The sequence below is a fragment of the Mustela putorius genome, unplaced genomic scaffold, assembly GCF_011764305.1.
Source record: "Mustela putorius furo isolate JIRA1106 unplaced genomic scaffold, ASM1176430v1.1 tig00000224_pilon_pilon_pilon, whole genome shotgun sequence".
Taxonomy (NCBI): Eukaryota; Metazoa; Chordata; class Mammalia; order Carnivora; family Mustelidae; genus Mustela; species Mustela putorius.
The window spans coordinates 32898116-33140991 of NW_025421321.1; the positions used below are offsets into that span (position 1 = coordinate 32898116).

General features: G+C 43.4%; 1 protein-coding gene, 3 long non-coding RNA genes and 1 pseudogene across 15 annotated transcripts; 4 read left to right on the plus strand and 1 right to left on the minus strand.

The window, feature by feature from the left end:
• The first annotated feature begins 8618 nt into the window (after window positions 1-8618).
• Window positions 8619-43598, plus strand: LOC106004780. Its single transcript, XR_001177786.2, has 3 exons — window positions 8619-8852; window positions 42330-42531; window positions 43120-43598. It is a non-coding gene; the product is annotated as an uncharacterized LOC106004780 (long non-coding RNA).
• A 23089-nt stretch (window positions 43599-66687) lies between these two features.
• On the minus strand, window positions 66688-95797 carry LOC123391379. 4 transcript variants are annotated; one of them, XR_006606062.1, is made up of 5 exons: window positions 95546-95797; window positions 80876-81267; window positions 79901-80002; window positions 75208-75476; window positions 66688-70509 (listed from the first exon to the last, which is right to left on the minus strand). It is a non-coding gene; the product is annotated as an uncharacterized LOC123391379 (long non-coding RNA). The 4 variants fall into 4 exon arrangements; XR_006606061.1 differs by having other exon boundaries at window positions 66688-70531; XR_006606063.1 differs by lacking the exon at window positions 66688-70509 and adding an exon at window positions 73518-73585.
• Window positions 95643-180033, plus strand: LOC101679918. Of its 9 annotated transcripts, XR_006606058.1 has the most exons (7): window positions 95643-95987; window positions 100156-100272; window positions 111698-111799; window positions 140399-140554; window positions 140645-140687; window positions 141041-141132; window positions 144633-145510. It is a non-coding gene; the product is annotated as an uncharacterized LOC101679918 (long non-coding RNA). The 9 variants fall into 9 exon arrangements; XR_006606057.1 differs by lacking the exons at window positions 140399-140554; window positions 140645-140687; window positions 141041-141132; window positions 144633-145510 and adding exons at window positions 110289-110363; window positions 179745-180033; XR_001177784.2 differs by lacking the exons at window positions 111698-111799; window positions 140399-140554; window positions 140645-140687; window positions 141041-141132; window positions 144633-145510 and adding exons at window positions 156620-156689; window positions 157591-157835; window positions 179745-180033.
• Window positions 178810-179738, plus strand: LOC101679313 (annotated as a pseudogene).
• A 6692-nt stretch (window positions 180034-186725) lies between the features above and the next one.
• On the plus strand, window positions 186726-194486 carry LGALSL (galectin like). The gene is made up of 5 exons (XM_045077911.1): window positions 186726-187224; window positions 188051-188122; window positions 188246-188334; window positions 189199-189376; window positions 191359-194486. The coding sequence occupies exons 1-5, from the start codon at window positions 187189-187191 to the stop codon at window positions 191500-191502; spliced, it is 519 nt and encodes a 172-aa protein (XP_044933846.1). The 5' UTR covers window positions 186726-187188; the 3' UTR covers window positions 191503-194486.
• Window positions 194487-242876: the final 48390 nt, after the last annotated feature.

The window sequence follows — 242876 nt, forward strand, 5'->3', positions numbered from 1 at the left end:
AAGTTCTTTCATCTGTCGAGGGAGCTAAAAATTCTCTGAGTCTAGACTTTAGAGTCCTTTTATCTTAGAGTTCCTGCCCCCTCAGCAACTGGCCTTGTTAGTATCTGGCCAGTTCTGTGGTAGCTGGTGGGTGTTTTTGCATCTGGACTCTTGTTTGACTCTGCCTCTAAATCATAGGGTGACCTGAAGATGTCACTTAACCATTTCATGTCTCTCATTCTCTAAATATAAAATGGAGGTACATTAAGAATGACTTTTGTTCTGGAGGGCTTGCATGGACTAGCTAATTAGGCCTTGGACTACATTTTAGAACTACGAAGCATGTTAATTCAAGTCACCAGGCATTTTTTGAGTGTCTGTGATATACAGAGCAAGTAGAGGCATGGTGTTCCTGAACTGTGGATGTTCTATTCTAAACATCTCCTTCATTTTGCATCTCTGTGAGACTCTATTTCACCTCTAAGAATGCCTATATCTCCATCTACATGTTTTTAAAATTTCTTTGTGTGCCAAAACTCACTCCTGAGTACTTAATCATTCTTTCCCACTCTACTTTATTTACAGGGAAACATAGCATGATTCCTTCTTGCCTTTTAGGAAATTCTGTTGGAATTCAACCAGTAGGGAAAATGACCTCTTCCTCTTCTGCTAAGCTGATCACATTTTTCTGGGTCAGAACATGGCATGGTTCATACAAGTCTGCATTATGAGCTCAGAGCAGCATACTGTCCCTTTTTTATTTCAAACATGGCACCAGACCTAACCTTGGGTCTTACAATAGTGATACCATGATATCATGATATCACCATGATATCACTAGTGGCCGTGGAAATTTCAGGTCTTTGGGGGTCTCTGCCAAGTGCATCCATGAGCCTGCAATACAAAATGCCTGAGATCCCCAGGCCAAATCTTCCTTGGACTCTGTCTCAACCCAAGATATAACAGTATGCTATAAACAACTTTGGGATGGAGTTTACCCTGTCTAGAGCCAGCTACCCAAAGATTGATACTTGGCCTTATTCTACTGACCCTGTTTTCTACTTCTTTTAATTAAATGTACAGAAATACAGCTTTATTACTGTTGCAATGGATCCAGATCTCCCTAGCCTTTAATAATTTGTATCCTACCTGTTTTTTTAAATTAACATATAATATATTATTTGTTTCAGGGGTACAGGTCTGTGATTCATCAGTCTTACACAATACACAGCGCTCACCACAACACATACTCTCCCCAATGTCCATCACCCAGCCACCCCATCCCTCCCAGCCCTCTCCATTCCAGCAACCTTCAGTCCATTTCTGGAGATTAAGACCCTTATGGTTTGTCTCCCTCTCTGGTTTCATCTTATTTCATTTTTTCCTCTCTTCCCCTATAATCCTCTGCCTTGTTTCTCAAATTCCACATATCAGTGTGATCACATGATAACTGTATTTTTCTGTTTGACTTATTTCACTTAGCATAATACCCTCTAGTTCCATCCATGTTGTTGCAAATGGCAAGTTTTCGGGTTTTTGGATGACTGCATAATATTCCATCTATATATCCATCTACCTATATATATATATAATCTCACATCTTCTTTATCCATTCATTTGTCAGTGGACATCTGGGCTCTTCCCATAGTGCAGCTATTGTGGTCATCACTGCTATAAACATTGAAGTGTAGGTGCCATTTTATATTACTTCATTTGTATCTTTGGGGTAAATACCCAGTAGTGGAATTGCTGGGTCATAGGGTAGTTCTATTTTCAACTTTTTGAGGAACCTCCATACTGCTTTCCATAGTGGCTGTACCAGCTTGCATTCCCACCAAGAGGGCAGGAGGTTTCCCCTTTCTCTGCATCTTCACCAACATCTGTTATTTCCTGACATTAATTTTAGCCATTCTGACTTGTGGTTTTGATTTTTATTTCCCTTATACCAAATGATGTTGAGCACTTTTTCATATGTCTGTTGGCATTCTGGATGTCTTCTTTGCAGAAATGTCTGTTCATGCCTTCTGCCCATTTCTTGATTGGATTATCTGTTCTTTGAGTGTTGAGTTTGCTAAGTTCTTTATAGATTTTGGATACTAGCTCTTTATCTGATAACTCCCATTCTGTCAGTTATCTTTTGGTTTTGTTGACTATTTCCTTTGCTGTGCAAAGGCTTTTGATCTTAAAGTCCCAATAGTTCATTTTTGTCTTTGCTTCCCTTGCCTTTGACAATACGTCTAGAAGAAAGTGCTGTGGCCAAGGTTGAAGGGTTTGCCGCCAGAGTTCTCCTCAAGGATTTTGATGGATTCCAGTCTCACATTGAGGTCTTTCATCCATTTTGAGTTTATTATTGTGTATGGCATAAGAAAATGGTTGTTTCATTCTTCTGAATATGGATGTCCAATTTTCCCAACACCATTTGTTGAAGAGAAAGTCTTTTTCCTATTGGATATTCTTTCTTGCTTTGTCAAAGATTAGTTGACCATAGAGTCCATTTCTGGGTTCTCTATTCTGTTCCATTGATGTGTGTGTGTCTGTTTTTGGCCAGTACCATACTGTCTTGATGATGACAGCTTTGTAATGGAATAAGTCTGGAATTGTGATACCACCAGCTCTGGTTTTCTTTTTTAATATTCCTCTGGCTACTCAGGATCATTTCTGGTTCAATACAAATTTTAGGATTATTCCATTTCTGTGGGAAAAAAAGTTGATGGTATTTTGATAGAGATTACATTGTGTAGATTGCTCTAGGTAACAGAGACATTTTCACAATATTTGTTTTTTCAGTCTATGAGCATGGAATATTTTTCCATTTCTTTGTGTCTGCCTCAGTTTCTTTCATGAGTATGCTATAGTTTTCTAAGTACAGATCCTTTACCTCTTTGGTCAGATTTTTTCCTAGGTATCTTATGGTTTTTGGTGCAATTGTAAATGGGATGGACTCCTTAATTTCTCTATCTTCTGTCTCATTGTTGGTGTATAGAAATACATACTTCTATGTATTCATTTTATATCCTGACACATTTCTGAATTCCTGTATGAGTTCTAGCAGTTTTGGAGTGGAGTCTTTTGGGTATTCCACATAATGTATCATATCACCTACAAAGAATGAGAGTTTGACAACTTCATTGCTGATTCAGAAGTCTCATTTATTTTTGTTGTTCGATTGCTGAGGCTAGGACTTCTAGTCCTAAGTTGAACAGCAGTGGTGATAGTGGACATCCCTGTTGTGTTCCTGACCATAGGGGAAAAGCTCTCAGTTTCTCCCCATTGAGAATGATATTCCCTGTGGGTTTTCTTAGATGGCTTTTATGACATTGAGGTATGTACCCTCTATTCCTACACTGTGAAGAGTTTTAATCAAGAAAGGATGCTTTTTTTGTCAAGTGCTTTTTCTGCACCTACTGAGAGGATCATATGGTTCTTGTCCTTTTTTTTATTCATGTAGTGTATCACATTGATTGATTTGCAGATGTTGAACCAACCTCACAACCCAGAAATAAATCCCACTTGATCTTGGTGAATAATCCTTTTAATGGTAATGCTGGCCTCATAAAATGAGTATAGAAGTTTTCTTTCCATTTCTATTTTTTGGAATAGTTTCAGAAGAATAGGTGTTAATTCTTCTTTAAATGTTTGGTCGAATTCCTCTGGGAAGCCATCTGGCCTTGGGCTCGTGTTTGTTGGGAGATTTTTTGATTACTCCTTCAATTTCCTTGCTGCTTATGGGTCTGTCAGGTTTTCTATTTCTTCCTAGTTTAGTATTGGTAGTTTATATGTTTCTAGGAATGCATCTATTTCTTCTAGATTGCCTAATTTATTGGCATATAGTTGCTCATAATATGTTCTTCTAATTTTGGGGGGTGTTTGTTTGTTTGTTTTGGTATTGGTTGTGATCTCTCCTCTTTGATTCATGACTTTACAATTTGGGTCCTTTCTCTTTTCTTTCTGATAAGTCTGGACAGGAGTTTATCAATCTTATTAATTCTTTCAAAGAGCCAGCTCCTAGTTTCATTGATCAGTTCTACTGTTCTTTCAGTTTCTATTTCATTGATTTTTGCTCTTATCTTTATTATTTCTCTTCTCCTGCTGGGCTTAAGCTTTATTTGCTGTTCTTTCTCCAGCTCTTTTAGTATAAGGTTGGACTGTGTATTTCAGCCCTTTCTTGTATCTTGAGGAAGGCTTGTATTGCTATATACTTCCTTCTTAGGACTGCCTTTGCTGCATCTTAAAGATGTGTTAAACAGATCTTAAACAGCTGTGTTTTCATTTTCATTTGTTTCCATGAATTTTTAAAATTCTTCTTTAATTTCCTCGTTGACATATGCATTCTTTAGTAGGATGCTCTTTAGCCTCCATGTATTTGAGTTCTTCCCAACTTTCCTCTTGTGATTGAGTTCAAGTTTCAAAGCACTGTGGTCTGAAAATATGTAGGGAATGATCCCAATCTTTTGGTACTGGTTGAGACCTGATTTGTGACCCACGATGTGATCTATTTTGGAGAATGTTCCATGTGCAGTAGAGAAGAATGTGTATTCTGTAGCTTTGGGATGGAATGTTCTGAATATATCTGCAAAGTCCATCTGGTCCAGTATGTCATTTAAATCCCTTATTTCATTGTTGATCTTCTGCTTAGATGATCTATCAGTTTCATCTAGGGGGATGTTAAAGTCCCCTACTATTATTGTTGACGTGTTTCTTTGATTTTGTTATTAATTGGCTTGTGTTAGGGGCATAAATATTTACAATTGTTAGATCTTCTTGTTGGATAGATCCTTTTCAGATGATATAGTGTCCTTTCTCATATCTTATTACAGTCTTTGGTTTAAAATCTAATTTGTCTGATATAAGGATTGGCATCCCAGCTTTCTTTTGATGTCTGTTAGTATGATCAATTGTTTTCCATCCCCTCACTTTAAATCTGGAGATGTCTTTGGGTTTTAAATGAGTCGCTTGCAGAAAGTATATTGATGGGTCTTGCTTTTTTTTTTTTTTTAATCTAATCTGATACCCTGTATCTTTTGATTGAAGCATTTAGTCCATTTACATTCAAGGTAACTATTAAAAGATATGAATTTAGTACTATTGTATTGCCTGCAAGGTGACTGTTACTGTATACTGTCTCTGTTCTTTTCTGGTCTATGTTAGTTTTGGGCTCTCTCTTTGCTTAGAGGACCCCTTTCAATATTTTTTGTAAGATTGATTTGGTGATTGCAAATTCTTTTAGTTTCTGTTTGTCCTGGAAGCTTTTTGTCTCTCCTTCTATTTTCAATGACACCCAGCTGGATAGAGTACTCTTGGATTTATATTTTTTTCAATTAGTACCTTGAATATATCATGACAGTCCTTTCTGGCCTGCCAGGTCTCTGTGGATAAGTCTGCTGCCAATCTAATGTTTCTACTGTTGGAGGTTACAGACCTCTGGTCCCACACGCTTTCAGGATTTTCTCTTTGTCTCTGAGATTTGTAAGTTTTATTATTAGATGTCAGGGTGTTGACCTATTTTTATTGATTTTTGAGGGTTTTTTTGAGCCTCCTGGATTTTGAGACCGATTTCTTTCCCCAAATTAGGGAAGTTCTCTACTATAATTTGCTCCAATATTAATTTACTCCAATATGCCTTCTGCTCCTTTCTCTTTTTTCTTCTTCTTCTGGGATCCCACTTATTCTAATATTGTTTCACTTTATGATATTACTTATTTCTCAAATTCTCCCCTTGTGATCCAGTACTTATTCATCTCTTTTTCTCAGTTTCTTTATTCTCCATCATTTGGCCTTTTATGACTAATTATCTCTTCTGCCTCATTTATCCTAGCAGTTAGAGCCTCCATTTTTTATTGCATCTCATTAATAGCCTTTTTGATTTGGACTTGGTTAGATTTTATTTCTCTAAAAAAGGGATTCTCTAATATCTTCTATTTTTTTCAAACCCATCTTTTATCTTTAGAATCATTATTCTGAACTCTAGTTCCAGCATCTTAGTAATGTCTGTATTGATTAGGTCCCTGGCAGTCATTACTACCTCTTGTTCTATTTTTTGAGGTGAGTTTTTCCATTTTGTCATTTTCTCAAGAGAAGAATAGATGAACAAGGGAAAAAAATGTTAAAAGAGTAACTACGATCCCAGAGAAATGTACACTAAACAATTCAGAAAAGACCCAAAACTGATGGGAAAAGGAAAAAAAAAGAATATGATCAAGTTGATGAATAGAAAAGAGCCATTCACTAGTTTTGGGGTAAATTTTTGTTTGTTAGAAGAAACTGCATCCCAAAATTTTAAAGAAATAATTTATATACACATAAAACATAAGGCTAAATACAATGAATGGATAGATGACTGTAAAAATGAAAATTAAAAAAGATTTTAAAAAGGAATTAAAAAGCTGGCTGAAAAAGGAAAAAAACCTCAAAAAAAAAAAAAAAAGAAAAAAGAAAAAAAAGACCCCCTTCTCAGTGCACCCTCAGAGAAAATTTTAAAAATTAAAGTTGAAAGACCAAAGAATCATGGAAAAAAACCATGAGTTCTATGTGCTTTATTCTCCTAGCAATGGAGATGTGCACTTCTCATTGATCAGTAAACTTGGTCTTGGGGTTATGTTTTTGCTGATCTTCTGAGGGTGGGGCCTCTTGCCATGATTCTCAAATGTCTTTGCCGCAAGCAAAATGGCACCACCGTTGCCAGGGGCCAGGCTAAGCAATCTGCTCAGGTTCATTCTCAGAAGCTTTTGTTGCCTGAACACTTTCCGTACAGCTTTGGAGGACAGGAATGAAAATGGCGGCCTCTCAATCTCCTGCCCACCTGGTAGGACCTAAGAGTTCAGTGCACCATCAGAGAAAAGCAGTCAATCCCTCCTATCTCCCTGGTCTCCAGCTGACACTCTGTGCTCACCAGGCCTGTGACAAAGCATTTTTAATCCCTAGTGCTTGGCCCATTTGGAGTCTCCAGACCCAGCAGATTCCTACAGTGCATTCTCATGCTGTTCCACCCAGGAGAAAAAGATGAGTCTCACCAGTTCTGCCATTTGTTGGGCCCCTGCTCCAAGAGCAGTGGCCCTCCTGTGCAGTGGATCCCGGTTTATGGCAACCCTGAGCTGAAAGCCCACCCCTTGGCTCACTTTTTGTGACCGGCTCCCCTGCTCTGACACCTGGGAGCTCTGCCACACTCAGGCTCCCTCATGTTTCTGTGACACCAAGAGTCCTGAGACCACACTGTCCCAGCAAGTGTTCCACTCCCCCACCCCACCCCCCACTTAGCCACTGGAGTGACGTTCTTCAGCAGATCAAACTTCTAAAAGTTCTGATTTTGTGTTCTTCTGCTCTATCACTTGCCAGGAGCCAGCTGATGGAAACTCCCTCCCCCACCCCACCCCCAAACCCCATGATCTCTCTTCTCCTATATGGCCTCAGATTCACTTCTCCGCACCACCTACCTTACAGAAAGTGGTCACTTTTCTGTTCATAGAGTCTCTGCTATTCTTTTCTTCATTCTCCAGTTGAGTTCATAGGGTAGGTGTTCTGAATGGTTTGGTAGCTATCTAGTGGAATTCCTTGGACCAGAAAAAATTCAGGTTTCCTACTCCTCCGTTGCCTTGGCCTCCTCCCCAGGCCCTGTTTTCTTACATTTTCAATTAGGTTCTTTTGGTAGGAACATTTCTGGGGGACTCTGTTGTGAGCAGTTCTGGAATTGATGGGTATTGTTACATGAATGTACATTTGCCTTTTTTTTTTTTTTTTTTTTTGTGATCTACCAGAGGGAAGGATCTTCATTTGGCTGGAAACCTGGGATGATTTAGTCTCTACTATTTTGGCATTAATTAATGAGCAAATGTTTCAAATACTTAGTTATCTTATGGATATAAAGAGACATCTTCAACAAATCTGTACCATAGTTAAAGATGCATAAATCGTGTGTGCTAAGAATGAGCAGCCATGTTGACAGGAGCAAACTGCTGAAAAGATTTAGTGGAATTTAGCTCTCTAGCAAAAGGGCACCACGGGTCTTAATGCTTCATGTCATCAAGTTTGTGTAGTGCGCATTTCATAAAGTATTTGGCTTATGCTAGGTGTTGTTTAAAGGATGATATCCAGGGATGTGATGCAGTGGACTACAGGGAGAAAAACAACCCCTTTAGAAGAACAGCAGCAGTTAAACACCTGAACTTGCAAAAGCAAAACAAACACACAACCAACCAAACAACAACGAAAAGACTCCATGAGAGTGCTGTTGAAGCCACTTCTCTACTTCAGGCATCCTCTCTGAAAACCAAATTTCATTAGAAATATGAAAATGGGATAAAACTTTTGGGACAACTTCTTGACTGTTCAGCTTTTCCTTCCAAGATCCTTAATTATCAAATCTTTAGTATAAGGGATCCAAGCATATCTTATCCATTACATTTATTCATCTGACAAATGTGGGCTTGAAAAGTTAAAGCTGGCAAGGAAGATTTTGTGGTTGGAGGATCTCTTAGTGTTTTCTGAGATTGAGATTACTTTTTTTAAAAAGCTTTTCAAGGTAACAATTGGCATCACAGAAGGCCCCATGTCACAAATACCAATCCTACACAGAGTAATTCATTAGCTGTACTTCTTTATCCTTGAAGAGTGCTCACTGCTGAAATACAACCTATTCAATGAGATTTCTTGTAGATGGAAACATCATGGCTCCTCATCTTCTATTTCTAGCAACTTTTTGTTACTCCAGGAATGTCAGCCCAGCTGACTTTCCCATGGACCCTGAGTCCCATTATTTATGAAATCAGCGATTCTATTCATTATGATGTCACAGTAGGACTGGTTTTATACTAATTTTAGAATCTCTGTTCTCTTTGGATCAGACAAGCCATCAAATGGCCTGGTTTGCCTTTTAGAAGGTAAGAAATCAAAAGTATTCAGTTATGATTTTAAAAAAATCTTATTATTCTAGAAAACTAGATATTTTTCTTGGACACATAGTAGAGAGACCCATGATTGCTTTAAGGATGATCATACAATTACATTCATTTTAAAATACTCCAGTTAGAAGAAATATCATAACAAGTATGTTAAATATTCACTGTCAGGAATGCACCATAGGATCAAGGTCCTGCCAATCCCAGATAGCACCTTCAGGATTTTTTTCAATTTAACATTACTAAAATTTTGTTGCTTTGATTGAGGCAAGATGAAGAAATAGTAAAGTAATGCAATGTGTGTAGATAAAAATGTAAATGTTAATTACTGTGAAGCTGTCATAGTTGTCAAGCTTTGTGCTCTATGAATCAAAGGAAGGATATGATAAGGATATTTTACCCAACCTGGGTAAAATATATGTGAATTCATGTTTTTCTTAAATACAATTGGAAATATTGGTCCTTATATTTTTGTCCCTTCAAAATATTAAATTTGTCCTAAGCAAATAATTGGATATGTGCCAAGATTTAGCTACAAATTGATAAATAAACTGGAATTAACCTAACATTTAAGTTGTCCAACTTTAGGAGAATAAGTAAATAAATGATGGTACATGCCTACAATAGAATTCTTGTAGTCACTTGAAAAGATATTGCAGGGGAGCATTTAATGACATAATAAGATGATCAACATGTACTAAATGAAAGATGTAGTTTGCAAAATAGACAGTATTAGTTTTCAGTTCTTTTTGGGTCACATACCTCTTTTGGAATGTGAATAAATGTACATTTGGTCTGGGTTTCTTATCTCCTATCTCCTCTTTTCCCTGGCTACTGTTATCACTCTCTTGTTTTATCATGAGTGGTTTTCTCCAAGCTTTGATCTTGGCAGTTTACACACACACACACACACACACACACACATATATATATTTCTCCTTGATATGCAAATCAGGTAAATCATATTACAGTGGACTTTGAAATTTCTTCTAAATTTTATGTAAACAAAAACTTTCATACATAACTTGTTTAAGATGGGATCAACTGTTCAGATGATTTTAATGTTCTTAGTGCTCATTTTTTGTGTTTTTTTTTTAGATTTTATTTATTTGACAAAGAGAGGGATCACAAGTAGGCAGAGAGGCAGACAGAGAGAAAGGGAGAAGAAGGCTCCCCGCTGAGTAGAGAGCCTGATGTGGGGCTTGATCCCAGGACCCTGAGATCATGACCTGAGCTGAAGGCAGAGGCTTAACCCACTGAGCCACCGAGGTGCCCCTAGTCCTTGTTTTTGATGGTCGTTCATCCATCCGTTCATCCTCACATGTAAAACACTGAGCACAGCATCAATTTATCCATTCAAGTCCTTTCTGAACAACTACCTTGAACATGGCTTGTCAATGGTGAATAAGACAAATCTGGTTCTGTTTTCTTTATGTTTCTGAGAGAAGCAGACATCAATTAGCCACTAAAAACAAGATGATGGTGCTACAAAGTACAGAAAGACAGGAGCATATGGGCATATACTGGGGCTCTCAGCCTCTTCTGAGGTTATCAGGGAAGCCAAGACCCTAAGGGTGAATTGAAATTAGATTAGAAGTTAGAGTGCATGGGAAGGAAACAGCATTCTGAGTAGAGGGAATAGCATGTGCAAAGGACCCTGAGTCAACACTTGACCTGGATTCCTATAGGTTTTCATAATTTAGAGAAGGTATATGCTTAGTCATTGGCAATCAAGAGAGGTATAAATATAACTGTTTCAACGGACTCCATTCTGTTTTCAAAGTTTGTTTTCCTCAGTTGTATTTCGAAACCAGAAGATGAATGTCTGTTGCAGTTATGGTGAACTTCCCAATAGCTCCAAGGATATGCAGGATGTCTTGTCAGAAGTAAGCCAGCAAGGTTTCAACTATAAACCTCAGATGTGAACACCTGACTCTCAATTGCCTGGAGGGTCCCCTAGGTGGCTCAGTTGGTTAAGGGGCTGATCTTGGTTTCTGCTGAGGTCATGACCTCAGGATCCTGGGATCAAGCCCCATGACCAGCTCCATGTTCAGAGGGGAGCCTGCTCATGGATTCTCCATCCCTCTCCTGCCCCTCCCCCTGCTTGTGCACTCTTTTTCTTTAATACAAATAAATAAATTTCTTAAAAAAAAAATAAAAATTGCCCTGGAAATTTAAAAAGTGATATCTCAAATTGTTTGAAAAAATTAAATTCCAAGTTCTGAATCCTTCATATTCTTAATCTTTCATATTCCTTTGATATTATGTGAGATTAATTGATACTTCAATAATATTTGATAACTATTATTTTGGTGAGGGCAAAAAGGGTTCTGTTTGCCCGTAATGTATATAGATGATCTGATGTGCTTCCTTTGAAGCCTGTTTAAACATCTAAGTAGATGCAAGTTCACCACAAATTATAGGTAGAGTAGATCATTTTGTAGTTATCTTCTGATCACTTGACTGCACTGAACCTTCTTATCAAGTTCCAGTTATATCAAATTTTGCAGCAGGCTTGAATCCATGCAACCAGACTTTCTGGAAGAGAAAGTTCAGTGTAAGTTCAAAGGCAAAGGATGTGACAGAACCACTTTGCAAATATGAACGATTGAAAGAAACATTATTTCCCCACATTTAAGCATTACTGCCCTCCCACTTCCTGTATAACATCATGTAAGATAATATTGCCCACAAATGCCCAGACAGATGCTGAATTATTTATAAGAACAGGCTACTGATGTGAATTGGAGAGAAGAAATAACAAAACAAGAAATAATGATGTTATGTTACTGATCAAGTAAAAGGACATAAGCAAACGTGAGTGAACAATATCGCTAGAGATTTACACCCACAGGAAAGCTGTATGCTGTCACTTGGTTCATGTAGATCCTTACTTGAGAATAGAAACAACACCTGGGGAATTAGCTGTACTGTATTATTTAACGTTTTATTTATAACTTTTTAGCAATTTCCATAACCAGCATTATTTAGTCACAGATGTCTTTGCAATCAGGATCACAGGCTTTGACAGCCATATTTTTTAAGAGAGATGATTTGTGGTATCTCTCCAATATTAGACAATTTGGAATCTTCTGGTCCTTGCCTATTCACTATTGTGTTTTTATAACAGACTACGTCAGCAGTGGCAATTAGAAGATTTAGAAGCTCTATTCTAGTAATCTTTTCAAAAGAAATGTCTAAAGACTCTGTTTCTAAGGACTTCATTGTTCTGTCTTTTCAGATGTGAGGGGCCTAGATAGTATTTAGATTTTGGCCATAAGCCAAGAGGAAGTCTCAATGGTTACCCCTGGGCTTAGGGTACAGAAGAGCCAGAAGTCTTAAGAGAGCCCTTTCTCTTCTCAGAAAGTTATTTTAGTTTGAAGATGTGTTCCCCAAACCTTCCTGATGAGCCACATTTACTAAATCCTTCTAATTTTTAAGGACCAAATCAAAGTTCTTTATCATGTATCAAACCATATCTAAATGAAATCGTAGGGGCGCCTGGGTGGCTGAGTGGGTTAAGGCCTCTGCCTTCGGCTCGGGTCATGATCTCAGGGTGCTGGGATTGATCCCTGCATCGGGCTCTCTGCTCAGCTGGGAGCCTGCTTCCTCCTCTCTCTCTCTGCCTGCCTCTCTGCCTACCTGCGATCTCTACCTGTCAAATAAATAAATAAAACCTTTAAAAAAAACTAAATGAAATCGTAGCTTTTAACAATTAAAATATAAATAATTCTCTACACTCCTTAGGATTTAGAAAGCACACAATGTACCTTGCAATGTATTTTCCTCCATGAGAGTAGGGACTTTATCAGGAAGTCAGATTTGTCTTCCTTTTTTTCTTTCATTCTCAGTGTCCAGAACTATGCCTGGCACAGAGTAGGTGCTCCATAAGTCTGAATGCATGAATAAATGAGTTTAAGCAATTAAAGTAAACAAGAGCAGGGTGTCTGGGTGGCTCACTCAGTCAAGCAACTGCCTTCAGCTCAGGTCATGATCTTGGGGTCCTGGGTTCGAGCCCTACATTGGGCTCCCTGCTCAGTGGGGAGTCTGCTTCTCCCTCTGCCTCTGCCCTTGCTTGTGCTCTCCCCCACCCCCACTTCTCTCAAATAAATTAATAAAATCTTGGGGGAAAAAAAAGTGAACCAGAGCAGAAATACCAGTATAACATATACATATAGACCTTAGTAATCTGGAACCACAAAATTAATTCACACTTAATGCCCACTTTATGATGACTTTGAGTCTCTGCCTGGCACTCAGGAAGTTAACTCCCATCAAATACGTCCAGGTATTTTTTAGGGGTCCTGAGAGTGAGAGCTCATGTGTGTTTAGAAATGTAGAACCTGCAACTCTTTTTCTAGTCAGACTGCCTGTAGCATTGGGAGAGAGGTTAATGATTTCCCCTTTGCCACTCCACTCCAAGTCTAACCCCTGACTTCCCATAGCACAGCTGAGACTAAGCTACAATTTTGAAAGTTTGAAAGTTGTTTGAAAGTTTAGCACAGGGGAAGTACAAGATGGTGGATATCTCAATGATTGCTTCTCTTAGAGCCCAGCAGACCCAAATCCAGCTTCATGGGACTGGTGGAGCTCAATCTGTCTCCAAGTAGCAAGTGCCACTCCACGTAGTAATGCCTGCCTCTGGGAATCCCTTGAGCTTGTCTTCACTACTTGAAATCCAAGTCTGAAAGAGAAGGAAGACTCCTCATCCCTGAGATCGATGGCTTTCCTCCCAATTCTCTGTCCCAAGAGCAGTCTTCTCCCAGGATGAGTGACAGTGGGAACATTCTCTCATTTTAAGGAAATTTCATTCTTCTCCTTATGACCATCTCTCACAGAGGTGCAAAGCCAGCATATACATAGCTTTAACCCAACTAAATTTCATAATAGACCTCTTAGTTTATGTTTAAAACAGACAGCTAGTATCAATTTAAAATTATTTAAGTTTGTTCCTTAGGCTTCAACAGACACATAGTATGGGTACTTGCTTTATATTTGTATAACTAAGTATGTGAGTATATTTTCCTCCCAAACAAAGTAATGGTTTGCCATAGGGATAAATTAATGTACTTTTTTTTTTTTTTGAGAAGAAGTCTTTTGCAATTTTTAAATAAACAAACACTTTCTAGTTCCTAGCCATTAAATTTCTTAGGAGTGATTTTCAGCCAGGATGCCATATTTCAATTAACGCAGGCTGGGCTAAACGCACTATAGCATCCTCAAGCAGAAAAAGAACATTAGTGGAAAAACTGGTGATGTCCAAACAGAGTGTGTGGCTGAGTTAATAATACTGCACCATGTTAATTTCTTAGTTTTGACAAATATACGAAGAATAAGTAAGATGTTATTATTAGGGGACACTGGACGAAGGGTATTTAGAAACTATTTGTACTATTTTGTAACTTCTCAATAAATCTAAAATTATTCCAAAGTAAAAAAGTTTATGAAACATAAAACAATCTGGGACATTGATTTCAGGCACCAGAATGTAACCAGCTATTATAGTTGATTGTTAAATTTAATGTTAATCTTCTTAGAAACTAAAACAAACAGGGGAATAGGTAAATTGTATGGTTCTTGTAAGGAAAAAAAAAGATACATTATATTCATTTGAAGATAGAAGATTTTCCAGCTTAGGATTTTAGAAGGAATTTACTGCATGAATGCCTATGTAAGAAATCATGTGTAACTTAAAGGATAAAGTATTCAATTACTGTTTAATGAAAAAAAAAATAATTGATCCAAAATAGTATTTAAAATATTGTGCCTCAACAAGCTCAAGTGCACAACTTAAAAAACCTCACAAATTTTTTTTGTGGGGTCTGGGGGACGGCAACAAAAATTAAATGTCACAGGTATGTGACTTTTTAATTGTCTAACCTAGAGAAGTTAACGATATAGGAAGTTAGGATTATTGCTTAGAGAACCTAAATGAGTGAAACTAATACATCCTTTAGGCTGTGTCTCTTCATTAAAAGGTGCTGCAGCTTACTTTTTACCAGAGATGGGTCATAAAATCATTGATTAGTTTTAGAAATGGTCAGTAAAACTGATTAAGGTGTATTAAATTGAGAATCTTAGGGTGGTAGGTTATCCGTCTTCCATCTTATGACAGCCTACATGAGGCCTATAGGAAGTACCTGTATTTATTTTTATCCCCAAATCTTTGAATCTGCTCAAGTAATTGAGCAAACACATGAAGGGAATTCCGTAACAATTTATAGGTAAAAGATGGTTTGGGCTTGAGTATTTTTATGAGTAACTTACCTGTCTACTACCGAGGTAGTACTACACAAACAAACATTTTAGTATATTCCTGTAAGGTGTCCACCTTTGAGTGAAAGTGCAGACTGTGCATTCCTTACAAGGCTCACTAACTCCTCTGTGGTGGAGAATGTTAGCTGTCTACCAAAATCTGTGCTCCCATTTCTCAGCCTCCTGTAGAGCTGATGAGGATTTCTTGTCAGAGAAATGTGGGAGAAAGCAATATGGTCAACTTCCACCTCACTTGTCTGGCCCTGGACTGCTCTCATCTTTCTTCTGGATAGCTAGAATTGAGCAGCCTTGGAAACTACACGTTGAAGATGGGGGACCCAGAATGACTGTGTGGAGCAGAGTTGTCTGCTGAACCAGAGCCAGTCACCTTAGGTTGAAACACAAGAGAGATGATTCCATACTCTCTCCGATTTAGTGGGTCTTAAGTTATAGCCTCTTAGCCTACCTTGTTTAATACACCTTCAAAAACAGGAATTCTGGCAAAATGTGGTAGGAAGTATGAGTTGGATCTATGATCTCCTCTCTCTGACCCTGAATCTCTGCCTTGGGTTTCATGAAATCGCAGGTGCCTTCAGGGACAGGACAAGACCTACGACACAGTTTACACTAACCTGGCCATTGGGATAGGTCAAACATCCTCTCACTCACCCATCAGAGCTGAACAGAGAGGGAAGGAGAATGTTCCTCTTCCCCTTGTGAGAACCCCTTTCTAGTTTTCTTACCATAGCAGTGGGCGGGAAGAACTGAACTCATAGGCCAGATACTGTTTCTCCTATTATGAGACCCAATCATCCCACCATCCAGAAAAGTATGGCAAAATAAATTCAAGGTTTGGGGCGCCTGGGTGGCTCAGTGGGTTAATGCCTCTGCTTTCGGCTCAGGTCATGATCCTAGGGTCCTGGGATCGAGCCCAGCATTGGGCTCTCTGCTCAGCCAGGAGCCTGCTTCCTCCTCTCTCTGCCTGCCTCTCTGCCTACTTGTGATCTCTCTCTGTCAAATAAATAAATAAGATCTTTAAAAAAAAATAAATTCAAGGTTTGACCAACTGAATCAGCCATTCCTCCCTTGGATAGCAACAGCAAGTTGGTGGGGATGGAAGTTGGAGATCCTCTTCCCTTCATTCCCCAAGAAGAGAGGAGAGTGGAAGTTCTATGTAAAAATGTTCCTACTCAAACAAGCCAGTCCTTCAACGTGTTCCCTCAGTCGATCTGTTGCAGGAGCCAAACAGGCAGCATCCACGTCAATATTAGAGGATGCCTGCCAAACAGGATGATTTGGGATTTAGTATTTGGTAATAGTGACTTTTTTGGGCTACACCCTCTGGGAGAAGACCTAGGAGCCTCGGGTATAAAGGTAATGAAGGCCTGACAGCGGGGTAACTGCCTGGGGTACTCCAGTTCTGCGGCCGGTCCTGGGTCACTCGCAGACAGACCCCTGACATTTGTGGAGTCTCAGCCAAACACATCAACAGAGTTATTTAAATGTTTTAAATCAAACTACCAAATTATAAAATAGCTGCCATTCTTCAACCCACAAATTAAAACATTAAGAAAAAAAAAAGCAAGAAAATTGTCTTACAGCAGCTACTGCAAAACAACACTTTGTTAGGCAATCTGCTATCCCATTAACGCTGAGGAGAAAGACTGGGCCAGTTCATCTTCTGCTTCTCTTACCCCAGCGCTTTTGCTGCTCAGATCCCACCCACCCTTTCTGATGCAGCGTTCATTTCTGAAGTCCACCGCAGCCGAACCCATAATCTGTGACAGCATTTGGAGGCAAGGCAAGGGATGCGGGGTAATGTTTCCCCGGCGGCCTGAACAAAGTCAGTCCGGAAAGCAGATGTGGAGGGGTGGGGTCTCAGAGCACCACAGCTGAGACGCAGACCCGGAATGACAAAGCCCATGTGCTCTTTAACACTTTTTTCTTCTTTTTTTCTTCATGTTTGTGACATATGGGGCGCTCCAAAGCATGGTCCTCCCCGGCCTGCATCTAAGGGCAGGGTGTCTTGCAGCTTCTCCTGGGAAGGCATTCAAGTTGCCTTGCCATTGTCGCTGGGGCCACTCCTGCTCTGTCTGCAGATTTAATCTGCGGCTCTGAGGGTGAGAGTTCTCTCTAACGATTCCTTCATTAGCGTCCTGAGGAGATAGACTTATTCAATTTCCTGATAGACCTCTCCCTGGGGAACATGAGACAGGAGCCCTCGAGTTTGCCCAGAGGATATTTGGGTAGCATTAGCCTGTGTATTATCTGAAAGCATCCTTCCACACCAACAGTCAGCCAGGGCCCCTGGGCAGAATTCAGGCATCTAGGATTTTTACTCCATCTCCAAGATCCCTTCATTTCCAAAGTTCCCATTTTCATTCTTTTTCCCTCAGGGCTTACTGAGTCCTTCAGCAAATAAACAGGGCTTCTGCTTCCCAGCCGGGCTACCAAATGCCTGAGCTGGGGCTGCGTGTCAGCATTGCCCCTTCTCTAACCCTTATTGCTACAGTTCATGCTCAGCTATACCTTCCAACAATGATCAAAGGACAGGGCCAGCAGCTTCATACATCTGTCCCAAGTGCCTAACAATAAACTCACATGGACCCCAGGGCAGACTCTTGTCTTTCAATCCCTGCTGGCTGGAGGGCATCCGTCTAACTCATCTGAGAGCTGTGCCAAATCATTGACCCCGATGGTCAGAAGGGAGAGGGGCTAGCATACAGCCCTGTTTTATGAAGATTGAGACTTCATCTGTCAAAAGACTATTCCCACCCACTTTGGGTTTGGACATGTGCATTTAAATAGGATTTATAGCCTGAAATCTACACCACGATTATACAGATAGCTTTTAGGGGCTCACAGGCTCGCAGAAGACCTGTGGATAGTGAATCAAAGATGCAGCTGCCCTTAACCATAGTTTTGGTGAGATGAGGCAGAGGGCTGCAACAACCAAAAGAAAAGCCTTGAGCCTAAATCTCATATTTAATAACATGATATTGAGAGGCTTTGTCCTTGAGAATGCTGACAAGAAAACGGACGTTCAATTTTGAGGGAAACGTAGCCGACTTATCTCAATACTTGGGGCGATAAGTTGTCTCCTTTTCGAGCATGGGATTGCTTGCTCTTCAGTCCTGAGAAACTAGTACAGACATAATTAGGGCTCAGCAAGGATTGAGAGATCCAGTTAGAAAGCTTCATTCCCATGTCAGGCATCTCTAGGTCCATTTGTTTTACTTTTAAAGTAATAACTGAGTATTTGCTATGTCCAGGCACTAGACTCAGCCCTGCCCCAGTATTTACTCCTCACCGAAAACTTCTGTAAGTCAAGTATTTTGTATTCACTCTCCAAATGACAGAGCTGTGGGGGAGGGGGGGGGTAAGTAATCTGCCAAAAAGTTCTCAATGAGCCAATCTCAGAGCTGGAGCTGGAACTCCCATCTGTCAGACTGCAGGGCCCTCTCCATGAGATCACTCTGTCTTCTACAGTATTTGCAAATATGTGAGTGTCTGGTGTTTGGTGCAAATAATGAATGTTAAGGGCATTCAGGTCTGGTGTGGGTTAAGAGTACCTTCACTGCAAATGTGAGAGCTGTCACTGCTCAAAAAATAGAGAAATGAACTGATGGCCTTGTTATTAAGTAATGCAGTTAAAATCACATTTGAAGGTAGAGAAATTTATCTGCTTCTCAGGCGAAAAAGCCAGAAAGTTTAACCTGGGTAGAAACAACCCTGAAGTAAGTCAGAATGCCAGATCTTATAACATGTTGGCTTCATGTTTTCTGTAAAGTTAGGCTAGATTTTTTCTTTCTTTCTTTCTTCCTTTCTTTCTTTTTTTAAATTCAGGAATCTGTAACAGGTCTTTCATTTTTCCCTAGTTAGGTTGAAGTCTGCTTCTGAGGATAAATACTGGAAGGAAGGAGAGGCAGCAGAGAAGGGTCTTCACATCGACACACACCTGTCCTTTCTTCCGCACCAGGGCAGAAGTTTCAGTGGAACATTCGAGGCCTCCAAATTCCATTTGTTCTTCATGTCCACCCTTAATGCCCCCGCTGTGTGGAAAGAGCTCATCATCCCGGGTTCACGATGTTATGACACATTTCATTTGGGAGTTTTATGTCACCAAGGAAGTGATTATAGAACAATATGTATTCGACAACCTTTAGCAACATGAACCTTTATGAGCATGGCTTTGGCATTTCCTTTTCTGTCCATATTGAGCTAAATCTGTGGCATGAAATGGAGGGAGGCTGGTGTTGATTTTGAGATGAGAAGCAGGACTGTAGACCTGGCCCCTTCACAGCCTCCACATACCAGCCCAGCTCTCCATAGATAGAAACTTGTAAGGATGGGTACTTTCACTGAAGTTGTTTTGTTGTTGCTGTTGTTGCTAATGATTCCTTATGTCTACCTCCTTATGTCACCTTGAGTCTTCCATGTTTATTTATATCCCATGAATTAATCTTTTTGAAGAGAGAGGGTGTAATGTAACAGTTAAGTACAAAGACTTTGGAAACAAATGGGTAACCTCTGTCATTTTCTAGTTGTATGACCTTGGGAAATAATTTCATTTCTCTGAGGTTACTTTATATACTGGGGAGTCTGAGGGGAAAATTCCTCCTGTTGAGGGTTCTGCTGAGAATCTTATATGTAAAAGTCTATGAAAGTACCTAGCAAAATGCCTGCCACACCATCAGGGCTCAAGGAGGGTTAGGTACTATCATCCCTGATTTTGTCTTTCATGTTCTAGTGTCCTGGTGAAAGGGCTATCACTATTTTTAATTCAGCAGGTGCCCAACAAGGCTATTGATGGTGTCTGTGTCTATACCAGCATTTCTTGATCATCAGTACAGGTCATGGAAGCAATGTATTCCTGCCTTAGCTTTATTCCTCTCCCTGTTATGTGTCTGGGCAGCCTCTACCTTCTCCTTCTCCGTCATCCTACTCCAGCACTTATCACCTGCTATCAGAATCAGGGTGGAAATGGTAGGCATACCACTACAGTTCTTAGTATAGTTTTAATCAAAACACTATTCCATATAATACCATAACATTAGGTGACTCCTGCTTAAAAACAAAACCAAAAACAAACGCTCAAAACTATTGTGTGGACCAAAAAATGTATTTGGTGATTGGATTTTTCTTTTGTTGTTGTTGGTTTTTTTTCCTACCAGTCATGCAATGTATACGTAATACAACTCTGAGACTATTTCAGAACCAACTAGCAAGAAGTGAAACATTTCACAGACTAGAAATTCCATTTAAATCTTTGTTTCTACCTGAGTGGACAAAGAGTTAGGAATTGCTGAGTGGTCTATCACCAAGCAAAAGGGTAGGGTAGGTCATCACCAGTGGGGTATCCTAGCCCAGTTGACATGATCTCAGCCACACTTCCTTATGCACCTGCAGTTGCCCCTTATGCATCACTCCTGCTCTGGGCCAGCTCACCCCCACTCTCCCCTGCTGTTGTGGCCATGCCCACAGATGTCTCATCAGTGCAGTGGTCTCTCTTCCTGTCCCAGGGAATTAATGCATTCATGGAACTTATTAAAAGGGGTACCAAATCTGAAAAAGGAAATCAAAATGTGGTAGAGTGGGCAGAACACAGTTTGGGGAGTCATTGGTAAATCTGAGTTCAGTCTGAACTTTAATACGTTCTGGCTGTGAGCCTCTGAGTAAGTCATTTAGCTTCTTGAGGCAGTTACTTTATCTGTGAAACAGTGCTTCTTTCATTCACAATGATATATTTGTTAGGTACTTATTAAGTGCCAGGCATTGTTCTGGGTGTCCACTGCTGGCAGAAGGGGGTTAGGGGTTGTAGGTTAATGGTGTGGGTACCAAGAGTCCAGTTTTAAAAGAAGTTAGAAAAGGATTCCTTTAGAAGGTGACATTTGAGCGAACACTTGAAGGAAATCAGAGAGTGAGCCATGAGGCTATCTGGGGGGAGAATGTTCCAAACCAAAGAAATAGCTAGTTCAAAGGTCCTGAGGTAGGAGGGAGGCTGGCGTGTCCTAAGAGCAGCATAAGACCAGTATGACTGGAGCAGGTGAGCAAAGCAGACAGTGACAGCAGATGGGGTCAAGGGAACAAGAGGGAGCTGAGTTGTGTGCAGTCTTGTAGGCCATGGTAAGAACTTGGGTTTTTGCTTTAGAGAGGATGGGAAATCACTGGAGGGTTGTGAGACTAGGACTTGTGTTCTGGAAGAGTCATTCTGGCTGCTGTGTTTAGAATAGACTGCGGGTGGGCAAGGCCAGGAAGCAGGAACATGGGTTAGGAGGAAAAGATGATAATGGTTTGGATCCAGGGAATAGCTGTGGAGGTGGGTTGGGAGTTGGTTACATACTGGACATTTCTTGAAAGTAGAAATAATAGGGTTTGATGATGAACTGGATTGAGTGTGAGAAATAGGAAAAAGTCAAGAAGGCCTGTGAGGTTTTCAGTCTGAGCAACTGGAAGAGTTGTGTTGCCATTCAGTGAGATAGTTAAGGCTGGGAGAGGAACCAGATTTGGGATGGGGGGAGAAAATGGAGAATTTAGTGATAATAACACCGGCCCTGCCTCCCTCACAGAATTAAATGTGATGATTTATGTGCAATTTACCCTCCAAATCTGCCCGTTACTCCTAGTATTAAAGAACTCTTTCTCTTCCTACTCAGAAGTGGTCTTTTCTATGGATAGTCCCCACTCTTTCATATGCTGGTGGTTCCAATTGGTGGTGGGTGAGGGGTTCCTAGCACATGGACTCTTGGATTGGACAGGTATTATCGGAGCTATGTTTAGGTGGATATTTTAGGATAGGTCCTCCAACCGTGACTCAAGTATGACTTAACAGTTAATACTTTAATTTCTTCCTAGCAGAATATTGTTTCTAATTTTTCTTTCCTATAGCAACTGATGTTGCCATGCAGATCTCTTGGTTGCTATGAGATGGTAACATTACTCTGCCCAGTGATTGGTCCGGGCGTCCTATGCAGTGTGGTTCTCACTCAGGCGACTGACACTGAGCTGTTACTATGGTGAACTTTATAATTTCCTTTGATTGGTGGATTTCATAAATAGGTCATCAGTGGAATTCATTATACTCCATAAGTAAAAATGAAAAATAAATATCATAACTTTTCCCTGTTATCAACATGAAGGAAATTTTAGCTTACTAACATAATGAATCTCCTTTGGATGACTTCAAGCCCTTCTGAGAACTGGAGTGTGATGATGATGGTGTGCTCAATTTTGGGTGGGAAATAGCATCCCTCTTGCTTGGAGTTGATTCTTCAGAGTTCAGGACATCAGGCTGACCAGAGTTTGGAAGGAGGAGGTGTGTGTGGACCGAAATGTAAACTCCCTTCTCTCTGAGGGATTCAGGGTGACTCTGGGGGTCCGGGTGTGGAAGCTCAGAGAGATGTGCGAATTAATGCAGCATTTTAGGATCAAATACTCTTGCGGTATCAGGAAGGCGCTAAGATTTGGGTTATCAGACTCACTCCAGAAAGGAAAGCCACTGAGATCTTATGGCTTGACCCAGGGTCCCAAGAGTCCAGGCAGACTTAGACTAGCTGAGTTCTCTGCCCTCCCACCCCCTCTCCAGCCTCATATGCAGGTGGGTAGGCAGATTCTTTGCTTATCTCTACTCTACAGTTAATGGGGTGGGGGGTGGAGATCGAGGAATGCTTTTTAACCCTTCTAATTTTGTGACCGAAGTCCCTTCTCTAGAAGAAGAAGTGGGAGAACGATGGAAGAACAACTTCGGAGGAGAGATGAACTATTTAAAGTAAATCAAATCTACCTTCTCTAACACTTGACTAACAGGTCTTGTTTGGAGGGGTGGGTGGGGTAGGGGATGAGCTGTATGAGAAGCAGAGTCAGGGAGCTCCAAAAGAGAAGAGGCAACAGATTAGGGCGCTAATATTTGACTCCCAGAGCGGATCATTTCTAACACCCCCTTCCTATAGGACCAAATTATTTTTGGCAATAATCACACAGTGAAACCAATAATAATAGTGGCCAGAAAAGTAATGCCTTTTTATGAAATGTTCTATCCTATCATTAAAAAGTTAAAAATAAAATAAATATCATATTCCATAAAAGGAAAAGTCTTCTGGAATAATACTTTTAATTTGATTAACGTATTTTTTGAAGAAACAGATGGAAACTATGCCTACTTCTTGGTCTTTCACAATAATGAACAGTAATTCTACAGTTTCTGCTTTTGTCATTAACTTCTGCAAATTTGTCAGTGACTTTGTCAAACTTGTTTTTCTTCCCATTTCTATGAAACATCGGTCTCTGATCAAAGAACCCTTTTTATTAATTTTAATTTTGAAAGGCTTCTTTCACATGAAGCAACATATTTAAGAAATAGGAAAAGTCTTAAACGTAAGGACATTTTTGGCAGAGATGCGTAAAAATCCTCTTTCACAATAAATAACAGAAAATTTTACACACAGTAAAAAACAAACAAACAAAAAAACTCCAAGAAGTCACATAGCATGACAGAATTGAAATAAACCAAGTTCTGTTTGTCTTTACAATGAACTATGCCATCATTATATATTTTGAATCAGTTGTTTGTATGTAAGAATACGTAGTACCAGAGAGATACGGGAGGCTTGGGCCCAGGGCAAGCTTTACTGTGTACTTACCCTCAGAATGAATGCGTGGAATTGATTCTCTGAATTAGCTTCCATGTAGAATATGTTTATTAAAGGAGAAGCAATAAAAAATGTGCTAAATTGAAGTTTATGCTTATATTATTAAAACCCAATAGCAATTGCTACAGTTCTTTAGAACTTAGCCCAACAAAAGATCTTTTTTGGTTGGGGGAGAGCGGTATATTACTGACTTTTTTTTTTTTTTTAAGATTTTATTTATTTGACAGAGAGAGAGAAATCACAAGTAGGCAGAAAGACAGGCAGAGAGAGAGGGAGAAGCAGGCTCCCTGCTGAGCAGAGAGCCCAATGCAGGGCTTGATCCCAGGACCCTGGGATCATGACCTGAGCTGAAGGCAGAGGCTTTAACCCACTGAGCCATCCAGGTGCCCCTATTACTGACTTTTTTTAGAACTGCTTGCTGTGGTGCTAATAGAAAGCAGACTGACTTTTCAGTTGGTTTATGATTGCTTTTAAGTCTTCTCTAGGCCAGGCACCACCCCAGACTGCTTGCCCCTGGGGTGGACCGCTCCTCCTGGCCCTGGGGCCACGAAGAAGCAGAATCACTATGATCCTGCCTCACTGGAGCTGAACGGTGTAGTCAAAGGCAGTAACGCAGAAGTTTGAAGGAATGACAGAAAATCACTGAGATGCATTTGGTCAGCAAATATGTGCTAAATCCTTTGACCCTGACACAACCAAATGGGTTTTCTTTTTTTTTCTTACTCTCATAATAAAAGGGGGAAAAAAAAAACAATCATGCATCATTAGCTGAGTGTCCTTTCCCATTAAAACATTAGTGATTTTTGAAGTTTCGTGTGCTATTCGTGCCAGCTCTTGTGTGGCCCAACATTTCCACCTGAATTTTTGCCTTTTTCCCCCCCTGTTCCATGGCATTGTTTGTTTGTTTGTTTTAAAGATTTTATTTATTTATTTGACAGACAGAGATCACAAGTAGGCAGAGAGGCAGGCAGAGAGAGAGACAGGAGGAAGCTGGCTCCTGCTGAGCATAGAGCTGGACACGGGGCTCGATCCCAGGACCCTGAGATCATGACCTTAGCCGAAGGCAGAGGCTTAACCCACTGAGCCACCCAGGCGCCCCCGTGGCATTGTTTTTGACCCTTAATTTCATTTTGCACTGAACTCAGCACTGAGTTTATCTCTACCAATAGAACATGGGATATGCTTTGCTGAATCTTCAGAACTGGTTTCGTCATAGGGGCAGTGGAATTGGAGGCATGAAGTTGCAGAAACCATTATGAGGGCTAGAATGATTGGTAAAAGAAGAAGGAAGAAAATACAGCGGGATCAAGACTCACCCTTCCAGGTTTATTATGTATGATGCTCCCTTTTTCTCCTGTCGCCTCATCAGACGGATATGTTTAGATCCATACTTGTATTAATAGATGGTCTCGGGTGTAGGGTGATTTAAAAGCTCTGGAATTCTACCACTAGTTCTGTATATTCTTCTAGGTTAAACATTATTTGCTCTCCCGGGACCTCTGGGAAGCACGTACTTACGGAGTACAGATGCCATTTGGAGAAGTCGCACATTAAATCTCTAATACTTCGGTATAAATAAGTATATTCGTTATCCTCGGTTATCTGGGGAAGGATGGGACCCTTGGGTATTCAGAAAGTTATGGAGACATCTCTTAGCTCAGGTCTGCTCAGCCTTGAATGTGTGCCTTTGCTTTAAGGAATTTCAGTTCTCATTCTCAGGAAAAATAACAACAACAACAACAACAACAACAACAACAACAAACAAAACCAGAAAAGACCCACCCTGTTGATGATAGGCCTGAAGGAACTTAACGTGTAAAGGATAACGTGTTTTAATCTCTGTTCTCACTTAAGAACCCAGAACATCCTTTTGGTCCACAACACAGCCCCTCTCTTCACCACAAGAGTGCTGGGGTCTTCATGCTATCATTTGTGTCTCATTTTTATTCTACTCACATATGTCTAGGGAGAGGGTCCTTTGAGATTTCTTCTTGGCTCTGCTTCAGGCTCCATAATAGCAATGGATCCATGCTTCTTAATACAGTGAGGGCAGGTGGCAGTGATCCAAAGTGGCCTTCACGGAGTGAGTTTGCATGAGTGGTATTTTCAGCATGCATTAAAAAATCTGGAGCCAGCCAAGACAAAAGCCCAGACTGACAGCATGCCCCTAAGAAGGGTGCCTGCACTAAGGTTTAAAAAAAAGAAAGAAGGAAAGAAAAGCATTTTCTTTCCTAATGAATTGAGTTAATGTGCTGTGCCAGCTTTTGTTCCTAGGACCATTGTATGTGTGCGTGTGCATGTGCGTGTGCACGTGCGTGTGTGCGCCTAGTTGCTCACACAGCTACTACTCAAAAAATCAAAAGGCGTGGAAAGTGTAGAAGTGACACTGGAGAGGTTTAAGAAGGCAGCCAGGAGGGTATCTACAAAAGTTGGTAAGAGCAAATGAGGTGAACTTGACTTTGTCCATGGTTTGCCTCTTGTTAAGTTTTAAACATGTATTTGTGTCAATATATAATCCAAGAATGTTCATTAACTGCCTGTCTGGATGATTCTGGTCATCATATGTAACAAGTTGGAAATCGGACGTACTAGAATGGATCTGGATGTGGAATAGGATCCATTATTTTATGGGTTAGAATTACATATCTAAATGTACTACTGTACTTAAATCCACTCCCTGTTTCTTGAGCCCTTGTCCATCACTCTGTATGGGCACTTCCCCAGGAATGTGTAAGTTAAATATTTCAAAATAAAAGTCTTGCTGGTTGTTCCAAAAAATTTGAAATACCTGTGGCAAAACTTTCCTCTCTGAAAAGTATGCGTCACTGGCCTGGTCATTTTCCCTCCGTGGGCTAAGTTTTCTTCACCCATGAAAGTAGAGGATGAGGCCCACAGAAGATTTCTCAGACTTCTTTCCAGTTTTTTTTTTTTTTTCTGGGTTCGAAAGTGTTTTGTGGTATGGATAATCTCCTCACAATTTACTCAGGGCTACCTTCACTAAGAGGGGTTCACCTGAATTGGAACTAGCAGGTTGTCTGGATTCGTTCCTCATTTCCATTATTCTTTTGGGATGAAGTAGAATGAGTCCTAAGTGAGGACATTACAAGAGCACACACAAGTCAGCATGAAGACAGAGAGGTACCGAGACCTGTCAGCATTTTCCCCCAGACAGCTGGAAAGAAAGCAGACTGCCGTTGCTGCCTCACAGCTTTTGTACACTGACCTGTCAGCATGAGAAACCCAGCCATAGCTGTGCAGCCATGAGCCTTTTCTGGAACCCTGCAGGCCTTCCATGTAGCAGCTGTCCTGCAGGTGTTTATGCAGGAGAGAGAAGTCTGTGAACTGTATGAATTACAGGAAGTGAGTCTTAGGGTCAATATTAGGGCAGGTTTCCCCCAACCTTTACCCTGTTGGGCTATTTCTTGAAATTCGCTCTATACCACAGAGTGCCTTGAAAGGGTTTTTTTGTTGTTGTTTTTGTTTTGTTTTGTTTTTCTTTAGTATTTCCCGTGTAGGAAACCAAAAGCGTCTTCTACTAGCCTCTAGTAAAAATTAAGTAATTCTGTACCATTGGTGGCTTGTGGTGATAAAAACCCATTCTTCTGGAAAACGCCTATTGGCTAAGATTATTGATTAATATGTTGTGGAGGAAATTGGTTGCAAGATATGATCTGCCTCTACATCACACATGTTATTCAATTTGTAGATGTAGAACCATACTACTTACAGACAAAACTAACTTGGTTTGCCTTTATAGCCATTTTCTGAACTCCTACTCTTTGTCAAGCAATGTGCTAGGGAGGAAGAGATCACAACTACCTTGCCATAGTTAATACTCCTGCATGTCCCCGTCTTATGGACTGAATATTTGTGATGCCCCCCACCCAATAGTTCAGATGTTGAAACCCTACTCCCTACCCCGCTTGTGGTGGTACTGGGAGGTGAGGCCTTTGGAGATAATTAGGATCTGATGATGTCAGGTGAAGGGAGCCCTCCAGAATGAGAATAGTGGCTTCAAAAGAGCCACAAGAAAGCTTGCTTCCTCTCTCTGCTCTCGGCCATGTACAAGGAAGAGTTGACAGTTTGCCACCCAGAAGAGGACACTCACCAGGATTGGGAGCTCTTGCTACCTATGACCCCTGAGCAAGAGAGGCACTGAGCTCAGCTGGACTTTGCCCTTTCAACTAGGGGATTATACGGGCTCCCAGAACATTTAGAGGAGGAACAGAAAGAGATCTAGCATGCTCTGATGAGAAAATCTGATGGTGGTTGGATTCTTGATAATGTGTAGGCTTGAAGGAAGTGTCCTATCTCAGCAGGATTGCCTGTCATGGGGTGACAGAGACATGCTGAAGGGGATGGCCACCCACCCACTTGCCAAGAAAAATTCTACCCTCCTGCTAGTGGTATGTTCCCTCCAGTTCATAGATGCTTCCATTAGATGGGACAGCACCTGAATTAATGGGGGAGATAGACTTGATTGGGACAGAATAAGTCTTGGCTAAGAGAGAGAACCAGGTGGGAGGGGGTTGACCTGGATGGTGATCAGCTCTAATTAGCTAGCTCAGAAAGACTGTCATCACCACCCAAACCATACCAAGTTTAGACCATGACTGTTCCCTTCTTGATAAACTGTGTGGTACTTACTGTTCTGTATGAATTCAGTTCTTCTCAATAAGGTTTTCTTTCTTTCTTTTTTTCTTTCTTAAAGGTCCCCTCCTAGCACAGGGAGGTCTCTGAACAGGGGTGGCAGAGGTCAGTTGTGCCAGCTGTGCCTGGACAGTGATGCCTTGTGAGGGGAAGGACAGAAGCAGCAGCTGGATCTGGCCTGCTCAGCTTCCTGAGCTGAACTCTGGCCCAGGACTGGGTCAGCTGGGGGAAAGGAATACCTTTGTGTAATTGGTCTGCATTTTTCTAGTTTGTGCAAATCCTCTTAAATGCTAGTGGTATGTGACCACCTTCCCGGGCGGGGCCAGGAGCCCTGTGCAGTGGCATCCTGGTACTCAAGATGAATAGCTCATGGGCACATCTGAGTGGAGTCTACGCCTCTTCAGTTGGCCATATAGTACTCTTGTACCTAAAGGGAGCCAAAACCTTGGCATTCAAGCGTTCCATGAAGGATGGTGCTGGTCTATCTGGATTTGATGAGGGCCTAGGCTCCCTCCTGTATGGGCCCAAAGAATCAACCCTCTACTTTGAGAGAACTCGAACAGCTGTTTGATCTAGGGTGAGTCACTTATACCTTCAGATCCTTCGTTTCCTTACCTATTTAAAAGGGGATGACATTTTTTACTTTAAAGGACTGTACTGAGGATTAAACAGGAGGAGTTTCCAGAGAGCATTTTGGGACCTGTATATCCTGAACAAATGCAAATGTTAGGCATGATCATTACTCCCCATGCACACTTAGCCTCTGATTCACCTCGGGATGGGAAACCAGATGTTCTTGTTTCCATGTTGTGCAGTGGCCACTTCAAAGTCTTGGAAGTTTACTCAGTGATGCTGGTATGAATGGAGCCCCCATGTCCTGAAAGGAATGCTCTCGTTTGCTTTTGTAGGAGACTTCCTTACAGATAAATAACGCTGCTCATGGAAACCTCAGAGAGAAAAATCTTCTATGTGCCATGAAAGTTCTGTTTTTGTTTTCATTTTGTTTCTGGGTTGGTTTTTGTGTGTGTGTAAAGTTGGATATCCATGAAAAGTAAAAAAGCAAAAGATTAGGGGACAAGCAAAGTTACGAATCTGACTCCCTTAAAATGAACTACAAAATGTTTTTGTTTGTTAATTTGTAAATGGTAAGGATTAAATGTTTCAGTCAGACTGAGACAAATACCAGTCTCCCGGGCTGTGTGTTCCCCACACCAGAGAACACTATCTACAGCATCCTTCCAAACCTCCCTCTCTTTTGGGTCTTTCTCCACGCCATCATAACCCTCTCAACTTCAACAAAGTCCTCAACAGGGGACCCATGGCTGGGTTCATGGGTGGGAGGAGTATGAATAATGAATGAGCTTGAGAAATTCTCCTGCTCCCAAATGTTTCCTTAATATCTCATTGCTGATGACTGAAACCCTGTTATGAGCCAATTCCTTTAGATCAAAAAATCACCTCCTATTAAAATCTAAGTGGCCCCTGGAAGAGTAGCATATAAAACTGTTACACCTTAGTGTGAAGGACTTGATCCAGGAGCCAGCAAACTTTTTCTACAAAGGATCAGATGGTGAATGTTTTAAGCTCTAAGCAGTATAAGGTGTCTGTTGCTGCTACTAGCTCTGTCACTGTGGGATGGGGACAGCCATAGACGGTACATGACAAATGAGCACAGCTGGGTTCCTATAAAATTTCACTTACAAATATAGGAATTGAGCTGCATTCGGCCTGTGGGCTGTAGTTTCTGACCCCTGACCTAATTGAATCCTCTCAAAGGGAGCGACCAGCTGTGAGCAGGGAAGGGGGCACCTGCGCCTGATGTGGGGTAGGGGGAGGTGGTCAGTAGGATGTGTAGAGGTGGGACAAAAAGCTGTCGGAGAGGTGGAACTTATAAGCCAAACTTCATAAGAGTTAATCCCGTTTCATGTAGACATTTTCTTCTGAGTTGAAATTATCTGACTCAGTTTGTTTACTACATATATATTTCCAAAATTTTTATGGGGGTACACATTTTCCACTCATTTTAATTTTATTTAGTCTATCATTCTTATTTAGTATATCAGTTGATATTGTTATATACAGTATACACACACACACATTATATTGAATACTTTCTGACGCTGGAAATACATTGTGGACAGTCTAAGAAATGAATGGTGTTCTGATTTCCTTGAAGCTGTGCATGAAAGAAGCTTTTACTCTTTTTGTCCAGACAGCAGTTTATTTCTGGATCAATAGTGATGGATGCATGGTGCTTGGTCTTAGCTGGGACATGTTCTTGAGGTAAAAAAGAGATTTGTAAGTCTTTTTGAGCCTCATTCAGGTGTCACACAGGGGAGGGCCCGCAGAGCTGGTGTCGCTGACCCACACCACAGAGGGTGTGAGCTTGTGCAGTGTTCCAGGAGCAGGGTGGGATTTGACCTCAGACATTACTCCTCTTTGCCAGTCCCTCCTGTGACAGGCAGCGCAACACGGAAGATGACAAATTTAGAATGAGGAATGGAGCCTGGAGCCATAGGCTGGCAAGATGGATCATAAACACGGCCTCTGAGACGACTAAAATTGACCACGGAAGTGGGGAGAGGAAGGGCAGTGGGGTCACAGAGTGGGTGCCTTCATTTTACCCTGAGACATACTGGCTTCTCTCCGCCTTTGGGAATAGGCCCAACACGGTGGAGACATGTGGAGACAGTCTAATTATCTTTTTATACATTCATAAAGAAGTTTATTTTTGGTGAAGACACTCCAACTGGAATATACTTGATTGGTTTACATTGGAAAAGTAATTCGGGGCTCATCATCCAAATTACATTAAAAATGCTGAACTGTATTCCAGTTATTACCTAGTCGTGCTTGCTTCATACTGTATCAGGGAGATGGAGTAATAGGGAATCACAGGGCCTGCATATACTCGGTGTTCCTAAATATGAACTGATAAGAGACAAACTGTGCTCTTAATAAGGGATTATTAATGGGGCAACTGGGGTGGCTCAGAGGGTTAAGCCTCTGCCTTCAGCTCAGGTCACGATCTTGGGGTCCTGGCATGGAGCCCAGCATCGGGCTCTCTGCTCAGCAGGGAGCCTGCTTCCCCCTCTCTCCCTGCTTGCCTCTCTACCTACTTGTGATCTCTCTTTCTCTCTCTGTCAAATAAATAAAATAAAATAAAATAAAATAAAATAAAATAAACAAGGGATTATTAACATCCACTAGATGTTTCATACATGGGCCCTTTTCCTCAGTCTACAGAATCTTGTCAGGGGTCAGAAGACCCACACTGTCCGGGCCGCACCGTCAGCCCTGAGGGAGAGAGGGGTGCCGCATCTATACCAGTGAGGTGTGTCCAGAGAAACAGGATTTCTTGTTCCACATACACAGTCTGTTATTCTTCACAGTAATGCTCCAGCAAGTCACCACAAACACTGAATGAGCAAATACTCAGCCATTGCTCCCGGGAGAAACACAAGAGTTAGGTTCCTTTGAGCCCCTGGTCACGACATTGCATCAGCAAAAGATGACCTCATTTTATCTGCGTTTCTTTTTAAAGACACCTAATTCAATAAATATTGTACATTAATGACCACTGAACTCACAGCTGACAACACCACAGCTTACACCTAAATGAAGCTCATCTAATATGTGTACATTCTCGAAAAGCACCTCACAACCTCCTGGTGTTAAGAATACAAGACAGCACTTTAGTAGGACTATGCTTAGGGGCTCTTTTAAACAGCGTAATCAACACAAAGAAGCACAAAAGATGAAAGTCATGACTGAATAGAGAAGGAAACACTTCTTTGCAGTATGGGAGCTAAACAGGAAGGCAGAGTCACTGGAAACATGCCTCAGCTGGAAACGTGCATTAGGTGCCTTAAATTTTTTGTCACTCTGCTCATGTCTGTGAATGACTGCAGAAGCTCTGTCAGTACGGATTTGGGGGTTACAAAGCAGGCAAATTCACAAAGATAGGATCTGTGAGTAATGAGGATTGACTGTATCTCTAACAAGACTTGTTGCAAGGAACCGGTGTACACGATTGTGGGGCCTGGCAAGTCTGCAATCTGTAGGGCAGGCCAGCAGGCTGGGAATTCTGCAGCAGAAGCCAAAACTGTACTTAACAGGTGGAATCTCGACTTCTTCAGGGAAACTTCAGTTCTGCTTTTAAGGCCTTTCAAGTGATTAGATGAGGCCCACCCAGAGGATCAGGAATCATTTCCTTTATTTACAGCCAGCTGACTGTAATGTTAACCACATTACAAAATACAGCAACACCTAGACTAGTGTTTAATGGAACAGCTGGGCACTACCCTCGAGCCAAGCTGACACACTAAACTCACCATCACAGCACCCAAGTTAGAGCCCGGAAACGTGGCCTGGGAGGAGATCTTCCTTTTCCATTTTCCTAGAAGGCTCGCGTGAGAGCAGTAACCCATAAACCCCACGCTCTGGCCTGGCTCAGTGTTTGTTCAATGAACTCCAACTTCCACTCTGCAGGGGGACCTCACTCAGAGCCCTGACCTCGGGGGAGTGATGAGAGTCCCTTTCCTGAGGTGTTAAAAAAGGACACAGATTGGAAACCTCCCTTTTTAATTTGCCAGATATGATATGCCATCTTTGTTTCCAATTAATTTTCTTATACCCATTGATTCAGGCGTTTTCTGCTCTGGGCCCCATCTAGCAGCCAGTTGCTTAGTCCCTGCCCTGGAATGAATGGAGGGCTTAGACTGCTCCCAATCCGTGGGCTAATGTCAGCACTGTTACTGGGCAGTAGTGGTATTATTGCCTAATCTAGAGTACCAGAACCTATTTCTCTTGGTCCTGTGATGGTTAGTAAGAAAAGGGGGAAGGACCTTGCCCAGCATGTTAGCCTCTTGCTATTTAAAGTATAGTGCATGGGGCCCGTGGGTGGCTCAGTCGTTAAGTGTCTGCCTTCGGCTCAGGTCATGATCCTGGGGTCCTGGGGTCAAGCCTCGCATCGGGCTCTCTGGTTGGCAGGAAGCCTGTTTCTCCCTCACCCACTCCCCTTGCTTCTTTTCCCTCTCTTGCTGTGTGTCTCTGTCAAATAAATAAAACCTCTGAAATTTTTAAAAAAATGAATAAAGTATGGTGCATGAACCAGCAGCATCAGTATCACTTGAGAGCTCAGTGGAAATGCAGATCCCCAGACCTACTGATTCAGAATCTGCATTTTTAGCCAGATTTCAGGTGATTCATATGCACAGTGACTTTGCAAAGCATGCTTTGTGTAGCTATCTGTAACCCATGGTTTGTCCCTCAACCTCATTGTTTAGGTTTTGCATCTTGACCCATCTTTCCACCTATTTTAAATTGGATATCCCAGAATAACCTTGCTCTACCTGGTACTGGTGGATGGATACCTCCATCCTGCTCCCAACAATTGAAAGTCCCTGTGTAATGGCACCTGCCAAACCTGGCGGGCATTTTCCCTTCCCCTGTTTAGGCATGACTTTCTATTTTTAGCACCTTCCCAGGTACACTACTTTTGCCCCATCCTGCCCTGTGTTTCTGCCAACTCCCCTCCCCCTTGGACTCCTGTTGGGTTCTACGTGCCAGACTTGGAGGGTGGTGGGGGACGGGAAGCGACTGGAACTTCCTTTTCAGAACTGACTTGGACAGATTCAAACACTGATTAGCACAGTTTGGAGAGGAAGTAGAATCAGCTGAGGTATTCAGGGAATAGGGGGTCAGTTCCTGGATGTCTCGCTTTTGGAATGAACTGAGGTCAACATGTGACCTCTATTTAAGCCTCCGTTCCTAAATTGATGAGAAAGCTACCTTTGAACAACTTCTGTGAAACCTATTAAACCAGTTTGGGATCTTAAAGGGTTTTTATACATCTGCTTTTCAGGACATTTTAACAGGGGATCTGTGGCCAGCAAAGAGTTACAGAGTTGTCTTTACTAGAAGTTTAATGGTCTCTTTTTATTAAGCATGGAATCCATTAACCTGTCATTATAGAGTATCATCACGCCATGCAGCAAATGGTTAATTGAGTGGCATGCCTTTAATAGTATAGTCTGTAATTATAAAAGCTATTTTCAAAACCCCACATTTGATCATTCCTGAAGCAGGAGGATTTCTCACCATGAAAACCAGCTTTAAGCTTGGACAGCAATTACTCATATTTCCTTTTGCTGGCATTATGACTAGAGGAGTAGACAGTGGATTGGTTCCAAAAATAATCTTAAGCTTCTCTCACTTAAAGTCTGTCTGTTTCTAGGCTCATCTCCCATGTCTCCAGAAGTGGAGAACATATAGTCATAAGCTGAACAATCGACTATAGCCTGCAATTTGCTGAGGGTCATTTTCCTGACTTGTCTGAATACCACATGGTTGATATGATTGCCACTGTAGCCAGATGGACTAAGTGCATGTTGATGAATATGCAAATCTACTTTAGCTAAGTAAATTAATTATACAAGTGAATTGACTTACACATGCCTGGAACATTCTGAACTACTGCACCACACAACCCTAGGGGTATGACTCTTATCCATGTAAATGTGGTTCATGTGCAGTGCACAACCTGTGGGACTGCATGTAATTGGTGCCTATTGGTTTCAGTCCAAATATAACCTCCTCAGAGGTTCCTTGACCATTTAGCACAAAGGAGATACAGCTTTACTCCCCACTCTAATACCTTCATGATATTTATCATAGTCTGAAATGATCTGTTTTAGTCTCTGCGTCTCTACATCAAACTGGATGTTTCTGGAGGGCAGGGACATTGTCTGTCTTGTTAGAAGTCTGTTTAATACATAGTAAGTCCTTAATAAGTGTCTGTGGAATGGGGGAATGAGATACTCCCTATGTACATTTAAAGCAATGCCTATAACATGGGAGATTTCTTTAGGGATCTTCTATCCCATCACCAAAATGATAAAGTAAACTTTCTTCTGTGGTTCGTTAGTCTTTCTGGAAATTTTTATTTTGTATGATTTCTTCTGTCCTGTTTTACTTTGTCTTGTCTTTACCCCCTGCTCCTTTAAGGTACAAATAATGACTTTAAACCCCCTCAGAATGAAAAAATAAATAAAATCTTTAAAATAAATAAATAAATAAAATATTTTTTTTAATTAAAAAAAATAAAATAAACCTCCTCAGAATGAAAGAACCAACTAGTATCTGAGGGGCTACTGAATATCAGCTAGGGTTATAAATACAAAGTAGTAAAAACCATGGTCCTTACATCAGTGATGAAGTAAGACATAAACATGAAACACAGATACTTTTTTTTTTTTAAAGACTTATTTATTTATTTGACAGACAGAGATCACAAGCAGGCAGAGAGGCAGACAGAGAGAGAGGAGGAAGCAGGCTCTCCGAGGAGCAGAGAGCCCGATGCGGGGCTCGATCCCAGGACCCTGGGATCATGACCTGAGCTGAAAGCAGAGGCTTTAACCCACTGAGCCAACCAGGCACCCCAAAACACAGATACTTTTTGATTATTTAAGCTATACCAAAGTTCTTAAGCACTGATAGGGAAGGGGATTGTCTTTCTTGATTTTCCTTTTTTTTTTTTTTGCACAGTATCCTCAGATTCAGAAAGATATTCCTTTAAAATACATTTTTTTTCTAGTACAATAAAATTTTTGACACCAATTTAAGGAAGGAAGAAGAGAGTTGTCACAGGAAACACATGATGAATTACCAAATTAATGGTACAACCATGATTGCTACAGAGGCCTGTAAGTTTGTTTAGCCTGAGATAGAAAAAACTTTATGAAGATTGGTGCTGAGTCCGAGGTTCTTAAAGAGAATGTGGTGAGATTCCTGGTTTGAACCTACACTCTTTCCACCAGCAAGATTAGACGCTCTCTGAGCACCTCTGACAAGCCAGCTGGGCAAAGAACTCTTGGGTATCCATCTGCATGAGCAAATTTTTAAGACTGCTTCTGTGGGACTCAGGGCAAGAGAATTGGAAGAACTCCGTCTGAGCCTTTGGAAAGAGGGCAGATGTCCAAAGAGCAGTGTTCAGGAAGGATCTGAGTCACGGAGAGTAGTGTCCTCTGCCATCCAGAGGATGGAGGCTGGCCACGCCTCTGTACCTTGAGGACTCCAGAGGCTACAGTTCTTGAGGACTGAGCCTTGGGTTCACCAGAAGGAAAGACAGTATGGTGTTTACAGAGGGCTTGGACAGGAGTGGTGGCCTCAGCTGCAAGTATAAATGTGGGGTATAAGGGTGGCTAGAGCGAGAAAGGAAGAATATTGCAGAGATCACCTGTTTGTGGCATATTGTGAGTCAAACACTGCCTGGGGTGAAATTTCTGGGTGTGACTTTGAGGGGCCTCCTAGGCTTACATTACTCAGGCGGAGCACTGTAGGGGAGCTGCTGTTGCTATGACTCATAGGCCAGTAAAGCTAGACAAATTCAGGTTGCAGAATTTGAATGCAGACATTTGAATAGAAGACTTGGGCCCACAATGTGGTGGAAAGATGTGAGCAAAACATGGGAGTAGTGTCATACATCTTGTATTCTAGAAACAGGGTCTTACAGGGGGGTGATGGGAAACCAGGGTGCAAAGGCAGACTGTAGCCAGAAGCAGAGGGCTCTGAATGGCCGAGCCAAGGAGGTGCTACGGGAGGCTAATCAGAAGGAGAGTGAAGATAAGAAAGATGGACTCCAGGAGAGCCACCTTGCCCAGGTTGTTAGCAGTAGTTTTTGAACTTGCTTTAGCAGTAGAAACATGTTGTGACATAAAATCCAAGGAAGATACTTCGCAGATGTGAAGTAGATCAAACCAGAGTAGGACAAAGGGAAGAGGAGGAATAGGATAGGGCCTAGGCTGCAGGAGTCCAACAGTTACCTTTGGGTCATGGGAGAATTAATGAGTTGAAATTTTTTTAACCTCTATTCCCTTCCTTCCTTCCTTCTTCCCTCCCTCCTTTCAAGATTTTATTTATTTATTTGTAAGAGTGAGAGAAAGAGAGCACAAGCAGGGAGAAGCAAGCAGCAGGCAGAGGGAGAAGCAGGACCCTGAGATCAAGACCCGAGCTGAAGGCAGACACTTAACTGAGCCACCCAGGCATCCCAACCTGTATTTTCCAAATTGAACAGTGATTAGTTTAATGATCAAAAAACTTTGGTTTTTGAAAACTTAAACAATTCATTGCTTTGCTTTTAGAATCTGTTCATAGCTCATGTCAGGAAAATGTTTCTTCTTATTCTGGGCCTCTCAGATTTCCTTTTAGCATATCTTGTACACTTGTTGCTAATTGTTGGTAGAGTCACAGAGGGGCTGTCTTAGTCCCTTCAGGCTACTATACCAATACCATAAACTGGGTGGCTTATGAACAATAGGAATTTATTTCTTAGAGTTCTGGAGGCTCAAAGTCCAAGATCAAGATGCTGGCAGATTCAGGGTCTGCTGAGGGCCCACTTCCTAGAGGGCCATCTTCTCACTGTGTCTTCACATGGCAGGACGGGATGAGAGAGCTCTCTGGGGTCTCTTGTGTAATGGCACTCATCCTTTTTTTTTTTTTTTTTAAATTTTATTTATTTATGTGACAGAGAGAGACACAGCGAGAGAGGGAACACAAACTGGGGGTGTGGGAGAAGGAGAAGCAGGCCCCCCACCAAGCTGGGAGCCCAGTGCCAGGCTTGATCCCAGCACCCTGGGATCATGACCTGAGCGAAGGCTTCATGACTGAGTTACCCCGGCATTCCACTCATTCTATTCTTGAGGGCTCCACCCTCTTGACCAAATCACCTTCCAAAAGTACCCACCTCTGGTTGCTGTCACACGAGGAATTTTCAGTATATGAATTTTAGGGGGACACAAACATTCAGTCTCTGTAGAGCAGCTACCTACAGCCCTAGGTGCATTAATGTTGCCTCCCTAACCAGTCTGTAAACTAAGATCTGTAAACTTACTAAGGTCAACTTGTCTTTTTTTTTTTTTTAAGATTTTATTTAAATTCAATTAATTAACATACAGTATATTATTAGTTTCAGAGGCAGAGTTCAGTGATTCATCAGTTGCATATAACACCCAGCTTGTCTTCATCTGGGTGTCCTTCCTAATCATCAATAGGTGCTCAATTAATGCCTAGCAGCTAAGGAAAGATCCTTTTGTTAAACTAAAGGGGAACAGGGCAGGAGCCTCCAGGGTAGCCATTAAAGCCTTGTTTGGAATGTTGCCTTCAGCTTTAGGAAGCTTGCATCTGCCTTGGGTGTTGTCAGGTTTGTAAATCAATTACGGGATTCCTACTGCTATCTGAAATGACAGGGACACTATTTTTGGACCTAGCCAAACTGCACCTGAAGAGATTCTGCCACTTTCCCAGGAAAACTTAATCTTTTACTAATTATGTTAGGAGAGGACACAGAAAAGAAGTGTGGGTGGCTGGATGCTAATACAGCACGGCCTTGAGGAAATGCCAGGGCGATGGTAACAGGGATCACGTGTTACTCTCAGGATTCAAACCTGCCACTTGTGTGTCTGCTCAGAGGTATTTCAAGTCACACCTCCTCCTGCCCACACAAGAACATTGTGTTCTCTCTCCTTGTCTCCCTGTGCCCTGGTGTCGCGTGTATGTGCATGCACTTGCGCGCGCACACACACACACACACACAATCTCACTGTTGGGCTGTCCTTGTTAACTCTTTCAGTAAGCCTTTGGTGTTACAGATTGTAGCTTTTGGTTAAATACCAGTCCCTTTGGGATCATTGAACTCAGAGAGGACGCCCTATCTCCAGCTCTTCGTTCTTCCGGTAAGTGCCTAAGGGGAAACGAACCCCAAAAGAGAGACAAATGGCAAAAACTGGCCCCGGGGGGCCATTTCATTTTACATCACATTAAAGCCATTTCATTAAGTAACAATAAAAAACCCTAAACAAGTGGAGACCAGGATGCTGATGGGTGACTTACTCTGTTTGATATGAATAACATCTACAGGAAGTTGTGGTGACAAATCAGGGATTAATATAGTTAACTCTTTATATGAATGTCTGCTCACCCCAGGGTTGAATGGGATGGAGTAGTCTCACTCATGGTCATCACGTTACCCAGATTGTGTAATCAGGATGGATTTCGCTGTGGCTAAGGAAAACAAAGGTATAAAACCAGGGAGTTCTAGCAGAGAGGAAGAAAGGAGGCTTCTACCCAGAGGAAGAGAGGAAGAAAGTGGAAGATATTTCTCAGAGATGAGCCCAAAGCAGTTTCTGTTTTCTTCTAGCCTCAGGCGGGGTCTAACTTTTAGGACTCTAGGCCCCAGAGTGACTAGAGGGAATTAACTGCGTCCTCCCACGAACTTCTACCAAGCTTGGGCCAGAGACACTCATCTATTCCAATGTGGAAGATCGCTCAGTCATGAGATCTGTGATTTGCCTCCTCCTCCACCTCTGGAAGCTAGCCAAGGCTTCCTGGCATGGGATTTCCATCTGGGACAACTAGGACTAGTCCTAGTGAGCTCTGGGCTTCAGCAGAAACTGGACTTATGGGTGTTTCCAGGGTGATTCTGCATTCTGGGGTCATTCCTAGAGACATCCTTGACCGTCAGGCTCTGTGAACCTGTCAGCTGAGGCTGGGTCATGTGATGTTCTTACTCCTTCTTTTGGGTCTCTTCCACATTCCCATCACTTCATCCCTGCTGTTAAAAACCTAGCTCAACCTGTTGGGAAGAGCACTGGGTGTTGCATGTGGGTGATGAATCACTGGAATTTGCTCCCGAAACCACTGCTGCACTGTATGTTAACTAACTTGAATTTATATAAAAACAAACAAACAAACAAACAAAAACCTAGTCCAGTCTTATTACTTTTCATCTGGACCCAGACTGAAAGCAGTTTCCATCTCATGGACCAATTCCAGTTAATGGGCAGGGGCTATAGGAATCCATGTTGACAAGAATTTTGAGTTTAGCAGGAAAGAGTGGTTGTCCATTAATAGTGGTTGTTCAATAATTAATGTCTATTAATAATAAATGGGCACGGGGGAAAATAGCAGCATGCGTCCCAATCGGGTCTCTTACCTTAGCCTTCTGAGGGCAATGCTTACTTCTACTTACTTTCAGAAAAAGGTTAATCTTCTAGAAGCATTAGTTGATAACATCTCATCTAAAACTTCACCCCCACCCCACTTTAGCAACTGACACCTGTTCTACCTTTGTTATCCCTATCTAATTACATATGTATGTACATGTGTATGTGTGTGTGTGTGTGTGTGTATAATCACACCATCCCTTTGTCTTTTAGCTCCATCACCCTCTTTCTCCCAGTCTATTGGCTGTTCATCTCTACTCTGGTCTCCTAGCTCATCACTGACATCATGGCTACATCCAGGGTACAATCCTTTGGTCACTCTCTTGTCAGCAACCTCTACCTCCTTGTTCCCTACCTTCTGCTATGTCAGTCCTGCAATCCTTTCCTGTGGATAGACCTATTTTCTGTCTGTCTTCCTACATGAGGGCTCCTGAAGGCAACAGAAGGAATTCACACTCTTGCGGTCTCTCCTCTGACCTCAGCTGGATCCTCAGCATGGCCACCCTTGGTCAACATCCTTTCCTCCCTTGTTCTCCCAACTGCTATCTTATACCTTCACCACAGCACCTCTGTCCTCTCCCCAGCCATGGCCACCCTCCTCTTAGCAAATGACTAAGTCTTCTGTTTTAGCTCACGCTGCTATAACAAAATACCTTCAACTAGGTGACTTAAACAACAATAGATTTCTCACAGTTGTGGAGGTTGGGAAGTCCACGATCAAGTGTTTGCAAATTCAGTGTCTGGTGAGAGCCCTCTTCCTGGTTTGCAAATGGCTGCCTTCTTGCCATGTCCTCACATGGTAGACAGAGGGAGAGCTCTGGTCTTTTCTTCTTATGAAGGCACTAATTCTATCATAGGGGCTACACATTCATAAGCTCATCAAAGCCTAATTACCCCCTCCTCCAAAGGCCCCACCTCCTAATACCATAACATTTGGGATTAGAGCTTCAACATATGACTTTTTAAAAGATATTTTATTTATTTATTTGACAGAGAGAGAAGACACAGCGAGAAAAGGAACACAAGCAGGAGGGATCAAAGGGAAGAAGCAGTCTTCCTGCTGAGCAGGAAGCCCAATGAGGGGCTCGACCCCAGGACCCTGGGATCATGACCTGAGCTGAAGGCAGATGCTTAACAACTGAGCCACTCAGGTGCCCCAATGACTTTTGTGGGGACACAAATATTCAGTCCATAGCAGCTTCTATTTTATGAACTCCTTCAACTCCCACCCTCAGAACTTCAGCTCTCTGGCCATCACATCCAGCCCTCTCCTCCACTTTCAAGGGAAGAGCTGGATTTCCTCCTGTATAGAGCCTCCTTTGGGACTCTGGCCTTTTGCTCTCTCCTTTCTCCTTCTTCTCCCCATTTCTGATCCCTTCCCAGCAGCCTAGAAACATGGTCATGTCTCTCTCTTCTTAAAATAACACACTCTTGGGGCGCCTGGGTGGCTCAGTGGGTTGAGCTGCTGCCTTCGGCTCAGGTCAGGATCTCAGGGTCCTGGGATCGAGTCCCACATCGGGCTCTCTGCTCAGCAGGGGGCCTGCTTCCCTTCCTCTCTCCCTGTGATCTCTTTCCTTTCTCTCTTAAAAAAAAAACAAAAAAAAAACAAAAAAAACACACTCTTTCCCCAGCCAGGCTGCCACTGTCCAGCTCCGTCACAACGAAGCTGCTAGAAAGAGTCAATTCCTTCATGACCCTGTCCACTTTGCTATCTTACCTGTCCACTTTGCATGGAGCTAATCACTGTTCTTGGCCTTTTGGATACCAAACTGTCCTGGTTCTTCTCTTTTCTCCTTGACTTGTCCTCCTCGAGACTTACCCTTTAAATGATGGAATAGCCTGAACATTTGAAAGTGGTTTCTAAAGCCAAAGGCTGATCCTGTAAACCCTGTGCCATGTTCTAGTTCTTTCAGAGCTGTTACCAGATGAAGAGACAACGAGCTTCCAGGGCAGGCTTTGGAAGGTAGACTATTGTCACTCCTGGGGATGAAGAAGATGGAGAGAGAACATTGTTTCCAATGCAGGGAAAAATACGAAGAACACTCATGTTGCACGGATTCCTAATTGAAACTAAGCCTTCAGCTCTGGCTAAAGAATGTGAAAAATGTAAATTTCCTGTTTGAATGCCTGTATTTAATTGTATTGTCACGAAGAGGGTACCTAAATACCTGTGTGCAGTGAGGGCAGCAGCTAGAACTAACTTGTTGGCCCAGTTCAGGGACCTGAAACATCCAAGACACCACCAGGGTTTCGCTTGTTTCAAAGAGGGTCTGCAGAAGGCCTTTTTCCAAGTTCTGGATGTCGAGATAGGGCCCTCAATAAAGGGCAGAGAAAAGAAAGACTTCCCTTAAACTCCTTTATGAAATGGAGAACTTGCCCTGAGTGGGAGGGTTTGAGCTCAGGGTCCCAAAAAACGTTTGAGAATCAGATCTTGCCACTTTCTAATCGGTCTGGTTGAGACTGGTCCTGGAGTCATGGGACAGGGCAGGAGATCTGAAGCTGGTAGGCCCGTATTTTCTGAGGCCTGCAGGGCAAACTTGCCTCTACATGGAGCCAGGAAGCTCAGAGCCCAGGGCCGGAACAACCCGAGGAACCTCTCTGAGCTCCGGTGAATGTTGATATCCTACAAAACCAGGTGGTGCCTAAAATCAAATACCTCTTTGTAACTCGTACCCTTGCTTTCTCTTCCTGTAGCCAGTGAGACTTGGAAAATAAGCTGCCTTTGGAAACGTAGCCCAGAGGTAAACAACTGAGCAGCACACCAACCTATTGGAGAAGTTCCACTTTGTCTGCCGAGTGTGGGTTTTGGAATAATAACGCTCTTCTTCATAAGCTGCATTCCAGTTTCGAGAGCCCTGTGACTGTAACCATTCATGTCCATAGACAATTAGTCTCTCAAAGTCCTTTTCAAGCTGGGGAGGATTTCGTGTCTGCTCCATACCAGCTCTGAGGGGGAGGGGGTGTGCCACAGCGAGGCGGGACTCGAGATTTGAAAATATAATCAGATTCACCATTTGAGAAACCAGAGTGCTAATTTCCTAAAGTGCTTAGTCACTTTGAACCCTTGACTGCCTCCTCTGTGACTGGGCCCAGTGTGGATCTGAGTGAGTCATTTATGGGGGTAGGGCAAATGTAGGAGAGAAGAGCAGGACTTTTTTTTAAAAAAATATTTTATTTATTTATCAGAGAGAGAGAGGGGGAGAGAGCGAGCACAGGCAGACAGAATGGCAGGCAGAGGCAGAGGGAGTAGCAGGCTCCCTGCCGAGCAAGGAGCCCGATGTGGGACTCGATCCCAGGACGCTGGGATCATGACCTGAGCCGAAGGCAGCTGCTTAACCAACTGAGCCACCCAGGCGTCCCAAGAGCAGGACTTTTTACCAATCTCAGACTTATTGTCTAAATGAATTTGGCATCTGGTTGGTGTTCCTTGCATCTCATCATTTTATTTTATTTATTTTTTTTCAAAAAAGGACATTGGGAAATAGACTTCAGTTGTTTCAGTGGAAGATAGAAGCAGTAGTTAACCTACATTTGGTGCTATAGATCCTTCCAGTATCTGTCCTGTGTGCAGAATCCCCACTTTTTCTCAGTTTCCAGTGAAGTTATGGAGTCCAAAAGGAGATGGAGAGAGAGCATTTGGAAGAGCTGCCCACCCAAAATGAACACAACCCAATTCCAGATGACTTGCCTCCATGTTGGATGGGGCTTTCATATTGTTTTCTTTTTTCCTTTGAGACTGGTTTTCATTATCCATTGTTTCTCTAAGTGGATGAAAACTGAAAACTATGGGTATTATATTTTTAAAATTATTTTTATTAATATATAATGTATTATTTGGGAGTATTACATTTTAATTTGGGCCAGTACTGTTCTAACAATTAGGAATTTAACTAATTAAAAAAAAAAAACAACTCAATTTGCTGGCGTGAAAAAAAATCATTTTCCAAAATTTTTCATATGTTGACACAGAAGGATAGGGAAAGCCATTTATGACCAAAATAAAGTATTTTCAAATAGTAGACTATTACTTAGTTCCACATTTCTTTTATTACCCACAGATAATGGGATCCTTGTAGGAGTCCCCAGCAAGCTGGTCACTACCAATCTCATCCCATAGCATTCTTTCTTTTCTTATTAACTCTTATTGAGTGGTTTGAGACAGAAAACCATTCTTTCCAATATTAGAACTTCCAAAAAGAACGATTTTAAAGAATTAATCATATTCATTCTTTAGAGCAGAGCCAGAATAAATGTGATGTGATGCATTATCACACATCCTCCATTTGTGAATAGAAAGACATCAACTAGGAATTAATGTGCTTGCTACAAACTTAGGGAAACAAATTAAAATCCCCATTCTATATAAAAGATCTAGTTAGTTTATCTGCTATTTGCCTTATCACTTGAAAATGTAAAAAATGCCATTTATACAAATTATATAGTTTGGGTCATATTTTATTTTCTAGACTATTTCAGTAATTTCTTACCTAATAGATTTGCAGCTTTCATATGCTTTTGTTATTTATTATTGTTGTTTTTATAAGTTAGAATATACTACTGGTGGTCAAATTGTTCTTTAAGTTGTATAAGCTATTTACCTTAAAAACAGGGCAATTCAATAGTTTAGTATCTACCTACATCCAGGAAATAAATATCTGACCTCAATACCAGTCTACACTATTTCACAGAACCTAGATTTAGTCTTCAGAATTCTGGAGGGGAAAGTGAAAGAGGAGAGTGACTTGCTTAGTTTTTAATGGGATAGAACACAAATGTGCTCACTGCCCCTAAAAGGTCAAAAGAGAAACCACTTTGACCCAACAATCTGCGAATATTTAAAATCTGTCTAGTTCAATTCTTTCCAATTCCTGGAACTTTCAGGAAAACACATACACACACACACACACACACACACACCAAATGCACATACACACACATACCCCCCACACACTTTAAAAAATGGTTCAGCCTGGTTCCTTAGAGAAGGAGTAATGAAGTTACTAATCATCTCATTAGACCTGTTTCCTTAAGAACTCACAGAATAGGGACACCTGGGTGGCTCAGTTGGTTAAGCAGCTGCCTTCAGCTCAGGTCATGATCCCAGCATCCTGGGATCGAGTCCCATATCGGGCTCCTTGCTTGGCAGGGAGCCTGCTTCTCCCTCTGCCTCTGCCTGCCACTCTGTCTTCCTGTGCTCGCTCTTGCTCCTCTCTCTCTGGCAAATAAATAAATAAAATATTAAAAAAAAAAAAAAGAACTCACAGAATACTTATGACCTTTTCATTCATACCATACTTGCTTGTGTTCTAGACATCAGGGTGTTTGACTGGTCTTGTCAGTACATTTCACTATCAGGTAGGCAGGGTTAGGGAGACGCTGAGTGAAATTGAAAAATCAGAATTGACTGATTCTTATTATTTGGTTATATAACCTGTAACATAAACAGAATTTGTGTAGCTCCTTAGGATTTAAGTTAAGGCACTCAAAGGAGAGTGGACCTGGAAGAGACTCATGTGATTTGTAAATGGATCCCAATAACTCTTATGAACTACTTCTTCAATTCCCATTTTTGCTTCCAGAGTTTGTTAAAATACTGGCCCTCAACTCCCACTTAATCAACCTCTTATTCTCTGGACTAGATATTGAGTGCTATATAAATAATACTCCACTTTGCATAGAAGTCATCTAAGGATGCAAGTTTCACTTATATAGCTGTAGCTCCAAAGACACAGCTGGAAGACACAACTGTATTCCTGTGCCCCTGGGCATCTGAGCTTCAGGAGCAGGGTCAGGACATGACAATTGACTGGCTGGCCTTCTGGGGATTCCACAGCTACAGTGGCTACCATAATCAGGTGGGCTGGGGGATTCCTGGGTTTTCCATTACCTCTACCCCACCATGGAGTGAAGATGCTGTAGAATAACCCACAAAGCAGAAGCAGAAAAGCAGGTGTTTAGCCACTAACAAAGCAAATGTTAATCTCTCCCCCTCCCTGACCATCCAATCAGTTGAATATCTCAAGAAAAAAGACTGAGAACCCCCAGAAGGAAGGAATTCTATCTTTGGGCTTGACTGTAACATCAACTCTTCTTCCCTGAGTCTTCAGCCTGCCATGTAGATTTCTTGTTAATTCCCACCATTGTGTGAGAGAATTCCTTAAAACCTCTTTCTCTCATCTGTCTCCTATTGGTGCTGTTTCTCTGGAGAACCCTAACTAATAAAGTGGGGAAGGTAGGCATTGAAACAATGGGTACAATAATATTCCTGAACTTTTAATGATGTTTCATTTTCCTGTTTTTTTCTCCCTTTGTCTATCCCTCAAGCCAAGCTACTTGGTACTTAGTGCCCATTTCTTTAAGGCAGATGTAACAGAAAAAAATAAATGAAACTTTCTGGCATTGGCCTCCAAAAACCTAACAGCCCTTAGGGAATTCTGAGGACTCTGTTTAGAGTCAAAATATTTGGGTGATACAGAGAGCCAGGGGAGCAGTGTTTCCCCTGGACTGGAAGTGATGCCTGAGGAAAGGTAGGAGGAGGGACATGAAGAGGCAAGAAATGTTATCAGTCCTGAAGATCCAGTGGGTGCAGAGGGTGGATCAAGTGAAGGCAAGACCCTGGCTACAAAAAGGCTGTGCAGTGAGTCTGGACAAATAGTTCTTACTCAGAGTTCTTACACTGTCTCCAGGCAGAAAGTCCTTTCTCCCAAATGAGACATAAAAGCCACAGTGAGAGTCCACTACCACTTGTGAAGGGGCAAGTAGCCCAGGATCTCCTCTTGACAGTGATCTGCCTGTCTCCATGGCCTATAATTAGGAGGATGAAGGATGTCTTAGTTGACATCCTTGTAAACAGGAGAGTCAAGATCAGTGGGCCTTCACCATTCCAACAAACTGGCACAACTTAAATGTTTGGAAGTTAGACAATACCCAAGAAGCTCCAGATTGGCTTGGATAAGTTTCCACCACTCTGTAGAATGTTTTCTGTAGAATGAAAACTCAATGGTTTTGAGAAAAATATATGTCTTCATCATCTAAACTGAAACAAGCAGCATACAAGAATGGGATAGTTTTGCAGAACTGAAAGGTGGCCTTGAGGCCACGTGGAGCACAGTGAGTGGAGGAAAGTAGCCCAAGGTGAGACTGGGAAGATGGGCAGCGGTCAGATTGCATAGGACTGCATAGAACATGTCAGAGAATTTGTATTTTAAGTGAGTTGGAAGGTGTCGAAGTATTGTAAACACTGCCCAATTTTTAAAGATCACATCCATTGCTATGTGGAGAATGGGTAGCCTGTGTACAGGTTGGGACAGCAGTTGAGAAGCCATTGCAGCCTTCTAGGTGAGAGGAGATGGTTGCTCAAACCAGATGGGGGGTAATGGAGCAAGTGGATGGATCCTTGAAGTATCTTATTGGTAGAATAAGCATATCTTGCCATTGGGGTAGATTTGGGAAGTGAGGCAAAGTGAGGAGTCAATAAGAACTCTCAAGTTTCTGTTTGAGTAATGAATGGAAGATGAAACCATTTACTGAAAGGGGGATATGTGGGGAGAAAACAAGTGTATGTAAAGAAATCCAAACTTCTGTTGTGGGCATAAGTTTGAGACACCTGAGAGATAACCAAATGGAAATCTCCAGAGGTGTGAATGGTGTGGAGTAGACAAAGAAGATGTCTGAGTTGAAGATAAGAATGTCATCACCATTAGGCTTTGCTGCTTTTTGTTTCTTTGTCTTTGCCTTTTCTCTAGACCCTGCACCTGCCCAATTCCCTATCATCCTTCGGGTCTCAACTTCAATGCCACTTTCTCAGAGACACCACCTCTACCCCCTACCCCAGTATCAATCGGTGTGAATTAGGCTCTTTACTGGACTCTGTATTTCAATTTTTTTCTTCAAAGCACTTATTATGGTTTGAAATTAAAGATTTATGTCTGCTTGTTCTTTAGGAATGAATCTCAGTCCACGATGAGATGCTCTAGAAAAAAATGACTTTACTTTTCTATGAGGAAATCATTTTGGCTCTAATTTGAGGAAGAGAAGACAGGTAGAAAAGAAAAGAAGGCCCAGAGCGGAGTGCAGATTGCCACATTTACAGATCATACAGATGAGAAGTTGACAAAACCACCCAAGAAAGAGCTAAGAGGAAGCAAAGGATCTGGGCTGCCACGGAGACAAGAGTTGGGAGGGAGCATGTCAGGACCAAGGGTGTGTCACTGTATCAGATGCTACTGAAAAGTCAAGTATGTAAAGACTGGAACGACTGTTAGATTTACAGCATAGTGGGCGCGGGGTCCTTTGTAAGAACAGTTTGGGTGGAGCATTGTGGGTAGAAGGCCAGCTGCAGTGAGAAAAAGAACAAATGGAAAGGAGGAATGGGAAAGAATATGTGAACACTCCTTGTTCCAAGGAGTGGTATTATTGGAGGAGAGAGAAGAAGACAGTAGCTAGAGAGTCTATGGGGTTAAAGGGGATGTTAGAGCTGCATGGTACAGAAGCAGGTCTGTGTACAGGCGGGAACCATGATTGAGAGGTGGAGTGGAGAGAAATAATAACAAAAGGAATTAGAGATGAATAAGGATGGCAGAGGAGGGGAAAGAGTCCTTCCCAAAGGGAATGGAACCAAGGAGACTTTGAAGCCCACCACCAGAGCAGCCCCCAGCCATGCCCAGATCCAGACGAGCCAGGAGGCTCCCTTGCAGCCTGCAGGCCAAAGAGGAGATGGCAGCTGCTCATGGAGAGGAGGCCATTGTTTCGGCTAAGTGGTTAGGCAGTCGGTCGGCAGCCAGACCCTGGCCCCTGGCCAGCTCCATGTTGGGAGCCGAGTAACGAGTCTTCTGGCAGGTGTTGTGAAAGAGGAAGGCCCGTGTGGGTGAGCACTGAGCAGCGAGCGGGAGGGCGGCCAAGATCCAAGTCAGAAAGAGCACACTCCGTGGGAGTCTGCAGGGAAAGGGCTGAGAGGTATCACCACCCCCCCTCTCCTTTGTTTCCCTTGACTACACAGCCTCTAACCAAAGGGGTGGGGGTGCAGTTTAACCCATTTCTCTTATTACCTCCCCGTTCTGCCACTTCTGGGTGCCGGCCCCTACAGACACCGGGCCCTTCTGTAGAAGCAGATGGCCACAGCTCCCAGCTGCCCTGGAAGGAAAGCAGAGGGATGCTGTTGAGGGGGCCTCTGCAGCCCCCCCGACCCCCCACCGCTAACCTCACCTTCACAGGGGAGAGCCTGGAGTGAGGAGGCCCAGGTGGGGTGGAGGTGGGGGGGCCAGCCCTGGCTGCTCTGTGGGAGGCCCCAGCTGGCTAAACCACAGAACCACACACAGAAGCAGAGCTGCAAGGCCCCAGAAGGAGGTCTGCAACAACGCACCAGAACAATCGTCCAGCGTCCCCACCCGCCTTAGGGCAGTGCTTTTCAAACTTAACATGCAAGAGAATTAACAGGGGTATGGGTTAAAATGCAAGTTCTGAGTCCACAGATCTGGGGCAGGGCCCGAGAGTCAGCATTTCTAAAAGCAGGGTGATGGGCTGCTTTTGTTGCTCCCACCACACCCTGCATAGCAAGGCCTGAGACCCCATGGAGGTAAGACCTGAAAACCGCATCGAAGCTGATACCACAAACTCTTCACCACATATGCACAAGGGCACAAAGGCAGTCACATATGCACAAGGGACAATCTTCTTTCCTTTGACACCCAAGACAGTGAGCCCAGCCCCACATGCTTATTGCCAAATTGTTGCCCTATCCCTTCACCCCTTCTCAGAGGCTGCCAGAATTCAGAGGCTCTCAGAATCACGTGGGACACTAGTTGAAAATACAGGTACCCTTCCCCCCTTCTCTTTCCTAGGGGAGCCGATTCAAGAGGTCTGGGGCAGGACGCAAGAATATGTATTTTTATTAAGTTTCCCCAGCTGATTCTGACCCAGGTATTTTCATTGTACACACCTGAGAAACACTAAGTAGAGGCCGAGGGTTCATGGTTTTCCGGGGACACATGTTTTGAGATCTGCAAATCTGAAGGCTTGACAGAAAGCTGCTTTGACTCAGAAGCTTAGGTGACAGGGTTGGCATTTTGGGCAGGGGACTCTGCTAAATCTTCTCTCACATCACCCTAGGGGGTTATTTTGATCACACATTGGATTGATCCTACCTTGGCACACCAGCTGGTGCCCCCCCCCGCCCCGGTTGGTGAGAATATTTTTCAACATTGGTGATGGATTTGAACAGACTGATCAGGTCCCCCAGGAACTAGTGAAACGTCCCTACTAACTGCTCTGTCCTCTCCTTTGTGGGAGGGTGTGTGGGTCTTTTAGTCACTTCCGTTCGGAACATAGGTAAGACAAACCCGCTAAGGTGGTAGGCAGGAATCTTATCCCACCATCTACGTTATGTGACAAATGTCACATTAATTTGCTCTATTTACATGTGATTCTAAGTCTCAAATTCCCCAAATTTGAGCTCAGTCATTATTGGAGATCTTAATATACCTCCAGGATAGTGTGAAGATTCCCCACAGACCCTCAGGTCTTTCAACTCGCTCTGGTCCCTTTTCAAGATTGTTATCTAAGCTTGCATGGCCCCTTTGATTAGTGACTTTAATCAGGGGCCACGCTCTGTACTTAGATCACCTTGGAGGCTGGGAATGCTCTGCTTGGGATCCAGCTCCCTGGGTGCCCTGGTCAGCATTCTCCTCTGGAAATCCTGCTAGTTTTCCAGGACTCTTTGAGAGAGAGTAGGCTAGAGGTCAACATAAACTTTAGAACCTGTGGGCCCATAACCTTCTCAGCCTCGGGGAGTCTGCCCCACTCTGTCTTGCTGCTTCTGCCTTCTTTCCCTCCCCACTTAGCATAAACCTGCCAAGAAGCTTAGGCTTTGGCAAAACAAAAGCCAGAGAAAGAAGTTGTCTGTAACATAAACGGTTTTGAAAGAACATCGAATTTTCAAAAGGTTAAAAGGCACGGCCTTCACATAAATATAAAATGAACACATGTTCAAGACTGTATTCAACTCCAATTTATGAGGGAACCGGCAGGACACTAAACTGCTCTAAACAGCAACTGAGAATCTTGTACATGACCTAGTAGATTGCTGGGTCAGATACAAAACTGGTTAAAATGCCAACAGGGCCACAAACCATAACCTTGAGGGTTATCTGTTCTGCTGGACAGAAATTATTTGCATCTCTACCCAACAAAGAGCTCTAGGTTAACCTTACCCCTGCATAGTTGTAAAATAGCCTTAATTAGTAAATAGAAAGTCAGGTCTAGCACTGTTCTAAAATAATACCCAGTTCTACTCTCTCTTGCCTATTTCCAAGTTTGGACACTTTTTCTACTGGAAGAAAACTCAAAAAGCCCAGCTACCTTCTTGGAACAGGGAAGGAGAAAACTAGCCAGGCTAAACCTCAGAATAATATCTCAATTATGCCATCACAGAAATATATAACCCCCTTTAATGTGACTCCATTCTTAAGCTAGCAAAGAATCTATGTCTTTGCCTAGGGTAGGGGGATGAAAAGGACATAAAACTTCTTCTCGCACCATATTAAACACCCACGTGGACCCTCAGCCCTCTGGCCTGTCCCTGAAGCGCATTTATAGACCTTCTGCACACTGCTTAAAAACCCATGAAGAAACAGGGAAAGCCCACTCGATTTCATTACTGAGATGATAGCTCCCTATTCCAGTGCCAAAACCTGCATGCTTTCTACAGTCTGCTGCCTGCTAACCTGGCTTAGTCACAAGGAGTGCTTTGGTGGCTCAGTTGACTGGGCATCTGTCTTCAGCTCTGGTTGTGGTCTCCAGGTCCTGGAATCGAGAATCGAGGCCCATGTCAGGCTCCCTAGAGCCTAATTCTTCCTCCCCTCTCTTGCTTGTGTGCACGCTCTCTCTCTCTCTCTCTCTCAAATTAAAAAAAAAAAAAAAAAATCTTAAAGAAAAAAAACCTGGCCTAGTCACAAGATGGAGGAGAATTTCTGGATACTTTGAGACAACCTATGGTTGTCCTAGGTATAGTATGCCATACCTATGGCTGTGCATTGTTACGAGGAGGGGACAACCAGAGAAATGCACCTGTGGGGAGAATTCTCTTTCCTTAGTCAGCTGCAGTGACCTCTCTCACTTTCCCAGGTCTTGCTCTGTGCATCTGAGCCGTCAAGGAGAGACCCACTTGCTGTGAGCAGATAATGTTTGCCTTCCTTCGTTCTTCTTGGGTTTTGCCTTTGAGGCTCGCAGCTGCTCCCTCTGCCACATCTTTTCTTTATTTAATATGAAGGTCATTGGGAAGTCAGCCTTCAGGCAGGCGTCAGTGTAACCTCTGGCAGAGATCCTGAGTGGGGGATCAGAGAGATCGTGAGAAAAATGTCAAGCCATCGCTCTAACCGGATGTGTCCCAAGATGGGAGGAAGGAGGGTCTCCCAGAGGAGAAACTGTTATTTATTGCAAATCTTTTGGATTGAAAGCCAAAGCTACACAGAGAGGTTAGAGAAGTGAGTTAACCCCCAAACCTCTCTGAAATACTCAACTGCCCAGATTCCCTAGTGGATTTGCAATCTGAAATTGTTGCTTTAACCCTTTAGGATTGTGGTTCTGAAACCATCAATGGACGGCCTGTTAAAACGAAATCCTGAACCTCATCTGCCAGAGTGTCCAATTCAGCGGCCCATGAATTTGCATTTCTAACAAGTTCTCAAGTGATGCTGCTGTTCCTGCTTCAAGGAACACACTTTGAGAATTCCTGCTCTAGACCAATGCTTCTCAAACTTTACAGGATAATCACTCAGGGAATCTTTTTTAAAATGCAGATTCTGAATCAGTGGGTCTGGGGTGGAGTTTGCTATTCTGCCTTTCTAACAAGTTCCTTGATGATGTCTACACTGCTGGTCCTCAGACCACACTTAGAGTGGCAAGAGTCTGACCTAGTGGTTCTCAACCCTGGTTGCACATTATAAACATCTGGAGGAGTTTTTGAAAAATCCCTACACAAAGAATTAAATCAGAATTTCTGGGAACGAGGTCCAGACATCAAAAGATTTTAAAGTCCCCCTGATGAATACAGTGTGCAGCCAAGACTAAAGACTATTGTTTTAGGACAGAGGTTCCCAATCCGACTGCATATTTTAAATGCATGAGATCCTTTTGCAAAATACCTATTCTTGAGTCATATGCCTAATACCCTGCTAACCAGTTTCTGCAATCTGTTATTCAAGTACACACACACACACACACACACATACACACACACACATACACACACACACATCCTTAAAGCCTTCTGTAGTTTCTCCTTGCCTTTAGAATGAAAACAAAAATCAATTTCTGGACATGGAGCCTGGTGTCTTTCTATTTTAAAAAATACCCACAGTGATTTAACCGCAAAACCAGGATGGAGAACCACTGCTTAATCACATTCTACCTCCTCTTTAACCTTTGACCATTAAAGGCAGTCTGCTCTGCTCACCCTGGATTGCTGACCCATCTCACTTGCCTGCTCAGCCTACTGGTCCTACTTTCGTCACGGTCTTTGCCTGACCCTCTGCATTTATTCCTTGCCTCCCCACAGCGGCCTTGGGGCTCCTACATGTTTTGACTCAGTGTTGGCCCCCCTTCTCTGGTTCGGACCCTGCTCCACATTCTCCCATACCCTGGCTTCACTCTTGGTTCTACATACTCTCTCAGCCTCAGCCTCTCCCCCATCCTCCAATACTGGCTGCCCGCTTAGCCTCCCATCTTCCAGGTCAACTATGTAGACCTTTTGCAAATATTTACCATGGGCCTCCAATGTGCCAAGCAGCCAAGCACTGTTCTGGGCAGGGACTGCCATGTGAACCAAAACAAACACAGTTATGACCCTTGGAGACCTTTACATTCTGGTGTGGGAGACAGTGATCAAAAATTTCCTAGGGAAATAGGCCATAACTACTGATTATTAGAGGAAGAGATAGGTACCATGGTTTATTTTAGCTCACCAGGCACAGGTAAAACATCCAAAAGGATGTTCAAAATGGACTTCCATTTAAAAAAAAAATTTTTTTTTAATCTTTATTTCAATTCAATTTAGTTAGCATATACTGTATTAGTTTCAGGGGTAGAATTCAGTGATTCATCAGTTGCATATAACACCCAGTGCCCATTACATCAAATGTCCTCCTTATTGTCTGTCACCCAATTACCGCATCTTCACACCCACCTCTCCTCCAGCAGCCCTCAGTTTGTTACCTGGAGTTCAATATCCCCTATGGTTTGCCTCCCTCTCTATTTTTGTCTTATTTTATTTTTTTCCCCTCCCTTCCCCTATGTTCATCTGTTTTGTTTTACTCATATGCTATTTGTTTCTTACAAATAGCATATGAGTGAAATCATATGGTATTTGTCTCTCTTTGACTGACTTATTTTGCTCAACATAATACCCTCTAGTTCCATCCATGTCATTGCAAATGGCAAGATTTCATTCTTTTGATGGCTGAGTAGTAGTCCTGTGTGTGTGTGTGTGTGTGTGTGTGTGCGCGCGTGTGTGTATTACATCTTCTTCATTCATCTGTCAATGGACATCTGGGCTCTTTCCATAGTTTGGCTCTTGTGGATATTACTGCTATAAATGTTAGGGTACATGTGCCCATTTGAATTGTTATGATTCTATCCTTTGGATAAATACCTAGTAGTGTGATTGCTGGGACATAGGGTAGCTCTATTTTTAACATTTTAACCTCCATACTGTTTTCCAGACTAGCTGTACTGGTTTGCATTCCCATCAGCAGTGTAAGAGGATCCCCTCTCTCTCTGCATCCTTGCCAACATCTGTCAATTCCTGACTTGTTAATTTTAGCCATTCTGATGAGTGTCAGGTGGTGTCTCACTGTGGTTTTGATTGTATTTCCCTGATGCCAAGTGATGTGGAGCATTTTTTTCATGTGTTTGTTAGCCATTTGTATGTCTTCTTTGAAGAAATGTCTGTTCATGTCTTCTGCCCATTTCTTGACTGGATTTTTTTTTGGGGGGGGGGGTTGAGTTTGATAAGTTCTTTAAGGATTTTGGATACTAGCCCTTTATCTGATAAGACATTTACAAATATCTTCTCCCATTCATTAGGCTGACTTTTAGTTTTGTTGACTGTTTCCTTTGCTGCGCAAAAGTTTTTTTTTTTATCATGATGAAGTCCCAATAGTTTATTTTTGTTTTTGTTTCTCTTGCCTTGGAGACATGTCTAACAAGAAGTTGCTGTGGCAGAGGTCAAAGAAGTTGCTGCCTGTGTTCTCTAGAATTTTGTTGGATTCCTATCTCACCTTTAGGTCTTTCATCCATTTTGAATTTATTTTTGTCTATGGTATTAGAAAATGTCCTAGTTTCATTCTCCTGCATATGGCTGTCCAATTTTCCCAACACTATTTGTTGAAGAGACTCTCTTTTTTCCATTGGATATTTTTCCTGGTTTGTCAAAGATTAGCTGACCATAGAACCATGAGGGTCCATTTCTGGGTTCTCTATTCTGTTCCTTTGATCAATGTGTCTGTTTTTGTGCAAGTACCATACTGTCTGATGATTATAGCTTTGTAGTAAAGCTTGAAGTCCAGATTTGTGATACCTTCAGCTTTAGTTTTCTTTTTCAACGTTACTTTGTCTATTGAGGTTGTTTCTCTTTCCATACAAATTTGGGGATTATTTGTTCTAGCTCTGTGAAAAATGTTGATGGTATTTTTATCGTGATTGCTTTGAATGTGTAGATTGCTTTGGGTAGCATAGACATTTGAACAGTATTTGTTATTCAAGTCCATGAGCACAGACTCTTTTTCTACTTTTCGTGTCTTCCTCAATTTCTTACATAAAAGTTCAGAGTACAGATCCTTTACCTCTTTCGTTAGGTTTATTCCTAGGCATCTTATGGTTTTGGTGCAATTGTAAATGGGATCGATTCCTTGATATCTCTTTCTTCAGTCTAATTTTTAGTGTGTAGAAATGCAACTGACTTCTGTGCATTGATTTTATATCCTTGGCTTTGCTGAATTCCTGAATGAGTTCTAGCACTATTTTGGTGGAGTCTTTGGGTTTTCTACATAGAGTATCATGTCATCTGTGAAGAGTGAAGGATTGACTTTTTTTTTTTTTTTTTTGCCAATTTAGATGCCTTTAATTTCTTTTTGTTGTCTGATTGCTGAGGCTAGGACTTTCAGTACTATGTTGAACAACAGTGGTGAAAGTGGACATCCCTGCCGCATTCCTGATCTTAGGGGAAAAGTTCTCAGTTCTATCCCATTGAGGATAATATTTGCTGTGAGTTTTTCATATATGCTTTTATGATATTAAGGTATATTCCCTTTATTTCTACATGGTGGAGAGTTTTTATCAAGAAAGGATGCTATATTTTGTCAAAAACATGGTTCTTGTCCTTTCTTTTATTAATGTGGTGTATCACAGTGATTGCTTTGTGGATGTGGAACCACCCTTGAATCCCAGGAATAAATCCCACTCAGTCATGGTAAATAATCCTTTTAATGTACAGTGGTTCCTATTAGTGAGTCTCTTGATGAGAATTTTTGCATCCATGTTCATCAGGGATATTGACCTGTAATTCTTCTTTTCTTTGTCTGGTTTTGGGATCAAGGTAATGCCTATCATAGAATGAGTTTGGAAGTTTTCCTTCCATTTCTATTTTTTGAAACAGCTTCAGAAGAATAGGTATTAGTTCCTCTTTAAATGTTTAGGAGAATTCTTCTGGGTGGCCGTGTGGTCCTGGAGTCTTGTTTGTTGGGAGATTTTTGATTACTAATTCCATTTTCTTTGCTGTTACGGATCTGTTCAGGTTTTCTGTTTCTTCTTCTTTTGGTTTTGGTAGTTTATATGATTCTAGGAATGCATCCATTTCTTCCAGATTGCCTAATTCATTGGCATATAGTTGCTCATTATATGTTCTTATAATTGTTTGTATTTCTTCAGTGTTTGTTGTGATCTCTCCTGTTTCATTCATGATTTTATTAATTTGGGTCTTTTCTCTTTTCTTTTTGATAAGTCTGGCTGGGGATTTATTGATCTTATTCATTCTTTCAAAGAACAGGCTCCTAGTTTCACTGATCTGTTCTACTTTTGTTTTTTATTTCTATATCATTGATCTCTGCTCTAATCTTTATTAATTTTGGCTCCTGCTGGATTTAGATTTTTTGCTGTTCATTTTCCAGCTCCTTTGGGTATAAAGTTAGGTTGTGTATTTGAGACTTGTTCTTTAGGAAGGCCTGTGTAGTTATATACTACCCTTTTAGGATCACCTTTGCTGCATCCCAAAGGTTCTGAACTATTGTGTTTTCATTTTCATTTGCTTCCATGTATTTTTAAATTCTTCTTTAATTTCCTGGTTGACATATTCATTCTTTAGTAGGATCAAAATGGCCCTTTGTTTTACATTCAAGTCGTGCATCTTCTAATTCATATGCTGTCCATAGAGACTAGAGGTCTGGGAGACACTCCTGTATCTGATTGAGTTGCCTCCAAATCCTTAGCAGTTGAAGTGTTTCCCTCCTCCTTAGCTCTTGGAGGCCATCCCCATCTCGTCCAGTCACTAGAGAACAACAGCAAGAAGAAGAAGAATCGGGGCGCCTGGGTGGCTCAGTGGGTTAAAGCCTCTGCCTTCGGCTCAGGTCATGATCCCAGGGTCCTGGGATCGAGCACCACATCGGGCTCTCTGCTTAGCAGGGAGCCTGCTTCCTCCTCTCTCTCTCTCTGCCTGCCTCTCTGCCTACTTGTGATCTCTGTCAAATAAATAAATAAAATCTTTAAAAAAAAAAAAAGAAGAAGAAGAATCTTCCCCTTGTGCCCTATTTATAATAAAGTGTTCTGGGAGGAGTTGACTGACAGCAGTGAAGGAGGGACTGTCCCAAAGGACTTCATGATTTAGCAGGGAACTCCAGAGCATCTGACCTATGGGGTGTGCTCCTAAAGAACATAAGTGGGTCTTTGAGTGCCAAGAATGGGTGAGAACTGGCCTCTGCACTTGACCCACTGAGAACAGCCTAAGGGAAGATGCTGAAAGAAATAGCTACAATTTCAGGTAGAGAAAAATGATGTGTCAAAAAAAAATCTTTATCTTCCTCAACTTGATAAAGACGATCTATAAAAAACTTACAACGAACATCCTTCTCAGTGGTAAGAAACTCAAAGATCTTCCACTAAGATCAGGTGCATAGCAAAGATGTCCCTTCTCATGTCTCCTTTTCAATATAGCACTGGAAAGCATTGCAAATGCAATAAGACTTAATTAATTAATTAAAAGATGTACAGATTGGGAAGGAAAATATCAAACTTTTTGTCCACAGATGACATGGTTGGGGGAGAGCAAAAAGGGGAGGGGAAGGGAGAGGGAAAGGGAGAAGGAGAGATAGGTTCTATTTTCTAAACTGGCTCCTATGAAACCCCCTCTCTTTCTTTATGATTCCCCCTGCTTTTTTTTAGTTTCCTTAAATGTATTTCAGTATTTTATAACCAAAGAGTCTCAAACCAGACAAGTAGAATCAGAATGTCAGAGATGACCACAATGCCATAAACCAAGGGGAAAACCTAAAGAAGGCTATGAAAACAATGAGGTAGAAATACACCATGCCTGATGCAGGTTTTGACTCTCCTTACTGAAGGACTATTTCCAGTACATGGTTCCCAGGAACATACAGGTTACTAGTCCAAGAATTTCAGAGAGTAGCAAACAAGGTCTGGTGAGGAGATGCTGCATGCCTAGGACTCTGGAGCACCTAATTTATATCTGACCCACAGAGAGATCTGATCATCTGAGATTGACATGAAACTTTAACCCAGGTGAAAAAAATCACCCAGAAATAACGGTATCTCACTAATCATGTACATTTAGATGGTTCTAGTGGTATGCAGTTATTCTTTTTTTTATGTAGCTATCCATCCATTGATTCTATATATATAGTTATTTAGCACCTACTAAGTAACAGACATTGGAGGTACCAGAACAAATGAGCCATACTCTGTGTTCTCAAAGGGCAGTGAGTACTGCTCATTCATAGAACTTGAATGGCTTCTAATGATATGCTTTTGTGGGATTCTTTGTTTAAATTCTCTCTTTCCTACTATGTCGTTTTTATAATGGCACGAATCATGTCTCATGTCTTTTTTGTGTACTAGCAGCTGGCACACAATGGGCACTTAATACATATTTGGTGAGCAGATAATGAATAAAGGGCTTTCAGTTTATTTAAGACTTAGAATTGTCTTTCTTCTGTTTTTACTAACCCTTATTATATCCCGTCCTATAGAAGGATCTCTTTATAGAAGATTCAGGCAATAATACATTTTGAAAGCTGACTTATGTCCCCCAGCATTTGAAAATTGCAGACTCTGTGATGGTTGCCCAAGCTAACAGAACCTGATAACTAAGAATCCTCCCTACAATGTATATCCGAGGTGTCTAGGGACTCTTCCTTTCTCGATAGCTCTCAGATTAAAACGGATCAGGAGAAGGTGCATAAAATGCAGCTGATTCATTGACCTTCAGGAAAACTACTCTGAAAAGCAGAAGTGAATGAGAGAAATGACATCTCTACACTGGCAGGAGGAAATGGGCAGATAGGACAAGGGACCCTACGTACAGCCGTGCAGTTTGTGCCCTGTGCAAGGGCATTCAACTAAGGGCATATCTAGCCAAGATCTTCTCCTTGGCAATGAACCCTGGCAAGAGGCTGTGTCACACTAAGGACCAAAGGTGGCCCACATTCACTCTCAGTGGGGAATCCTCAGGTTCTTAGGAAGACTGACAAAGTTAGAGGGAGATTGTAGAGGGAAACTGCACTTAGCATTCAATCAGAAATCAGTGAGATGGAGGGTTGCTCACCCCACGACTTTCCTCTGTGAACCATTGACTGCTGCCCCTCACCTACCCACACCCCTATAATCCCACTCTGGCACCTTCAGTTCTCAGAGTGATAATGGCTGTCTGCTAGTAACTGCAGGAGAGATTGGTAAGAAACATCTAAAACCGAAGCTGTCAGAAAGAGAAGAAAGGCCCTGCCTGCTTCCCTGAAGATGAAGGGAGATGGGAGAGCAGAAAACAGGACTCTGGACCGGCCAGTCCAGGACTCTGGACTGGCTGGCGGTGAAGTCTTCTTTTCCCCAAAGGTTGGATAGATGCTACTGACTTTGGAAAGGACTCATATACGCAGCCTAATAGAAAAACAATTAAGTACCAAATAGCTTGAAAAAAACAGTTACCCACACCCATCCCGATTCTGTTCTTTCTGGTACTTGGAAACTGCAGGGCTATTTCTAGCTCGAGATGCAGGGGTGCTGATGAACAGCAGGGTTTCTGCAGCTAAGCTCTGATAGGACCGAGCTGGTGCCACCCCGCAGAGGTGCTAGGGACAGGCAGCTTAACTGCACACAGCCAGCACATGGTGGGTGGGCGGGAGGACGTCTGGCTGGTTGGGGCGAGAGGGAATGGAAGCAGCTCTGAAACTGCATTTTGGAAGCAACAAGCCGAATCAATGTGGCTCTGTGTGCCTCTAACACCACCTTGCTTCCAGAGCTCTGTGCTTAAAAAGGACCAAAGAAAGAGAAAAGAAAAACCCCACAGATAACAGCGCAGCTCCTGGTGCCGTTTCTCTCTCGCTTCCAATCGGCAAGGTCATTGCGGGGGGTCAAAATGCAGTTCTTTTTTCCTGTTGGAGAATGGGTCCTGTTTAGGAAAACCATCAAAACATCATGGGAAGGGGAGGGACAGAAGGATCAATTTCATCAGTAAAATTTCATAGACTTCAAAACCAGATGACTTTGAGTTCAGTTCCTGTCTCTTTTATGGTCAGCAGGGTGACTGTAGGCAGCTGCTTCATCTTCCCATGTCTCGTTTCCCCCACCAGGCATGTAGGGATAGTCCTAGAGGTAATGGCATGAAATGGTTTTTGTTTGGTGGGGGCCACCCCTGCTCCGTCAGGCCTTTGTCTGTGGTTCTGCGGGCGGGCTTCCTGTGAGTCAGTTGGTTTTTCCCAGCCCAGGATCCCACTGATGCTCTTTCAACCTCTTCTAGGACAGTACTCATCGGTTTTCTTCATTTTTATATTTTTTATTCCTGGAAAGCTTGCAATTTTTGCACAAAGAACAAGTAGAAATGTGATTGACATATGTGACATTATTTACAGAAAATCCAAACCCTGTTTAAATGGTTTAAAATATTTTTGTCCTATAGGATATAGGATGTCGGACATTTCTCCCCATCAAAGCTGTGTCTAATTTAATGGTAATACATACACGGAAATGATTTTTGTGAGATGTTAGCATGTCAAACTTAACTCCAATCCCAGCATGTAAATGCTAAGGAAAAACAGTGGTTTTGTGGCGTGTATGTATTTGTAAACAGCACACTTAGGTGCAAAAACATCTCTCTGATTGCTTTCTAAATCAAATGACATCTTATGCTGAGCCTCCACTCTCTGCAGCTTATTCATTATTCAAACTATTCCCCTCAAGCTAGGGGAGGGTCTGAGGAAACTTACACAAAGCAGAACTTTCCAGGAGGCCTTCCGCTCACACCAGTCACTTGTTGATGTGCTTGCTCACTATGCAAGCACTTAGAGGGGGCCTCTCTGCTGCTCTCATTCCTTAAGTTCACAGAGTTGCAGTGGCTGAAACTCCAGTTCCTAGTAACCGGGTCCACCCACCTCCCAAGCCCCCCAGCTTGCTTTTTTCCTCTGAGACTGAGGCATCTCTCTGATGACTACAAAGAAGCAAAACCTCTACTACTTGAAATCCCTTATGACGCCTGGAGCCCAAACCATCGTTCTGTTCCCAGACTTGCCATTCCCTGGAAAGAAGGAGGGGCCAGACAGCCTCTCTTTCTCCGAGTGTCAAGTAAACACCTTCCAATGCAGTCATTTCTCTTTTAATTCATATTTGATTGCATTTATCGTTATTATTTTTAAACAAGATATGTCATCTGATCATAGGAATATAGGATTCTTTTATCATGTTTTTATTTTGAGAGTCATGAACACTCAGAATCTCATCTAGTCTGACACCAAATGAGGACCCAAAGACACAGAGCAGAAATTAGCTCAGGCCCATGGAGAAACAGAGCTGCATCTTCCAACTCTCTGTTTCCTGCTCACTTCAAGATAGCACTGTGTTTAACTTCCCAGCCATTCTCTGCGAAATATCCTCTGCTTACCCTTCTCTGTCAGAGACATTTCCTACATCATCTATGATTTGTTTCACTTGACTGTACTGCGTACGGGGGAGAGAGAGTGGTTCTGTAGGAGTCTGATCCTCTCAAGAGAGGAAATACGTTTGCCTAGGATTTTTTTCTGCAGAAGGCAGCCAGCAACAGTCTTGTGGCCTATATGTAAAACATCTGACTTTCTCACCAATGTGGTTAAATCTTCTGTTTTCTTACTCAGCAGGAGCTTGCTGAAAACTGACATTGTAGTTGCTGGCTGAGATCACAGCTCTGCAAATTCTTTCTAATGGTATGCAGTTTTTCTAAAGGGAGTCAAGCAAGGTCAACACAATGGACATTTGTCTGATAGCCTCCGGGGTTAACGGGCATTTTTGTTACAGCAAGGAGGAAAAGAGAGGAAGGAATAAAGACCTGAAATCTGCAGTTCAGAAAAGTTTCACTATTGGCTATTATCACAGATGTTTCTCAATTTTTCCTTCCGTGAAAGAAATAACAAATATTTGCAAACTTAGCAGTCATCTCTCAATGGGTTCACTTCTGCTATCATTGAGTGCTTTTTAAAAAAAAAAAAAAAAAAAACGATTTCAGTTAATTATTTGACAGAGATCACAAGTAGGTAGAGAAGCAGGCAGAGAGAGGGGTGGGGAAGCAGGCTCCCTGCTGAGCAGAGAGGCCCAATGTAGGGCTCAATCACAGGACCCTGGGATCATGACCTGAGCCAAAGGCAGAGGCTTTAACCCACTGGGCCACCCAAGTGCCCTCACTGAGTGCTTCTTAAAAGTCATTGGAGTATTGAAGAAGTAGATGTGCCTTTGTTGACATTCCAAATTAAGTCAGGAAGCCCCAAAGGAGCAGGATAGGAATTGGCCCAGACAGACGGGGCTGATGACAGAAGCACAGACAGACATTGTCCTCTCTATCGCAGACTTCCAACCTCAGATTCATTTGTGAAACTGAGAGATGTTCTGCAGAGTTATAGGGAAGGACTTTGGCTAAAGATAATAAACACACTAGTGGAAGCCCTTCACTTACTCTGGACAGTATAGAACTTCTAGATGAAATGTAATCAAAATGTTTTTGTGTATAACTAAGCATGAAGTCAAGAAAGGAAAATTACCAAGTTGCAAAAGTAAAAAGAAAACTCAAAGTCAGAGGTGAATAGAAGTATGTGCTTTAAAAAAAGGGGGCGGGAGGGACTTGAGCTTCTATGTCATTTCACACACAGAAATCAATTCTAAGTAGATGAAATAGTTAAGTGTTAAAAAGTCAAAACTTAAACATTTTACAAAAAATGTGGAATGTTCTTATGACAACTAAGGAAGGAAAATTTTCATAAACCAGAAAATTTATAAAAACATAAAATAAATTACTTGCAATTTAAGTATGTTAAAAAAAGTAAAACAGCAGTTCATCATAACGTGCCTCTAAAAGAGTGAAAAAGCAACATATAAAATGAGAGAAGATATTTGAAATAAACATAACTAGCAAAGGATTAATATTTTGACTATATAAAAACCTCTTTTAATAAGAAAAAGACGTAGCTAATGAGATACCTGATGTATTTGAACAGGCTAAGAGAAGGTTTAAACAACGGGTTTGGGATTACATGAGCAATAAATTCATAGGAAAATAAGCAATTGAGAAAAGGAAGTATTTGTTCCATGGGAAATAAAACTGTTACTGGAAAGGAAAAGTATTCTTCATACATTACACTGCCTGGCCATCAAATGTGTTTATATAGTCACAACAATCCAAATACTGAGTAGTGATCTAATCAGATGAGAGCATAACCATAGGAAGGATGGAGTGTGAGGAGAATGGGTGACGTGGGGAAGCATGAGTGGAAGCAAACTCAACCCTTATCTTCTATAGTGGGATTGCAGCGTAATGCCAGCTGCCCAAGCTAATAAGTAGGCAAGAAACAACAATATGAACACATTGTTTAGAAAGAAAGCAGTTAACCCCAAATAATTAACTAATAGAGCTGAAAGTGACCTCTCTGAGGAGAACAGAGGATTCCCACATAGGACTCTTTGTCTCTTTTAACAACGAGTACATGTAACGTCATAAAAATAAAAATGGATTCCATGACTGACTAATAATAACAAAGAACCAAACTTGAAGTCTTGCCATTGGAATTAAAAGCTTGAGAGATGGATTCAACCTAAGAATAGACACAGCTCGCTCAGGAGTTTTTTGGTCCAACCCATTAAGTTGGAAAATGAAGATCAGAACGCGGTGAGTGAGAGTCTCCACTAGGAAACAGGCCTACTGGGCAGAGGGGGTTGATTTCCAAACCAGTCAGCACACCCAGCCCTGTCTCTCTTCTCTACAGACTAGCTAATGGCCCAGGAAGAGAGAAGACAGCTAGTGGTGCCACCTCCTCTTCGCCCTCTGTAGAGAGCCTTGATTTCAGCATTACCTGCCTGTCCCACACCAACAGTAACTCTTCACAGTAAGTGAGCACCTGTTCTAGGTACTTCCCATGTGTGAATGTCTTAACATTTCATCTTTACAATCACACTAAGAAGTAAGTCTTATTCTCATAATTTAAGCTAAGGTACATGGAATTAAAGAACTCACTTAAAGTCACTCAGCTAGTTAGTGGTGGATTTGGGATTTGAACCCAGGCAGTCTTCCTTCAGAGTTCACATTGCTGTTGGGAGTCTAATATGTCTTATTACATATACACCCTCCTACCTGAAGTGTTCAGTGAAACAGCAAAGAGCTTATCTTTGAAAACAGGTTAAGAATCCCTCCTACAGGGGTGCCTGGGTGGCTCAGTGGCTTAAAGCCTCTGCCTTCGGCTTAGGTCATGATCTCAGGGTCCTGGGATCAAGCCCCGCATCGGGCTCTCTGCTCAGCAGGGAGCTGGCTTCCTCCTCTCTCTCTGCCTGCCTCTCTGTCTACTTGTGATCTCTGTCTGTCAAATAAATAAATAAAATCTTAAAAAAAAAAAAAAAAAGAATCCCTCCTACATCACAAATGAGAGTGAGTTAAAAGCAGAATGAATTCACAAAACAGGGGATTGCAAATGGTTTATTGATTTTATTTATTCCCTACCTCATTAAAAAAAATGAAGTAGCTTCCAAAAATGTCATGTATAGGAAGTAAATAAAATAGGAGCAAAATAAAAAAAATAAAATAAAATCAAACAGAGTGGATAAATAAATATGTCAACCAAAAAAATCCAAGAAGATTGTTGAATCTGAAAATAAAACCCAAATATGAGCCTCCTGGAAGCCAACACAAAGAAAGAAATGCAAGCAATCACAGAACTCTCACTATAAGATAGGAGAGAGTTGATTGAATGTTTATGTGATATACAAGTTAAGTGCATGATAGAAAAGTAAGAGTGGATGGAATATCGTGTAATTATATATTGAGTCACTATGATTTTGAGAAAGTTACCACTTTCCTTCAACAATTGGGAAAGCAAATTTGGAAAAACTTCACATGGCCCCTCTATCTGCCTTAAAACTATCTGGCTCCTTCTTTAGACTCCCAACATTAAAAGCACACTGCAGATTGCTTTCATAAATCATTAGAGCCATCCTTAATAGGAATCAAGCTACTGCAGGGTCAACAAAAAAAGCATCCAGCAGAGGCCCAAATGGGACCTGAAGCCAGGGCTGGGAAAGTGGAATGTGAATGTATTTCCCATGCTCATGGGGCTTGTTGGCAACCTTCTCCTTCTGCTGTGTGGAGGAATTGATAGTGCAGATTTTGGAAAGCTGTGGTGTTCTTAAGTCAAGCTGGGATGGAGGCCAGCCGTGGACTGGCAGCCAAGTGTGCCAGACACTGGAGTCAAGAATAGAGTCCTTAGGTGCTCCTGGGATCCTGGTTGCTCAGAGAAGATATCAGCCATTGCCACAGTGATATTTAAGAGAAGATAGCCAACCAGCAAGCAATTCAAGTGTTGCATCCTTCGTTACCTCCTTGACCTGCTAGCCCAGACATCCTGGGGTGCTTTCTTTTCTGGAAAATTAGTATTCATCCTAAGCACAAGAAGACTTAAAACTCAACAGAAATTCAAATAATCATTTGAAGTTACGCAGATGAGGCTGAGCCCCTCTCAGCACAGCCATCACACCCTCCTCCAGCCTATCTCTCTCTGCCATAGCCAAGCTTCTTGAAAGAGCTGTCTACACTTACTGTTTCTACTTCTTCATCTCCCATCCAATATTGCGGCGAAACTGGTCCAGGTAGAGTAGCTAATGACCTTCTTGTTGCTGGGTGGGCACACCTCAATTCTTGTCTTTCTTGGTCTCTTTGTCATAGGAGATTTTTCTTTCTTTGGAAACACTCATTTCCCTTGGCTTCTATAACTCCACCGTGTCTTGACTTTCCTTCACAGGGTCATCTCCAGTGCCCTGCATTCTTAGTGTGCCTCCTTCTCCATGTGATCCTGGTTCCCTGTAAGTTCTTTGAGGGGAGAGAAGGTTGGCTTGCTCACCATTGTTTCTCACTCTACAGTATGATGAAAGTTCCAAGAGGAGGGAAGGTAACTAGTGATACCATCTCCTCTTTACCAATGTGGAAGTGCTAGGCAAGTGATCAATGAATATTTTTGAAGGAATGTATGAATGTGAGTTTTATTCATATTTATTTAGGATTTACATCCGGATGACAAAAGTACAAAAAGGTTTAGAGGTGGTTTACAATGTTAAAATATATCCATAAATATAGCAAAACTTTTCAAGATAGAAAGAAATAATGGAAACCAGTTAAAAGCAGAATGAGGTAGACACACCAGCTTTTTGGGGATGAATCTGTTATTGCAATGGAGCATTCATTTTAGTGCTGAGCTTCCTGGTAGGCAGAGAAAAATGAGAAATACACCAAGTTGTATAGCTCTCATTGACAAATAAAAGAAAGCACACAAGTTTGAGTATGGATAGAGATATCCTCTGATACTCAATTTTGATATATGTTTTATCATGCAGTTACCTTCATAAGGTAAAACATTAGGTAATATATCAGGCATTGTCTCTGACCATTTTTCAAAATGTCTAGATGCTTCTCCAAAGTGTTCTTTCAGACACTCAGAGAATACTAATGGAAGGGGGTAGGTAAGCCAAAGCATATTACAGTTGTCTTAATTAGGGAAGGAGATTGAGATGACAGGGGATACACTCCAGGGTATCAGGCACCCACAAGATGCATTTGTAACGCGAGCTCAAATACTGTGGCTGGCTTGCTTGTTCTTGTTGGAAAACCTATGTCAATTTTGGTAGAGGCCAAGAAGATCTAGCTCTACTGATTTTCACAGGAAAGCCCACACAAAGAAATCCTAACTCCATTTTCCTTCAGAGATTCAACACTCCTGCATCATGAGAGATCCAACTTGGAAGTGGGGAAGACCTATGTTCTAATAATCAAGGCTCTTGGAAGCGTGTGATGCTCAAGTCCCCAAGGGAGGCCAGCCAGGATCTGTGCTCATGCTTCCCTCTCTTACCAGGTTTGGGTCACATCCAAAGAACCAGGAACAATAGAAACCATGTTCAAAAAGAGGTACAAAGAAATTATTTATCATGCCCTCTCAACAGACAACTTAAAAACAGAGTTAAGAGGCAAGATTTTCATTAAGGATTTCTGGAGAAAGCCAATGGCATGCTGAGCTGAGGGCTCCCACATCCTTGCACACTTGTGGAACCGAGGCAGGATGCGCCTCCTTCCCCTCCCCACAGAGGGACTAATGAAGAACTTAATGCATGTTGCCTTCAGTTTGGGGATCACTGTGGCTTGGGCCAACCTGGACTAGTCTGCATGGACTAGGGCTGCTGGCCTCACTGGCAGAGCTGGAAAGAGGACTGGCCGAGGACATGTAGGACAAAGAACACATCCACACACTGTGTATGTTTAGAGAACCAGTATGGGGGCATGGGCACTGCACCCTGGGGAGTCACCTTGAAGGCAGCGTTGCTAGGAGGTGGAGTGTGAAAGGACTTCTGCTAAGAGAAGCATAGACATCGCTGAATTTCCAGGAACCAAAGAAGTAGAAGAAACCACTTGGATCTTGTCCCATTCACTGCTGTCCCCAGGCACACAGGTGAGAGAACCCAGCAGTGCTGGGGGGTTGGTGGGGTCTCTGAAGAAAATGGAACTGTCATATTGGCCAAGTCTGGAGAAGGTCCACTCTGGCACTTTCTTGCTCCCTCCTCCAGTTCTCCTTTCTCCAGCTGTGTGGGGTTGGGGGGCAAGGTTGGGGAGGTGGGGGGGGGCAGCATGTGGGGAAACTGCAATTTGTGCTTTCAGAGAGGAGAAGTAGGGAAAGAATCAATCAGGGCTCTCCCCACCCCCACCCCAGCCCAACAATTGGCCTGAGCTGGGAGCCAGGAGAGGCCTCAACTTTCAATCTGGTTCAGATTTTTCATTATGACAGAAGACTGGACCTTTTAATTTCTGGATTGAGACTATTTTGTGACTACAGTGACCACAGGGCTCTAGTTTTTGCTAAGAGGGACCATAAAAGTCGGAGGTCCTGCCTGGGTTTCTTTCCAAGGTCAGGGGAAGAGCCCACACTACAAGTTCAAAGGCATCCTGAAAAACAAAACAGAGCTTCTGGCCCGTCACATTGACATAGAGTAGCAGGGACCTGGACATAAGCGAGCCCATTCCTGCCCTGAAGCCGGGACAATGAGGGCACGGGGTCCACCCAGGGCAGGTTTGGGAGTCTTTGCCCGGTCAGAGGAAAGGCCCTTTCCTGGCGCAGAGGCAGGAAGCTGAGCTGCCTCCCTGGCACCGGGGAGTCTGGGGAGCCAGGGCGGAGGTGGAGAGGCTCAAGAGGCAGGGATGAGACAGAGCCGGTTCAGCACTTCTAAAAACACCGGAGGCCCAGTACCAGGGCAACGGAGAGGTGAAAAGAGCCTCCATCAGATAACACGGGGTGGGAGGGCAGGCCAGACACCCGGGAAAGTGAGCCCGGGTGATGCGTTCTTGGGCCTCGGGCTCTGGGAAGGGAGATGAGTTTAGAACCAGAATCAAAAGAAGGTATAATTAGAATCTGCAGGTAGACACAAACGAACTTGTAATACCTGCCCTCACGCCGCTGAGAATGCTCCGAGCGCTTTGGAAGAAAGGCACAGGGAAATGCAAAGTAATATTATTATTCTCTTAATTATAATTAGAACCTACAAGTTGAGTCTTGAAAGACATTTATAGCACATCCTTACTTGTGTAGGTCATCTTCCCAGAAAGAGGAGAAAAAATAGATGTGGACGTTTTTAATTTAGACAAGAAACAGGCCCATGTGGCAGGACAGCTATCTGGAGCTCCCCTATTTTAAGGAGGTCCTTTGGGGCTCAGGTATATTAACGTGATGGCTGGCGCCGGAGAGCTCAGTATGGTAGAAAATAGGCTTGTTTTGAAGATTGGGAGGGCTACAGGCCAAATGGAAGCTTCCACCCACTGTGAAGTAATGCAACTGGTAAAAAAGCTGGTAAATCATCCATGACGCAGGGCATGTTGAGTGATCTGCAAAGCAGAGCATGAAGGGAGGATGCTGAAAATATCTAGGCGGTTCTCGATGATTCCAGGGTGTCTCGTGTGGGTTGAGGACAACTCAGAGGTGCTGACCTTTTCCTTTCCACCTCCAGCCCTCCCGGAGGGCAGGAGGTGGCAGCAGGGGGCCGGAGGGGAAATGCTCCCGTATTAGCTGTTCCAGGCGGTGACAAGGTCTGAGAGCAGGTTGGGGCTGCTGGTTGTAATGAGCCGTCCACCTCTGTGGATTTCAGGCACCCGCGCTCCTCCTGTAGGCAGAGTACTTTGGAAGTGAACCATCCAGAAGTGGCTGTGATTGGTAGTTCCCCTGGAAACAGAGCTGCGTAGACATTGCGGGAAGAGTCATGTCACTGTGTGGCATAGCCGGGTTTGCAGGCTTTGTGATGATTGAAGACAAGTCTTGCATAACAGTTTAGGAAAAACTGATGAAAGAAATAGGTGTACCTGTGTCATAGTTGACGAGGATTTAATGGAGAGGCAGTCAGGGATGATTTTCGTTCTATCCCACCTCCTAGTTCCAAAACTCAGGCACTCAGGTTCCCTTAGTGACCTGGGGCCACCCTTCATGCATGGCACTGTCCCATCTTTTACTCTGAACCTATTTTTTTAAAATCTTTTTTCCCTTCTCCACTGGGTTCCCAATTTCTAGCCTTACCCAACCTTAGGCTTTACTTTGGAAAGTAAAGTAAAATTTTTTGGAGATTTTTGAAAATCAGTTATGTTGGATTGACATATCCCTTCGTCCAGACAACATATTTTTCTGCTTTGTAGAGATGTACCTCTACCTAAAAGGAGACTGGTGGGAGTGTTTGAGGCATCCCATGGCTCAGTGGGGTAACTAGCTGGATGTGAGGTATCTTTCAACAGCACCAGACACATGCAAGTCTGAAAAGTCTTGGAACAACAGGATTTTTTCCCCCCAATTTTGCTCTGAATTTTTTGGCTACAGTCCTTGCTCAGATAAGTTTTCCTCTTTCTAAGTTTCTAATCCCTAGGTTTGTCATGACTCACATTTAAAACAAACAAATTTTACTTCTTTCCCCCTAAGTGTTATAGCAGTTTTTCCCTGGGTGGAAAGAAACTTCAAGTTGGCTCCAGAAACTTTGGAAAAGGAAACCTCCAATCTCTCCAATGATTGCTCTAGATTTTTCACATACAGGAATCATTTCCTGAAGTAAAGAGCATTTTGTGATGCCTTCTAGGTAATTTTGTGCAAAAATTCACAATGTCAAGAGGACATGGGTATTAGAAGCAAACTGTACAACATCTTATCTGGTTCTCTACAGGCTCAAACCATGGTGGGGGTAGGGGGTTGGGGGGTGTGTCAGAGCCATGTGCCAGCTCTTCGTGCTAAAAACGTTCACAGTTTGGTCCCTGCCAGCAATGAGGACTGCAGAGTGAATTTGTGAGAAGTCTTGCTCCAAACTGGCTCGACCCACACTCTGTAAATGTCATTTCTTGGGATCCTATTTTATCTGAGAAGACACATTTCACCAGCAGCACTGAGACTAGCTGAAGATGCTGTACAAGTTCTAAATCCCGCAGGGAGAAGTTCTTTGGAGGCCCTTTTCCATGCCAGTGACACACTTCTCATGTTTGAGCCTCTTTAGGATGAAGTTGAACTCCCAAATCACTATCAGTCTGACAGAATGAAAATCAGATTCAGTGGTTTTACAGCTGCTCAAGACTATCTTCTCACTTATACATTCGATGTAACTGTTCATGTAAGAAAATCCAAAAACCCTCTTCTTCCTCTCTACCTATGGGGTAATACAGATTCAGTATACACCAAAATACAGAACTGAAAATACATCTTCTATTTGAAATACAGATTTTTAAAAAATGTAACAGGAAGGTAATCCTGGAGCTTCCCCTTTAAAAATTAATGTCATAATACAAAAAGTATTTTTGATCAGGCAAAGTCAGTATCAGATAAACCTCCAGTTCTTCATTCTAAGATAAGAGATACTACCTTAAAATGGAAGAAATCATCTTCTTCCAGAATCATTGAATACATTATTTTACTTGAATAGTCTTGCAATGAAAGAGTGAAGCTGGCTGTGAAGCTGGTCCCTAGGTCCTAAGAATGGACATAGAGGTGGTTGCCAGAGGCAGGGGGTGGGAGGGATGGGCAAGATGGGTGGAGGGGGTCACAAGATACAAACTTCCAATTATAAGATGATGGGGATATAATGTACAGCAATGGCAACTATAGTTACATTATTTTACACATTTGGAAGTTGCTAAGAGAGTAGATCATAAAGTTCTCATCACAAGAAAAAAATGATAACTATGTATATTGATGGATATTAACTAGATTTATTGTGGTGGCCATTTCACAACATATATAAATATTCAATCACTACACTGTCTGCCTGAAACTAGTATAATGTTATATGTCAGTTATACCTCAACAGAAAAGGGTGTAAGAAGTATACTATGCATACAATCTTCAATCAGACACTTTGTGTTTTAAAATGAACTTCATTAAGGTTTAACTAAAAAATTTCAACACATGTATTTTCAAATGAAATATAATTTTCCTACAAAATACAAGGTTTAGTGAAACTGTGTGTTGTTAGTTTGGCAGGCAATAAGTAACAAAATGAGTGAGCTATGTATCTGTTCAGTCGAGTTGGGGTTGAAAATGACCATTTACTGTTCAAATTACAATAAATTCTTATTTGCCTGGAATCAAACTACTAGAAATGTCGAGTCACAGAAACATGTTGGAAACATTCTGCTTTTATGGTTTCTGTGATGTGGCTAGTAACTAAGTTGATAAAGAGATGTATGGAACAAAACCAAAAACTACCAGGCAGTACCTTAATAGCCATGTAGTTTTAAGCCAGGATATTTAACATCCGAGGGTAGAGTCTTCTGCACTAAGTTTTGTGCTCATGGTTCTGAAGGGTTGTGTGTAACCAGGGCCTGAGTGTAACACCTACAGAACAAAGAGGCAAGAAATGGTAGTGACAAGTGTGTGGACCCTGATGGCAGCTGGCCTGGGTAAAAATCCCCTGCCAGGGGTGCCTGAGTGGTTCTGTTGGTTAAGCCTCAGACTCTTGATTTTGGCTCAGGTCATGATCAGGGTCATGGGATGGAGCCCTGAGTTGGGCTCCATGCTCAGCAGGGAGTCTGCTTCTCTTGTGCTCTCTCTCTCTCTCTCTGCCTCTAGCTCTCCCCCATCTCTGCTCACTCTCTCTCTCTAATAAATAAATAAATCATTAAAAAAATGAATCCAGGGGGCCTGGGTGGCTCAGTCATTTAAGCATCTGCCTCCAGCTCAGGTCATCCCATGTTGGGAGGAGGGCTGCTCAGCAGGAAGCCTCATTTTCCCTCTCCTTGCTACTCCCCCTGCTTGTACTCTCTCTCTGTGTGAAATAAATAAATGAAATCTTAAAAAAAAAAAAAAAAAAAAAGGATCCCCCGCCAGACCACTTACTTGCTCTGTGACTATGTGCCATTTATTAATCTCCCCAGCCTCAGTTTCCATATCTGTTAATATGCAAAAAAAAGTTGCATCACAGAATTGCTGTGAATAATATACAAATGGAGCATAATACTAGCACAAAGAAGGTGCTCAATGATCATCAGTGATTCTTATTCCCAAATGTTCTTTTCCTAATGGATCCCAACCTTCAGTCTATGCCTAACCTGAATAAAGATGGGATAGCACCATATTTAAGAGGGTTTCCATAGAAATGCCTGTCCCCTTTCCGTTGCCCCAGGGGCAGCCCCTTAAACTCCATCACTTGGGGCGCCTGGGTGGCTCAGTGGGTTAAAGCCTCTGCCTTCAGCTCAGGTCATGATCCCAGGGTGCTGGGATCGAGCCCCACATCGGGCTCTCTGCTTCCCTTTCTCTCTCTCTGCCTGCCTCTCTGCCTACTTGTGATCTCTGTCTGTCAAATAAATAAATAAAGTATTTTTTGAAAAAATAAATAGAACTCCATCACTTGAGCAAGTATAAACAGAATACATTTGGATGTTGAACACAAGTGTTACTCTCAGCAGTAAGGACAGCAAACACCTTCCAGCAAATGTTACATGCTCTGCCTCAAGAGCCAGTCCAGCTATGGATTCCAGCTCATCCCAAGCTCCTGTTCCCCATGTCTCCAACCACCTGGCCCACTATTCCATCTTGGCCCTCTGACCGATGACAGATTTTCTCACTTCTTCTAATGATCGTGTACTCTAGATTTAAGAGGAACAGATCTCCTGTAATCCAGGCCAAAGCAGAGAAAGCAAGAAGGAAACAGTTGTTTCCCTTCCCATCTTGGCTGTCAGGGCTTTGGGAGTGGGCCAGGAGAAAGATGGTACCATAGGGAACTGCAAACCAATCTCAGCTGCCTGGATATCACAGGCTATAGAGACATCTTGGGGTGACACTTTTCTCTAACATTCAAGCAGAGTGTCAGAATGGTGGAAGCCAGCATGCTCCTTCCCACAATATCTCTGGGGACGCTCAAGGTGCTTATTTGAGTCCTAGGCACCTCTTGCTCAGAGTTCTCACTTCCTACTACACTCCCGAGCTAAGCCTCCATCTTGCCTCCTAGGACTGCTTTGTCTCATGCTTGACTCTGCCCTAAATCCTTCATTTTCTCCAGAGCCCCATCAACACGTTGGCTGTGGTGTACAACAGTACTTGGAACAGTGGGGAGGTCATGGCACAGAACAGGACCCTACTGGTCATATCATCTCTTAGGCCTTTCTTGATGCCACTTTCTCAGGTCTCTCCTTGTCCCTTCTCCAGGCCCTCTTTCCCTCTCTAGAAGCCAGTCTTCCTCCAAACTCGATTCTTTCTCCTTATGCATAACCTCTAGCTCTCTATTCCTTAAACCCACTAAGTTCAGGTCTACTTTTGCAGATCTGCCCCCTCACCAAAATGCTTTGCTAAGCAGAGGCCTCTTATTCTGGGGGTCTGCCCTTCACCTGTTTAAAGACCTGGCAAAAGCTTTGAAATCACATGATCAAAATCATAGCTGGGACATTTGTTTCCCACAATCTCTGTAAAAGAGACGTGGGCAATAGAGTGGTTAGAACAGGATATAGGTGTGGCTTAATCTCAGTGACCTAAAATTACAGTGGCTTAAATGAAATAGAATTTTAGTTTCTCTCACGTGCACTTGTCTGGGCTGAAAGTAGGGAACTGCCACCTGAAGTCATTCTTGGGGACAAAGCTTCCTTTTATCCTATTGCTCCGCAGCCCCTATGGTGTTGTCTTCATCGCTTAGTTCCAGACGGTGCACAGCTCTGTCCATCTCTGGCCAGCAAGAAGAGGTGGAAAGCATTGCGGGGTGAAGGGAACGCCTCTTCCCTTGAGGTCATAGCCTGGAAGTTGTCCACATCACTTCCCCTCACATCCGTTGGCCAGAATTTCATCATATGCCTGCAAAAGAGGCTGTGAAACTTAGTCTTTATTTCAGGTGACCACGTGCTAGGCCACAGCTCAGGGTGACTCTAGAACTCACTATTCAATACTGGTAACCATTAGCCACATGTGGCTTTTAAATTTTAGTGAATTAAAACTAAATAAGATGTCTAATTCAGTTCTTCAGTCAGCGTAGCTGCATTTCAAGAGCTCAATAGTCACATGTGGCTCATGGTTGTGATTGTATTGGACAGTATGGATACAGAACATTCTCATCACCACAGAACAGTCTACTGAATGGCACTGCTATAGGAGAAAGAGTGAGGGGCGCCTGAGTGGCTCAGTCAGTTAAGCATCTGCCTCCAGCTCAGGTCATGATCCCGGGGTCCTGGATTGGAGCCCCTATCAGGCTCCCTACTCAGCTGGGTGTCTTCTCCTTCTGCTCTTCTCCAAGTTCATGCTCTTTCTCTCTCTCTCTCTCTCTCAAATAAATAAATAAAATCTTTTTTTTTAAGATTTTATTTATTTATTTATTTGACAGATCAGAAGCAGGTGGAGAGGCAGGCAGAGAGAGAGAGTGGGCATAGCAGGCTCTCTGCTGAGCATAGAGCCCAATGCGGGGCTGATCCAAGGACCCTGGGATCATGACCCAAGCCAAAGGCAGAGGCTTTAATCCACTGAGCCACCCAGGTGCCCCAATAAATAAAATCTTTTAAAAAAAGAATAAAGAGTTAAGTCCCGGGACAAAATGAGAAGTCATTCTCACAGAAATAGAAAGATTTATGCTGGTCATTTCAGGAGTAAGTCCCTTGGTGTAGGGAACTTTTCCAGCCCTACAGTGTGACTCTGTACCAGATTTGCTCCCTTGTTTGAGCACGACCTGCAGGCAGTAACACAGGGAAAGTCTCTAACACACACCTGGCCCATTCTAGGTAGTGAATAAATGTTGGTTCTCTCTCCTTGTGCCCTGCCCACCATGTCTCCAAACATACTCACAGTCCTCCTTCCCTTTATGGAACTTAGTTGCAGAGACTTGTGTTTCCTTCTTTGGTGGGGAAACATTATTAATGCCCACCCCATCAAAGAAGAGGTACTGATCAGTGTTGGCTTTACCAGAGGGGGCAGGGAGAGAAATGTCTGCCGTGTGGGAACTGCAGTTCTCTCTCCCTCAGTCTGGGTGTCTTCGTGTGTCTGCCCTGATGTCATCGGAAGGCTGACAGTGACAGATGACCACTTGGTCATGACTTTTGAAGAATGCATGGAAAGAAAATCATCACATAAACTTGTAGAAGAGAGGTCAACCTCTCTCACTAATTCAGCCCTTAGCCTGCAGGTCCATGAGTCTTGGACCACATCTGCTGGGCACCTCACGGGCCACCTGAAAGCCTGTGCCAGATCTTTGTTCTGAAAAACTGCAGGCCCGGAGTGCTGGGGCACTTGGTCTCCTTGACCCTTGGCCTCTGGGAGCCCTGTGGCCTCAGCTCCCCTCTTCTGAGACCAGGAATTTATATATGGTGGCATTAAAAAGCCCCTAGATGGTGAAGGGTGGTGGCAGAAAAAGAGGTAAGAAAACAGAGTGATGGGGGAGACACAAGGTGTATAGATGTTTCAACCAAAGTCCCTCCTGTCAAACATCTGTTTTGGGGCATCAAGTTGCTAATTTTCAAACTTCATGTGGTCACATATGCATCTGAGAATTTGAGACTGTCCCTGTCCCCTCAGAAAAACGCAGGTAAACACCAAAATATACAGACATCTTAGAGTTCATGGACCTACTTAATTAAATTTAGTTACCCTTTGGCTTGGAGTTCTAAAAGCACACTGTGATTTCTTAACATTTTATGAGAGAGCATTATTAGGCTTAAAAAAGTCCTCTGGGGCCCCAACATCATTAAGGGCCAGGCTTAATAGAGGCCAGTCATAAACTGAGGTCACAGCTTCTAGGTTCTATTTTCTTTCTGCCTCTTCTTTTCTTTTTAACGTTTCTTTGTTTCCGGGAACATGAGTAACTCCTTCTCTAGAATTACACCCCAGGGATCAAGGCAGCCACATCCACCAAGGCTGAGAAAGTTTCAGCCAGGAGCAAAAATGACCCAGATTGGAAGAGAGAGAAATGAATGAAAATGCATGAGGCTCTACTGCCCAGATTTTCAAATGAGAAGATAAAATTCCTGATTTGAAATCTCCTTGGGAAGAGAGTTTTTTGTGATGCTATGGGAACAAAAGGTTATTGCATGGTAGATGTTTTCTCATGAGAGTGTGGGTTGACAAGGGGCTTCCTGGGGGCCTCTTGGCTGGAGTGCAGGGAGTGAAACAGGAGGGAAGAGGGGAGCAAGGCACGGAGCAGCCCACGTGTAGTGACTCTGTTATTATGGTGTGTGCAGCATCACCTGGGGCTGCCACAGGGACCATGTTAGCTCTTCCTGCATTGTCCAGAGCTATGGCTCTTGGGGAAGCTGGTGCTCATGGCCTCCTAGAGGCTCTATGCCCTTAAGGCAGTGGTCCTCACCCCTGGCTACACATGAAAACCAGCTTCAGAACTTTTTTTTTAGATACTTTCTTTTTTTTTCCATTTTATTTTATTCCTTTTCAGTGCTCCAAAATCCATTGTTTATACACCACACCCAGTGCTCCATGCAATACATGCCCTCCTTAATACCCACCACCAGGCTCACCCAACCCCCCACCCCCCTCCCCTCCAAAACCCTCTGTTTGTTTCTCAGAGTCCACAGTCTCTCGTGGTTTGTCTTCCCCTCCAATTTCCCCCAACTCAATTCTCTCTATCTCCCAATGTCCTCGTGTTATTCCTTATGCTCCACAAGTAAGTGAAACCATATAACTGATTATCTCTGCTTGACTTATTTCACTCAGCATAATCTCCTCCAGTCCTGTTCATGTTGATACAAAAGTTGGGTATTCATCCTTTCTGATGGAGGCATAATACTCCATTGCATATATGGACATCTTCTTTATCCATTTGTCCCTTGAAGGGCATCTTGGTTTTTTCCACAGTTTGGCGACTGTGGCCATTGCTACTATGAACACTGGGGTACAGATGGCCCTTATTTTCACTACATCTGTATCTTTGGGGTAAAAACCCAGTAGGAAAACCACCTGCAGAACTTTAAATGGGCTGCCAGGACACCTCCACTGACTGGACTAGAGTGGGACTCGGGAGCCCTTGGAAATCAATGCACCCCAGGTGAATCCGTTGCTCACTTAGGGTGGAGAAACCAGTACTTTACAGTGTCGCTAGAAACTGTTGTAGGCATTCTGAGGATCTGCAGGGCATTTAGATACTTAATAATCAGAGAAAAGCTAAAAGGACTGTTCTTTTAACAAATGCAACTGCCTTCAAGTTAGGATAACTGTGTTGTCAAAGGAGGTTGACCAGAAAAATGGGTCGGCGTGTCTGACATTCGTTCTCCTTTCAGTCATTAAATAACAGAATCCGATCAGCTTCGGTAATGAAGCTGAACTTCTGTTAAGTACTTAATAAGATGAGATTTTCCAGAGAGAATTAATCAAGAATGAGTTTAATACTATTCCAATTAGGTGTGGGTTAAATAATGCACTACATAAAACTTCAAACCAAACATCGACTGGGTGAGGAGACTGTGGGAGTCCCTCCAAATCAAGGTAGAGGTCATGGACAGAACCACGGTCAGGAACGCTGGCCGAGCATGGTACTGGCAATAAAACCTGGTGCCTTTACACTTGGACAGGGTTCAATACTACAGCTCCAAGGAGGTGTCGGTGAAGTACCACATCCTTTACAACTTTCAATACTACTATTCCAAGGAGGTGTTGGTGAAGTACCACTTCCTTTACAACGAGATTATTCTTGTTTCTAGGAAACAGAGGGTTAAGGGGGAAACCTGGGGACTGTTTGGTCACATGTACAGAGCAGTCGATGAGTTGGGTGTCTTAAGTTGGTTCTCTAGAAGCAGGCTCTCAAACACCTGACAGTCGGGGCAGGAAAGTCCTGTCCTGTCTTTGAAGGCTTTGCTCCTGCCAACACAGCCCTTCGCCTTCTCCAGACCCAACCAAAAGCACAGATTCTTGAACAGCTCTCTGATGTTTCTTTCTAATAACCAAGAAATCAAAGAGATTCTCACCAGTGAGAAGCCAGAAAGGAGCCAGAATCTAGGGAGGGGAGAGAAAGGGGCGGCATGGTCTTGGGTAAATGCAGTTATTTCATGTGCGGATTCTTTGACTTGGCCAAAGCAAAACACACACTAAGTCTTTGGGTTTTAAAAAGCAAGCAGTACTGTGAAAAAAAACAATCTCCCACCACTGCTGGCCTTCCTTCCTGTATTGGTGAGTGGGCGGGTAAGGGGGCTTGGGATGAAGCAGAAGTTGAGGAAGGAGACAGTGAGGGGAGGAAGGATGACACCACTCTGCCGTAGAACCAGCTTCCTGTTTGGCCTCCATCTACTTACCTTAGTTAGGAGGCACCATCCATCAGACCAGCAAGCGGGTGCCTTTCTCTGAGAAGTTACTTGTCTCTTCATGGTCCGCCTCTCCAATCCTCTGCTGGATCCCTTAAAGTTAACAACCCGTTGTGATGAGACAAGGAAACTGAAGGGACCCCATGAAAAAAAGACCTTTTGTTTGTTTGTTTGTTTTTATTTTTTTTTTACCTTTGCTCCTTTTTTGGCTTTTATTCCAGCTAGGACTTGCACCCCTGCCCCGCTGTACACATGCCTTGGGATGTGAACACCGTATGTCCTCTTGTAAGGGACAAAGAGATGAGGATATCTTTTGAGTCTTCCAGCACAAGAGCCGATATCTAAGGAACCACGGAGCAGAGCCACCATGCACCTCCCCAAGGCCATTGGTGCTTCAGGGGATGAGTGACTTATGAAAGACACCTGGACCCTGTCCTTGTTTAACCAGGTCCCAGATTTCTGACAGGACCCATACACCAGACCACAGTTGCCAAAAACAACAACAACAACAACAAAGCACAGACCCCAAGTAAAGGAGAGACTCCCTCCTTTGCTTTCTGAGTCTCTTAGAGTTCATCCAAATTTGCTCTCTATTTTCAACAAATTCTGCTTTCCCTTCCTGCTGGCTCATGTGAAACCGAAGACACCTCTTGGTCGGTTCTGCAGGACCTCCTCTTCTGGGTCCTTGGACCAAGCCAGCCGGCATCAGGGGTATGAAGACAATGAGGACATTTGAACCATACCATTATCTCTTTTTCTTAACTTTAGAATGCCCAGAAAAACTTCGGTTCAATTTCCAGCACTTCTTTAACTAGGTTCAATGAAGGACCTCCGTTAAATACATTACACTTTCCTCCAAATTTTGATTTTTAGAGACAGAATTAATGTCCCCTTAGAGTCTTACCCAGTTCTGACAGACTATGAACATTCTCTTTATGGTCTTTGCTGATTATAAAAATAACTTACCTTCTAAAAATTCAAACAAAACAGAGATCAAGTAGACTGGGAGCGTCCCTCACAGCCAGGGTGGGGATTGTGGGCCGCACAACATTGAGCGTGTCAGTTGTGCATGTTAGTTGGCAATAAAACCGAGTGACTTTGCACTTTGACGGGACACCGATGTGAAAATGACTTCATCAAACTGGCCTTTTAAAAAAACTTCTTGTCTTCTGGGACTCAAGAAGTGGAGGCAGCAGGCTCCTGATCTTTCCTGCCACGCACGTCCTGCAACATCATTCCACACATGTTTATCGGGCATCAAACACTGAGGAGACACTGAAGAGATGGACAGGGACCCCTGGAGGAGACATGGTTCCTGTGCTCCAGAAGCCCAGCGCTGGTGGTGAGGGAAGATAGACCTAAATAAAATAACCACACCCTTCAGTGCACAATTACAGTCAGTGAGAACACCTGAAGAAGGCAAGAGAAGTTATAACAAAGAATCTGCCCTAGACTGGGAGTTGAGAAAGACTTTCTTGAAGAAATAATGCTAAGGGCAGAAGAAGGCAGTGTGAACCAGAGGAAGGGGTGGGGCAGTGGGAAGGGGAGGTGGCAGGAGGAGGATGTGCAAGAGCCCTGGGGTAGGAGGGAATCTTCCTAGTTCTGAAAGAAGGCACACGTGGGGCCGGGGAACAGAGAAGGGCAGATGATGCTGTTAGACCAGGCAGGGCTTGTTAACCAGGCTAAGGGTCTGGGAAGCTCAGGAAAGTTTAAGTGGGGTTTGTGAGCCTGTGAATAGGGGGTGGAGACATGTTCTTGCTGGTTGCCATTGGAGGGTGTATTGGGCAGCGGGGGGTGGGGGAGAGTGGCAACATTGTTGATGGGTGGAACCCCAGTTAGTGGGCTATGGCATTTGTCCTGGCAAGAGCAGTCAGAGGCTTGCGGGAGCCCAGCATGTGTCTGAATCCTTTTACAACTACAAACAGAGCATAACTCTTTCTTCTACTGGCTTCCAGATGCCCGTTCACCATGCCAGGCTTACTGCATCAGTTCCCCTGGGGGAGCTTCCTGGGTTCCCGCACACATCGATTCTTATTTACAAAGTCTCAGGAGTGCCCAAGAATTTGAAGTCTTAAAGCTTGGCATACACATACAGATGTGTATCTGTATTTTTTCTACTTTCTCCACAAAGATTTACCTGGAAAGATGGTGTGGAACCCTGAACCTAGCACTAAGTGTTATTTCTGTTCGGCCACTCCTAACAGCATGACCTGAATCAAATGGCTTCACCTCAAGAGACTTCATCTGAGTCTCAGTTACACTATCTATAAAATAGGCATGACTGTTTTCTTCTAGTGTGCTTCATGGGGTTGTTTTGAGGATCTAATGAGATAAAGAATTTGAAGGCATAACAAAAATACCTGATATTCTTTATCCACAAACAAACAATAGTTTTCATTGTCGGAAAAAGCACGCACCTTTATTATGTGGTATTATTGTCCTTTTAAATCTTGGCTCCGCCAGACAAGTGAGGCTTTGGTTCCAAGTGCCCCCTCCCAATTCCCTGAGGTGGGTGTTCTCCTCCTTCCCTCCTTCCCTGAGTGTTTTCTTCCTTCTAGGCACTAGCGACCATTTCCCCACCCACCCCCCTGCACTTGCTCACGCACTCCTCACACAGTGGCTAGTGTTGACAGCTCCCGCAGCCTTTGGCTGCACATGAGTTAATGTTTGCTATGTGCCACCAATTGAACTACGCTCTCTACACATATTATCAAAAATTGTCCTATGAGGGGGCGCCTGGGTGGCTCAGTGGGTTAAAGCCTCTGCCTTCGGCTCAGGTCATGATCCCAGGGTCCTGGGATCGAGCCCCGCATCAGGCTCTCTGCTCCGCAGGGAGCCTGCTTCCTCCTCTCTCTGACTGCCTCTCTGCCTACTTGTGACCTCTCTCTCTGTCAAATAAATAAAATCTTAAAAAAAAAAAAAAATTGTCCTGTGAGGTACCTGGGTGGCTCAGTCAATTAGGCATGCAACTCTGGATTTCAGCTCAGGTCATGATCTCAGGGTCATAAGATGGAACCCCAAATCATTCATCACGAGTCTGCTTGAGATGCTCTCTCCTTCTGCTGCCCCCCCAACTCATGTGCATGCACACTCTCTCCCCGCTCTCTAAATAAATAAATAAATAAAATCTTTAAAAAAAAAAATTGTCCCTCTTATCCCCTTTTAAGAGGTGAGGAAACTGAGCCTTAAAGAGGTTACATAACTTACCAGAGGTCATGTGGCCAGGAAAGAAAAGGGCTTTTTGAACTCATTGACCACTCTGGTTAATCCTCCTTTACGGGAGCAGAGAGTTTCCGTCCTCCCTGGGGTGTGACTCTCAGAGCCAGCATGGCCTTATTCCCACTTCCTATCTGACTTCTTAATCTCTCATCCTAGAGGTCTGAGCATCAGGATCAAACTTCACCTTCACCTTTCCTCCCGAGAAACAAGATACCATCAGGCAACAGTCACTCTTGGGGTAAGTGTGTGGACCAACCTTGAGCCTCATGAAGTTATGGTCATGAGCCTCCCCAGGGCAAGGACCCTCTCTCATTCATTTTTTAAAAATATTTTATTTATTTATTTGACAGAGAGAGAGAAAAAACCCAAGCATGGGGAGCAGGACAGGGAGAAGCAAGCTTCCCGCTAAGCATGTCAGGCTTGATACCAGGATCCTGGGATCATGACCTGAGCTGACAGCAGATGCTTAACTAGCTGAGCCACCCAGGAGCCCCTCTTATTTATTTTGTGTAATTGGCACAAAGTAGGTGCTTGGCACAGTCTGTTGATGGACAAAGCATTGGCAAGATAACTAAGGGTGTGGGAGGGGGACCACTGATCAGTCTAGTGCTGGCTTCTCATACCCTGCTTTGAATTGGAGCAATAAAGATGCTAATTTAGAAGGTGAGTGGTGCTTTATAGTCTCTGTGCTGCATCAACACTGCGATGTTCATTTCCCCCACGAGGAGATGTTTTTTTATCACCATTTGAAGGAAGACAAAACTGAGTCTTGGGAGGCTAAGTAACTTGCAGTGCTGCAGAGTGATTTGTGAGCCCTGGCACTGAAGTTGGGCAGATGTGTTTGAGGCTTCCAATAACTAGTACGATGTGGCCATGTGGCGCAGAATGAGGTGCATACGCTCTGGAAACCATACCCTCCCCATAAGGAAAATGGAGATGGTGATAGCACTATTTACACTCGATTTTCTAGAAGATTAAATGAGATCATGCCTAAAAGGGCCAGGCACCCCCTAGTAAGTGCTCAGCAACTACCTGCTCTTAGCAGGGTTATAGAGCTGGTGAGCTCTGGGCACCTGACTTTAGCCGAAATGTCTTTGCCCCCCTTTGAAGTCTCTAGTCACAACATTTATATTGAACAAATACAGGGCAGAATATTTCAGAAGACTTTATGACACTATTTTCCTAAAGAGTTAGCTTTACACTGATCATAACCAAAAGTAGTACCTTTAGGAAGGGGCAGGAAGAAAAACTGGAGGTGTCTTTGACAAACTTGGGTCATTATTTTGTACCTAAGAAAGGATGATCCCTGCTGCTTGTAATTACAGTGTCTGGCCCAGTGGCTCTGGCTGATTTCCATAGTTCCCTGAGGCATCATGGCAGAATAGAATATTACTCATTTATTCAAAATACATTTATTGGGCACCTCCTAGGGGTTAGCCACCATGCTTGGAGGGGTGAAATGGTGAGCAGAAGAGGCCAAGTCTGTGACTGCATGAGGAGCACAGTCTAGTGGGAACTCTGGAGGGGCTGTCCTTAGGCCTGGAGAGTCTTGGTACCCAAGGAGCCCCACCCCTCGTGCGACATGAAACTATCAGGTCAGGTGACCAAGGTCTGTTATGATCCATTTTCTCTTAGTGAATGTTGTGACTGTTTCTTCTTAGAGGAAAAAGAGGCAAGAACTGGTCCTAGAAATAAAGTCCAAAAGGAGAAATCCTTCTTGGGTGGTGTTCTAGAACCCATGAAGACATCCCCGGATGGCAGACGTCCTCTAGCTGGAAGGAGAATCCCTTGACTTATCCCTACTTAACTGGGTTGTCTATCCTCTTAAATGCTATCCCAAAAGATGTGTATTCTTGGCTGAATGGGCCAGAGAAGGGAGCCCCTTTGATTTCCTTTGGTGAGAATTATTTCCTTTCAATGTTGATACACAGAAAGAGGGTCCCTTCCTAGAGAGTTTTTTTTTTTTTCAAAGATTTATTTGACAAAGAGATAGAGGATGCACTAGCAGGGGGAATGGGAGAGGGAAAAGCAGGCTCCCTATTGAGCAGGGAGCCTGATGTGGGGCTTGATCCCAGGACCCTGGGATCATGACCTGAGCCAAAGGCAGATGCTTAACCAACTGAGCCACCCAGGTGCCCCTCCTAGAGAGTTCTTAATTATCCAGATTAACAACTGGAAACATAAAATAACATTTATAAGAGAGGCTAAACAACATTTATAGTCTTAGACTCAAAGATCCTGAAACGGAGCCAACCAGAGCTAACCAACAGTTTGTAAAGGTAGCAGCCCAGCTTCTGCCTTTGAGGAGCTCCAGAGAGAGAGGGCAGGGAGTCAGTGATGAGCTGGCAGAACTCACAGAGTAGAAGAAATGGTCCCATGTCCACAGGGATGGAAAGGCAGGAGAATGGGGTTTCCACTGGTCCTGCAGGGTGAGTGAGATTCTAAAACACGGCAAGCAGAATGGAAGAGGGAGCAGCTATGCGTGAAGGGGAAGCAGGACCTTTTGACCGAAAAAGTCAGAGAGAGAGAGAGTTGAACAGATAAAGCATCTTGGCCAACACAGGGAGCTGAAGCCATTAAGGGGTGCATGAGGGCTGGGGGCTCTGGAGGTGGGGGTACAGTTTTGCTGGCATGTTGCATTTTTTGGCAAGGTAGCATTGGAGTTGGAGCTTGACTGACTGGTAGGGTGCAGGACAAGGGGTGCCCTTTGTGGAGATGGAGTGGTACAGGCAAAGCATGGTGTCCAACCAGCAGCAACCAGTATCATCTGGGAACTTGTAAGGAAAGCAAATTCTCCACCCACCCCAAATGTATTAATTCAGGAGCTCTGGCAGTGATGGACCCAGCTGGCTAGTGTTAACAAGTCCTCCAGGTGATTTTGATGACTACTCTAGGGCAGTCAATGTGCTGAAAGCCTCTTAGGGAACTGGACAGGCATGGCATCTGATTGCAGGGTCCTAAACACCGGATTCTAGAATTAGGGCATTTTTTGCTTACCATGGAAAAGCTACTGGAAGTTTTTGAACGAGAGTCATTTAGTCCTACCTTCTTTCTTGCAACCAGTATTTCGAGAGCACCCCCCTGGTGCCTGGCCCCACAAAGGGCACAGGGATCCCACAGTAGACACACCCACCTTAGCTCAGAGCAGTGTTTTAAATACAAGCTTATCTGGAGACAAGAATGCTATTGTCTCTTTTTTTAAAAATCTGATTTATGAAAGGAAGGATACACCCATTATGCTCTCCAGAAACAACTGTGCTGCTTGTCTGTGCCATCCAAAGTCACTCAGGCAGGCATTTACTCAAGTCTTGAACACTAGTGATGTTAACTGATGAAGGCAAATCAGGCACAGGCACAAAATGGAAAGGGTGGGGTCCGGAGGAGAAGGTGTTTTCTTTCAGGTCTCTGTGGCCTGCCTGAGGATGGCTGTTTTCTCTGTTCTCAGATGGACCTCGCAGACTTTGACTTTCCCCACGTGAGGGGTCAATTAGCTCCAGGTGTTTCTGTGTGTCCCTCCCAGCCCCAAGAGGCTGTGGGCTAGGAGGCTGGGTTGGAGGAGAGGGGAAGAGGATGAAAGAGGCAGGCTGTGAGAGGTTCTCTCCTGATCTCCCACACCCGTACTGCTGCAGCTCCACGAAATTGGAGCATGATTTCAAAGACGGATAGGTCTCCCATCTGAGTTCAATGAAACCAGCCAGTGTGCTCTTCTGGGAGACCAGATGTCCTCAGGATGGCTCTTGGCCCTCTTTTTGGTTTGGACAAGGGACCAAACAGGGGATGAGGATAGAGAGGCTGGACCACCTCCCCGGTCCCCATCTCTGAGCCCCTGGCTTCTCTGGGGGTTCTTTCAGGCAGGTTGAGCTTGGTGGCCTGACCAAGAGAGATGAGTTCAGGCCAGTGATGGTCCCATCTGGCAGCAGAGGACGGGATTTGGAGGCGTCTCAGGGCTGTTCCAGTCTGAGCCCAGCTCCCTGACCTTTAAGAAAACAGAGGTGGGTTTCTGATGTGCCCCAGCCGCTGTGTCTCCCACAATTCACACCTTGTCAGGACCCCCAAAAGAGGCCAGTTTCCTCTCCAACCCCAACAGAACGAGTGTTTCCTTCTTCCTCTGAACAATCCCCAGCTCACACTAGATCTGATGCAGAGGAAAGGAGCGGAAGAGGGACACCGAGAAATCTGTCCCTGTCCAGCATCGTGCTGCCAACCCTGCATCCATTTTCCCCGTCCTGTGTTAGAACCAAGCAGCCTGACCCTCGTGAGCCCCCTCTCCTCGTTCGCTCCCTGGGAACTGCGTGCAGGAGCCCCGCATCTCAGAGAGCAAGTGCCACTTTAACAAATCTGTAGGCAGCGCACCGTCATTGTACCATGGGTCTTATTTTAAACTAATTACATTATGGAGGGGTGGGTGGGAGGGAGGAGAGGGGGTAATGATAATCGGGGACTTTTTTTTTTTAAAGACCTAGTTTCAAAAACCTCAGACTTAATTTAGTAAATTTCAATTACAAGAGGAGTTACTAGGCTGGAGATCATTTGCATTCTATCCTTAATTACACTTCATTTGTACCCGAGATCATCAATAGAGATTCTTGGGAATGTATACCCAGAATAAGTGATTGATCCTAATGAGGCCTTTGTTCTCCCCAAGCCTCCCTTATGAAGCTATTTCCTCCCTGGTGGAGAGGCACAGAGTTTGCCAAACCGGGTAGAGACATCTTAAATTAGAAATGGAGCCTGTGAAGAAATCAAGAGGTTTCAAACTGGCTTTACCACCCGGGAGAAAAGGCCACGCTCAACCTCCATCTCCCTACGAGCTCTTTATCAGGGTCGAATTACTCTCCCCTGGAAGGCACTAGCTCTGCTGGGCTGTTGGGGATGGTTCCCCTTGGCATCAGCCACAGATGTCCATCTTTATTAGCTGGCAGTTCAGGAAATAGCCTTTTGAGGCCTTCCTCCTGCCAATAACGGACACTGTCATACTGGTTCTGCTTTTCCTGCCTCCCCTAAAGAACGACCCGGGGACCACAGGGTCTTTACTGGAAAACCTTCTTCCCAAGGTCATTAGTTCTGAAAAAGTGGTGAGTCCACAGGAACTATGGGAGTATGTGTACGTGTGGGAGGTAATGTCCATTTTGTAGAAGGAGACAGATGTCAGGGGGCAGTTAGGAAAAGGGGAAAGTGAATAAAAAATCTCCTTCCTAAATCCTGCTCATGTCCGCTCTTCCTACATACGGCCCCTCCCACCCTACGGGCTTTGCAAAGCCCTGTTCACCTATTACCTCACAGGTAAGAGAAAAATGGCTTCATTCTGCAAATGAGGAGACTGAGGCCCAGAGAGGTTAAGTGACTTGCCCAAAGTCTGTCAGCTGGGGGATGACAGAGTGGGGATTTAAGTTCAGGTCTCTGAATCTGGTGCTCCTTCCATTACCCCAAACCACTTCCCACGGACTGCCAGTACCTCAACATTTACTTCATCTGTGGAGGTCAGGGTCTGCATTCCCCCGCAGTGTGTTACCCCATTGAAACTCTATTTCTAAATCCGTATAATTAAGAACTACGGATTATTTCTAAATCCATATATTTGTTTCAGAGGCATCCAGAGAGTGACCTCACTTCACTTGGCTCTGGAGGTGTGTCTGTTTGGTGGAGAATGGTGGAGGGGGTCACGAGGGAGGGGAAGGAGTAACCAGCAGGGAATTTCCCCATTTTTCCACTGGATAAGGCCAAAGCCCAGGGAGCTGGAGACAAATCCATGATTCTCCTGGCATCCTGAACATTTGCCAAATCCTTGCTCTTTGCTCTCATTATTCTTCTGGGGTGGTTTCCAACTGTGGAAGTGTTTGCGTCGGGGTGGGAGTAGCAGGACAGATGCTGGGAGGGGGATGTTTATACGATTAGGCCAGCCAAGGCTTGGGGTCCCAGGGGCTGGTCCTGAGTAAGACGTGTCCTCTGAGCTAGAGCTGTGTTTATCTTTTCTAGAACCTCCTGGATGTGGTGGCTTCCTCCACAATAGCTGGCTACCCCCGACGGAATAACCCCAGGAAGTCACTTACCCTCCCCAAGAATCCAATACCAATATCCAATATCCAATACCAAAGTACCAATATCCACTCCCTGGACTATTCTGAATCTTAAATTAACTATGTAAAACAAGTAGCAAATGGTTTTAAGTAGCAGAGGTTTTTAAGGCAGTTCAGAAGTGGAACAGTAAAGAAAGGGGACGGTTTGGTCCGCGAAGCATTAACAAGGAGCAGGAGTGGGTTCAGTGATGAAACAGCTTGCAAGTACTTTTGTAAACACCCCATATGCTTGCTGGCTCTAGGCAAGCACTGAGAAACTAGTTTGAAAAGCATAGAAGTCATAAAATAGCACCAGTGTTTTTTGTGGTTTTTTTTTTTTTTTTTTTTTTTGTTAGTGTGAGCAAAAATATTCAAGCAGACAAACCCAAGCCAATCTTCTGGGACGAAGACTCTAAATATTACTTGTGAGTCACCCCAGCTTCCTTCCAAGAGAAAGACTCCCCCATGCCCTCACTCAACACCCCCATCTGTGACGCATTAGGATTGTAGCTTTTCAGCTTCTCCTACCAAAACCCTAGTCCTTCATCGTGGGCATGAGGACAGCCCTGTGCACGGGAACGTGTTTCCTCATTTCAGTCCCCCTCCTGTCTAAAGCTAGTTTCCCGCAAAAAAAAAAACAAACAAACAAACAAAAAAAAAAAAAACCAAAAAACCCCTCATCAAAAGAGCAGGGTGCGCACCAAGCCCCGAAGCTGACGCTAGATGGCGCTGGACCCCACGTTATCCGGGCAGTTCGCACTAACACTGCACCCTTTTCTGGACAAGTGTTTCTGCGGTGAGGTCGTCTCCTACCCAGAGACCCGGGGGTACTGCAGTTTATACTATGAGCATAAAGCGCCACCATGAGATAGCCCCTGGCTTTGCTGCTAACTGGGACCGCAGCCCCGGAGTGGCTGCAGAAGGCAGTTGACCTGAGGCTGGAGACCCAGCATTTGCTAAACTATAAATAACATTAGGAATAAGTAACCCTTTTCCACTTCTGCTCTGCCCAGAGGAGCCGGAAGAAGACCTTTCTCCCTTTAGATGAGGGGGTGGAGGAGTGCCAGGTCCCTGAGGCTCCTTTGTGAGAACTGCTCAGCCTCTGCCCTTCCCTCTGGGGCAGAGCAGAGGACTTTTGTCCTGACCAAAGGCCATTTCTTTCCAGGCCCTGCCCTCTCCAGAGCGAGAGCAGCTTCAGTGCTCCTGGGGAGCTGAGTTGTGGGTTTATTTTCTGTCTGGAGATTGGGGCTGAGTGAGGTTGCCTTTAAATGTTCATTTCCATTGTACTGAGAGTACACCCTCATTTATATTGAGAGCATACTGGGACCCTTACTGCTGCAATCCCAAAGCTCTTGTGAATAATAATGGGAAGTGACAGTTATAAAGCAATTTCCAGTTTTTTAAGCATTAGGAGCTCTCTTTGTACCTGAAGAGGCAGGTGACTTGCAGTTTGTGTTTGCAGATAAAGCGACTGGCACTCCAGGGTCTCCTTGGAACCATAGGCACTGATGTTGTCTCTTTGAAATTATGATGATCATTGTTGTTTATTATCATTTCCACTGTTATGTTTCCTTTGATGCCCAAACAGAACACTTGCTTAAATACAGCTTTTGGCTAATGGGTTTCTGTTTGGCTGATACCATCTAGGCAAAGAAAGGCTAAAGGTGGAGACCCACAGAAGGGAGAGGAATGCCTGAGCAGACCCTTGACTTCTGGGCCCCAGGGGAGTTTTTCCCATCCTGGGAGGCTGGGCTTTGCAGAGTCAGAGGGCAGGTGCATTGGCAATGCGGCTGAGATGACTAGAGAGTCCCCCTCAATCAGCCAATCAGCACATTGTACACACCTACCATATAGAAAGAAATGGTGTGCTTCGGTGAAGTCACAAAGACCTTCAGTCTTTGCCTCAAAGGCTTTCTGGCTCAATGACATTGGGGCAAGGATAATATACACAAATAGAAAAGTCCTAGCAAGAGTCCAGAAACCCAAAATCAGAACTTGGTTGTGCAGAGCTTCCCTTTAGAGCAATGAGGGGGCACGGGAGGAGGTGGGAAGAAGGGACCTGGGTCAATATTCAGTATTCCTGGTGGCTTTCCCTGCGGAAAGCCACCATCTGCGTAAGAAGGGGCTTGCCCCTCGTCATGTCTGGCCTGGAGATGATTTGCTGTGGTCAAAGTGGAATCAAAGGCCCAGAGTGTCTGGGTGATGGTTTGTGCCTACTGAAGGCTTGTGCTGTGGCCCAGGAAATCATCTCGAGGCAGGCAAATCTTCCACCCTCTAGTCCTCCTCACCACAAGGTTCTGTTCCCCAGGTCCTCAGAGATGGGGACCAAGTTCTAGGCCCATCACCCCTACTTCCACTGAGCCACCAAATCCTGGCGACTGAGCTCCTGACTTTCCTCCTTTCTCCTATTCCCCAACCACCACAACAGTTCAGGTCCTCCTCATACCTTCCCCAAAAGGCTTTTCTTTTCAAAATAAACAGTAGTATTTTTATAGGAAATAAATGCACATGGAAGTAAAAACACACACATAAATCCAACAAAAGGATATATAGTAAAGAGTAAGTTTCCCTTCTGCCCCCAGGTTCCAGCTTTCTAGATCCTTACCCAGGGGCAGCACTGATCCCTACCCTCCAGCCCCTTCTCTCTCTACCCACCCAAGCTGCTTCCACCCACCCTATTCTGGTTTCCAGAAGTGCATTTTTTTTTTTCAGAGCTCAAATATCCTGTGATTCCTCATTGTCCTCAGGGTTTGCAAAAATGCAAACTTGATCAGGCTTTACAGACATCTCCAGCCTTGTCACCATCCAGATGCCACTCACCAGCTCTGTTCCAGCCAGGCCTAGCCACTTGCAGTGGCGTATTATAACCCAGAGTAATTTTAAAAATAATTTTTAATTGACTTTTTCGAGTAGATAACATGTTCACACATACACACTCCCCCAAAGATAACCGTGGTTGAATCATGTCATGTGTTCCCATCTAGATAATTTTTATTGCATAGTCAATAGAATACAACTATGTCCTCCATTTTTTTTACCCAAATGATAACGAGCAATTCACACTTTCTACATCTGCTTTATAAAAATTCAATAATAATATCCCAGGAACCTTTCCATGGCAATACATGATGAGCTTCTCCATTGATTTCATATCTCTGCGGTATTCAGCTGCGCAGGGACCCCGCATAGTAACAATGTTTTGTGGGCCAGCCAGTCTCTGTGGCCACCACTCAGCTCTCTGTTGCAGAACAAAAGAAGCCACAGATAGTGTTCACACAAAGGGGCGTGGCTGTGTTCCAATAAAACTTTACTTGTGAACGCCAATATTTGAAATATATGTGATGTTTATGTGTCACACACAAAAAAATCATTCTTCTTTTGATTTTTTTTGAGCCGTTTAAAGATGTTGAAACCGTTCTTGGCCACAGGCCCTACGAAAGCAGGCTGAGGGCCACTTGGGCCCATTTGTCAACCCCTGAGGTATTTAACCAATTCTCTATTCATAAGCATTTAAGTCCTTTCTAATCTTTTGCTGCAATTTCTAATCGTCAGCATATGTTACTTCACATGCAGAGCAAATACATCTACCTGTAGGGAAAACTCTAGGACGCAGGATTGCTTTGTCGGAAGACATAGGCGCTTACTTTGATAAATACTGTTACGTTGCCTTCGAGGGGCTATCGAGCTGACGTGTCCCCAGCAATGTGTGGGATCGTCTGTGTCCTCGCAGCAAACCGTGTGTTTTCACACGCAGCTTTCTGCCAGTCTGGTGGGTTTAATAAAAACACAAACAGTGGGGCACCCGGGTGGCTTAGTGGGTTAAAGCCTCTGCCTTCGGCTAGGGTCAGGATCTCAGGTCCTGGGATGGAGCCTCACATTCGGCTCTCTGCTCGGCGGAGAGCCTGCTTCCCCCTCTCTCTCTGCCTGCTTGTGATCTCTCTCTCTCTCTCTCTCTCTCTCTCTGTGTGTGTGTTAAATAAATAAATAAAATCCTAAAAAAAAAAAAACAAAACCCACAAACAGCATCTTAGCACTTAACAATGTGCGTTGTTCTTATCATGTTGGCGGTTGGACATCTTTTCCTACTTTTAACAGCCCTTTATATCTTTTTTTTTTTTTTCCTGTGAGGGATCTTTTCATATCCTTTGCTCATGCTTTCACTGGTCTTTCTTCAGAGATTTGTCCATGTAGCTTTATGATTTCAGGAGATTCACCCTTTGCTGAACAGCATGCATTCTTTCCAGGTTTTCATTTGTTTTTTTTTACTTTATGTACATTTCCTTTGTTTGTTTGGCATGCACAAGCTGCAAACATTTTTGTTTGTTTGTTTTTACTTTTATTGGCACATTTATCAATTTGTTACTTTCTAGCTTGTAATTGGGAAGGATTTTCACACTCTAAGATTGTAAAAGAATTCTCCCACATTTTCTCTGGGTACTTTTGTGGTTGGTTGGTCGGTTGGTTGGTTGGTTGGTTTACATGTAAATGTTTAATCCATTCGGAGTTTATTCTAGTAGATCCTGTGATGTACGGCTCCAGCTCAATTTTGTTTCCAGCTGGCTGTCCGGGGAATCTCGACACCACTTACCAGCTAGTCACTGGGTTTGGTAGGCAGCCTTTCTCATACATGAAATACATTTATATTCTTCTGAAGCTGTTCCTCTGATCTATCTGTATATACACTAATACTATGAAGTGTTTAATCATCCAAGTGCTATAAGCCTTTTTTATATTTGGTGATCTAGGCCAGAAAGTCTCAACCTCGGCACTCTTAACATCTGCCAGATAAGATTTTTTCTTGGTGAGGGCTATCCAGTGCCTTCTAAGATATTTAAGAGCATCCCTGGTCTATACTCATTAGATGCCGGTCATAGGTGTGCACACATACAGAGTTAAGATAAGAAAGAAAGGAAGGAAGGAAGGAGGGCTTCCAGATGTTGCCAAACGTCTCATGGGGAACAAAATCACCTCTGTTGAGAACCACTGGTCTAGGTTGCTTTTAGCTTTTTCATGGCTTCTTGTTTATTCTTACTTATTTCATCACTGTGTGTTTGCACTGTTCCCTCTACCTAGAATGTCCTCCTCCTCCTCACTGCCACATCAGAGTTCATCTTAGACACTGCCTCCAGGAAGCCTTCTTGGATGACTCTGCTCCATCCTGTGCTCCCTAAACTCAGGTGCTGACCCCCATCATTCTCTATGAAAATGAGCCATCTGCCTGTTTCTCACCCCTGACCAGGGTGTCAGCTATGAAAATATAAGGGTTTTGTTAATCTCTTTTTTATCTCTGGCCTCTGTCACTGAGCCTGGCACAGGGCAAGTGTTCTATCAGTCTCATTGGGTCAAAAGGTAAGCAGGTATTTCTGTTACCCACTTCTTACCAAGAGTCATGAATCCAGTTGAAGACATATGTGAAAGATGGGACCTCAACTGTTACCCAGAGTGAAGCCCTGGTGTTGAGAAGCAGCAGGGTGTGGGGAGAGTCTTGCTCATGTAAAGTGTCTACTGTGTGCCAGGCCAGGAAGTAGATGAAGTGGACGCTATCTCCTGTTTAATATCCTGCAGCGTAGTCTGAGGAGCAGGAAAAGGAGAGCTGTGGAAGCCCAAAGGGCCTAAGTCATTCGTTCCTGGGAAAAGCTGGATAAATGGTGTCTTCAGCATGAGTTCAGATGTCAAACTCTCAACTCCATTCACTTAGGGGGTGCTTAACCTCTGTAAGCCTCAGTTTCCCCATTAGCATGTGGATACTAGTCGCATCTACCTCAGAAGTCTCCTGTAAGAATGTACGGTGTTTCAACTGTACTGATGCATAACAAACATTCAGTATACAGTAGGCCCTTATTGTTTTTATTTTGTCTGCTAAGCTTGGACTTAGCTGGAATTTTTTTCTAGCTGGCGGTTGGTTTAAAAAATCTCTTGAGGCTACTATAGACCCAGGGAAGGATGGTTTTCAAGGGGTGGCTCCTTGCAAAGAGGTAGGGGATCCCTGGCAGGAGCCTCCCCGAGGAATCAGCAGTGTCCCCTTGAGCTGGTAGTTCCTATTTGACTGGTTCTCCCAGATCCCCCAACCCTGAGAGCCTTGGGGAGAGAAGAGGAAAAATGAAATAGTTACTCTGGGTATGGGCCAGGCTGTGTGTGAGAGAATGACGGTGTTAGGGGGCCTCTGATTGACTTTTCTCTGAGGCAAGGAGACCCCAGGATGACTGTGAGCCTCAGGGGGTAGGTAAAAAGTGCTCCCCCCGCCCCAAAAGTTAGCATCAAAAGCATTTACCCAAGATCTTAGATGAAGCAAGATAATTCAGATATGCATAGGAGGAAAGGATAGTAGTAAGTGGCATCTGTTAAATGCCAGACACTGTACCTTGACTGGTTGACACAGAGTTACATGCGCCATCCACACGTCTCCCTCTCTTAGAGTGAGTCTTCATCTAGTGATAGGTGGGGTATAGCTGTCATACCCAGCGCCCCAGCTCCCAGTTTCAATTCTCTTATTAATTCCAGGCTTGTTTATCTCTAACTCCAAAGCCCTCTTCTATCAGCCATGCCATGCTCTGTGTAGGTTCGGCTGGGAGCCAGAAGAACACGCTCAGTCAGCCACATGTGGATGCAGGCCTTTTCCTCACTACCACTGGGGCGGGACAAGGGGCGGTCCAACATGGCCCCAGCAGCCTGGCCTGCACCCTCAGACCTCCTGCCCACAACGCCATAAAGAGCATACTTGTCCCCCGTGAAACTCTCTTCATCCAAGGAAGAACGCGTGCTCCTCTTCTGAAGGTCCTTGGATGCCTGCTGAGATGTTGTTGGTGAGTTTGCTCCGGTCTGAGTTACAACTCTCGGGAGGTAGCCCATGCCAGGCGGTAGGGTACCGAGGCCTCCTTTCAGAGGTATTTCCGAGAAGGGAAAATGGTGTCTCCCATTTATTCTCCCCTTTACTCCCATTTCCACCAGAGTCTTTGTCCAGGCTGTCTGTCACCTTATCCCCCAGAATCTACAACACTTTCAAGATGTCTCTGCTCCTGGCCTTACCTGCCTGAAATAGTGATCCATAATAAGAAATATATATCTGGTCTTTGTCCTCCCATGAACTTTACCTCATGAACACATCAGAGAGCATGTAAATGTCCTCAGAAAGGCCTACCCCCAATGAGTCTACCAACTGTCCTGGCTCCAAGTACCACTGCTCATCTCAGCTTTGATTTCATATTTATTTGTGTGATTATTGATTCATCTTTCCTTCTCTAGTCCATGAGGGCAAGCGGTGTCTTTTTTTTTCTTACAACTTATCCCCAGAGCTTAGCATAATGCCTGACATAGTAGATACTCAATATATATTTGAGTGAACAGCGAATGAAGGATAGCATAATTTAGTAGGTAATGCTAAATATTTATGTGCCAGTGATTTTCTAAGTGTGTTATAAATATTTCAATCTTCCTAATGATCGATAGGAATGAGTAGTATTACCCCCATTTTACCTATGAGGAAATTCACTTATAATCTCATAACTATTAAGATCCAGGATTTGAACCCAGGGAGTCTGGCTCCAGAGCCTGAACATTTAACCACCATATTATTCTGGCCTGTGTTGTTGTCCCACGTTTTAGTAAATCCACAAATTTCATTTGGTGCTAGATTGTTATTATGTCATGCCTTGTTCTTCTTACTTGTGATGAATTGTACTCAACATGACATTGGAAAATTTCTGTGACAAAACGTTTTATCTGCCAGATAGAACTCCAGGAATACACATTCTACATTTTAGCAAACACCAATTGTACATATTGATCAAAATTCAGTGGCAAAGCAATGAAGAATGGACATCATAGCACGTGAGCTTGAGAACTGTTGGTGTGCTCGCTAATAACAAATGCTTGGTATCTTCAGTCATTCCATTCTCTTTTACAGGGTATGCATAAAAGTTTACCCACCTCTGTCCTGAGAAATTGTCTTCCTGGAGTTGGCAGTATGCTTCATTTTTTTTTTTTTTTTTTTTTTTTTTTTTTTTTTTTTTTGACAAGCCTTTCATCCTGGGGAGAAGCAAGGTCTCCTATCCCTAATGCCCTCAGAACCCCTCTCTGTCCTCTGCAGTGGTCAAAATAATGTGGGCCCCTATCTCAAAGGGGATATCCATCCATCTCTTGTATTCATAGGTTTTGATTTCTTTTCAGCTGCCTTCCTGGTTCCTTTGTACTTTGCAAAACCATCCTTACCCCTTGCAGGAAAGTGCCGGGGACATGATTCCAGGCTTCCTTAGGTAACCTGCACTTTTTCACTTTTCTAGACAGAATTGGAAGTGGTCTACCACCACTGGAGATGATTTTAGCACCTGTGTCTTGGAGATTTGTCTGGCTCTTTTGCCAAGATCAGTCCATGCAAAACAGTGGACATCAGGGAGCTGGCCGTGTAGCCGGGGCTCTGGGGACTCACTTAGGATGGCTGAGCCAGATCCCATGTGAGCTCAGGCTACTCCTTCAAAACACCAAGCTGACCTGACATGTTGAACTTCTTTTGTCTGTTTCACCGTAGCCCCCTGCCCAGATCCATCCCCTACCCTTTGTGCCCTTCTCTGCTTCCAGGTGGGTTTGGCCAGTGGGATTCACTGCAGATTGCAAAGGATCCAGGGATGGGAAGAGAGGGAGGTCTAGATATCTATCCTTCCTTTCTCATCCTGACTGACTGCGGTCCTGGCCATGGCTGGGGTCCTCTGTGGCAGGGGAGCTCCAGTAAGAGCATTTCTTCCCCTTGCTTCCTTGAGGGCTAGGGGAGATAATGGCTCCCCACAGTGGCTAGTCCCTCTGTGGTACCTCATTACCTTTTGTGGTTCTTTTAATCTTGCCCACCTCCATCAACAATCCCTTCAATAAAGCCTCATCTGTTAAGCCCTTTCAAGAGTGCCATCTTCGTGCTTGTACTCTGGAACTTTATAGGTGCATCTTTACGGTTTTCTCAAAATGTGTACGGTCCTTGACATTTCTGGAGAACTGCAGCAGCCTGGGCTGCCTCTCCCATGTTCAGCAGCTCCTGCCATCTCCTGCATGTGGAGAATGCCTACACCACTCCAAGTACAACTCCTGTGCCTGTCAGACCCTGATCCCAGGCTCTCAGGGGAGGGAACTAGAGTGAGGGGGAACACCTACGCCTCAGATATTAGTGCCCATAATGCCCTCTTGGTCAGACCAGATCCTTATTGTACTCAAGCTTTCTCACAGCCTCGCCTCCCTCTACCTCCAGCCCCATTCATTCACCAGATCTTTCTGAGAGACCTGCAAAGTGCAGACACACTGATCACACGGCTCTACCATCTGCTGTCCTATCAGCACTGCACTCGAATGATGATCCTTTCTGGGTTTTGTAGTGGATGCTCCTGGGCAATGATTCACTTAAAATCTACATTTGCTCACATTTAAAATCTTCAAATACCAGAGAAATACAAATCGTCTATCACTTCATTCCTGGGCCAGTCTTTCAAAGAAGCAAACCCAGTTGGAGGCAACCTCCTTAAGGCATCTTGTGCTTTCCTATTTTCTGACTGTGGGACACTTAGATTTTCTGGGCTCCAGCCCTCCCATGTGGTCCCCAAGGAACTGGACCTTGGCGACAGCCACCTGCATGGCTCTAGGTGCAGTGGTGCGAGGATCTGAATGACGTTAGGTCTTATAGGGGTTCTTGCTCAGACCCAGGACAGTGCTTCCCCGACAGTAGAGGGGCTGACTACCTCCAGGCCACACTGGGGACAGCTGCCAATGTGGATGATAGCAAACATGTTACTTGGTATTCAGCCTGCAAAGGTTAAAAGTATTTACTTCTATGACAGTGAAATTTTTTAAATGACTTAAATATCTACCAATAGGAAATAAGTAAGCTGGAGTACATATGTCATTACAGAATATTATACTGCCATTAAAAAGAATTTAATGGATCTATGCGTACTGAAATGGAAAGATGTTGAAAACATGACTACGTAAGAAAGAAACAGTTTCAGGATAGCAAATATAGTTGAATTCTGCATTATAAAAATACTTGAAAGCTATATATTTTTTTAAGAAGCCTAAATGTATATGTGTATGTGTGTGTGTTACATATATGTAAATTATAGAATAGAGATAAGAAAAATCTCTAGCAAGAGTGGTCACCTCTGGAGGCAGAAGTAAGAGAGGAAAAGATGTGATGAAGGCAGTCTTCTTCAAATCTGGGGAGGTGCTATGCTTCTGAACATTTGTATCTTTACAGTAAGAACAAATTCATAGATCAGATAATTAACTCCTTCTTCCCCCAAAGAAGAGAGACAAAGAAAGAAAGAACTATTATTAACACACAGGAAGGGAGGGAGGGGGGAGGACAGTCACTGAAAGAGCTCTTTCATTTTTTCCTCTGTGTAATTCTGTATTCTCGAATTTGTGCAATAGGAACACACTTGCACATTTTTGGTGTAGCTATTTTTTATCATGCAAAGGCTCATTTATGTATTCAACAGCTAATATTTTTGTCTTCACTCAATGCTGAGCACCGTGTTCTGCAAGGCTAGAATCCTAGCAGTATTCTGTGAGTCACGTATTATCACCCCATCCCTCTTCTGAGGAACCTGGGGCCCAAAGACCAATTAGGTAATCTGCCCAATTGCCCATCTAGCTAACATATAACAGGGCTGAGATCCAAATAGAGATCTCAAACAGAGATCCTGATGGCAAAGCCCATGTTCTCACCTCCTGTACTCCACATGCCGGCCACTGTGGTAAGTACCAGCAGGAATGAGGCTTCCCGCCTTCATGTAAGTGGAACCTAGTGAAGAGGGGAAACTTGAGAGAAAGGTGAAAGAAATGAACAGACTAAGGAGAAGAAGCAGAAGCATTTACCGGAAAGAAGTGCTCACAGAAATAGCCCTCGTAAAGTTGAGTGACACCAGGAAGACAATCAGAGGTGGTTTGTTGTGCAGGAACACCCACAAACATTTTCATTTGGTTCTGCACACCCAGACGCCTCGTGTCACACCGCAGCTCCGTCCAGATGATTCTAATAATAGCCCAGTGGAATCCTGTGGTTGGAGGAGACTGAGAGAGGTCACTGAGTCTGTCTTCTGCCTGCAGAAGGGAGTAAGTATTCTTTTTGTGGGAAAATGGAGGCAAAGAGTAACGGGTTATTAGATCAAAGTCAATTCCCCACCGTACCCCTGAAGTTGGCGAAAGAGTGGAACCGTGTACTGGCTCCCGGGGCACTGACAGTCTCATGAGTCAGCATGTGGAAAATTATATTCATACTGCAGCTCTCTACAAAGGAAACAACTGTCCGCCCCTCTTTTCCAGCTGGTAGACATCTGGAAGGGGGAAGGGTGTCCGCTGGGGAAATGAGAAGGAGTGACCAGACTGCCCCTTTTCACACAGTGGCATCCAGAGGAGGAATGGGGACCGTTGGAAGGAGCTGGTGTTAGCTGTTCATGCATCATTGGGTCACTCTTCCTTCCTGTCACCCTGCTTCATCAGGACACTGGATCAGGAAGAGTGTGTTTCAAGTGATTAAGGGCCTTGCAAGAGATTAAGAGAATTACATTTGTAGACTCCATCTAGCCAAAGGCTCAAGGGCAATGACTGGTGATTCTCTGAGTAGCTTTATGCATGGAAAATAGAGAATTAATAGAGTTGGTTCCAGGGCTGAGGGCTTTGAATAATGAGAACAATGAAGAAACAAGTTCTCTGAGAGAAAATGGCTCCTCAGTCATGGCATTGAGAGGACTGTCAAGTTGGGTAGGATTTGAATGAAGATGCAAATCTGACAACAGTGATGCAGGAAGCAATCCATAAGGCAAAGGTCACCTTTGGGTTGCTTAGGTTAATTGGGCCAACTTTGGCGAGATACTCACCTTGAGTGCAAAATTTAAGGGAATATAGAAAAACTCAGTAATCAAGAAAAATAATATTTATTGTTGTATTTCTTAAAAATCAGAATTATGCTCTCAAAATGCCGCAAAACATCCATGATGAACAAAATAATCAAATTTCAAATAAAAAAAGTCAGTGCCAGTTTGAACCATATTAGAGCCTGAGACAAAAGGAAAAAATGTGTGCCCCTGGCATTAGCAGAAGAAAACTCCATATGGGGATTTTCCAAATATGCTTCTTTGCTTATCTCATTTTTAATTGAGATAATTCCCCTGTCTGACAATTGCTCTGGACTAAGGGACAATCCTAAGTAATTTTTTAAAAATTTAAGCAGAACTAAAGTGGCAGTAAATTCTACTTGGGCAGAAGTCAGATATTTAAAGTTAAAATAATGCTGTGAGTTTTAATACATCCACTTTTCGATCTTTTGATATTTTTCAACTACTTTAATGTTCTAGATGGAAATTAATCATTTAAAAAATGCATATGGAGATACACAGCTTTCCTTCAGACTCCACCATAGCCCCTCATGTCTGTGGTAGTAAATAAACCACAGCCGGCAGTCTCCCCCTGAGAGTGGGGGGTGTCTGTGTCAGACATGGTGGAGATTTTTGCTGATTACTCCTCCCCTCAGTCTCCAAAAGACCCTTCTACCTCTCTGGGGTCCCCTTTTGGGGTTGGGGTTGCAAGGAATCATCTTATCTCATTTCACACTTTTCTCAGAGGCCATGAGATTATAGAACCAGGGATGACATTATCCCATATTCATTGCTTGAGGAGTTCCTGGCCTTTGAGAGGCGGTCACCTTGCATCAAAGGCCAAGGGCATGTAGCACATGCCTGATAAAGATCTACAGGTAGGAATTCTCTTCTCTAGGCAACTTCAAGAAACACCGTTTGGAAATTCTTGGCTAGAAGAAACTTCCTGAGACAATGAAGTTTTTTTTCTTATTATTTAAAAAAAAAAAAAATCCATAATATGATCATATGGTTCCAAAATTCAAAAAGATATGAAAAGGTAAACATTAAAAGGCTGTTTCCTACCTACACTCTCCTCTTCCCCCATACAAACAGATAATAACATAGTAGTTTTCTTGGCAATTAGGGCTTTTTAAAAAATAGTCTTAAGACAAGTTTCATGAGTAAGACTGGGACCCACACAACTCTTTCTGGATCAGACTGTCTAGCTGGCACAGAGGGCTAAGCAGAGAGGTCATATCTTGCATGGAGTTGACACTGGCAACTTGGAGCTGTTGTACTTGGGTGATACCAGAGCCCACAGGCAGGAGGCCTCTCTTGCAGACAGGCAAGATGTCTAGTATTGGTGCTCCTGGCTAATGGGGAATGGTCTGAGGCCATCAGCATGGCTGGGGTTTTCCTCCTGTGATATCTTAGGTCTAATAATAATCCCCAAAGGAAAGGGTATCAGTGTTTCTTGGAAACACATGCCAGAGTTTGTAATCTGTCCCACATTCAACCACAAGCAAACTTCTGCATACGCAGGATTACATGCATCCTCACAATGGGAATGACATTCCAAACCACAAACACAACTCTTTGTTTTTGTGGTCACCACGAACCCTCAAGATATCAGTTGCTCCAAAAGCAACTGATTTCCTTTGTTTTCTCGGCTATGACTGAGTAGATCACTGGAAGCCAGGCATGGAGAAGCTCCTTTATGAGCAAGGGTCCCACAGGGCTCAGGGCTGGAGTGTAAGCAGAAGCTGGGCCAGGAGAGAGCTCAGTATGAACCAGGAGAAATGCTGACTAAACTGCCATGCCACATTAACTTTATAATGTGTCAAAGGCGTCTTTTCTTCACGCCTCTCTTGGCTACATCCCTACTCATCAGTCTTCTCTATAAAGTTGTTTCCCACTGAGTCACCCTCTAGGGCTTGCTGGCAGGTTCCCCATTCCTTCTGGTGTTCAACTGAGCATCCGCCCCCTCCCTTCCCCCACCAGACTTCTCCACTCATCCCCACCCTTCACAAAGCCCTGGAAACATCACTGAAAACGTGAGTGGTGGTGTGATCTCCCAGGTGCTGCAAGATGTCTTGAGCAAGGTGGTCAAGGAAAGCAGAGTGGACCCTATGACTTCCTCTGGGCCCTCTGTCTCACTTGAATCTGGGAGGGCATGGAAACCACAGAGTAAAGAAAACGGAGCTTGTGGTCCCACCCTAGGGCAGCATGTCAATGTTTACCTAACCCAGAGTCTGCACATTTTTTTTTTTTGTTCAGTTCAACTAGTGTTAATTAATGTGTTCTAGAAAGTGATCATTGCTGTTGGGGGCAATAAGAGTAAGAATTCACCTGTGAGGAGGAGGGGCAAAGAGTGGTAGCCAGTGTTCAGAGATAGGAAATGTCTAAAGAGCTCTGGAAAGAAAGCCTGTGAAATTATGACAAAGATCAAATGCTTAAATGCTGAAGGAAATTACAGGAAGAAAGAGGAAGCTACAGGTTGTGTTCTGAAGGGAGCACTACTCATGAAGCAAGATCCCAAGCACTTTCCCTGGTTTCCTTAAGCCCGCGGAAACTTCTCCGTTCCTTCATTTGTGCAATGCATATTTGCACTTACTTAACTAGGGACACTCAAGAATCAGCTAAAACGATGTCTTCCTCTGCATACTTTTCTGTTTCCTTGGATATCTCTTCTTCGCTTTTTGAGAAGAAATACAAGGTTTTTTAAAAATCCAAATAATTCTTCTCTGGAAGACGAATTTCACCACCAGTTGTGCATTTCCAGAGATCTATGCTCTGTCCAAGGAATACGACACCCATCAAACTCACTCCTGAGGGTAACTGGTTGTTCTTCTGTTAGTGAGTATGGGTAAAGACTAGATCATTATTTCACAAAGTTAGACAAAAACAGAGTAGAGTGGTTTCACGTTGGCTTCCTAGACTATTTGACTGCAACACGTGCTGTATTTTTTTTTTAACTCTACAATTTTTGAGGCCGTGCTGAGGAAATGTTCCTTTGTACTTTTGCTGCTGTCTGGAAATATTTGTTTTCATCTTAAGGATTAAAGAGAGCTCAGATTTCTGTATTTTAATAAGTGCGACCTAGATAGTGGTAAACAGCCCCCATTTCACCCATGCCCTTTTGATAGTATAAAGTGCATCTACATAAACCTTTTGAAATTCTGATTAGCTCAGGCAGGCTTCATTCCAATGTCAGGAATCTCGCTGTTAAAGGAGACTTCTCCCAGGCCCGCCTATAAACACAAACCACCTGGAGGGAAAGAAGCCAGAAATACTTTCTCTCACAGCTAAATTGAATAAACTTTAACTCCTTTCCTTCACACATGAAGTGTTAGATATCTCTCATCTTACCAAATGCCAGTTCCCCTCTCCTATGGGATGACCTCCCCATCTTCCCAAAGACGTTAGTCCTTGGTTGGCATTGCCCCTCTTTCTCCTTTCTGCTGCCTTGATGCCTCCCCTTCTCTTCTGAATCATTCCCATCTGCATAAAAAATAAACATGAAAAACTCCCCTTCTCTCATATCCCCCAGGTACAGCTCTACCTCTCTGTTCCCCCTCCCACCCAAATTTCTAGAATGACTTCTCTACCCACTATTGAGGTTCCTACCTTCCTGGAACTACTGAAATGGGCCTTGTCAAGACCCCCAGTGACTACCATGTTTTGTCCTAATCCTTTCAACCTGACCCCTTCCTCTTCCTGGACCCTAGGTTGGTTTGTGGGTCAGCCTCTCTCCTGGTTTCCTTCCTCCCTCCCTGCCCACATCTGCTTAGTCTGCTCCACCCACATTTAAACACTGGGGCAGCTCAAGGTTTTGGTCTCAGGTTCTGTTTTCCTCTGCCTACACCCTCTCCCAGGCTCATCTCATCAGTACCTAGGGACTGAAATGCCTCTTTCTGCTGTTGACTCCCAATTTCTCTTACCAACTCAGATCTCTTCAACCCAAGACTGTCCCACAGAACTACCTGCCTATGTAACTTCTCCTTACTTAATCTCATGGATGTCCCTAGTCTGACCAATCCGAAACAAGGGATAATACGCATGCTGAAGATTTGAGAATTAAAGGAATTTGTCCTTGTCTTCTTCCTGGATGGTGATGTCTGCTCATGAAATCTGTGTGTGTATGAAGTGTGGTTTAGGGGTGTGTGTGTGTGGTACCTAGAGTTCTACTTCCACTCACCATATGTACAGTGTCTTGATTAGCAGCCGTGTGTCATTTTTTCTGGGCTTATCTCTAGTAGACTATCTTTCCTGTTGGTTCTGTGATATTTTGAATCAGAACCTCAACACCAACGAAAGCCCATATCTCATACATTTCCTGGAATGTTGCGAAATCTTCTATAAATCGTGATGGTTGTGTTGCTGGGACCACAGGGCTAGGTCATACCCTTCCAGGTGCAGGTGGTGAGAGGGTCTACCGGGAAAGAAAGAGATCTTCTCAGAGCCATCAATCCCAGAAGTGTTAGTTCAGGGTCTCAGATATAAGTGAGGAAAACCATAGTCCTTGTCTGTGTTCAAGGCCTTGAGACATTGAGGATTACAGCAATGGGCAGGTCCCTGAGTTACAGGAAGATAAGACAACATTTAAAACTTTTATGTTTAAATCAACTTACTCACTAGTCCATCTCCTATCCTGGCTGTTCCCCTAAGATCCTACCTCATCAACCATGACGCTTCCCATCAAGGCAGGTGGGGGGGGGGATATAGTGGGGGGCAGGTATTCCCTGAAGCAAGAACACAGGAGGGGCTGGGAAGCTCTGGCCAATCATTCTCCCTGCTAGACTTTGGAATAACTTGTGAGGGGCAGGGCTTTAGAAAATGCTAATGACTGAGACTTTCCCTGGAGATTCTAATTTATTTGTTCTGGGTGTGGCCTGGTCCTTGATAGTTTTCAAAGCTTCCCAGGTGATTCTAATGCAAATCAAGATTAAGAGCTCTACTCTGGGCCATGCTCGTACCAGCTTCACAAAATTTTTCACCATAGCTAATTTCCAGCGGTAGGATTTCAGCTCCAGAGCCTGGGGCTTGTATCTATCAAATGGCCCTTCCGTAATGATCTCTTTCCCCAGTAAACTTTGAGGACTGGGCTGTGTCGTTGGATCTCATTCTGTGTCCAGTATACAGTGGAGCTCAATACTTGCTCAATGCACGGATGAGTGTCCCAGAAGTGAGGGAGATGGTTGCCACTAGTCCCCATGCCTTTAGTCATGGTGACCTTCTGAGACTCTGCACCAGCAGAGCACATTGCGTGTGCACTTGGTATCACAATACATTCCAAGCTGAGTCTCCTGGGTTCCCATGAGGGCACTCTCTGTGGAATTGTTCTCCATGCTTTCATTGTTCTGCTGCTGCCTCCTCAGGGCGGGGACACTCTCCCCAATAGGTCAGTTCTCTATTTGCTATGGCTGGGGACTGTCACCTGAGGATAATCCAGCCACTCCAAACCTGCTCTCCCACTGGCCCGGCAGTGTGGAGCCTTAAGAGCTGGAAGGTCTGGAACCTAATGGGTGGTCCTGAGAAAGCTCCTGAGGGCCTAGGAAGCCAGTGTTCCATGAGGGATGATTTCTCTTGGGGATGTGTCCCTCATTTCACATTGTCACCTGTCAATCTCTGAGTCTCAGGATGACAAATGACATCATTTAGCTTGGGATTCCAGGTGTGTTGTATGTGGTGCGAACATTGTTTGTGCTCTGCCGTTGTGACTGAATCCTTCAGGTTGGGGGATCTTAATGCCAGGCCAATAGATGGGTCTTGGAGAGGATCCAAGACTTCCTAAAATTGTATGTACAGTATTGCACCACTATGATTTAAGCATATCTCTCTAAAGGAAGAGCCCCTTAATTTTCTTCAGATTTAAAGTTGTCCAAGAGACCGCAAAAGTTCTGGCCCATCAGCTTCCTACTGTCTTCCCCACAGTTTTAACTTCCTACTGATCCTAGAAGGCCTTGAGAATATGAGTTCTGCCATTCTGCTACAAAGATCTGGAATGAGATTGTCTAGGTTAGACTTGCTTCTATGTACATAGAAAGAGACTATGGGTTATTTGGTTTTCTGAGAAGTTGGAAGGTAGAGGAATGCATTAGTGGGCATCCTTCATTATCCATCTTGCACACTGATATTGTGTGTGTGTGTGTGTGTGTGTGTGTGTGAGTGTGTGTGTGGTGTGAGTTAGAGAGAGAGAGAGAGGGAGGGAGAGACTGCCTCACACTGAGCATGAGTGTAACAATCTGACAGGCAGCTATGTCTCATTTTTCCTGTGCCAACCCCTGTTGGCAGGTCCTAGTTTTCCTGAGCTCTATAATGTTTGTTTAAAATGGCTGGAATCTCCAGAGGGAGACCAAGCTCCTGCCACCAACATTCCCACCCCCTGCCCATCTTTTTTTTTTTTTTTAAAGATTTTATTTATTTATTTGACAGAGGGAGATCACAAGTAGGCAGAGAGGCAGGCAGAGAGAGAGAGGAGGAAGCAGGCTCCCTGCTGAGCAGAGAGCCCGATGCGGGACTCGATCCCAGGACCCTGAGATCATGACCTGAGCCGAAGGCAGCGGCTTAAACCACTGAGCCACCCAGGCGCCTCCCCCTGCCCATCTTGAATGCCTCACATAATCCCCAATATCATCCCTTTCTCCAGAGTGGGTTTTGTTTCTTTCCAACAAGATGCACGCCCTACCCATCCCTCCCTGGGCAGTAGCTGTGCCTGAAAGGCAGCATTGTTTTCCCACCCAGGAGAGGCAGCAACTGGTGGACGAGCACCTCCAGCGCATGCTCAGCTCATTCCCCTTAGCAGCGGAAAAAGGGACAAGGAAGGATTAAAACTGGGAAGCCAGTGTGGGGACTGCTAAGGCTCTAAGAAGACCGTCTCAGAGAGAAGCTGGGGTGACCACACCCAGGACTGAGTAACATCAGAGTCAGCCTGGGCTGGCCTGGAAACACAGAGTCAAACCTGCTTTCTACCCTCTGACAAGCTGGGGACTCTAGTCCACCGCTGTTCTGGAGAAAACAGAGTGCGTGGGGACTTCCGTCACTGCCCTCCCTACTCTCCCCAGTGGGGTGATTTCCAGCCTTCATTTCCACGACCTTTTCCCACAGCGTCTTGTACATGTTTCTTCCCAGAGAGCAGGCCGGGGGCCTCTTTCATCGGGCTCTTGGTGCTGGTGTCATGAAAAGGTGGGATAGTGCCAGGGGGCACTTTTCCTGGCAGATGCCCTGACCCAAATTGGGGAAGTACTGTCATGTGAGGAGTGCAGAGGTCCTGGGCTTTGCTGAGAGACTGATCGGGGTGCGGGGGCTGAAACTTTTGTCTTCTTGTCCAGAATTTTCTATGTGTAAACCCCACACATTATTGAACACCTACTTCAGTACACAAGGTACTGCAGCTGGTGCCTCTCTTGGATGGCAGTGTAGTGTGGAGATGTATCTGCACATAAGAATATGACAAGCCGAGTACTGAAGTCTCCAACCATTTCTGTGGAGGAGTGTGTACATCTCCTCGATTCTATCCTTTCTTGTCATGTATTTTGGGGCCCTCTCAGTAAGAGTGAAAAGTTCATAATCATCTCCTTTAAGAATGGCTGGTTTTGTTACTATAAATTGTCCTCCTTTGTATAAAAAATGTCATAAACTTTGTCTTAGATTTAAAAAAAGAATAGTGACAATCATTTCAAAACCATAGCTGGCATTTATTGGGCATGGATCATGCCAGAGACTTTGCTAAGCACGTCATATGGATTACCCATTTTAATCCTCCCGGTACAGTTGAAATAGGTACTACTGTTACAAATTTTACAGAGGAAAGTAAAGCTCAGAGGAGTTAAATAACTTGCCCCGGGTCACAAAATAGGCAAAGGTTTAAGCTGAGTATTAAATCCAAGTCCATCTCCAAAGCCTGTGCTCATAACTTAGCATAAGCTCCCCCTACAAGGATGGCTAGGCAGTTGGAGTAGTTCAGAGAGTGGATGATGCAGGAATTCAACTACAGATGTTATAGGAATTCAGAAGAATGAAAAAAATCAGGTAATAATAAGAAGGGAGAGTGGAGTGGGAAGGAGAGATATAAATCTGGAAAAGAAAGCTTGGAGCTCTGCCATGAAAATCCATTGGTTCCACAAAAAAGAATATTGAGAGAACTTACTAGGGAGACTTACAGTGATCTCAGAAATCATACCCGATCTCTCCACTCTGATAAGCCATCCCTGGCAACTGTGTGCGAGCCCTTGGTCTTCTACTCCAAGCCCCACCCCATGTCCACTGCTTCCAGTGGGGGGGTAGTCACCCCTCACCTCCCCATACTCTGGTGATGCTCCACCCAGATCCTCTCAGATCCCTGCTTCTGGCTGTGTGTGCTTTGCTTTGAACAACCCACACCTGTGCCTTCCTCAGAGGCCTGACCTTGCACTAATGGAGCCATCTTTCCCTCCAGGAGCAGGAAGTGCCTGGGAATGTATAACCCACCAAGGTCTCCTGTAGCCAAGGACTGAGGGCTGATGAAAGCTCAGCAAATTTGCCTCAAGGTGTACAAAGGCTAAGGTGTAATTTCTACTCAGGAGCTCCTCAGGAGCCAGGCTGGTGCAGGACTTCACCAGAGGTTGCATCCTTGCTTGACACTGTCCCTGCCTTGTTTACTTCCCCACTCCCTTGTGATTGCTCCTAAGGGCACTGCCTTCATAATCCTGTGCACACACACCTAATCTCAGGCTCTGCTTGTGAGAGCCGGACTGAAGACCGTGTGGTGGTGACATCCCACCAACATCACTGGGAAGACCAAGTTGACTTGAGCTAGATACCACAGGCTTGGGGACATTTGTGGGTCAAAGAGTCCCTAAAGGAAGTGGGAGGGACTCCAGAGGGCAGGGAAATGACATGGGCCAACATCACTCCTCCCAAAGAATTGCCAGTTGCACACAGTGACTTCTGGGTTGGCAGAAGGCTTTGCTTCCAGAGATGGAACTCTGCCTTTCCGCTCTGCTCCTTTCCAAATCACAGGCATGTGAAGGGCTAGACTTAGCAGGAACAGAGGAGAAATCAGTGGGTTCTGAAGGATAAATGAAGGGTGAGGGAGAATGTTCTGGGGGGTGGAGGAAGAACAAAATGAGCAGTGAGGAGAAGGTCCTTTTGGGACTTTCATCCTTCAGTGGATCCAGAACAGCACCACAACCCTGAGGCCCTTCACTGAGGGTCAGCCCTCTTTGGTCTACCTGCAAAACCCTCACCCCATGGCTGGAACAGCCACTGACTATGAGCTTTTCCTTCCTACAGTAATCCTACAAACCACACCACACTGAAGTGAGAGTAGATTACCTTACCTGAGGAGCCATGTTCCTCAAGTTTCAGGTAAGAATGCTCTAATGAGAAGACACACAGTGCATAGGACTCCCTCTGAGGAGATTCCACATCACCTTCTAAATACACACACACACACATCTTTCCTATATTCTTTCATCCATGGGTTGCCCTCAGTCAGGGCCTGCTGGGTCAAGGAAGTGACCAGGCTTTGAGGCCTATTGTAAAGCCAGACTCTGTGGCTCATGATTTTTCCTGATTGAGGAAGCCCAAGCTGGCTGGCAGCCTGGCAAAGATAACTACCAACTCAGGTCATAGGAAAAGTAGTGGAGTTGAGAGAAAGAAAGTGAAGCACCCCAGGGCCTTAGGACCTGCCTGACAGAAATACACCACTCCCCTGCTCAAGAGTCATCTCAACTCTCTCCCTCCACACCTGCTCAGAGAGTGTGAGCTACTGCCTGGGGAATGCAGGTGCCTCCTCCACAGCCTGGCCACAGGGGAACACCTGTTCCACCTCTGGGGAAAAGGAGTCTCTCCCTTGGCCCCAAAGGGATGCCCTCTCTTGCCTTCTTCCTCATTCCTGAAGTTGTGGCAGTTCTTCCTCCCTGGGTGATGCCAGGTGTGGTCTTCATGGGAGTTCATCCTCCACTCAAGGGTGTTTATCTATCATGAACTAGGAATGTGTTTCCTCCTCTCACATGGGAAGGTCCTGAGGTGGTGCACAATTCCTCCTCCCTAGTGAGAACTTACACTGATACTTCTCCCCATTGCCTACTTGGGCTTCAGAGTAGGCTGAGAAAATCTTCAGCAAGAAAGATAGGGTTCCCAGGGGTTTATTTTCCTCCACTCAGGGAAGGCATCAAATTCAGATTCTCTCAGTAATAACTCAAATCAACCCTCTGGGACACTGTGGACAGTTGTGTAGGCTATATACCACACACATATGCCTTGTTGAGGGGATGAGTGGAGGCTGAAATTCAACCAGAGCTTTATTTGCTAAGCTGTGTACTCTGGTGTGGGATGCATTCTTCTCTCATTGCACAAAAACACCCCTAGTACACTTTCATAATTCATACAAAGACTCTCTATTATCTAGTCTCTGATGGGACTGCTTTGTTTCCCTTACCTTCTTCTGCCTGAAAGTGTTTTCATCTTGGCAGTCCCAAAAAGTAGTCTTTTCCTTTTCCTCTCTTCCTCTTCTGTCTGGGATGGTCTAATAGAATCAAAACACCGACAGTCTACCATTGCCATTGAGAAAGCGACTCCCATGTGCCTTCTCGAATTCCCCATCTGCAATGAGTAGGAGTCCTAGTCAGTCTGGACAAAACTCTCAATGCTGCTTCACTCATCCATTCTGACTGGTCTTTCTTCTTTTCCTCCCACAGCATCCAGCAAGATTATTTCTTATGAAGCTTTCTCTTGAGGAGGTGAAAGAGGCCAAACCTGAAAGATCCCTTTGGCCCTCCTGTAGCCTAAAGTGACAGCAGGTAGAGTGACCAGGTCTGGCTCTAGTCCCCCCTTGCTCTTCTAAGGGATATTTCTTTTCCTTTGTTGGATCTTCTTCTGCTGGGCTTTGGGCTAGAGCTAAGCACCCCAGCTGGAGGCAGTGCCCCACCCCAAGAGCAGCTTAAGCAAAAAATCATGGAAAGCACCTGCTGGGGTAAATGGCCCTCGCCAGCTTCAGTCTGTCTGATGTGGTAGAGGCACATGTATATCCCACACAGATGCTCCCTGTTCCTTTCCTTCCCAATAGTCTCTTTGCAAATTTTTTCCCCAGCTGTTTTCAGGAAGCACAAAGCAAGAGTTTGTTCTTGTGTTGTTGGAGCCCCTCAGGTTTAACTCTGAAGCCCCCATTGGGGCAGACCTCCCTTGGGCCCATATCAGGGATGGGACTAGGGGGCTGGACAGAGAATTTGGAACTAGTCTGATCCTACAGGGGTCACAACCTGCAGCCCAAGCCTTCACCAATGGCACAGGAGGGCCCAGGCCTATCTGTTCACAGTGTGACTGAAAGCATGTGTCTTGGGTTGGAGTTCTGTCAAGCTCACAGCCAAGCCTCAGCCTTTTCCTGTGTCATGTTTGGGGGGTCCAAGCATAGTTTAGAAGGATGGAAAGAGAGGCTCAAACAGACCCAGGACTTGGTTTGTAAACACCATTCTCTTCTAAGAGGACTCACACTCCTTGGAAAAATAGCCATTTCTAGGGCTGGAGTGGACAAAGTACATGAGCCTGGAATATCTTGAGTCAGAGAACCAGGAAGGACTCACAGAACAATGGGAACATGTCAAAAAGACACAGAAATTAGCTTTAGGAAATTCCCATTGGGCATGTCTGGAATGATTTGTGCACCATAATCATAATGATAGTGAATTACATAAGATGGGGATCTTTGAGTTCATAGTCATATAAATAAATGAATGAATAAATTGTTAAAAAACAGGGTGTTTATACAATCTGAAAGGACTTGCTTATAGAAAATACTTACTCATTACGGGGGGGGGGGCAGGAAATAATATACCATGGAGAAACTGGCAGACATCTAGTGATCTAGGTGAACATGACCTAGATCCTGTGATCTAGGTGATCATCAAGTGATCTAGGTGAACATCACCAGTTAAGGGGACAACTTGAAATTGGGTACCACCTGATGAAATGCAATGTCAGGGGCACAACATCATTGCTTTGATGTAACTACTCAAGAGGCAGAACATGAATCTATTTGAGACAAAATTAAACTCTACAAAATAAATGGTCTGGGATCTTCAAGAGTGCCAAAGACATGAAAATCAAGGAAAGTTACAAGAATTATCCCAGAATGAAGGAGACTCAAGAGACTTGACCACTAAGTGCAATGTGTGATCTTGACCCAAATCCTTTCACTGTAAACAAAACAAAACAAAACAAAAAACAAAAAACAACCATCTGAGACAAGCAGCAAAGCTCAAATATTGTGTAAGAATTAGATGGTAATATAATATCCATCTTCATTTGCTGATTTCAACAGTTGTGGTTATGTAAAAGAATATCGTTGTTTTTAGGAAATACATGATCAAGTATTCAGGGGTGCTGGAGTATCATATTGTTAATCTACTCTCAGTTGTTTCGGGGTAAAACAGTACAGTTCTTGCAACTGTCCTATAAATTTGAGATTGTTTCCAAAATTAAGAAAGAATTTAAATTGATTACATTAAACCTTGAAGCTTTGGTAACTTCAGGATAGAGAAACCAATTTTCTCAGAAGTTCGGATACAGAACATTTGGGGATTCTAGTTGGACACAAACCCCATACATACAAAAATGGCAATGATAATATATAGCTTGAAATGTTGCTAGGATTAAAAATAATTCCACTCAGCTGTGAGGGCAGGAGTTTATCTGTTTTATTTACTACTATAGTTTCAGTACAGTTTCTGACATTTATACATACTTGTTAAATAAATGAATAATATGTGGCAAATAATCATCCTTCAATAAATGGTAGTTTCCACTATTATTGTTACTAGGAAGAATGCAAGTCAATTGTCTGAAGCTGCCAAAATGTTGGTCTTCTGGGTGGTACAAGGTAGACGTTAGTGCAAACACATACCATTATGGTCACCTAATGTGGAACATCATGAGTAGTTCTGAATGCAGCATTTTAAGGAGCATCAGATATAACTGCTTTCAGTTGTAAATAACATGAAGGTTGGTTCACAATGTCCTAAACAATTGAGGATTTACTTTTCTCATGAAGCTGAAAGAATGGCATTAGGCAGTTGGTGGCACGAATTCTACACTCAAAAACTTCATTCCTAGAGCCTCTGAGATTTCTTTTTTAACTCTTCCTCATGGTCATAAAATGGCTAACCTAGCTCCAGACACCACATCCACTGTCAAGGGAGCAAGAAAGGATAAAGAGACTGTGCAAGTAGTGTCTATCATTTGAATTAGAAAAATAAAAGCTTTGGGGCACCAGGGTAGCTCAGTGGGTTAAGCATCTGACTCTTGGTTTTGGCTCAGGTCATGACCTCAGGGTCATGGGATCCATCCCTGGGACAGGCCCTGCACTCAATGCAGCATCTGCCTGAGATTCTTTTTCCCTCTCCCTCCGCTCCTCCTGCTCATGCTCCCCCCACTCTCTCAAATAAATAAGTATATCTTTAAAAAAAAATAATAAAGGAATGGTAGAAGGTACTGAAGATGTTTGGACTGAAAGAGAAGCACACTAGAACATGACAGTCACCTTGTAGAATTGTCACATGGAAGGGACATTTACTTCCTCTGTGCTGTTATTGAGAACAAGAGTAAGAAAACAGGCAGGAGACATGAAGAGGTGCCCCACCCCTTGGGCGGACCCTGCCCAGGCCTGGAGCTGGCCCTACAAGGCATGGCTGTCTTGTGAGGAAATGAGGGCCCCTGGTCTGGGAGTGGCCTGCAGTGGCTTGGCCACCGCCATCAGGGACATCATCCATTTCATGGAAGATTGGAGTGATGAACATCTAGGACCTCTGGCAATGTAAAGAACCCCCGGTTTTCCTGTGACCCAGTTAGAAGCCGCCCCAAAAAAGGGGAGCTGATTTCTCTCCGCATTTTGTCATCACCACAGTGTCACTCTATCTTCAGCAACTTGGTGAAAGAGAGCAGCTTGCTTTCAAAGAAATCAAAGCACTTGTATCTGCTCACATCCTCCTGGGCCTCTTCTCTCCTGCTTAGAGCTTCAGGCACGGTTTATCTGCTCGGCCTCTTGAACTTGGTGTACAGTTGAAGAAGGAACAATTCTTCCTAGCCGACAAATGCAGCAAGATCTCAGGCTGGGCAGAAGATAGAGCAGAAAATGTCACATTTTGATGCCAGGTCTCAAGTTCTCCTTGGGGATGAAGACAATACGAGATCTGATTGATTCACACAGTCGTAAGACCTCTTTGGTTAAAACGCTTTGGTAGCCCTTCCAAGGCTGAACTAAGGAGAGTCATCATTATGATAATCTAGTCATTCTGTCCTGTCCTGTCAAGGAGACAATATTGAACCTACAGAACCTCTCTATTACTAGAAGTCTCTCACCCCCAAACATAACTGTTTTCTCCTCATTGGTCCTTCATAGGCCATCATTCAAATGTTTCATAAGCTTTCCTTCACATGCTCCAGATTAGTGGTGATTTTTCTACTTCTGTCTCAGGAGGCTGAAGCAAAAAACGACCAGTCTGGGCTTGTTCTTCTCAGCCGTTCTAGCTACACCCCTGGTCCTGCCACCCAGCACTTGCTTCAGAACATGACCCACAGAACGGGCCCCGGAAAATATAAAATACCTTCAGACAAAAGTGTGCTTTTCGGAATCTGAAGAGGGAAGCCATCGAGGGAGCTGTTGCTAAACAGAAGAAAGACAAGAGCACTGAAGTTAACGGCACGTCTAGCATTCTCTATCAGGCACTGTGTTAGGTACTTTAGGGTCAGCACTTGTCATTCTCCAACCAATTTGTACAAAATAAAGAGGAGTGTCCTTACAGAACAAGGGAAATGAAAGCTTCAGTGAAGTAGCTTGCCTTAATTTCCACATCTTACAAGATGGCAACTGGGTCTGAAACAAGCGTTTTGACTTTGTCAGTACATGCGTGTACTGACACAGTACACAGGGTGGCTCAGCTGATCCCAGACCTTAAGGATTTTAAAGCTGGCATGACGGGAAAGGAAGCAGGGCAGGGATGCCATGGGGCTAAGTGCTTTAAAAAATGACCAGTATTTTAAAAGTGCAGAGAGTTTTTTAGCTTTTAGATAGGGACCCTTCTATTTGCCTTTGGAATGAGTACTCCTCGGTTTGGGGGACTAGCTAGCCCCAGCGGGGGCTTTCTGGTACTGAGCACCACTTGCAGAACTTGAGGCGAATGGTCTCCTGAGAGACTTGGGGAGCTGGCTGTGTGCGCAGCTCAAGCTTGGCACACATTAGAGAAGATACCAGGACCAACCTCAGGGTGTGGGAGTTCCCAGGCAAATATTTTGTGGAGTCTCTGTCTATATAGGATGTTAGAATATATGACCAAATACACATATCCATAGTAGACCTAGCCATCTACCCATAAAGATTCAGAACAATGGGCAGAAAAGAGAGACTTCCGTATGTGTGTGTTGTTCAGTCAGTACACCCAAAGATCTTTTATAAACACTAAGCACATAAAAAGGTAGCCATGTTGTTGTTCCTCACAGTTCCATGGATCTTAGAACTCTCTGTATCGAAACAGTATAGATCTTCCTACCTCTGCAGTTCCCTAGGACTGTTATTTAATACTGGTTATATCATTACTCACGGCTACATCATCCATCATGCTACCCACTGTCACCCACTCTCTCAAAGGTGGCTCTCTGCATCCTTGATAATGGCTACAAATGGTAGGCTTACTCAGAGTATGCAGGAAAATGTGAACAGTAATTTGCTTTTTAGTCACATGAAGTTTACTGATAGGAAATTTACAGTGAAAGCATTAGAACATCTTCTGATTTTGTCTTCTCTTAAACTCATGAGGCCATAATCACCACATTCCTAGAATGGGATCTCTTTCAAGAGAAGGTACCCCTGCCTTCCAAACATCTACCACCAGCAAGGAGGATAAGTGAGGGACTCAGGGGTGGGGCAAGGAGATTTTTTCCATGAATGCAAAAAAAAGTCAACCTCTTGTCCTGCAAGACCCACCTGGTAAAGCATGATGTCATTGATGGGAAAGATCTAGTAGCACTGCAGAGCAGCTGCTCACAGTTCACTCATCAGGCATCTGTCCTGGAAGCAAGGCTCGACAGGGGTCCTAGAAACTACCCTAAATTTCAAGAAAAGTGGACCAAAGCAGGGGTAGAGGGAGTGTTGAGGCAGATGCCCCACTCTCCCACTCTCAGGATGTTAGACACTGTCTTCGCGTGTCTGCCTGAAACTGAGCCACTCTGGGATGAGACAGTGTCTGCAGGAGGTGCTCTGTGCACTGGGGCACCAGGACTGGAAGGGGAGGGACCACAGCCAGAAGTAGCTAGAAGGGAGAGAGAAATTCCATAGATTCTACACAGTGATGGCTACAGACAGACTGGGTTTGTAGGCTCATGGGTGATAAGTTTGTAAGGACTTCCAGAAATTCTTAGAAGACACTTTGGAGTGGACGGAAGTGGTTGGGCCACAGTGCTGAGATCCAACAATCCCTTCTCATCTGGGAAATTGCAAGTTTGATCTCATTTTATACTCACAAGTGAGGGGACCCACAGAAGTTTAGTTCGGTGGTTTTTAAAAAAATTTTAGTTGCTATAGATACTCAAATATACTTATACAAGTAATTACATAGCACAAGATGTTTCAAACAGTACAGCATGGTTAACTTCCAAGATCAATAACTACTTGCTCATTTTATTATTTTAATTTTGGAGGTAAAATTTATATACGGTGACATGCATGGATCACAAATATATAATTTGGTAAGTTTTACCAGATATATACAGCTGTGCAACCCCCACTCCAATCAAGATATAGACTGTTTCCATTGCCGTAGAAAGTTCTATCATCCCCAGCCAGCCAAACCCAACTCCATTGGCAACCACTGTTCTGATTTCTATCACCATGGATTGGCTTCATAGGTTCTAGAATGTCATATAAATGGAATCATACATTATTTACTCTTTTATGGCTGGCTTCTTTCACCGAATATGTTTCCAAGATTCATCCATGTTACAATGTACACTCATAGCTATTTCTTTTTTTGCTGAGTTTAGTCTTTTTATTCTTTTTTTTCCCCATTGTATAGATGAACACAGCTTTATTCTCCTGTTGATGGACTTTGGGTCGTTTCCATTACCTGTGATTTCAAACTGTTCTGAGGCACTTTAGGGTCATTGTAGGGGTCCATCTAGGATTAGTTGCTAAAGCAGAATTCAAAACAACTGTGTTGTATCTTGTGGGGAAAGAGTTGTTTTGCTTTCTAGGGGTTGGGATCCCCTTGGCTCTTTTGTCCTTGGTGCAGCATCGTATCAAAGGAGAGGCGACCAAGGTAAATGAGAAACCAGTAAACCAGGTATAGGTGACGACTGGCTGCCAAGTAGACCTGTCCAGATATGTCACTTCAGCTCACTGGGTGAGTAACTCTGGTCCTGAAACAATGGCCCCTCTGTAATAAACAAAGTTTGCAAAATGAATTGGACTCTGACCATCTGCTACATTCCAAAACAGTGAGCTAACTGAAGGCCAGGATGGGAAGCTCAGCTTCGGCTCAGATTTAGGACAGGCTTGAAATACAAGGGGATAAGAAGAAACGTAACTGTCTGCCGGGTATCTGACTTGTCATTCGTCCAAAAAGTGGAATATGGGTGATACAGTTCTTATAGGAGGAGCGTAGGGGAGTGGCAAAGCTGGGGTTCTCAGTGGGTTCATCACCTGGGTTTGCTGAAACCGAGCCCAGAGAAGTGGAAAAACAGGAGATGAGGCCATTTACAGAGCTGGAGTTTCTAAGTGAATCCTCCCTCCCAGCCTTCTCTTCCTCTCCACCCCTAAATATTGAACCAAGAGAAAATGTAAAGCAGGGTCTCCAAACCCAACCCCACTAAAGAGGCCCACAGTGAGCCGCCTACATTCTCCCATCAGCCAGAGTCCCTCTTTCTTCACCTAGGTTCATAAGAAGTTCAGTGCCTTCTGCTCTTGGCCACCGGGAAACTCAGATGTATTTGCCACTCTAATATCTCCAGTGTGTAGAAGGCCTTGTCATCTGGAACATCTGTTCTGATTCCCCTCACTCTAATTTGGTTCTATATTTATACTTCACTAATGCACTGTGTATTTCTTATAAACAAGACCTAATCCTTTATGGAATGAGGTGAGGTATGAATAAATAAATCAGTCACAAAGCCTGACCTCAAAGCTCAGAAGAAACAACCTACCTCTCTTATGTACCCCTACCCCGCAGGGGCAGCCAGTACAATGGCTCCTTCTTCCCACAGAAAGAGTGAGCCAACAGGAGTTGAGCCTCCTCTGGAGGTGATGCTGTCCAAACTTCTCACCAGTATTTTCACTCACTCATTCAACAAGTATCTACTGGGCACCTACTATATGTCCAGTGCCAGGGGAAATAAGAAAGGTCCCGCTCTTAAAGAATCTACATTGCAGTAGGGGAGACAGCCAAGCAAGTAAGCAAAAAAGTAAATCATATGATTTCAGATAAGTGCTACAGAAAAGGTAAATGAGGATAGAGTGGTTCATTGTTTCAGCTAGGAGGGCTTGGGAAGGCCTCTGGGAAAGGAGATATTTGAACAAAGACATTTGAATGAGGAAGTGAGCCAGAGAATGTTCTGGAAAAAAGGGTTTTCCAGGGAGAGCGAACAGCTCTGAGAAGCATCTGTGATGAGAATGTGCTGGATCCATTCTGGGACCTGTAAGAAAGTTCCAGGGAGCGACTGGAGTGTGACAAGTAAGCGGGGGAGGCAGTGTTGGGAAGTGAGGAGCCGGGTCGTGTAGGGCTGCACATACACATAATAGGAAGCCGTCGAAAAATTTTGAGTAAGAGAGTGAGGTGAACTGATTTATAATTTTGAAAGATCTCTCTGGCCGCTGCATGCTGAACAGACTGAAGTGGAGCGGGAGTGGAAGCAGGGAGATGGGTCAGGAGGCCGCTGCAGGTGTACAGTGAGAAGATTCTGGATGGGACCAGAACGTTATGGAAGAGATGGTGAGGGTGGTCAGATTTCACTATGGAAGGAAGCTGACATTAATTAAACTATGTTATGCCATCAACTGTAAGGTGCATTCTGCGTCCATAGATGCTATCATATGGGGAGGTGTGTCTTAGAATTGATGAAATGCGGTATTCAGAAAGTACAACCCAAGATTCTTGCTACAGATTGGATATAGAGGGTTGAGGAGAAAAGAGGAACCAAGGATGATTTCTAGGTTTTTGGCCTGAGCAAATGGGTAAGTGCTGTGCTCTCAAAGATGAATGGGAAAGAGGGAAGCGCACTGAAGCAGTGGGAAACAGTGGGGAAGGTGGGGATTTGTGGGGCCGTGCTACATTTGAGCCACCTATGACAGAGCCATGTAGAGAGATGAGGAAGTTTTGGCCAATTTAATTTGGGTTTATGAGTTTGGACCTTGGGGGAGCTAAGGGCCAGATTTAGAAATCTGGGAATCCTTAGCATTGGGATGGTATTTATAGACTAAAACAGGGTACACCCTTTTCCCCTTTTCTGGAACCCCACCTAGAGACCCTCTCAGGCCTGCCACACTACAGAAAGTGGAGGACAAGAGCAAGAAAATCTTAGGTCATGTTGCACCCCCTAGTCTTTTCCCAGGGACCCTCCAGTATGTCTATCCTACCTGGATTTCCCCCAAAAGACAAAGCCCAAATCTAGGGCTTTTGTATAAATAGTTTATTTGGGGAGTGAATCCAAAGAGCCAAAGTTCAGGAACTTACATGACCAAATGAGGAAGGAGGGAAAGCCTTTCCAAGGGTCCAAGGGATGATGCTGGTCACCACTGTGGGCAGCTTGATCCCACTGAGGACCTTCTGAGGAATCGTGTTGAATGCACCTGAGAATTTTCTACCTGAGACTCAGGAGAAGGGATTATTCCTCCACTCTGTTCCATAGCCCATTGGCCAGCATTTCCCCTCAAAGTCCCAAGTGTATGCATGCCCCAGCAAGGTTAGGCAGCTCTCACTGGCTTCCCCCACCAGTAGGGTGGAAGCAACACACAAAAGAGCAGCTGAAGCGAGGCGCTGCCCCAGTACACTTGCAAGTGGCTGCTTGCGACAATGGCTAAAGCTAAGAATGGACCAAGATTCTGAGGCGGGATATGAAATCTCTGCCAGAGTCACCTTGAACCCTGTTGTAAATCCAAGTCAGCGTTTGAAGGCATGTGTCCTTGATGCCCTAAGGATACATGGGACATGGAAATGCAAAGTAAAGTGAGATAATTAGTCAAGGTCAACTGGATTTTAATATTTAGTCTTAAGAGTTCTGGAGGCAAGAGGCTTTTCAGAGCAGATTCTCTAATATTAAAATGCTTCATTCCAGTCCTGTCTCCTTCCCACTCCAGATACAGAAAACTTTTTCTCAGGATGGAAGCTCTCCTAGGGTTTGCCAGAATCCCAGGTCCTTTTTATTTGTGTTTGTGACTTGGGTAGAGATGTGTGACTATTGTTCCTGCTTTAGAGGTCTTTGGCCTCTCACCTAAAAGTGGGTAGGTAACACCTTCCTTGACCCAGAAATGATTTCATTTGACTCAAATCAAGGTCATATTGCCCAGGAATCAACACCGTCAGCACAGCTTGGCTCTGTGCCAGGGCCTACAGTAGACAAGGTAGGACTCATTATTGGTAAGCAACTCCAGTGTGCTCAACCCTGCAGTACAAGGTCATGTACCAACAATACAGGATCTCTCAGTGTCCTCTGATCTGGTCTCCATGAGCTCCTATGGTATTCGCATCACCCCCTTCACCATCACCACCATCACCACCACCACTATCACCACTACCACCACACCACCATCACCACCACCACCACCACCACCACATCACCATCATCAACACCACATCACCATCACCATTACCCCCCTCACCACCACCACCATCACCATCACCACCATCACCGCCATCCCACTTACCACCAACACCATCACCACCACCAACCCCCTTACCACCACCACCATCATCACCACTATCACCATTACCCCCCTCACCATCAACACCATCATCACCATCACCACCATCACCACCACCACTACCACCATCACTATCACCACTTCATGTTACACCAAAGCTTCCACAATAATTATATTAATTATTTTATATATATTCACTAATAAATATATAGAGAGTAACATATATATGTGCATATGGAACCTATTGTGTGCCAGACACTCTTCTCTTTTATTAAGATTTTATTTATTTGAGAGAGAGCATGAGCAGGGGAGCAGCAGAGAGCCAAGCATAATAGCTCATTTAAGCTTCACATTTAATACATAAATTTATATATAACTTATGTAAGTTTAATTTATATATAAATGCAAAGCCCACATTTTCACATAATAGCTCCTTTAAGCTTTAACAATGCTGAAGGGAGAGTACTATTATTATCATAATTCCCAATTGACAGATAAGGAAACTGAAGCATGGAGTGGATGAATTAATTGCCCAAGGTTAACTGGCTAGTGAGCATAGAGCCAAGATTCAAACCCGGTGGTCTGGCGCTGGAGTCTGTCTGTGGCCATCTTCTTGCAACTCATCTATACCTCCTATGCCAGGGTCAATGGCTGCAATGCGGGATTTGAGGGGAGGGGCATGCCCCCCTTCCCGCTTTCCCCCATGTTTCCAGCTGGGATATAGAGTGGCGGTGAGCATCTCAGAGAAAACAGATGAAAGCAATAACTGAAATTTAGCAAAGCAACAAAACAGAAGGAACCTGGGTCCCCGATAGGATGGAGCCCCTCTATCTATTCTGTACCTGCTTAGGGGAGAAAGAAGTCAACTTCTGCTCTGTTAAGCCTCTGTTATTTCAGGTCCTAATATCAACAGCTGGATCAACATCTGTAATGATGCAGCAGGCAACTCAACCTGGAAAGCAGAGGCTTGACAGCAGAAGAGCCACCTGCCCCCATCTCAGAAGTGACTGTCCGTAGCTGTGACATACCAAGGGGACAATTCTGTCTTTGTATAAGGTTGGAGCTTTCTGGAGACTGTGCACTCAGCTGTACAAACCAGACTCAAGGGCTGGAGGTGGGGAGGGGCCCATCTCCATGACAACGAAGTGGTAATGTTTTTATTTATGTAGAGCCATAAATGCCCCAGTAGTTTTTATGAGCGTAAAGCAGAAAATTATCAAACCAGAGTAAGCTTTCCTAAGCAAAGAGCTGACACTCTAAAAAGAGTCTTCCCCTCACAAAACAGGGTGTGTGCATATTTGGAGAATGTAAGATGACAGGAGAAACTAGATAGGCCATCTAATCTGATTTGAAGTCTGGGAAAGAGAAAAGGAGAGCGAGGCAAAGGAAGCCAAACAGAGTTGAAAGGTTTGAGCACAGTGGTTTGGGAGGTGCAAAGAAGGATCCAAAGTGTTTTTCAAATCACATTTTCATTAAAAAATCAATATAATAGTGAAAGAATTGTTTTTAAGTTTCTATAATCACTAATCTTTAACAGAGCTAAAACAATATTTTATATGTCCATCCCTTCTAGTCTTTGTACCCATAATTATCAAGCTTATCTACAAATTTGTTCAACTTTTTTCACGTCTAATTACACTTTCTCTATTTCTACATACTCACTGTAGTTGTTGGGAAAGTCACTTAATTCACAGTGCCTCAGTCTCCTCATCTTTAAAACGGAGCTAACAAAATTTACTATAAATGAAGTTATAAGTAAGTAAATAAAGCTGTAATAATTATTACTCCAACAGAATAAAATAAAATGGGACTAACAGTTCCTAGAGTAGTTGTTATAAGGATTAATTGAAGCAAAGAGGTTTCATATGCCCTCCACACAGCCTAACCCAGAGACGTCTTCCCCCCAAAGGGTTAGAGTTTCCCCAAAACTCCAGTTCAAGGCCCCTGAGTATTCAAAACATCCCATGCACTTCTGGGAATTCCTAACAGTGAATTTCCTCAAGCTTCCCTCTGCGTCCACGCTCATACTTCTCATCTGTTCACATCAGACCGGTAAAGGGATAACTTGAGTGACGGCTTGGGTACATGAACCGATTACAGTAAAGTTGTTTGGTGAAGTACGGCCAGGAAGAAGAAAAGCCATTGTCACACACAACAACTGAGATGCACGATGCTGGGTGGAAGGTGTTCGATCTCCTTGTATAAAGCTTCTGGACAGACAAAACTCCTCTGTGGGATGTCAGAATAGTGGTTTCCTTTGGGGAAGATGATTGGCAGGGGGGCTAGGGGTAGCTTCTGGGGTTCAAGTAATAGCCTGTATCTCAATCTGTGAGGTGGCTACGTAGGTGTGTTTGCTTTGTAAAACTACATCACATAGTTCACCCCTGATTTGTGCAGTTTATTGTATGTTCAGAATAAGATCTCATAATAATAGCTAACATTTTTGAGCATTTACTAAGTGTTTGACATAGTTCTAAAATGTTTCATAAACATAAGCCTATTGAATCCTCACAACAGTAAAGTAGGTGCTATTATTATCTCTATTGTACAGATGAGGCAGCTGAACACACAGTGGTTGAGTCACTTACTCAAAGTCACACAGCTAGTGCATCTTTGAGCCAGGATTCAGTCTGGGGAATCTAGAGCTTATACTCTTTTCTAATCACCCCTCCCAGAGAAAGGAACAAAACCTGCTTTCCACTAATGCCAGGCTCCAGCCAAGCATGACCCTGAGCTAATCCCAAAGTTGAGATGTGGACTGTTCCTCTCAGGATGAGATGGGTTAAAAATAGACAAGCATGTTGGGTCCAGAGACTGCTTTGTGAAACTAGTTGGAAATGCACAAAAGGGCTAAAGTCTTACAGGACATTCCTGGGGGAATGTGGGATCTGGCTACTGCTTAATAATCCCTTTCCTTCTCATTTTCCACAGTGGCCATACCAGAGTGCCCTTGTCTGCAGAGCCCACCTCCCTCACTCTCAGCTAATGGCCTTATTACCTGTTTTGCCAAGGAAAGAAAGTATGAGCCCCTCAAATTCCCACTCCCATAAACTTACCAGTAGCTCCAAAAAGTACTGGGTTCCTGTGTTCAGAATAAGAGGATGTATCCTTTATCTCATCCAGAGCTTCCCTTTCACTCCTGACCCCATTCCTTGCTCCCTCTGGAGATTGTTCCAGGCCTGGCCCAAGTCCCTCCCAAAAACAAAAACGGCAAAAATCCAACCACCAACTCCTTTTCATTGCCACACTTTATGAAAGAGGTCTACAGCAGCGTTTTCCACTTCCTCAAACGCAGTCCTTCCAGCCCTCCATCCTCTGATTTGTGCCCACCACACCCCTCCTTTTACACATTGTTCCTTTGTTTTGACATGACTTGACATCCCTATAATGTTTGAATTGTGAGTATGAGTCGTAGAGTGTAGCAGTAAAGAGTGCTAGCTCAAGAGACAACGACCTGAGTTCAAATCCCAGCTTCTACCTGGGTGACCTTGAGTGAGTGACTTAATCTGTCTGAGCTTCATTTTCCTCAGCTATCCCTTGGCGTTGACAATCTTCTGCCTCACAGGGCTGCTTAGGGATGAAGTGAGAGAATGAGTGTAAAGCAGGCATCTGCACATGCTGTGCGTCCTTCTCCATCCATCACTGACCACCTCCCTGCCCTTGGTGCTGACTTCAGAACCAGCAGACATCTACAGAACTGTGTGGCCCACTTAGGGGAAGCCCTCAGGGACCCACACCCTGGCCAGAGAACATGTTTCCCAGTGCCCTTGGCAGATATGTGTCACACTGAGTATCAGTTAAGTTCTCTTCTCGTTTATACTGTTGGGTCTCAAGTAAGTCAGATTCTGAGATTTCATCATTTGGGGGTATAGCCAAGGTCAGATTCCTGGGCCATCAAAGGGTGTTAGAGTGAGGTACCAGTAATCCAGGGACCCTGCCACAAGCCGCCTGATCTGCAGCCAGGTGTGAGGGAGAAGGAAGCATCTAGACCAACTCTCAGCTTCACTGTGCGTGATTGAGGACCCACAGGAGATGGGGCTGATCCAGGGAAGGGGACTCCCTCTGCTGTGAAATGTTAGAGGCACGGAGACGTCCCACAGCCAGTCTTGAGTTACAGACTCGGTGTCCCCAGCATGAGGATGGCCCCAAGGAGAAGGTTCCGCTTTCTGCTGTTCTCCCCAGATTGCTGCTGGTTACCCTATGTCCTTGATTCAAATCAAAATCCATTTTCTCATCCCAGTGACCACGGATTGTGTTTGCTTCCACCATCTCAGTTGAGATCCATTTACATTTTCCTCTTCACATTACTTAGACCACATTGGGGGTGTGACTTCAGACCTCAGGCTTGTGTGAGTGCTGTTTGGGGCACAAATTCCCAGGGCAGATTGTGTTGTGTCCTTCAACCTAGTGCCAAGGTGGAGGCATTCAGGCTAGCCCCTTCTGCAAATTTCTCATTTATCCTTCCACTGAGAGCGGAGCCCTTTGGTGTCCTATTCTGTGTCTTTCCCATCAGAGGTGTGTTTTCTTTCTTAGAGGCACATAGAACAATGCTAGGTCTTCCAATCAGATACCTAGGATTAGATAAAATGGGGTACCTTCCTAAATACAGAGGAATGTATGTCTCCCTTTAAAATCCTTCATGGCTCTCTTTTGCTTGGATTATGAAGTCCAACTCCTTAGCCACAAATACACAATCCATTCTCATCCCTGGACATTCTCCCCCAATGCCACAGAAACTTTGAGTCTATGAACACCATATCACAAATATTCCTTAACAAACTATACTCATCACATCAGGGCACCAGTGCAGAGGGAAATATGAGGGGATGCTGCTGGAACCTTTTTATGGAAAAGAGCAGCGAGACCTGCTTTCTGAGCTTTCCTCCTGAATTATAGCTCATATTTTATTTTTCAGTAAGAAATAAAATTGGTAAATTTTCGGGTTTTATCTTATAGAGAACAATTTGGGGGAAAAGAAGCACTTAAAGCTAGGATTAAATTTGGCAAATAAAGAAAGAGAACGTATTTGGAGAAAAATAAATGTTACTTCATAGATGTATAGCTCAATATACAGGTATTTTTAAACCCAATATTTATTTGTCATAGAAAGAGTTGATTTGAGCAAGAAATGTAGTACTTAACTCAAGCACAATTCTACAATAAACATTTGTTAATAGTGTTCTTGAACTTGGTTGTTGCTTTTTATTTGTTACTGTTCATTTGGAAATACTTTTAGACACAAGAAATTGTAAAAACAGTAAAGGAACTTCTGTGTACCCCCCTGAGACTTGTTCTTAACAGATGCCAGAAACTAGTATAATAAAACGTTCATAATATTTGAAAGTTCAAAGACAATTTAATAAAGTGGGGTTTCATGCATTTTTGTCTGTTATATAATAAGCCTGATATTGAAGCTTTTCCTAATTCAGTACCCACTATCTCCTACTTCCCCCAGGACTGGTGTGAGCCTAATAACTCACTAGGTTTTAAAAATTAAATATCAGGAGCACCTGGGTGGCGCAGTCGGTTAGGCATCTGCCATCTGCCTTTGGCTGGGGTCATGACCCCAGGGTTCTGGGATGGAGCCCTGAGTTGGGCTCTCTGCTCAGTGGGGAGCCTGCTTCTCCCTCTCCTCCCAGCTTGTGTTCTTATTATCTCTGTCTCTCTCCATCTCTCTCTTTCTCAAATAAATAAATAAAATATTTCTAAAAAAATTAATATCAGGATGCCCGGGTGGCTCAGTGGGTTGAAGCCTCTGCCTTTGGCTCAGGTCATGATCCCAGGGTCCTGGGATTGAGCCCCTCATCAGGCTCCCTGCTTAGCAGGGAGCCTGCTTCCTCCTCTCTCTCTCTTCCTGCCTCTCTGCCTACTTGTGATCTGTCAAATAAATAAATAAAAATCTTTAAAAATAAAATAAAAATGAAATATCAAATCTCTTATAGATTGAAAGCAAATAATTAAATCTAATGATCATCTAGTGGAATCATAGAAAGAGTGTGTTTGAAACCTATTATTTTGCAAAAAGAGCCCTACACATCTCAGGGTCTGACTGTGTGAATTTCCTCTTCCTGCTTCCTTGGTCTAACCAGACTGTTCTGAGGCTGATCAGGTGAGGTGGTCCTCCCTGTGGGAAGTCTGGGCTAGAATTTTTCTACAGAACTCCCTCATCTGGTTCCCCCAACAACCAGAGTAATTCTTCTCAGCCACAATATAGAGACTTGTGTGTCTTGCTCTCTCAGTAGATTATAGGAAAGCCATTCAGTATAGTGGGAAGTACAAGTTTTAGACTATTTCAAGTCCCAGCTACTCCATTAATCTAAGACTTAAACCTTTCACTTATAAAATGAAGACAACCTTAGTTCAAAGTTGCTAAAACATCATCTGGCACAAAGGACTATTGATATTACAGACAGTGAGAAGAAGAAAAAAAAACATTATTATTTTTAAAATTAACAGTTGTTTGAATAAATGCTTTTAGCAGATAAGAGAAGTTCTCTTAGAGACAACCATCCTTTTATCTAAGAAAATTTCATAGATCCTCCCACACTTGGTTGTAAAAACCGAGGCTCCCCAGGACATGGTATAGAAGGAAAAAGCTGAGGTTTAATTATAAAATAATAATAATAACAAGCATGAGTGAAATTCATCATTCCTTTTCCTCTTCTACTTGTTGCTTCCCTTTTCTTCCAGAACCATTTTGTCTTAAAGCCATTAGAGGGGAAGACGAGGTAGGTGTCCCCAGTGGAGACCTTGGTGGCCCAGAGCATTGCATTCAAGCTCTAGAAGGGGAAGGGTGATATCCACATAGAGGGACAGCCCTACGTGCAGTGTTAGAGCCTCTATGTGGTGAAGAGAGCAGAAGAGCTGGGAGACAGATTACATATGGGGAGATTGATCAGCTTGTGAATATATTAAGGATAATAGATGTCACTGTCAGAGAAGGGGGTTACAGATATGGAAAGAGAGAAAAGTGAAACTTTGCAATGGATCCATTGGAATTGTAGACATCAGAGTGAACTCATAGTTTTCCATATGTACAGATTTAGGAATCAAAATAAATGTTAAATGTGTGTATATATGTGTGAGGAGAGATTGCTAAGTAGTGTTTCTTTGTATGACTATTCCACAATTGTATATCCATCCTGTTGATGGGCATTAGGATTTTTTTCCAGTTTGGGGGCTATAATGAATAAAGCTTCTGTGACATCTTTATAAAATTCTCTGTTGGAGGTATATGTTATCTTTTGGGTAAATACACACAAGTGGAATTATTGGGTCATAGGGTAAGAATCATAATACATTCAGGCTGTTATAACAGAATACCATGGGGGGGGGGGTCTTACAAACAACAGAAATTTCTCACAGTTCTAGAGGCCAGGAAACCCAAGATCAAGGCACCAGCAGATTCAGTGTCTGCTAAGGGTCTGGTTACTGGTTCAAAGACGGCTGTCTTCTCACTGTGTGCTCATATGGTGAAAGCGGTGAGGGAGTCCTTTAGAGTCTCGTTCATAAGGGCACAATTTCCATTCATAAGGTTGTATTTCCAACCTCATGGTCTAACCACCTCCCAAATGCCCCATTTCCCAAGCCAACATACAAATCTGGGGAGAGGAGAGGATATAAACCATCTATAGCAGTAGACCTATCGTTAGTCTTACAAGAAATCACCAAATGGTTTTTTCCCAGGTAGCATTTTTAGGACCAGTAATGTAGGAGAGATCCAGTTGCTCCACACCTTCACATTTTAATTAGGTCATTTGAGTAAGTTTGAAATGATAATCACATTTTGATTTTAATTGTCTTTCCCTAATGATTAATGATGTTGAGCATCTTTTCATATTCTTATTTTCACTCATATATCTTCTTTCATGAGTTACCTGTTCAAATCTTTTGCCCATCATTTAAAATTGGGTTATCTTTTTTATTTTGACTTGTAAGGGTTCTTTCTATATTCTGAATATAAGTCTTTTGTCAGATACATGCATTGCAAGTAGTTTTCCTGCCTATTTATATTTTTAATTATTTCATTCAATGAGCAGGACAATTTAATGTTGTGGAAGTCTAATTTATCTTTACTTCTTCTTTTTTGACTATTGTTTTCCATGTCTTACTTAGGAATTTTTGCTTAATTTGAGAAAGATATTCTTCTTTGAATCTCTAGAATGTTAGCTTTTGCAAATACGTCTACATTCTCTCTGGTTTTAAACTTTATACTGTGTAAAATAGTAAATATTGAGATTTGTTTTATCTAGTTTAGTTAATCCCAGTTATTACAGAACAATTTGTTGAAAAGATTATAGTCCCCATTGTTGATACCTTTGTCAAAAATCAATAAACTGTATATTTATGGGTGTATTTCTGTACTCTCCACTCTGTTCAGTTGATTTGTGTATTTGTGTCTCCTTACCTAAATAACACATTCTTGTGATTACAGTAGCTTCATAAGAAGTACTAACATCAGGGAGTGTGAGTACTCCCGCTTGGGGCTTTTTTCTTCCCAAAATTGTTTTGGCTATTCTAGGCCCTTTGTATTTCCATATAAATTAAAGGGTCAACCTGTAAATTTCTACAAAAGCCTCTCAGGGTTGTAATTGAAATTGTATTGAAACTTTAGATCATTTTGAGTAAATCTGACATTGAAACTATATTGCATCTTCCAATCCATGACATGTATCTTTCAATTTTGTAGGTCTCTAATTTCTCTCAAGATTCTCTTACAGTTTTTAACATAGATTTATTATACATCTTTTTATCAATTTAATCCCTATTTTATATTTTTAATTTTTATTTTCCAATTGTCAGTTGCTATTATATAGAAATATAATTTATTTTTGTATATTGGCATTTACAATCCTGTCATCTGCTACTACTATGTATTCTTTATTTCCAAACTTTAATTCTTTTATTTACATTCTTATCTTATTGTACTGGCTAAGACCTCCAATTACAAGTTGAAAAGAAGAGCTAGAAATGGACAAACTTTCATTTTTCCTGATCTTAGGAGGGAAATATTCAGTATTTCACCATCATATAAGATATTAACGTAGGTTTTTTCACAGATGTACTCTATGAGATTCTCTTCTATTCCCTTCTATTCCTAAATTTCTGGTTGTTGTTTTGTTTTGTTTAATCATGAATGGGTGTCCTATTTTGTCATGTGTTTTTTCTGCCTCTACTGAAATGATTATATACTTTTTCTCCTTTATTCTGTTCGCATTATGAGTTAAAATGATTTTTTCAAATGTTAAACCAACTTTATATTCCCAAGATAAACTCTATATGGTCATAATGTATAATTTTTATGTATTTTTTAATTCTACTTGCTAATATTGTGTTAAGAATTTTTGTGTATATCTTCACAAAAATATGTATATATTGACCTATTTTTATTTCTGTAAATGTCTTTATCAAGTCTTGACGTCAGGATTATGCCAACCTCATAAAATAAACTGGGAAATTTTTTCTTCTTCTCCCTTTTAAAAAGTGTTTATGTAAAATTTCTATTATTTTTTTCCCCCTTCAATGAATCAAATTCACAAGTGAAATCATCAGGTATAGAGTTTTGTTTTTTTTTAATATTTTATTTATTTATTTGACAGACAGAGATCACAGGTACACAGGCAGGCAGAGAGAGAGAGAGAGAGAGAGGAGGAAGCATGCTCCCCGCTGAGCAGAGAGCCCAATGCGGGCCCCATCCCAGGACCTGGAGATCATGACCTGAGTGGAAGGCAGAGGTTTTTAACCCACTGAGCCACCCAGGCGCCCTAGGGATAGAGTTTTCTTTGTGGGAAGATTTTGATAGTGAATTCAGGTTGTTGTGGGTTTTTTTTAGATTTTATTTATTTATTTGACAGAGAGAATGAGCAAGAGAGCACAGGCAAGGGGAGCAGCAGAGGGAGAGGGAGAAGTAGACTCCCCGCTGAGCAGGGAGCCAGAGTTCCATCCCAGGCCCCTGACCTGGGATCATGACCCAAGCCGAAGGCAGTCACTTAACTGACTGAGCCATCCAGGGGCCCCTCAGTTTCTTTATAAAATATAGGCTATTTATGGGTGCCTGGGTGGGTCAGTCTGCTTACGTTAAGCAGCTGCCTTCAGGTTAGGTCATAATCCCAGCTTCCTGTGATGGAGCCCCACAGTGGGCTCCTTGCTCAGCAGGGAGTCTGCTTCTCCCTCTCCCCCACTTGTACTCTCTTTCTCTCTCTCTCTCAAATAAATAAATAGAATCTTTAAAAAATAAGTAAAATATAAGCTGTTTAGATTTTTCCATTTCTTCCTGAGTCAGTTTTGGTAAGTTGTATTTTTCAAAGAATTTTTATGTTTCATCTAAGTTATCAACTTCATTAGCATAAAATTGTTCATAGCATTCCTCTATCATAACACTTACAGGATTAGTAATGATATCCCGTCTTCCATCACATATATTGGTCATTTGTATTTTCTTTCTTTCTTTTCTTTAATTGAGCAACCCTGCTAGGGATTTATAAATTTTATGAAACTTTTTAAAGTACTGATTTCCAACTTTGTTAAAAATTCCTACAGTTTGTTTTTCAATATATTGATTTCTGCTTTTGGTTATTATTAAAACTATTATTGTAGTTATTACTTCCTTTGGGTTTAATTTCCTTACCTTGTTTTTTTCTCCTTTTTAAAATGGAAATTTGGATAATTAATTTTAAAACTTCCTTCTTGGGGTGCCTGGATGGCTCAGTCAGTAGAGCACATGACTCTTGGTCTCAGGGGTGTTTAAGTTCAAGCTGGGCATGGGCACAGAGTCTACTTAAGAAATAAATAAACAAAATAAGTAAACTTCCTTCTTTTCCAACACGATCAGGTTAGTGCTATTAACTTCACTCTAAGCACTTCTTTACCTGCACCCTACAAATTTTGAAATATAGTATTGGATTATCATTCAATTTGAATATTTTCTAATTTCTCTTAAAATTTCTTCTTTGATCCATGGTTAGAAGTGCATTATTTAATTTTCAAATATTTAGGATTATCTAGGTAGTTTATTAATTTTTAATTTAATTCCACTGTAGTCAAAGAACATATTCTGTAAGAATTCAATATTTTGAAACTTTTGAGATAAAACAAGTGTGTAATTTATCTTACAGAAGTTGGAAAGTGGACATGAGAGAGGTGTAGATAAAGTTACATGGGAGTTAGAGAAGAGAATGGTAAATTCCAACTGGGGTCTATCATGGAAGACCTATGAAAGGAGGTGACATTTGAGCTGCATCTTGAAGGATGGGTAGAATCAGGAAATAATGAGACAGAGGACAGTGCCTGAGGCAGAAAAAACAACTAGACTAAAATTCCCTTAAAAGGAGGAATTGAGATTATCTTTTATGAAACCCAAGACCCAAGAGCATTGCTCTTGGGAAAGTGACTACAGACTACAGACTATAGACTCATGGCCCCAATATTCTCCATTAAGCTACCTTGAAACATCTGCTGCCAAATAACTCCTTAGACATTTTGAACTCTGGGTCTGACCATCTCCTATTTTAGACACTGACAGCACCACATACTTTAAAGTAGCCAGATTCCATAACTTGTAAAACAATTTTCTTTTTCTTTTTAGTATACTCAACATTCATAGATTTCTTTTTCTGCCCACAGGCCTGGGAATGTAACAGGAGAGATACACTGGGAAGTCTATTCCCAGTCACAGTCTCTCCCTTCTGGGATGTTTAGAATTATTAATGGCATCATCAGAGAAAAGCTTCATTTGTCACTATAGTCATGTGGCAAGAGTCACTCTTACAAGTGTCACAGGCAGGAGGCAAGTGCCTCCTGGGGATCTATGTCATCTGAAAATAGCTCCTAGTTAGAGTCCCCTGATGGGTGAGTGATGCAAATGAGTTTAGGCTTGACACCATTATCTTTCAGGCAAGCACTAGTAGGCCACCATTCAGCTCCAGACACATCTTGGGGCCTTAAAGTTACCACCCCAGAGCTCAAGACACGGATGGTATTCTATTTTCCCCTTCACATGCTTTAGAGTAGCATTTGTGGAAGTCCATCAAGTGAATGAGTGGAACTGAGCTGAGTTTCCCTCTTATCCGAGTGCTGGCACATAGCAGTCATGGCCTTTACCCTATACTTCCCTCTGTGACATGGGACAGTTGCCCTTATTGTGATCGTTGCTTAGGGGTTGAGTTCCCAGTGTGGAAGAGTTGGTTTGGAATGTCGTCTCAGATCTACTTTGATATGCTAACACCTACATTCCCGGCTCAACTTAATACTCCTGCCAACCCTGCCAGATGTCATGGGCTTATCTGTGTCACGGTGCCCCAGAAGGGGGTGAAGGGTTGACCCGGAATAAAAATGCGCTTTTGAAAGTTGACTCTCAAAAGACTGAGAATCCACACCGTGGTCTATCAAGACCTTCAGTTCCAGATAGAATCATTTAATACAATTCCTGGCAAGAAAAGTTAGGTAATCCAAAGTCAGGCTTAGGGTTAGTCCTCTGTGGGTCTAATGAACCCTATTTGAAAAAATCAACTTGCTGTTTCCTTTGGCTTTGCTGAAGACTGTGTCATCTAGCCAGAAGCTATATACAGGGCACACTGGTATGCCTGCCCTCATGTAACACATTTCAGCCATGTGTTTGTAATGAAACTGTCCCAAGGACCCCACCTCCAGTGATTAGTTCCTCCTTGACTTCTGTAACTCCAAGTCTGTAAGGGTTTCCCAGCCAGGACACCATGGCAAAGATGAAACCCTCTCTGGAATATCTGTCCTTAGATGTGCCTGACAATTTTATGTCAGAGACAAAGACAAAGTGTGAGAGCAGAAAGTGCTTCATCTAGGAGTGTGTCATCTCCAACAATGGCATCTGGTTATGTTTCAAGGCTGAATGATCTTGACAAAGCCTGCCAAGTCATTTCATAACAAAGGACAGAGACTGGGCATCTCGTCCCTCACCCTCCAAGTGAGGAGGACAGTATTACAAGGTGCCTATGAGCTAGAGGCTCCCCTAGGTCTGTTTAGCCTACATGAACCTTAGAAAGTTTAGGGACAAACTCTTCAAACTCAAGTCTGGTACCTTCTTCCTTGATGCACTGCTTTATGTTGCTAGTTTTGTGAAACTTATCAGTGACTTTTCCACAGCTCCCTCCCTGCTTTCCTCTCCCTTTGTGGAAGTGGGGCCAGTATTTGAGAAGAGCAAGATTTGGGGGCATCGGGGCTGAAACTAGAAAGAAACCCAAGTGAAAAATCTAAATGCCTAATTAATCAGGCATATCTTTGTCAAAGGAGAGAAGGAGGGAATGCTGATAACCAGAAAGGCCAAGAGAGGCCTCCTTGCAAATGCTTCCTACAGATTCTGAAAATATATTTATAAGCCAAGCCAAATGCTACAAGGAGACATACTCCAAATGTAATGAGTTCAACATACTGGAGTGACACCAATGTCATACTTGTTTGAGATGTTTCCAGCATCTTCCCAGAATGTGCCCAGAGCAGTAACTATTACAACAACCTCATCGAAACAGGAGTGCCCAAGAATGCTCCACCTTCCACTTTAAGGATGAGGCTTTGTGCATTAGCATACATTCCCTCCACGTACTAGAACTCCCTCCTTGTGTATAAGATGCTTGGGCTCCGAAATAATTGGTTTGCATTTAAATGCCCAAATGTGATTATATAACCTTGATTCAATTAACAGGTCTGACTTGATTCAAGCCTTGCTCAGGAATGAGCCAAATAGTCATCTAAATAATAATTAAAACAAGACAAACCAGCCTTGCTGGTCTCCAATGTTGGGGATTGAAAGAACTTCTGAGTCATCAGATGGAGTTGATGGATCTGGAGGTCCAACTCCCAACACTGCTCATTTCCCTTTGAGGTCCAGGGCTATAGGTCTGGGGTTCCCTGACAGTGGCCATCAGGGCTCTGAAAATTGCTCCCTCTTTTCAACTTAGCAATGATAAAATGGAGCCCCAGAGAGGTGGTGTTCTTGGCCCAGGGCTGTTCAATCAGCTGAGAGCAGAACAAGGACTTAAGTTCAGCACAAAGGGGTACAGAGTTCATCTGATCCAATCTCCCACCCAGTTTGGGAACCCTTGACTCTCATCATACCTCTGCTTGGCCTCTATTGGCAACAGAAGTCCACTGCCTCCCCCAGTCTTGGATGACTCCAACTATGACAAATTCTTCCTTGCTTTGGTCCCAAACCCACTTTCCAATAACTTTATCCAAAGATCCTTTTATCTTTTAGGCATCCCAATGTCATTTCTTAACTTACTCATATTTACTCCTTTGAAACAAATTCTGAATCCCAGAAAAACTTGCTCTGCTAAGATATGTTGATAGCAACTTAGACTCATGGTTTCTTACGAAACCCAGTCATGAGCTTTGCCTTGACTTTAGAGTATTTCACCTGCCTCAACAGTAAACACCACCACAGCCTCAGACCTGGGTGGGGGTGGGTCAGGAAATTAAGGAATCCTTAGCATTGTTGGACAAAGTCAACTCAAAGACTAGAACAAAATTGGAGAAGAAAATGAAATGATTAATTCATGTTTTTGCCAGTATAGTGACATATGTTGATGAGAGAATCTGAATTTTTTCTGAATAGATTTCTGTATTAAACTGACAGTGTCATTTATGATTAGTTCATAATGGTATTGTGCAATTTTCATGATGTTAGACATGGATCCCCATGTATAACTGCTAGTTTGCAGAAGGGAAAACCAGATAACTCAGTATTTTGATTAGATATTCAACATGAAGACATTAGAATTAATCAGTTTACATAATGCATGGCGCCCAGAATGCCATACCATAGTGACCTGTATGCCTACCTGTCTTTGCCATTGTGGGCCTTGGAGGCAGAAAATGTCCCCTCATCACTATGCCTTCAGGGTTGGCACAGCTGGCTTCTTGGCAAATAGTTATTGGATAAACTGATCCATAAAATGTTTTCATTCCTGGCTGGTTTGCCAGTTTGAGGGAGTTAAGCCCTATATTCTGAGGTCGACCTTATACTGTGTATCTCAGTACACCTGTATACTGGAGATTTAGATCAGGAAGCAATTTACCATACAAGAGAATTATTTCCTTAAAAAATGGATTCGCCACATATCCCTTCTAAACAATAACCCCCCTCCCCCACAACTTTTTAAATGATCCAATTTACAAAACCCTGGTCAGTATTTCGTAGGAACATGTATCACAAGTGGATGATACCCCATATAGCTTCTAGAGATACAGCAGTCCATTTTGAATGATATGTTTGAGTTCAGCTATACCAAACTCAGGGATCAATCTTAATGCCATTTTGATCTTTTCCACACCTCTGCTGGCATATGCCATCAAGTCAAAGGGACTGGAGGATAAGCAGGAAAGAAGGAATTTCAATAGTCAGAGATCAGCTCCTCTCCACATCCCTGAGCTCCGGGCAGGCAAAGCTCTGGAAATGAGTGGGGTTGGAATGAAATGGATTATCAGTCCTGTCTTTCATTGTTTACCCCAGCCAGAGGAAGCTTTGTCTAAGATAGCTGTGATTGTATCAGCCCCCAGTTAATAATCTCCTTGCCTCAACACTTTACCCTTGTGCTTTGCTCAATCACAGCCCTTTACCCCTGGCCCCACCCAGCCTCCTCCAGCCTCTCTTTGCCTGTCTCTGCCCATGCTTTGCCCTCACTCTACCTGCCTTTATCCTTAAACACACTATGCTCTTTGACACATGGAGACTTTGTTGTCCCTTCTATCTGAAAGAGCCATCCCCCAATCCTTTCTTTGCCATGTACACCCAGCTCAGATGTCACCTCCTTGCTGTAGCTTGCCACAACATACCAAGTAAAATGAATTACTCCTATCTGAATTCCCCATAGTACTCTGTACGTCACATCGTTGTCACATGGTATGAAAGTATTCACCTGTCTCCCTAGTTGCATGATGCACTCTTTGGAGGAGAGGGGTCATTTCTCATTCTTACTTACACTTCTGAGAACATAGGAAGGGCTCTGTGAATGTTGTTGGAAAGTGGCCACAGCAGCAGCAGGGGAAGACACATTTTTGTGTGCTGCACATGTCCTGGGAAGCTCCTTGGGGTCAGGAGCACAGGAAAGGCTCCTGAGTGACAAGACCTCTCGTCCTTCCCTCACTAAATTCTCTAGAGGGGCTCAGCTTGGGTCCTGGAGGACAATGTCCACCAGCTATAGTGCAAGGAGGGGAGGGTGTGCAGGGGAACAGAGTTTTGTTTTGGGGGACCAAAGTACCCTTTGTAGGACATCAAGGTTGTTTTTTAAACTTATGATGATGGCTCCCCAGAAAGGAAGGTAGACAGGGAAATGGGATCATCATTTCTGACCTGGGTAATTTTGAATAAGTTACTTAATCTCCCCTGGGCTCATGATCCTCACCTATACAGATGGGGAGAGAATGCATACCTTGTGTTATTATGAAGACTGATAATCACTACTTACTGAATTTATTGTAGTGCTGAGGGTTTTTTTAAACTTCACCCAGTGAGAAAGCAATGGAGGCAGAATCAGAACTTGAACCACTACACCACATCCAAAGAACAAGGAAAACTGCAAAAGACGACACAAAGAGTAGTGATCATTAGCTACTGAAAGAGCGTTTAGACCTCAAAACCTCTGTCCTGTTAGGAGTCAAAACTGGCGGGGGTGGGGGAACCATTTTTCTCCCTGAGCCATGGCAAATAGTTGTTACAGGAAGTACAAAGGTGAAGGAGTGGCAGGGACACCAACAAATTGTGCCTCCCCTTCCAAAGACTGCCTTCCTTCTGGGAAGTGGCTGCCCAGCCAGGGATTACGTGTCCTGATCACGCTCATATGTAGGTGGAACTCTGCAATGGGTTCCCTTATGGAATGCTGTTAGAAATGACATGGGTCACTTGTAGGTCGAGATGGTTAAGAAGAGGGTGTGAAGAACAAAAGGTAAGAACAATCAAAGTGTCCCTTAATGAAAGAATTGATAAATAAAGTGTGGTATATAGTTATGATGGAATAGCATTTGTCCTTCAAAAGGAAGGAAATTCCTTTTTTTTTTTTTTTAAGATTTTATTTTTTATTTGAGAGAGAGAGAGGGAAAGCACAGATGGAGAAGGAGAGAGAGAGAAGCCGACTCCCTGCTGAGCAGAGAGCTGGACGTGGGGCTCAATCCCAGGATGCTGAGATGATGACCAGAACTGAAGGCAGACGCTTAACTGACTGAGCCATCCAGAAGCCCCCAAAGGAAGAAAATTCTAACACATGATGTCACAGTTTCCCAAAACAAGATGGCAGAAAGCTTCAGAGCGTGGTTGGGGCTCTTGGTTTTCAGAGCTCGGTTTGGGGCTGAGAAGACATTTGTGCTGAGGGCTCACTTTCACGTTCACAGTTCTCACCAACAGAGTCACAACCCCTTGGCTTCCAAGGGATTCCAAGGACTTTGTTACTAAGGAAACCTATTAAAGTTTGCCTCCTTGAAAGGCACTTCACTCATTCACTGAGAGGAGCTGGGTATGGGCTCAGGATATAGGAAAGCAGGGGGAGAAAGGAGCAGTGGCTCTGGGTCAGCCGAGGCAGACATGGGAATCTGGCCTTACGCCGGCCTGCGCAGTGAGGACTAGACCTGGGTCTAGGTTGCCTAGACGTAGGCCTGGTTTGACCTGCTCAGTAGGACATGGCTGCTTGTGGTTCCAGATAGGCAGCAGCCTTCACTGAGTATAGCATCGAAGGGGCCAGGGTACCGTCTTATACTCAAAAGTGGGACATGGGCCAGGGCTGCTGGCTGTGCCACAGACTCCAAGATCAGCAATCAGAGGAGTCCCAGCCTCAGGGGTGCAGCAACCAGGACTCTGGAGCTTGAACGAGGCCATGACCTTATAAACTGGCAGCAAGTACCAGCCATACTAGCTGGTTGTCCAGGCTCTGGCCCCACTGGTTTTGGTGGCCATCTAGGAACCCTGGCAATGACTGAGGGACCCCCAGCCTGAAGTCATGCATCCCAGGTGACTCTAGGGGCCCAAAAGATCACAAGTGACCCTGGGGTTTCAAATCATCATTCCAGGACCCTTGTTATCTTGGGCTTATCACAGGACAGTGATGCTGGGAAAGAGAGATGGTCAGACTGACAATGCAGGGGGGCCGGGGGAGGGGATGAAGCTGGAACCAGACTGGGGAGCCGATAAAAGAGATACAACTTGAGCATATTATCAATTTTGCAAAGAATTGACTGCTTTAATGAATTTGAGCAATTCAGGGTTACCGTCTAATGAAAATACTCTTACATGCATTCTCCCTGTGCTCCCAGGCTGGAGAGGCAGAGATGGAATTAGGACCAGGGAGCTAGGAATTGCACACGAATCTGACAGTTGTCTCAAAATCCTGCACTGTCCATGGGGCTGAGTCATGCAGGGAAAGGTCATGTGAATTGCATTAAAATAAAAGTTGAGAATGATTGGTTTTTAGAGTTTTTTTTTTCCCCCCCAGGGATTCAATGTCTGTTAAATGCATGAATGTCTCCCTCTCCCTTATTCCAGATTAAGATCTCCAGAATTCTCCCGCAGCAGCCATCAACATTGCCGTTGGCTCTTACATCCCTTGCCCCAGGCATCACTACGCTGATGGGCCACCAGAGCCTGAGGCATTCCGAGATGACACATAGCACAAGACACAAAGCACAGATAAGTGCAGAGGTGGCCTCTTCTTTACATCTCTTGTCTCTTGGAGTCTCTTGGAGTTATTACCCCTGTCTTCTCACAATGTAGTATTTGTGTTTTCTCCAGCTCTGGGCTACTGTTGGCATTTGCTTTCACTGAGGCCAAAGAGGTGTGTAAGTACCCTGCCTACAGCCTGAGCCCTGTCTAAAGAAAGCTGTGTTAGCTTCCCTGCATTTTCAAAATTCTTGTACAATCTCAGCCTGGGCCTTGTGCAAAATCCTGCGGATAAGCTTTGGAAACCAGCCTTTGAAGTGGTGTCAAGGCCACCTGGGTCTTTTGCTGCTTCCCGGGAACTGGTCCCAGCGTGATGCTGAGCACGGGCCCCTCCCGCCTGCCAGACCTGGGCTGGCCCTGCGGAAAGGGAGGCCTGGCCCTTGCCAATCAGAGGGTGACTCAGGACTGCCAATCTGGAATCCCAGTTCCCACAACATGACTAACACTGTCCTCCCCACCCACTTCCAGAATGGTGCACCCCCTCTGGCTGTCACTGCTCCCTGTTGTGGGAGGCAATCCCTGCCTCTTGAGAATAGTTTGCCAGTCCCTTCAGCACCATGGTAGGTTGGTGGCTTTGGTGACTTGAGGTCATTCAGAGACCTGCCTGTCATCTCTCCTGTCCCTCCTGCTCTCTTGCTGCTGCTAAGAACAGGCTGAGCCATCCCTGATACCTGGGGTTGAGCAGCGCCACAGAGAGGCCGGGCTGGAATGAGGGTCACAGGGCTGGGTTCATCACACCTGAACCCCAGCCTCAGGCCCACTTCCATGGGAAGCCTAATGCCTTCAGATATCTGCCTATTCTTGGGTGGGAGGGTGAGAGTGGACTCACGTTCTCAGGCTCACCCTGGCTACTAGGTTGCGCTTCTGCTGGATTCTTTCAGCTTGAGTCACTCTGCCATCTGTGTGCTCTGCACCTGCGACTCGGGCCCTGGCCTTGATTTCCACCAAAACCGAACAGTCATGCAAGACCTTTGTGTCGGTCAAGGGCTGCTTAGGAGGAGGAGTGTTGTAGTGATGCAAACCACTTCAAACAACATCTTTGATCATTAATGATCTTCTCTGAGGCCTCCCTCACCTCTGGAGAGGTCTCTGACCACCCCACATCACTAACTGAGCTCATTTTTCTCCAAAGAGTAGTTCATGAACTCCCCACACTAGTGTAAGGGGGGGAAGTGTCTCTTGGGTGTGTGTGTGTGTGTGTGTGTGTGTGTGTGAGAGAGAGAGAGAGAGAGGGAGAGATAGGAAGAAGTGTGTATTTTTGGCTTGTGTATTTGGATTTGGGTTTTGTTAGAACACTTGTTTCCAAGTGAACTTGTACATTTGGGGATGTATCCCCATGATATTTACAGCACCCACTCACTAGAGTGACCCCTGAGATGATATCTACAAAATCCAAATTGTTGAAAGGAACAATGAGTCCCATCTAGTTCAGGAGTCTACAAGCATTTTGTTTGCACATCCTTCAAAGGAATTTTGAAATCTTATGCACTCCCTTAAACATTTGCATGTTGGTCTCCGAAAATTTTCATCTTAAGTTGATATAGGGCAAAAGATTAAATTCCACTGTAAATGTGAAACATTTTAACATTTAACAGTTTAAACATTTTGAAATAACTATTGTCACTCATTTAAATGTATCTAAGTAGAATTTAAATGTGATAGCAATTGATACTATCCATTATCCTTTTTAAAATATTATGAATGAGCTCTTTGTTAGAAATTTTACATTATTTCATTTCCTCCTTGAATATCGATTCCCATTTCTCTTCCCCTATAGAACTTCATATGATATAATATACATTTATGATTAGAAGCTTTTATTAATCACCTTATATTTCTCTTAAAAATGTATACAAATGCAAATTTAATTTCTTTCTTTTTCTGTGGTCATGAAGTTCTACAGCTAGGCTGTCTAATACCATAGGCACTAGCCACTTTGTGGCTATTTACATTTTTTTTTTAAGATTTTATTTATTTATTTGACAGACAGAGATCACAAGTAGGCAGAAAGGCAGGCAGAGTGAGAGGGGGGAAGCAGGCTCCCTGCTGAGCAGAGAGCCCAATTTGGGGCTCGATCCCAGGACCCTGAGATCATGACTTGAGCTGAAGGCAGAGGCTTTAACCCACTGAGCCACCCAGGCGCCCCTATTTACATTTTTTAATTAAGTAAAATTTAAAATTCAGTTTTTTCTTTTTTTAAGATTTTATTTATTTATTTGAGAGAGAGCGCAGAAGCAGGAGAAGCAGCAGAGGGAGAAGCAGACTCCCCATTGAGCAGAGAGCCAGCCATGGGACTCAATCCCAGGACCCTGAGATCATGACCTGAGCAGAAGACAGACACTTAACTGACTGAGCCACCAGGGCGCCCCCAGTTCTTTTTTAAGATTGTATTTATTTATTTGTCAGAGAGAGAGAGAGAGCACAAGCAGGGGGAGTGTGAGAGGCAGAAGCAGGCTCCCCGCTGAGCAAGGAGCCCAATGTGGGACTCAATCCCAGGACCCTGGGATCATGACCTGAGATGAAGGCAGACTCTCAACAAACTGAGTCACCCAGGCATACCCAAAATTCAGATCTTCCTTCCCACTAGCCACACTTCAGGTGCTCAGTAGCCATGTCTGCCTCATGGAACCGCACTGGACAGAGCAGATAGAGGACATTTCCATCATTGCAGAAAGTTCTATGGAAAATGCTGATTTACAGTATGAAAAAATTGTCTCCCAGAATTAGTTATCATCACAATTAGTAGCAACACACAATTTGTAAAAACAACATAAATGTATCACCCGTTTATTGAACATTTGGGTAAGGTACTATTATTAAAAAGGTAAAATTTTATTAGAAACGCCTTTTTGGGGGGTGCCTGGGTGGCTGAGTTGTTAAGTGTCTGCCTTCGCGACTCTGGTCATGGTCCCAGGGTCCTGGAATCAAGCCCTGTATCGGGCTCCCTGTTCTGCGGGAAGCCTGTTTCTCCTCTCCCACTACCCCTGTTTGTGTTCCTGCTCTGGCTCTCTCTCTCTGTGTCAAATAAATAAATAAAATATTTTAAAAAGAAAGAAAGGAAGGAAGGGAGGGAGGAAGGGAGACCTTTCTTAATGTGATGGTTAGTACTTTTTTTCATCTATCCGTGGATGAATAGAACTTTCTCTGAGAATAGTTTCCACATCAATCCGCATCTGTAATTTTCACTTTTAAAAACATAGATGCCAGTCAAATGCTCAGAATGGAGGTGTATTTTTATAGTGGCATTATTTGATTGTGTGAACTCTTTCTGAGTAGTGTGCCCAGAATCACACATAATGACAAGACTACTGTTAGCGATGTATCATCGGATAGCATTAAATGTTCATTAGTTTCTCCTTCACCTTTGTTAGAGTAAGAGGATAATGTCTGATTTGCCAAAGGACTTGTAGTCCAGTCATTAGTGTGGTTCACTTACTCAGCCTTAATCAGTACTTTGAATTGTGTCTGATGGGAGTCGAAGATTTTTACAAATGCTCAGATTGAACAACTTAGACCACATCCTACTTCTGCCAAACATGGGAAAAGGACAACTTCTGCAAGAGGGAAGGGGAGAGCGACCCAAACATGGGAGCATTCACAGGGAGACCAGCTTTAGTAAAAGGGGACACTTGAATGTGAGCATCTAGAAATGAATATCTCTAATATCATCTGCACCACAAACCGTTAGAATGTCTTTGTGTTCCCTGGGCATAGCCCACCCCAGTTTAGAGACCGCTCCTCCAGGCATTGCAAATGCTTCTCCGCTCGGCTCTTGCCTTCCCCTCTCTCAGCCCCCAGGTTTTTTTTAATCCAAATACATGAATTTGTTCAGCACAATTATGGGCCTATTCTTTCTTTCTCTCCTTTCTTTCTCCCAATATTTTATACTTAAAAATGATACACATATATAAGATATATACATATACAGTATATAATAATAAACATAAATCTATCTATAAGTATATGTAGTATGTAATCATTAGCCCTCCACCCAACTTTAGAAGTGGAACAACACCAAATGACCCTAACATCTCACTTTCCTTCCTGGGTCCATGATCAGATTATACTTGAAGTTACATCCGGCCGTGTGATTTGCTCCAGGCAATAGAATGGAAGCAGAAGCAACAAGTGCCGCTTTGAGATGGCCTTGAAGAGGATTTGTCATGCTCCCCCACCCCCACCAGTTTTACTGGAGACATGGGCGGCCCATAATGAACCTTTTCTGTCCTTAAGCTATGAAGATTTCAGCACTTGTTCCTGCAGCGTAACTAGCCCATTATAACTGAAGAAAGCGTTTCTGAAACTTCAGGTCTATTCCTCAACATGGTATTACAGAGACCACCATCCTTGCCATTCCTTAAGGTTTTGCCGTAGATATATACCCCTAAATGACATATTTTATATGGTTTTGAATTCTTTTAATATAAAATCTTTTTTTTTGTTTTTTTAAAGTAGGATTTGTGAGATTCATCAATACTATGAATATATCACAATTTAGCCATTCTACTATTTATAAATGGTTAATTCGGGTTTCTTCGCTGTTATAAATAATGCCACTCTGAATATGCTCGTACACATCTGCTGGGACAGATATAGGAAATTTTCTCCGAAGCAGCAGTTCTCAAAGTGTGGTCTGGAGACTTCTGGAAGCCCCTGAGACCCTCTCAGGGACATCTACAAAGTCAAAACTAGTTTCATAATAATAAAATGTTATTTGCCTTTTTTATCCTCATTCTCACCTAATAGTGGCATTTTCCAGCAGCTATAAGCCAAGAGATATCTCAACACACTGATGTGGAAGCCCTGACAATCCTGTCCTCTAACAAATCAGATTTGCAAGACTATTGAGCAGTTCTACTCATCCCACTGGAAAATGTAGTTATTTTTCACAAATACATAATTTATGTTGTTATGTTATAGCTCTGTTATTGTTATGCTTACACGAATTGATTTTTTTTTAATTCTTAGTTTTAATTTCTAGCATGGTAAATATGAGTCAATATAACTCACCTACGCAAAATTATTTCAATTACTTGGTGTCCTCAATAACATTTCAGAGTGTAAAGGAGTCCCAAGACCAACAGTCTTGAGAACTGCTGCTCTAGGACATGTAACCAGAAATGGAATTGCTGGGCTGTAGCTTTTGTACATCTTGAACTTTCCTATATCATGTAACAAGAGTCTTCCCAAGTGGTTGTAACAACTCACCCCCCCACAATGAGCAAAGCATGGGAGTCCCTATAGCAGCCCAGATGATCTACGATCTTGGAAAGCCTTGTGGAGGCGGTGGGTTTGAAAAGCACCCATTTCAGGGGCACCTGGCTGACTAAGTCAGTTAAGCATCCACTCTTGATCTCAGCTCAGGTCTTGATCTCAGGGTCTTAAGTTCAAGCCCCCTGTTGGGCTCCACACTGTGTGTGGAGTCTAGTTAAAAAATAATAATTAATTAATTAATTTTTAAAAACCTATTAATTCCCTCTGTCTCCCCCTACCCAACCAGTTTTCCAGGTGAACCAGATTTGAAATCAAAGCGATTGTGAGATGCCCCAGATTCACTGAGGACAGCTGTGGGTTGAGGTCCTGGAAAGGAGAGTGGGTTATTGCAGACTGGTGGTTTGTTCATCCACTTTGGGTCTTTTGGCAACCATGCTGATTTTAGATCTTTTTGCAATTGAAAATGGTTACTATTCCCCCCACTCTCCTCATTAAGACCCCTTGGTCTCCCCCCCCAAACCCCACCCCACCAGCCTTCCTTCCCAGAGTTCAACTTGCTGAAATAGTGAGGGCAAATTTTCTGCACATCAAGATTCTTTAACCTCTCTGGCCTAAAAAGAAAGCCCTGAGGTGGCCATTATTGGCCCTCTGGCTAAACTGAGCTGGAAAGAAACTTCACCCCAGAGAAAAAGTGAGTTTCCCAGCCCTGCCCTGGAAGGAAGAGCCGAGAAAGCCTGTTCCTGCCTCAGAAACCTGAAGAGGTAAAGCTGATTTTGCATTCTGTTATCCCAGTGCATTCCCAGGCAGGGGCCATTAATAGCTTATAATATTCTTTCTTTAAACACAGACACACACACCTGGGAATAACTGTGCTCACAGGAAGTAGGCCAACCATGCGCACAACCGCCTGGAAGAATAAAAACTCTCCTGATTTTCAGAAACATGTTTACTTCAGAGCAGGGTTTTTACCAGGAAAAACGCTGCTGGGTTGTGCTGGCTCCTTCAATGCCCTTGTCCCCCCTCCCTTCTCACAAATCTCCTACTTCCGTCGCAAGTTGGCAGGAACTTGCTGTTCCCCGGCCCTGGGAGTCCTGCCAGAGCCCTCCCATTTTCCGGAGAGGTTCTCTTCAATTTCTAAGGAGAGTTGTTTAAAACCGGACGCCACACGGAGCCCGGGCTCCTTGCCCTTCCACCCCCGGGCCCCCCCACCCCCGGGCCCCATGGAGCAGGCGCCCTCCGTTCACCATTCTTGACTTGGGAGGCCACAGTGTAACTGAAGCCAACCTCCTTCTGTGGGGCAGGCAGGCACAGGCTCCCGGCCAGTGTGGGGAAGCTGCCAGAGGAAATTTCGCTGGGCGACGAGGCTCCCAAAAGCCTTCCAGCCACCACTTCCCTCAGCCCCTCCCGTTACATTCTCCCTGTCCCTACGACCAGGAATCCTGAGGCCAGAAGAATTAGACAAACTCATCTAGCCAGTCCTTCAATCAGGGCCAGATTTAAACCATCACAGATTACAGGGAGATATCCCGCTAAAAAAAAAAACAACCGAAGGAGTGTCTACAGCTTTCATTCATTTAGTCTGAATACACTATTCTTTGAGCAGAAGGTGTTCATTCATACTTGTATTCATTCATTCATTTGCTATTCAGCGACTTATCTAGTGTAAACCAACCACTGTTCACAGCACTGTGCCCCCTGTGGATCTTACCTACTGACGAATGTTGGGAAATTAATACAAAGGAAGGAATAGGAAGTCATTGGAAATATGACAATAAAAACAGTCATTAGGAGGCTGCTGAGTGCCAGGGAACGATGATATCCCCTGACCCTGTTGCAAACTTACAGATGCATGCAAGGCTCACCAGGCCTGAAGCCCAGATCTGGCCACTGGGAAGGCCAGAAACCCAGCCAGAGTATAACAGCTAATGGGAGTAGGAAATTGGAAACGTGGCTTTGGATTTTCCCCAACACATGTGTGGAAGGAGGTGGGCCATCTGAAGCTTCGGGGAGGGGCTGGAACCAGCAGCCATCGATGTCACCGCCCATGTCTGGGGAGCAGCTGGCAGTCAGAGGGTCTCCCCCACCACCCATCCAGGTTGGGGGAGGGGCCTTGGTCTCCTGGCCCAGTGCTGCTATTCTGGTTGTCGCAGGAGCTGGGACATCATTATACCCACAGGTCACCCATGATGACAGAGGGGGAGAACCCAAAAAGATGCCACCACTGCCTTCCTCGAGAGCTGTGGTCATGTCCACGGCTCTCCAAATCAAATTCTGTTTTCCTCAGTGAACTAGTCATCTGCGTAGGATGGCATTATCACTGTTTCTGATTATGTTTCTTGAGCAATGCCTCCACCATTTTGCTTTCAGTTTCTCTAACTGTCACAGCTTCCTGTTTAACTGTCACATGAATTGTGACCTATAAATACTCTTTCATTCATTCGGCAAACACACACTGGGTGGCAACCATGTGCTGGGCTCTGTGCAGGATACAGAAAATGTGCTTTGGCGGGTAAGGCAGGTCCTGCCCTGAGGGTTGTAACAGGAGAGGCAGGCACAGCACACACCTTAGAAATGTTCTCTCAGAGGGGTCACTGAGCCGAGAGCTCTGGGGACCGAAGTGAGGGCATGCCTTTACCATGGGGTCATCTCGAGATCTCACTTGGTGTGGAGTATTTTGTGCTTGGCACAGAGATCTCAAAAGCCTCAGCTCAGAAGGGACAGTGAGCTCATTGGAGATGAATGAATAGAAGTTTCCAAGGCAGGCACCTGATGGGGAAAGAGTAAGGGAGTATTAAGGTCAGAGTGCAAAGGCTGAGAGGCAGGAAAGAGCAAGGTTCACTGCAAGGCAAATGCATGTTCCCAGGGCCAGAGCCTGAGTATGGGGGCAGGGAGGTGGCCTATTGGAGGGGAGCTGGGGACAGAGGGTGGAGAGGCCAGAGGTTATGGAAGCCGTGCCAAGGAGTGTTTGGACCTTATCTTATAGGAAGCAAAAGGGGACTGTGGAAGGTTTTTAAAGCCAGGCATGACCCAATCAGATCTGAGAGGTACACTCACATACATACACTCACATACATACGTCCATACATATATTTATATATTACACACATACATGTTTGTAAACACAAATAGATACCTATAAAATCAATGAAAATACCTAAATATTCTAAATATGTACCCACTTTAAATACATATGTGTTTTATTTCTCCCATATAAACCTGGATACATCAGTTGCTATGCTTTTCTTCTTCTCTTCTCTCTCCCCTAGCCAGTCAAAAACTTGAACATTACCCAGGAGAATTCCAGTTTTCTTATTAGAAATATAAAGAAAAAGGGGTGCCTGGGTGGCTCAGTCGGTTAAGCACCTGCCTTCAGCTCAGGTCATGATCCCAGAGTCCAGGGATCGAGCCCCATGTCGGGCTCCCTGCTCAGTAGGGAGTCTGCTTCTGTCACCCCTCCCTGTTCCTTCTCTTTCTCTAATAAATAGGTAAAATCTTTTTAAAAAAGAAAAACATAGTTAATACTCAATTGGGGTTTTTTTCCCTTTTCTTCCAAAAGATGCTTTTGAAAATTAATAGGCAAGGCTATAGAGAGGTGGATTTAGAAGTGAACAGGAGGAAGAGGTAGGAAGGTGACAAAGAGGTCTCCTCCTTCCCCACCACTGGGGTGACGCATGGCATGGAAGGAGGCTGGAGGCACTGGCCCTGACGTGGGGAAATGGGATCCAGTGAAAGGCTGCCAGCACCTTGGATTTGATGACTAGAGGGCCGTACAGAAATGATGCCCACTCCTGCAGCCCCTTCCACCTCCTTCCTGGGAGCAGATCTCTGCATCTGGGCAGAAGCTGTTGGCATCTCTCTTGGCCAAGCTATCCATCAATAGTTGGCTCTGTGGTGCTGGTGGCAGTCCTGAGACTGCTGAGCTCAAACCAGACTGGCTAAGTTGAGAGTCTAAGGCAGCCCTCGCTCCCCTCCCTCCAAAGTACCCCAGAAGTGCAGTGCCCAACAACCATGCAAGAGGAGGAGAGAAGTGGTGGGGAACTGGAAGCCATATACATATCACATATTATTAAAGAGAATTTTGAGGTGACTTACAAAATCCACTCAGTAAGTCAGAGATCTTGGGATTACCCATAATTCCTCCCTCCTTCTCACTCTTCACGTTTAATTCACCTGTCAGTTCTTCCTCGGATGCGTATGGCAAGTCCACCTACATCTCTTCATCCCCGCCAAGTCCAAGACCCATCATCTCTCACTGTGTGGGTGAGTTTGCTAGGGCTGCTTGTAACAAAGTGCCACGGACAGAGTGCTTTATAGAAATTTATTCTGGGGGCACCTGGGTGCCTCAGTTGCTTAACCATCTGCCTTCAGCTCAGGTCATGATCCCAGGGTTCTGGGATCGAGTCTTGCATCAGGCTCCCCGCCCCATCTGTCTGATACTCCCCCTACTTGTGCTCACTCTCTCTGTCAAATAAATAAATAAAATCTTATTTAAAAAAGAAATTTATTTTCCTGCAGTTCTGGAGGCTGCAAGTCTGAGATCAACACATCAGGAGGGCTGGTTTCTTCAGAGGCTTCTCTCCTGGATGCTTTGATTCCATCATCTCCCTGTGTCTTCACATCATCTTTTTCTGTATGTGTGTCTGTGTCCCAATCTCTTCTTATAAGGAGACCAGTCCTATTGGGTCAGGGCTCACCCTCATGACTTCATTTAAGCTGAATTTATCCTGTCTCCAAATACAGCCCCATCCAGAGGTCCTGGGCACTAGGACTTCAACACAGGAGTTTTAGGGGAACAGAATTCAGCCCATGACCACTACAAGAATAAAGGCAGATGCAGACGTCTTATGACTACTCTCCCCACTTACATCTTTGGCCCTCTCTAATTCTCTCTCCGCACAGAATCCCTAGGGAATTTTTAAAAACATGCATCTTACCATTTTCCTCCTCTGTCTCCAACTCTTCAGTGCCTTTCTATTGCACTGGAACAAGACCTAAACTCCTTGCCCTGCATGATCTGGCTCCAGTCTACCATGGTCAGTCTCTTCTCGTGTCCCTCCCTACCTCAGCCACCGCACTGCTGTCCCACCCAACTTCTCTCCACTCCCCGAGCAAGCCAAGGATTTATCCAACTCAGAGACTTGGACAGCTGATGCACTTGCTTGAAAGCTCCTTCTTACTTGTGTAGCATGGCTGTCCCCTCTGTAGTCTTTCTGTCTCAGGTGAAATGTCCCTCCTCCGTGTTCTCCTCTACAACAGCACGTCCTCCACAGCGCTCACACATGACTGCTATCCCTTTGTCAGGTTATCTATTTATTGACTGTGTTTTATTTCCTCTACTAGGAGATGAGCTTCATGAGGACAGGGACTTTGTCTGCATTCCATGGCTTTCTCTCTAGCACCTGGAAGAGTGCCTGCATATTACAGGGGCTCTGTAAACACAAACTGAATGAATGATCATGCCAGAGTAAATTATGTGGAAGATGGACCCATAAGAACTGAATGACTTGAGTTGTTGTATAAAATAGTGTTGGATACACATTTATTAAATTTCAAAGACTTTTGCCAAAATGACTATTGTAGAATGGTTGTTCTCGAACCTGCCTTTCTGGCAATAGTGGAAGAGCAGGAGCAATTTCCTGTTGAATCTGCTTCCAGTTCTCCACCATTAAATCATCTCATCAGTGGAGGAGAGCACGCCCCTTTAATTGCCTAGGGCATGGCCAGCTGGCCATTAGAGTGCCCCATTAGAGTTGCACAGCCTTTGGCATTGACATTTCGAAATGGTTCAAATCTTGTCTCTGCTATTATAAGCTACATGGCCTGGCAAGGTCTAAGATACTCCCTGAGCCTCCCTCTCCTTTAGAGGTGGATTGGAGAGAAAAGTACCTACCTCTCAAGAGTGTTCTGAAATTAAATGACATAATAAATAAAATTCAATGAAACACATGACACAATGAAGTGTCTAACATAGTTCTCCACACGCAGGGAATGTTACTGAGTGGTAGCCATGATTACAGATCCGGGAAGCTATGAGGCCGGACTTTGGAGCACAGTCATGGAGGCAAAGAAAAAGAGATAAATTAACCATGTGATTATGAGATGGCGCTGATAAAAATCTGTGATTATTTGAAGTGAGTGTGAGAGATGAAGCAACATTAATGGAACGGAACTCGAAATTTCTAGCCAGTTGATTGTGCAGTCATGTGTTGTCATGCCATCAGCAGACACTTCCACACAAAAGCTGCCGTGTAGAATACCTCCACAAATCATTTTGAATTCAGATCACTCACTGCTTGATCTTTAGTACTGGATATCTTGAAAATGGGGCTTACTTGTGTTTAAGAAGTCTTGTGAGACCTAGTCACTTCCTGGCCAGTGGGGAGAAGAAATCTTAAGCCATAAGGAAAACCTGGAGTGTTTTTCTTTCTGTGTATTTCTAAGTTGTATTCATCACCTGGCCTTTCCCTTCATATGTGACTGAATCTTTCCATTTCTTTTGCATGGTAAGGGGAAAGGCTCCTTCCCTCCCTGAAGGAGGGAGGGAAGGAGCCCTCCTACAGTCCTCCCAAGGTTACAGATTTGGGCTCCTGTCCTCTGGAGAGCTCCACCTGCTGCTGTGGACGTCTTCTGCTGTCCAGGACTCTCAGGCAGGGGCATGCTGAAACCACGCAGCAGGGAAAGCATAGAAAATAGTGTTCCTGAAAACTGGAAACCTGTATCCCACTGAAACCAGGTTGACAGCTGCAAGGCAGTCTCTCAAGTTTAAGGTGGGTGAAAGAAAAGCTAGAAGGGAGAGGAATCATCAGGAAAGCATTAATAAAATCGGGATCCAATCACCACTACCTTTGACAAGGGGGGGAGGAGGTGAACGTAATTGTCACAATGAAAGTCAAACTCTTTTATCCTCCAGTTCAGTCCCAAGTCATGACTTTTTTTTTTTTTTTAAGATTTTATTTGTTTATTTGACAGAGAGAGATCACAAGTAAGCAGAGGAGTGGGGGAGGGCAGGCTCCCTGCTGAGCAGAGAGCCTGATGCGGGACTTGATCTCAGAACCCTGAGATCATGACCCGAGCCAAAGGCAGAGGCCCAACCCACTGAGCCACCCAGGGGCCCCAAGTCATGACTTTTAAAATTACAGCAAGAAGGGCTGAATGTAAATAAGTGTTGAATAAAGTAAGTTACAGGAAAAAAACCCAAGCATGCTCCAGAGAAACAAATGCATATGTTCATCTAGAAACATGTAAGAGAATGTTTAAAACAGAGTTATTCATAATAACCAAAAAGTAGAAACATCTCAAGTATCCATCATTAGTAGAATGGGTAAATAAATTGTGGTCTATTTATGTAAAGGAATGCTACACAAAATGAAAAAGAATGAACAGTGAATACACTCATCAACACAGACAAATCTCAAAGATATCAGGTTGAATCTAAGAAGTCAGACACACAAAAAATGTGGCAGATATACTCTACAGTGACCCCCAGGAAGTCACATCTTTATATAAGCTCCTTCTTTTGGCTGCAGGTGGAGACTGTGACTTATTACCAACAAATAGAGCATGACAAAGGGAATAGGGTGTTTCTTCCTTGATCAGGTTATGGTATATGTCATAGTAATGAGACATCACTCTTGTGATTTTTTACTCTTTTTTCAATAGATTTGTTACTTTATATAAGACTCTGTCTTTGTAAACTAGAGAGAGATATTCTTCCTTACCCTCATGAAGTAATTTGTCCATTGTAAGAGAGCCCATGAGAGGGCCATGTGGCAAGGAACTACAGTTGTTCTCTAAAAGCTGAGAGTAGGGTGCCTGGGTGGCTCAGTCAGTGGAGCGTCTGAATCTTGGTTTTCACTCAGGTCATGATCTCACAGTTGTGAGATGCAGCCCTGTATCAGGCTCTGATCTCAACCCAAAGTCTGCTTCAGATTCTCTCTCCCTCTCATTCTCTGCTCCTCCATCCACTTGTGCACTCTCTCTCTCTCTCTCAAATAAAGAAATAAATGAATAAAATCTTAAAAAAAAAATAAAAGCTGAGAGTGGCCCTTAGCCAATAGTCATACAACCACAAGGAAGTGAGTTCTGCCAACAAACTGAATGAACTTGCAAGCAGAGCTTTCCCAAGTGCAACTTTCCCAAGGGCAACCAGATGAGAACACAGCCCAGCCAACACCTTGACTGCAGCCTTGTAAGATCTTGAACAGATGATACACCTGAGCTGTGTCCTGACTCTTGACCCACAGATATCGTGAAATGCTAAATGTGTGTTATTTTAAACCACTAAGTTTATTGCAATTCTTTTTTTTTTTTTTAAGATTTTATTCATTTATTTGTCAGAGAAAGAGAGAGAGAACACAAGCAGGGGGAGCAGCAGTCAGAGGGAGAAGCCGGGTCCTTCCTGAGCAAGGAGCTCAATGCAGGACTTAACCCCAGGACCCTGGGATCATGACCTGAGCTGAAGGCAGACACTTAACCAACCGAGCCACCCAGGCATCCCAGTTTACTGTAATTTGTTATAACACAATAGACAACTAGCAAAAAATATACCGAATGATTCCAAGTTCATGAACAAAAAAAAACTAATCAGTGGTGAATAGAATTCAGAATAGTGGTTCCCTCTAAAGTAAAGGAGGGATTATTAACTAAGAAGAAGCAAGGGTTACTTTCTGGAATGCTGAAAATGTCCCATATATTGATCTACTTACACCTTTGTATACATATGCAAAAATTCATTGAGTTGTACACCTAAGATTAATGCACTGTAGACACTCTACATATATATTGTATTCTTTGATTTGAAAATTTTAGAAAATCATAAGAAAACCAAGGGAGAAAGGGAATTCTGAAAGAGGGTCCTTTGTCTTTCTCTTCACCAGTCTTTTTTTTTTTTTAAGATTTTTATTTATTTATTTATTTGACAGAGATTACAAGTCAACAGAGAGGCAGAGAGAGAGAGGAGGAAGCAGGCTCCCCGCTGAACAGAAAGCCCAAGCGGGGCTCAATCCCAGGACCCTGGGATCATGACCTGAGCAGAAGGCGAGGCTTAACCCACTGAGCCACCTAGGTGCCTCTCTCTTCACCAGTCTTACATCCAGTTGAATCTCCAGCAAAGAGTGTGGAGGCTCATAGAATTTGGGTTCTAAGACATTTCCTCAGCCCTCCCTTGGCCGATATGCACTCCCTGACTCACATGCTCCCTCCCTAGTTACAAAATGGACACTTGCAAAATTCTGGGCAGAACTAAGAATTTTTAAGTAGACTCATGGTATAATTTTATGATGAGGGCTTGATAAGCCCTTATGATGCAGAATACCTCTGATGCAGATGTCCTCTGGATGAGACTCACTTGTGATTATCTCCCTCTGGTACTCCAGAGTGTCCCTTAGCTAGTGTGAGCAAACTTGGCCAACTGTGCAATAACTACAATATACCTCACATATTTGGGGATTCTGGAAGTTTTTGGTTACCTCCTGCCTCTTGAAGTTAAATCACCTAGACAGGCACGCTCAGTGCCCAATCCCACCACACCCCCCCCAATTTCAAGCAGAGTTTCCTTTCCCTTCTTTGCTGGACTCTCCTGTCTGCTCTGCTCCTAACAGGACATAGTCAGCTTTTTTTCTTTCTTTTTTTTTTTTTTTAATTTATTTGACAGACAGAGATCACAAGTAGGCAGAGAGGCAGGCAGAGAGAGAGGAAGGAAAGCAGAGCAGAGAGCCCGATGCGGGGCTCGATCCCAGCACCCTGGGATCATGACTTGAGCTGAAAGCAGAGGCTTTAACCCACTGAGCCACCCAGGTGCCCCCATAGTCAGCTTTATTGCTGGATTTTCTGCTGATAATCTAGCTCTGCCTGTGTTCTCCAAGTGGGTGTCAAGGAAGTGCTACTGTTTCTCAGCCCTTCTTCTGGGTACTTATTCATCCTAGAATTTTCCTCCCCACTTCTCTTGGAAATTAACCCTTATCTTTATATAAAGCAGAGTCAGTGAGGATAACTACTGGAGAATAGCAGCCAAGATGCTTGGACAACTGTGACTCTGACCTTCCTGACCCCCAAGTAAGGGTTGAGAGGCAAGGGAAGGACAACAGATGAACCCCCCACCCTGACCACTGCCATGGTCACAGCACATCACCCTAGAGGTATGTGCCTGAGCCTTTCAAAATATTCAGAACCCTTGGGGAGGAATCTCAGCCCTGTGATTCTCACAATCAACCCTGGTCTCTGTCCTAGCATCAGAGCAGAGGTGGATCTATTATAAAGCCAATGAAACTTTAGACCCAGGTACTCTCTCTGCTTGGGCTTCTCCTTGGCTCTTGAGAGGTGCTAGCAGTTGGTTCATAGGACCATGAATTTTTATAAAATTGGCAGTGCGTGTGTGTGTGTGCACATATATATAGTATATGGGTATATTATATTGGACAGGACATAATATACAATGTAGTCACATATGCAATATATTATAATATATGATATATATATACCATTTATGTTTCATGGATATATATTGCATAATGTGTTTATATGTGTGCATATGTTTATATAAAATGTACAAGTCACAGGGTTCATCTGTAATATATATTATATGATATGCACACATAAATATAGTTCTAAGTATAGTTAGACATAACATAGTTCTAACAGAATAGTTTAAAACTACTCTCCCTCCTCCTCTATCATGCATCCCCCAAGGTTGGGCAGCTCTGGAGTGGTCACAGGCATTCTGGGGATCTGGCTAAGAAGAATTAAGTTGGGGGTACATTTGGTGTGGGTTTAAGGGAATGTTTGCATGTCATTTCCATGTGCAGTTCAATGATGGCTTGCCATCCACTCCGCCAGGTCAGCCAGAGGTCAGGGGTAAGCTGTGCCATCAATGTGACCTGTGACACCCAGCACCAGAACTCAACAGGTAATGGAAGGGGAAAAAACAAGGATTAAAATGTATAAGGTAGTATATGGAAAAATTCTTCCAGTTATTTTTTAATGATTTTTAAAAAGATTTTACTTATTTATTTATTTATTTACTTGAGAGAGAGAGAGACCCACACACAGCCACACATAGCAGACATGTACACATGAGCCCACACATAGAGGAGAGGAAAGTATCTCCACACTGAGCACAGAGCCAGACTTGGGGCTCGATTCCATGACCCTGAGATCATGACCTGAGCTGAAACCAAGAGTCAGATGTGTAACTTACTAAGCCACCCAGGTGCCCCCAGATTCTTACAATTCTTAAAGTTCTGAAATGAAAGAAACAGTTAAGGTTTTCCCAGACTTAAATGCAATCCCAAAAAAGCCCACAATATTACCAGTGAGTTGTGAAGCTGAAAGAAACTTTACAAAACTATCAGTAGCTTAGAAAAACAAATTTCAAATATATTAGAGTTAAGTCTGAATTGTCTTCCTATTCTCTCCAGAGAAAGTGATAATACAAAATTATTGTCACATGAAAAGAAAGAGCGTATGCAGAGCAAAAGAAAAAAAAATTATAAAGGTGTGTCAAACAACAAATTAATAAAAGTGTTATGTTAGTTCTCTCGATTCTATATTTATGGCATTTTTCATAAAATATATAGTTTGCAGTGATTTTATTACCCTGAATCAAGATTCACTTTTCCACATAATTTTTGAAAGATTTTATTTTTAGGTAATCTCCACACCTAATCCAGGGCTTGAACCTACAACCCTAAGATCAAGAGTCACATGTTCCACTGACTGAGCCAGCCAGGTGCCCTCTACGCTTAATTTTGTATGGTAATTTTGTATTCATTTTCTTTTTCTTTTTCTTTTGTATTCTTTTCCTTAAGGAAGACCCTTCAAATTATATGTGTCACAAAACTGGGATCAACCCTGATGAAGAGGCCACCTGCCTGAGACTCCCACCACTTGTCTCTCACCCCTCTTCCTCTCTTTCCTGTTGCGTTTTGTCCCTGCGCCCGCATAGAGATCTTCACAGAATCCCTGAGCTCCAGACATTAGTGTCATAGACAGTCTCTGAGCTCTAATGTGGATGGAATGTTGACACTTCCTTGGTCCACCACCCATTTTACAGGTGAGGAAACAGACCCAGAGAGGCAAAGCAACTTTTACAAGGTCACAGAGCAAGCTGGTGGTGGAACTTAAACACAGGACCCTGATTCTAGTCCAGTGCTCTTTACAGTGCTGCTCACACTCTATTATTTGCTATTCCAATGATTTGCAAGCCCACCAGTACATCAAAATTACCTGGTTTTCTGAAATGTAGGTTTCTGGGCCCAACCCTCAGAGACTGTGATTCATTAGAGTTGGTTTAGAAATCTGAGTTTTTAAAAATTTCTCCAAGTGAAGCTAAGGCAGAGCTGGATGGGCCTAGCTTACTTCTCCCAACCTTCTTACTTCTCACACCCTACACTGTTCCCTTCCTCTTAGCCACTCCCCCTCCCCATACAGTGGGGGAAGGGAGCAGCAGATACCAGCTCTTTTCTTAGCTTCTTACTCTCCCATCTCCTTACACACACACACACACACACACACACACACACACTACTACAGACCTCTTCCCTAATACCTTTAGCTTGTAAGGATAAATACCCAGTAAGTTCCAAAGATTGTCTAGAGTCTAAACAGCAAAAGACTCCAGATTCTGTACCAGGATTTTTGGAAAATAATTCCTGGTAGATTTCACACATGCTTCCTCATCCTCCACATGAAATGTAAAATCAGGACCTGTCATATCCAGTTTCATTATTGACCATGGGGATAACCACAGGGTGAACCAGAGAATAGTTAGTGTGATTAATTTCTGACTCAGGCCTTTAACAACACCTGATGCTAACTAGTAGTGATCTGATCTGTCGGCTCCAGATGTCTAGGGCCTCGTGAGATAAGAAGCCAGAACAAGACACACACTGCTAATTTCCAAACAGAGTAGATGCCTTTTGAGGCCTTAACAATCATGGTGCCCGAACTTCACCTGCTCCTAGGAGTCCAAAAGAGGAACGTTTTTGCCTATCCCCAGGCATAGTTGGATAATGTACATGAAACTCTGCAAATTCTCAGGAGCGATATAAATGTAGTGTTTCTACTCACTGTCTTTATAAGTCCAGATTTGGAAGTCCTAGAAAGATGTTTTGGGGCCCAGAGTTATCAGTTGGCTCTCCCCCAAAGCATGTATGCATGGACCTGACTAATAAGTTGGCCCCAAAAGAATTCCTCACACCACTACAATTCTATTTTTATAAGAGGTACCAGGAAGATTATTAATGGAAGTGCTTTTTGTTATGAATAATCAAGCTTGCCAAAAAGTTTCCTATGGTGTGCGAGTCCTCGAGCATGGCTTGCATGGGGTTCCCTGGGAGCTTCTGGCTTTTTCTGCCATCCTTAAAGCATTTTATGACTATTTTATGTTCTTTGGCCTTTCTGCTTCTTCTGTGTTTGGTGTCCCAAGACAAGGCTACTTGTTTCTCTAAATTAAAGAGACTTATATTCTGTACTCCAAGAAGACATTTCATCCCTACCTTCATGCCCATGGTGGTCCTGATTCTAGAGGTAATAGCTAACTAGCAGCTTGTCCCAGTGGCTTAGGAAATTCTTTTCTCCCTTTATGGAATTGAAATAAATATTACTCAGATGGATCTGTGATTCTGTCTTGGCAGAGAGTTTCAGAGTCTGGGAACCAAAATCTATTTGATGAACATTCATAGGCTTCATTTCAGAAGCTCAGATGACAGAAATATTCCCACTGATTGCAAATGAGGACCAAAATGCTTAGCTAGTTTTGATATTTTTTTAAGATTTTATTTATTTATTTGACAGAGAGAGATAAAGAGAGCACAAGTAGGAGGAGCAGCAGGCAGTGGGAGAGGAAGAAGCAGACTCCCTGCTGAGCAGAGAGCCCAATGTGGAGCTCAATTCCAGGACCCCAGGATCATGACTTGAGCCAAAGGCAGAGACTTAATTGACTGAACAACCCAGGAGCTCTTAGTTTTAATATTTTAAACTAACACAAAACAATAACAAAGACCATCTTTTGATTTTCCTTACATCAAATGTATTCTCAAACAGCCTCAACAAATAAAAGTTGAAGTTCTATCATTGAGAAAAGTGCCTAATAAATTATCAATAAACATTAGCTGATATGCAAAGAATTAAGCTAAGTACCCTGGTGCCACAAAAATTAAAAGGACACCATTTCCACAGAGAAGGCCTTACAATCCAGGCAGAGAGACAAAACACATACATTGGTGTTTTGTACAACTAGACTATGAGAGGTACCACAAAAGAAGTACAAACAAAGGTATAGAATTTCTGATGCAAGAGATTACTTCTGGCTGAAGGGAATCCATGAAGGTCTTAAAGGAGGTGACATTTGAGCTGGGTCTCAAACATGTGCACTGTCTCGCTACTGGATCTGCCGTGTGTTTCTCCAGTTACCCACTCAATGAAGTTTTCTTGCCAGTACAGTTCATGGTTATGACACGTGTTCTTTTTCCATTGTTGTATAACCCATTACCACAAACTGGCTGGGTTTTGTGCACATTTATCATCTTGTAGTTTTTGTTGGTCAGGAACCTGGGTGTGGCCTAGCTAGATTCTCTGCTCAGGGTCTCACAACACTGAAATCAAAATGCCAGCAGGGCCACATTCTTTTTTTTTTTTTTTTTAAGATTTTATTTATTTGTTTGACAGACAGAGGTCACAAGTAGGCAGAGAGGCAGGCAGAGAGAGGCGGGGGGAGCAGGCTCCCAGTTGAGCAGAGAGCCTGATGCAGGGCTCGATCCCAGGACCCTGGGATTGTGGCCTGAGCCGAAGGCAGAGGCTTAACCCACTGGCCACCCAGGCACCCCAAGGGCCACGTTCTTATCTGGAGTTCTTCCACGTTCCTTCAGGTTGTTGGCAGAAGTTTCTTACAATTATAGGACTGAAGTGTCTCTTCTCTTGCTGGCTGTTGTTTGGTGTTGCTTTCAGTTCCTAGAGGCCACTCTCATACTGTGGCTATATGGTCTTCTCTCAATATGGTGGCTTGCTTCTTCAAAGAGAGAATCTCTCTCTTTAGGGCAGGCCTAAACCTTCCTTTAAAAAACCCCCCTGGTTATGTCAGGCCTGTTCAGAATAATCTCCCTTAAGATTAACCCAAAGTGACTAATGCAAGACCTTAATAACCTCTGCAAAATCTCTTCACCTTTGTCATCTCATGTAACCTATTCATCCCAGTAAAATCCCAGCATGTTTATGCCCCCTCACCCCATCCCAGACACTCAAGGGGAGAGGATTATTCAGGGCATGTGTACCAGGGAGCAGAAACCTTAGGGTTTATGTTGAGGCCATTCTGCCTGCCACATAATTCAAGCAAGAGTGTAAGCTTTAGCACCCACACAATCCTTACTGCAAATTGCATCTCTGTCCACAAATTTAAACCAACAGGACTGTAAGAGGCAAAGAAAGGGATAGTAAATGTGTAAAGAAATGCAGCCGACTGTATTTCCAAGCACAGCCGCCATGATAGAGGGCGTGCTCATTACATGCACAGGACATCACTACATATAATGCTTTGTACACTGCACACACATGAACGCATACACGGCACGACACACATGCTGTGCTTTCAACTCCTCCTTCTGAGTAGTGAGGTCTGTGTCACCCCCTCTTGGACTTGGACAGGACTTTGTAACTGCCTCAGTTCATAGAGTATGGCAGAAGTGATACTGAATGACTTTTGAGATGAAATCATAAGAACAGTATGCACTTCAGCCCTGTCTCCTCAGACACTCACTCCTGGAACCCAGCTGCCATGCTCTGCGAAGGCCAGTCACATAGAAAAGCCACATGTAGGTGTTCCAGTCCACAGTCCTGGCTAAGTCCCAGTAACAGACACCAGACCTGTGAGTGAGTGAGCTTTCGATGACTCCAAGCCCCAACTGCAGAGTCACCCATCACCTTCCAGCTGCCCGAGCAGGTGCCATGTGGGAGCTGTGTCCAGGCCAAATCAGACTCGTGAGTGAAATGCATGATTGTTTAAAGCCACCGAATTTGGGGTGAGTTGTTAAGCAGCAACATGTGACTGGGCTAGATACAGAGGAGAGCTGGACCCTGGCAGCTCTGTACGTCCCCAGAATCAAGAGGAAACCCTCCCATAACCAGGAAACTGGAAGCATCAAAGACTCTGAAGCCTCGCAGCCTGACAGTCATGGAAAGTCTAATCCTCCCTGCTTTGGGGAGAGAGGGGGCCTCCAGGCAGCTGATTAAGAACGCTGAGCCCCTGTCCACAAGGCGCTTGATGCCCTGCTGTGGGGCAAAAGAGAAAAGGGTCTGGAGAGGTGAATGAGGAACAACAGAACCAGAGGAAGAAATGCAGAGGAAAGAAGCTGTTTTCAAAATTGGAGTCCAAATTGCAAACGTGCATATAAATGGCAGAATGCTGGAAAAGATAGAGGTTTTTATGAAAGATACCTCCTACACACAACACACACACACGCGCGCCCATGCTACTGCCAAGAGACAGTCCAGCCTCCACCCTCTCTCACCCTCTTAGGTTTGGGACAAGGAATCTGGCTTCCAAATACAGACTGAATTTCCCATTGCCATGCCACGTCCCTGGTTTTCTACAAAGCATGTAATTCCAGCTGTTTGGCTGCATCTCAAGAGGCACTGGAATGAGAAGGGCTTCTCACATGTGTTCTTGCTTACTTGGCTGGTGTGGGAGAGAACGTTTCTGAAGGATCTGGAAATCCAGCATAAACGGGGCAATGTGGGTTGTTCTGGGCAGCAAGAGTAAATAGTACATGACCCACCAAACCCATACATACTGTACACACAACCCACACATCATACACAGACACACAATACATGTTGTGCCCATGTACCACAACACACACACACACACACACAAAAACACATGCACACACTGCCCATATATGCTATACCTATACCACACTCTATACACACCACACATGTACACACACACATTTACAGCCATCTAACTTTCAGGAAGAGGAACCTAGTGACAGGGAGGGTTTGACGTAAATACTTAGAAGAATCTAAATAAAATAGCAAATTCTATAATACTCTGCCATCACTTAATCTAACCCCTCACTTTATAGGCAAAGAAGTTGGGGTTTAAAAAAAAAGAAGTTGGGGTTTAGCTGACAGTAGGAGTCTCTATTCTCATTCCCAGGCTGGAACTTTCCCTCAAGATTTCAGTGCTAGGAAAGCCCTCCCTACGCCTCTCCTCAAGTTTTAAAAATATCCACAGTGGTTAAGACTTCAGCCCCAGTCCCCCCCACCAACACACACACACCCTCATCTGTGCAACTGTTATTTTGACTTAAGTTTAAAGAAAAAAAAAAAAAAGGAAGGAATTTGTTGCTTCCTTTGTCACTCAGGCATAAAACCATGGATTTCCTTTTGCTCCAACCTCTATAATCTCATCCTTTATTTTTCAGTTTGAGTACCAAATCCACATCTGAAAATTCCAAGAATAAAACTGAGTAGCTGAGGCTCAGGCCAAAGTGAGAAAATGAAGGTCACAAACAGAGCCTCTTGTTACCCAGATGTCCCTCACTTCCCTTTGTGCCCAACAGTCACCACCTGAATGCCTGAACGACCCCAGGAGGCCAGCCTTTCACTGGATCCTCTATCCAAGGCTTTCTGGGATGTCTCAGGAATGCAATCCCATGAGTCTCACTGTGGTTGGCTGCTGCCATGCTGGGTCACTGGCCACTTTATAACTGGCCCTCTAGTCCACCCTGGGTCTGGTTAGACAGGACACACTTCCCACCAAGTCAACTGAGACAACTTTTGGATTCTCAGCCCCATGAGAGAAGGAAACAAATTTCCCCTCACCCTTGTCTCCCAGGGCCCTTGGGCGGCTACATAGTCAGGTTAATCACAATCTACAGGGGTTCAGCTCTACCCATCACAAGGAACTTCTGCATCTGATGCCAAGAAGGTTTTCTCCATAGTCCAGCCTGACCCAGTTTCCTCTGCTGGGTCTTCCTCCTCCACACAACCCCCACCCCTCTTGGGCCACGGTCCCTCCATCCTGAAGGGTCTTACCAGTGCCCTGGGCTGCTGTTAAGCAGCCTTGTCAAGGGTGGCATAGATGGAGTTCAGCACAGTTACTGGGTGCAGAATAGTGTCTTTTCTGTACTCTATGGGAGACTCTCCCTAGATGCCAATTATTTTAGTCTTGCCATTGGGCTGGGGCTGCCAGGATAAAATACGACAGCCTCGGTGGCTTGGACAACAGAAATTTATTTTCTTATGGTTCTAGAGGCTGGAAGCCCAAGATCAAGGTAACAGCAGGTCTCCCAGGTTTCTCCTGGGTCCTCTCTCATTGGCTCACAGATGGCTGCCTTCTCTCTCTATCCCCACATGGTCCTTCCTCTGTGGGCATATATATCTGATATCTCTGTGTGTGTCCAGATTCTATCTTCTTATAAGGACACCAGAGTAGATCAGGGTCCACCTACTTAATCACCTCTAAAGGCCCTTCCTCCAACTATAGTCATATTTTGAAGTACTGGCTTCCATCTATGAATTTAGGAGAACACAATTCAGCCTATAATAGCAGGAGAAGAACTGCCATAGGGCTCTGATCCTGATACTCAAATGATACAGAGTAGCCCCCATGGCAGGGTCCCCCAGCTTTCTCCCCTCCAGTACAGGAGATCTCTGAGTAGTCTCCCTGGAGTGTAGGCAGCTGAGGAGGGGATGGCTTTTCCTTCTCACCTTTTTCTTGTCTTTGCTATGGCATAAACTCTGTGCCCTGAAGCCCTTAGAGCCTTGTCTTTTACTTTGTCCTTTCTTGGAAACGTCCAGTAACCTCGATACTAGTATTTTCTTCTCTTCAAATTCTGACTGTAATAGGCCCCTTGAAAAAAAGGGATCCAGGATGAGGGGGGAGAAGGAACAGCACAATGATTAGTATTTCAGGACCTTCTTTCTTAGCTCATTTTAGTGTCCTGCTCTATAAAATTCATTGTCCTAATTTGGAGGTCCAATTTCAGAACACCCCTTTTATAATCTTCCTCATCATGGCCAAAGACTTGAGAAACCAGGAGGTAGGAAACTTTTACCATGACTAACAGGGATAATTAAATCAGTTAACAGCTGAATATCAAAGTACCTGGCACAAAGTAGAATCTAATCTAAACCTGTCTGTATTTCAATTGGCTCCTGTGTGCACTGTGGATAATTATCAGGTACAGATGTTATTTCAATGTGAAAGCTCATGTTTCACCCACAGTACATGCTCAATAAATATTCATTAAACTTTGAAAACATTTTCATTTTTCAGGACTCTGAATTATGTCCAGTAGTGTCCAGGTTCAGATCAATGATTCCAAGAACAGCAATGTAATTCCTTGGGATTTATATAGTGTATAATTTCTCCTTTTCCTGGAAGGCTTAGTATCAAGTCTTCAAATCAAGCACTTGGTTTCATTTTCTATATATATATTTTTCTCTTTCAGTCTACATAGGCAGAAGTAGTGACTCCAGAATTTCTATATAGGAGGTGTAAATTGGATTAAAAAGATTAGTCCAGGAGACTTAAAGATGCATTTACGTAAAATATAGCTGCCTTATACATTCACGTGCAAGTACTTCTGTGAATGCAAGGCTTGGTTTCTCTGGGATAAATGCCCAGGAGCATATTTGCTGGGTTGTATGGTAGTTGCATGTTTTATTTATTTATTTTTTTAAGACACCATCACACTGTTCTCCAGATTGGCTGTGCCACTTGACATTCCCACCGGTGATGTGTGGAAGATCCAGTTTCTTCACATCTTCATCAGCATTTGGTAGTATGGTCATTAATTTTTATTTTAGCCATTCTGTTAGGTGTGTACTGCTGCGGTTTTAATTTGCCATCCCCTGATGGTTAGTGATGCTGAACATATATTCAGGTGTTTATTTGTCATCTGTATGTCTTTTTTAGTGAATGTATCTTCATGTATCTTTCACCCATTCTCTAACTGGATCCTTTGTTTTTGAGTTTTAAGAGTCTTTTCTATATTCTAGATGCTAATTCTCGGTCAAATATGTGGCTTACAAATATTTTCTTCCTGTCTGTAATCTGTCCTTTCATCCTTTTATCAGGGTCTTTTTCAGAACAAAAATGTCTAACTTTGATGAAGTCTAATTTATTAATTTTTACTCTTATGAATTGTGCTTTTGGTGACAAGCTTAAAAACTTTCTACTTTGACTGAGATCCTGAAGATTTTCTCTTATGTTTCTTTCTAGAAGTTCTTTGGTTTTACATTTTAAACTTTAAATCCATGACCCATTTTAAGTTAATTTTTGTATAAATGTGCAACGTAGGTCAAGGTTAAATTTTTTTTTTTTAGTTTATGGAGGTCCAATTGCTATAGCACCATTTATTGATCGGTCTCTCTTTCCATGTCTGAACTGCTTTTGCACCTTTGTCTGAAATCACGTGGGCATGTTTGTGTGGGTTTATTTGTGGGTTCTCTGTTCTGTTCCATGGATCTACGCATCTATCCCTATATCAATATTACCACATAGTCTTGATTACAATAGCTACATAACAAATCTCCAAATCGGATAGACTGATTCCTCCTATTTAATTCTTCTTTATCAAAAATATTTTAGCTATTCTAGTTCCTTTGCCTTCTGACATAAAACTTAGAATACTCTTGCTATAGCTATAAAAGCCCTTTCTGGAATTTTGATAGGAATTGCACTAAACCTGTGTATCAGTTTGGGGAGAAATGGTATCTCTGTTGAGTCTTTTAATCAATGAAGATGGTATGTCTCCATTGATTTAGGTCTTCCGTGACTTCTTAAGTGTTGTGTAGTTTTCACCACAAAGTCCTGCCGTATCATCTTAGATTTACATGTAAGCATTTCTCTCACTTTTCTCTGAGCAATTATAAATGATACTGTATTTTTAATTTCAGGGCCCACATGTCCATTGCTAGTATATAGAAGTACCATCTGTTTTTGCATACTGGTTTGCACCTAGTTAACATCTTGTCTCCTCTGGCATTGCTGAACTGATTACTTCTAGGAGGGTAATGTCTATGTATGTGTGTGTAGAGTCCCTGGGATATTCTACATAGTCAGTGATGTTATCTGAAAAAAAGGATATTTTCATTCTTTACTATGCTTTTGCTTTTTATTTCCTTTCCTTGAATTATTGCATTAACTGGTTTTTCATTTTTCTTCCAGTCTATTTTCTCTCTGTTGTATAGACTAGGTAATTCCTATTGTTGTTTCTTCCAGTTCACGGATTCTTTCCTCTCTCTCCTCCATTCTGCTGTTGAGTCCACTCACTGAGTTTTTTGCTTTCCTTTTATATTTTTCACTGCATTTCATTCTTCCTCACATGCTTTTATTTCCTCTATTTCTTTTCTGAGACTTTCTCTTTCTTTGCTGAGGTTGTTTCAAGTGTGTTGCTGAAAGAGTTTTATTATGACTGCTTGAAATCTTTGTCAGATAGTTCTAGCATCACTGTCATCTCAGTGTTGGCATCTATGGATTGCCTTTTTTCATTCAGTCTGAAATCTTCCTGGTTCTTGGTATGATGATTAATTGGAATTTTAGACATGTTTGTATTATGTTATGGATCTTTACTTACACCTTTTTTAGCTGGCTTTTTCTGACATGGCTCTGACAGGTGAAAAAGAGAAAGGTTACCTCTTTCTCTCAGATGGAGGTAGAAATCCAAGTCCCCCACTCAGCCAATGAAAAGGGAGGGGGAGGTCCTTTGTTACTGCTGGACAGGGGTGGGAGTTCCAGCTCCTCACATGGTCATGGTTGACAGTGCGGTGGAGTGGCTTCATTACTACTGTGTGGTGGTGGAAGTCCTGACTCCTCACTAGGCCTCTTGTGGCACCAACCAAGCAAGGGGGAGAATGGGCTCCTCATTTCTGCTGGGTGGGGGCAGAAGTCAGGCTTCGATGTGGTCTTCATCAGAGAACCCATCATTAGTAAGCTGTGGAGCTGACACTCCAAAGCCCAGGTTCTTAACCACTCCATCATAAATAATGCTGTGAACTATTGTTATAACCTCATACCAATACTCTTATATATGACCAAAGACTGGGCAGTTATGGAGCCATGAGAGTTGTAATCGTGCTAGAGTGAAAGATGATGACCCTTTTATTTAAAAAATATTTTAAAGTACTTTTGCTTTTAAAAAGATGGAGTACACATACTTTTCTCTATTTCTCCAAAACCCTGGATATTACATATAAAACAAAAATACGAAAACCCTGAGAGGTAAAGAGAAGAGAGTAGACAAGCTAGAACATCAAGGCCTGAGGAATGATAGTGGTGAGTTCTCCGGTTTGTACATCATCTTCATAAACCTAAATTTCTCCATCTATTAAATGCAGATACTAGAGGTACCTCATGAGGTTGTTGAGAGGATTCAGTGAGAGAAGGAGCCCTTGTCATAGGGTTTGGCCTGTAGGAAGCGCTTGATGTTAGAACCATCATTGTTTTTAACTGTCATAATCAAGCATGGCTTTTAAGGCAAGGAAATCCCTGTTGCCAGTGACATATCATTATCATTTTCAAGTTTGCCATTTCCACTCAGATTGATTCCAGTAATATCTATGAGGTTATAGATTTTGAACCTTCTTTCTAAAACATGTATTGTCCAGTTGCTCCAAATGACAGTTCACTCGCTATATCAGAATGATTTGGAGCCCTTGTTATAAATAAAATTTCCAGGACCCACTCAACCTACTGAATCAGAAAAATTGCAGGTACACTCACTTATTTTCCCTTTCATTGTTAACATTTCTGGACAGTTTACTCTTTGCTTATCCCTTTGTTTTCTTACTGACTCAGATTTGGAATTCTTTCCTGCCTGCTTCTGAAATTTTGGCATAATAAAACTCCTTCAAGCAAGGAATAAATTCTCCTATCCAGATTTTTTTAAAAGATGCAGTAATGGCATTAACATTACATGTGTTTCTATTTAATTGCTAAATTATGGAAATTAAATAGCTTTCAATAACATTCAAAAGTTGAATTAAGTGAGATCTCGGATCCATAATCTTGTATCTATTTGTGAAGGTTTATATTACCAGCCATTCTAAAATATCTTAATGCCAGAATATCTGTGCTGAATATTTTCCACTTGTTCTTCTAAATGCACTCCTTTCTTTTTCATCTTACTTAGGGCTTAGGAGACTGACCTTTATAGATGGCCTTAACCACCCTCTGGAATTTGGGCCAGGTCAATGAGAGGCATCCCAGGAGATCAGAGGTTAAGTAGAAATCATCGAGGTCAGGATATTCATTACCCATTCCCTCCCCACTGGGTCACCATAGGCTGACAGTGTCTCTCCAAAGGCGATACCTCCTCTCAGGCAGCCCTTTCCGACAACTATCTCTCTGGGTTCCTTTAACTGGTGGGTCCTCCCTTTACCACTTCAGGCCTAGAAATAGTATCATTATTGCTAGTCTGGGTACTGTACCATTCTCTTGTTAACTTCAATATTCAGTCTCAATTATTATCCAAACACAGATTAAGCAACAATGAACTCTGTTTTCAGCCAGTCTGTTCCCATTATGCTGGCAAAAATATAAAAAAAATAATGATATTCCTAGTTCTGGTAAGGATATGGTAAGACTGGTTGACTCATACTTTGGTAACAGGTATAACCTTTGGAAACCACATTAATTAATACAACTTTTGGAAAGTCATTCAGCAACATACTTTGGAAACTATTCACTGTTCACCGTTCTAACCCTTTGGGACAATAACTCTGCTGCTGATAGTTCATCCAAAAGGAAATAATTTATAAAAATTAGAGGGCTATATTAATGTTTAAGTTAATTAGATCACTGCTTAAATAAACTTAAAAAATAACATTGGAAACAGCTCAAATTCCACTGATGGGAAAATTATTGAGTAAATAAAATGATAACTAAGAAAATTAAGTAACCATAAAAGAAAAGTCTTAGGGTATAATGCTAAGTTCAAAAGCAAGCTTCCCCAAAATAGCTATGTAAAATGTATATAAGCACATGGTCAAAGACTAAAATACAAACATTAAAGTAAAAAGAATTTATTATTAAGATGATAGAATTATGGCTGATTATTTACCTTTTTCACTTATTTTGTCTGTACAACTAATTTTTTAATGGGGCCAAAGGACATTTCACTAAGACAATTATATATATATATATAATAGAGTATGTATTATGTTGATACTATGTTGTACACCATTTACACCATATTACATGGTACTACAATAGGCACTTACCTATAACATGGAATCTATGTAATCCTCATTTTTACATACGAGGAAGCAGAGGCCTGAGAGGTTATGTAAACTTGCTCAAGAACAACACAAATAAGAAATAGAGCTGGGAGCCAGGCCCAAGCCCCACACCACATCATTGTCTGCTATAAGATCTGGCTGGAGGGAGAGGACCTTGAACCCTTCTAAAGGCTTTCCTTCCCTGACATTTGTAATGAAGTTCTTGACCGTTTGCCTCCTCTGGCCATCTCTACTGAATCCCAAGAGCACAAGCCTGGAATGTAGGCATTCCTGTGGTTCTATTCTTGGCTTTACACTTCATCCCTTGGAACACCAAGCTATCCCCAGAGTTGGCTCTGTCTGTGGATCTTGACCCTTTCATTCCCTTGTGTTAGAAACCTGCATTTCCAGCTGCCCAGTAGGCCTTCATATATACTGGCCATCTCAACCTAAGCATGTCCAAGACCAAGGCATCCTCTTATCTCAGAAATTATTTTGGCCTGGCCCCTAACCTTTAACTTCCATTAGTGAAACCATCACCTTTCCCAATAACCCAGGCTGAAAACATCTTTGAATTGCTCCCCATTCAATCTGATCCTCACATTGGATCTCAAGGCATGTAGATTCTTGCCTTACTTAGTTTATTGTATCCTTCCCACTTTTTTTTACTCCTGCTGCCTCCATCCAAGTACTAGTCTTATTAACTTTCCACTGAACTATCATAATCCTCACAATTAATTTGGACTCATAAATTCCAATGTTAGCTTTTGCTTCAGAATCACACACACACACACACACACACACACACACAATATCCCACGCCCAGCCCACACCTACTGAATCAGGACTCTAGAAATGCCGTGGAGTCTGGGAATTTTTTAATCCCCAAATGATTCCAATATGTAGCCAAGTTGAGGAGTCCCTGACCTAATGATTCCTTGTCTCTAGTATTTTCTTCAAGCGCCCTCTTCCCCAAATTTTGATCCAGGTTGTACATTGCTTTCAGAAATCTTTCTAAAGCAATTGTTTACATGACTCATTTCAAAGACCTGCAATGCCCCCCAACTGCCTCAGCAGCAGCTTCCAAAGCATATACATTTTAACAAGTAATATAAGGAGAGTAGGGGAGAGAGGAACCCAGAATGGATTTTAACCAGCTCCTTTAATGCAAAACTTCTCAGCATTTAATATGCAATTACAGAGTGTGAGTTTTCAAGAGAGAGTGATGTAGCATGTATAGTTCCCAAAATTATCTGACCATGGAATCCTTCTTTTATGAAATATCTCATTGCTCTGGATTTCTAAGGAAGCCTTTGGAAAAGACCAGCCTACAGGATAAATTCCAAACTCCCGAACCTGGCCCCAAAGGCACCCTGTTAGATCCCTGATCTACCTTTTCTGCTTTGTTGTGCGCTGGCCTCAAATACCCACTCACCCTGAACTATTCATGGTTCTACCAATACTTCTTGCTCTTTGGTAGAAAGGCACTTATTGTGAGAGTCAAACAGGAGTCCACCCCTCTGATTCTTATCCTGTCAATCCTTGGACCCATTTCTATTTGCCAAACTACAGTGTTTGTTTACACAACATAAACTAGATCTTTAACTGAGGGAAAGGAAAGTCTAGGTTCCTCATCTGTGCTAAGGAACAGTATCAGTGCTACATAGACATACTTGTCCATGGGCCCATAAACAAATGGGCACACACTAAGGACATTTTGATTATTTGGTAGAACAGAATATGAGACTGACTTGTTCTTGATGTTCTCATTTATTAGAGAAGCTTGCTGGGTGATTGGGAGAGGGAAACTTTTATATAAGCATTACCGGGGGTGCATGGACTGACTCTATAAAGTTACCTTCTCCCACTAAATCTCTGCAAAGCTGAGACCATCAAATAAATATCTTCTTGCCTTTTGGGTCACAGTGCCTACTGGAAGCCATTCAATCATTACGAGGGAAATCTCCAAGTTTTCTTTTCTTTTCTTTTCTTTTTTTTTCCAAATCAAATCCTCAGGATGTTTGAAAATTGGTCTTTCTTAAACCCTAAGTGCAATGATGTCATGGGAGAGCTGAGCCACTCTGGTTTAGAACCAGAGCTCCTTAGGTAAGTACCCAGCTCTAAGGAAATGAGGCAACATGTATTAGCACTTCAGATGCCTGAAACAGAAACATGACTGCAGTGGCTAACACAAGTGGTTTATATCCCTGGCATAAGAATTATAGAGGCAGCACTGCAGGGCTCACTGTCTGAATGTTTCTGATGCCATCAAGGACCAATTTCTCCTACCTTCCAGCTCTGCCATTGCTAGCGTGTAGCTCCTGCTCTCATTATATACATGCTCCTGTAAGAAAGAAATAGGAAGAAAAAAGAACAAAAGACACAGATTAGCTTTTTATGGGAGAATACAGTGGCTTTTCTGAAAACCCCTTCGATCAGGCTTTTATTTAAATCCCATTGGCCAGCTCTACATTACACGACTACCTTTAACAACAACGAAGTCTGGGGAATAGAGCTTATTAGCTGGCAAATAGCCACTACCTCAAAATAGGTTCTTTTTGCAAAGAAGGGGAGATTGGAAATTAGATAATCGGCCAGAAGTGCTTAACCTAGCGGAAACACCAAGCTCCCTGCACCATCAGGCAGAGAGCACTTGTAGCTTCTGTCTGGGCATAAGGTTAGTAAGATAGCCAAGATATCTCCTCTCCCTTCCGCCAGAGCACTTGTAGCTTCTATATAGACGTAATGTGGAAACCTTAAATTACGTGCCTTAAATTAAAAGGCCTAAATAAATGTCCATGCTCTGTTTACCTGTCTGTATTGCAAGGGGCATACACACTTACCATACCTTTGGGCATTCCTTCTATATTTAGAGCATTTGGCAAATTGCTTACCCAGGAATTACCCAACATCACTGAGATCTTCTGGTTACTAAGCATTTAAAGCCAAATTTCAGCATATGGAATAGAAAACATGGCATGTCCTGAAAACAGCAGTTGTTATAAAAGCTAAAAACTGCTTTTGCCCCATGACAAAAAGGTCGGTAGGCCTTTGAAGGACCAGTTTTTTTCGTGAATTCCGCTAATTCAGGTATTTACACAAAGCCTAGAAAAGGGAAGGATTTTCTTTCTCGACTTGCTGTTGCTGGATCCACTATCGGTTTTTTAGAAGAGATTGTTCCAGAAGAGTCTAGTGTGAGTTTTCTGTGTATTAAATGACTTGAATGTAAGAACCTGAGCAAACCTCAGAGCAAATAATTGGGGCAGTGAAAATGAGGGACTGGTTCCTTCTCTAAAGGTCCAAGAGAAATAACCAGGAAAGACGTAGACATTTTCCAAAGAGCTTTCTTGCAGTTTCTTGCAAGGCTTTCGGGAGCTTTCCACTTGTGTGACAGCAAAGCCAAGAGAATTGAGCTGGTGCCTTCTCTTTCTCTGCGACTCAGGCCAAGTAGGTCTTTTCAACAGCACTTGTTAATCTTGTTAAATCTTAAGTGCCTCTTAGTTTTATGAGCTACACTCACTTTCTCTTCCAGCCCTCACTGACCTTGCTGTCTTTTTGTGGCTTGAATGTCATCTCATGAAAGAAGTGTACAGTTGATTCTAGGACAACACCAGACTGGAAAGTATGTGTGTGGCCTGCATCATGGGGAGAGGCACAGACCAAGGGTCCATACTGGATGCCATCAAATTCATTCTCAATCTGTTAACAAACATCTTTTAGAGACTGAATATGGGTGAGCTGCATGTTGCATTTGTCTTTGTTTTTTAGAGGGAGAAAATGAATTTGTCCTCAGGGTCGTTCGGCAGAGTGGAGATGCATCACACATGGGAGCAGAAAATGTATTTAGTTGCTCCAGCCATGCTGGACAGAAACTTAGCCGTATCCACAAAACTCAGACGTGCATTCCCTGTGATCTGGCAATTTCATCTCTAAATGGGTCAATGCTTAGATGTTTCACAAGAGCATATCCTGGTTTTGCTTGTGAGGATACCATTCAATGAAGCAATTCACTTTTTTAAAAAAAGATTTATTTATCGACTTGAGAGAGAGGGTGTGAGAGTGGGGGTGGGGGGGAGAGGAAGAGAGAATCTCCAGCAGACTCCCCACTGAACACGGAGCCTGACTTAGGGCTTGATCTCACAACCCTGATACCAGGAGCTGAGCTGAAACCAAGACTTGGAGGCTTCGCCCATTATACCACCCAGGGGCACCCAAATCAGTTCACTATTTTTTTTTTAAGATTTTTTATTTTATTTATTTGACAGACGGAGATCACAAGTAGACAGAGAATCAGGCAGAGAGAAGGGGAAACAGGCTCCCTGCCGAGCAGAGAGCCCAATGCGGGGCTCAATCCCAGGACCCTGAGATCATGACCTGAGCCGAAGGCAGAGGTTTTAACCCACTGAGCCACCCAGGCACCCCATCAGGTCACTTTTGATACTAAATCCAGCTTCCTGGGAGAGACAGAAATTCTAGAAGCAGAGGTAGCTTCCAAGTGCAGCATCTAAGGATACAGGCATATCCAATCCTGAAACAGCTCACCTTTTCAGTACCACCTGGAATCAGATCCATGTTCACTGGGTTCCCTGCACTATGCCCCTCTAAGTGACTACAGAAACGCAGCTCAGAATCCCCAAAGAGAAAGGGATAGGATGAGGATTTCAAGATCTCTCCTCTCCCTTCCACCATCACTCAACCCCTCCAATGACCATCAATGACCCTCCAGACTTATTCCCACTTCTGCCTTCAGAAGGCTGTGGCATTTGGGAACACATTCTTCAATAAAATCCTCTAGAGTTCAGGAAGAAATTATTTGTCCCCCACCCCAAATACAAACCATTTGCTCCAGGAAACAGCTGTGTTTCTCTGAGATCATGCTGGCTTTCAAGAAGATGGCATTAGAAACACTGTGCTCCAGATATAGAAGCACCTCTTTACATTCCCCCAGTTTGGGTCAGTGTCATAAAGGAGCTGGAGGATCTCCTTTAAGGAAGATCTGTACTTGGCATCATGAGTTCTCCCATAGTTGTAAATTACTTTTTAACATCTCCATACTTCCTTTGCTCTGTGAATTCTTTAGAGAACCATTATGCTGTGAGTTATCGGTTTTCTAAGACAGATTTAGGTGTTATGAAAATGGGTGAATCTTGTTGAAATATGCATAAGAGAATGGAACAGAGCTTACGAGAAGGAAAAGAACCTGCTTCCATAAGGGTCAGTGACAGTGATCGAGTTAGTTCGGTAGCAAGAATGACCTTTGTTCAGATCCCAAGTAGAATCCTTTAATCCCTCTGGCTCGGAGAACACATTTGGTCTGCTGGGACGTTTACACAGCATGTTGCTGAATGTTATTCCTGATGACTATTTTTGCAAAGAGCACTTACTACCAAGTTTTGTTCCAGCCTTTCGGACAGGATCTCACATATAAATAAAGTTAGGGATTAAAACAAAATTTCTCTCTTGGGCTCAAAGAGGGGATTTTACCAAACATTGGCAAAAGGAATGAGAAGCCAGTAAATTCTACTGGAGCTAAAAGTCTTAAGGATAATGACCGGTACTTTGTGAGCTCCTCTGGGCAGAGATAGAATTGCATGTAGGGGGAGATGTGTTCTGCGTCATCCAAAATAAAACTCCTCATCTTCGGATCTCTCCCTTACCTAAGCCTGGTCTTCAGAAATAAATCTAATTCCATAGTATAGGAAATGATTAAAAAATATCTTTAGGGATGCCTGGATGGTTCAGCTGGTTAAGCGGCTGCCTTCAGCTCAGGTCATGATCCCAGTGTCCTGGGATCGAGTCCCGCATAGGGCTCTTTGCTCAGCAGGGAGCCTGCTTCTCCTTCTGCCTCTGCCTACCACTCTGTCTGCTTGTGCTCACTCTTGCTCCTCTCTCTCTCTCTCTCTCTCTGAAAAATAAATAAATAAAATCTTTTTTAAAAATTTTAAAAAATATCTTTATGGGGGCACCTAGGTGGCTCAGTGGGTTAAGCCTCTGCCTTCGGCTCAGGTCATGATCTCAGAGTCCTGGGATGAAGCCCCACATCGGGGTCTCTGCTTAGCGGGGAGCCTGCTTCCCTCTGACTCTCTGCTTGCCTCTTTGCTTACTTGTGATCTCTGTCAAATAAGTAAATAAACTCTTTAAAAAAAAAAAAGAGTACATGTGTGTATAACGCCAAAAATGGTGATGGAAAAAATGTTCTACTGGATTTCCTCTTTTTCTCTCCTCTTCTAAGTCCACACACTTCACCTCTGAGGAGCAGCCCGGACCCCTGTCTCTTTCCTCCTCTGTTGCCCTCCTGGTCCTTGACAGTGTCGTACTGTCTTACACCCTCTGAGCTGTGTTTCTCTGCTGAGCCTCACTCTCCTTCCTTTACCCTCTTCCCGTGGGGCCACCTGCTAATCTTTCAGGCTTTTTAGCTAACTCCTCACTCCTGTGCCTGGCAGGGCACAGGATTGTATTTTAGTGGCTTTTTTCTACCTACTCACTCTCTTACCCTAAACTCGAAAGGGGCCCTTCCTTCTTCCTGGCCAACATGAGAAGCTTAACCCATGCCGTCTTGTTCTAGACTTCAAGTCCAGTCACTGACCCTGAGCGTCTAGTCCTGATTCTTAGATTTTTACAGGCAGGATTTAATATTCAAGTGTAGTAGGTAACCCAAAATGATCATTCTTTTGATGTTGTTCTTAATAAATTTACTAGTACCAAGCGAGCATGCACACATAAATACACACACACACACACACAGAGGCAGGCTTGCAGGACTTTGGAAAGAACTAATAACAAACAAAATTGCTACTGTTACTATTTTTAGGCAATCTGCAACCCTCTGAAGGAACAGCTAAGACAGCATTGCTGAGTCCTTAAGAGCTCTGATCCTGGATCTGCACTACCTGGATCAAATCTCAGCTCTGTTACCTGATCTAATTTGGCAAGTTAACTGATTTCTCCATGCCTCCATTTTTCTCATCTGTAAAATGGGAATAATTAAAGGACATACCTCATAGGATTGTCTGAGGGTTAAATGAGTCAATATTTGAACAGACACGGAGATGCACTGCCCAGATTCCCCTTCATGGGCGAACTTGCTGCCCCGGTGCAGAAAGGATGGTGGGCAGATTCCAGCTCTCAGCACCTTCAGTGCATCTCAGGCAGGACTTGCCTAAGGCCATGCACTTCCTTGGGGAACACATGCTTGGTGACTAAGTGAGGCGGGGGCAAGGGGTTATTAAGGCAGGCCATTCTGGTCTGATGTAGGATGCTGGTGGGCACACTCATCTCATGCTCCCTGCCATGCTGGCCAAGGCTTTACTGAGCCTGAGTTGCAGTCTGACATTTTCTTGCTTTCTCCCCTTTTCTTCCAAGGTGTTAATTGCTAATAAGCATCTCACATCCCAATCTCTGTCTCAACTGCTACTTCCAAAGACCACAACGTGAGACGGCATTTGTCAGGTACTTAGAGAAGTCCCTGGAGCACAGTAAGCCCTCTGTCAGTGCTGTTAAATAAAATCAAATAAGGATTCTGGAGAGGCGGCACCTTCACCACTCATCCCTCTTAGAGAAGAGGTTATAATTAATGTTCAATATCAGGTTACTTTAAAGAGCCTAAGAGTCTCCCTAATCAGGGTGAGGAAATGGTACCACTAGTATTAACCATTTCATTGCTATGTTTATGCTTTAGGATTTTTTTCACTGTTATCTTTTCTGTGCTTGATCTTGCCAACCCAATTTTTTTATTGCTTGCAAGAGTATTTTCTGATGTTTTAAACTGAGGTTCAACAATGTCTCCTAATGGCTAACATGAATTTCAATATAACCCCTATGGCTTCTAGAATTAAAACTTCTCAGTGGTGGGAAGGACAGCTCAGTGCCATCTTTACAACCCAAAGCAGATTGTTCTCAGGGCCTAAACTAGGAAAGGCCCCTCGTGGGAGGGAGCACTTAAGGATGGAAGGGTGACAAATCAGAAAAGTGCCTAAGGAAGCACATTCCAGGCAGGAGGAACAGCAAATGAGAAGACCCTGCGTAACAGGTGCACTTGGCTGCTGAGAGAACACCAGGCAACCCAGTTTTGGCTGAAGAGCAGCTGAGCAAAGGAGAGTGTGGCCCCCAAGTGAAGCTGGAGACATAAGACCAGATCTCGTAGGCCTTAAAAGCCACGGAAGGGAATTAAGGTTTCATTCTAAATACCGAGAACCCACCTCATGATCTTAAGGAGGGTTGACGGGGTACAACTTATTTTTTGAAAGACCATGCAGGGGGGTGCCTGGGTGGCTCAGTGGATTAAGCCTCTGCCTTCGGCTCAGGTCATGATCTCAGGGTCCTGGGACTGATCGGGCTCTCTGCTCAGCGGGGAGCCCGCTTCCCTCCCCCCACACCGCCTGCCTCTCTGCCTACTTGTGATCCCTCTCTGTCAAATAAATAAATAAAATATTTCTAAAAATAAACAAACAAATAAATAAAAATAAAAGACCATGCTGGCTCAACACAAGTTCAACATTGAAGAAGGGAGCTGAGCTACAATTTACTAAAAGATGCCTTTACGAAGATGTCTTACGAAAAGATTCCTGGGTAACACTCTATTTTAACACTGTATTATTATTTCAAAGGGCTTTTAGGTGAGTCTGTGACTGTTTTATGCACCACTTGGAGGCCACTGAGAATGAACAATATTATATAGATTAAAACCATCACTAGACCTGAAAAAAACACTCATCCTGCCCACACTCAGAAAGGGCATCCGTCATTTGTTGTCACTAAGCCCATTCCTTCTCATTTCCATTTATAGCCTATCACCTGGCATCGACAGTGTAAATCATCTCTGTAAATCATCTAGAGCCAACCTTTGGTTGTAACTTCTCTAGAATAATTGTTAGCTCATCATTTTGCCTTGAAATGCGATGATACCTACTTTTTGGCCTGTCCTGGCTATGGCATCAGTCTGTCAACAGTGACTAGAATTAAAAAGGATGGCTTTCCTCCTGCCATGGCAGCCGCAGCCATGATATGCTCAGGTTTCAGAAGAGGCTTGCCTCCAGGGTCCTCTGCTGTGACAAAAGAAGGTCTGGTTGGCTCCAGGGAGACCAAGGAGATCACCAGTGCCTATGCCTATCGGCAGATCCGGAAACTGATCAAAGACAGACTGATCATCTGGAAGCCTGTACCCTCCATTCCTGTGCTCCGTGCAGGAAAAATACCTTGGCCTGCCAGAAGGGCTCTGGTGAGAGAAAAGGTTCTGCTCCGGCTGGAATGCCCCAGAAGGTAACCTGGATGAGGAGGATGAGAATTCTGCACTGGAGACTGACCGCCAAGTGCATCACAGCCTGTACCTAAAAGTGAAGCGTTATGTGTTCACGAAAAAGCCGATTCTTGTGGAACACATCCACAAGCTGAAGGTAGACAATCCTTGCCAGAAGCTTCTGGCAGACCAGGCTGAGGCCCACAGATTGAAGACCAAGGAGCACACAAGACTATGAAGAGCAGCTCCAGACCAAGAAGGAGGAAATCATCAAGACTCTGTCCAAGGAGGAAGAAACCAAGAAATAAAACTCCCTCTATTTTGTCTGTACAATAGTGGTCTCAGCAATAACACAGATCAGTTTTTCAAGAAAGCAAAACTTTATCTGCCCAAAAGAGAAGGGGAGAGAGAGATGAGTATTGGCCTCCTGAAAGACAGGGACTTCTGCTTTCCAAAGAAGGGCCGCATGTAAACAAGATGTGTTTGTTTTTAATTTTCTTTCAGGCTGAGAACCTACTCACTAAAGACGGGTGGAGGAAGAGCCTGCCCAGAAGAGCTCAGAGCTAACAGAAGGAGTAGGGAGGAATCTAACAAGCTAGGAAGGAAATGGGCCAACCTGTCCAGGGAAGAAGCTGCGATTACCAGGGCAATGAGCTACTTTGCATCACTCAGTGCAGCGCCTGTGCGAGGTGGGCAGGACTGCCCAGGAATCCAGTGGTGTGCGGGCAGATTCCAGATTAGTGTTAAGGTGGACCCTGGTTAATAAAGAAAGCTTCAAAGGATATGAATTTAATACTGTGTCTCTGTCTCATTCATTTCAAAAACAAACAAGACAAAGCAAAAACAGAAACAAAACAACAACAAAAAAAAACTTTTTTTTAAAGCATCAGTTTCTTCTCTTCTCTTGATGGAGTTTTTCCGGGGCACTAAATGGATGGGATCAAAGGCACGGGCAGGCCTTTTGTTTCCTCTCCTCAATGTACTTGTGTTTATTCTTGGTAATTAAAATGAGGACTGGCTTTTAAGATAAGTTGGAAATTTCCCTCCCTCCCCATTCAACTCAGCCTTCACACACACACACACACACACACACACAGGCATCCGTGCCAGCATTCTTAAAAAGTCACGTCTAGGCCAAGCCCTACTGAATTTATAGATTTCCAACTAATTCTTAGGTGTAGAAGCAACACTAGCCAATCCAGGCCAAGGCTGTGAATGAATGAACTGTGATGAGTTTCATCAGTGTAGACTGCCAACTTGAACTTCTGCGATTTAAAACATTTCTTCAACTTTTCACTTCCTCTTCCTCTGTGAGATAAATTAATCATTTAAACAATTCAGACCTAAAATAAACACGTTGCAGATAATCTAAATTTAGATAGAAAATGTGTTATCTGATTGGCAGCGGAATATAACCAGCCTCTGGGTTCAAAACATTCTGTTTCTATTTTCTGGGCTATATTGCCATGTTGGTGGGGAGCTCTTAGCCCCATTCCGAATATTTTCAGTTGGAAGAGGCAGTGTGCAGGAAAGGAATCTACAGTCAGAGAAGACCAGACATACTCTCAAGGAAGTCACGTGGAAGAGGAAGCAAGTATTCGAAGTGTGAGCATGTGTATGGTTGTTTTTCTTTTTCTTCTTCCCCCTCCCCCTCCCCCTTCTTCTTTCTTTTCCTCTTCCTTTTCCCCTTCCCCTTCTCCTCCTTCTTTGGAAAGGAAAAAATTATCATAGTAACGACCAAAATGGAGCCCAGCTCCATAAAGAATAAAAAAATAAATAATAAATGAGTGAATAAATAAATGAAGTCTCTTTTCTCTGAATCTCTTTGTTTGGTCAAATTTGGATGCCAAGTTTCCGTTTCCAGGGCTCTCCTGGCTAGCGGTCGACCCAGGAGCTGCGCTGTGTTAATGCCTACTCCGTGTAGCTCACCTTTTACGAAATCCAGAAATCTGTGTCACTCAACCCCACTTCCTCTAAACACCAAAGGAGCACCTGGCAGCCTGCCTCCTGAGTTTTCCTCCCCGCTAGCTGGGATCTCCAAATGTCATGACCGCCGAATCCGAATGGGTCGGTCTCCTTCCACCCAGCTGAGCCACCCAAGTTTCCACGAAACTACCAAACCAAGAAACCCTTTATGCCACCTGACGACAAGAAAGTAAAATCATAGAAGCAATAAAAGGGAGGACTATAAACCAGCAAATGAAAACCGAAACATGGAGCATAATGAGAAGAGTGAAATTCGGCCTGGGGCGCTGTCACACAGGCCTGTCACATTCCTGGTAGGCAAAAAGACTGGCCGAAGACCAGATCTGCCTCTTGGAATCGCTGAAAGGTGAGGCTGGGGAGAAGGCACAGAAGCGCATCCGTGGCTCTCAGGATACGCCCAGTGCCATGCTGGAAAGAATCTTAAAATATCTTTCATTCATGCTGCCAATTCCAAACGCTGGAAGCAGTGTTCTTTCTGTTTTCCCTGGGAGAAGGCTTTCACTTCCCCGTCAGCAATTGTCACCCTTCCCAGGAGTGAGCTCTCAGGACAGGGTGCACCCAGCGGCTCTCAGGCTTCCTCTCCCTGGGGAAGAAACAGCAAGTCCCTCTGAAGCCCTGAACTCCTCTAGGGGATGGGTTCGTCATGATCTCCTTCAGCGCCGAGGGTTTCTGAAATCAATCCTTCTTGTGCTAAGTAATTAAAACACAAGCAGGAGGCTAGTTCTAGTTTCCTCATAAATAAACTGAAAATAATGGAATGTTAGGAACTGCCATTGACTGCCAAGTTTTATGGTTGTCCTCTAATTACTTTGGTACAACACAAATGTGTGCGTGTCTAAAATAATTATTTGATAATGGTCACCATAGTTCCTGCAGTAATTAAGAATTTTAATCATGTATTGAAATACAGAAAAATAGCTTGATAAATGTGTGCCCTCCTACCTAAGTAGGTAAACAAAAGGATGCTGACTTTGTGTATTTTACCGCTTACTTGAATATTTATCCTGAGCAGAGACTGGCCTGGCAAAGACCATCATGGAGAGCTGAAAGCCTGATGGGCTGATAAAACTGTGCAGTGTCTTGTTCCTCAAAGGAGGCTGCAAGCACCATTTGGGGTCTGGGATGGGAAGGGCATCAGGCCATCAGATAAAAGAAGGTAAACATTTGGGATGTTTCCCTTTTACTGTTTTTAGAGGTGCAGGGAGCACATTAGATTTAAATCAAAAATAAACATGCAATATGATAAAACAGAATGCAAATTTCTCCATATTATAAAGACATTTTGAGCTGGGAATTATAGCTACGGGGACTTTCACGGGTCCTGCTTCATCTTAGGTGCTCCTTGTGGGACCACTTGGGTAGTATAAGGAGTTGATGACTCGCCAAATAGAAAAGAAGGCGTTTCTGGTGTGCAAGTTTCTACTCTAAATTAGACTGGATAAATTTTGTATCATGTATAAATATATGAATAACGGGAATCTTAAAGCACCTTCCACAGTCCCGCAAAAGCATGTCTTCCAACACCACATCGCAGTTCCACTTATGGCCCGAATTCTAAATCCACTCTTCCCTATTCTCTCTGGCCCAGCAACTAGCTAGAACCCTGCTTCCAGAGTAACCCTGTTATCTTCTAAAGAACGGGTTCTGAATCCGGGGCAATTTTGCACTCCCCACCCGCATCTCGTGGGGTCCATCTGTCAATGTCTGAGGTTCTCTCCATGGAGTAGGGGGTGGTATTACTGGCCTCTAGTGCTCAACATCCTATAATGCACAAAACAGTCCCCCACAGCAAAGGATTTCCCTCAAATGTCAATAATGCTGAGGTTAGGAAACCCCGCTCCAGCCAGAGTGTCTACAAACACACACACACACACACACACACACACACACGGAAAACAGGTGGTCGGAAAGTCAAAATCAGGCCATCAGGATCAGGACCCACAGAAAGCCTACGAAGACAGTCACAGTGTAAGGGAGGGAGGCATGTCTCTGCACCAGAGCAGGAGACAAAACACAGCCTCTGGAAGCAGGGTTCGTGCTAGTTCTTGGGCCAGAGAGAATAGGGAAGAGTGGATTTAGAATTCAGGCCATAAGTGGAACTGTGATGTGGTGTTGGAAGATGTGCTTTTGTGGGACTGTGGAAGTTGCTATACACATTTCCATCAGAAGTTTGCCACCTCCCCCAGAAAGCGGCCTTAATCCTCCAAATATGGGAGTGAATCTCCCCACTCAGTGCTCAGGCTAGAGATGTGAGGCTTTTATTACCTTACCAACCATGACATTCTGCCATTGTTTCCCAGAGTGAGCTGTAAGCTCCTCGAAGGCAAGACTTGTGCCTTTTCCAATATTTCTTTTTGGTCCATGGTATTATAGAACAAAACACCCATACAAAGAACATAGATACAATACATAGATACAAAATACATAGAACAAAATACCCATAAAACAGTTGTTGAATGGACATCAATGTTGTAGTCTCCTCCCAATATTAGAAATGCGGCATGCGCACATATGAATAGAACACATTAAATGGGAAGGAGAAAAGGAAGTGATCTACTCTTTTCATCTGGGAAGACCATTTAGCAAAATCTTCAAAGACCTGTTTATACTTCTTTTTTGATGTTAACCATCTGTTTGACAGGCCTTCCCCCTCTTCTTTAGCCTTTTTAGCAGTTTCCAGTAGTAAGGCAGTTCATCTTGGAATTTCACTGGTGTATCCCATAAAAGGGTCACAGTCGTGGTTTATGTTGTTTTTGACACAAATGCCTGAAATCCAAGTATAGAGCCTTCATCAGAGAACTAAGAATAAAAATAAAGCTCTGCAATTAATTTGCCAATAACCTTCCCCCGTATAAAGTAGTTTGACTCTGCTCAGCTTTAATTGTAATAAAAAGTCATTCAAGCTTTCTCCTTCCTCTTCATATTTAAAATGAGACATTCTGTAGACTGAGAAAGAATCAAGCATTTGGGGGATAAAAGGCAATTTTCCACGTTAAAGTATTCTGGGACAGTTCAGTACCTTCCTATTTTTTAAATTCCCAAGATGTAAGAAACACATCTCAAGCGATCCAAATATCTTCAACTCCACTTACAAAACAAATCAAAGGATTATTCTTTACCTTATAAAATCACTTATCAAGCCGAGATTCAACCCAAGATTGCTTTCATTCAGCAGCCCTTACTCTCAAACCCATTCAAATTCAGATGGTATTTACACATCTTTTCAGGAAACCCAAAGAACTTTCTAAGAGCTAAGAAGGATGAATGAATGAACCCAACACTTCATTTTGCAGGTGAGGAAGTGGGCTCAGAAGTCAGTATGAACTCTCAAAGCTGCAGAATGGTAACAGCTAGGACTTATCAAGGGCCCACAGCTTCTCACATCTTTATCAGTTCCAAGGGTGTCTGAGCCACCATTATATCTTGCTGGCCTGGTACAGGAGTCCTGCTTCTACCCTCCCTCCTGGGCACTCCCCTCCCCACAAAGGCCAGTCCACACAGCAGCCAGCGGGATGCATCTACTACAGAGGGAATACTCTGTCACTCCTTTGCTCAGACACTTCCAATTCTTCCCACTTCTCTCAAGTAAAAGCCAATCCTCACCTGGTCTGTGTGCTCTAATCTATTTGTAAATACTTATCTCTTCTGCCTGAAGCACCCAACACTTTTCACATACTTCACCTGGGACTTTTCCATTGCACTTCCCTCCACTAGAAATCTCTTCTTCCAGACTTCCAAAGGACTCCCTCCCCCTTCCCTTCCTTCAGAGGTCTTAGCAAACATCATTTACCAGAGGTGGCCTCCCTGTCCACCCCTATGTAAATAACATCACTCTACCTCCCTCTCTCCCCCCTTACTTTCTTTCCTGTTTTCTTCTAACACCTTTATTGCCTGACATATTATATATTTATTTGTTTATGGTCTGCATTTCCCCATGAGAAGATCAACAACAACAAAAAATTCCTGCTGGATCCCTAGTGCCTGGTGCATGACAGGCACTGAGTATTTTTGTAGAGTAAGTGCTGCTATGTGCCAGGTACTATTCTAAGGAAGGTACAAGAACCCATCAATCTTCCCAACAAGAAGGCACTATTGTCATCACTGTCATCTCTGGTTCACAGATGAAGAAATTAAGGCACAGAATAGCTTAGAAACTTGTCCAAGATCACTCAGCTAGTAAACTGTAGAGTCAGGATTTGAACCCAGGGCACAGGCCTTTTAACCACTAAGATGTTCTGTGTCATGCTTAACTAATGACAAAAAAATGACTTCGGTGGTTTTTCCCCATACCAGACTCTCGGAAACTGAGATACATCCAAGTGTGCTTTCAAAATGTCAATAGTTTCTTATAACTTCCTAATATATTAACAATCACTAAGGTGTGATTTTGAGTTAAGATTTGCAAACAAGATAAAAAACGTGAACCACAACTGTGTTGCATTGGAGTCTAATTCAGAGCACACAAAGGATAGGACTGTGGCATTACAGACGTGTGCAGGTAATTCTCCCTACTGGACTGAGATTACCACGATTAGCTCTGGTCCATAAAGGGAAAGCTAAGGCACAAAAGCTGCAGTGATGTTCCAGGCCACAGAGCCAGCAGCACTGGCTGGAAGTGAGCCTGTGAGGGCCCCTCTGGGACTGCAGTAGGTCACACATGCTCCCTGCTTATTAGCGTAAAACACCCTGGTGATTCATACAATGGAATGTTTAAGCCAAGATGTCACCTAATAGAGGGTATGTTGATACAGCTTTATCTAAGAAGTTACATAATCATCCTAATGTGGAAATGCCAAAAAGGAATTTGTGCCTTGGAATAAAAGACAGGTGTACCCCTGGGAATTACTCCACAAAGGATATAAGGAGTTTTCCTGTGAGAAACTTATTGGTGCACACTGAGCAGGTGACTTGTGGAAAACGGGGCCCAGTGGGGGCTGAGGATTCATTGGGAGCAGTTCTGCTTGGTAAGAGGTAGCCAGACCCCTGCCCTGGAGAGCCTCCAGGGTCTCCCAGACCTGCCCATCAGTCCACAAGGGAGAAAGAGGCTTATTCTGTACCTAGCTTCCTGGGATTAAAAAATGTCCTTGCCCTGAGTCCTCTCTGCCTTTTGCTTTCGGGTCAAATATTTATTTACGCAAATGTAGAGTCCTCTCATTATCTTTCTACCCTAGAGGGCCGAAGGAATCTTCTGCGCCACTTTGTTGGAATTTTCTGACAGAAATCTGGAGCTCTGGAATACCGTCCCCACCCTCCAGTCTTCCCTTGACCTCGGCCTCCACCGTTCAACCTGCCCCAGGACGTGACAGTAGGAAGGAGGTTGGCTGGAAGGGAGGGGCGAAGGTGCCACAAGCACCTGTCACCTGTCAGGCCCCGGTCCCCACTTCCCCAGCCCCCAGGGTCCCCGCCCTCCCGCACGCCCCGACTGCGACTGGCCCGTCCCTCCCCCTTTCAGCCTCTCGCCACCTTCCAATGGCCGAGGGGCAGGGCAAGCTGAGCAAGCCGCGGCAGCCCAGCCGGGTCCCCGCCCTGTTCCCAGTTCCCGAGCCGGGCCCCGGCGGCCTTTAAATGCCGCCCAGGGCCAGCGCGACGCGGCCCTCGTCACCTTTCTGCCTCGGGAGGCGACAGCAGCACCCCGAGGAAGAAAGCAGCCGCCACTCGGCAGCGCCGGTCCGGGTAGCTGCGGCCACCTCCGACCTCCTGGCCCGCGCCGCCTCTCGCTCCCCTCCCCCTCCACCCCGGCCCAGCCTGCCCGGTCGGCGCCTGGCCCCAGGCGTGCGCGCGCGCGCGCGCCCGCGTGTGTGTGCGCACGCCCGACCAGCCTCGGACCCGCGCCCCCGCCCGGCGCAGGACCGCCCCGGGATCCCCGCCCGCGCGCCGCGTCCCACGTTCCCCCGCCGCCGCCGCCGCCGCCGCCGCCGCCGCGGGGCCGCCAGCCGTGCACCCCGGCGCGCCGTGCAAGAAGATGGCGGGATCGGTGGCCGACAGCGATGCCGCGGTGGTGAGTGCGGAGGGGTGCACGCGAGGCGTCCCCTTCCCGCGGCCCCGCACGCCGCCGCCCGCTCAGCTTGGCTGCGGCGCAGAGGAGGCTGAGGCCCAGCCGGGCGCCCCCCGCGTGGGAAGGCGCCCGGTACCTGTTAGCCAGCGCCGGCTGTGAGCTGCCGGCCTGGAGGGGGTGCGGGGGGCAGGCTTGATGCCCCTGGTGCACCGGAGAGGGTGCATGGGGGCGGACGGCGGCGTGGGGGTGACAGACAGCCCCCGCCGTGCCATGCAGCCGGCGGCCAGGTGTGTGCACGCTGCACGTGTGAGCGTGCGCTTGTGTGAGTGTGTCTGGGGCGCGCGCCCCGCGGCCGCCTCCGACGTCCCGGGGATTCCCCTTTGGAAATGGGTCTGGCCGGGACGGCGGACGGGGGGCCGGGAGAGAAGTTGAGCTCGGCCCTGCACCCCGGCCGCGTCCCTCAGGACAGGCCTGGGCGACTGCGGGTCCAGGGGCGTTTGCGGTTGAAGACGGGCCTCCCCTCCTCCGACGCGGGGCTCTGGCTCCCCGGCGTGCCTCGACCTGGATTTTGATCTAGATCTGAAGGTCTGGGGATCTTCGGCAGCTTAGCTACGGGGTGGAAAGGACGGGTTTTGTTCCCGGGCTTTATGTGGTTGTTCAATGGGCTGTGAGGTGGCAGCATCTGCAGACGCTGCCTGTGTCCTGTGAAGGCTGCTGGATTCAGCCAGACTTGGATAGGTGCTTCCCCACTCCCTCCCCTTCTCCTCCCAGCCCCCACCCCCCAAAACTAGAGCCTCTGGAAAGCCAATCTGTGTGCTGCTATTTTTAGAAACTAGATGATGGGCATTTAAACAACTCCTTGGGCTCTCCAGTTCAAGCCGACGTGTACTTCCCACGACTGGTAAGTGGTTTAGTTCTTTTCCTTTCTAATTGCATTTTCTAATGGGTCAGGTACTCAGGATCTGAGGGCTTGGCTCTTCTCAGACAGGCAGTAAACTTCCTGTTCTCCTGTCATCCTTTGCAGATAGTTCCATTCTGTGGGCACATTAAAGGTGGCATGAGACCAGGCAAGAAGGTGTTGGTGATGGGCATTGTTGACCTCAACCCAGAGAGGTAAGACAGAGAGTCCTTTCACCCCAAGGCTTATCAGGCAGTTACAAGGCCCTGCCCACTCTTGTTGTGGTTGTTTGCTCCTCCTCCTCTCCCCATGGCCAGTGTTGCTAGTTGCAAGTGCCAAGAAAGTACCATGTTCCCATGAAAAGAATGTGTATGAATCCCAGCCATCATTTCTCCAGACAGCTATTTATATCAAAGATTATAAATATAGGCCCACATCATTTTCTCTTTGACCCTTAAGGAGGCCAAAGTATTTTTTTTTTCGTTAAAGGTTTTTTTAAACATGGTGCTTGGAGCAAGATCTATCAATATAAATGACAAGCGACATTAGAGGATACTATTTCCCCTGGTCAATTTCTGGGGCTGTTTTTGAGAATCTGAGGTGGATATAGACACAGATGTGTGGGTGGTTTGGGGTATCGGAAAGTCCTAATGTTAGTCATGTTCAACTCCACCAAAGTTTGTTGTTGTTGTTTTTAGATGTATTTATTTGACAGAGAGAGAGGGAGAGAGTGATCACAACCAGGGGGAGTGGGAGAGGAGGAAGCAGGCTCCTCACTGAGCAGGGAGCCTGATGCGGGGCTCGATCTCATGACCCTGGGATCATGACCTGAGCCAAAGGCAGATGCTTAATGACTGAGCCACCCCGACGCCCCTCCACCAAAGTTTTTACCAGAGCCTCCTTTCAATATTAAGATGTCGGGCTTCATTTTAATCCTCCTCCTGCATACACGGTGTAATCTCCTGTGCAAACAGTAGTGGCCCATTCAAAGCAGACCAACCCCAAGGAGAAGGAGGAACTAGGGGAGCCTGGGTCATTGATCGCCAAACCCAGAATAAATGAGAGGATGTTCTTTTCAGCTTTGCCATCAGCTTGACCTGTGGTGACTCTGAAGACCCTCCCGCCGATGTGGCCATTGAACTCAAAGCTGTGTTCACAGACCGGCAGCTACTTAGAAATTCTTGTATATCTGGGGAAAGAGGTGAAGAACAGTCCGCAATCCCTTACTTTCCATTCATCCCAGACCAGCCATTCAGGGTGAGTACCTCGAGCACTTCCAGTCCAGCTGCTGGCAGAGTGATGGTGCTCTGCTCCTCCAGCAGATGCCAAGAATGCTTTAAGCCGCCAAATTTTTGCATGTCTAGGAAATTTGTCACCTGATGGTGAGAGAAAGAAAAATGATGAAAAGAGCTCTGTTTGCTAATACAAACTAATACTCTCCATAGTAGTTCTTGGCTCTGTTTACCCAGTACATTTATTTAGTAAATAAACCCATGTCCAGATTGTTAAGAATAAATACTTTTCTGTGTAGTACTCAACCTGGTAGTAGGCATGTAATCTATACCTGTCCCAAAATATCCTGATTGATTAATAAATAATAAGTGCTAGAAATTTCCTCATTTTTTTTCCAACCTATAAGGAGCACTAAACCTTGTTAGTTGTGACTTTTTTTAAAAGAACAATAGCAATAATCTTTTCATTTTCTCTTGTTACTTTTGCTAATGAAGTCTGGTCCTTGTTTCTCCTTCTGGGTTGACGAGCCTCAGTCTGCTTTATTGTCACAGGCTCTGTGGCTGACAAGTTCCTTCCCTTGGACCTGGATGGGTGTAACTTGGCTCTCCACCATCTAGTGGGCAGGAAGCACAACCCAAACTTCCCATCCAACCAAGCAATGTTAGTAGAACCTTCCTCTGTGAAGGACAGTGCCGAGTAAGAGGTGCAAGTAATGTGGGTAATGCGTTAGGACAGGATTTACTGAACCACCGGGCCTGGTGATGAAGTTGTCCATATTACACCTTGTTAACACACATCACAATAATAACAGCTCAGTTAAAAGTTCCATGTTGCGTAAACGCCTAATAAAGCACAACTGCCCTTAACCTGTTGCTCTTTGTCTAGACATTCACAAGGGCCTTATGAAGAAGTAATCATTTTTCTTCTCACCTTACCATCTGGTAGAGGGAATAAGAATCTATGACTTTTATGTCTGTGATGGAATTGAGATTGTTGCCTTCTAATCATAGTCTGGGGAAGGTACCCGTACGTATCCTGTGCCCTCTCCTTCTCTAGAATGGTAATGGCCCCTTAGCTTCCTCTTGACTGGGACAGTTTCTTTATCTCATTTTTTTTTTTTTTTGACTGTGACAGTTTCTTAATGATGAATCGTAATGCATACGTAGCTCATGAATATGAGTAACCAGAGCCTCTGTCTGCCAAGAGGAATATAATGCTCCCCAGCAACCAAATTGAACTGAAATCAGCCCTTCTTAGTGATATAATTTTAGTAATAATATGAATTTAATGTGACTAATATCACATATGAAGTCTCTTCTTACATGGTAGCCACTGATGCTTTTAATAAATACACAGCACAGAACCAATGATTAAAATCTATAGCGAATTACTTAAGGAAAAGAGGAAGAAAAAGCTTTTACCATATGGAATCAGCATTTCTGTTTGGCTTAACAAAGCCTTGTTAATTATACATCCTTGGTCCAGTGGTAATTACTGTGTAACCTTCTGTCTGCTTTAATGTTTACCATGCTTGGGTGCCTGGACTGTTATTACATGCTACTAAGTGGAGGCCAGTGGATCTCTGTGAGGGTCTCTTCTGGGGGTGGGATAGGTTCAGGGGATGACCATGGAGGCATTAAGTGCCATATAAATAAATCTGTTCTGCTTTATGTCGCTTTGGAGAATGGAGAAGTATTCAAGCATGAACAATTAAAATCTTTAAAGGATATTGAAGAGTGAAGAAGAGTGGTTCTCAAAGTGTGTTCCTCATTCCAGCGGTAGTAGCATCATGCTAGAACGGGATGGAAATGCAGATTCTCAGATCTTACCCTAGACCTGCTGAATTGAACATTTGGGGGGTGGGTGGAGTCTAGTGGTCTCTGTTAAACTTCTGTGTGATTCCAGAGTTTGAGAACTGCTGAAGATGTTGCCTTTCTCTAAAATAAAGTATTGTGTGTGTGTTTTCCCCAGCAGATTCATTGAAATTCTGATTATGTTTCTTCTAGGTGGAAATTCTCTGTGAGCACCCACGTTTCAGAGTGTTTGTGGATGGACACCAACTTTTTGATTTTTACCACCGCATTCAAACGTTATCTGCAATTGACACCATAAAGATAAACGGGGACCTGCAGATCACTAAGCTTGGCTGATGCTGTTTAAACCTCCTCTGTTTCACGTAGGATCAGGTGCCGCAACTGCCTGACTGTGGGTCTGGAAGGAGTGCTAGCAAGACCTGGAGACTTAAAAAGAAAACAAAAACAAAAAGCAGGCTTTACTGTCTCTTCTTTCTGTGCAGTTTAAACCCAAAATGACAACTCCAAACTGTGGTTTGCCCTTAGGAAGCTGTCAGAACAAAGACACCGAGCCATTATTTCCAGAACAAAGTAATACATTTATGCTGGATTTTATTCAGACTATATTGACATGGATTTGTGATAATTTGTGATCTGGTAGCAAGTTTTTCATCTTTTCAAAGCAAGGTGATACTTAGAAACAAAAGTGCTAAAGACTTAAAACAACACCACCGCCAACAAAGACGGTACACCGAAATCAACTCATTTCTGCACTGAAGTGAAGTGTGTAGCACAACCGACATTTTAGTCAGGGTATTTACATAGAATGTAGGTTGTTCAAGGTTTGGTTGGTTTGGGTTTTTTTTTTTTTCTTGTTTTTTGGTTTTTGCACAGCATAATGTTAATTCAGATTTTTAAAGCTTTCTCTTAGTTATTTATTTATACTCAATGTATGTATTAGAGAATGATTAATGTCTCAAAAACAGCAAGTTATGAACTTTTGAATGTACAGATATCTTAGGTCCAAAGGGGAAAATTACATATTACAATCATGAAAGAATTGTTATCTTCCATACCCCTAAACTTAGGATCTCTTGATATAAATTGCTCTAAGTGCTTTTGGGGAAAGTTTGCAACATTTCGATAAAATTGCTTTTCAAGTAATCAACAATTACATAAATTCTATTTATATCATGTTTTCTCCTTACTGTGAATTAGCACAGTATTGGCTTCCTTAAGACTAATTAACTACATTTCCCTAGGTCTTTATAACAGCTTGTTAAGTTGTTATTAAACTAGGTGAAAATATATGAGACCATTTTTAAAATAACTATTATATAAACTTTTCAAAGTATACTATGAAAACGATTCTGGAATGCAGTGTAAAGCAGAAGCAAATGGCCCCAGATAACTTACTTGGAAATAATTTATATCAACTTAAGCTGTTAGGTCATTGTGTTAACTTTTCTTATGTGACCCTCACCAATATCCCTAAGCAATGTCTTTGGAACTTCAGAGGAGAGGCTGCTTCCTACTGTGTTAGCTGCGCTGAGACATTAGGATGGGGGTGGGGGGCAGGGGGAGGATCCAGATTAGGAAATGATCCAATTAGTTTATCTGGAAGGTTAACTCCCAGGACTCCAGATCCCTGGAGTCCAGCCAATAGTGTGAATGTTTCAAATTGAGCTGTAAGAGTTTCCCTGCCTTTGTGGAGCTGATCTGACCGCAGACCATCTCCAGGAGGAGGTGGTCGTGGTGTGAATATAACGGCCTGGCAAGGGATGGCTGGAGTCTGGGTGCATTGGCGCTAGAGAGAAGGACCCTTGGCATTGCTTTGGTCAGGTAGTGGGGGTGGGGGGAGGACAAAGGGGTGCTGGGGTGGGGATGTATTTATATATAATTTAGGTTTTGTTTGTACAGCGTACTGCATCATGTTAGGACATGTCCTTGTCCTGCTCCGCTTTTGCGTTTTTTTACACGACATGCAGAGGCACGGAAGTGCCCACGTCACTTCCATGTGTCGAGAATGTAGACAGTGTTTCAGTACCAAAGTCTAAGAAAAAGCAAACTAAAATTGTGACTTTTTTATAGGTGATATATTTGGTTTCTTCTCAACTTTGAAACTGTTTAGCACAGTTCCATCGCGTTATATAAGAAGATAACTTTATCCAACAAGACTGGCTGAGTGTTGAAAAGCTTTATGTACCAGCTGACTTAATCAGCCATATTTAGCCAAGAGGGCTCTTCTTTGGCTGCAGGTACTTGCAAGCCTGTGATTCACTTCTCGTGGCTTGTGAAGCCACTAGACTTTGAGGTGTGTTCATGCAGACACTTTGAGGACACCCTAAACTATATTTGTAGGCGTTTTGGAGGAAGACCCCCACAGGAGGTTTCCTCTGAGTGGCCGTCCGTCCCCATGCACTGCATAATTCAGCAGAAACCAGAGGAGCTGGGCTTGTGGCTGGTTGGAAGGGACACTGTTCTCTCTGCTGATCAGCTAACAGCTTAGCTGCCAAGCCCATAGGCAGTTCAGTTTAAAGATACACTGTTAACCCTTTCTCTGAGAGGCCCAGTGGGAACCTCTTGGATGAGCCTGCTGGAATTAATCTAAATGATGTGATGGATTGATTCAGGTGGAGCTCAATTAGCAGGGGGCGGGTGCTGTGTTACTCATTAGCTGTCAACTGGAAACAGTGTTCTTGCCTCTCATTGGCATGTGAGGTCTAAGGTGAGAATTCAGGGTGGAAAGTGCAATTTAAAGCTTCACAGGAAAGCATTTGGGTATGTAAGGAGTTATTTCTGACCAGAGCCCTAATTTTGCAACATGACGGAAACCAAGGAATATAAATAACAATCAGGCTCTGGGAGAATAAAAGGCAGGCTTTAGACAATCTGTCCACTTCTGCATCATAATTGGAGTGAATGTATATATCTACTTAAAAATTAATAGAAGTGACTTTATTTTCTGGGCTGTCCCAGAATTGTCTTAAAATTATTATTTTTTTAAAATCTGAAACCCCATTTCAAATCTTGCCAACCTCAGATCAAAACCCCCTAAGAAATCACTCTGGGAAATGATGGCAACTTGTTAAAATGGCAAATCCTTTCATTTCTATTAAGAAAATATCCAAAAAGAGGGAGGGAGCCCTGTTGCCTTGAGAGAAAGAGCCTTGGCATTTTCCGGCATTAATGTAGGAATAATGTTCTTATGATGACATATTTTCAAAGAAACACTTTCTTATTTACTGCGTGGTGTAAAATGTTGCTAAATGTGTTCTTACATTATTATGTCACTGTTGAAAGTTATTTGCACTATAATAAAGGAATTTTCTACAAAATGATTCCAGTTTATAAAATGCTAAATTTGGCACCAGGTATGATATACTGAGCCTAAACCATGTGTTATAGCAGTGTTCTCTCCCTTTCATACATGCTCCCAAGAACCAGCCGTTCATGTTTCCCTCCTTGATAAACTGATCAAGAGAAGGAGAGGGTCTCAGAGACCTAATGAGCTTATGTTGTGTGTGCAATGGGGTTTTTAAAATATAGTTTATATACAGTAAATTAACTTTATTTGGTGTACAGTTCCATGGGTTTTAACACATTCATTAATTCCTGTAATTACCACCTCAAGCAGGATACAGAATTGTTCCATCACCCCCAAAAAATGCCCTTGTGCTCTCCTTTTGTAGTTAAACTTATCCCCCTTCCTCACCCTAATCAGGCAACCACTGTTCCCTGCCACCTCCCTGTAGTTTTGCCTTTTCCTGAGTGTCCCATAAAGAATATCATACAGTATCTAGTCTGTTGAGGTTAGTGTTTTTCCATTTGCATAATGCATTTGAGATTCATGTGGTGTACGTATCAATAGTTTTTTTATTGCTGAGTAGTGTTCTATTGTATAGATGTACAAATTTCTTTATCCATCTACCTGCTAAGGATGCAGTGGTTTCTTAATAAATCATTAAATATAGTCTTAGCACTTTGTATATACAAAAGCAAGATTGCATTTCCCCCATCTTCTCTTTCCTGTGGTTTGAATGATTAGTAAGGAAACTTGATTCCTTGGCTCTTCTGCCTGCAAATAAAACCATGGCTTACAGAAGTTTGCCCCAGCTTCACTTATGGGAGATGAGTAGAGAGGTATTTACTCACAGGCTGGGTCTGGTGTCCTACTTATGTCTTGTTTTTATTTCCCCCTATTTTATTTTTTAAGGATGCAAAGCTATGAGGCTGGTCTCTGTCACGGTTTTTGCGGTTAAGTACAGGCAGAATGGCATCTATGTGGGCACCTGTTAAAATAGGGACAATTTGGGTGCCTGGGTGGCTCAGTGGGTTGGCCGCTGCCTTCGGCTCAGGTCATGATCTCGAGATCCTGGGATCGAGTCCCGCATCGGCCTCTCTGCTCAGCGGGGAGCCTGCTTCCCTCACTCGCTCTCTGCCTGCCTCTCCATCTACTTGTGATTTCTCTGTCAAATAAATAAATAAAATCTTTAAAAAAAAAAAAAAGATAAAATAGGGACAATTTGCTGAGCTGTTGGACAGAGATGGGAGAGTCTCCCCTGCCCCACAGCCTCTCTAGGAGGATCCCTTGTGGAATATGACATTACACTTGCTGTGTGACAGCAGTGTGGATTAGGTGGTGTGGAAGATAACCATAATTGGAGCCTCCAAGTGCCTCAAACGCTTGAGGGCCTCATTCATTCAACAGGTGTTTATGGAGCTGTGTTAATTGCTGTTCTAGGCACCAAGATACATCAGTGAATAAAACTGACAGAGGACTCTGGCGGCTTTAAACTTTAGTGTGCTTAAGAATCACCCAGAAATGGCTTAAGGTTAAGTGTCCAGCTCTTGATTTTGGCTCAGGTCATGATCTCAGGGTTGTGAGATCAAGCAGTGTTGGGCTCTGCACTGGCATGGAACCTACTGAGGATTGACCCTCCCTCTCCCTCTTCCCCCAAACCCCCATCTGGCTCATGCACTTTGTCTCTCCTGGAAGATTGTTTTGATAGGTCTGGAGTCGGTCCCAGGACTTTGTATTTTTAAGAAACATCCTGATATTACTCAGCCATCAAAAAGAGTGATTTACATCGACATGGAAGGAACTGGAGTGGATTATCCTGAGCAAAACAAGCTAATCAGAGAAAGACAATTGTCATCTGGTTTCACTCATATGGGGAACATAAGAAATAGTGTGGAGGATCATAGGGAAAGGGAGGGAAAACTGAAAGGGAAGAAATCAGAGAGGAAGACAAGCCATGAGAGACTCTTAGCTGTAGGAAATAAACTGGGGGCTGCTGGAGGAGAGGTGGGTGGGGGGACAGGGGAGCTGGATGCTGGGCATTAAGGGGGGCACGTGATGTAACAAGCACTGGGTATTATATACAGCTGATGAATAACTGAGCTCCACATCTGAAGCTAATGAGGTGCTGTATGTTGGCTAATTGAATTTAAAAAAGAAAGAAAGGAAGGAAGGAAGGAAGGAAGGGAGAGAAAGAGAGAGAAAGAAAGAAAGAAAGAAAGAAAGAAAGAAAGAAAGAAAGAAAGAAAGAAAAAAACCTCCTGGATGTCATCAGTCGTCCTGGATCCTAAATTAAGCAGCTCTGCCTTGGTGAATTCCATTCACCGAATCAAACTGTTGGATTGTATGGGGTTGTGATATTCCGATCTGTGGACCTCTTCCTCTGAAAACTGCATTTCAACACGAGGGGGTCCTGCCGCCCAAAATCATGTGACTGTCATTATAGCCCTACAGCTGTGGGTCATTATCCCCGATTTAACCTCCTCCTCTCTTCATTCTGCCCCCACCTACAATATAAGACCCTCTAGTAAAAGAAAGTGACTTTCAACCAAGTTTTACGAAAATCTCCCTCATTTGGGTTGTCTTAGGACCTCAGGAACACCCTGACACCTAGTTTAAACAGTGCATGCTCTGAGAAAGATCCAGGTTCTGGAAGAAGCCTGCCTTCCTTGCTGGTAAGCATTTCAATTAGTTATTCATTGGAGAAATGCCAGGGTGGGGCCTAATTGTTCTCTGAGGCAAATACACAAAGTGGCTTATAACTTGGAAAGAGGGCAGAGGGCAAGCGGTAGTGGCCCCAGTGAGCTGTTCATGGCATTTTGAAAATGAATTTAGAGTCTTCCTTTCACAAGAAAATGCTGGGGAGTTGGTACATGACCCTGCATGCTTGCCTTGCTTACTAATCACCATGTTTATTTCACAATGATTTTCCCCTAAAAAAAAAAAAAAAGTCTTCACAAGGCAAAGAACTGCCTTGCAAGACATATACTTAATAATTAATTAATATGGGTGTATACAAGATGCCAAAACAATACTCAACCAAGAGGGAAGGGGAGAAAAGAGGCACTGACTCTTTCTCTTGCTTTGATACACCCTTCCATCTCCCAGGGAAGATTGACTGACTAGGTGAGCAAACACTTCTAAAGTTAGGAGACATCATTGTTTCATAAGGCAACATAGACAGTCCCTAAATAATAGGCCCTGGGAAGCAACAGGCCGGCCACAGGCCTTGGGGATGATGTCAGGTTTTGGGGGCCTTCCAAGCTTTCATGAGTAAGAATGATAAACATTTTCTAATGACCCCAGCACCTCCCTTTCTGGCAGTATTCTGTCATTAATTCTAAAATGATAGATGCAAATAATCAAACTTGCTTCAACAGCTGGTCTGGGAAGAAGAGGAAGAGAAGCGGTAAGGTCATGGTGAGACGTGGGACTAGGGCACCCTGGCGTCCTCGGGGATTCCTTCTGTAAGCCCAGGTGAGCATTCTTGTTAAAGGATAAAAATGTTTTGGTTGTTGAAATACATTGGTAAATCGAATAATCAACATTGCAATACTAAGTGGTTACACATGGTCATCACCAAATTAAGAACTTTCCAGGTGTGCCTCATGCCCAACTCCTGTTTGGCTTAGGTCAGATCTTAGAGTTGTGAGATTGAGCCCTCCCTCAGCACGGAGTCTGCTTGAGACTCTCTCTCCCTCTACCCTTCCTCCCCGTGTGCACACACACTCTCTCTCTCTCTTCCTCTCTCTCTCAAGTTAATTAATTAATTTTAAAAAAGAACTTTCCAAATACCCCATAACCATCAATCACAAGTTTAGGTGGGCACTTAAAACTTCCAGCTTTACTTTGCCTCCCATGAGAAATGGAAATAAGGACACCTGTGTCACCAAGTTTATACAGCTAGAGTTAACAATAGTTTTTGTGGGAGTTAAACATTCATCACAACTGAAAAAAGCCAGAGTTAAAATAATTATAATGCCGGGGCACCTGGGTGGCTCAGTCAGTTAAGCGATAGACTTGATTTTGGCTCAGGTCATGATCTCAGGGTCGTGAGACTGAACCCTGCGTCGGGCCCCATGCCGGGTGTGGAGACTGCTTGGGATTCTTTCTTCATCTCCCTCTGGCCTGCACTCCCCCAAAAACAAATAAGAAGAAGAATCATGATAACAATTTCTATAACAATCCTCCACAACGTTGTAAAACAGAATTAAAAGTGCTAGTCTTTGAGACTATATCTAATCCCTTGGAATATGCTTTTAATATTGTTTCACTGAAGTCTATTTTATTTAAAATCTAGCCAAAATTAGCAGTGTATTAGGCAATATTTAGAATGATGTTCGTAAAATATAATTAGGGATATTTTTCTACCCTAAATTATTACAGCTGTTCCAAAATTAGAAGCATGGGTTTCTTCTAATGCAGTAAAAGTAATTTCAGTTCAACATAAAATGATTTTTCACATTACATTAAAAAATGAACAAGAAAGATATATGCACAAAATGATAAGGAACTACTGAAAACATTCTCTTTTAATGAGAATCTTCATGGGGTACATGTGGTCTGTTACTCTAAGATTCTAATTCACCATTTACCCTACATTTTTTAAATCCTCAAATTAAAAACAAAACAAACAAACAAAAACCTCATATTCTAGAACATAAGGCCAATCTCTTTATTTGAGGAGGTTAGAAAAGACCTGCTTAAAAAAGACTCTGATTAAAGTTGAATATTGGGGTTACCTCACAGTTTGTTTGTTTGTTTGTTTTTCTTTTTCTTTTTCTTTTAAGGCAACTAACATTATCTCTGCTTTTGTAAGCAGTGTAAATTCCTGACTTGGGATTCCCCTTGTAGTCCCCAATAACTTTGAAATTACGTAAATGATTTTTAGAATTTCAGCTTGCCAAGTGGAAAGGGCAAATACGTTTATACAATGTGTGCTCTTAAAGCTTGTCTGCATAGCTATTCAGGTCCACAGCTCCTCTCTCCAGTCAGATAATCACTCAAAACTGATGCTAATGAAGTGAAGCCAGATATTAATGGAGCACTTTTATACAAAGACACCCTATTATGCACTGTGGGTTACAGAAAGAGATAAAAGAAAAATGTCACCTACCCTTGAAGAACTGATGATCTAACTGGAAAGACAGGTCATGTACATATAAAATATACATAAAGATGAATGTCAGTAAATAGGGCCAGACTGAGTGGGCAGAACATTGCATGTTCCAGAGGGGAGAGCTTGCTGGGGAGACCCAGGACAGTGTCTGGGTCCAGAAGACTTCAGCTGGGCTTCCAAGTGCCTGAACGCCCTTGGCACCTCCGTGCTACCCCAAAACTCAGCAACCTCTGCACAGCTGCCCACAGTACCACTGATGCCGCCGACTCGAGTCGGGAGCACAGCTGTCCATCTGCATGGCAGTGATGATCAGAAGCCTTCATTTATTTGTAGGACAAACACGATTGTGTTTATGTGTTTGTCTAACCCATGCATGGCTGGTCTCCTGTGAACAGTCTTGGGTTCACTTGAAGCCAGACTTGGAGGAGGATGCAGTGCTTTTTCATAGCCTCAAAAAGCCAGAGTACTCCAGAAAGTGTTAGGCAGCAAGAGATTTTATTGGCCATTTTGTGGGAAGAAAAGCATTTTATCACATATACCTAATGAAGAGAGGAATAAAAATCCCTACTAGACATTTCTTTCTTCCCAAGTACCTCTTGAACTTCTAACCCTCCCCAACCCTCTTCTAGGCAGCTTCTGCCTCTCCCCAATTCCCTTTATCATGCAGAGCTATCTGGCCTGTACCAGCTCTCCGAGTGGGCTTTTAAAAGTCCATTTTCTCTATGGAGAAGATTCAGGCCCAAAGAAAACTAAGAATTCTCTATTATTTCATTTGCTAGGATCTTTAATACCTTGCCTCCTTTCCAAAACAACTCAAGGCAGCAAAGAGTGAGGACATCAAGACAGATGGGGAGGAAAATGCCAGAACCTCCTGGTTCTTTCTATCCTCAAGACTCAGGTTTAATATTTCCCCTTCAACCTTCCCAGTAAGTTAATTTTAAAGATGGTATTTCCTTCTTGGTGTTCTCTTATTTGCTTGCTTGTTTAATATCCCTCCCTCCCAAGAGATGATTATTTCCATCAGGACAGATACCATATTAGTCTTGTTCACTACTTCATTTCAATCATTTAGCAGGTTGCCGGTCACAATTAATAGTAAATAATTGTTAATTGGGTGAATCCATGGTAGCCAAGATGATGTATGTTATCTATTGCTTTGCAACAAATTATCCCAAAATTCAGAGGCTTAAAACAGACAGTAAACATTTATTATCTCACACAGTTTTTATTGTTCAGGAATTTGGAACAGCTTAACTGGGTAGTTCTGACTCAAAGTCTCTCATGATATTATCATTAAGGGGTCAACTAGGGCTACAGTCATCTGAAGGCTTGCCTAACACTCTGTAATTGGGGTGCCTTCTTTGTATTTGACAAAATCTTGGAGAGGAATCACTTTCTCTCCACTTAGAAATATTGTGTAAAGCACATAGATCAATGGAATAGTATAGAAATCCTAGAAATAAATGCATATTTACATGGTCTATTAATCTTTGACAAAGGAGGAAAGAACATACAATAGGAAAAAAACAGTCTCTTCAACAAATGGTGTTGGGAAAACTGGAGAGCTACATGAAAAACAATGAAACTGGACCACTTTCTTACACCATCCACAAAAATAAACTCAAAATGGATTAAAGACCTAAATGTGAGACCCGAAACTATAAAAGTCCTAGAAGAGATCACAGGCAGTAATATCTCTGACATTGACCATAGCAACTTTTTTCTAAATATGTCTCCCGAGGCAAGGGAAACAGAAGCAAAAATAAACTATCGGGACTACATAAAAGTAAAAAGCTTCTGCAAGGGAAGGAAACCATCAACAAAACTAAAACACAACCTACTGAATAGGGGAAGATACTTGCAAATGACATCCTCAATAAAGGATTAGTATCCAAAATATATAAAGAACTTGTATAACTCGACACTGAAAAAACAAAGACTCCAATTATAGAATGGGCAGAAGACATGAGCAGACATTTCTCCAAAGAAGAAATACAGATGGACACATGAAAAGATGCTCAGCATCCCTCATCATCAGGGAAATGCAAATAAAAACTACAATGAGATGTCACCTCACACCTGTCAGAATGGCTAAGATCAACCACACAAGAAATAAGTGTTGGTGAGGATGTGGAGTTCTAGGAATCCTCATGCACTGTTAATGGGAATGCAAACTGGTGCAGCTGCTGTGGAAAATGGCAGAGTTTCTTCAAAAGTTAAAAATGGAACTACCCTACAATCCAGTAATCACACCGCTGGGTATTTAGCCCCAAAATACAAAAACACTAATTCGAAGGGATACATGCACCTCATGTCTATTGCTGCATTATTTACAATAAGCCAAATTATGAAAACGGCCGGTGTCCGTCAATACACACACACACACACACACACACACATGCACACACAATGGGATATTAATCAGCCATTAAAAAAAAGAATGAAATCCTGCCATTTGCAACAACAGGGATGGATCTAGAGGGTACAATGCTATGTGAAGTGAGCCAATCAGAGAAAGACAAATGCCATATGATTTCGTTCATATGCAGAATTTAAGAAACAAAACAAATAGGCAAAGGATAAAACAGAGAAAAAGAGACAAACCAAGCAACACAGTCTTCACTCTAGGGAACAAACTGATCATTACCAGGGGGTATGTGGGGGTGGGGGGTGGGGTGAAATAGGTGAAGGAGATGAAATGTACCCTTGCCTTGATAAGCACTGAGTAACGTATAGAATTGTTGAATCGCCATATTTGACATCTGTGTGTTAACCAATATAACACTGTGTGTTAACTACACTGGAATTTTTTTTCAAGTTAATTTAAAAAAAGAAAGAAAGAAAGAAAGAAATACTGTGCAAAGGAAGAGCCTTAGGACAGAAAGATTGAGGTTCACATCTTGCTGCTTGCAGCTCCATGATCTCCCTGTGTAAGTTTTGACCAATCTGAGCCTCATTTTTCTCTTCTGTAATATGGAGCCGCAAAAATCTTCACACAATTCTTGTAAGGATTAAGGAAAAGAAGGTCCCTAGGGCAGTTAGCATGGTGCCTGGCATGTAAGGAGAGCTCAGCAAATGGCGGCTGTTAGAATACACAAGAAGGATGTCTCCCTCACTTGATACTTAATATTCTGGACCTCAGCTCAGTATTTCTGAAGCTACCTAAATAGCAGAGCTTGCTAGGTTCTCAAATGGCAGGTGAGAAAAACCAAGTCCAAAGAACTCAAGTGACTTGTCCATGGTCACTTGGGAGGAAGGGTCCTGGGCAGGGCTTTCTCCGGAGACACAGTGAGAACCAGCTGAGGAAGGGTGATGAGTGGCCTGAGACAGCACTGTCCTGCCTGAGCTCCTTGGGGTCATTCTGGGGTGAGTGGGACACTGGTTACTATCTTGGTTGATTCTTCAGGGGAGGCTTATGTCCCTGACCCAGCTCCCAGCAACAGTCTGAGGGGATTATTTAGTGGCTGGTAAAACAGCAGAGACAGGGCAGCCTTATTCCAATAAGCCACCTGAGTGCATCCAGCAGCTAGAACCAGATGGAAAACAACCACTTAGGCCTTAACGAGCTTGCTCAACTGTAATTCTGGGGAGTCCTAAGAGCCTTACTAATTATCCCTTCTTGTTGTTGGTGTTGTTTGGTGTTTTGGGGTCTTGTTTTGCTTTTCCTTTGTTATGGGGTTTGGGGGGGCTTTTGTTTTGTTTTGTTTTTTTTTTTAAAGTTCCCTCACTGGGAAGATTTCTGCTTTGATTAGTCATCCACACTTCCTGGCAAATTTTAAGTCATTTGCAAATGTGAGCTTATGAGACTGTGTTTGTATTTGTCTGGGTCTCCAAGTCACTTGAATGGCTTCCCTCTTCATTCCAAAGACCACACACTTCTTCTTTTAATCCATTCTAGAAAACCACCGCAACCTATCCAGGGCTCTAGAGCAGAAAAGGATCAGCTTTTCTCTTTTCCACAAAAAGTAACTCCCCCATTAAGCGAAGAAAAATGCACCCAACCTTTTTAGGTCAGGAGGATGGGAGGTCATGCCCTGCACAGGCTTTTATGAAAAACTCTGTATATATGAAGCATCACCGTGAAAGTTAAATGGGAAGTCGATCCGTGTTCTCACACGACAGTAAATTAAAAGGAACCCCCTAGCCCACCCATAGCCTAGGAGAGAGAGAAAACTCCTACTTACGTGTGAAGTTTGCTACAAGTGAATTGTCTGGGCATGGAGAAAAGAACCCCTTAGACAGGCAAGTCCTGGGTGGCTGACTGCAATGAGTAGTAGACACCACAAAATCAGGCTCCGGAATTCCACTCACACACCTGATGCAGGCTGTGGCATTCCCATCAGCAGAGTCAAGCCCTGGAGATGAGGCCTGCCTCTAGAAGTCACCTGGGGAAGAATTCAAAGAAAAGATCTGGAAAGACAGATATGGGACTTGGAACTTGGAGCACTGGGACTTGGAAGGCTGGGTCTCAATAAAGCGAGGGAACTGACAGAAGGCATAGAAATCATTTTTGAGGTGATCTAATAGTGCCATTTTACAGATGAGAAAACTGAGGTCCAGGGAGATGATGTCAATGGCTTAAAATCGCAGTGTGTCAGAGGTAGATGTGGAGATGGAATGCAGATCTTCTTCTTCCTAGACCCAGAGTCTTTGCAGGGCAAAGGCAGGGGCAGGAGGAGGGGGTGTGAAAAATAGAGGTGAAATGGAGTTCTAGACCACTAGAGAGGCCCTGGAAGGCAAGGAGTTGGATACCCCAAATACATCACATGTTTTTCCAGGATTATCCCAGCTTAGAAAGTAATGAGGGTGGCCCTCCAAGAAATTGAGCCTTGCTACAAGGTTAAGGAAAACAGATACAGAAAGAGAGAAGGGCCTCATCTGCTTACTCAGATGCCCTACAGAAGAGAAGGGCTGAGACGAAGCACTGTCAGGTGACCTTGGAAAGCTGTCTGCAAACACTATAGAGCACTGGAAGCATTGTAGATGGTTCAGATCTACAGAGATGCTTCCAGCAGAAAGTCTGTTGAAAGAGAACAGAGATAAATTTATCATCTGTGGTACCCAAGAATAGCATTGTTATCTAAAGACAGGTGCCAAGGGCCACCTTTGCCAGACATGCCCATTGCCCACACTCCGAACAGGCATTAGTTCACCAGGATGGCTCACTCATGGCTCCTGGGACTCTCCGCTTTGTGGAGACCTGTTCATCCCTATAAAATGGGGAGGGCGAGGATTCCTGAGAAGCCCTCCAAACTGTAAATAGGAGTATGAGTGCCAAGAGGACATGTCGTGGGGACAATAAGAAGGATGGCTAGACCTTAAGTTCCTTAAGTGTACTGAGGCCCCCACTTATATCCGGAAACAGAGTCCTGAGTAGTCCGCATGGGTGATGAACAGGGCATGCATTGGGCTCCCTGGTAGGCAGTTCTGTGGAAGACAGTGTAACCCAGAATGGAAGGGTGAGAATATTCATCACAGGAGAGTGGAAAGGCCAAACCATGAAGACTTGGGAAACGGATTCTCAAATTTCAAACTGCCAGTTACTAGCTGTGGGACCTAGAGCAATTCATGTATGTTATGAACAATTTCTGTGGCCTCGATGTTGGTCATTGTGATAAGGAAATAATCTTCATGTGAATATGCTTTACGATGTAGGTTTTATCATCATGCGTGATACATCTTGGTTCTCAGGGCATTGATAATGAGCCTAGCCATCTAGGGCTCTGGCCCATCTCCATTCCTGCATGGGAAAGAGCCAGGCAGCAGCCTTGTGTGGTCCTCAGACAGACTCCTCTTAGTAGACGTCACGTCCCCACAGCTTTCTTATCCTGTGGCCCTTGGTCTTGAAAGGGCTCTGTTTCTGTGGAATGCATCGTAGAAAGAAGTCTCTTTGCTTATCGTACAACGCTTAATGGACTGCAGAGTGTGTGAGCAGAGTGTGCGAGACTTTCTTTTTTCTGCTCCTCATTTGAACTGCTAAGGGCAGTTTATGGGCCAAGAGGCTGCTCCAGATCTACCCCCACCCCCGTGCAGCCAGCATGCCACCTCCTGGAGTACTGGAAGGCCCAGGCCCAATGTTTCCTGTCTCTCAGGAGTCTCACCTGGACAGGAAGAATCAACAGCCCTTCTAAACACATTTGCTAAAGCCAAAGGAGGCTTTTTAAAAATCAGACCTTTGAAAATAGACACTCTCAAAAAACACAGGTAGAAGCATACATTGGAGCAGTCTGTTGGACGACCAGTCAGCAAAAAGCATCCCAAGTGCGTCCACCATTCGAGCCAGGAATTCCACTTCTAGGAACATACCTCGTGGAAACAGTCTAAGATAGACCTGGAAATTGAGATGCCAGGGGATCCATTACAGCCTGCTGTGTGTGCAGAAAATCTGGAAACAACCTAAAAGGGAGAACATCTTCAACAAATAAATGGGATCATGGGATAAAATCCTAGAGTCACTACAAATGAGGTCGCAAAATACTGTAAAGTGAAAAGAAGAAAAAAGAAAGGATGAGAGGAAGAGAGGGAGGGAAGAAGAAGATAGAATAGTATGTAGAGTAAAATCCTATTTTTTTTTTAAAGATTTTATTTATTTATTTGACAGAGAGAGACACAGCGAGAGAGGGAACACAAGCACGGGGAGCGAGAGAAGGAGAAGCAGGCTTCCCGCCGAGCAGAGAGCCCGATGTAGGGCTCAATCCTAGAACCCTGAGATCATGACCTGAGCTGAAGGCAGTGGCTTAACCCACTGAGCCACCCAGGCGCCCCTAAAATCCCGTTTTTATAAAAATGTATGAAGGTCACATTTCAAGAGGTAATGGTGGAATTCTGTGTGAATCTTATTTCTTCCTTAGACTGCTCAGTATGTCCCATATTCTCTGCAGGCAACAAGGGTGATCAGTCTTTCAACAAATATGTATTGAGCGCCTACCAGGTATCAAAGGCAGTGCTTGGCTGGTACTGAGTGATAAGATTCCAATCCACCAGAACTTCTTGGTCTGATGCTACTTGAGCAATTACTGATTATATGGGACACAGAGGGACACCTGTGGTAAGAGATGAGCGGCTGGAGGAAGAGCCAGGCTGGCTGTGGGAACAGCCCTGCTGAAGCATCTAGGTGGCCTGCAGAAACTCATGAACCTCTGTGGGCCGCACTTTCCCTTATGGGAAAAATGAGAACAGTGACGTCAGTTCCGCCTGTGTTGCCATCTGAACGAAATGAGGGAAAAAACACCAGCCCTACCTACCTGCATGGAGAGGTTGGTTCAGTTCCCACTGACCCTCTGCAGAGCCAACCTCACCCCAGGCTGGGCCTCAGCAGCCGGTGGCCCATGGCCACCACTGACTGACCTCATGCAGTGCCAACCAGACTTGCTGTCCTGCTATCTCAGAGTGGGTATCAGAACTGAGACTCAAGTTCCATCTGGGTTGGTGTTTTTTGAGAGGGAGAAATAAAAACCTCTGTTTCTGAGCTTGGCCACCCTTGATAGAGGAAGCCAGGTTACAGAAGAACCAGCAGCTGATTGACAGTCCTGATGGATTTCCAGTTCTGGAACCCTGACCTGACCTCAGGCTGGCCTTTATGCCAATCCTTAAATCTGTGGAAATGCCCCAACAGGTTTATCATAAATTCCCCAATTTTGCTTCAGCTAGCTTAAATGGTCTCTGATTCTCATATTAATGGGTTCTAACAAAGCCTCTGTTAGAATCAAACAGACTCATTTTAGGTGAAGGATTTGAAAACTCCTCTGAAAAGGCTGTCTACTGACTTTGCAGACTTAAGGTGGGATCTCAGGGTCTGGGTGTCATTTTAATCTGAAAATGCAAACAATTCTAATTCTAATCCCACCCTTGCCCCACATTCAAAAGTATCTGTTTCTGGGCACCTGAGTGGCTCAGTCAGTCAAGTGTCCGATTCTTTGGGCTCAGGTCATGATCTTGGGGTCATGACACTGAACCCCGCATTGGTACAGTGTTTCCACATTTATCACAGAGTCTGCTTGAGATTCTCTCCCTCTCCTGCTGCCCCTCTGCCCCTCTCCCACTGTCTTGCGTACTCTCTCTCTCTGAAATAAATAAATAAAATCTTTAAAAAAAAAAGTATATATTGCCCCCAATTCCTGGACTTTCTGGGTGTCTGTGGCACAAAGTAACATGATTCTTGGGTTCTGCACTGGTTCAAAGAAGTAACCTTGGTTGCTATAATAAACCAACCCCCAATTCTCAGCCAATGTGCAAAATGAAAAGTCAATAGCAAAAAAAAACATCAATGGCTACTTCCTGTCTAAGTATGACAGTGTTGGCTGGGAAGCTCTGCCAAACCCTACTATCTGGGAATGTAAGTTCCTTCAACCACATGACTGCAATTTCTGGCGCCTCAGATTTCTCCCTGGGCTCCTGCCGTACCAGCCAGCAGATAAAGAAAGACCAACCAAGAACACAAAGGCCAGGCCTGAAAGAGGCATGCCTTATTTCTGCCCGTATTTTGCTCTTCAGACTCAGCCACATGGTCCCACCTAACTCTGAGGGGAGCTGGAAAAACACAAACTCATACGTCTATACAAAAAATGAGGTTTGGTGAACACATAGCCATCCTTGACTCCATTTTCTAGCTCCATTTTCTCCCCCTTCTATTTGTACCTATCTCCAGTCTGTTATTATTTAACCAATAATACAAGGACTAGCCGAAAATGAATGGCCTGTGGCCCATATCCAACCCATGACTGTTTTTGTAAATAAAGTTTTATTGGAACACAGCCATACCGATTTGTTTACTTACTATCTACAGCTATGGTCATGCTATCAGTACAGATACCGGTACAGATACCGTCATGCTATCATGAAAGAATTAAATAGTTTTGACACAGACCACGTAACCCCCAAAACCTAAACTATTTGCTACCTGGACTTTTACAGAAAAAAATTTGACAACTCGTGTAAAAATACAGCAGCTTTCCAAATTCCAAGAGAGTGTTGACCTGTCTTGACTGTGTCTTTTCTTCTGCTTCTTTCTCCCTTGTGGGTCAGCATTGTGCACTGGGAAAACCACATGAAGAGACAACATCTAGAGAAGAGTTCCGATGTGTTGGAGAAGAACGTGGTGCTTGTTTGCTTTCAGGCTTCATTGGAGGCATTTTGGTCATTTTGTAACATAAATGAAATTTCTTTTATGTTGTTGAGGCTTAAGAAAATTCTTCCTGAACTTAATTTCTTTCTCTTATGCACCCTCTAAAAGAAAGTTCCCATATCACCTGGAAGTTTTGTATGTATTTTCAACTAATGGAACAGAAAGGAAACCATCTGAGTATGATCAACTAGAGAACAACAACAACAACAACAACAAAAATGGGCTCTAGAAGAAATAAAAATTGGGAAGAGATGAGGGATGTTACAAGTATCACAGACTGTTACGCCAACTCTACTCTTTTAGTATCTTCTTGCTGTTTCTGAAGAAGACCAAGTGCAGAATATGCTGTATGGTGTAAGTTGTGCTCTCTTTGTAAATTCAGAGATTATATGGCACTTCCATCATTTTAGTTAAGCAGGACCATATATATTGCCTCGTTGTCCTTTATCATAGACTAAGTCATTAAACTGTGCTGTATGATCAAGGCTTCCCGGATCCTTTATTTAATAAAAATTCTAGTACTTCAAAAGAAGCTGCCTCTTGCTCAGATGGCCTCTTCTTGCCCGGATCTCCTGTGATTCACAGCAGCGCCCTCCCACTCCCAGGGGCTCTGCCAAGCCCTTCTGCGGTGTTTCTAAGGACATAGGTTTGATTTCAAAAAGCACCGACACCTCCCTGCCTCTCCCAGCGCTCAGAAAATAAGTTTCCAGCCTCCTGGTTTGCTGGCTTTGGCTAGAGCCCACACCCTATTCCACGGTTTGCAGAAGTGAGCCTGGGCCCTCTGGCGGAGGCACTGTCCTCTCATCCCACAGAGTCGCTGGTGGGGAGGGGGTGTGGGTGCCACCCTCCCAAGCTGCAAGGAGACTCTGGGTGGGGTTGAGACTGGAAGATTTGAAGGCTCTCTCTGGGCCCCACTCCCAAAGGGCTGTTGTTGCCTACAAATCATCTATGGAACTTTGGCTTTCTGCCTCCTGGACCTTTTTAACTAATTCCCCCCTTTTTTGGGGTCACCGAGGCCATCTCAATGGCCTGACATCCGCCCCCCTCCTGCTGAAATCTCCCGTTCCTTCACTCCCTGGAGGGTCCTACTGGAATGTAAGCTCTGTGAACACAGCACTCTTTGTCTCTTCCCTAATGGATCCTGGAACAGCCCAGTACATGTTAGGTGCTCAGTAAATATTTGTTGAATGAATGGTTCTCACATGATTTACCTATATGATACTTGGGAATGACTCTGTGTCTACTTACTAGTGTTCCTGTAGACCCAGGCCTTTTTTATTTCTTATACCAAAGAACTTTTATTTAGGTAAAGTTTACACACAGAGAAATGTCAGGTTTTCCATGCACATGAGGTTTGAAAAATATATTCCTTGTGCAACCAAAACTCCAACCAATATTTATAATATTACCATCACCCCATAAAAGAAATAATGTCCTTTAGTAATCAATGTAGGGCCCTACCTCACTTTACATTCTCCCCTTTAGGGTTCTTTTTTTCATTTTACACTTTAGAGGGGCTCGTGTCTGCCTTCATCTACCAAAGTATAACTTCAGTGAGGTTGGGGATACCATGACCCACTGTGGCCTCTCCAGAGCCAGGCAAGTGAATAAATGTTGGAGGGCCCTCCTGGATAAGCAGACGGCAAAACTTCCATTACAGATGCCCAGATGTGTGGCGCCTGGGTGGCTCAGTCGGTTAAGCCTCTGCCTTCGGCTCAGGTTATGATCCCAAGGTCCTGGGATCCAGCACCTCATTGGGCTCTTTGCTTAGCAGGGAGCCTGCTTCTCCCTCTGCCTGCCACTCCTCCTGCTTGTGCTCTCTTTTTCTATTAAATAAATAAAAGCTTAAAAAAAAAAGATGCATGGATGTGCCTATGACCTTATTTCTGAGTGCAATGCTGGGTGCAAAAGCACAGAAAGGAGATCCTGCTGGATATGGAAAAGTTTCCGAAGTTAAAGAACAGAACAGGCTGGGTGCCTGGGTGGCTCAGTGGGTTAAGCCTCTGCCTTCAGCTCAGGTCATAATCTCAGGGTCCTGGGATTGAGCCCCGCATGGGGCTCTCTGCTCAGTGGGGAGCCTGCTTCCCCCTCTCTCTCTGCCTGCCTCTCTGCCTACTTTGATCTCTCTCTGTCAAATAAATATATAAAATCTTACAAAAACAAAAACCAGGACGGGCTTCAAGAAGTGCCCCACAATGGGACACAAAAACCTGCCGGTTTTGCCTCAAGATGGATCCACTCTTCTTCCAAGCAGAAGGATTCTCTTTCCAATCATTCAGTGAAAGATTAGCATGGTTCATCTCTGCACCAAAACCTACACCCTGGGTTTACAAGTTAGGGCTTTGCAGCCAACAGATATTCAACACATGATTCTTGAATAGAATTTCATGAACACCTGTCTTGTCTCATGATAGAGCTGCACCTGGTCCACCAACAACAAAGGCCTCAAGGACCCTGCAGGAAACCGGCCAAGATCTGGCTCCAGCCAGTAAGAGCAGCCTGATGAACACCAGCTCTGAGCCAGGCTGACCGAGTTCAAGCTCTGAGACCAACACTGGCCAGGTGACGCCGCGAGCGTCGCTTAGCCTTTCTGTTCGTCGGTGTCCTCATTTGTAAAGCAGGATGATGAGGAGAACAAGCTTCTTGTGAGGATTAAGGGGAACAACACACGTGAAGAGCTCAGCACGGGTCTTGCTTATACTAAGCGCTCAGCAAGGGTGTTCATTATTAACAATCCTCCAAGAAGGGCGAGCCTTCCAACAACAGCCCCCGGCTGCAGGAAGTAGGTAAAAAAGTAGCCAGTCCATTCCATGGCCAGCCACAGCCTGGGGGAGACGGGGCCGCAGCAGGTAAGAGTCCGGGAGAGAGGGAGCCTCGGAGAATCTGAGAGGAGGGAGCAGAACAGCCCAAGGAGCCGGGAAGAAAAGCTTGGAATGGGGGGGCGGGGCAGGTACAGGGAAATCCTGATGAGAGGATGGAAACTGGAAATGAATGACTTGTCCCTGAAATGGGAAGAAGTCAGTTCAGCCTTCAAACCTCAGACATCCGATTCCTTCCCCATTTTTTAAATTGGGCTACAGGCCCACACCAGGTATGTGCTGCATATTGGCGTGTGTACAAATATAGCACAGGTCTGTCATGAAGAAATGATTGCGGCAATAAATATAGGCCCTTGAAAATATAAATGGGGGGAAAAGAAGATGTGACATGTTTCTGTGGGAGCAGTCTCTGCTGGACATGTGATTTTCGGCTCTATAAATGAGCTAATACCACAAAGCAACTGCAAGTCGGTAAGGCCCGTGAGGGCTTTGCTCTGGAAAGCAGACCTGAGTTTTGCTCATCCCTCAATGAGAGCAGGGAAGGGGAGGCACGAATCAGATGCAGAGCGGCTTCCCAGTGATGATTTTCCTGTTCCTGGCTACTCTCCCAGCATCACGGTGATTAATTATCCATCTCTGTAGTCCCTATTAGAAGCATCCTCCCAGGGAGAAAGCAATTGACCTTTAAAAAATGTAGCCCCTTCAGGGGCGCCCAGGTGTCTCAGTCAGCTAAGCGGCTACCTTAGGCTCAGGTCATGATCCCAGAGTCCTAGGATCAAGCCCTTCATGGGGCTCCTGGCTGAGCTAGGAGCCTGCTTCTCTCCTGCGTCTTTTGAAGGTTTAGATCTATGACTGTCCCCTCGGTGATGTTCTAAAAATGCTTCCCTGGGCAGTTTGGCCATGACTCATCTGGCATAGAGTAACATTTCAGGGCAATTATTTTCTCTCTGTCTCCGAAACCAGGCTTATGGTCTAGTCGCTGTTGTAGGTTTCTCTTGCTGGGCTGATGGGACTTCACACAGCCATCTTGGTGATGGAATCGGAGTTACGTCTGTGCACAGAACCTCTCCACTCTGTCTGCATGTGGTGTGGCAGGAGAAGCTAAGGCAGAGGTTTCCCACTTGGTGCTGTGGAGGCCTGGGACATCCTCTCTGGGCCCTGAAATTTCTGGCTCCCTTTTCTGCCGGAATGGGCAGCTGTCCTCAATAAACAAGGGCTGTCGCTGGCACCTGTGGGAGCAGGTGGCCCTGCATCCTCCCTGGCACGCTCAGTCTTTGATTGAACACAGAAACAATTTGACTTGGAAAGTGAAGAAGGGATTCCTTCCCAGGGGATTTGTTCACCTGGCAGCAGGTCTGGTTAGAAATTTACGGGCTGGCACAGAAAGAAAAGGAGAGAGGAATTCTGTGGAAGCCATACAGTCAAACTGGGCAGTCCTCTCTGAGTGAGGGCCTGATGTTGGAGTCCATGCCCCATGAGCAGGAACAAGTGGGCCTATTATTGGATAAAAACAATTACCTGCATGCCAGGAGGCAGCAGGCTGCTGGGGAATGGCCAGGGTTTTCTTGTGTCCCAGCCTTGTCCCTTCCCTGATAAGTGATCTTGAGCAAGTCACATCAACTCTCCAAGCTTCAGTTTTCTTACCTGTAGAAGAGAACTAATAAACACAAAAGTAGTGTGTGGGGAACGACTAAATTAGATCAGTCACTGAACGTGCTCTGCAAAGTGTTTGACACATAGAGGCTCCCCATTCTTGTGAGTTTCCTAAACTATTTCTCCTTTCCCTTTCCTGCTCGCTCTTAGAAAAGCATGGAGAATGGGAAAATAAATAAAGAAAAAGCATGAAGAAAAAAAGGATAATCCAGGCAGGAAGGAACACGGAACTGGAAGGAAAAGTCTCAAAAGGAAAGTTTAGGATGGTCAGAAACGAAAACAATGGTGGTATTTTGTGTCCTAATATGTTCTATGGTGGATAGCTATCTGTTTTTCCTATCTGCTCAGGGTCATTCCTTCTTGTGTTGGTTTTCTATTGCTGTGTAACAAATTACCTCCAAACTCAGCAGCCTAAAGCAATGCATATTCATTATCTCTCAGTGTCCATGGGTGGGGAATGTGAGTGTGGCTTCCCTAGACCGTGCAGCTTAGAATCTCTCACAACTACAATGAAGCAGTTGGCCTGGGCTTCCCTCTACTCGAGTCTCAGGTGGGAAAGCATCCACTCCCAAGTCCACTTGGTGATTGCCAGCAGGACTCAGTCCCTTGGAGGCTCTTTGCCAGAGGGAACCCTCAGTTCCTTGCCACATGAGTCTTTCTGCAGGGCAACTTACTTCATGGGAGCTGGCTACACCAGAGTGAGTAAGAAAAAAGGAAGGGGCAGGGGTCCCAGACTTTGGTTATGCAATATCAGAAGGGATAGCTCATCACTTTTACCATATTCTGTTCATTCTAGGTCAAGCTCACAGTCCAGGGAAGGAAAGGGGATTATAAGCCTGGATACAGGAGGTGGTAAGGATCATTTAGGACTGTCTTAGATGGCTTATTACCTCACTGCTCTTCTGATAAGAGCAACCCTCCTTCCTCTATAAAACCACAGATGATTCTGGTGGAGCGGCTCTCCATAATACCTGCCATCCCCTCCCCACCCCCACATGGGGATAGCACGAGACCCAGGTCTGGTCAGTCATCCCAACACATCCAGATGGCCACAGTGCTTGGGCCAAGAAGTATCCATGTGACCCAAGTTTGGCCAATCAGTCTTTCTCTGGGATTGATGTACACTGAAACAAGGAGACAGAAGTTCTCTTTTATCTAAAATCACTAGCATGAAATGGTATAGCCTGTGGTTTCCTGTGGTCATATCTTCTACTAGCCATATAAAGGATTTCTAACTATAATAAGAACAACTGAAGCCAGGACATTTTGAAGTAGAGACAAAAGATTTGAGGTTAAAAAGAGAGCTCAAATCAACCAGTGACATTTAAAAAAAAAAAAATTCCCTGAAGCTAGCCCCACACCTGAAAGCTAATATATTTCTCTTTTTTACTTGAGATAGCTTAAATTGTGTTGTTTCTTGAAGCAAAAAGAATCTTGGTTAACTCAACCTCAGTTTTTGCATCTGTAAATCAAGAAGCTGAGCTAAATGATCTCCCTGTTTTTTCTCCTGTATTTTGAGTTCTAAGATTCAAACTTAAATGACCTGATCCTTTACTAAGAAATAGATTGTTTAAAAGTGGAAAAGGAGGGGCACCTGGGTGGCTCAGTGGGTTAAGCCGCTGCCTTTGGCTCAGGTCATGATCTCATGGTCCTGGGATCGAGTCCCGCATCGGGCTCTCTGCTCAACAGGGAGCCTGCTTCCCTCTCTCTCTCACTCTGCCTGTCTCTCCACCTACGTGTGATCTCTGTCAAATAAATAAAATCTTTAAAAAAAAAAAAAGAACATTTAAAAAAATGTAAAATAAATAAATAAAATAAAAATAAAAGTGGAAAAGGAGCAGGAGGAGCAGCCTGGAGGAAGAAGAACACATAAGAGGGGACCAAAGGCACTCCTGTGACCAGTGGGAGCCACAGACCAAGGCTGCCTTCTTCATAATGTGGGCAAGGCTCCAAGTTTTAACTCAGAGCTTAAAGAATGCCACCGAAAAGGACTCATGCCTCTAGTGATCCAGGGTGAGACCCAGACATATGCCTCTTTCACATGCTTCTGGAGCCGTGATAACATGGTGTAAGGGGCATGGGCTTTATTAACTAATTTACAGAGTGCTTAGTATGTAATGTCTCACATCCCAGCTCCTTGACTTACTAGGTTTGTAACCTTAGGCAAGTGACTTAACTTTCTGTAAGACTCTGTTTCCTCATCTGTAAAAGGGGCATAATTTAAACAAGAAAGAAATTTAAACAATTTCTTTCTCACAGGGATGTTGTAAGCATTCCATATCCATCAATGCCAGTAAAGCACCAAGCATAGTATTTGGCATTGCTGTTCTTAAAATACTTCTGCCTTGCCTTTTACATCCAGCTCAAATATCAACTCTTCCACAAACCTTCCCCAACTGCCCTCCACCTCCTCAGTACTCCCACAGCACTTCACCACTCCCTGTCTTTCTAGCCCTAAACACCACATCACGCTTCCCTGCTCACACACTGATCACTCCTGGCAGACTATACCTTAGTTATCTTTGCGTCCCTGAAGGCTAGATCAATGTCAAGCACATAGTGGGAACTCAACAAATCCAAGTGGGTTGATAGACATCCACTCAATCCAGGATTGAGTCTCTCAAGAAGAGGAACAGACAGGCTGATTAGTATTTGACCACACCTTTTGGTTTCACTGCCTCGTTGGGCATGAAGGGTTTTTGTCAAGCGAAACTCTGATGTGTGTTTGTAAAAGCGCTTCTCAAATGAAACCACCAATTGCTCAAGTTAAAAATAACAATTCCTTACAACTAAGAGGCCAGCCCATCAGTCCCTGGTGTGGAGCCCAGTGTTAACGGGTGCGGTGCTGCTGGTTTGGAAGCTGACCAAAGAGACAGTGAGTAAACACGACGGTTGCCTGGGTGCATAAGCAAAAAACCAGTGTCTCAGCGCCTCATCCCAGAGACACTCCAGCCACCGCATAGGTGACACCCACAAGTGGTTACTTGTCAGCTCCTGTCAAGTGCAGCAACAAGGGCCAGCTATGCCCAAGATGCAGATATTAAGGACAAAACCAAAGTAACAGCAATTTTTATCGTGTGTGTGTTTGGGAGTGTTCAGAAAAAGAGATTTTTCTTTTTTTTTTTTATTAAGATTTTATTTATTTATCTGACAGAGACACAGTGAGAGAGGGAACACAAGTCGGGGAGTGGGAGAAGGAGAAGCAGGCTTCCTACCAAACAGGGAGCCCAATGCGGGGCTTGATGCCAAGACCCTGGGATCATGACCAGAGCTGAAGGCAGACACTTAACAACTGAGCCACACGGGCACCCCAGAAAAAGAGATTTTTCTGAGAGTAGAGGACAAGGGTCTGTGTTGAAGGGAGAAGGATTGCTCTACTTTCAACACCATATTCTTTTGTCCACCTAGAGGCTGGGGGGACTAGAAGGGACATTTTGTTGGAAGCACCCACCCACCCGAGCACAGAAAGGCCCTCTAGAGAACAGTCTGCTATGCTACATGAGCCTGACTGTGTGGCACCTGATTTCTCATTAGCACAAATCCCAGGAAAGCAGTCCAAAGTTCTTTTGGAACTGTAAGGGAAGTAGGGGAGGAAATGAGAAACCTGCCTGCTGGGGTGGCATAAATAATGGAATAAATCATTTAAAATACAATTTATATTCCCCTGTGTTGACTGGAATTCGATTTGAGGACTTACAGGACTGCAGGGGAAGGGGGTGGCACGGGTTTCCTATCACAGGACAGGAGTACAGTAAAACTCTTATTCCCAATTCCTCTTCCCCATCTGTTTGTTTCTGTTCATACCCTGCCTGGTTCCTGAAAGCAAGGCAATCTCACCCTCTATAAGCACTGAGGAGCTATCAGTGGCTTTTAAACAGGGGAACTCCATAATCACATATGACTTTTACATCATCTGGAATCAGCATTGAGAATGGAATTTGAGGAGACAGAGGCTAAGAGGCTAAGGCTAAGACACGTCTAAGAAGACGTGAGTCCTCACTGGTAGCTGTGGAGGGGAGAGGACAGAGATTATTTAAGAGATAGAATCATCAGGAACCTTTGTTGGCCCAATATAGATGGCAGAGAGAGTAGAAAATAGAAAGTTTCTTGTTTAGATGACTTTGTGAACGCCGACAGTAAAAAAGCAGATTGACAATACTGGAGGGGGCCAGCTTTGGAGACAGGGAGATAGAGAGCTCAAGGAACTGCCCTAGTGCCAAGTACCACCAAATGATGTGTCCATTACCAGTGTATGGGACAGATAACATGGTTCCTGAGGGCCAGTCATGACTCTGGCAGTCCGTTGATCATTTAGTATTGCTCTGTCCTCCATCCACAGCTTGTCTTACATGTTCCACCAGCATGGTCACTATGGGCACTAGAGAAACTTTGAGAGAGTGAAGGACTAGAACCGTAGTTCAAGCCTAGAATCCACCTTCAAAGAGCCAACCAGAAGGCCTCTCTTACTGAGACTGAGCCACATGGGGTACCACTTTAACCTAGAGATATCTGGAAACTGGACAGAAATCAGCACATCATGGAAAAGTGAGTACAGGAGGATAGATAATGTGACTGTTGTGATTTTTCTCATAGTGCCTTTTTTTTTTTTTAAGATTTTATGTATTTATTTGACAGAGAGAAATCACAAGTAGATGGAGAGGCAAGCAGAGAGAGAGAGAGAGGGAAGCAGGCCCCCAGCTGAGCAGAGAGCCCGATGCGGGACTCAATCCCAGGACCCTGAGATCATGACCCGAGCTTAGGCAGCGGCTCAACCCACTGAGCCACCCAGGTGCCCCCTCATAGTGCCTTCTTGAGTCTCTACCCAAATCTGACCTCCTAGACTGAAGGATGGACAGGAGAAAGAAGTCCTTTCAAATTAGCCTAGTTATCTCTCTTTTGCCCAAAACGCCTTCTTCCCATCTCAGAGCCTCTGCTGCTCCTTGCATGTCCCCAGAATGCCTTCTCTTTCCACTATGGACAAATCTATAGGCTGGCCAGCTTTCTGAGCTGAAGGATTGCTATCTCTTAGAGCAGTAATACCTCTGGATTTGGTAGGCTGGCTGTTTATAGTACAAAAAGAATACTGTTGTTCAGGTTGGGAATTTTTTGTGTATTGCTTATTTATTCTCATCTTGTTTTTAAATACACCTTTGAGGCATTTTGCAGTATAACTTTTATTCCCCCCCAAATAAGTACAGAAGGACTGGGGGATGTTTCCCTCGGCCTAGAGAACCTACAGAGCAAATGTAGAGGCTCCCCCTGCTGGCTGGCTTTGCTCCTGCAGCCCTGTGTCCGCTAGCCTTGGAGAAGTCCTGTGTCTCCTCAAAGGGGAGAAGGAATCACCCAGCTTCAGAGGACACCCTTGTCTTCACAAACAAGGCTTGGTGTCCCTAGTAGACTGTGTTTAAAAATCTTTCCATCCCGGGGCAACATGGGTGGCTTAGTTGGTTGGATATCGGTCTTTGGCCGGAGTTGTGGTCTCCGGGGTTCCTGGGATGGGGCCCTATGATGGGGATCCCTGCTTGCCCCTCTTCCTCTGCCCCTCCTCCCATTTGTGCACTCTCTCATGCTCCCTCACTCTCGCTCAAATACATAAAAATAAAAATTTTAAAAACTCTTTCCATCCCTTTCTGCCCTTCTCTTTTCACTGGCTCTTGCACAAATACTCAATTCAGAGTCTTATAGTTCCTTTGTGGAACATATATCGGGTCCTGAGTCTGAGCCAGCCCTTTGCTAGCAGCGGGAACACTAAGGTGAATGCGACCCACTCCCTCTGTGCCTTTAGGAGTCCCCCAATAGCAGAACTGTCCTCTTTCCATACTAAAGCCCCAGGCACCCCATGTTGGGAACACTCAGATGGAAGGGGCTCCCCACGCAAGGGCCCAGATAGATAACATCTGTCTAGGACGTCCAGGAAATAGGAGTATTTTATCAGCAGTTAACTTCGAGGTTATGGTGGGAGTGCTCCGCTTCACCCAGGGGGAACTTCTTCTTTGAGGGCTTCCCTGCCTGGGTGAAGGGGAGGGCTAGAGCAGTGGTCCTCAACCTGTGATTCCCACACTAGGGGCAGCAGCATCACCTGGGAACTTGTTAGAAATGTAAATTCTCAGGTCCCACCCCAGTCCTACTGAAAGGCAACTGGCAGAATGGGACCCGCAGTCCCATCCAGGAGATTCCGTTGAACCCTCAAGTTTGAGACTCTCAAGGTTGACATGGTCACATCTGGCAGCGCTGCCTGCTAGCTTGGCTTTATGAGATCCGGCACCCTCTTGCCTCCTATCAGCCTCAGAACCACACTTCAGAGGTCCCTGCTGTATACCCTTTCCCTCACAAATGAAAACAGTGAGGTAGGCAGATGCATGGTTTGCCAGAGGCCATCTTGTCAGGGAATCTTCCCCCAGGCTTCCCAAATTACCAGAGAGGAAAAGGGAGGCCAGCAAAAATGACCATCTGGTGTCCCTCAGACCCAGCTGCTCATGGTGGTCTTCCTCTCCCAGGCCTAGCCGGGTACCTAGGAGCCCGGGGCCCAGGCACAGGCTATGTGGCACCCCACCTGGTCCCCCTCTTCTCTCCTCTGGGGTGACATTGCAGTCAGCTTTTTCCTCTTTGATCACACTGGTCCTGCCTGCCACTCACTCAGAGATGAACACAAAGGGCCCAGCTGTGAGAAGATCACAACAGGATTTGGTTTTGTTTTTATCAATCCCCAGCAGCTAAAACTCCATGCCAATCATAGAGAGATGGGAAGTCACTAGAAAGACAGGAAATGTTTGAGGATGGAAACACATCCCCCTTAGCCTGTTCATATGGCACAGATGTCTTTTCAGACTGGCAGACTGGCATGGGCAGAATGCTCTGCCCTCCTCACCCCACAATAGTCACAGGTGTTGATTTTTCTAGAAAGGAAGTTGGGGGGGAGAAAAGGAAAGAAGAATGCATCTTGGTTAATGTTAATATCTTTATTGGTATTGTCAGAAGCATAAGGTCACGAAGGGGAGGTTGTGCTTTTAAGATGCAACTTTCTCTCCAGGAACAGAAAGATGATCATTCCCCCCACCTTTTTTTTTTTAAAGATTTTATTTATTTATTTGACAGACAGAGATCACAAGTAGGCAGAGAGGCAGGCAGAGAGAAAGGGGGAAGCAGGCTCCCCACTGAGCAGAGAGCCCAATGTGGGGCTCGATCCCAGGACCCTGGGATCATGACCTGAGCCGAAAGCAGAGGCTTTAACCCAGGCGCCCCCTCCTTTTCTGAGCACTGTCTGTGTGGGGCTGCACTTAGCCCTAGAGAGTCTTCCTGTTCCTCCCCACCTGTTACAGCCTCTGCAACAGGTCCCGTATTCCTTTGTTTCAAAACAACACCACATACACACTTCCATCGCTTGACCAGTGGGCTGGGCAGGGAGTGGAAAGAACTGTATACAAAGGAAAAGCTATTGTTTTTCACCAAGTGTGGAGAAGTCATTCTCACAGGGTGCTCTAATTGGACATTGCAGGATTGAGGAAGCGCTGGGGAAATCATCCAGTTAAGAAGACAACCCTTTCTCACACTCGCAGTAGGAGCTCCTCTCCCTCCAGCCCTCTTGGTAGGTGGGCTTTACAGAAAACCCTGTTCTGTTCAGAGGGGTTTCGGAAGGTATTCGTAGTCTAGCTGGACTTTGGGACTAGAATTAAGAGGATTTGTAGCTATATGGTAAGGGGAGCTCAGGGAATAAAAGTCTTGTGAATCTTACACACACACACACACACACACACACACACTTACACACCTATGGCTGATTCTGTTTTGTTTTCTGGATATCCTACTTCATTCCAAGATAGTGGCCCATCTTATTTCTTAACCTGAGGAGCACTTGCTAGGTGGAAAGCTGATGTTTCTAAAAGATGAACTCTTTCCCAGGCTTAAATGGAAGTTTAATCTCATTGTGGATATTCTGGAAGTAGGCAGTGTCTGGGGAAGGGACATGGGTTGAGCTGAAGGAGGAGGAAGATTCATAGGTTATTCGTGGATTGGGACCAACTCTCTGTGCCCTATTTGTGCCCCAGGGATATGGCAGGGCCTCTAGGAGGAATGAGCCATCCAGGGAGGCTAGAGCTAGGTCTGGGGACTACCCAGTCCACACAAAGAGAGTGTCTTGGTTAACAGAAATAAGATGGCCTGGATTTGAACCTAGGCTCTGCCACTTGCTGGACATGAGATGTGGGATAGCTACTTCCCTTTGTGTGTCTCAGTTTTCTCACCTGTAAAAAGCATTTATTGAGCTATATACCAGCTACTGTCCTAGGGGCTTGCAAGACAGGAGTAAACAAAATAAAGATCCTTGTGTATGGTGTAAGAGAATAGTCAAGTTTCATTCTTCTATACATAGCTGTCCAATTTTCCCAGCACCATTCATTGAAGAGATTGTCTTTTTTCCACTGTACATTTTTTCCTGCTTTGTCAAAGATTAGTTGACCATAGAGTTACAGGTCCATTTCTGGAGTCTCCATTCTGTTTCACTGGTCTACGTGTCTGCTTTGTGCCAGTACCATGCTGTCTTGGTGATCACAGCTTTGTAGTAAGGCTTGAAATCAGGCAATGTGATGCCCCCAGTTATGTTTTTCTTTTTCAACATTTCCTTAGCAATTTGGGGTCTCTTCTGGTTCCATACAAATTTTAGGATTGTTTGTTCCAGCATTTTAAAAAATGCTGGTAGAGTTTTGATCAGGATTGCATTGAAAGTATAGATTGCTCTAGGCAGTATAGACATTTTAACAATGTTTATTCTTCCAATCCATGAGCATAGACTACTTTTCCATCTGTTTGTGTCTTCTTCAATTTCTTTCACGAATGTTCTGTAGTTTCTTGAGTACAGATCCTTTACCTCTTTGGTTAGGTTTATTCCCAGGTATCTTATGGGTTTTGGTGCTATAGTAAATGGAATCGATTCTCTAATTTCCCTTTCTATATTTTCATTGTTAGTGTATAAGAAAGCAACTGATTTCTGCTCGTCGATTTTGTATCCTGCCACATTACTGAATTGCTGTACGAGTTCTAGTAGTTTGGGGGTGGAGTTGTTTGGGTTTTCCATGTAAAGTACCATGTCATCTAGGAAGAGAGAGAGTTTGACTTCTTTTTTTTTTTTTTTTTTTTTTAAAGATTTTATTTATTTAATGACAGAGAGAAATCACAAGTAGATGGAGAGGCAGGCAGAGAGAGAGAGAGGGAAACAGGCTCCCTGCTGAGCAGAGAGCCCGACGCGGGACTCGATCCCAGGACCCTGAGATCATGACCTGAGCCAAAGGCAGTGGCTTAACCCACTGAGCCACCCAGGCGCCCAGAGTTTGACTTCTTTATTGCCAATTTGAATATCTTTTATTTCTTTTTGTTGTCTGATTGCTGTTTCTAGGATTTCTAGTACTATGTTGAACAAGTGATGAGAGTGGGCATGCTTGTGGTGCTCCTGATCTCAGAGGGAAAGCTGTCAGCTTTTCCTCATTGAGGATGATATTTGCTGTGGGTTTTTCATTGATAGATTTTATGAAGTTCAGGAATATTCCTTCTATCCCTAGATTTTGAAGCGTTTTAATCAGGAACGGATGCTGTATCTTGTCAGATGCTTTTTCTGCATCAATTGAGAGGACCATGTAGTTCTTCTGTCTTCTCTTATTGATTTGTTCTATCACACTGATTGATTTGCAAATGTTGAACCCATCCTTGTGGAGCTTACCTTCCAGTAGGGCAGGCAGACAGGAAACACTATTAATATAAACATCATAAAGCATAGTATATTAGAAGAAAGTGCTCTGGGAACAAAAGTACCACAAAGGAACAAGACGGGTGGCTGTTGGGGGTGAAGCCCAGATGCAGGCAGTCAGACTGGGCCTCGCAGGGAAGGCAACAATTGAGCAAAGACTTGGAAGAGACAAGAGAGAACCGTGAGTCATCTGGGAAAAGAATGTTCTAAACTGAAGAGTAGCTGCATATGAAATTATTCATGTGAAGCACTACTGAGTCCCTGGCACTTGAGTAACATTCCATAAACACGAGCTGTTGTTATTATTATTTTGATTCCCGAGTGTGGCCCAGCAGCTCCCCGACACCAGGGTACCATGTGGGTGCGGAAAAGGAGCATCTCCACAGTTATCAGTATGCCCTGAACTGGGGCAAGCAACAGCCGGGTCCAAAAGAACAAAATGTGCCAGCAAGGATCCTACTGTATCTAATGTCTGGAGATACTAGAAGTTGCATAGGTAGGAGGGGCTCTGCCAGCAGGGGCGGGGGGATAGCCTTAGTCAGAGGGGTCAGTGGTGTGGAGGTAAGGAACAAAGGCAAAAGATACAATTAAATTTCCTTATAACCTGCAGCCCATGGGCAAATACTGGAGGCAAGCAAAGTAGGCTATTCCTCCAGGAAACTCCTCTATCTGTCTTAATGTCAATGGTTTGCTAGGTGGGAAACATAGCTTGGCAATAGCCAGGTCTCCAGGATCCTGTGAGTCTTAACCATATGCAAGCTCTTTTGGAAATGGCCCTTATCCTTACTTCCCTGAACTCCACAGTATATAATCGGTCGCTCCTCGCAATCCAGGGGCAGCCCTTTCTGCCCAAGGGTCCTGTCTCCGTGCATTAACAAAACAACCTTTTTGCAATGAAGATGTCTCAAGAATTCTTTCTGGGCCTCTGAATCCCAACATTTCCTACATCAGTGACCAGGCAGAGCAGCATGTGACTCTGGGGAAACCAGTTCACCTACAGTCAAAAATGTTTGGGCTCCATAGACTGGGGGCTTTAATTGTGTTAGAATTCTATAAAGTGTTGAAATCCTGGAAAAGGCTTTAGTGCTTTTCTAACCTGACCCACTCCTTTTTTTTTTTTTTAAGATTTTATTTATTTATTTGACAGACAGAGATCACAAGTAGGCAGAGAGAGAGAGAAAGAGAGAGGGAAGCAGGCTCCCTGCTGAGCAGAGAACCCGATGTGGGGCTCAATCCCAGGGCCCTGGGATTATGACCCAAGCCAAAGGCAGAGACTTCAACCCACTGAACCATCCAGGTGCCCCCTGACCCACTCCTTTTTATAAGCAAAGGAACTGAGACTCGGAATCATGAAACAACTTACCCAAAGTTACATTCAACTTGTCAGGACTCTTTCATTCACAGTGACAGAAACCCAACTCAAACCCAACTCAAACCCAGCTCAAACCAAAAGGGAAGAAGACACTGACTCTTATAACTGGAAAGACCAGGACTGGTCTACACACCAGGATCTAGACAGAGATTTAAGAATGAAATCCAGGATTTATAATAGAGACAAGATGAAAAGCAGACTGCTGTCCCAGTATTCAGAGAAGACAAAGGCACCCATGAGGCTCACTGAAATATACAAGACTTTTCTTAAAACGCATTGTGGTCTATTTCCCAGAACAAAATAAATCAAACATCTACTCTGTGGGAGGCAGAGGATTGCTTGCAACCCTAAATAGCACTTTTCTCCAAGGTCTACTCTGTAAGAGTCTAAAAGGGAAGTTGTGAATTTGTGGCCCTTGAAACGAATCAAATCTCCAGGTGTGCTTGGTCTGATTCACATAGTTAGGGTGTTTTTTCAAAAACATTTACTTAACACATAACTTTGACCACTATTTGCCGGGTATTGTTCTAGGCACTTGGTGTACAAAAGCCAGCAAATTAAGATAAACGATTATTGCCCTCATATTCCTTGAGTATGGTGGTAGGAAATGGGCAAAACAATCATTAAGTTTTTTAAATTATTATTTATTTAGAAGGTGATAAATAGTATGGAGGAGGAGGAAAAAAAAAACAGGAAAAGGGGAGAGAGCACAAGTGGGAGGAAGAGGGTGTTGCAATTTTAAGAAGGGTAGTCAGGAAAGGCTTTGATAAGATGATGACATTTGGACAAAGATCTGAAGAGAAGAGGGACCAGGTCTTGCAGATGTCTAAGAGGAAGATCATTCCAGAAGGACCAGCCATTGCAGAGAACTTGAGGCAGAGGCATATCTATGACATTTAGGAAATGTCAAGGGTGTCTGTTTTTGGTTTTGACTTCATTTTGTTTTGAATCCATATGAGCTGCCAACATTTAAATTTTGAGGGAGTTCACATTAACATCCAGATTTCCAACTTCTCTCAAAAGAAGAAAAATTCAGTTAAGACCTAGCAGTGGTGGCCCCAAAATATTTCATAAGAGAACGAGCTAGATACGAGCTAGATCTGAGCCCTGCTCTTCTATAATGGCACAAGCACCTCCAGTTCAACACAGTTCCTCTCCCACTCCCAGGTCATGGACAGCTACTTTATTCATTTTAATTGTGTGCTAGTCAGGCCCCTTGCAAGGATTTAAACCCTTGTAGTCTGCATATTAGGTTAGGCTAAGCTGTGATCATAAATAAACCCTGACTGCTTGGTGGCTTAATTTCACAGATTTTTTTGTTTGTTTGTTTGTTTGTTCAGACAAAATTCAGCAGGGTGGGGTTATTCTTCTAGGCTTCTGTCCTCCATGTACTGACTCCAGGATCCAGATCATTTCCATCTTGTGGCTCTACCATTTCAACGTATCAGTTTCCCAGTCACCACGGACAGGAAAGAGAGAGCATGGAGGGGACACACTTGCCCTTATATACTTCCCACTGGAAATGAGACGCATCACTGCTGCTCACACTTTATTGGCTAGAATTAGTCACATGGCCTTGCCTAGGTTCAGGGAAGCTGAGAAGTGTAGCCTTCAGTGTCCAGGGAAGGAGAAAGAACTGGATACAGGTAAGAAGTATCAGTCTCTTCCCTACTGTTGTTTAAAACTCTCTAAAGGGGCGCCTGGGTGGCTCAGTTGGTTAAGCATCTGACTCTTGGTTTCAGCTCAGGTTGTGGCCTCGGGGTCATGGGATCCCACCCTACATCAGGCTCCCCATTGGTCAGAGAGTCTGCTTGAGATTCTCTTTCTCTGCCCTTCCCCCCACTCATACACACACATGCTCTCTTTCTCTCTAAAAGAAATAGATAAATCTTTTAAAAAGAAGAAGAAGAAAAGAAAAACACACTGTGTTTTAAAACTGAATATAGTCCCAGTCAAAACCACCTGGTTATATCTACATGATGTGATGTCACTGAGAATTTTCTGGAGAGCTGAGCTAGCCAGCCAGATGGCTGATTAATCTAAGCAATCTTTAGTAAATTATACATGACACAGAGGTGAAGTGCATGAGCTCCGGAATTAGAGAGCCTCTCAAAATTATGGCTCAAATATTTCCAACAGTGTGTCTTTTAATCTCGCTACACCTGTTTCCTCATCTTTAACTTGCAGATGGTCAGAGAACCTGCCACATACAGTTAATGTAAAGATTAAAAGGTATTACACATACAAAGTGCTTTGAAGAGTATTTAGTAAGTATTCATCAAGTCTTCAATAAAAGTTGGTATTATTATTATTATGAGATTTTTTGAGATATTTTTAAATTTTATGTTGTGAAGTATTCAAGACTGGTAAGTTACAAAAGTAGTACAAAGAATTTTCATATACTTTTCTCAAATTCTCCAAGTGTTAATATATTATTACACTTTATTATTTTCAGCCTCTCTCTACACACATGCAGTTCTTTCTGAAATATATGAGAGGAAATCACAAACAGGATACCCAAAGATCTCTAAATATCTCATTTTATATGTTCTTAAAAAGGGGGGGGGTTTCTTATATAACCATGGTGTAATTGCCAAAATCAAAAAACTGGCATTGAAACAATAATATGTAATCTTTGAGCCTTATTCAGATTTTGCCAGTTGACCCACTAAAGTCCTTTCTCTGGTCCAGGATTAGACTCCCAACCATAGGTCGTGTTTAGTTGTCATGTTTCTTTAATCACTTCTGAGACTGTTCTTTCATGACCTTGACATGTTTTAAGAATACAGGCTAGTTCTTTTGCAGAATATGCCTCAGTTTGGGTTTGTCTAATGTTTCTTCATTATTAGATCTGAGGTTATGCATTTGTGTCAGGAATATTCCAGATGCTATGAGGCTCTTCTCAGAGCCTCATGTCAAGAGGCACATGATGCCTTTTTGTCCCATTCATGATGGCGTTTCCTTTGATCCCTTGGTTAAAGTGGTATCTGCCAGGTTTCTCCATTGTAAAATGACTAATTTTAGCTTTGTAGTAAGTATTTTATGGGGGGATACTTTGAGACTATATTCTTATCTTGTTTCTCATCCTACTGTTGCCCATTAATTCTTAGGTTTCTTGGGGCACCTGGCTGGCCCGGTGGGAAAGAGCATTGACTCTTGATCTCAGGGTTGTGAGTTTGAGCCCCACGTTGGGAGTAGAGATTACTAAATTAAATAAATAAACTTAAAACAAGTTTTTTTAGCTGTCCTTGATGAATCTTGCCTGAAGCAGTTACTACTGTGATGGTGGGCAAATAGTAATTTTCTAATGCTGGCTTTCCTTCTACATTCCTCATGAGTTATCATTATCCATCAGTGCGTCTCAAGCCTCTCAAAGAACTGGGCCCTCTGGTATAAGACTACAAAATGAGCCATTAAATTAAAGATCGTGAACAATGAAAGAATGTGGAAATATCCAGGGAATTGTGGAATGTGCAATGATGTTTCTATAAGAACTTGTAATCTCCAGCATGAATGACTGTGGCCAACATCACCACCCACAGACTTCCAAACTGGTGAATTAGGGCGGGGTAGCCTGGTGCATGTTTGCACATCTTTCAGATTATCCACAATAAACTGTGCCTCCTAGGACCTAGTATCCTCTTGGTCACATCAGAGGAGGAGGGTGCTTTACCAGGCTTTCGGAGAGCATGGGAATGAAAGAGAAATCAAGGGTGGATGTACTGAGAGAATCAGTATGAAGGGGAATTCAGGGTGTTTTGACTATTACAGGTCATGTGACAGGTGACCCAGTAAGAGAGGAAGACCAGAGAGGGAGGAATAGCATGGTGTTGTGGAAACCATGGTAAGAATCCAAAGAAAGAGAGAGTATCCAAGGTTATCTTCCACTCTTGAGTATAGTGTTGGATTTGGAGTGACGTGGGTGCTTTTGATTAGAAACACTCAGGTTGAACATTGTCAATATGCCTGACTTCATAAAGTAAGAAAGATTGAAAGATTTAACATTTGATATCTATTATGTATTATATATTATTATATATTGTATATTATTTATTTATTATATGTTGTATATAGATATTTGATGTGAGCCCTGGGGTGTCTGTCCAACTCCTTTCCCTAAAACAAAAGTCATACGGCCAGTCCTCTGTCCAAACAACCCCATGCCCAAGTCCACCAGGATGTACAGGGCCTGCCATTAGGGCTCTGACAACAGGGTCTGGGAGGCAACTCGGCTCCCTCCAGCCTCCATGAAAAGGAACCAAGCCCAAGGTCCTGGTATGTCTGATTCAGCTTTACCTCAGTAATGGCAGCTTGCAAAAACTGCACCTCCCCTCTGCAATCTCATTTACCTTCTTCTCCCTCTCCAACCCCCACTGCCTCCCTTTCCTACATATGACCCACAGTCAGGAGTATCAAGGGTTACAGAAATCAGCAGCATGAGGTCATAGGGTGTGGTGTTTAAGTAGTGCATTGAAGACCTTTGAGAGGCCAGTTTTAATAAAAATTGCGATCATTCCAGATAAATCGGCTATAGCCTACACTTTCCAGAAAGACAGGTTAGCTAGCAATCTGACAGGAAAGCATAACTGTGGTATAGGTTTTGCAGTCAAGACTACAGGACCTGCTTTGAGAAGCTAGAGGAGAACAAGAACTTGAAGATGCCAGCAAGAGGGTGCTAATGAACATTGGGGATTAAGTGGAGAATCACTGGAGAAGATCCCCAGGAAAGGCTAGCTTTGGGGTGAAAAATAGGATGTGGCTTCTCTGGAAATAGAAAGAATGAAGGGGGTGAGACAAAGGATGGATGGAGATGCAGACAAAACGGAGAGAGTAGAGAGAAGAGCTGAGGCCTTGACCTTCTCAGTAAATTAGGGGTAGAGTTCATCTGTGGCAGTAGAGGGAGGTCAGAAGTTTTTTTAAGGAGAATGAGAAGAATATGGAACAGCTGCCTCGATGAATACAATAGAAAGCTAAGAGGACTAAAAGCTGTTCTGACAACAAAATGACTCATGAATCTGAAAAACAAACATACCTGGATAATGCATTGGATACAGATTGACTTTCTCCAGAAAAGTCTTTATAAGTCTCTGCTGATTGTAGTGTTTATGGGATCATCTATCTGAATGTCTAAGTCTGATAGGAATCCCTGGCAGACTAACCAGTGGCTGGAATAACTATTAGCATGTACTTCTCAATACTTAGAGAAATGAAATTTTCCACTCACTGTAAGCTCTTAAAATCCTAATTATCCTCTTGGAGGCTGGCCCTCTCAATTTCAGAAGCTAGCTCAGCTCCTTTACAAAGGAAGGAAATCCCACATAAACCCGCGTGCACGTGCACGTGCACACACACACGAGTACCCATTCATATACACCACAAATAAAATAAATCGATCTTCATTTCCTCATCCAGTAAGATACTCTAAGTCACTCCTTTACACATTGACTTTCTGGTAATCTCATCATTGATCATTCCAAACACAGTAAGCTTTATACCCACTCCAGTGACAACCAGCAGCTGGTTTTGGTTAGAAGATGCATTTATGTCAACTCTGGACAACATTTATTCCTACTCCCACTGCATCCCATACCATACAGTGGCCAATTATTAATGAAAGGCCAGTTTCTTTCCTCCTGAGCTTTTGTGGAGAGACTAAGAAAATCATTTCCTAGGGAAATGAAGGCTGAGAGACCTGGCGGAAAGGAGACAGCTCTCCAGAAAGGGATAGGGAAAGGTTGGCAGGGAGAAAGACGGAAGAGACTGAAACAAGGTATTGAATGTTGACAGCACTTTCTTCCAAGCCCTAAAGGGGCTCTTTGTGGGCTCCAGCTTTCAGAAAAAGGCAGCTTGCAGGAAGCAGTGAGAAGAGTTGTACTCACTTGGTCCTGAGCAAAAAGAGTGAGTAATGCCACCTAGGAAACCCCAGATCAAACAGAAGCCCCATGGCACATTGCCCAAAGCAGAACCCAAGAACGGAGTGGACATAGGAGGAGGTTTGGGAAGCAGAGTCAAGCTTCAACCAAAGGTGATCAATGACAGAAGGAAAGAGAATAAGTCTCCTGTGAAGTTATGCCTGCAGAGAAAATGGAATTAAGAGTTAAGATAATAATAAATAGCATCAAGAGACTCAAATATACTCTACAAAATTGAGAATTTACGACATTTTGTTATTTGAGGGCTTGTGTTAGATTGTAGTTAGTTGAGTAGTTTAGCATATAGATCATATAATATATAGTTTAGTATATGCAGATGATATCATTTTATATATCACTATAATTATTGGAGTTACTTTGCTCTTTGCAAAATATGCCTTCTAAGAAATTACCATCTCCCCAAATAAATGATGACTGAAAAAGTGATTCTGTTGCAAGGGAAAGTAACTGTAAAGTCAAATGCTTTAGAAAAGTCAGGCTTGGGCAGGGGGGTGGGTGAGTATATTTACCTTTAGAAGTTATGCTAGAAAATGCTGCAAGTGTGCATTATGAACCAATGAGTAGTCAAAAAGAGAAGAAACCAACAGGGCTATGGTGTCCATGGGAACATAGTTCTATACAGTAAGAGAGTACAAATAATATGAAGTTAAAGGAGTAGAATGGTTACCCCTGGAGATAAAAGTAAACAATTGAGTTGAAACACAACCAGACAGGTGATATATTGTGTTCTTTCCCACAGTTGGCTGTTCTTTAATTGTGCTGTCTATCTCCTAAGAACGCTTGAGTGGTTGCAAAGCAAACTTCTGAGTTGAGAACTGAGGTCTCAACTCAAGCACAATCCATTACCAGCTTCCCTGCGGTGGTAACTCCTTGGCGCAGAATTTAAAACCCTCCCTAAATTGGTCTCAGCCCATCATCCCAAACTAAGATATAGAAGAGCCAGTCATTAGAACGTTACATTGAGAAGAGATGCATTAACGCTGGGCTAACACCATGTTGGTAATTGAACGAACTCACTGTTTGCCTAAAAAGGACTGGGATACTAGGAAGAACAAGACCTGCTCACTGATCCAGGCATTGTCCCAGCTCCTTGCCTCCCTCTCCAATTCCTCCTTCCTTCACTCTCACCTCATTTCCAAGGCATCCAGGTACATTCTAGAGGTGACTTCAGACTTGCTGTAGCCATCATCATATCCAAAACCACACTTGCAGCCCGTCCTTTGACATGCTCCAAACTTACTTCCACTTTCTGCCTACTCCCCTGATGAAGAAATCATGGCATTATCTGCCACAGTAAAACACAATAGAGTATGTGGAATTCATTCATTTGTTTGTTTGTTTTTTAATGCATAGTTGGCCACATTGTGGAGTACTATGCAGCCATTAAAAGGAGAGAAAAGTACTATATGAACTGATGGGGGAAATGTCCATAATATACAACTGAGTGTTTTTTTTTTTAAGTAATTAGCCCAAAACTGTATCTGGAGTCAGATGATTCCATCTTTGGAAAATAAATGAAACCAAGCAAAACTACATCGATATCTTGAGATCCCCAGGGTAGGATTGAGGAACAACTGGTGATCTGTTTGGTTAAGGCCAAAGACGCTTGCCTTGTCAGGTTGGATTGAAGGTACACATACCAGGCACATCTAGAGGTGACGGTGGAGAACGAGAGCCAGTTCTCGTACAGGGAAGCTGGGAGGAGGCAGCTTTGGGAGAAGGGTGGGCAGGAGAAAAGAAAGGGCGAGAGAGATCCCAGAGAGAGAACTATCTAGAGAGTGTCCCGCCAGCTACTCTGCAAGTCACATGGGGTTGTGGTGTGATGGCCACTGCCAGAACAAATTGCCCAGCTCAGAATTTTTTTTAAAGCATGCTGCAGAAGAAACAAAACTCCTCATTGAGTTTTAGGTTTATAAACTGTCAGAAGAACTTTTATTTATTTATTTTTAAACCACTGCAAAAGGAAGATAATGGAGCTGGTTCTTGCTGCCTCAAACACCAGAAACCACACTGTCTGGTCTTAAAGAAGAAAACTGAGAGACAAGTGAGAAAGGAGAAGGGAAAAAAGAATGCTTTGAGTTTAATGGGATTTCATATATGTATCTCTCTGTGATGAACACTAAGGTAATTTGTGAACCGTCATCATTTCCTATCATTGTTTTACTACCTTCCACGACTGTGTGATCCTTTATCACAAGCCTTCCTGTCCATTTAGAGGTCCTAGGTTTATATTTGACATGGACAAGGCTCTGTAGAAAAACCATTTGACAATAAGGGTGATTTTATCCTCCTATAATCAAGGACAACAGAGAAAGCTGTACTTTGAAGGACATCAGCACACAGACAAGTTTACACTAATCTGCGACCTTCATCACTATCCCAGGAGCCAACTAACAAAGGCTTTTTGTTTAGTTTATTAGGTCCAGATTTCAGCTTCTTCATCAGCTGAATTTTCAACACAACACTGAATAAATGAAATATTTTAGATCCAAGTGATTTTTTTCATAGCGTCCATTGAATAAAAACTTATTCTCTTCTCCTTTTTCTTTAAATTTCTTTATTTTAGAGAGAGTGAGCATGCATGTGCATGAGCAGGGGGTGGGCAGAGGGAGAGAGAACCTCACACAGCCTTACCCGGCTGAGTTGAACTTGGAGCCCCACATGGGGTTTAATCTCACTACCCTGAGATCATGACCTGAGCCAAAATCAAGAGCTGGACTGAACCACCCAGGCACCCCAAAACTGATTCTCTTCTTAGGGAAAACTATACTTCTGGTTTTTTGTTTCAAATTTAAATACAGTCATGGATGTTAACTAGACTTATTGTAGTGATCATTTCTCACTATATACAAATAAATCATTTACCTTGTATACCTGAAACTACTAGTATCATGTTATATGGTGTCAATCATATCTCAATTAAAAAGAAATTCTGGAGAAAAAATTGCTGCTTGGGATTTTGATTAGGATTGTGTTGAATCTATAGGTTACATTGGGAGAAAGTGCCACCTTAACAATGTCAAGTTTTCTGCTGCATGAACATTATATATTTCCATTCACTGAAGTCTTTGCTAAAGTTTCTCACAATGCTTTATTATTAGCAGAATAAATGTCTTGCAGATTTTTATCAAGTTCACTTCCAAATATTTTGTTTTTGAATGCTATTATAAGTGGTATTTTTAAAGATCATTTTTTGGATTACTGATAGAATACATACAGAGTTGTTTTTTTTTAAGAATTTATTGATTTGACAGAGAGTGAGAGAAGGAGAGACAGCAAAAGCAGGGGGGAGCAGCAGAGGGAGAGGGGGAAAGCAGGCTCCTCACTCAGCAGGGAACCCAATGTAGGACTCGATCCCAGGACCCTGAGATCATGACCTGAGCCAAAGGCAGAGGCTTAAACCACCAAGCTACCCAGGTGCCCCCGGAGTTGATTTTTGTATACCAGCCTTGTAATACGCTATGTTCTTAAATCGACTTTTCAGTTTTAGGATTCTTTTTTTCATAGATTTTAAGAGTTTTCAATGTAAACAACCATGTTGTCCATAGCAACAGGAGTCTTGAGAAATACCCCACCAGAAAGTGGTTGCCATACATGGCCAAAAGATTTAGAATTTCTGTATTTGCAGATCTAGATTGCTAATCTGTGATGAAGCTGGCAAGAGTGAACTTCAATAACATTCCTCCAGGCTGGGTATTACAAAAGATGGGTAACTTGGATTCTCTCGGCAGGAGCAGATCAATGCGCTAGGATTCAGGGTGGACACATTTTTAAAGAAGGTAACACAGACTTAACACTGATGCATTTTCAACATTTGTGCTCATTCATTCAATAAACATTTGAGTATCATATGTGCATAATACTGATGGAAGGATAAAAGCACCCTCATAAGCTCATAAAAGCTCCCAGGGGCTAGGAACCACCAACCATTCCCTTAGTGCATGTTTCTTTGCATGTTCTCTTTTATCCCTTAGTACAACCCAAGATTCAGCCTTGCTTTTTCCCAGTCCAGAAACTGTTTTGAGAACATCATGGAAGGAATGGTCTTGGAACACTGATCCTGAAACACTGATCCACTTGAACCCATGCTCAGGAGTCCTCAGGGGTCTATCCACACTCCAGGCACCTGATACAGTAGGAAGAGATCAGTTCTATCTCCCAGCCGGTAGGAATACAACACTCATGGAATAACCACATCAGAGACAGCTAATATTTGCTGGTACTTAGTATGTTCCAAGCCCCGTGTTCTGTGCCATATTTACTGCATCTCATCTAAACCTCGGATAGGTCCATGAGGTAGAAACTGTTAACGACTCTTTTACTGAAGTATGAAACATACAGAAAAGTGCACAAAACATGTAAAATTTTTGCATGTACCTGATACCAGGCTGCAGATTGCTGAGGGCTAAGAAGTATCTTGGGGCACCTGGGTGGCTCAGTGGGTTAAGCCTCTGCCTTCGGCTCAGGTCATGATCTCAGGGTCCTGGGATAGAGTCCCGCATTGGGCTCTCTGCTTGGCAGGGAGCCTGCTTCTTCCTCTCTCACTCTCTGCCTGCCTCTCTGCCTACTTGTGATCTCTCTCTCTCTGTGACATATAAATAAATAAAATCTTTAAAAAAAAATAGTCCCTTGTCTTGTTATCAACTTTTTGGCACATCATTATCATCTATGGAAATTTGAAGATTTTTTTTTAATTTATTTATTTGACAAAGAGACAGTGAGAGAGGGAACACAAGCAGGGGGAGTGGGAGAGGGAGAAGCAGACTCCCTGCTGAGCAGGGAGCCCAATGCAGGGCTTGATCCCAGGACCCTGGGATCATGACCTGAGCTGAAGGCAGATGCTTGAATGACTGAGCCACCCAGGTGCCCCATCATCTGTGGAACTTTGAAAGACACAGCTGACTATGCTCCAAGCCTGGGGATCCTGATACAGTGGGAAACTTTTGATTCAGTAGCTGGATTTTTGGCCATATAAATATTTTCATTAACCTTTAACCTGATGCTGTTCTCAAATGAGAACAGTTTGCTATGACTCCACTAAATCACATGGCTAGAAGCTTCATAATGTGTATCTGTCATCGCTTTACTTCTAAAATTACTTTTTTAGGGGCGCCTGGGTGGCTCAGTGGGTTAAAGCCTCTGCCTTCGGCTCAGGTCATGATCCCATGGTCCTGGAATAGAGCCCTGCATCTGGCTCTCTGCTCCGTGGGGAGCCTGCTTCCCTGCTTCCTCCTCTCTCTCTCTGCCTACTTGTGATCTCTCTCTGTCAAATAAATAAATAACATCTTTAACAAAAAAATAAATAAATAAAAATAAAATTACTTTTTTACACAACTCTTTATCTCAAGTGCCTAAATTAAAGTACTCTAGGGGATACCACTAAAAGGGTTTCTTAAACCCACACTTTCAACATTTTTACATCAAAAAAAGAATAAAAGTAATCATTGGAATAGCAATGAAAATGTCTGGCAGTGCACAAAAGGGAAATAGTTACTAGATTAAGAAGGGATCCATTAATATTATGGGTATCGGTAGTACTCAAAGAATTTACAGTGGTATTTTATAAAAGCAATACTCCCAAATTTGCTCTATTTTTCTTGTCAAGAGAAACTTATCGATGTTCTATTATGACAAGAATGTAAATTGTAAAGAAAAAAAAAACCTTAGAAATGGTAACAATTTATGTCCAGAGCTGTTACAAACATACTAAATTTCATACCATCAATTTCATGCACTCAATTACTCACTCACCTAACAAATATTAGATAAACATCATACTAGGCACTAGAGATACAGAGATGAAGAACATAGTTCTTTCCTTTAAAGTTATGCGTTTAGTGAGAGAGACAGCTCAGGAAATTAGAAATTACAATGGATGTGATAAGAACAATATTATAGATACACACAAAGCACGACAAGGGCTTAGAAGAGAAGAAACAAATTTAAGGGGGGCAGGGAGTACAGGGAAGAGGTCAGTGAAGGTTTCCCGGAGGAGTAATTCTTGTGGTTTGAATTTTATCTTAAGGAACAAAAGAAGCCACAGAGGCTAAAGGTTATCTGTCAGAGTTCTTAGTCTCCAGCAACATAAATGGACATTAACTGTTTAAAATATTAGGTAGCTCACAGAATTTCCTATATGATTCCAGAACCAGACTCAGAGTCCAAACAGCCAGAAACATCTCCCCCAAATCATGCTATAGATCTGGTCCAGTGAGGAGGCTGCAGAAACTGGTCTCGACCACGCCACTGACCCTGGATATGAGGCAGTCCCCAGACCCTGCTGCCTCAGAAGCTCAGTGTCACCAAGAGAGCGGCCATCACCATCAGAGGAAGTTCTCTGTGGTTCTTGCTTCTATTATTAATTAGCTTCTAATTCCAAGTCTGGGGAGGGGCATCTGCTCAGCAAAGCCTGGATCACATGCTCCACCTTTGCAGCAGCAAAGGAAGCTGAGAAAGTTTCTTCCTGTTTTCATTGCCAGTTGCTGAGTAACACACTACCACAGAACTTAGTGGCTTAAAACAGCAATGACCATTATATTTCAAGAGTCTATGGAATGACTGGACTCAGCTGTTTGCTCTTCGGCTCTAAGCTGTACCTGCTGGGTCTAAAAATCATCTGAACACTCGTCTGCCTGGAAGGTCCCAGACAGCTCACTTACATAGCTGGCTGTTGGCTGGGAGTTCAGCATAGGTCACTTTTCCCATCCTCATGGAGATTGGGCTTCCCACAACATGCTGTGGTCAGGGGACTTGTATGTTTTATGTGATGTCTCTCTTCCAGGATGGTCGTGCCAAGCAGCAAAGTGAGAAGCTTCAGCTCTCTTAATGCTCAGCCTGAGAACTTACGCAGCACCCCATCCATTCATTCTGTGGGTCAAATTAAGCCACAGGCTACATACCACACACTCAAGAAGACTGATAAACTCCATCACAGAATTGCAGAGTGGCAAAAATCTGCAGGGTCCTTAATTCCCTACATCGGCCCTTTCAGCCGTTAAACTGGGAGGAAGGTGTTGCCTCCCACCTAGACTCATATATTGGTAATTTTCCCAAACATAGGAAAAGGGTTCAGATTCTGAGCTCTTCAAAACGAGAAAGAAAAAAGAAAGAGATAATCATCCACAAAGAAAGAGATAATCATCCACTGAAAGAATCAGGAAGAAAGGCATTTCAAGCAGAAGGAACAGTCTTGGAAAGTCAGAGAGGGCTCGGCAGAGACTGCCACTTAAATAGTGCTCTACTCTTGATAATTCCTGCTGTGCCCTGCTAACACTGCATTAGAACAGCTCCTTGTTGAGCAGAGCTGTAATTCTACTGTATTTGTGCGTATTAGAGGATTTAAACTAATTACAATTGATTTGGAAGTTGCAGTCCTTGCTTGTTTTCTCCTTTCTACATCTTTAAAACCCCTTACAAGACCACAGTTTACAAGGTCTGCTCCAGAACCAGAAATGTGTATGTGATACTGATTGCCTAGGGAATGCAGTCATTTGGAAATAAATGTAAGGGAAATCCAGACCTCATCGGTATAGGTGGTATTTTTAATAGCCTTTTCTTTTACTTCTTATCATGAAATATTCAAAATAGCAGAAAAGTAAAAAGAACAGCATAATAAACACTAGGACATCCACCACCTAGATTCAATTTAATAATTTCTAGCATTTTGCCATATTTGTTTTATCTCTACGTAAAGACCTGAACCATCTTATTTTTATCTCTTTATTTATAAAGATTTATTTATTTATTTGAGAGAGACAGAGAGAGCAAGCAGGGGGAGGGGCAAAGGGAGAGGGAGACAAGAAGACTGTCTCCCTCCCTGATCTGAGCAGGGAGCTCAACAATGGGGCTAATCCCAGGACCCTGAGATCATGACCTGAGCCAAAACCAAGGGTCAGACGCTTAACAAACTGAGCCACCTAGACATCTCTTCCTGAACCATTTTAAAATAAATTATTTATATATATATAAATAATTACATTTATTTATATATCATGATATATATATATATATATATATCATTACATGTCAGGCATCTCCAAAAAGTAAGGACATTCTCATGCATATCCATAATTCCATTAATCTATTTTAAAAATTAATAATTACTCAGAACACTTAATGCCGGTACATACTCAGATTTCCTCTCTCCCCAAAATGTCTTTTTTTTTTTTTTTTTTTTGACAGAGAGAGATCACAAGTAGGCAGAGGCAGGCAGAGAGGGAGGAAGGGAAGCAGGCTCCCTGCTGAGCAGAGAGTCAGATGCGGGGCTAGATCCCAGGATCCCGGGATCATGACCTGAGCCCAAGGCAGAGGCTTAACCCACTGAGCCACCCAGGTGCCCCCCAAAATGCCTTTTATAACTGGTTTATTCAAATAACGATTCTATCAAGAACCACAAAGTGCATTAGGTTGTAATTTCTCTTAAGTAGTCTCTTTTAACTTAGACTATCCCTTTTGAAGAGAATGAGTTATTTGTTTGTAGAATAATCCATGTACTGGACTGGTACAGTTGTTTCTCAGCAGTCCTGCTTAACTCGTTCCTCCAGTATTTCCTATAAACTGGAAGGTCGTTTTAAAGGCTTAATGAGATTCAGATTAAATGTATTTGGCGAGAATACTATGTACTTCTGCCATCTCCATACTTTCTGTGATCTGTGTATTTTAGCTATGATCTGCATCACATTAGGGGCTCATTGTGTCCGATTGCCTTTGTCTTTCAGGTGGGGGAGGGACAAACAGAAATAATGCACACAGGCTGGGTGAGACAAAATAGTCTAAGAAAGGATTACAGCAGGACTAAAGGTGTGGAGAAAAGTGACAGCCAGCTCCATGGGGTTGCTCTCTGCTTCTGAGCCTTAGACTGACTTGATTACCTGAGAGGAGAGACACTCATCTTGATGGTATTAATGACGGGAGGCAAAGATCCCGCCTGCAGTCTGAGAACAAGTCCTCCTCTACCCTAGAGAAGAGTTAAGTTCCCAGCATAGCCCCTGCTCAAGTGCCTCTTGCCTTGTTCTGGGAGATTCTGGCCTGATTTCCTGTTAGGAAAGTACTACACCAACATTTACCTCAGGGGTCCACAGTGCTGTAAGAATTTAGGGTATGGCATACTTAATATGGAACCAGAGGTCAGAATTACTGTCTCTGTCAGTTCTGATATACCAGTAGAGGCCCAAAATGCCAGTAGGAAGCTCTCCAGAAAACCAGTGTGGCAGTTTGGCTCCTGGAATGATTTTTAAGTTTGGGGGAGCATAGCAGACGCTTGTGGGAGGGACCCTAGAGGCTCTACAGGGACTGTGTGAGAATCAGGAGAGATAGTATAGTGAAAAGCTTTGAAAAGTTGTACAAATCTCAGATACTAGCATTAGCACAAAACATCAGGAACTCTCTAGAATGCTATACACAATTCATGGTTTTAAACTAACTAGCTCTAGAAAAGCTATTCATGTAAAAATGAATACAGAGCATGTCAGAGCATTAGATAACACGCATCCATGTACCCTCCACCTAGAATTAAATGTATATGACTTTTTCACAACATCAATTACACATCTTAAGTAAATACAATTTTTATTTGTCAGTTAAAGCTAGAAAAAAAAACCTGTAAATGGCTTGTCATATTTGCTTCAGATTTTCTTAAAGATATAAAACATTGCAATTACAGATAAAGTCTCCTTTAGTGTTCTCTGACCCATTCCATACTTGCTCCTAGTGAGTTTTGTGTATATCATTCCAGTCCATATTTTTATACTTTATTATATAAAATTTATGTCCATAAAGCACTCGTTCATTTTTAAAACTCACAGACACTATAAAATTCATATCACATTTTACCCATTCTGAAGCTTCATTCACTCTTGTTTTTATAATCCAACCATATTGATACCTATACCCTAGTTTATTTAAGTGCTGAAAAGTAATCCATCTATGAATGTATTACCATTTATTTGTCCACTAAAAAGTATTACTTAGCCAGAAAGTGTTTACTGGATCATAAAATGAAATCCTAGGAAAATGTGCAGATGCAAAGGACCTTGGAAGGCATCTGATGCAGGGTTTCTGAAGCTGAGGTTCACAGACCCTCTTTTGTGAATGAGCTTTAGGAGGTCTAAGAAATCTGAATCTCTGTGGGATGAGCATTTTCTGCAGAAAGGACTGAAGCTTTGACCATATCCTCAAAGAGATACATGTGCCATTTACTTGTCCTAAAGATGTAGAGAGCCTGTAATCTAGTTTTACCCTCTCATTTGACATATAAGAAGACTGAAGTCCAGAGAGGTTAAGTAATTTATACAAAATCATAGTGATGATAGATCTATTTGTAAATCCAAGTCTATATTATTGCTTTTCCAGAATATCACAGTGCTGGGGTTTTGTGCTTGTTGATTTCTTATACAATATGAGTTGAGTTCCTTTCAACTTTTAGTCTATAAAGTATAATTCCATCTTTTTTTGTTTTAATTATTATCCACTACTGGTAAGGAGGTGGTAAAATTGGTACATTCCTACATTACTGGTGGTATTGTAAATTGGTATATTCCTTTGGAAAATAATATGAAAAAGTGCCAATAAAACCTTAATAGCTTTTTGGCTCAATCATTTTTATATTGAGAAAAAAAATCCTACAATTGGACAAAGCTGCATGCACACAATGTTCATTAGAGTATTATTTGTAATAATGGAAAATATCTACTAATAGGATAATGGATAAATCACAGTATGTCCACTCCATTAAATCCCATGTAGACAATTAAAGTTAAGGTTTTATAAAATGTTAAGCAATAGAAGGAAACCCTTAGGGTGCCTGGGTGGCTCAGTGGGTTAAGCCTCTGCCTTCAGCTCAGGTCATGATCTCAGGGTCCTAGGATCGAGTCCCACATCGGGCTCTCTGCTCAGCGGAGCGCCTGCTTCCTCCTCTCTCTCTCTTTGCCTGCCTCTCTGCCTACTTGTGATAGCTCTCTGTCAAATAAAAAAAAAAATTATAAAAAAATAAAAATAAAGAAGAAGGAAACCCTTAGAGCATAATATTAAGTGGAAAGTTATGTTTACATAACTTTATTATGATTACAACTTTGTAAAAATAATCTGCACAGGAGGAAAAACTAGAAGTAAAGACGACACAATGATAAATAATCATTTACTTTTTCTTTTCTTGATGCAAATTCTTAGATAATGAAGTTATGGTCATGATTTTTAAAAATAAACAAAAATAATACCATCACTAGATCTAAATGCAATTTTTTCAGATGCAATGAATTTTGGTAATTGTTTCCTACAGGTTCATCATCTTAAAAACAGAAGCAAAAACTGTCATTTTGTACTACATTTTTGTAGGCTTTGGAATGCTGTCTTCAGAATCCTGTGTAAGATTACCAATTACAAGTTGGTTGATTGCACTCACATATCATCTGACCAAATAGCTACTCAATTTCCATATTCAAAGTTGGACACTGATTCTTAAATTGTTGTCCTTAAGTAAATAGTATTGGCTTCTACATTTATCTGACAAAAATCATCACATTATAAATCATGTTATGTATGGATCAGGGAGATATTTTTCCTAAAGCAGGGGTTTCTTTTTAACGTTTTGATGTTTAAATTCATTATTTCAATTTAAACATTTTCTTGGTGTAGGATCTGCTTTAGGATTTTATCATATGTTCTTCTTACTCCAATATTTCTGTTTAGTAGAGCTATCAAATTAAAACAAGCATGTGTTCACCTAAAGTCAATTCATTTCCAGTTCTCTACACATTTATTTTTTTCCTTGGTCAATAAACATTTATAGTGACCTACACACATACTTTGTTTCACCCTTGCACGCAAGCTACACCAGCAGGGGGCGAAATACAATAGGAATTTGACAAGCCATATAGATTTTTCTTTAGTGACTGAGTAATAACAAAAAATCCAGTACCACCACAAAGCAATTGGTACTCCAACTTAAATTGATGCAGTCTCCGTATTTCTTGCAGCGATTGAGTTGTAAAAAGACAAATGCGGGTCTATTTTAGCGCTCCAAGTTAATTTGTCTAGAACATTGCAGAGGCGGGATAAACCGTGATGAACTGCTTTTGTCCTTATCGTTCCCCTGATTTGTATATTTTCTCCACTCAAGGGGGTGGACACTTCTCTGTGGCTGAGGGGGTGTTTTCCGTCCTCGTTTCTTTGCGTAGCTGTTGAGCTTTGCTATCTTGGAACTATTTTAAATTATTCAAATTATTGGTGCAGGTTTGGCAAAAGTGAGCAGAATGAGCGCTCAGCAGGGCTCATCACCCCGGACGACAACAATAATCTCTGAAACCTTTGTAGACTGATTTTTACAGTGGTCGGTGTTCTAACACATATGTGATTTAAAAAAAAAAAAAAAGAGGGAAAGGTTATAAAAACCCAAATGATTAACTACTCAAGATTGATGATAGAAAAAGAATCCTTTATGACCCCTGCTAGAGAAATGCATGTTGATTTGGTATCTTTAGCTTCATTGGGTATTCTCCCGCAGCATCTATGAAAAATTACCACCGTCTCCATCTGTTAGCAAAATTCCCAATTTTTTTTTTTTTTCCTGTTGGTCTCAAAGCCGATTTGTCAGTCTTCGGCGGGTGCTTTCCCTCTTAGGGTTGATTTATAACAATCTCTTTGTTATGTATCAACCACCAGCTTCCTCTTCTGTCAGT

Excerpts from the sequence above, each read along its gene's own strand:
- LGALSL (XM_045077911.1), top strand. The coding sequence starts at position 187,189 with ATGGCGGGATCGGTGGCCGACAGCGATGCCGCGGTG. Across the intron at positions 188,335-189,198 it reads GTTGACCTCAACCCAGAGAG|CTTTGCCATCAGCTTGACCT; the intron begins GTAAGACAGAGA and ends TGTTCTTTTCAG. Across the intron at positions 189,377-191,358 it reads TCCCAGACCAGCCATTCAGG|GTGGAAATTCTCTGTGAGCA; the intron begins GTGAGTACCTCG and ends TGTTTCTTCTAG.